We start from the raw sequence: 258,467 nt of genomic DNA on the forward strand, positions 1-258,467 counted from the left end.
AACCCTTTTAAAATAGCAAAACAATATGAATAGCTCTTTGCCACTAAAGTTTAAAGCTCTGTTATTTGCATGTTTGTATGACGAAAAACTTAAACCGGGTGATATTAAATTAATATGAATCAGTAGATTAAGTAATAAAATATTTTTACAAATCGATTGTTTTTTTTTTTTAAAGTATTTAAGACAATATTTTATTTCAACAGGGTCAATGTAGCTTATGAATTATTGGCTGCTACCATCAAGCACCCCCGTAAAGGACAAACTTTACGATGTTATTTGTTTTCCTTATAAAATAATTTCGAGAAACATGAAAGAATCGATTAATGTTGTGGAAACTTAGGAGAAATTAAACAGTGTTTTTTTTTGCTTACAAATATTTAATCAAATAACAAAACGAGGCTAGACAATATAGGCGGGAAAATGGGCTACGAGCAGGCTCTGTAGAGGCGGCCGCGGCCGCTCCGGCTCCGGCGGTCAGGGTAGCATCTCGCCGTGAAGCAGCACGCTCGGTACAGGTGGATAGCTTGCTGGAACATGCAATAGAAGATCGGAGGGCGTAAAACAAACTCGCCGCGACTCGGTGCCTCGGATAAATGCATACACTGATTTTCGAGGAAATACTATATTGTAAAACATGATAAGATAGATGATAAGAGTATAAAACAACCCATTTAATCCAAGGCAAAGGTCTAAGAAAAAAACCGCTACCCTAAAGATTCTAAATTAGAATCACTCGCTAAGTCGCTACGCTCAAGATTCTAAATTAGAATCACTGTTACACTCAAGATTCTATATTAGAATCACTCGCTACGCTCATAATTTTATGTATATTAGAATCATCCGCTACGCTCCTGATTCAATTATACTACAGGGTGTCCACTTTCTGGAAAGTCAGGAACGGAAATGATGGTCATGGAAAGTCAGGGAATTTCAAGAGGTCAGGGAAAAATGAGAAAGTTCAAGGCATAAGTAGGTAAAAAAAACCGGATCGTATTATCTATATGTGAAGATCGCGGCATTCGGTGTCGCTTTTAACCACTTGTTCATGTTCAAGTTTTGCTCAAAATTTGAGTAATTGGTAACGAAAAATTTCGCTTTTGTTATTTGTGTTATCACTCTATACTTATCGTGTTTGCTTGACTGGACAGATGGGTAGTGCTTTTAACACATGCAAAATATTTGCCTTTCGAGCTATCCAACTTCGATGTGGTTCGGCGTTTGGTCTTGCGGTCGGACTATCGCCGGTTAGGCTCGCATACCTAATATTTAATTATTGAGAAGTTCTAATTTGCGGCACTCACGGAGCGTATAGCTTTTAGCCTCACTGTTTTGCTGGGGGTGGGTAGAAAGCAGGCTCTTAGCTTTGACCTTCATTCTTCAACCGGAAATTGACATTAAGCCTAAAAGTCCGATACTATATTAACCACTATTTAAATAATACTCCTTAACCGGAGCGCGAGGTAACAGGCCGAACCAAACCCCCTAGGCTAACTGTCTTCGTAAAACATGTTCATATTGTACGGAAAACGAGTTTTAATGTAAGCATTTTTGGTCCGGGAAATTTCGAACTAAAGAACTGCGGTGCGGTTTATTTGTATAACAATCCAATCAAAGGAATTATTATTCACAACAACGGGACTTAGGGTCGGTTGCACCAAACCGTCTGTCACCGTTTTACCGTTCGCTAAATTGTATTATATGGAAAGTTTCATAGTTCTCTGCTGCTTGCGTTAATCAGTCTGTTAATTATGGTTGGTGCAACTGGCCCTTAATCGCGTAAAATAAGAAACGAAACGTCGGAAGTAAATTTAAAACTTATTTTACGCCGTTAAGTCCCGTCTTTGTAAATAATAATGAGTATAAATCGTGATAGTTTAAATCAGTGTCAATCAATAGTAGATTGTTAACCAAGGGATGAAAGGCACTCATTCCTTCGAGCGCCAATAGTCCGAGGCAGAAATGATGCCTTTCACACAAGTTAAACACTCTACTTTTCATTTCGAATACGAGGAAAGTAAAATGCATGTGTTTTTTTTAAAACATGACTAAGTATACATTTTTATAGTATTTATTGAGGGTATTTTCAATCAACAATTCAGGCAAAATTATCGTTATTCATGGAATAGAGTCAAATATCAGAATGGAAATTGTATAACAAATCCATTTAAACTCAAATTTCAATTGCTTATCGTATAAAAATTAAAAAAATCGTACTTCGAACTTAAAATGCTCTAGTGCAGACACGTATCATTTTCTGCACACATTTTAGAACAACAATGACCCCCTTTCAGAGCATGAGAAATGAAAAGGAATATTAGTCAATTATGGAAGCTTATTATGCCGGGGCCACACGGGAAACGCCGTTGATTATCGCGATGATGGACGTTTTAGGCATTAGAAATAGAAATTAAGCAGTGATTTTTTGCTTACAAACATTTAATCGAAGAAACAAGTCTAGACAGTGTAGGCGGGGAAGTGCGCTACGGGCACGCTCTGCAGGTACCTGGCTAGGTAGAGGCGGCCCACCAGCCCCGCGATCAGCGATGCGGGCCGCTCCGTGCCGCTGCGCTCCAGGCAGCACCACTCCGTGAAATAGTAATTTTTTGCTCACCAACATTTAATTGAAGAAACGACAAGACTAGACAGTGTAGGCGGGGAAGTGCGCTACGGGCAGGCTCTGCAGGTCGCGGGCGAGGTAGAGGCGGCCCACCAGCCCCTCGAACAGCGACGCGGGCCGCTCCGGCGGCTGCAGCTCCGTGCCGCTGCGCTCCAGGCAGCACCACTCCGTGAAGCAGCACGCGCGGTACAAGTGGATACTCTCCTGAAATAATTCAACATACAAATAGTACCAGTACCTAGGTAGAAATGGATGTTATATACGAAAGAAAAAGCGACCAAGGCCTCCAGTGCCCAGGGCTGGGATGCTCGGAACCAACCAGCATCCTGCGAAGGCATCTGCATGGAATGCGAACTTGCATTCGCGCAGATGCCTAAAACCACTCGGCTAAATCAAGGTGGCATGGGAGGAATTTCCTCACGTACATACACGCCCTTTGGCTACTCTAGGGTAGTATAGTACCTTCTTTCCGAAACAACTGAGGTGATACCGGGATAGCGAGAGAGATGGCGATGGCGCTGCCATCAATACTGTTAGGAAACAAATCAAATTATCTTATGAAATATATTTTGATTTGTGTGTTATTTTAGGTATACTCGTAAGAAGAACAAGTAAGTACTACACCAGTTACACTTTATATAAAAAACTATCGATGAAATTTAATTGATAATCATGAATATGAATATGAATAGGAGTTAAAAAATATTAACTACCAACCTAAATATAATTCAATACGCAAAATCTCATGTAATTTACTTCACCGCTTAATAGGGAATATTACGCAAAACTCTGCGTAGGGGGCGCCACTACCACAATCTGAGGGTCTATCGCGAAAATAAAAGAAAATGTGTGTGTGTGTGGGGTAAGAAAATGTCTTTATCTAACATCTCTGTCACTCTTGCATATTCGAGCAATAAAGAGGCAGACAGCGAATTTTCGGATTCGCGTTTCCCGGTAGATCCTCTGTAAGCAAACCGCCTTGATGCATCAATGTCATATTTTATTATCTCTGAAAACTTGTCAAAAACCTGTTAAAGGTACAGTATGTATAAGCTACTCTATGGTTTACTAAAAAGGCTAGTCCTGCAGTCTGGTGGCAGAACATTGCAGTAATATCCCCCACCACCACCACCAACACCAGTGCCACCAGTGCTAGCCCGTTTAGTAAACCATAGAGTAACTTATACATAGTTGTAATTTTACCCCTTTGAACGCCAGTAACCTGTAGCCCCTGTAGGTAACCTTTAATAGATCTCCTATATATAATAGACCCTTAACCACCGGTGGACGGTGGGTTCGAATTGCAAACATAAAACCGGCCAAGAGCATGTCGGGCCATGCTCAATGTAGGCTTTCGTAGTTACCCAACCGTCACAATAGAAAAGCTTGCTTACACTAAATCACATATTTATACAATTTTATTGTGCTTATTACCTTAGTTGCTTGATAAAGTTGAATGAATGTATAAGCATTCCCACTAACTCCATGGCAAATACTGTAGCCTTTCGTGGATAACCCTCGTTCCCAAACGACATTTCCGCACTGTAGTGCCGTTTTCAAATATTTGTCGTCGCCGAAGATCTGAAAAATTCTAACGAGTCAGTGCCACTGTATTTTAGGTCCAATATGTGGTTCATGAGTATGACCATAGAGCTATTTAACGTGAATAAATTACTAAACACAATCTCACTTCGGCTCAGTATAACCATTCGACGCGAGCAACTACTGCAAGTATGATAAAATACTGAGATTATTTTTTCATCGATAATATTTTATCCATGATGGCGGCGATTAAGGGTGAGTCAATTTGTGTTATTGCGGTTTTCTGTGTGCGACTGATATACACCAGCAACGGTTCTTATTGTTAATACATAGGTTTTACCACACCAGATGGCGCTGCCATAGTTTAATCAAGTACCTGATGGGCTAATATAAGCATAGGCACGAAACCCGGAGCTCCATGACACCATTGCACCAGGCGATCTCCAGTAGCACTCTTCAAAGATGACGGGAAATTACCACTTGGAAATTTCTGATTTATCAGCCAATCTAGGGTCGGTTTGATCAAAGTTTTCATGTCATTCGCAGATATGTGTGCTTGGGCCTGTAACAAAATATTTTTAAACATAAAATTAAGTATTATGACTTATTATATATAATTCTTTACATCCAAAGGGTCTGCTAGACCTTTTGAGAGTGTGGCCAAGGCCAAGACCATTGTTTATCGAAAACGCCAATTGATTACAAAAGTAGAAAAAAAAACGCATTAAATTTATTTATACATTTTTTTATTCTGACACTAATAACAGAGTTATTGATAATCGAAAAGATGTGCAGTCTAAGCAAAAATTGTGCCTCTTTGAGTGTAATCTAAATTAGAGGGTAGATTGGTGGTATATTTTATGGTAACCAAGTTGTTTTCCACATGCAGTAATAACATATAGCGCCATCTACGTCAGCTGTCAAATTCGTAGCACTAATTAGCTAAGAAGAATGTTTACTAATAAGAAAGTTACCTGTAATAGAATATAAAGTATGCCAGCCACCCCATGAGCGCCCCCTAAATACACTTTGTCGTGCCACTGCCATAGGAGGGGACTGCTGGACTTCACTTGCTGTGAATACTCCTTTCCAGATTTCAGAATGGCAATAATCACCTAAAGGGATGAAAGTTAATAATATAATGTTAGCCTTTACTTAATTTGACAATGTCCTAAATACTGGACCTTTGAATTTAGGATCATTTCAACTGTTGAGCACCAAGCCAAGGAGGTTTGATTTATGTCACGACCTTCCATGTTTTTTGTATTATTAAGGATTATAAAATATTCAATTGATATAATATAAAATAAAATAATATACCTAATATAAAATATGTTATCCCTTCAGGTTCTGGAATTATAATTTCTGTCAAATAATTAAATTTCAAATAGACATGTCCTGCTGCGGAAATTTCCCATATGAAGGATTATGTTAGCTTTTTAACACAAGTTTTTATCACCGCATGTGTTTTGATTTCATAAGTCATTTACAGAAGATTCTAACAAACTCAAACTCAACAAGGTTACATTGTTTTATAACCTAGTCCTATTGCCACTTTGGCCTCCATCATCAGACCAGCTGATGCTGATATCACTATAATAATGCATTTTCAAGAAGTGGTTCTAATTTAGCATTCAAGATTTAACCCACATATATACTACAATATTTAAATAACTAACACAGAAAGTTAAATAAAAGCATGTAAAAATATGTGCCATTTTCAATTAAAAGGGTACTTATTGTCGCTTGTCAGTAAGGCGCTATTTCCATATAGCTTCAATTAGAAATCAACCTTATCGACAACCGACAATGTGGTACCTTTTGGTTGAAAACGTCACATATTAGGAAGTATTAAAGGTAAAATATACTTTACTAGATATTATTGGGTCAATAATTACCTTTTCAATGTAATGTAGAGGAACTATAGATCTTTCATCTATATACTTATTGACAAACAGCAATGCATATAAGTAGCCACTCTTTCCATAGAGAAGCTCATCGGGAGAATCATTCAGGAGAGACATTAAAGACATAAGTCTGGAAATACAAAAATACTTTACTGTATCAAGATGCACCATTAATAACCATCATCATTTTCAGATGATTATAGTAGAATATAATAGAATACTCTTTACACCTCAGTAAAAACATACAAAAGAGAAAAAAAACAATTGATTAAATGTAGAGGCAGGGCAATCAATATGTTCTGAAAATCTATCACTATCATACCTTTGTACTAAAGTTTTGTAGTCAGGCAAATCAGAAGTGTCTTGAGCTAATTTGTATGATATTACAGTTGCTAAAGCAAGCGGGCCTGCATCACCACACAGAAATGATATTCTGCGACCCTTGAGATTATTAATATTTATATAAAGAAGAGCATTCTGAAAATTGTACATTAAGATAAAATTAGTATAAAATTCATATATTTCTCGCTTATATGCTATATTTTAACACTTACTCATTTAATTCATGGTATTGGAATGCTTCTTACCCTGAGATTTTCAGTGTAAGTCTCCTTATTATTTAGAGCAGACATAAAATAGTAAAGTGCCAATCCTACAGACCCAGTGTACACTGTGTTATCATAAAAGATATCGCTCGCCAGCTCCGTAGTCAAAAAGTGAAGTTTTGCATCAGTATATTTTTGTAGTTTTGTTTGCAACTTTGACGAAATCTGTAAAGATTATTTTTTATACACAATAAATAAACTCATTGTTTCTGAATCTGACAAAATATTTATAAATTTTGTATTTACGTCATCTTGAGTTCCATTTAATACTGTAATTGCAGTTCCCTCAGAGTAATCCTCAAAATTATTTTCAAAAGTTCCTTTAGTAGCCATGTATGGGCAGGCAATAAGGCAGATAAATAAATTAATGAATTAATTAACAGGTTTAGACGATGTTGTAAATACAAACAAACATAGTCAAGACAATACAAGAAGTATAAATATTGGGTTCATGTGTTGTGTTTTTATTTATTTCTGGTAAAGTGTCAAATTTAAAAATGTTTTGTGATGTGAATTTTTTTTTTTGACAGTTTTAATAAGGGCTCCACAGACTACTGCGATTTATCAACACAACAGAGTGAGACAGATATATAGTTAACTGACCTCGGACCAACCTCGGACCCACAAACCTCGGACCCTAAACTTGCCCTAAACAGACTATCGATTCGTACGCCCCTATTACAAATTTCGCTGTTGCATTTGGCAGCAATGTTTTCTTATTGTTTTTAATACAGTTTTAAGTTTTTAATGGTTTTTATCATATTACATCACATCACCATATACGTATCTGTGCTTTATGGTACGAATGAAGTGAAGTTTGATATTTTTGATGACTCCGCTGTCAGTATTTACCGTAGGTGGAAAGCGCGCATGTCCTACAATATTCGGCCATATTGTTATGACGCATACAAGATCATAGGTCTCCGCCAGTGACGAGTCTTCTCGCAGTTGACGTGGCTACTACGTACCATCCCGTTCGCCCACTCCGGACGCAGCATAGACGGTGACGAGGAATACGTAACTGGTGAGTGCTTATAATAAAGACAGAACTTGCTACCTGTCACGGTCTAAAATTTTGGTTAGCAAATATGGATATAATCCACAATAATAGATCACATGCAACCTTCTGTATGAATCCCCGAAACGTTGTTAAATACGTCGCGTTCCTTCATGCTAATAGACGCAATAGGGAAAATTTCGCAACTATGACGCGACGAGTCCGTTTTAGGATATCGCTATAGACAGTCTTAGAAGAACCAGACGGCAACGATTGATTATAAGAATATTGTGTGTACACAAGACCAAGCAAGGGATACACAGAAAGTTGACCTTGAATATTTTAGGTGGCCTTAGTTGGCATGGAGGGAATGGTGGAGGAGAACGGAACTTCTGGCGGCGCTGGTGGAGCAGACCCGCTGGCGAGTGGAGCGGGCGCGGGGCCCGCGCCGCACGTCGTTGCCGTCACCACCATGCAGGCGCCCGCACAGGTTTGTTGATATCACTAGTTCTGTTTATTATAAACATATTAAGTACCCATCCATGTTTGTTTCACGCAATACTTAACTTTGTATTATGGAAAGTCATATTATTACTAAGAATTTGTATTCATTGTGATTGTTAAATTTACAGGTGCAATCGGTGATACAACCAAACCAACAATCCGTGATTCAGACAGCTTCTAATATTCAATCTGTGCAGATACCAAAAGGAAATGTTATTCTTGTCAGCAAACCAAGCTCAGTTATCCACACGACACAGGGAACTCTGCAAACATTGCAGGTAATGTTTTTGTTTATACCCTTTATTTGATTCTAGAATGTTATAATTCTTAAGTGTTTCCAAGTGACCTAATTCTTTTTTATTCTTTGTTTTTACTTCTTTTTTTTCTATTTATTATTTTTATTGTGTTTTGTTTGTATTAGTGTTTTTGTATACATTTGTTTACAGATTAAACCTGAGCCAAATACAATACTGAGCTCCCAGGGACAATCCTGCAGTGATGACAGCTGTAGTGATGATGACAGTCCAAAAAGAAAGTATCGGGAAATGCTGACTCGGCGGCCATCATACCGGAAAATATTGAATGATCTAGGTGGAGCAGAGATAGCTGGTGAGTCACACTAATATGCTGATTCAATTTACTTCTAGATGCTGTGGTATGTTTGCATAATTATATTGAATATTTTCCTTTTTTTATTATGTGTTTTGTAGAACAAATATAAAGATTGTGCTTTTTAAGTCAGTTAAGGTATATTCTTTGTAGCAAATTAATAAAACTGGGTTATGGTGAAATTTTTTTTTCCAAAATTTAGTATCCAGGTGATTGTGAAGAAAAGAAACTTAATTAAAATGTAATACTCCAAGAAATAAAAATCTCTATATTATTGTCCATTGTCCAAGTAAATAATGGATATAAAGAAAATTTAAAACAAAATAGCGTTCTCAAGCATATAAAGCCTGCTAACATTACAGACAATCGCATGGGGTGTAGAGCAGGATGCGAGAATGAAGTGTCGCTGTCATCCCCTTTATCATTTGCCGGGTCAGGTCAGTTAAATGTTCTGCTGCTGACTCAGTTTGTGTGCGACTTGTGTCACTAACCAGGTTCAATCATGAAATCATCTTGTCCCTGTGTGGTTGTCACCACCTGGCGTCATCACTCTGTGTTCCTTCACCACACATTTATTAATTTACAACATTGGTCATATAATTCTAATTGTCCGTTTTTTATTGCATAGTCTAGTAGTTACAAGGGCTTTGGGCTACTCATTTGTGTGCATATTTTTCTAAACATAACTAAGTAAAATACTAAATTGTGCCCCTCTCAACCAAAAGGGTACTTATTGTTGGTTGTCAATAAGGCGCTATTTCCATATAGCTTCAATTTGAAATCAACATTATCAACAACTGACAATGTGCTACCTTTTGGATGAGAACGTCACATTTACAGATATGGTTGTACTAGTCCTTATTTAAGTTTGGATTACTTTTAATTTGAACATAATTTTTGAAATTGAGTCCATTAATGATATTTGAGTTGTATGTTTATAGTTCGTTGATTCATCGATTTTTACAAGGCTTACTTCTGTAAGTACAATACTATGGGTACCTACACTACTACCTTTACAAATATATTTAACCTTCTAAAGGTACCTAACCTTCTCCTAATTGAACTTTCTATCGAACATTAAAAATAAATATATTCAACAAAATAATTAATATATAAAGTAGTCTGTTCTGTAACATATATTTTTACACATTAATCTGCAATAACAACCCAGTATTAGCCATAAAATTATCAAAAAAGAATGTTCCCAATTGTATTCCATAGTTTTGTGGAATAGTCACCACTGCTTACACACTTTAAATAAGGGCAGGAAATTGAAGGGGGTGGCGATGTTATTACAGTTTATTATACTAGCTTTTCTCTCATTTTAAATAAGGTAAAGCCAAGTTTATTTGTTACAATAGTATAAGGAGTACGATGACGTCATCAACCGCAGCCGCTGATTGTTATTCCACGCGGTGACGTAATCCGGCACAAGTTGTGCAGGTGACGTCATACAAAAACCTCCAACTGAAAATAATGCGAGAGTAGGTATTCAATTTATTCAACGATTGTAAAGTAATACAGTAATTAATACAGTTGGCTGCGAAAATATGTGCACCACATATGCTCAAAAATATGTAACGGCTACTTATTTAAAACCAGTCTGGCCTAGTGGGTTAGTGACCCTGCCTATGAAGCCAATGGTCCTGAGAATGTCCTATAATATTTATTTATTTGAATTGCACACAAAGCTAGTGTTAAGACATTTTGAGTATTGTGAGAGATGGAATATAGCAGCTGACAACCATCCATTTTTTACGTATGTAAATAAAAGAATATAGTCATATTGGAGTGTCGTCCGTGTTTTTGGTGTGATGAAATAAATTGTCGAATACCTATCACCAAACTGGATTAGATACTTATATAGAGGCACAAATGTATTCAACCCAATGAAGAGCACAATCTTTATATACCTACCCTCAGACTAATTACCTACCAAACTTTCACTTGCCATAAAAATCGTATGTGTGTAAGTAGAACTAAGTATACATTATGATGAAAAAATACTTATAACTTATGATCCTTACAAACGGAAGTTCCGCTTGTACTTCAGGTTATAGATAGGCCTTTATTAAATGGCCCTTAGTATTTCAGTAAGCTGTTTGTTTAACTTGCTATATATACGATTTCATGATTGGAATTTAACACGCGTGTTTGTACCATTACCATTAAATCGAGATAAAAAACCGGCCAAGTGCGACTCGGACTCGCGCACGAAGGGTTCCGTACCATAACGCAAAAAATGGCAAAAAAAACACGTTGTATGGGAGCCCCACTTAAATTTTTATTTTATTCTGTTTTTAGTATTTGTTGTTATAGCGGCAACAGACATACATCATCTGTGAAAATTTCAACTGTCTAGCTATCACGGTTCATGAGATACAGCCTGGTGACAGACGGACAGACAGACAGACAGACGGACGGACAGCGGAGTCTTAGTAATAGGGTCCCGTTTTTATCCTTTGGGTACGGAACCCTAAGGAAAAGAAGAAAATAACATGATCGTTGTTGTTGTTTATGTCCTATTTGGTTGCAGTTAATCAAGATATTATTATGTAGTTTTGTCGGTTCGTAGGCTTTTTGGTAGTAAAGCTTGTTGTAATGCTGGATGCGGATGTTATACATGCGACGGTTATTAAGCATCGAGCGAATGGCTTCGGGCGAGACATTTCTATGATGTCTGGTAACGCACTGTTGTGACAGATCTCGAGGTCGAGTTTATGGACGAGGTCTAGATGTCTGGCCTTGTAGGCCTGTCGCCCATCGACATTCATCTTCAAACACTTTTGTTGTGTAGGAGCGGCCCTGTCAACACTTTCGGCTGCTGAGGCTGATGATTTGCTATCATACATTATTGGCATTGAACCGTAATATTGGGGCCGGCGGTAGATGCCTGGCGAGCATTATTACTCTAACCTCAACAAATACCTGTAGTCAGAGATGACACTAAGACCTAACTTGCGGAATCAGTGCAGTATGTAATATTTCTTCCTTACATGTAGCAACACTGATATCGCCGCTAAGGAAAGGGCCCTAAACTTGTTCACCTCCGACCAACAAACCTTCCGCGCTATTATCTTGAGGTCGGATACGATGGGAACTAAACGCAGAGATGATATTCCGATGGCTTACCAAGTTCAGTCGATTAGAACGCTCAGGCATACCAATTTAAGTTCAACATCCCGTCCACTGATTACGCGCACTTGTTAGGAATACTGAGATCCCCAGTGAACTAATCAAGCAATGTCATTAAGAAATACTAATACATAATTTAGAATTAAGTTTTACTAACCACATTATGAGTGTAACTTACTTGCAATAAATGAATTATTATTATTATTAATGGCGTTAACCTTTTCGACACCGTGTCAAACACAAAAGCTGTCACTCGGACGCCACGCCAACGAAGTCTCAAAACTGAAATTGAACTTTATGCACATGCTCGTAGGTCTATGTTGCTCTGTGGTCTATGACGGATTAATCAGTCTTTGGCGTTGGACCTGCGGTTCCGATATATCCGTCATTGGCGTCCAAAAGGTTATGACATGGAGTGACTCGAGCCGTGTGTTGTTGCAGTGATCCCGGCGGGCGCGCTGCAGACGGACGGCGGGCTGCACACGCTGGCGGTGTCGGGTGGCGCGGGCGGCGGCGCCATCGTCCAGTACGCCACCACCAACCAGGACGGACAGTTCTACGTGCCGGGTTAGTAGCCACAACCGACACCGCCGTCTCGCCACATTTATCGACGCAAAATCTCTTCGAGACATGTCAATGTTGCAGGCAGGGACCGGCCCATTATATCCCATATAAAAGGTTTTAGATAATGTCTAGCTTACCTTATTTGCCCATCAAAACTGCATTTTAAAAGAGATTGAATGTTTTTTTATGCGGGCTGTACACACTCGTCCGAGACATTAAAGTCCTTAACGAAGCGCCCGTTTGATGAATTGGAATCCCAAACACATCATTCGTTTACCAAAAAAAATCCTAGCCCAGAACTCCACCATTAATCAACTCTTTTTCTTGTTTTAGTTTATAAACTTAATGTAATGTAATTTGCTGTTTGAAACAAATATTTTATAAACAATTCCTTGTATAATGGCTAACGCTTTGATACATTATTATTATTATAGCGGAAGCCGCTCGACCCCAATTACAAAGAAAAACCGCAAATCGATGTACAGGTTAGCCGTTTGGCACACGCATACTAGAGGTCAAAACAAAATTTTTGACCTGCAGTTCCTAAAAAAAAATTCCCGGGGGAGTGTTAAAACATTATTTTTTTGTATAAAAAAAATCCAAAACCTATCGTGTGTGGTATCATACGAAAGGCCTTTTTTGGCGATTCTAAAAATATATCACATCATTACATTTCGGCCATTTTTTTTAAATTAAAACAAAAATAATTTTTTGAAACATGCCAAGCTTGGGCTCCTCCAGATACGATATGGCTGATTTTTTTTTGCTGATAAAACAAACTATACCAACTGATGAAAAGGCGCAGTTAAAGGGTTAAAGAGGTATTTCCCGTTCGATATATGGATATTACGTATCATTTTATGATTAATATGTACCGTGCCTGCAGTACAGTTCCATAAGTCTCGTAAAATAGGCATTGAAGTAGACCTGTGTCACTTTGTAAAATTGATAAATTAAAAAAAAATTGTTAATGATATTATTTTCAAAATTGCTTTCTTGGGGTTGGATATGAGGATATCACGTATCATTTGTGGTATATTGTACAAAAGAAAATCAGCCATATCGTATCTGAAGAATCGATATGGCTGGATCGTTATCTTATCGTAACTTGGTATGTTTCGAAAATTCTTTTTGTTTTAATTTAAAAAAATGGCCGAAATGTAATGATGTGATATATTTTTAGAATCGCCTCAAAAAGCCCTTTCGTATGATACCACACAAGATAGGTTTTGGATTTTTTTTATACAAAAAAATAATGTTTTAACACTCCCCCGGGAATTTTTTTTAGGAACTGCAGGTCAAAAATTTTGTTTTGACCTCTAGTATGCGTGTGCCAAACGGCTAACCTGTACATCGATTTGCGGTTTTTCTTTGTAATTGGGGTCGAGCGGCTTCCGCTATAATAATAATAATGTATCAAAGCGTTAGCCATTATACAAGGAATTGTTTATAAAATAATGTTTCAAACAGCAAATTACATTACATTAAGTTTATAAACTAAAACAAGAAAAAGAGTTGGTTAATGATGGAGTTCTAGGATAGGAATTTTTTTAATTTTTTTAGGAACTGGGGGCAAAAATTTTGTTTTGACCTCTAGTATGCGTGTGCCAAACGGCTAACCTGTACATCGAATTGCGGTTTTTTAATTCGAACGGGTTACACTATTATAACTTTATTTATCCATACACTTAGTTACACTTTTGAAATACTTATATAGTAGTTGATATAAATATTATTTTATGGTCCCTATAGGGTGGAAAGCCTCCTCCATCGGCTCCATCTTATTCTATGTTTGTCTGTCTTGAGCTGTGGTCATCAAGTTTGATACATTACGGCTTTTGATCGATCAATTGAATTCGTTTAACCGACTTAGCCGGCAATGGTGTCTAAAATCACGTGCGAATTAGCGATTTTTACTCATTATTATACACAACGACGGGACTTAATCGCGTAAAATTAAGTTTTAAATTTACCTCCGACGTTTTGACGACGGCGTGGTGTCGTGGTTCTACGCGATTAAGTCCCGTCGTTGTGAATAATAGTGGGCTTTGTAAAGGCCTTTATGAGATTATGAGGGTCCAGTCCCTGATTTACTTTATCATTTCTGCCGTTTGGGTTTCACAGACAAAGTTTCGCCATCGTTTGCGGCTTAGGTAACGATTGCAACTGGAAATTCAGAATGAATTCAATCCATTTCCTGGCCCCGATGTTCAGCCGCGTTGTCCGAGCCGAAACGAAATTAGCGACCATAGTTTTGCTTTTCCTGATTTGTCATTTTCTGATAGGGCTAATGCGATTTTGCGTCGATAAGTGTGGTAACTCCCTTATCCTAAACACGAACAAATCGTACTATCATTATAGGTCCTATTCTAGAAGACCAGACTCGCAAGCGGGAACTCCGGTTACTGAAGAACCGCGAGGCCGCCAGGGAGTGCCGGCGCAAGAAGAAGGAGTACATCAAATGTCTGGAGAACCGAGTCGCTGTACTCGAAAACCAAAACAAGGCTCTAATAGAAGAGTTAAAGTCACTAAAAGAACTGTACTGTCAGCAAAAAACAGAATGAGGCCCAGCTGGCTAACCGGTGTGCCGCTGCCTGCTGTGAGAGCCTCGAGGAGGCACACGAGTCGGTGCTGCGCTGCATTTGGAGAGTTGCTACACTTGTGTCGAGGGCGCCGCGCTCGGCGCGCGCCCGTCCGACTTTTGTCCAGACTTCGTGACGAGGAATAGGATTCATTGTAATATACTTAAATAAAAACATGTCGAACTGTTCATTGTGAATTACGTGTAAGATCTTGGCTTAATTCGAAGTATTGTTAGTGATAAATGTTGGTTTTGTTAGCGTCTGTTTTATAATTTACTGTTGGTTGTTTTTAAAGGAAGTCATATGTTTTAACAGTAAATGTTATTATAATTTTATTAACTATGTCATTATTACTCCTGGATGATGTGGTAATGGTAACTTTTACTTGAAACGATACTTTAAATTTGTATCATTCCAAGAATGATTAAATCTGTTTTAATTTTAAATTATTTGAAGTTTCTTGGTCAAAGTCGACTTGTGTGCCATTTTCTAAGTCGGGTGTTAGTTTAAAGACCATATTATTTTCAAATATTTCCTGACATAATATTCAAATATTGATTGCTGGACAGTATACAAGTTACAAACATAATCTTACTGGAAATGACAGAAGGTGGGAGTTTTTATTAACATCCTCTTGCATGGAACAATGGTGTTATTTTATGTTAGGTCACTAATCTTGTTGGTATTTATCTATTTACTGATTTGAGAAGTATGTTTGTATAAAAAGCATAGCCTTACCATCTAGTTTTTATTGAATATGGTTTTACACACTTGCCTATTGTTGTTATTATTAAATGTTCTTATTTACAAACATTCAATAGATTATAATCAAATAATAGCTTACTAAAAAAGGGTAAGCTTTGAATTAAGTGACATAAAATAGCGAGCTACGTCCATACTCTCATATATATGGGAATAAGTACATAGTAACGGCTATTGCTTTTGTCTCAAGTAAATAACGAATAAAAAAAAAGCGTCGTCGAGTCGAGTTGAATGTTCAGGAGGAAGTATAGTTTGATGTATTTATTAGATTCTATTCTACTGACAAGAGAGGTCCTCTTTTCCGCCAAGCGACGTGTTTGTAATGGTCAAGCCAAAGCTTATGTTTAGTTTTTTGTGCAATAGCCATATTGCAATGTACAGTTACATCTACTGTTTCTACTACTAAACGAATAAAATATAATGAAATGGAAAATAAAAATATGTACATTGTGTATAGATAATGTAAGATTTGTAAAGATTGTATAAAAGTTTAATTCATTTTAATAAGGTTTATGTTATAAGTGGATACGGAGAATCTGTTAACATGGTTCACATTTTTGTTGAAATTAATTTGAATCATTACGAAATACCTATTCATCAGTGAAACTCACTGATGAGTAGTCAGTGAGTTTCACCCTTTCACGTAAATAGCAATTAGATGTAGCTGTATTAGAAGAAATACGGATCTACCTAATCTATTGACTTAATGTTATGGTTTTGTCTCTTAAGCAGATTCTATTTATTTATTAAAGAATAAAACATATTTTAACTGGCACTGCGATGAAATTTTAATAAAGCTATAAGTATGCGGTAATGGAACGAGCCAGTCAGTTGTCCAGCATGCTCTTACGCATGATACTCACATATAAGTATCTGGGCTTGTTAACGTTACCAAATTCACATTTTAAGTAACGTTAGGAAACGGTAATATCATAAAAATACCTAAATACCGGTAGTAAATTGTAACGTTACTTGATAATTGATAACATAACGTTATTATAACTTTACCTATATTCTGTTTTTTAATTCCGTAGACTAAAATGACATTTCATGTGGTACTAAGAAATGTCATCTCATACACATGAAACGTCATTTTAGTCTACGGAATCAAAAAACAGACCTTAGTTAACGTTACTTTCATCCGTAATTTCACTTTTTATTGCAGGGCTTGTTAACGTTACCTAATTCACATTATAATTAACGTTACCAAAACAACACTACAAGTAATTCAAATAAATAAGCTATTAAACTGTAGTCCACTTACCCATTTTTAATAGCTCGGTTTAATTCCTCACTCGGGGAATGAACATTCGCTCAATTACTGATGGCATCTATCAGTTAATCAAACGATAAAATAAGCTGCTATTAACGTTACCTAATAACGTTAAAAATTATTTAACGATACCTTTGACTTAACGTTAGCGCAATGCACAGCTGGTAACATTGCCATTTTTTTACCGGTAAAGAGTAGTTAGTATAAGTAACGGTACGTAGTTTAACGTTAAAACTTAACGTTAAATCTGTCTCCCAGTGGTAACGATACTATCTTGTAACGGTATTTCAAGCCCTGATAAGTACATGCCACAAGTTTTACGATGGTGTTCCACCTATTCAATCTCTGTCCAAGGGGGCGTTCAAATATTACGTAACGCAATTTTGGGGTGGGGTCTTGTAAAACGTTACGATGCGCTCGGGGGGGGGGTGTTAGAACAAGACGTTACGTAACAATGTTTTTTTTATTAAATAAAATACATACATACATATAGTCACGCCTATTTCCCGGAGGGGTAGGCAGAGACCACGCATTTCCACTCGCTACGATCCTGATATAATCGTAACTACCTCTTTCTCTTCCTTCACTTTCATAGCATTCCATTCCTCATACACGCTCACTCTGTTCTTCAATTTTATGATTATACTTTGCTGAACATAATTGTGACTTTTAGGTAAAAATGGTTACTTGGATGTTACGTAACTTTTAGATAGGGTGAGGGGGGGTCAAAAATTTTCGAAAATTGCGTTACGTAATATTTGAAACCCCCCCCCCCCCCCCCCCCCTGAATGTGCATTGTGTCTCACTCTCTTTAAGCAAAACACATTGTAATACAGGTGGAATACCACCCTAACTCGAGAGAAAATGTCAATTACATTTGGTTTCTGGAGCCTAATCATATTCTGATGAGATGTATATTTTACATTTACCTACTAATTACCTTACATGTATCATGTATTTTTATATTTAAAGATTGTTTTAACAAGTAAAATTGAAATAAACCTTTTGTTCCCCGCCATGATTGAGGTAAATACACGATCACGCTTCTTTTGTGAAAAAGGTAAGATATATTATTACGATGTAATCCTATTTTTTTATTTTAAATAGATTCTTATTAAGATTTTAAATCTGTTACTTAAATGTTACATAATCGATCATGGCAAGTGATCATAAGTTTATTAGACATTGTGGAAAGTGCCTTTGAAATTAGAATGAATAAAGTTTATACCAACATAGCTTTTTATGTTAACTTAATGCTATTTATAAATATCAATAATATTAATTGTTTGATGTATTACTATGTTTTTTCTTTATTTTCATTTGAAACCTAGAACTTAACGGATTGGTGCATCTATTACTGTTCAGATATGTTCGATACTAACACAAATCTACTCCACCTTTATTACACAATATTAGGTATACTAGTTTGGTGGAGCAGACATACGTTGTGAGGTTTCGGTGCTTAGCACACTGGATCCGATTCACACGTCGCTCCGATGTTTGAGCGAGACAACGCTAAACGCTATGCGCGTAAGCGTATTATAGCGACATCCCGCTCACACATTAGAGCGACGTGCGAATCGGATCCAGTGTGCTAAGCTTGCCTTCCTTTTGTTCCTCTGTGGTGGGCGCCCGCGTTTTGGTGTGTAGGTACAGGTACGCAATTTTAGGGTTTAGGGGTTTCCTGATAGTGGCTGGAAAAATACTCAAAATAGCCTTGGCAAGAACACATATCATATCACTCATGATTACTTCTACATTAATTATTTGATGATGTGTGTGCTAAAAAGAACTTTTTTTTAACATTGCCCTGACTGGACCGATACATTAAGTCATATTTTGTACTTACCTACTGGTAGAAAACTCCAGTCCTACTACATAGTAACGCTTTCAGCGAGGTAGTTCTGTTTATGGCGCTGTGTAATTGGTCCACCTGACATTCGAGGGCGGGGGGGAGAGAGGTGAATACACCTACAGATGTATCATGTAACACAGGTTTGAAAACTTTATTAATTTGTCTCATTTTCCCATACATTGCTTACATAGAATGACTCAATTATAAGCAGAATCAAGCGTAATGGACTGATATCTATCACAATGAAGGCAAACAATAATAAAAAATGTACCTACAACACAACCCTTATCGTAGGTACTACTTCCATTATAATTATTAATTAAACATGATATCTAATCTGGGATAAAATAATTATGCTGGAGGTCTAAGCCTTTATTGACTAGACTAGGGTACAGTCAAGGTATTAAATATCGACACGGACAAAGTGCCATAAATATGGGTACACGACCTTATTGCCTGTACATTAAGGTGTACATATTTTCGTTTTCCGTCTCTATATTGAATACTTGACTGTACCTATATTATATACTTTGTGGCTTTGTTTTTGCTCAACTTTTCAATATTATAATATAATACATAGACTTATACCAGGCACCCTAACCATGGTTGGCACTTGGAAACTTATTTTAGGGTGGTATTAGTGACTTTACTGACTTTTCGACAAAAATAGATGCGAATGACTGGTCATTCCTGAATATAAATAGTTCTTTCAATTGTCACTGGTATGTTGATAGGATACTAATTTTAAACAAATCTGAGTCATTGACCGTCATCAAACCCAGAACTAGTTTGTGAAAATTTGAATGTATGAAAACTATTGTTTTAGTGTTTTATATACAAGGGAGGGACTAAAAAAGGCTTCTTTTTATGCCATGTGCCATAAAATATCATTTGCCTGTCAAATTGTATTATTTAAAAAAAAGCACTAAATGAGTGAACAATAAGAAATTTATTAGACATAAATGATGACAAATTGTTGTGAAACTCAGTGTAAAAATACACTTGAAATATACAAGCAATGAACTATTAGTTAGGCTATTGACATAGATCGACAACATTTGTAATACACTTTTGTATAATATCATTTGTCAATTATGTTAGTCATCAAAATTCTGGGACAGCAAGAAGTTAGCTGCTAGATTTTCATTCTTTTCACAGGCAAAATATGCTTGAATGACCATATCTTCCGGAAATCCTAGTGCTTTTAGTCTTTCAATTGCCTCTTTGTCTTGCGGTGACACTTGGATGACGTTGGGGGGCTGCGCCTGGGGGGCCTCTGCAGCACTGTCTTCAACAGCAGCAGCTGCACCAGAACTAGCATTACCAGGTTCATTTAACATTCTAACAAAGGCCTGTTGATGCTGACTAATAGCTTGCAGCAGTGCAGGATTTGTCTGACCAATCTGTTGTAACACAGCATTCAATAAGTTAGGATTCTGTTGAATAACAGCTCGCATTTGTTGAAACTGAGGTTGGTCGCGAAGAAACGCTAATGGGTCTTCATCAGACCCCTCATCCACATCTTGCTCCTGAAGTAGTTCTTCAGGGATACCTGTTATTAAGTATTCCACTGCTCGTTCACGATTATTAAAGGAAGCGCGCAGCGCTTGCTCTACTTGTTGTCGGTTATATCCCATGTCCATGATGCTCTGCACGGTGGACTCGAAGTCAGGCTCGTTGGCTGCGACTGCGGCAGGCACTTCGGCTGCATGTTCGGCTTCCGCGGCAGTCGCAGGTTTAGGCGGTTCTTCAGCGGCAGTTTTGTCTTTACTGTCACCACTTTCTGTAGACGCACTTTCACCGGCCTCAGGAGCAGAAGTAGATGACGCTTGAACTTCAGACGCCTTAGGTTTTGTTACCATAATAACAATAAATTTCTTTTCGTCTATGTTATAGCTAACAAGCTTGTTATGGTCCAACAGAATCTTTCCAGCGTAGATAAGTCTTTGATGATCGGCAGCATAGTCTTTACCTTTTTCAACTTCAATTTTTAGTTTCAGTGCTTTGACGCTTTCTTCTGGATCGATCTCTACTTGAAACGTTTGTTGTTGCAAAGTCTTTAGTGTCACCAACATTATGTTATTTTCGCGTTGTGCTTAGTATCTGAATTATTAGTTTTACACTATTAACGATGTACCTGACTCGACAAAATTATCCAGTAAACATAACCTCTACTAAAATTCATTCAGTCAAATAATTGCTAGTCAGATGAAAAAATCAAATTGTCTATGGAGATGTGTATATTACCTATGTTGGTAGCATTGAAACATTTGAAACTGCAAAACGTATAAAGACTCCTGGGCTATAACCGCGAAAATCGAAGTTTGCAAATTGCGGGCATCTTTCTCTGTTAATCTTATTACGCCTTCATTGGAGTAAAAGAGAAAGATCCCCGCAATTTGCGAATTTCGGTTTTCGCGGTAGGCCCCCTGGGCTATAACAGCGAAAATCGAAGTTCGCAAATTGCGGGCATCTTACTCTGTCACTCTTATTACGCCTTCATTGGAGTAAAAGAGAAAGATCCCCGCAATTTGCGAATTTTGGTTTTCGCGGTAGGCCCTCTGTACACCATGGCCCAGCGTAAAGTGCCCTCCACACTCGTGCGCGAAGCTGCGAACGCGAGTGTGGAGTGTCGTTTCGCTTATCAGAGAAACTACTCCACACTAGCGTTCGCGGCTTCGCGTCGCGTAGTCTGGAGCGACTTAACACTACGAGAATATTACAGGATTTGTCTCTGAAAAATATATTAATGAAATCAACATAAATGAGAATGGACGTTTATTGGATATAGCTTTAAGATAACATTTGCATGCTTAACCAGCAAAATATGTCACTGTACGGGAAAACCTTTCCAATATCACCTTGTTGTACCATATTTGATGCAAATAAAAGAATTTTTAGAATTTTAATTTTATGACTAAATATCTGGAAGAGACGCATTTTACTTAAAGTACTACGAAAATGATAAAGGACTACTGAAGACATTGGTATTGAGGGCCCTACACACTCGTGCGCGAATCGCGGCGCGAAGCCTCGAATGCGAGTGTGGAGTGGTGTGGAGTCTAGTTCGCTAATCAGGGAAATCGACTCCACACTCGCGTTCGCAGCTTCGCGCTGCGTAGTCTGGAGCGAATTTGGAATTGGCAGCCAAAAAGGCATGCCCTATAATACGGGTTACCCTTATCATTAAGCGCTTTTTAAAAGCTTTCCCTTTAGTAATGTCGTAGTTCAGCCTTGCGTGAAAGAGACAGGATTAGTATATTACTCAGTATATTATATCTATCAAAGAACGCCGCCGCCGACGATCGCTCGGATTCGAAGTAATTAATGAACGTAATTAATGTGTGTTTTATGAACAAGGTAGACGATTTAAAATTAGCACGCTTATATGCTAAAAGGAAGCCCTTTATAAGGCTAACTAACCCTTATAAGCGATGTGCAAGGTGTCGGTGAGGGGATGATAAGGGTTTTGTAAGGGTATTTGGACTATCAATTATTATCATACATCGTAATGAAACCGGACTAATCCTAACAAGGTCTAGTTCCCCCTCTAGGTTGGAAGGTCAGATGGCAGTCGCTTTCGTAAAAACTAGTGCCTACGTCAATTCTTAGGATTAGTTGTCAAGCGGACCCCAGGCTCCTATGAGCCGTGGCATAACGCGAGGAAGATGATGATATACTGTCAAGCCGATTCCGTCAGTAGAAAAAAGTAGCAAATTTAAAAAATGTTATTGTACCATTTGAATTTCGCGCCTTTTCGTACTGACAAAGTTGTTTGGCAGACTATAATCTTTGATTTTATTAAGCAGTTTTCGCACGATCATACACGACGGTCTTTTAAGATCGTTTATCTTACTATTATATCTCACTCCATCCCAAAGAGAAAAGTAAGTATAATAGGTAAAGAGAGCCCTCTTGAAGCATTTTATTAAAACTCATTTGAAAGCGCTATCTCTAACATCTATCTCTAATCTCAATCTGAAACTAAGTATGTATGTGTGCGTGCACAACTACATATGCATCCATACGTGTACTTTCGTCCCAAATAATATTAGGTCTACTTGGTCAGTTTACAAGTCCATTTTTAGGGTTCCGTAGCCAAATGGCAATAAACGGAACCCTTATAGATTCGTCATGTCTGTCTGTCTGTCCGTCCGTCCGTATGTCACAGCCACTTTTCTCTGAAAATATAAGAACTATACTGTTGAAACTTGGTAAGTAGATGTATTGTGTGAACCGCATTAAGATTTTCACACAAAATTAGAAAAAAAAAAACTGGGAACTGAAACTTAAAAAAAAATTTTTTTTCATTAAACCCATGCGTGTGGGGTATCTATGGATAGGTCTTCAAAAATGATATTGACGTTTTTAATATCATTTCTTTCTAAACTGAATAATTTGCGCGAGAGACACTTTCAAAAAATGGTAAAATGTGTGTAACTCCTAAACTGACTAACCCCCTGTAACTTCTAAAATAAGAAAATGATAAAACTGAAATAAATATATGATGTACATTACCATGCAAACTTCCACCAAAAATTGGTTTGAACGAGATCTAGTAAGTAGTTTTTTTTAATACGTCATAAATCGTAACTTCACTCACGTTTCACATTAAAAAAATAATAATAATACATTGTTAAAATTATGCAATGTACGGAACCCTCGGTGCGCGAGTCCGACTCGCACTTGGCCGGTTTTTTGTTTGGTTTCTTGTATAATTTTTTTTTATTGATTGCAAGATATCAAACAAAAAAAAACTTGTAAACCGCCCAAGTAGACCTAATATTATGTAAAAAAAAGTTTTAAAGAGTGGAATGAATATAACAAAACCATAACAGTAAAGTAAGTATTTTTTCACCTCAGCAGCTCGAACAAGCCTACTTTCGTCACTCCCTGGAGTGAGGAAAGTGCGACTTTCCTCACTCCAGGGAGTGAAACAATGTAGCTTTTTAATTTTGTGAAGGCCATGAACTTCATACTACGGTTCGGTCCGGTCCGGTCCGGTCTCATCTCGTATCGTATCTTATCGTATCGTACATATTATAATACTTTTTTTTTCTGTTTATTCTGTGTAATTCGAAATAAATTTTAACCTTTAATATGTTCTCACTACTGAGGTGAAAAATTATGTGTGCAACACGAGAGCAAAGTTATTTTACATCTCATGTTTTTGAGTCTTTCGCTTTCTCGGGACTCAAAATAAATACTCGCAAGAAAAACCAACTTTCCTCTCTTGTTGCACAAATAACTATTATTGCTTTCAATTTGGTATACAGAGATAGTACCTATTATAAGAGCAGGTATGTTAGTACCAAGTAAGTTGAATCCACCGCTTGCAGCTTTCGACTGATCCATTTTCTTGGAATAATAATTGTCACATCAGGGGAATTTCGGGTAATATCGCCACGCCACGCTCTGTACACAGTTTGCTCCAAATATTATTTAAAATAAACACATGAGTAATGTAATGTTTGATGTCGTGATTTGGGTCCTTCTTGTAGCTGATGAATTTCACGCATAGGTCGTGTCGTATGTTTTGTCTACGCACTCATAGATGCACTCTTATCTTGTCTTACTTAGCGGAATCAAATTGCACAAATATTTGCAGTGTTGATGACACTGCAAAGAGTGTCATCAAGTTTGTCGTAAACAAAATTAAAATAGATAATTTTAAAGGTCTTTATCATAGCCAGCCTTATCATCGCTGATTGCAATGAGCGCCCCGGATGGTATTTTCTTCTTACCTTCGAGGATATCTAGGCCTCCCGGCATTGCCTAGCACCGTTAAAAATGTAAACCTTCAGGTTTTGTAACATTAGAACTATTGGGATTCTGATTACCCTATTTGAATTGTACTCGTGTTTTATGCTGCTTGCTTGCTTGCTCCGATTTTACTCTACTCTGCTATGCACTTTAAAGATATTAGTGAAATAATAAGCAAGTGCGAAAGTGACAGGCGGTAAAAAATTTAACCATGCTGCGCCCGCTGGTCTTGTAGTGGATACATATTTTTAATAAAAAGTAAAAACCGGCAAAGTGCGAGTCGGACTCACGCACGAAGGGTTCCGTACCATTAGTCCATTACGCAAAAACGGCAAAAAATTCGCGTTTGTTGTATGGGAGTCCCACTTAAATATTTATTTTATTCCGGTTTTTTTTTAGTACGGTTCATGAGATACAGCCTGGTGACAGACAGACAGCCTAGCCGCTTTTCTAGACGTGGAGGGGGCATTTGACCGCACCACGTATCAGGCAATCAGCATTGCAGCATCTAAACATGGCATAGAACCGACAATCTGTAGATGGATTGGTACTATGCTAAATAGCCGACTAATAAAGTCCATCCTCATGGGAGTTGAAATATTAGCCACGGCCACGAAGGGTTGCCCACAGGGGGGGGGGTTCTTTCACCGACTCTCTGGAGCCTGGTAGTGAACTCACTGCTGGAAGAACTAAACAAAGGCCCAATATACACGGTAGGGTATGCAGATGATTTAGTGATTCTTGTAAACGGGAAATTCCCGGGCACGGTATCGGAAATCATGAATACAGCACTGAAGCAAGTGGAGAGGTGGTGCAACCATCATCAACTCTCCATCAATCCTGGCAAAACAGTAGTAGTACCGTTTACCAGGAAAAAGACCCTTAACGGCATGAAGCAGCTGAAGCTGTATGGAAGGGTACTGGAAATGTCCGATGAAGTGAAATATCTAGGTTTAACACTAGATAAAGAACTGAACTGGAAAAAGCATGTCGAAACTACCATAACCAAGGCACTGAGGGTGTTTGGAATGTGTAGAACGGCATATGGCAAAACGTGGGGTTAAAATGACTTTAGTAGTAGCATAAGGATGGTCAATTACGCCACTGTCTTCCAAGCCGAGACATACGCTATAATTGCCTGTGTACATGAGAATATACTTAGGCAAACCCAAGGGAAGAATATCTATATACTCAGCGACAGTCAAGCTGCGCTCAAAGCGCTTAAGGCGCCCAGAGTGGACTCTAGACTGGTATACAATGGCATCCAAGCTCTGAACAAACTTGGAAGGCAAAACAAAGTGCAACTGGTATGGATCCCAGGGCACGAGGGATTCATAGGCAATGAAAATGCAGATGAACTTGCCTGAGCCGGATCTGCAAACAACCTTATAGGTCCGGAACCATTCGTGGGGTTCACAGGGAATCATCACAACGGCTATCAAATACCTTACTAAGACCAAACACCAAGAAGAATGGGACAGTCTGATGGGTCTAAAGCACTCAAAGCTCTTTATACAAGGGGTAGACTCTGGTTGGAGCAAAAAGCTTTGGAAACTTAGCAAACGGCAACTCCAAATAATAACGGGGGTGTTTACTGGCCATTACGGGGTCAAAGGAATCCTGGCCAAGCTGGGGCACGCTGACAACACCGATTGTCGTATGTGTGGCGAAGAGGAAGAGCTATAACACCTTATGTGTGAATGTCACGCACTCGCCAGACAAAGAATGAAGGACTTTGGAACAGGCTATCTGGAACCAAAGGAATTCAAAACGCTACCCATAAGGTCCATCATCATCATATGGAGATGGCGGGGAAAGCTCTCGAGTAGCGGACGGATCTTTCCTAGGGGGTAACTGCACAAAAGATCCCAATGGGTCGAAGTGTATCCATAAGGGCCCCCGAAATTATAAGATAAGATAAGATAAGACAGACAGACGGACAGTGGAGTCTTAGTAATAGGGTACGGAACCCTAAAAACAATCCATACCTGATATTATAAATGCGAAAGTCTGTCTATTACCTCTTCACGCTTAAATCCTTTAAGGGGGGGGGGGGGGGGAGTGTCCAAATTTGTACGGGGAATCGATAAAAAGCAGATTGGATCAAATATGTTACCTACCCAAATTACTAACTACGCAGACGATGTCGCGGGCAAAAGGTAGTACAGTAATAAGTTTATTGTATTGTTTTTTACTTCCCGACCGGTACAACAGGATTTAATGATTTGAATTTGAGTTTACAATAAAGAACTTCCCGTACTATTTTTACTACAATTAGGTGAACATTTCCGAGCATATTGGAGTTTTTTTTACAGTGAATTGAACACCAAAATGAGTTGGTAACAACTGAGATATTATAATATCAGTATAGTAAACTGTTTTTAATGTTCAATACCAGAAATAGTTACATAAATAAGGAGTCGGTTGTATTCTTGTTTTAAATCGTGGCACAGTATATATTTATATGTAAGCATTGCATTTTTATAAATTGATTTTGATCCTTTTTTTTTAAATCCTTTGCAGGCTAGCCACATTTTTTTTTTTATTAGCCTCCACCGATGAACAGCTGCCAAGTGTGCTGCTTGGCGGTCAAAGGTAACCCTTTGAGCCAATAAAGATGGAAAATAAAATTAATTCACAGAAAAAATATAATTCTAATAACTCAAATGTGTCGCCACCAACTCATAGTTTTAAGTCAGGTCCCCACTGAAAACCAGCGCCGCGGATTACCGCGGCATTATGCTGAGTGGGGTCCTATTTTAGCGTCCAATGTTTTTTGTCTGTATGTTTCCTTTTTTTTCATATATGTAATCTGTTGTGGCGTTAAATAAATGTATTTTCTTTCTTTCTTTCTTCTTTCAAATATGAAAAAGTGAATGCCACCTGGGTCGCGTTTTATAAAAGGTTTGTAACCTATAATCGCCGTTTGCCTTTTGTAACATCGACATGGTTTACCCACTCCCACTACCCATACAATCTCATACACTTAGCTTTGGTCTAGGCTAGGGTTTTGAGAGAAACATACTTGCCTATCGATAAAAAAACAATATTGAAAAGCATCATCAAGATGTATATTATTAAAAATTTATTACTTACATACAAGGTAGGTTTACTTATCCTAAGTACAACTAGAATAACTAAAATAGCTTTTTCTATTTTTAGCTAACATAAAAGGTATCTGACGAACTGTATACATTGCAATATTTTCTCTGCTATCGTTTATATCTAAAGAGAATCAGCTTCAAAGTATAATGCATGTAATAAATACAATAAATACCTAACATGAAACAATGCTGTACCTACTCGTTAGATACCTGTAAAATTATTTATATAAATTATTCTTTGTAATTTCATCACATACTTTACAATTTACAAGTGTTACAGATCATGTAGAATAATACAAATACACAAATTATCTTCAGTTCTACCACTGCATTATATTAACATCATTAATCCTTATTTTAGTCACTGTACACTGGCACTATTATCATTGCGTTGTTTCAAATAATTTTTCACGAAAGTACTTAATTTTTTGTGCAAAAAATGCTTCTAAACCTTCTGCACAACGATAGAATTCCGAGTCTTTAGGATTAAAGTACCGACAATTGTCAAATATTTTAGTCATGTCACCAATGAATTCACTCAACATACTGTAAGTCTGTTCATTCACTTTTCGTTCCACTGTTTGTAAATCTGAAACAAAGAAAAAAGCTATTAATGGTATTATCATTGTGTCGCGCTAGTCAAGCTTGTCCAGGAAAAAAAAAAAAAAAACTCCAGATATTGTTTTCAATGAGGGCTACCGTTTTTGTGCTCACCAGTTGGCGCCACTGTAGATGTAGGTCCAGAAAAACAAATCTTAAAATTCTTATATGGTTATTTTTATAAAATCAATACGTTCTAATATACACAAAGTCTAAATGTGCAATTTTTTCAACCTGTTTAATTTTGCATATATTTTAGCTGGCACTTGTTTTAAACCACTAACATTTATTGAGCTATATCTATTATTTACGATGATTAATCAAAGATTGACAAATATTTACCACAATTATGAATAAGGAGTGAAAATTCCCGAAAAAAAAACTTGAAACCCCCAAAACTTCTATGCATTTGACATTATGAAAGACCGCCATCTACACTAGCGACCCTAGCGGCGAAATTAAATGCGGTAGCCCTGATTCTCTCAGGACAGGGACACATATTTATGTACAACCAATTTAGCCTTGTTAGCCTTTTCGACGCCGTGTCAAACACAAAAGCTGTCACTCGGACGCCACGTCACCGAAGTGTCATAACTGAAATTGAACTTTATGCACATGCTCGTAGGTCTATGTTACTCTGTGGTCTATGACGGATTAATCAGTCTTTGGCGTTGGACCTGCGGTGCCGATATATCCGTCATTGGCGTCCAAATGGTTAAGCGTTATGTAGAAGTTAATAACTTTAAACATAAAAAAAATAACTTTCAATCGGGAATTACGAGGACAGCGCAAGAACAGCTGGGCTAAACCGTTAGCGCTGCACTACATCAAGAGATAAAGTGTAACCGTTGGCGACAACTGGTTGACAAGTACAAGAGTGAGTGAGTGAGAAAACGATCAAGCAGACATGCAGGATATTTTGACATCCATTTTTATCAATCTATTGTAACTTCAAACTGGGATAAACCCATTCGACCCTCTTAGGAAAATAACTTAATAACAAAATTGGAAAATCGGACAGTTGGATTTACCAGAGTTTGAAGTTAAGCGACTCAATTGAGCTCTATAAAAAGTCATACCTATTTTCTAAGTGTGATAATTACAAAACTAATATTACATACCCATAGGTTCCTTTATAATTTTATAGTAGGTAGGTGCTTCTCTAGGATCCACAGGTTCCATAAACGGCCACGCATTTTTATGTAACTGTATTTGCTTTATAAGCCTCTTTAAGTTTTCAAAGTCTTTCATGGTGAGTTCTTTCATATTAGCGTAATTGACCGAATTATTCTTTTGGCAATTTGGACAAATGTATTCATCAATGTTGTCCGCTTCCGATTGTAAAATTCCCACACAACGTCCATGAAACCAATCTTGACACCGATCGCAGCAAATATAAAACCTGAAAAATAAGAAAATCTTATTGAGCAAAGAATAGATGTTTAACACCATAACAGTATTATAATTATACATTCACCCGCTCGATCAGCGACCCGCTCCGGCTTCGCACGGGTAAACCTTAATAAATTACATACCTACCCCATACCTTCCTCAACAATCGCTATATTGGTAGATGAAAACCGCATGAAAATCCGTTCAGTCGTTTTCGAGTTTATCGCGAACATACAGACAGACGCGGCGGGGGACTTTGTTTTATTATATGTATAGATATACAGTAGGTATTGACAATATTACAATCAACTCTTAAGTTTATCAATGCATATGAAAATTCTAGCGTAACGCGGAATAAATACAAAATTTAAAAGGTTTAAATGTTTTTATTTTTTTGAACCAACAGACTTTTGACGCGGGCACTGTGAGGTGAAAACTTATCAAACTTTCCTCAAATTTAACTGAAACTACAGAGTGATGTTATCGGACGAGAACGCAGGCAAAAGCTAGATCTTTCCAATAAAATAATACTTTAATGTATTTTAGTTACTTCCAAATTATCCTTATTAGGTATCATTTGTATTCGCTTTGTTCACATATGTGGCTGCGATAGTGCGTGACCTTAGTATAGTACCTATTAGTTTAGTATCATGTTTTACCTGTGAGTTCCTATATTTTTATGTTAATGTCACAGCTGTTGGATCTCCAAATTAATACAATAAATCAATAAAATAGTGTGCGACTCACTGCGAGTTGTCGTAGGGCTGCCGACACAGGCAGTAGAGCTCCTGCGTCTCCTCGGCGCGCCGGCAGTCGGGGCACACGTACTCCTCCATGGTCTTGCTCATTTCCTCCGTCACGCCCACGCAGTCGCCGTGGAACCAGTTGCTACAGTGTTCGCAGCCCACGTAAAATCTGCACATTATACAAGATACAGTCGAAGAAGGAACTTGATGATTTTAGAGTTTTTAATGGCAAAACTTCCGTAAATTCCATCAAGCACGAGCTGTAAAGTTAAAAGGGTTATGGCTGCAATTGTAAAACTTTGCCATCAGTGCCGTCATATGCGTTACGACCAACGACTTATGAGGATTAAGGTTATTAGACAAATCTGTCAATTGGGTTGGCAACTGTCAAAGGTTTGCAGAGATGGCGCCATCATAGCTTGCCCCTTTTTCTATGAGATTTGGCTTAAAGGGCTGGCATCCAGGGCATTAAAAAAACAAAAATTTAACACAATTCTAGGGATTGACAGGGCAAGCTATGCTGGCGCCATCTGCTAACTATTTCGACCGGCCAACCCCATTCAGTACAATCATACTTATTGTCTTATATACCTAGTCGGCTCATAAGTTCTGTCACTGGCCTTTAAAATTTAAATTTGGAACTCCTAAAACAAAAACCGTTCTGCATTTGAATTTCGAATCTTTATTAAATATTTGAGTAGTATAATTTTGCAATTTTCTGTTTTCTTCAACATGGAGTGGACGCTTAAAGATAGCCGTACCGCAATAATTGCACTATATCGTTGTGATCACTCGCCGACGAAAATTTTTAAGCTACTTGAAAATTTAAAATTCTCTAAGATTTGTGTATCGTACCATAGAAAGATACAGTGAGGTCTCTAGTTTAAATGACAAGAAAAGAAGCGGTCGTCCGCGTACAGCTAGGACTCCAGCGGTTGTACAAGCAATTAGGGCACGCATTGCCAGAAATCCCGCTAGGAAACAAAAAGTTATGGCCCTCCAGATGGGTTTGAGCAAAAACACGGTGAAAAGAGTGCTTAATCAAGACCTGAGACTTCGTGCTTATAAACGAAAAACTGGCCATCTTCTCAATGGTCGGCTTAAAGCTTTAAGGCTTAAAGGATCTAAAGCTTTATTGAAGAAGTACGCTAAAAATAAGCACCGTTGTATACTGTTTTCGGACGAGAAAATTTTTGACATAGAAGAAAACTGTAATAAACAAAATGATAGAGTGTACGCTCGCAATAGTAAAGAAGCGTCTAATAGCATTCCCCGTATTCAAAGAGGTCATCACCCTTCATCTGTGATGGTTTGGCTGGGAGTTTCTTATGCGGGCGTCACTAGTATGCATTTTTGTGAGAAAGGAGTAAAAACTAGTGCCAAAGTGTACCAAGACACGGTGTTGACTAATATTGTGAAACCACTATCCCATACGATGTTTCTAAACCAGCATTGGGTTTTCCAGCAGGACTCTGCTCCAGCCCATAAGGCAAAGTCTACAAAAGCCTGGCTCGCCTCCAATAAAATCGACTTTATACGGCATGAAGATTGGCCCTCCTCTAGCCCAGATCTTAATCCTTTAGACTATAAAATATGGCAGTATTTAGAGGAAAAGGTGTGCTCAAAACCTCATGCAAATCTAGACTCGCTGAAAAAATCTCTTGCTACGGCAGTGGCCAATATCGACATGAAAGTGGTGCGTGAATCCATTGACGACTGGCCACGAAGACTTCAAGCCTGTGTAGATAATTATGGCGGTCATTTTGAATAAATGTTATACATTTAGATTCTCTAGTTTATAAGCTTTCAAACGCTGTACAAATTATACGGAATAAACTTAAACTTTTGATTTTATTTGATACTATGTATATGACAGAACTTATGAGCCGATTAGGTAGTTACTTTATCATAGTTACTGCTAGTTTTGAATACAAGACCCTTTCGATTGAATGATAAATGAAATAATTCACTGCGTCGAACTAGAATCGCGTGACCTATCGTAACTTGATCATGATGTTTTAGATTTTCGCCCTCTTTTATAAATTTACTGACTTTCCTCTAGTCTATTGTACGCAGTGCTATATTTGTCTACCGTTCTTCATCAATTCTCATCTACTCAAAGGTTAACTGGAAGAAATCCCTTAAAGGGATAAGTTCGCCTTTGTACTGCCTATTTCTGTGCCATATTTGTGTTCTATGTCTTTGTACAATAAAGAGTTTATACATACATACATGTTCTCGGAAAGTTAATCTGAAATGTAGGTAATCTAAATTGGAAAAGCGCGACTCACTTGGTGTTATCATAAGGTGTCCGACAGATGCACAGCAGCTTCTCCTTCTTGACCGGCTTCTTGCCGGCGGCGCGCGGCGTGTTGTCGCGCGCGCCGCCGGAGCGCCGCTTGCCGCCTCCGCCTCCGCCGCCTCCGCCTCCGCCGCCGCCGCCGCCGCCGCCGCCGCCGCCGCCGCCGCCGCGGACCTCCTCTTGTTTGCTCCGCTCGGCGCGCGTCCGCAGCGCCAGCTCGGCCGATAGCTCCTTCTGCAAGAACGATTTTGGCACAACAATAAGATGATAGGTATGCTAAAACAAATCCAGTTAAAATGTACAGTCAGCTGCAGGGAAAAGGGTACCCCCCCCTGCATAGAAATTTGTATGCAAAGGTATTGCTGACTGTACAAAGTTACCACACGATAAGGGCAGGTTTGAAAAATTATGTAATAGTATGAATTATCTCAGATGGTTTTTTCGGGCTCGGGCCTTGATCTGTTAAACAAAAAGTGTTGTCTCCTTTATGCAGTGGTTTACACTGCTTACTGCTAATAGCCCCGACATAAGTAACGGGAACAAGCCCGTTTAAAAAGCAAACTTACCATCCTATTTATATGGTTCAAATTCATAATCCGTAATTCGTAATTTCGTAATTCATTGTTTTTGTTCTTGTTTGCACAAATAGCTCTGTTTTACTCTGTAGAAACTTTATTAAACATGATGTTAAAATATTTTCATTAAGGAAACTGTAAGTCTAGCTTTAAGAAAATTTCCAGTGTTATGTATAACTATAGAAGACTGTTTGTTTCTTAAATAAATAAATAAAATAATACAACCCATTCGGAGATAACGCGTTTTGTTATCTTATCTCCAAAGAATATTACCACCCTGATTGTTCTCTGAATGAACTGTCACATAAATTTGAACCTTAATACGATCACGATAGTTGTTTTTTAAGCGACATGGTTGTTTAGGCACGTGCTGAAAACCGCTCTTAAAAGAAACAAAGACTTTTGTTTAACAGATTAGGGCCTGAGTCCGAAAACATCATCTGAGTTAATTCATACTATATGTATCTGACCATTGTATTGGAATACTAGCATCTTTTTTCACTATCCTTTTCTTATGGCCACAGGAGGAGGCGGCGAGACAATATGGAATGGCGACATATTAGATTAATTCTAGTAAATCAATATTTCGTACCTGTATTTCGATGCCCAACTCCTTTTCCAGGAGCCCACGCTTCTTGATAATATCCTTTTTAAGCATCTCCTTATGTTTGAATAGAAGCATCTGCATCCTCGAGTGGTTCGAGGCGGCGCGCCGGCGCTCGTCGGCGGCGGAGGCGGGCGGGTGCGGCGGTGTGGGTGGCGGTGGGGGCGCGCGGGGCGGAGCGGCACGGGGCGGGACGGTGCGCGGCGCAAGCGGCGCGGGCGGCGGCGGCGCGGGCGGCGGGGAGGCGGCGCGGCCGCCGCGCATGCGCTTGCGCGGGCTGCTGTCCACCCACTCGTCGTCGTCGTCGCCGGCGCGCGGCGGGCGACGGCGCGGCGGCGGCGGCGGCGGCGAGGGCGTGCGCGCGCGCGCCGCGACGGCCACGACGCGCGGCTCGCGCACGGGCTGGTGGTGCGCGATCGCGTTCGGCTCCGGCTTCATCTGTTTCTCCTGGTAGCGCTGCAGCTGAAGGAGCTTCTCCTCGATCTCGGGGTTGAGATTCTCCTGCTTTAACGCGCTTTTGATAGCTGTAAAGCGACAGTATTGTTTAGGAACTTTTAACCCCCTTATTCATAAAACTTTATGGGCCTGATTTAGTTAAATTATGTTTTATTCCTTTCTTACAGATACATAAGACAAAATGACAGATAAAGACAAACGATTCATATCTAATTCAGGCCAGTAACGCGTTTATGAATAACGCCATAAGTCTATTATAACAAAATAACATTTAGGTAACTTGAATTTCAATGTTTTTTTATGCTCTTTTTCGAATATCAGGCTGGAGCGCCTTTTCAGTGTTTTAAAGTGCTTAAATTTAATCGGGCAAGAAAATAAATAACAATACTTAAAATTAAAAATCAACAATATCTTATAAATTTGTACACGTAGGTACTGGGGGTCACGTACGTCACGTGATACGAACTTATACGGAAGAGTGATAAAGAGACAATAGCGTTTCGTTGTCTGCAAACGATTGTCATTTTGGCTAGGCTCCCTGATCTCCGGCAATCGTGATCGACTTAGGTTCACACAGCGTAATTTTTTCCGTTATACAGGATTTTTATCGAATACCGTAGTGTTAGCAAAATTTGTATGGCAACTTCCAAAGTCGTTCACACGGCGTGTATGCGGGATAGCCGTCTAGCCGATAAAATCCCGTATACGGTATACGGGAAAAATTAACGCCGTGTGAACCTAGCCTTACGCACACGCCGGTCGCGACAGTGGGGCACCCCTTGCTGAGCTGGTATATCGTCAAATGACGACCAAAACTCACTAGTTACTATCACAAGTTAAGAGCCATAGTCAAAGACATCCATGAGCCATGGTTAACTCCGTAATAGATGGATACAGTCTAAGGGAAAAACGTGCCTCGAAAATCACGAAAATTAGATTCTCTATCATCTGATGAACTTTCACCGATATGTGTTAAAATTGTTAAACAACAAGCGAAACCGTCAACGCCATCTAGCCGAGAATAGGCTAAAGGCGTAGGCGCCATCTAAGCGAGAATCAATTTTTTTTCTTGATTTCCGAGGCACGTTTTTTTCCTTAGACTGTATTCATCTTTACGGAGTTACATAGGTATTTGCTTAAAAGTGACGTTCGAATGGCAAGGTTGTATTGTACCAGGATCACCCTAAAAGAGCCCGGCGGGCCGCAGGTTGAGATATTGCTAGTTTAGTAGGTGTAGATACTTACTCTGCTGAATGTAGTCCGGAGTTAGCACGAACTTGTTGCTTTGCACAATAACGTCCTGATTAGAATTAACGATATCCGTCTTAGTATTATTTTGCGTTATATCCTCGGGTTTGGCAGGAGTGGCTTCTTTGTGGCTGGTAGCTTCGGCCACGCTATCCTCGCCGTTTACCAGTGGTTCACGCTTTATTTCTTCGTTAGCATCCTATAAGTAAAAAGGGAACAGGAGTTGTTAGTTTACTTCTTCTTATTGAAACATTTTAACATTGAAAAAAAAAAAAAAAAAAACCAGCAGGTCAACATGATGAGTAGGGCCCGGAATTTTGCGTGCACCGCACTGCTTTTATTGATATACTTAGCGACCCGCCCCGGCTTCGCACGGGTAAACCTTAACAAATTATACACCTAAACCTTCCTTAAGGATTACTCTATTGATAGGTGAAAGCCGCACGAAAATCCGTTCAGTAATTTTTGAGTTTATCGCGAACATACAAACAGACAGACGCAGTGGGGGACTTTGTTTTATAAGATGAGGTGATATCGATATTATCAATCAATGCGGTTAATTTATGTAAATAAAATAATTTAACACTTGAGAAAGTTGCGAGCAAATACCTACTTAGCTTATCAACTCGTTATAAAATATAAACTATAAAGGTTTTTGATGATTCATCAGAAAGTTTGAGGTATTATTTACTAAAGACACAAAATAACAAAAAGTGTTGATTTATCGACGGTATCGATAAACAGTGGTGCTGGGCCCTAATGATGAGTAAACTAATACAGTGGTGTGAACATAAAACTGGGCCCCTAGGGTGACCTGCGAGAAGTGTTAGAAATTACTATTAGAAAGAGATTATCCACTGTCATGATAAACAGTGGTGCCGGGCCCTAATGATGAGTAAAGCAATACAGTAATGTGAAAACAAAACTAGGCCCCTAGGGTGACCTGCGAGAGATGTTAGAAATTACTATATTAGACACATTTCCCTTGTTAGGGTTAACAATTGACACAAACGTTAATTGGAAAGACCACATACAGAAAGTAAGCAATAAACTATCCAGATTTTCATACTACTACTACTTCCGCCTACGCACATTCCATACTCCGCTATGGCATACTCCTTTGAGGTAATAGTACGAATGCTAATACCTTATTCATTTTACAAAAAAAAGGGCATCCGAATTTTAGCTAATATAAAACAAAGGGAAAGCTGTCGGCCACATTTTAAAAGCCTGAGAATACTAACACTAACCTGCTTTTATATTTTTGAAGTTTGCACTTTCGTCAAATTACATAGCTCTTTTTTTCTGCAAGCTAAAGACCGCCATGTAAAACAGTTAAATCTCCGCCAACATAACTACCTTTCCTTACCTACTCTAGCTTAAAAATATTTCACTCCGGACCACACATGATGGTATTAAAATCTTCAATAAACTACCGCAACCAATAAAAGAAATAGAAAACCTATTTTTTTTTTTTAAAAGCGCTTAGTGTATTTCTAATAGACAAGTCTTTTTACACGCTACAGGAGTTGTTTGAAGTCAGAATGTTTAATTAATATATATGACTAGCTGTTGCCCGCGACTTCGTACGCGTGGATTTGTAACATTATGCAGCAAAAGATATCAGTAGGGACGGTTAATCATTTGTTAATAATTATACAACGCATGAAATTTGTCTTTCACAAAGTACTAAGTTTCAGGTCCCTAACCCTAACTGAAAAAAATTGTTCTCGATATAATCCTTCTCAACACTTAGGTCCACTATTAAAATAAAATGTTCGCTCCCGATGCAAACTTTACAAACATGGTGCAATCAGTTTTCGTCTATTATAATATAATGCCCTTTTACAAAGTTTCATGTTCCTAGCTTAAACGAAAACTTGTACTACATATAAACTACATCCTCTTTTTAAGCCCCTTAGGGGTTGAATTATTAAGAACGTTGAAATAACTTTTTTTTGTATTACAATGCCTTTCTAAGAAGTTTCAAAACATTTGTAATGGATTCAAACTTTCAACCCCTTTTTAACCCTTTTAGGTGATGAATATTTAAAAACGCTTAAATTACTTTTCTTGTATTCTAAAAATATGCCTTTATACAAAGACTGAAGTCCTGTACGCAAAAGAAGGTTTGAGCTCCATACAAACTTTCAACCTCGTTTTTACCACCTTCGGGGATGAATTTCCAAAAATGCTGAAATAAGTTTTCTTCCCTTTTAATTAGATATCTTTCCACATAGTTTCAAGTACCTAGCTTAAAATAAAATTAGGACCCCTACAAATTTTCAGCCCCCTTTTAACCACTTTACGGGATGAATTTATAAAAACGCTGAAATTACTTTTATTGTATTCTAATAATATGCCTTAAACAAAGATTCAAGTCCCGCACTCAAATAAATGTTTAATCTCCATACAAACTTTCAACCGCCTTTTCACCACCTTGGAGTATGAATTTTCAAAAACGCTAAAATTACTTTTCTACTCTTTTAATGATTTACCTTTTTACGTAGTTTCTAATTTCTAGCTTAAAATAAAATTTGAACCCTATACAAACTTTCAACCCCTTTAAGGGGTGAATTTTTAAATTGGCTAAAATTACTTTTCTTCTATGCTAATAATATACCTTTATACAAATATTCAAGTCCTGTACTCAATAGAATGTTTGATCTCCATACAAACTTTCAACCCTCTTTTCACCACTTTGGGGATGATTTTTTAATAACGCTGAAATTAGTTTTCTTGTTTTTTTTTTTTATATAACCCTATACCCTTATATACCTTTGTGAAATAACCCTATATACCTTTGTGAAAAGTTTCAAGTTCCTAGCTTATAATAAAATTTGAATCCCAAGACAAACTTTCAACCCCTGTTTAACCGTAGGGGTTAAATTTCCAAAAATGTCGAAATATTTTTTTTGTAAGCGGCTGAATTTTTAAAAACGCTGAAATTTATTTTCCTGTGTTCTAATAATATGCCTATATACAAAGTTTTAAGTCCAGCATTTGATAAAATTTTTGATCTCCATACAAACTTTCAACCCCTTTTTCACCACCTTAGGGGATGAATTTTCAAAAACGCTGAAAGTAGTTTTCTTGTTTTTTAATAATATATCTTTTACCTAAGGTTCGAATTAATAGCTTGAAATAAAACTTGAACCCCATTAAAACTTTGGACCCCATTTTACCCCCTTGGGGGATGAATTTTGAAATACCCCTTCTTAGTGGATACTAACGTTATAAAATCTACCCACTGTGAAAAATTCAGCTCTAGATCCAACGGTTTGGGCTGGGCGTTGATTTAAGTGAGTCAGTCAGTCAGTCAGGACTTTTACGTTTATATATATAGTAGATAAGAAATAATTTAATGTAAACTATAGTAGTATACCTAGTTTTATTATGTCATTTAATTGTAAGATTGCTGCGCCCTTGCAGGGTCCATATTATGTTATTATGTACTTAATATGTCCGCAATAAATGTTTTATCTTTGTCTTAGAAAGAAAGAGATCCACTGTCATGATAAATCTCATTGGCTGGGTTGTTGAAGTTCACTTGCAAAAAAAAAAAACAGGCGTATTCGAATTTTAGTTATTCGATCTGTTTCCGATACGATACTGATCTATCAGTGTCAAAAGTGACGTTATTGGTTGAAGAAATGTCACCTTTGACACTGATCAGTATCATATCGGAAACAGATCGAATACGCCTGTTAACCTTTTCGACGCCGTGTAAAACACAAAAGCTGTCACTCGGACGCCACGTCACCGAAGTGTCAAAACTGAACTTGAACTTTATGTGAATGCACGTAGGTCTATGTTGCTCTGTGGTCTGTGACGGATTAATCCGTATTTGGCGTTGGACCTACGGTGCGAATATATCCGTCATTGGCGTCCAAAAGGAACTAGAATAAAAAGAGTACATATTTTCTATACTAACGATGCAATAATGTTCTTCTTGTAAAAAATTGCGATTTCAGTAACTATGAATATGAATAATATTAACTTACAATATTTTTTTATATTTTCACTTGATAATGCAATAATGTAAATTACTTCACAAAATTAGGGAAATTGAGTCTTCTTTAAATTCAAAATATTTAGATCAGTACGGTCTAACTCACTATTGTTTTTTTTATGGCGACATGTTTCGGAAATATGTGGTTTTAAATTATAAAAACCGGCCAAGTGCGAGACGGACTCGCGCACGAAGGGCTCCGTACCATTACGCAAAATACGGCAAAAAATCACGTTTGTTGTATAGGAGCCCCACTTAAATATTTATTTTATTCTGTTTTTAGTATTTGTTGTTATAGCGGCAACAGAAATACATACATCATCTGTGAACATTTTAACTGTCTACCACTGTCTAGCCTGGTGACAGACGGACAGACAGACGGCGGTCTTAGTTATAGGGTTCCGTTTTTACCCTTTGGGTACGGAACTCTAAAAACTGAACTTTATTCAAATGAAAACCTAACTATTACAACCACTTGATTTGATAATCTGGGAATATTACATTAGTAAAGCCTTATTTAAAAATGTATTTAAAATATGTACATAACGAGTAATAAAAAATGCTGGATTTAAAATAGATTTAACTCTAGACTTATGCAACACTTAATATCGCCAGACTGTCAAGTGGATATGTATTATACAAAACATGTTAGTATGTGAAGATTTACACGAATTTATATGACGTAAGTAAAAACTAAATGGGGTGAAAACTAAAATGTTATAATTCAAATTGTTTGTGGGAATATATCAGTTCAAGTTTTAATATGAACAGTAGCTCTATTGCTTTTTTACTTTACGTGAGGTTTCAGTACATGCCGTTTTACAATTAATATATTTACATTCAAGTTTATACAAAATAGATAATTGCCCATACACCCCCACAAACTCTTTAGAAACAAACGACAAAACAAATTTACACAAATAAACAGGACTGTAAATAAAACTCGATCATTACTTTAATAATTTATTCAAAGTTCATTAATGCACGAGCCGTTTTATAAAGGTTTTACTTGAAATTTCTAATAAATATACATATAAACAGGTGGTGTATGAGCAATTCCTGTTACCGTTCGTTAATATAATGTAAGTATGAAAAATTATAGTAGATATACATTGAAATTAGCGTTTAACAGTAAGACGTACGATTAAATACTTGAACAAGTCACGAGTTGGACTCCTGCAATCGTCGATAAATAAAATGCCAGCTGCCTTATGATGGCAAAAATATTAAGTTTTTAAGTAACATATAAGAAATAAAGAAACGTACCATTTTATGTATCGACTTCCGACACGACACTGGCGTTAGGCCATATACAACTTTTTACTGATACAATATAACAGCCCGTGGGGTTCTAGAATGTCAAGTATCTGGAAACCAGTATTAATCGTATACCTACCTTAATAAGTATACGATTAATACTGATATGAATAACTAAATTAAACTAGAGCAGCCTAGTAAATATGTAATTATAAAACGTCACACAAATTACAGAATGTACAGTCACACCCTCTAATGAAACCCATCAAAGATCAAAACTACTATAAATCCTGACAGATTTACGCGAGTTCTAAAAAATATTTTATATTATTATTTTGTAACCACCTTTATAATTTGTTATACAAACTACCTATAGCCTAAAATGTCACCTGACAGACAGGTATGATGCGTATGCGCGGTATCTCGCCCGCGACGTAAACTGCCCGTCTTTTTCTAACTGTACTAATTAGAGAGGGATGACTATCCCGCGGGCGAGATACTCGTACTGTCGCGCCGCTCCTGTGCTAGCCCTACAGAGGCTAAGGCTAGTAAATAGCACGACATTACAACGCTCTGGTCTCGGGTTTTAGTAGGTTTACGTACTGTATTTAGGATTTGTAAGAGACGATGACGTTATGTTTCAATAATTAAGTATCTAAATTCGATTGGCCAATTTCCTATTAATTTATCCTGTTTCTACACCTATTATACTAAAATAACAGAGCGGTTGGACAACTTGGGACAATCCTTGCCATTTACTCTTTTGGATATAAAAACAAAAGGTAGGAACGTTTTCCATTAAAATAATCGTAACATATGTACCTAAGTTATTTGTTAAAAAGTTATAATACGCAGAACATTAATAGCCAGACCAGCTTAAAACTTTACAGTAGGTACTCTAACATTCCCACGGACTAAACGATTATTTTACCAAACGAAAATATTGTTCAATTATTGTGTAATCATTGTACACATGAGTTCTAACACGAAAAATCTCAATATGACTACTTTCAATGTTCTTTTTAGTTTTTTTTCCTAATCGATATTAATATTAGCCATGGCCCAAATAACATGTCATATAATTCAAACTAGAAAACAAAAATAGAATTCAACAGTTGTAAAAATATGAACCAATAATCTACATGCTTTTTTAACTTATGAAAATGGTGCAAATCTTACAATAATAAATAGAAATCAATTCATGGCAATGTTGAAATATAAATGCTCTAATACTGTTTTCGCGTTGATTACCTACTGTAGTGTTACGTAAAAAAATGTTGTTTGATCGATATATATTTATTATTAAGATTATACATTGCACATAATTATAATAAGTGTTCTTTGGTGTTGTTATAATGTATAAAACATTTTTTTCTACTACAAAATAATACTATATACTACATCCAGTCTTAACCATGTATCATTATTAAATTAAATGGCCAATGTGCGCCAAGACCGAGTCATTGGTATATATAATTATAGAAAATGAATAGCTTACTATACTAGACCGCGGGCCAAGAACAGATTTCCATGACCAATCGCCTCCCGGGCGAAAACTCGTATAGTGGTTAGGGGCTATGTATGATGAACCCTCGTGAACGTCAGCTGCCGCTCCGTTGGTGGGTTAAGGAATGGCAGCAAATAAAGTCTATAATAAAAATTTAGTCATCGCCTCCCGCTTGATACTTTGTCAGATGATAGTTTAGATGCTATTGTGAATAAACAAAATCGTCAGCCGATTGTATCGCTGTGGAAAGACTGTCAGCTGGTCACATGAACATGTAAAAAAGAAATTTTTTTTCAGTCATCGGCGTCATCGCCCGCCGTTTGATACTTTGTCAGATGATAGTTTAGATGCTATTGTTAATAAAACAAATAGTCAGCTGGTTGTATCGCGGTGGAAAGACCGTGTTACGCGTTTCGGTCGCTGCCATTCCTCAACCCACCAACGGAGCGGCAGCTGACGTTCATCATACATAGTCGTTAACCGCTACAAGAGTTTTCGCCCGGGAGGCGATGACTGACGAAATTTGCGCCTGGCTCGCGGTCCATACCTACTCGAAACTGGAATTCAAGACCAAGAAAACTACGACAATGTTGCCACTATAATATATTTTTTTGTATAGTATTAGTGTATATTCCTCTTTTACAAAAAAAAACACGCTCAAGATAAATTATTTATTGGTAATTTTAATTCTATGATTTAAAGACGTAATTTAATTTACTTATTTTCACATAAATACAATACGTCCTAATAAAAACTTATACATCCGTAATTTTTGGTTGAAAAGCTGGAATTGTATGTTCTTGTAACACTTCGGGTATTCATAACATTTGCAAATAAGAACGAACTCGAATTTATTATATTACATACATACATACTAATTGACAAAATCGCAGAATAATTGTGTCTAGCTCGCTTTATGATATGATTGTTATCGCCGCCATTATTATCGGCTACCGGCCGTGACCGTGACTCCATGATTTCTCAATCTTACTCGACATCAGACGTGTGTTCAGTGTTAGAATGTTCTTTTTGCTCCGTAGTGATTCCTGCCTTGTTGACTTTTTGTTTTTTGTTGTTTTGTTTGAGTGAGACTTAACCTTTTGGACGCCAATGACCGATATATCGGCACCGCAGGTCCAACGCCAAAGACCGACTAATCGGTCACAGACCACAGAGCAACATAGACCTACGTGCATTCGCATAAAGTTCAATTTCAGTTTTGACACTTCGGTGACGTGGCGTCTGGATTACAGCTTTTGTGATTGACACGGCGTCGAAAAGGTTAAAGGACTAGTCTAGGAATACTCTGTGGTAGAACAATGCAACCTTAGCCGTGTTGCATAATAAAATACAACTAATATTAAAGGGGAACTCCTTTTCTAATAAGTGGAATTAGAAAAGGAGTTCTGCTTGTAATATTAGTTGTAGTTTATTATGTAACACGGCCCTTATTGCAACCAATATAAAGAAGCATATTAGAAAAAGGTTGGCGAAACCTGAAATGTTATAAGTGACATTGACGATTTTGACAGTGACGTATCTGTCGTAGTTTTTTTTGAGTTGAATTCCAGTTTCGAGTATAATATTAAAGGGTTTGACCATCACGAGTACGCCGAGACGTTGTTTGTATTACCCAGGTCTCAATTTTACGATTTTATTTAACAAATAGTTCCTAACCGAGTTTTATATTGCGGTATTAGTAAACTATGTAAATACAAAATTTGTGCGACGCTCGGTTTGATCCCACCCTAAACTTATACACTATTATAACTTAAAATATTGCCACAAGTAAAAGAACTTTGGCCTAAACTGGTCGCAGAACTCGTGTTCTAAATAAGGATTTTTTACAAACAATTGTACCAATCAGCTATGTCAGTATTTAAACATTGGAAAATAACTTGATTTTTTTTAACCCTTTGAACGCCAAGAACCCCTAACGGTGTCCTTACTAGTCGTGCCCACAGCGCCAGGGACTACTATAGGTGTCGTTACTAGTCGTGCCCACAGCGTCAGGGACCACTATAGGTGTCGTTACTAGTCGTGCCCACAGCGCCAGGGACCACTATAGGTGTCGTTACTAGTCGTGCCCTCAGCGCCAGGGACCACTATAGGTGTCGTTACTAGTCGTGCCCACAGCGTCAGGGACCACTATAGGTGTCGTTACTAGTCGTGCCCACAGCGCCAATTAAGGACCACTATAGGTGTTATGGCGGACGCTGTCAAAGTAACCTTGACACTTTCAAGTAAAGTTTACATTCGCTCGCTTGCGCCCGTTACCTTGGTGTGTCTGACGTTTTGGTTTATGATGTAAACTTGTAAAACGTTCAAAAGGTTAAAGGTTCGTTTTAAAAATGTGTAGAAATTAGTTCTACATACATACCGTTGTTTTTATTTAATTTAGGTTTCACACCACCACTGGATGGAATGATCCAATTTAACAAGTTCCGCGACCACGACGTGTTACCAACTGATGTATTCCCTCTATACAATTACAGCTACTATACATTCGTTAGTCCGTATAAGCCTTATAATATCACTAAGTTTGGTAGAAGATACGTCTTTAAAGTAGTTAAAGACGTGTACCTATCGGGGAAAGACTTGATACCTTTATCATCGATATGAATAATCTAAACCCTATACTGCAAGTCATATAAAAGTACTTGTTTAAATTTGAACTTTAATAGCTGTCAATAGAGTTGAATATTATAACTGCCATATACGGCTTCGTATGCAAAAAAGAGTTCACTAAAATGAAGATCCCTAGTATCACCACATTCGTAAACGTGGTCAAGTTAAGAGATGCGTCATTTCAATTGTATTTGTTTATTTATCATTTATTTTACCTAACCTCTAATAGTAGGCGTAAGCCGCAATGATCAGTTATTACGTCACCTACTGTGATCCCCTTTAATAAAAGCGACCTAGAGTAGAGTACCTAGTACCTGATGGCTAGTAATAATAGATTACCTGGTGCGTGGGGAGGGGGATGGGGTGCAAGGCTTGCGGCGCCACGGGCGCTAGAGGCGGCGGCGCGCTCGGCGGCGGCTGCACCGCCAGGTACATCTTCATAGGGCCCAGCATGCCTTGCTTCCCCGTCGATTCTTGCGCTGTGGCACGTAAACAATAAATATGAAACAGATGCCCGATGCCCGTTGGATGTTTCACTCTTTTCGATTACATTTTATTCGGTAAGATATAGATTGGAGCAATGATCATTTTGATAATAATTCAAAGTATTACTAAAGGTTAAATGGTGTTTAAATTACCTTTCAGCAACTGCTGCTTGACTTGGTGTTGGACTAAAGCTAGCTGCTGAGGCGTAAGGGAATAACCGTGCAGACCTTGGAGAACTATTCTAGGTCCACTACTGGTCTGCATCACCTGTAACGAACAAAGCGAGAGTTTGATGTTTAGTGTCTCGAACGAGTTACCCAAAAATGATTATAGATATTTTTGTATATTTAAATATTGACCTGAGCAGTAACGGTCTTTATAACGGTGCCGGGCGGTTGGCCGGCCAGCAGACGGTTTTCGGTGATCTGATCCTCCGTGAGCTGCGGCGGCGGCGGCGGGGGAGGCGGCGGCGCGGGCCGCTGCACGGGCGCCGGCGCGGCCACGGGCGAGGGCGCCGCCGCCGGCATCGGACTTTGCCCTATATGCGCCACGATCTGCGCCTGGTTGTTGCCGGTAGGCCGTATCAGCACTTGCTGCCCGTTAACCGTCGCGAGCTGGATCTTGCCGGCCGCGATCTGCTGGACGAGCACGGGGTTGTTGACGACGATCTGCTGGGTGGAGGGCGCCCGCGGCCGCGGCGGCGGCAGCGGCGCGGGCCGGGGCGCCGGCGCCGGGGCCACCTGCCGCTGCATTATCTGTCCTTGCACCAAAACCGTCTGTAGGCGAGGTTGCATGTTAGGCCTCGGAGTAGACTGGACGACTACTTGTTGTGTGGGCTGGACGACTATTTGCCGATTGCCTTGTAAGACTATCTGTTGCGCGGCTACCCGTGTTTGCGGCTTGGGCTCCTCGACCGCAGGTTTCGGCTGGGTCACCACCCTATCATTTTCGACAGGAGGGGTATCGGCTTTCGGCGCGGGCGAGGAGGCCGCCACCAAGTGGCCGGCTATACCTTGCTGTCCCGCCATGACTACGTGGAGTTTTCCGTCCGGCATCTGTATCAGCTGCTGGCCGGCGAGTAGGCCTCGAACCGTCAGTTTTCCGTCGGGGGCTCTTATAATTTGAACCTTCTGCGGACCTTCTTTTTGAACTGGAGTATTGGCTTTAGCGGCTTCAATCGGTTGCGTCTTTGCCGTCGATATGGGTTGACTGACCACTCTTGTAGTACCATCGGCTCCTTTGGTCATGATAATTCGTCTAGTTCCTATGACTGTTTTTTGACCAGTGGGTGTGCTCACGTTGCTAGTTAATAACGACGTCAATGTACTTTTTCCTGCATTAGAAGTAGCCGGGGTTTTTGATTTGTCTGTAAAATAAAAGTTATCCGTAAAAATAGGGATTAATGAGGAGTAATCATTTAAACATGTAAATAATAAATTTCAAATAATAATTGTACCTACCTGACATAATTATCTTATACCTAATATCATATTCATACTGATGTGTTTTGCTATGTAATTTAGATGTAAATAGTTGTAAATATGAAATACTGTATTTGACATGTAAAACTATGTTTTATAAAGGAATAAATGAATGAATGAATACGAAAAATCTTTTCGATTTTGCTTTAGCAGATTGAAATGTTTTGTAGGATGAATAGTTATTGGGGCCTGAGTGTACTAGCGGTTAACTGAGTAGTTTGCCGCGGTCAAAAAAGGCACTACGTTATTTGGTGGATATCGTTGACATGTCGCGCCACATCGTAAAGTTGATACACTAAAAGCGTATCCCTAAGCGAGCGAAGCGAGTGGAATAAATGGCGGAGAATGTTTCATATACACAACGCTATTTTTTTCTTTGATTCGTGACAATAAATGAAAACAATTTACATCCTGCGAGGCAATAATTTATAAAGTGACCCTGCTCTAAGGTAAAAATACCTTGCGACATCTCGAGCGCCCTCTTCTGCTGGTGCGCGGCGCGTTGCTCGCGCAGCTGCTGCTCCATCTTGTCCTTGAGGTCGGCGGCGGCGGCGGCTGCGGCGGCGGCGGCGGCGGGCGGCGCGCGCGTCGGCAGCTTGCCCGTGGACGTGCGCGTCACCGGCGTCACCCGCTCCGCGCGCTCGCCGTACTGCCGCACCTCCCACAGCTCCAGCTTGTCCTCGTCCACCCATTCCTCTGATACCTGCGGATTTTAGGGGATTATACAACAAAACTGAAAAAAAATAAAAATCTGAAGCAATTTATCAAGTAAAAAAACCGCCCAGGTGCGAGTCGGTCTCGCCCACCGAGGGTTCCGTACAAATTTAACTAATTTCTCGTTTTTACAAATTTATCGTTTTCAGATCTTTCCCTGTATTTTTTTTTTATTTTTTTTATTATTTATTAAGAAACAAACAGTCTTATAAAACAGATGAGTTTATAAAGTAACATTTTTCTAGTAATAGACCTATAGTTTCCTATATGTAAACGAATATTAATAAAAACTTATTACTAAGTACAAAAGACATGCATATTGTAGATATAGTCCGACAAGAAATTGTAGAAAATTATTAAGAAGAAGAAGATGGCAACAATTTAGTACGATTTTTTATTTATTTATTATTATTTTTTATTTATTTTTTAGTTCAATTTTATTTAATTTCTACTATTTCGTGTATTTGTAGTGATGACGATATTACTTGCCAAATTTCATAGTTCTAGGTTAACGGGAAGTACCCTATCAATTTTTTTTCCCTTGAGAGTGTCGAAATATAGGTTTTTTGTGGCATACGCGGCCGTATCTTTTTTTTACGTTAACTCGGAAGTTTGATTTTTTTCACGTTTTCAAGTGACCGTAAACCTGAGTATATGGTTTAAATTTCAACTCGATACCTCTACGCGATCCAGAGATAAAGGGTCTTGACAGACAGACGGACGGACGGACAACAAAGTGATTCTATAAGGGCTCCGTTTTTTCCTTTTCAGGTATGAAACCCTAAAAACCGGCCAAGTGCGAGTCGGACTCGCCCACCGAGGGTTCCGTACTTTTTAGTATTTGTTATTATAGCGGCAACAGAAATACATCTGCGAAAATTTCAACTGTCTAGCTATCACGGTTTATGAGATACAGCCCAGTGACAGACAGACGGACAGAGTAGTCTTAGTAATAGGGTCCCGTTTTTACTCTTTGGGTACGGAACCCTAAAAAAGTATCTTTTGAGTTAAACATAGTTTTTATATTACGACCGGCTGCTCCAAATGTGGCCCCAGATATTTACCTGCGGTTCGGTGTTTTGCGGGGATTCGGCTCGCTTTCGTTTCCTTAATCCGCTGCGAATAGACGTCACTTCTCGTACGGTTTTCGGCAGTTCCAGTGGAATAACGACTCTCCGCCTGAGATATTGAGTCCGCTCCGAAAACTGTCCAATGTGTCTATGTTTTAACAACTCTAGAGACACTATTTCAGTGTCGGTGGTTAATTGGTGCTTGCCGTCCGCTGTAGCCGGTTTAGCCGCCATATCGTCCCATCGTAAGCAGGCCCACATAACTCGGAGTTGTAACGCCGCGCTGGCGAGCCATTGCAGATTGACTGTGCGATACAGCCAACAAGTTTTAAATAAAGGTCTAGCGCACGGGTAGGGCCAGAGGGCTTGATTAGGCTTCGCGCTATGACTGAAACCTGACACAGTGTTAAGCCCGGCTTGTCTACACAGCTTCCTTAGCTCATGATGTGGTAAGACCATAATAGTCTTGGCTTTACTTCTGGTATGAAATGTGGAACACAATGGATATTTCACAGGTGTTCGTTTCTTTTTCTTTTCCACGGCAGACGTTTGAACTCTTTTTAAATACACTTTACTGCAAGGATTTTCGGTAGAGTACACTCTAACGAAACCGCCTTCCGTTTTTTCTTCCTTTATCTGTCTATCTTCTCTTTTTACAGGCCTAGTTGGACCGAAGCGTCTATTGACCGTCGCCCGGTATTTCGGCGTGCTATCCTTCGCCGGAGTTACAGAGCACTTGTAATCACTTCCGTTGTTGTTATTACTTACTTTAGTAGGGGTGGGCTTTGCCGACCTTCCTCTAGTGATACGTAGTTTTGGTATTGGAGGACGAGATTGATCGGAATCCCCATCACGGGCGTCATCCTGTTCAGGATCACAGTCGGTCAACTCTTTTAAAGGTCCTATTTCAACGTCGTTTTCATCATTGTTATTGCACGTAATATCAATGTCCATTTCATTACCTACCGCGGGCACAGCAGACTCCTCAAGAGTGCTCTCAGTCTTAAGGAGACAAGAACTCCCGTCGTCCTGTTTTTCAGTCTTAACGCTTACGTCACAATCTTCACTAAATTTTCTTTTTACAAAGCCATCTGTGCTTTTGTTGTCACATTCTTGAGCGCAAGCCACTGCTGATAGTAGATCAGAAAGAATGTTTTCATTCGAGCTCACAGCATTAATTGAACTTTTTCCCAGTAAATATTGTTCAAGAATAGACATCTTGTTATTATCGTTTGAATTGATAAGATTGCTAGTAGAATTGACTATTTTGCTACCCTTAATAAGTGTCAGTAATTCATTTAGTATTCTCTCCTTTTTGATGCACAAGGGGGAGTAGCAATTTAATTTCACTCCTGAACCTTGAAGCAAATTAGCAGCCTCTATTTTATTGCATCCAAATGAGTAACATTTAAAATGTTTAGTAATTTGAGTCAATTTCACATATTGATCTCTCAAACTGTCGATATTTTTCGCAACTGCAAGATTAACAGTGTTGTTCTTTATTTCATTAGATGGTGCAATGAGAGGTGGCTCATCCTGTTCGGGTTCGTCATTTTCCACATCAATGTTTCTGTCTTCTTCACTCCTTACATCTGTTTCTTCTTTCTTTACATTAGCTAATAAGTTAGTGAGCTTCTTTTCTTCCATGAACTTCAAATACGTGCGTCTCGCCAGAAAGTCGTCTAGTTTCGATTTCCTGGCTATCTTGGGGTAATATCTTCTTGTTGATGAACTTAAAGCTTTTTCTACATCAATTTCTTCAAAATCTTCATCTTCTTTTCTCTCTACCTTCAAGTTTCTCATAGAGGGAGGCACTAAAACAACAAATGAATAATGAGTTTAGTCACAAAATAAAATACTACATGAAATTCTTAATTCATCTATACTTACGTTTTTCCAGTACTTCATTATCAGCAGTCTCATTAGACATGAGGTATTCGTATGTTTTTGGTTCAACTGCCAACACTTTGATAATGCTTCCTTCTCTGACTCTAACAGCGATTTTAGCTGGACCTTGGCATTGACTTGGTTTTAAATTAGTACTTTGCTTTTTGAATTTCCTTGTGGTAGAGTTCCACAACCAACCCCACTGCCCATGAATTCTATATTCTTCACCTTTTTGTTTCCATACCTGGAAAAAACCGAAAAAGGTAAAAATGTTTGTTGACACTATACTTTCCGGATTGCTTCCTAAAGGAGCCCGAAATCCACTCAGCAATCAATGAAAGCAGAGAAAAAACTAGACATACTTAGTATTGTTTACCCATAATGATATTTTTGAGTGCTACAGTTAAATATCAAAATCATATTTTGTTTTGTACATAACTTCACAAAAAATCATTAGCGTGCACCTGCTCTTAAAACCACCATCTCGTATATGAAAGCTGCACGCATAATCACTCGCCTGCCTGCCGGTGCTTTAATAAATATATTATCAAATAAAATCAATTAAAATTATATACCTGGTGCCGAAGACCTAAGGAGTATTTAACGAAATTAAATGCAGTTCTGTTCCTCTCCTCTTCTTCATCTCTCTCCTTTTTTTCTCTTTTGTCAAGTTTCTTTCGTTCCTCACGTTCAATGGCAGTCGTCCGAATAAGTCTGACATGACCTAGTTGTTCATGCCATGCTGGAGCCCATACAACACTTTTGATACATGCCTGTAAATATAATAAAAATGTGGCATGTTGATCGAATTCTACAATGATAAAGTAATTAAACATTTTTAGGGTTCCGCAGCCAAATGGCAAAAAACGGAACCCTTATGGATTCGTCATGTCTGCCTGTCCGTCCGTATGTCACAGCCACTTTTTTCCGAAACTATAAGGACTATAGTGTTGAAACTTGGTAAGTGGATGTATTCTGTGAACCACATCAAGATTTTCACACAAAAATAGAAAAAAAAACAATAAATTTTGGGGGCTTCCAAAGTGGTTAAATGTGTCCCCCCCAGGGGGGGGCCTGGAACTTCTAAAATAAGAGAATGATAAAACTAAAAAAAAATATATGATGTACCACGCAAACTTCCACCGAAAATTGGTTTGAACGAGATCTAGTAAGTAGTTTTTTTTTAATACGTCGTAAATCGTAAACCGAAATTTACCTTTCACTCACGTTTCACATGAAAAATACATTGTTTAAATTGTGTTATGTACGGAACCCTCGGTTCGCGAGTCCGACTCGCACTTGGCCGGTTTTTTATATATATAACTTGTTTACCTGCAATACACATAAAGCTCTAGCAAAGTCCCTAGGTGCTTGACATAGTTGAACGGCCTGCACCCATGGCTTCCTCAATAGAGTCCAATTAGGATGCATAAATTGCACCACAATATTAGATTCTAATTGTAACAATGTTTGTCTCAGTGTTGCCACTAGTAAAGGTTTAGTAGCTGAAAAAAAGAAAATTGCATAAGAAATATGAGAATGAGTATGATTGTGCATAGTGTTATTAAACTAATATATTAATGAAATGTGACATACCATTCAACAGTCCAATCCATTTAAAATCTTGTCCACACGAAAGGGAAAACTTGTGGGACATGTAACGTTTTTTGTCTCTTTCTTCATTTCTTTGAGGCTTATTCAATGCCAATGGATTTGTAGTATACTGGTTGACATAATTTTTGAAATTATTTTCATTTCCTAATTTAAACAAGTAAGTCCCATTTGATATTTGATTTGATTTTAACCTTGTAAGCCGCTCTGTAACTAAGAGAAATAAATAATTAGTGAAACTATGTAAACATAATGAAAGACGAAAAAAAAATTACAATATTTATTATTTAGAATTTACAATATTTATTATTTAAAAAGAACATACTTTCTTCAGTTTTCTTCTGGCTTGGAGTTTTTAGTTTATTAGCTGCATTCATTTTATTTTTCTTACATTCATCATCATCTTTCATATCACTGTCATCATAATCTAATGGAGGATCTTCAGTGGTGACCGTAACTTCATTTTCAACATCACCATCGGATACAAGTGATGGTTCAGGTACTTCTTTGTCGTCTTCTATTCTGAGCCCCACATTTTGTTCTTGTTCTCTCTGTTCTTGCCTCTTTTGTTTTTGTTTCAGGAGGTTTGCGTTTTCAACTTCCAAATAAGACTTGCGATTGCCTTTTGCTTGATTTGTTAATTTTTCAGTAATAGTCATTTGTCTGACGATTTCTTGTTCCATTTCCAGCAGTTCACGCACCAAAGGAGTTTCCATCTCATCAGCATCTAGTATATCCATTAATTCTCGCAGTTGTTGTGGAGAAGAATAGTACCAGACCTCACCATTTTCAGCCTCACTAAAATTTTAATTGGATCATGTATTGCAACTGTTTTAAATATGTTATAGCATATCAATTAATTTGAACGTTACTTACACAAATACGCGACGCGCAATAAACCAATACTTCCGACCATGTCTATCAAAGCCTAAGTGTTCATGACGACATAGTAAGCCTTGTTTTTCAGCATCTGGTAAGCAGTCTGTGACTCCTAACGTCTTGTGTTGTCTACAGAGAGCACATTGCCAGTCTTCGGACGGTACATCAACTAAAGGAGGGTCGACACATTCTAAGTGATAAACAGCTGGGCAAGTTTCACAGCACAGCAGGTCGCCTAATCGATGGCAAACCCTGCAGTGGTCGTCATAATGAATAGGCACTGCAATCAAACAATAAACACAGTAAGAGGGGCATGAATGGAAAGATCAGATTATAAAGAAGGGTTTCAATCAGATTGGTACAATTATTTTATTATGCCAGGAGCCGGCAAACGCGCCGTATCTCTTGAAGGTACAATTGCAGCTTTTCAAGCCACACAATTAACATTTGAGAGCTCTTTGACCACTAAAAACTACATTTGCAGCTCTTTAAGATTAAGTGTTGGGAACCCAGTGCACAAACCACGGGTCAAGCCCGATGACGTCACCTAATCTCAAGTGCTGTGTCAGCGCCGGCTCGCCAATTCCTATCGACCCTTGACACGTGTAGACGCATTGATTTCCGAATATTAATTTTGATTACCTAATTAGTGATTTTTATTAGAAATTTGGCAATACAAGGACGTTGTATATTGTTTATTGACTTTAGTGCAATTATATTGTGTCTCAGTTGAATCTAGACTGTTTTATTATATCGAGGAACCCTAGGACTAATTAGCTATTACGATGCCCACAAATAGACAATAATCTGATGATCAGGGCCATTCTGCATCACTGATTATTTCTGTTTGTCAATCTATATACTATATCTATGTATATTCATAATTTTCATAAAAGTAAAAAAAAACGTAGGTTGATTTAGAAAAAGTAGTACAAAATATATTTACATTTAGCTGTACTATATGTATGGTTTTTTGAGGTGTGCAATAAAGAGTATTTGTATTGTATTGTACTATGTAAAATTTGAGCTGCAATTACTGCAACCCTTTCCCTAAATGGAGTTAAAATAAGAGTTTTCTTTTCTTACTTATAACATTTTTTTGCAACCAAGGAAAGTTGCTGTTGACACAGCAAAAATAAAAATAACATTAGGTAGACTAAGTTTGAATTGGTGGAATGGAAACTTATTGTAAATTTAATGAATTTCAAATCTGATTGACTTAATCAACCATGTCCAGGCAGTCTGCCAAGGGTACCAATAAACTTTGGTATTAAAATAAATGCACCCCTTGCATTCATGCATGAATTATTACCATGACAACAACAGGTATCTCAATGTGTAAACAAAGTTATTGTATTAACACAGAATAACTAATAGTACTGCCATGGTATTAATTGAAAACCCATGTAACATAATTTTTAGCTATTCAAATTGCATAATTAACCCTTATATGGTCCAGATAAAAAAATACATGATTTAAGCCTAATATTATCAATTTATTTCATTCCTTCACAAGTTCACATTCACAACGGTTGGACTTAAGCAAAGGGGGTGCCAACACTTAGAAAAAATTTCATCGGAGTGATGTTATTATGACACCTGTTTTTTATTGTGTTATCGTAGAGAATACGCTAAAATAAGCATGTTTTGGAGGAAAAACTTTTCTCTAAAATAAAAAATGGCCGAGATATTTGACCCGCAAGTTGAAACCACTACTTGACAAATTAAAAGCAATCATTTGGAACAGTAAATTTAAGTAACAGAGACAAATTAAATCTATGGACAATTCAAGTCTTGGAGACCCTTTACACCTCTAAGGATAATTTGATGATCGTTTTTTATTATTATATATAATTTATCTCTGACACCTAGAGACTTATACATCTCTAAACAATTTTAGTACTTGTCTGTTGTTTGTATATTTTTTTATTCGTTTTTTTTGTGTAATTTGACATTTAGACTGGATACATCTCTGACAAAGTATCTAATATTTTATTGATTCTATATGTGTAATTGTCTTTTGTAATTTTTGGTTATCTTTATTGCTTGTAAAAATTGATATGTAAAAGTGCCCCTGTGGCCTATTTGCTGAATAAATGTTTGATGTCTGATATGTTTCTCCTGATTTCTTAGACAGCTGGATCAGTTTGTAATGTTTTTATTTGTTTTTAAGTTGGTCTCATGTGATCGAGGGAGCTCATCAAATGCACACCACACCTATATAATATGATATTCGTGCACTTCCTATTGGAAAGACACATTAGATGAAGTAGAAAGTAGAACTGCTGATGTGCCAAGGAAAAGTTGATGACCATAAAATAATTGTATGAGTTTTGGATGATTCACGGTTAGTTTCACTAGACTTATATTGACCGGGATATAGACCGTGATTACCGTGATTAGAATGAGGGTAGACCGAGTGAGTTCTACAGAACTTTGACACCCACTACATAATGACAGCTATCTTCAGTCACCCGTGAACAAGATGCATGTAACTGCGTCGAAATATCGGGAGCTCATAAACAATACAAAAAATAATCACGGTCTATATCCCGGCAAAGATAGATATAACTCCGTAATAGATGGATACAGTCTAATGAGAAAATGTGCGTGAAAATCACGAAAATTTGATTCTCGATCAGATGGCGCTACTAGTTTTGGCCTACTCTCGTATAGAGGGCGTTGACGGTTTCGTTTGTTATTTATAATTTTAATGCATATCAGTGAAAGAACATGGGTCAAAATCATATGAAAATAATTAATGCAAATAAAAAAATAATTTATCCATATTTAAATACATTCTAACGTATTTTTATAAATCTTCATTTTTAGTTTTAAAGTATGTCGATAGATGGCAGTGAATTTACAGTGGTTACAAAATTTACTATGACAGTACCGCTCTATCTTATTATATCCTCTTTGATCCCGGTCAATATAAGTCTCATAAAATAATTGTGTTAAAGTTTAAATACCACAATAGTTACAAATATTGCATAATTTACTGGCCTCTATTTCAATTAGATAATTTGGCTGAGGTTTAATTATTCTGACGGAACATACTACACAACTTATTATGTAATAAAACTATTTTGTTATTTTAAATGAAGCCTAACATTATAAAACCTGTGTTAATGTTGTGTTAACTTACCTTCACTGAGTAAATCATCTCGCACTGGGTTTGTTATTAAGAATTGATTACACAGGAACTGTAGCACTGCTAGGCGATCTTCTGCATTAGTAAATGGATATTCACAGGAATTGACAATTTTGACCACATTCTTATCAAAAGTTTTATCACTTTCAATATATACCCTGAGCACTTCTGGCCAGGTCATGACATCTAGAAGAAACAGTGTGATGTTTACACTGTCTTTGTGGTCTAGAGGTCCAAAATGTGTCTGTTGAGCATCTTCTTCTCGGAGTAGGGCCTTTAATAACATTATATGAATTTCTATGAGAAGATTGCTTTGATCTTCACAGTTCACAGCTGCACATAGATCTTCCACACGAAATGGAGACAACCTAACCAGGTGTCTAAAGTGACGCAAAACTTCATATATACCAACAACTTGTAAAACAAGGTTTTGAGGGATGATTAAATCATCAGAGGATTGAGGCAATTCAAGTGGAGGAATCTGCCTTTCTTGCTGCAGCCACAGTGGGTCGGGACTCGGCGGCCTCAGAACGTTGGCGGCGGCCTTCCGAGGAGTACCTCCCGTCGTGCTGTAGCTGCTCACCGAGAAATCACTGTCACTGGCGTTGCCATCGGCTGACCCTTCAGAACTCTCGCTACCGCGGTCTTCCTCGGGCTCAGACCTGTCACTACTATCGCCGAAATCGGAACCATAATGATACTCCGATTCATGGTAGTCTGCTGCATGAGGATTGTACCCTCTGCGAGAATATGCACTGGACAGACCGCCTCGTTTCGATTTGTGAGTTTTTCCACCTCTTTGTTTTCGTGTACTGCGTCTGCTTATATCACTGCCTTGAGGTGATGATGCTCGCGATGCAGTTGGCGTGCTAGCCAAAGATCCAGAACCCACATTTTGGGCTTGTAAATATTTAGGTTTTTTTAATAAATGATACTGAAACTTTCTGTTTTTCTCAAAATTTCCGGATTTCGGGGGTCTCCCGCGTTTTTTAGCACCTCTCCCCGACATCATTAACACTAACTGTCAATTATGTTGTTTTGCACGTGTATAGCAAAAACATAGTGATGTTTACAAAAACAAGATGATAAAATATTTCAGTTCATCCTAAATCCATCGCACTCATGATTCCAGCCGTTTGTAAAGCTTCACGCAAATTAAAAGTCACAACGCTTTCAAGTCACCACTTTTAAGAGTATCTTCACAAGAAGGTAAAAACTAAATGAATCCACTGATACAAGTAGAGATTTCGATTTTCTATACGGAAAGAATGCACCAAAAACTAATGACGCGAAATGCGAGTACATGCAATTCTGAAACGCTTAATGCTGGCTCCTCATTGGTCGATTATAAGTCCGCCATGTCGTTTTCATAATTTGTGAATTATTGAATTTACAATACGTGGTATCCTCAAAGATAATAAGAATTCAATAATAAAACACGAACTAGATCGTAAATGATCAAAAATAAAACCAAGATTGGCTATTTTACGGGATAAGTCACTTAATTATATCTCAAGCTATCACCGAAGTGAGGACAACCGCAGCCATTTTCTTTCGACAGAATGTTAAGTCAATAGCGGTACTTCTAAGTTACTTTATAGGAACTGATAATAAAAATATTTCAAATGAGCAATAAAAATATTCCAAAGAAACGAAGTTATTTCTTTTTTGACTTAATCTTTATATTAGTACCAGTTTAAAATAAATGAAATATGCACCAACAGGAAGCAATGCTATGCTTTTTAAAAAACTGTTTAAGCTACTAACGAAACCATTGAAGACTTTTATCCAAGCAGTTTATAGGTAATATTTGGTTATAGTTTACAAATATATTATACTACTCTTTGGTTTAGGGTTTACAATAGGGAATATTACTGCAATGCCACCTGAGAACCACCAGAGTGCAGCACTAGTCTTTTTATTAACCATAGAGTAACATATGCATACTGTACCTTTTTTTTACTGTATTGTACTGTACTGTACCAGGTTTTTAAGTGTGCTCCACACTCGTGCGCGAAACCGCAAACGCGAGTGTGGAGCGAGCGTCGCAGATGTGCGAAATCGACTACACACTCGCATTCGCGCACGAGTGTGGAGGGAGCTTTAGAGATATAGTTGGTCAAATCAAATTGGCAGTAAATAAGAACAAAAAATTCGCGTAATATTCCCTAGCCCCATTGGTCAAGACCAAAGAGTAGAACATATTATAAATGTCAGGACTCAACGGAAGCTTGGTGGTGGACCGCGAGCCAGGCGCAAATTTCGTCAGTCATCGCCTGCCAGGCAAAAACTCGTATAGCGGTTAACGGCTATGTATGATGGACCCTCGTGAACGTCAGCTGCCGCTCCGTTGGTAGGTTGAGGAATGGCAGCCACCGAAACGCGTAACACGGTCTTTCCACCGCGATACAACCAGCTGACGATTTGTACCTATATTATTAACAATAGCATCTAAACTATCATCTGACAAAGTATCAAGCGGGAGGCGATGACAAAATTTTTTTTATAGACTGTTGTCACTCCACAACCCACCAACGGAGCGGCAGCTGACGTTCACGAGGGTTCATTATACATAGCTGTTAACCACTATACGAGTTTTCGCCCGGGAGGCGATTGGTCAAGGAAATCTGTTCCTGGTCCGCTGTCTATAACTAAACTATTTTTATAATAGATATATAATACGTATTGTATTGTAAGGCCAGGATTACACTTAATAATAATAATAATAATAAAAGACGTTTATTCAAGAAGTTGTAACATAGGTACATAATAAAAGTACACGATAATGCTTGCAAACTAATTGAATGGGAAGGTGGCTCAGCAGATGTCTGTGCCAAAAAGGCTTCGGGGCACAGCAGCCCCCAAGGTTTTCAGCAACGGACGCTGTTATTCTGCCACCGCCGTAATTGTATCTAGCTAAGGACAGTATAAACATTTACACTATTACATATAGGACATGATAGCAAAACCGAACAATGCGCAGTGGATAAAAAAATTGCTTACTAAAGTGCTAAATTTAAATATCTATTGAGCAGGTCACTCAACCAAAAGTGTACGTTACTTCCTTTTGGAGGTCCAGTAAATAAGCCTTACAACGTAGTTTGAAAACCGCCAGGGACTTACAGTTAACTACTGGTGGCGGCAAATTGTTCCAGCATTTAGACGCAGCATAACGAAAACTGCCTCCAAATGACTGAAGCCGGAGTAGTGGAAGAGAGATACGCTCTTGTTGCTCACGCAAACCTTTCAACTTTCGGTTAGGCTTCCATTCAAGTTTACGCGCGAGATAGGGTGGAATACCAGATTGTTAATCTTCTTCTTCCCAAGCTTTAATATTCTTCTGTGTGACATATTCAGTTTACCCGCTTTATTAAGGTAAGGGCTAATATGTGAGCGGCGAGGGATATTTTGACAGAAACGCATGCATGAGTTTTGCACACGTTGAATAGCTCGTACTGTTCTTTTTCTTATGCAAGGCCCATATACAACGTCTCCATAATCCAGTTGGGATAAAACTAGCGCATCTGACTTGCTAGAATGAGATAACGATATTCATATCTCATTCTGTAGTATACCTGTGTCCCTACTTACGTAAGTAAAACTTACAAGTGTAATCCTGGCCGTGTTCTGGCCTAAGGTATACAATAAGGACCTATATCTGACAGTAAAGTGACAGATAGTGGCATAGTGCAGTGCGCCTAGCCCCGTTGATTATTTTTGAGGCTGAGAGGTTAGATAAAATCTGTTTTATCTATCGTGTGCAGTTAGTAAATATATTATATATATATCATAATTAGGTACCTAATTTTGTTATATCAATGAGCACAATGTATTCCATGAAAAACATCATTACTCATGACGGCGATATACTTTTACCAAAGTGCATGTATCACATGAAAAATCTATACAATTTCGACACGAAGGCGGAATCGACCGAAGAAGAGATCGATATCAATGTTAGAACCCAGGTTATGAAGTTACTAAAGGTTTATTTCATCAGTACTTTCTTTTAACCGCTACCAATTTGGCCTTTATTATTGTGAAAGTGAAAATAATTGTATTTGTTTTCAAATTTTATTGATGGTATTATAATAATAAATAAATAATTTCTTTATTCAGATACGGTGTTCCAAATTTATTAGTTTGTTACTTAAAAGCTAGATTATTTATACTAAAACTATTTTTATTACACACTACCTTAATTTAAAAATATATATCCCCTGATCCCCTGAATGGGGGTTTATAAGTGAGGACATCCAATGTCTTTGTAAAAGACTGTCTGGCTTGTCCGCTAACATATTTAGTATGCTGTTGGCACCCCTGTATTCTGCTTCTGATGGACATGATCTTTTTACGCATAATGGCGTGGAAGTCCTCTACTGTGCATCGGCGAACATGCCAGATGCACTGCAGAATCTAGGGAGCCCCATCAGCACCCTAAACATGTTATTATTGAGGACTCGTAAGGTGTTGAGGGCTCTCTGAGTATAACTAACCCACAGGCCGCTGGTGTAGAACGATTGACAGAAGGACTCGAACAAGGTTCTCTTTACTTGCCCGTACAATGCGCGAACCTGCAAGCCAGCATATTCCCTCGAACCGCCAGCGCCCTACGTTCCCTCTCAGTATCACTGTCGTCCTTTAGGTCACTCGTGATAATGTGACCTAAATATTTGAACCGGTCAACCTACTCCAGCTCCTTTTCATACAGCTTGATGGGCGGCACGTACACCGACGACATGCCCCGCACCGCGAAAACCATAACTTGCGTTTTGAGACAATTGTACTTCAGTCCATGTGAATCAGCATAGGTTTTGCACATGCGCAGCAGGTCACTAAGTGCACTGACTGACGGACTCAGCAACACCATATCATCCGCGTAACTAATGTTATTGACAATTTGGCCATCTATAGAACATCCCGCATATGTGTTGCTGAGTCTGGCAATCAGCTCGTCGACATACAGACAGAAAAGCTTAGGCGAGGTTAGCCCCCCCTGCCTCACTCCGCATTCCAGTCTGTGCAGTCTCCGCATTATGAAGTAGACAGAGATCTTTCATGATTAGATTTGTTTGAAAACCAGTATTAGGATTTGCAGTTGATTACACTAAATCAGTTTTCAAAAAATAGTATCTGGATGACCTTACCTGCTAAATGAGTTTCATCATCTAAGTTATTGTAAAGTATATTTTCATTGTAAAATCTGGATCTAATTGATTTCGTCTTGTATCTTTATTACAATTTTATCAGCCTGCATATATAAATAATAAACTTATTTTACAGATGCCGAGCAAAGAAATGGCTGACCTGGAAGTAAGACAGGATCAACTCTTAAAGAAGCTTGACATCCTTTATGATAGGATTAAAACAATAAGTTCATTCTGCAATGTAGATCCTACAAAAGTGAGCAGAAACAACAAAAAGCCTGCTCTTGTAAGTATAGTCAAAATCTTTAATTTCTTGTTTTCACTGCAGGCCTAGCTGGTTTTTTTTAAAAGCGTTTATTTAACTTGCCCTGTTAGTATTTTAAGTGTGTGGGTCAAATCTTGGAAGCTAAATTTGACCTACTTCCCGATGTCCAATTCAACAATCAGACAACAATGCAATATTATGATCTGTAATGGAGACAGGTGGCCATGGGAACTCTGTGATAAAACAACACAAACTAATTGTGTTTGGGGTTGTTAGAATTGTCTTGATGAGTATGTTGCCTTTGGAAAGAAAAGTAGTCAGTGATAAAAGCTTGTGCCGAAGATGAAATTTCTCGCCAAAAACTTATTCTGATAAGTTTGCTGCACCTCTGCTTGGCATATTTGTTGTATAATGTATAATTTCAATAACATGTGCTTATAATTAGTAAGATAATGTTAATTTACCAAATTACTTTTTGACAGATTAAAATACTAGAGGAAATAGTTTTGGTATACAGCCCTGATTGTTTACCCTGGTTTTTGAAAAAGATAGTGAAGGAATCCTCTCATCCAGTTAATGTATCATGGCATATTCATTCTTCTGTCCCAATTGAAAAGGTGCCAAAAATACAGGCTTTTGTGAAAAGCTTTCCAAAACAAGGACATGCATCTAAAGTTACTATCAGGCTGATATTCAAAAATGGTGAGTTGACTAATTATTAGGATAATGCAATATATATCTAATATTACGTGACGTAATATATATTATGAAAATTGCTCAGAACTATGTAGACTGTCCTGGTCTACTAGCCAACTTGAATTTCACAGTCCCCCCACGCATATCCTCTCGCACCAAAAAAACCTTCCATATTCCCTCCGTTCATACTAATTACAGGAAAAACTCCTTCCTTCTAAGAGCTGGTAAGTCTTTCAATCAGCTTTGAAAACATCATGATCTCATCGATCTGTTCTGCGATAGCTTTAGTTTGATATGTAAGCTAATGACTCGGGACTTTTCCCACTGTTAAGTGTTAACAGTGGAAAAAGTGTTAACTCAACATTGTATCTCTATCCTGTTCTTTTTTCTCTCTTTTGTTCTTCTTGTTAACTGTTTAAACCAATTTTCCCTCTCTAGTAAGATAAGTAAAGTATATTTATAAGTTAGTAAGTATTATTAGTTGTAATTTCGCACACCATGCACTTTACGCAGTTTCTATCTGTGGAAACTTGTAATTGGCTCACTGCTTCTATGTTATTACCTAACATGTTACTTCAGCTGTAAGGTTTCCTAATAAATAAAATAAAATAAATAAATTACAGAGAGAGTTGAGTAAACTTTCTATAAAGTGCACTAGTGTAAAACCACCTTTATTAAGGGGCTACCCAAGGTTTTCATCGTTTTTTTACAAATTTTGAATCATATCTCCTACTTTTGTACTACAGATAGAATTATAACACAAACGACTATCGGTTCTTCAATCTTTTATCACTATTTTTGTCTACCGGAATTTGAAAGAAATGAATACTTATATTTTATGATTTTTTTAAATGTCTATAAAAAAAAACACTTTTTCCGTATTTTGATTGCTGTGAAACATCTTACATATATGAAATCTAATTTCGGTTCGTCTTTGAAGTCTCTTTAGGTCTAGGGTTTTAATTTTAAACTAATTAACACAAAAGTTATGGCCAGAGAACCAGTTTTTGGCCTAAAATTGTTCCTCTGATTCTAAATATCTCGAAGTCAATGAACTTTGAAGTAATATGATACATGCATCATGTAACTGCGTCGAAATATCGGGAGCTCACAAATAACACAAAAGGTAATCACGGTCTATATCCCGGTCAATATAAGTCTAGTGAAACTAACCGTGAATCATTCAAAACTCTAATATGATAAGCTACAAAAAGCATTAGAAAACTAAGGGATTCAGATTGAAGGTCATTGGACTAACATTCTTTTTTATTTAGTTGCAGCTGATCCTGAATTGAAGTGGTCATCTTTGGACCTGCCCATGATTGGAAATGTAAACATTTTAAGATATGTTTCATTGGCATATCCATCTGTTATACCATATGACTCTGATGACTACAATGTGGACAATTTCCTAGATATATGTCACTTGTTGGAGAAAACACCAGAAAAGAGCAAGGAAACATTGACAAAGAAACTATTCTCTCAATCCAAGAATTGGATATATAACAATGAATTCTCAATTGTTGACATTGCTGCATATCATGTTCTTAAGCAATGGCAAAATTATACTAAATATGCTCCTAAAGATTGGTTGGCAAAATGTGACAAACTATTTTAATTTTTTATATTAATACACAACACTTGTCGTCGACATTGTTGTCATTTTCAACCAATATCCTATCTACTATATGAATTATCAAATAAGCCTAACCCAATACAATAATTACATTTTTCCCATTAGGACAATTCAGTACAGAGTGAAAAATGGGTTGAAATCTGAAGTAATGCTGACATTAGGGTATGGCTCATTGTGGAAAAGGCACCGCTTAAGCGGTTTGGGTATTAGAAGTACTGATCATGACTGTTGTATTAATTAGCACATTTTTTTCCAAAATGTCAATAGAATATATAAATGTGCCTAAGTAGCTATTGCACACACAGGTTCAAATAGGACATCAGATTTAAATGAAATGACGAAAACAAAAATGTTTTATGCTACAATTCTGTATTGTTACAAAGTAAACATCCAAATATTGAAAGTCACAAATAAGGGAATTTTCGCCCAAATAATGGCACCTGATATATTTTGTATGGCAATTACTTAAAAGAATAATACAGTTCTCTCTACCTTTTAGTGCCATTACTATCCACAAGTATAGGTGTCCGCAGGAGAGTTGAGGTGAATGAGTACCAACCAGTACCAATAGCAACAACACACAAACAGATGAACCGATTTTGGTTAAACATGTCTAAGAACCACCACTATAAAACCTGCTTTTAAACAAATAAAACCGCATTAAAATCGGTTCACCCGTTTAAGAGCTACAGTGCCACAGAAAGATACACACACAGACGCACACACACACACACTCACATAGCGGTCAAACTTATGACACGCCTCTTTTTGCGTCGGAATGAACTGGTGGCAGAACATTGCAGTAATTCTCCCTATTGAAGGAACTTTTGAACTTGAAAGCATAGGTACGAAAAAAGAACACTCATTTCAAAAATCTCGTAATTACATGACAATCATGTTGTTGTGTGCGTGACCTCAACTCTGATGCCAATACGTATAGCAGCGTTTGCATTGCATACGTAGTTTATCAATCAACATTTCATAATCATAAAAACTTTACAATCTAATAAAGCTGTAAAAAACCTAAAACTGGTCCATTGATCAATTAAATTATGTTACCAAAATGTAATCATTAAAAAGTGGAAAAACCATAATATAAAAGTGCATCTTACTCCAGTATATGTATATCACTAACAATGCTGTATTATTTGTATAAGTGAATTTTACACTAGGTAATTAACTTTAATTTAAATGCCTACAATGTAATAGTCAAAAAGTATATTGAAAATTATATTACAATAGATCACAGTTATTTTAACAAAATTGTGCCTAGTCTTCAAGCTTGTTCTTAAATTAAATGCATGCCGCCTTATTTATATGGATAATACTAATTTTATTTACATAAATCGGAGTTACACTTCTAAAATTATCAGTCGATTTTATTACAATTTCTTTGCTCCATATAAAAACGTTAAGAAATTAACCTAAATTATGTCTCAATACCTACCTTATAACATAAATTACTATTTCAACTTTTCGATCAATACTGTTCATTATATTAAAGAGGATATAATAGGATAGAGCGGTACTGTCATAGTAAATTTTGTAACCACAGTAAATTCACTGCCATCTATCAACACACTTTAAAACTAAAAATGAAGATTTATAAAAATACGATAAAATGTATTTAAATAGGGATAAATGATTTTTTTTTATTTGCATTAATCATTTTTATGATGTTGACCCATGTTTATTCACTGATATGCGTTAAAATTGACAAATAACAAACGAAACCGTCAACGCCCTCTAAACGAGAGTAGGCCAAAGGTAGTGGCGCAATCTGATCGAGAATCAAATTTTCGTGATTTTCGAGGCACGTTTTTTCCTTAGACTGTATCCATCTATTACGGAGTTATATCTATCTTTGATTATATTCAAGGCATAAGCAAGGATGTAAATAGGTAGAATGAAATGAACTATTAAATGAATGAATACACAAATATTGATTTGTCACTCGTTAGATTCAGTTACGCCAGCTTTTAAAGCATCAACTTATACATATATCAATGGGGTTTACAAATCATTTTATTAACTGGCTAAAATAATATAGGTACATAGAGCAAAGGTCGCAGCTCTTGTGTTATAGTATAGCCGTTCGTTTTGTAGCTGGCCCCGAACGGCTAATCCTTTGTCCAATTCTTAAGTAAAACTGCACGTGCTACCTGCTAAGAAAAACAGCGTAAGTGCGCTCTCCGATAACGCGCCTTTGTTACGCATCTCGATGACACATTTTAGACTGGTTCTATAGCGTTCGACTCGCCGGCACTCAGTAACCGTAGAGGGACCACACAAGAAATCGCAAATTATTTTTCCATTTGTTCATTTGGAATCTAATTCAATAACCGATTAAAGTGACCGAGCCATTTTTAGGGTTCCGTACCCAAAGGGTAAAAACGGGACCCTATTACTAAGACTTTGCTGTCCGTCTGTCTGTCACTAGGCTTGTATCTCATGAACCGTGATAGACAGTTGAAATTTTCACAGATGATTTATTTCTGTTGCCGCTATAACAACTAATACTAAAAAGTACGGAACCCTCGGTGGGCGAGTCCGACTCGCACTTGGCCGGTTGTTTATGCAGGTAAGTAGCACGTGCGGTTTCACTTACAATAAACAAAAAGTTATCCCTTAGGGGCCAGCTTGAAAGCTAACTACTATACCCACCTAAGACTCCTGAGCTACAAGTAGTTGGACTAAGCTGAAGCGAGGCTAACACTGTTGCTGCATATCCTCATAAGTGTCCGTGTACTTGTACAAGTACAAATTAAATTCGAGTTTTGAACTCATATAGAAATAAAAGAAAGTTCCAAATTCAAAAGCGCCAAAATTGCCCTGGGTCTTACGAGGAGGAATTCGTGGTGCGAGCTTATGAACCAGCAACCGCCATAACCGTAAGTAAATACTTAAAATGATTACGTAACCTTACGTATAATATCGATTATTGATTTATTATTGAAACAAATATGCCCATCCAAGGGTAGGTATTGGTTTTGTGGGATTATGTGACTTAATTTAATAATATATTTTTTTATTATTACATGTATAACTATGAATTAAAGTAACTTTTGTTTGAATGTAAGTACATACGATTTTTGGAGTGAATTCAGCTGTCATTAAAGTCGTGTCATATTGTGGTTTTATAAATATTTTGTATGTGCAATAGGAATAAATTGAGAAAATTTTAATATTCTACTTTTTTATGGCTATGAGTCTGTCCACGCAGATAACCGACACCGTAGGTAATGTACTAATGATTGGTACAGTCAGTAAAATATATTTTTAGTAAGAAATCCACAATAGGAATATTATAAAGGACAGTCATAAACGTTTACTAAATAGTCCTTCGATTACTGAACTAAATTAAAGCTAATAGTTTAAATGTGCTGCGTCGGTTGTGTGGGTTGACTTGACAGACTCTTACTTTTAAGGTGGTTCGATTTCCATACAAAAAACAGTTCCATTTTATTAAGTCATTTTACACTATTACTACATAAATATGTGCGCATCTATCTACTTTCGAATATTCGTTTGCGCTAAATTGATCGCAAAAAAAACGTTATATTTTTTAACAATGTAACACCAAAATAACGTTTTTTTTTTTGTGATTTTTGTATAAAACAAAGTTTTACTATCAATTCAGAGCAAATGAATAATCGAAACTAGATAGATGCGCATATATTTATGTAGTAATAGTATAATAGTGTGTAATGACTTAATACAACGCCGCAATTGTTTTTTGCATGGAAAGCGAACCACCTTAAGCTGTATGTTGCGACGTTAACTCCACTCACGACTACATAATTATATTTGTGTATTCGTGTCTAGATTTATAAAATCACACAACAATTAGGTCTTTATTATTAACATCGTAATTAATCAAATTATTTTGATATAACGAGATCTCTAAAATTTTGCTATTAATATAACATATTGGTCGTTCTAATATTAGTAATATTTCAAGTAATCTATCATATATATTTAAAAGTAAGAACACATACGTTCATTTTTAGGGTTCCGTACGCAAAGGGTAAAACGGGACTAAGACTCCGCTGTCCGTCTGTCTGTATGTCACCAGGCTGTATCTCATCAACCGTGATAGCTAGACTGTTGAAATTTTCACAGATGATGTATTTCTGTTGCCGCTATAACAAAAGTACGGAACCCTCGGTGGGCGAGTCCGACTCGCACTTGTCCGGTTTTTCTAGTATAGTCAGCTGCAATATAGCTAGGCAGATAACGTGGTAAAAACAATCTAGACAAATCTACTATCTACTTTGTTTATATAATTTTTAGCAGGTTATTCTGCGTAACTACTTTTCCTGCTGTGCATGCAGATCTAGTGAGAAAACACCTATTCAATACCAACATTATCAACGAAAGACGTTATTTATAATCAAAGAACACTCGCATATTATCATTCGCACTCACGCGTCTAGTACATCTAAAAGTAAGAAGGCGCTCGAGTTAGGTCACTAGATCTGTCGATAACAAATTTATTTAACAGCTAACATTTCTAAAGCTTACTTTATAACTGATATGTACATTGGGAATTAATTACATAAGTAAATATATACATAATTGGGAATGGGCAGTGACCGTTACATTATATGTGTAGAGTGGGCGCAGAGTCGAGCTGGTCGCACGACCGCCGTCATACGAAGGAGGAGAAGCCGGGCAGCGGCGCCCTGGAGCGCGCCATGTTGTTCATGACGATCTGGCCGCCGTTGAGGCTCACCACGGCGCTGCCCTCGGGCTCCGAGTCCGTGTAGCTGGAGTAGTTGCGCACGGGCCGCTGCCGCTTCCACGACTGCCGGAGCGTGTCGTTCACGTTCGCGTAGTGGTTCACGAACGAGTGCGGCTCCGATCTAACGCTTTCGTTATCGCTCTCGGAATTCTGCATGGAGAAATAAGGACGATGTATTAATGCTGGGCTGGGTGTTTAGGGCAGGTTCACATTGGGCTCAGTTTGCGGCTATTTTTAACGTACGTCAGTGGCGTATAATTTGCCGTAGTGTCAAGGGTCTCTTCTATTCTTTATAGTTTTAGATGCCAAATGCTTTGATTTAAGCGGAAAACTATACCTAAACCTAATGTGAACGTGCGCAGTTGAAATACGTCAACGTCGAGTTCCGAAAGTCTAATTCAGTTTGTAATTTATTTAAAGCCAATCTAGTTATCGTTTTAGAAAATGAAGTGTGAGCTATTTAATTAAAAATAATTTTTAATAAAATATATGTAACATTCATCAAAATATTCTTCACAAATACGTCAAATTAAACAATTAAACATACCACATACCAAGATCTAAATAGCGGAAACGAAGGGGACTCGGCTTCGAAATATACAAAGTGGAATAAAAAACTGGTGAATCTAACACAACGATGTACTCGTTGCACAGTACACTGCGATTGCGACCAACTATTAACAGTGCTCAATAAAAGCGTGACGAAAAAAGCTAGAGATTCATATTTACCATCACGATTCCCGACGCGGGTATGCAAAAATAAAGCGTTTAGTCACACGTGTGGGTATTCAAACGACGCTTATTTTAATGGTGATCACCTGTGAGTCGGAGGAGCTCATCTCGGAGGGCTTCTCGGTGAGCGAGGAGTCGTCGGGGTTCTCGTCGTACGCGCGCAGGCTCTCCTCGTCGCTGTGGTAGGCCACGGAGGCGGGCGAGGGCCGCGGCGGCGACTTGCCCAGCTGCGGCGCCTGCTTGCGGCGCAGCGTGCCCGCGCCTGCGCCCAGCGCCGTCGACGTGGCCGAGTTGGCGCGCGAGCGGTACAGGTCCAGCGCCAGCGACCCGCGCTCCTCCGTCGACCCCGCCAGCGACTCCTCCAGAGTCTTCTGCGCTTCTTCTGCGAGGACATAAACAAAACCAGCTTTACCAAGAGGCTTTACCGATACCGATTGACCGTTTTGATTGAGACGTTTTCGACCCACATGGACATAATGTGTACATAGATCGACGCGAGTACGAGTAGATAAAAGTTGTAAGTACACAAATGATTCGGTCAAGTTATGTTAACGTACTATGATACCTTTGGGTATGGTGCATTACGCATACTAGCGTACGTATTTCAGCGTAGCCGGACATATTTAATGCTAAAAGGGGGGGGGGGGTCAGGAGTAGGGGTGCTTAAAGCACCATACCCAAAGGTATCACACTACATTCATTTCAAGCTGACTATAATTTGTTTTTCAAAAAACACATTAGACCGAATCAAAACAGCTAAAGTATAGTGTGAACTAAGGCTAGGTTCACACGGCAACTTCCTGCACGTTTTTCCACGTATTCGATTTTAAACGTACAACCAGTCGGGTGTTCACACGGTAGATTTTCATGCGTTTAATAACCGTTTTCACGCCGAATAGCGACAGTTTTCACGCAGTAGTCGCAGTGGGCGTCGTCTGAGATGGCGCTTCATCGTACTTTTATATTGGTATCGATGGCGACAAAGATTTTGCCGCCGACAAAACAGAAGATGTACATCCCATAAATAAAGAATCAGTGCGTAATAAAACGTTTGAAAATGTATACGCACAACTTACTCTAGTACTATAGACGCATTCGGTTGCTATTCGATAAAAAACGTATAACATCGTGCCGTGTGAATGAAACAGAACTATACTACACGCCACTGCAAACCGAATACGTTAAAGTTTATTCGATTTGCTTGACAAGTCCGTTGAGTATCCGTTTAAACGTATAAAGAATGTACGTTTTTCTGCAGTACAAACGCCGTGTGAATGGTTCTATGAACAAAGTATGCGCCACTATTTATCCGTTAAGACGTATACTGCAAAAAAACGTGGAGGACAATGCCGTGTGAACGAAGTCTGAGGGTCCACTCACTTTTGTATTTGTAGCTCTTGCTCTTCACGCAGAGTATGGCTATCACCATAATAATGATGACCACAGAGGCGGCCGCCAACGCCACCACGAACCACGTGCGGCGATAGACCGGCGGGTACTGCAGATACCCGTACTCCAAGTATAGCTTCGACGGTGTCACTATGACTTTCTCGTTGTACGCCGGGTTGCTGATTCCGTACATGTTGTAGGCTATCACTCGGAAATTGTAGGCAGTGGAGGGTAGCAGACTTTGATATGATATCGTGAATTCTTCTAACATTCCGTTGCTGGTTCTTGTGATCGTTTCCCATCTCGTATCATCTGAAATTTAGTCAGATTTATATCACCTTAATTTGGGTTGATAAAGCACTGAAAGGCTATGTACATTTTATAGGCTGTGTGCAAAGTTATACAGTCTAATGTGTGAAGAGGTAGGTACACTAGAAACTTACAGGCCTGCCATGTTTCCTTGGCTGCAGCAAAAAATAAAATCGTAAATGAAAATAAATAATTTTTCTACGACTTTAATGGTTAAATTAAGACTTTATATACCAAACTGTAATCGCATACTTTTTACTAAGCGCTCCCGATTCACCTATAATAACTTCTCAATAAACGCTTTAGTCAACTGTAATGAATTCAACCAATCAAGTGTCGCCAAATGATAGAACACAATATATCAACGCGCTACTATTTAATGAATACATAGTACGTTGATGTCTTCTTATCTACTGTAAAATACTTACTTAATTTTGTTTAATTATTTAGGTTTTATAGTAGAAAAAGTATTACTTTAGTTGGCTCGTAGAAAAATTATTGTATACAAGTGATATAATCAAGCTTTTTAATCTCGTACCTTACTTAGGCCACTCAGCAATAAACACTGTACTCAACTGAAAAACTATTATATCACGGATTGTATAAAATATTTTATTTTATTTTATTTTATTCAGAAACCAAACAGTCATATAAACATATCAAAAATGTGATACAAAAGATGTACCGCAACAAAAGAAAAGTACAACAAAAAAAGACCTGGAGGTTCATAAATTATACATTATGTTAACTGAAATAAATACAATTTTAAGTAATGAATATCTATATCAGATAAAATATAGGAATATTCTTGTAAATGTGTCACAAAAGGAACTAAATTTAAGTACGCGCTTATAATAAAAGGTAAATGTATAAGCAGCACGAAATCGCTCGCATCAGTGTGTGTGTGTGTGTGTGTGTGGACGTACCTTTCTTCCTCGCCTCAATGTAATATCCCAGCAGCGGTCCGCGGCCCGAGACGGCGTTGGTCCAGGCGAGGTGCAGCGCGGCGGGCAGCGGCGCCAGCTGCAGCGCGCGCGGCGTGGCGGGCGAGCCGGGCTGCGGGCCCGTGCGCGCGCGAGCCTCGCCCGCCGGGCCCGCGCCCAGCGTCACCGCGCGCACCGAGAACCGGTACTCCACCTCCTCCTCCAGCCCGCCCACGGCGAGGCGACGCTCGCTAACCTTCTGCTTCACTTGCTTGCTCAATTCTTCAAAGATTAACAAAAAGTTTGGCTTTTCTAAGGGTCTCGCTTCGCAACTTAATGTTTTATTTGCAAATATAGGTAGTACATACAGTGATGCATGCGTGATGCTTTAGGCATTAAGTCCGCCATTTGTACTTTATTTGTTATGTTGTGCAATAAAGTTCGAAATAAATAAACATAAATATTACAAATATATAATTGAGCTCAGCATTTTAGGTGTGAAGAGGACCGATCGTATCCGGAACACCACGCTGCGCGCAAAAACCCGCATTGCTGAAGTCGGTGAGAAGACTGCTAGGCTCAAATGGGACTGGGCCGGTCACGTCTGCCGCATGCATCCAGACAGATGGCCTAGCATAGCTACCAAATGGATGCCAGAAGAGGGGCGCGGACCCGGCAGGCCCAGACGGAGATGGCGGGACGACCTAGACACCTTTCTTAACAACTGGCCGGAGGAGGTACTATATCGGGAGTCGTGGAAGACAAGGGGAGAGGCCTTTGCCCAGCAGTGGGACACCATAATAGGCTAGTAAAAAAATAATAATTACAAATACGCGAACGTCTTGACAGATTCCATTTAAAATCGATTTAGAAACATTAACATCGTTACATTTATTTCCTAACCCTTTACCAGGCTGAGGGATAATATGTTTCCAACATAGTATTTCGTTTACCATAGTCAGGTTTTGAGGTTTTAACTCCGAATCTGCTACAAAACATTATATTGGTCCCTGAAATAGTTATTTGTGCAACAAGAGAGGAAAGTTGGTTTTTCTTGCGAGTGTTTATTTTGAGTCCCGAGAAAGCGAAAGATTCTAAGGTAGAATCTTGAGCGTAGCGAGGGACTCAAAAACACGAGATGTAAAATAACTTTGCTCTCGTGTTGCACACATAATTTTTCACCTCAGTAGTGAGAACATATTAAAGGTAAAAATGTATTTCGAATTACACAGAATAAACAGAAAAAAAAAAGTATTATAATATGTACGATACGATAAGATACGATACGAGACAAGACCGGACCGGACCGGACCGGACCGGACCGGACGGTACCGTACCGTACCGTACCGTACCGTACCGTACCGTACCATAAAAAAAATGTAATAAAAGTATGAAGTTCATGGCCTTCACTAAATTAAAAAGCTACATTGTTTCACTCCCTGGAGTGAGGAAAGTCGCACTTTCCTCACTCCAGGGAGTGACAAAAGTAGGCTTGTTCGAGCTGCTGAGGTGAAAATATGATTTACAACACGTTTCTAAATCAAATAACGGATGACTTACGTTAAACCGGCCCGGGGCGTCCGACACTTCGTTTTCTATGACGGGTGATCGGTGAACGCGTGATGCTTTTTATAGAAGACGAAGTGTCGGACGCTCCGGCCCGGCCCCGGGCCGGACTAAGGTAACGTGACTCATCCTTAATGTATCTTTGGCAGCCATTTGAATTTCCGAACACTACTTAATTTCCGCGAATTAAAAGCAGATGTCAGAGTAATTTTTGATATTTTCTAGATTTTGTGTGTTGTAAGTTTATGCAATCTTATACTTTACTAAATATCACGTTTTGTAATATGACCAGAATTAGGATGTGGGATGACACTATCCCATTGCCTTGTTAGAGTTTCATTTCATTTCATTTTCATTTATTTATTCACAAACAATATTTACATCGCATTGGAAATTATACATTAAAATAGACTAACACAAAAAAAATACACAATAACATACAAGGAATAAACAAAGGAGTTCGACTATGTGGGTGCTATTCCGCCCATAGCCCGGTCAATTCACTTATCGTATCATACTATGTAGGAGACATATATCTCTTAGCCTGGTAAAGAATATAATTACACTTAAGTGAATATGTTCATTACTCAGACAGGCAATGGGATTACCGTATCCCACATTTTATTTCTGGTTACAGGAACATGTTATTATCCGACTATTGTCAATACCAGTCCGTACAAGACGTTCCATACGGTTGCAAATCTATATAATACGCTTCTTAACCCCTCGTATGCTTATTAGACACAGATCCGTGCGTTGGAATTTGAAATCTATTGTTTTAATGTCAAGGTCACTTTCAATTATCAAATTTGACAGGCAGTATACGAGGGGTTAAGACGCGCGTGTTCTTCGCGGCCTGGTAAAGGGTTAAACAGTTTAAACTAGCTTAATTGTCACAAGTTATTATGTACTACAGCTGCAGAGAAATGGTACCCCTGCAAACCCTGCATAGAAGTTTGTATGCAGGTGTTTTGTATTACGTTTTTGAAGTATATAATAAAAAAATACCAAATCCACTTACGTTCGTCCTGCTCGATGGTTTCATAAGTGACTAGATACGACTGTATAAGACCGTTCCGACGATACGGTGCTTCCCAGGAAACGACCAGACTGTTCATCGTGATGTCAGTGAAGGAGATGTTACGCGGCGCCGTCGGCAAGCCTTGGTGCGTTCGTACGAGGATAGAGCTGGAACGCGGCCCGTCGCCGGCAGGGTTGAATGCAAGCACCTGTTAGAAATTACGTCATGATAACCCTCTGGAAAAGGCCCCTACAAACAACAACATAAATAAATTGATTTTTATCTGCAACAATTTATTGAATGAAAAAAGGGTTGGTATGATATGATAACACTAAATCGCAAGGTAGCAGAAAGGGTTGGGCCGTTATGTCTGTTATTTTTCGGCAATGACAGCTAAGTGACACTGACAGTTGACATCGTTTTTTTCTATCTCATCAATTAAATCACGTGCACAGGCATTAGTGCCTGATCTGCTATTAAATTTCACAAACGTCATCTCGGTCACTTAAAAAAATATATTTAATAAATAATACGAAATAAAAATAAAAGAGCTGCATTTCCGTGATCGTTATGACGAATACTATCGGATAAAAATATAATTTGCCTATCTTCAAAAAACTTTACCTACCCAATTTAATACGTTCACAAATGCAGATACTGGTAGATTTGTTCAGCTCGGCACATATGGCGCGCGTGATCTAAAGTATTGAGGAAATTACCTGAATACGATACTGCGTGAACTTATCGAGGAAGACTAGAGAATGAGATGTGGCGGTTGCAGCTACGACCTCTATCTCTTCCTCGGCTTTGCGGCCCGGCTCAGCCTCTTCGGGAGACTCGGTCATTAAGTAGAAGATCTGGTAAAGAAAAACGTAAATAAACAAATGCTATTAAGAAAAACCGGCCAAGTGCGAGTCGGACTCGCGTTCCAAGGGTTCCGTACATTACACAATTTTTAACAATGCATTTTTTTATGTGAAACGTGAGTGAATTGTCTTTAAAAAACCCGTAGGGGTCGGATCAAAAACCAAGTAATTAAGTCCGACTCACGCTTGACTGCACATTTCTAATAGGTTTTCCTGTCATTTATAGGTAAAGAACTATTTTTTGTATTTTTTTTCAAAATTTTAGACTCAGTAGTTTATGAGATAAAGGGGGGAATGGTCATTTTTTGCCTATTTTCTTGAATAACTTCTAAACTGTTTATCTTAAAATTATAAAAATATATATATTTGGGATACTCACAATAAGCTATTTCATTTGATATGTAACACGATATAGTTTGAAAAACTTTATTTTTTAATTTTCTCATTTACCCAACAAAAGTGGCTCCCATTTTAAAAATTAATTTGTTTACGACACATGTCCATTTTTGGGTCACAAACTTACATACGTGTACCAAATTTCAACTTAATTGGTCCAGTAGTTTCGGAGAAAATAGGCTGTGACAGACAGACAGACAGACGCAAGAGTGATCCTATAAGGGTTCCGTTTTTTCCTATTGTGGTACGGAACCCTAAAAAAGTAAATAAACAAGCGACTTGTCAATATTACATCCTTATTGGATTTCATGTGATCTACGGTTGTCTTCATTAGAATTAGGTAAATGTATTGACAGGCTAGCCCAGTAATAAAGTAGCAATGATCTTTGTGCATACAAGCATAGAGTAACTTATACTAGAGCGTTACTATCATAGTAAATTTTGTAACCCCAGTAAATTAACTGCCATCTGTCGACACACTTTAAAACTAAAAATAAATATTTATAAAAATACGATAAAATATATTTAAATATGGATAAATGATTTTTTTATTTGCATTAATTATTTTTATATGATTTTGACCCATGTTCTTTCACTGGTATGCGTTAAAATTATAAATAACAAACGAAACAGTCAACGCCCTCTATACGAGTGTAGGCCAAAACTAGTGGCGCCATCTGATCGAGAATCAAATTTTCGTGATTTTCGAGGCACGTTTTTTCCTTAGACTGTATCCATCTATTACGGAGTTATATCTATCTTTGATACAAGTGTGTATGCAGGGGTGACCAGCTAATAGCTTTGCTGACCGTACGCAAACCAGACTGTGCGGGAACTGGGCGGTATATGCACTAACAATCCGTTTCCTGGAAGTCCCAATTATTATTTTATCGATGTGTTGTGTGTAAGTATGTATTACCTTGTACCCTAGCAGGTCGCCGTTCTGCTGGGCGAGCAGCGGCGGCTGCCAGGCGAGCGCCACCTCGGTGGGCGACAGCGGCTCGGCGCTCACGTCCCGCGGCGGCGCGGTGGGCACGGCCTCGCCCACCCACACCACCGCCGGCGTGCCGCTAGGGCCCAAGCCCTGCGAGTTCACCGCGCACACGCTGATCTCGTAGTTCCGGTCCACTGCCAGATCCGTTAGAACTACTTCTTCGCTCTGGAAGTCATCAATAAACATTTGGTCACCATAATTAACAAGCCACAAAGCGACTGGACGAGGCCAAAGCATTACTAACTGACTCCGCGAGAGGTAAGGATATAAAGAATGACATGCAACTGGGTATTATAGGTCCCACTTCTCTCTTTTACCTTAAAACTTTGTTTGACAAACGCCAAAGTTACCTTAATGCCGGGTACTTCTTGTTTCATAGTGTGATGTAGAGGCGTGGGGAAGTCCGTAAGGGGCTGATAGTAGACCCGGTAGCCGCCGGTCTGCGTGTCGCCGCTCCAGTATTGGTCGGTGAGCGGAGTCCATTGCACTCGAACGCTACTAGGCGTTATCGGGACCACGTGGAGTTTTTCTATGGCTTTGCTTGGGGCTGTAAATAACGCAAACGAGCGAGTCAGTGCACTGGGTTTTAGACCAGCACGATATCGAAAACATCCTGAAAAGTGAGAAATCGATTTTCTTGCATGTATGTATTTCAACGCAAGAGGCTCATAAAAGTGTACATCTGGAGTATAGCACTATACGGAAGCGAAACGTGGACAATGAGGCAACGTGATAGGGAAAGGCTGGAGGCTTTTGAGATGTGGTGCTGGCGTCGAATGGCAAAGGTCAGTTGGACGGAGAAGAAAACAAATGAAGAGGTTTTACGCATGGTAGGAGAGAAGAGGAGTTTGTTGAGAACCATAGAAAATAGAAGAGGAAAGATGCTTGGACACCTGCTACGACACGACGAATTTATCAAGAACATAATTGAAGGGAGAGTTGAGGCAAGGAGGCGGAGGGGCAGACCAAGGAGAACATACATAGATCAAGTAAAGGAAAAACTCAACGTCGTGTCGTATCAGGCTGTCAAGGAGAAGGCAGAGGACCGACACTTATGGAAATCGCTCCACCGACAAGAGTATAACTCTTAAATATATGATGATGTATTTCAATAATCTTAACGCGAAAATAACATCTGTAAAATGATGTAGTTTGTTAAATATACAATTGATATTTATTTTGATTATCTTTTCTGACCCGATATCAAGTCGATGAGAAACGAGGGGATAATACACAAAATCCGCATATTCTCGTGAACGGTTCCAGTAGCGTTGCTATAGCGACTGGGCCCGATGTCATTGGTGGCGCGAATGTGTAACAGCCCTTCCACGGTGTGGTACATCGCGAACAGGTCAATTTAGTTCGAACGAAGACATTCCCATATTATACAGACCTGCAGGCAAAGTGCGAACGGTTTCAGTAGCGTTACTGTAGCGACTGGGCCCGATGTCGTTGGTGGCCCGTATACGGAACTGATAAGCCGTGTAAGGCTTCAGCCCTTCAACGGTGTAGGACGTCGCAAACGGGTCCACGCGCTCGGGGATCGTCTGCCATGTGGCGCCTTCTTCTTTTTGTTGTACTGTGTAATAGCTGTAACAAACAATGTTATTGTCACCCTCGTAATATCAGTCGAAAGATGCCCACTGCTGCACAAAGAATCAAATATCTACAATGACCGGTCCTGCGCTGCTCACATCTAAATTAACCGATCGAAACAGCGATCATGATACATTTTTGAGACACGACGGACGCGGATAGGACGTCGGTGTAATGCAGACCCCAGACAGTAAGTTTTAAGGTGTGATTAGAAATTAAATCGATTCTCATGACAGCTTAACCTCTTCGAGTCCGCGAATGCAATATGTCGTTGGCGGAAGTCCATACAGAATGTATGAAAAGTAAAAATCCCGTGGGACACAGGTTTTTGACATAGTTTACGAGTATGGTTAGGAGTGTAGGGGTTGAGACACAGCTGGGATAGTAACCGTAGCGGCGCATAGCCGTCGCTGCCGGGCGTCCACGAGAAGGTGATGTGGTGCGGTTGCAGCAGCGAGCGCGCCACGTTGGGCCGGGCGGGCGGCGCGGGCGCGGCGCGGTTCACTGTGGTCAGCACCAGGGCGCGCGCAGTGCCGCCCCAGCCGAGACGCGTTTGTGCTGTCACTGAGAACTGGTAGTACTTCTCTGACTGAAGCTCTGTAGCCCTACAAACAAACGTATTGCAATAAGTCGGGTCATACATAGATTTAAGAAACTCTCTCTCAAAAAAAGGCATCAAAAGCTTGTTCATAATTACCGAAACGTTCTGTCTGACGGTAGGAATTCCCTTGAAAACTGTTGTTGCGTCGAGCCGTTGAGGTGGTACGAAACTCTGTACGCCAATATTTCTCCGTTGGGATCTTCCGGAACGTCCCAAATGATACGAGCGGTCGTGAATGTCACGTCAGGGAAAGACACGTTGGATGGTGGGCCGGGAGCTGTAAATAATAAAGCAGGTAAATAAATATTTCAAATTCACTTCAATAAAAAAAAAATAATTCGGTTAAATTATTTGTAATACCCTCTATTACAAATAATTTAACCGAACAAAAACCGATTGAAAACTATGCCGAATACCGATTCGGCATAATTTTCAATGTTCGTATTCGGCCGAATAGCTCGGTTCGAACTGCGGTATATTTACCGAATAAACAAATTCTTTTTTCTCAAAAATGGACGGCAAAGTCGAAGTTGCCGGTTAAAAAATAAGTCGCGAAGTGCGTAGTTTATGGTCAGTCAAAAAAATAAAAAGTTAAAAACATTGCAGTCTCGATTTCAGGACTGCAATGTTGCATACAAATTCCATTATTTGTCGAGTTCCAAACTTTTTAAAAGTTGAAGTGGCCATATCAAATGAAGGCATGGATCCATTAAACAGCCAAACAGATGATCAGTACTTATTATTATAATGTTGGTACCGCGACTATTTAGGTGTCTCAAATAGGTTGGCGTATTTTCAGCAGAAAAATACACTTCTATTTTTAATTAAAAAAATAAAAAGGCGGCAAAGCAAATCTTTTTACTTTTTTCTGTGAAAATATATACATAAGAACGTTGCTTCTGTAAAATATTTCTATTATATTTGTATTTATTGCGCCATTTTTGAGAAAAGCACTATATATGACTCGGCTGGAAGGCTACTTGCTGGCTTCGGATTCCATTAAACGGACTCCCAAGGTCGTCCGTTTAAAACGAATCCTCAGCCAGCAAGTAGCTACTTCCGAGCCTCGACAATAATGTACTATTTAAGGGCGTCCGCTAGCTGGCGCGGGTGCACTTCGCGGTCAGACATAAGACGGTTCCGTTTCTTTTCATAAACATTCCCGGCCGGTCCAGAGGGGAAGGGTCAAAAACACGCGCGGGGTGCGGTCCGCGGACCTGTATGAACTTGTTTTCAGCGTTTCAGGCAGTTTTAGCCTAACCGAATATTCGGATCGCTATGATCTGAACCGAATATTCGTATTCGGCAAAGTTCATATTCGGCCCACCTCTAATAGGGGGTATTACTGCAATGTTCTGTCACCAGAGTGCAGCACTAGCCCGTTTAGTAAACCATAGAGTAACTTATACATACTGTGCCTTTAACAGATTTTTGACAAGTTTTCAGAGATAATAAAATATGACATTGATGCACCAAGGCGGTTTGTTTACAAAGAACCTACCGGGAAACGCGAATCTGAAATTTCGCTATCTGCCTCAGACAGTGACAGAGATGTTAGATAACGAAATATAGATTTTCTTGTTTTGCGGTAGACTCTCATATTGTGGTAGAGGCGCCCCCTGCGCAGAGGGTCTCGCGCGAGGCCACTTCGGGCACAGTGAAAGAAAAGGGCCTCGCAGATGCGATTTCGCCCACGACTTAGTTCACGCTACGCCACTGATTTAAATAAAATGCAAAGTATACTCACTGTCATCGAACGTCCGCACCGTAACAGGAGGATCGCTAAGCGCTCCGTCTCCCAATCTAGTGTATCCCAGGACTTGTATCTGATACACAACATATTTACGCAGTTCCGTTAGTGTGATAGTGTGCGTTTGGTTGGAGGGTATGGATTGGCATTCCACTTTTTGGTGGTCGGGCCTAGGAGGTGGCACTATGGCCGCGTAGCAAACTTTATATCCTTCAATCAGACCGTTTTGATCTTTAGCTGGCATGTCACCCCATAGGACAACTACTGTTGTAGATGAAGTCGCGTTCGCTGATACATTATCAGGTCCGGAAGAAGGTACTAAAAATATACACAGGTGTTAGAACTTAGAATCTTCAATAAAAGGAACATCACAATGTTTTGAATGTAAATAAATGAGTTACAAAAAATGCACAAGCAGACGAGATTGGGAAGTCACTTTTGGAACCACACTAACTTTTTTCTGACGCAGTACTGAATAGAAAGAGGTCAATTTTGCGTGGTCACTTGTGTAAGACCTGCAATTCGGTTCCTTGTCTTGTTTATTTGCGCGCTTTGCTTTTATATCAACGGCTTGATAAAAACGAAAGTATTTATTGTAATTAATGGAGTTATTATATATTGACATAAAAAAATATAACAAGATATACCGGCTTCCCTAGTCCTTTCGGTGGCCATCGGGCTCTCCGTAGAAATGCCGACCTCGTTGATGGCAGTCATCTGTATCTCGTACAGGGACCACTCCTCGAGGTTGGACAGTATGTGGGAGTTCGCCGTGTGGTCCTCTATGATGTTGAACAATGTCTCGTTAGTGCCGCTTTGCTTGTAAGTTATGTTGTAGCCTTTTGGATTGCCGTACCATTCGCTTTGCTGTAGCGGCTGAAAATGTTGTTCAAGTTTATACGAGTAGTACGCTATAAAATAAACGATGTAACGTAAAAACTTTCTAAAAACGGTGTCTCAATTAAAACCATGGGGACGCAGCCCTAGGCAGAAGTGTGATAGTCAAAAACTTACGATCCATCTGACGCGGAGATTATTAGCGCTCACTGCCCGTACAGTAACATTTCTCGGCGGGTGCTGCGGAGGTGCTTGGATGGTTTGAAACTCTTTGCAGGGTTCAGAAGGCGGTGAAGTCCCGACGACGTTGGTCGCTATTACGCGTAGCCGGTACGTGGTGAACGGCACTAGTCCGGTCACGAGTATGGACTGGGCGTCTGGCGCGTTTGCTTCGAATACTGTTATCCAGGATGAGTTGCGAGCCGTCTGTGCCTGTAAAATTTATGTAAATTAATTACACTTAATATTGGATCAAACACCGATACGTATTTTTTTATATAACCTCCGCGTCCTTGTAGCCTTGTATCTATCTGAAATACTATGCATTGAAGGTCTTAATATCTTAAACAGATCAAGGCAAGCGCTGTGTTGATGAAATGAAATGAAATGTATTTATTTGTCAGAATATGGTACATTGATGTGATCTTAAGTTAATGCAAGTTCCATCATATTCTACCGTGAAGTCGGTATACAAATATTTTTACTTATATCTATTTCTTACATCTATATCTTTGGTTTACACAATATATTAAAACATATACAATCAAACAGCTAAACTAATCAGTGTGATCCAGAAACTCTTTTACACTATAAAAACAATGCTTAAGTAGGATGTTGAGTTATGAGCAAGATAAGTTACCTGCACGGTCCAGAGCGAGATGGAAGAGTTGCCGTCGAAGCCGGGCGTGAACTGCAGCAGCACGGAGAAGGCGGCGATGTTGGACAGCGCCAGGTTGCGCGGTGCGTCCGGTAGCACGGGCTCGACCCCAGACTGAATGACCGCGGAGCGCGCCGGTCCTTCGCCGACGCCCGTCAGCGCGCACAGCCAGAACTTGTAGTGCGTGCTTGCCTACAAAACACGTAGAGTTTTTTTACTATACCATTTCTAAATAGTTGAGGATTTAAAAAAAATCTTCTAATATCGCCAAAAATTCAAACACAGCATTGGGCTCTAGAACATTCATTTAAAAATATTAGCTTAGGCCAGCAAAAGACAAAACTTTCTATACTCGTGTGTCGTTTTAAGTTAGAAAGAAAACATTTTTTTTAATTCTTTGTAACGCTGTAGCTGGCGATACTACAGGTGCAAACAAAATAGCCGTAGGCGTAGTACGACAAAAAACTGGATAGATTTTCTGCTAAACTTTCTGTCTCAATATGCGTATAGTTTTCATAAAGTTCTGACCAAAACCAAGAGGCCAAAGTTAGGAGAACTTTTCGGAAATAGGCACCCGAGATTATTCCAGTTTTCGAGAAAGTTCAGTCACTTGCACATTGTTAATAGTATTTGATATTATAATACGTTTAAAGCCATAGGCACAGTATGTCCGTGGTAAATTCTAAACGCAACCTTATAACAGGTAAATTCATAACAGCTGGCGCGCGATTTGTACGGAACTGTGAATAATTTCCTAGAATATCCGCGACAGCTTTCGTGTTAGTTATACCAACCTAGTGAAGATTTGCCGATGATGTCCATCGATCGAAATTTGAAATTTCATCATCTGCCCATTCGAGCAACAGAGAGGCAGATACCGAAATTTTGATATTCGATTTGCGGCATACCATCAGGATCGGGATTCGAAATTTTAGAATCAATATGATTTGATATTACACATATTGATATTATAAGTACGAGGGAGATGTACTCATTGGTTTGCAAGTCATTTCAAATTGAGATAACAATTTTAAAGGTCGAATGCAGCTCCTGTATGTATAATAACAACTTTGAGTTTGCTGGGGTCGTCTTGTTTGTGTTTTTTAATAGACATACCTAACCTATAAAGAGTTAAACCACACATTTCTTACCCATAATACCAGGCATAGGCATCCAGTTTCTAAAATAAGGTTGAACGTGCCAATCATTGTAACAGGGGCGCCGAAAATAGATAGGTTTGGTTGCTTGTTAAAAACCCTGAGCAAGATGTTATTTATTACGTTCTTTTTTGTGCTAATAAATGTTTCTTATTCTTCTTACTCACGGGTATATAGATCCCGTTCATTTGATAGGCGTGCGTGGGGATACAGATCCAACACGTAGAGGCCCTTTGGAGAAGTTTGCTGTTATGTAATACACCTGCCAGAACCCATTCACGGGTACAAATAGATACCCGTAAATCGGTCCCAACAGGCTATTGCTGAGAGGTCCGGGCCCCTGAAACTGTCGTCGTAAAGACGATCAGCAGCAACACCGGTGTGAGCAGCTCAGGGGTGTCGAGAGGTGTGCGCCGCTTTCTACACAGTGACTGATAACAGCCACTGTGCCAACTCGCGTCTTATGCATCTTTCACTTCCACCCCTGGAGCATATATCCCTAACGACTCCTCTCTGGACGGCCAATGAAGGCAAGCCAGAGCTGAGAGTCCTGCGGGTCCCCTCCGACCGACGAAGACACGTCGGAGACCCCTGACCGACTCTCGGGAGCACTCGCGTCCGTGGGGTCGTTACTCCCCAACAGCTCGCCACAAGCTGCCCGCTTATTATAAATAAGCTGCTGCTTCTTATTCTTATTAATAAAGTTAATTAAATTTTAATTGCATTTGAGGATATAGTCGATTTCAGTTCTTAATTTCAACTGCCTGCAATGTTTAATTTGGCTGGTCAAAATCCAGATACCACTATAACTTTATCGTCTTTATATTTTTGGAAAACAAACATCAGTCGTTGGTTTTATCAAATTTGCTACAACTACGTACATACATGTACGAGTAGCGAATGTAGTGTTTGCTCTAGGGTTTAGTGAGTTAGCGGTCTTCATTAGCTGACGACAAATGTGTGCGTCAAAGCCGGCGCGCCACGAAAACGCGACTGCCATCTGCGGCGGTCAAAGGGTTCACGAGTCACGGCTCGGTACACTCCGCCTACGGTTTTAAAATGTTATTGTTTTCACTAACTAACCTTGTCATTTTACGATTGTGATGTGAATCTCTGGTGACTTTAATTATTGCTACAAATCTGTATGAGTTTCTTAAATACCGAAGCGGCCGAGTAGATTCAATAATTTTCATATAACAAATACTGCTCATTTTAATAGTCTACTTTGTTTAAATTTGTAAAACCATTTTTTATATAAAATCTATTTATAAGATTCATTCAGCTGAGCCGTCCTTCTTTAATTACCAGACCTACTCGTATTCTTGAGAGCGCTGTTACAAATCGTAATACGTTTTCGTTTGTTAGTATAGGATTAATTATTGTAGAGGAATTATTTACTATGCATGCAATGAGCAAGATAAGAAAATAAAGAATAGTAAACATTTCAAGTCCTTATTTGTAATAGAAAATAAACCGTGTCACTTCGCTACGAGTGGTTTGATAAATAATTGATTAGATAATTTTCAGAAAATTGTTGGATGTAGGTTGATTTATTTGATAAAGAGATATCAAAAAGTTAAACAGCTTTACCTGTAAATGTTCGACCCTTATGCTGGTAACGTTGGCCGGTAGTGTTTCGTTAATACATGTTGATTTGTCATCTTTCACTTGGTAAGAGAGCCTGTATCCTGTTAGAATTCCGTTGGATTTCTTCGGCGGCGACCACGATACGCGCACGGCGCGATCAGATATATCGTCAAATTGTAGGTTCGCTACTTCATCGGGAACTAAAAAATGCATACACATTATTAGAGAAGTGTCACTTACTGGCAGTTAACAGCAAATAATTCGTTTTTGATCAATCATAAAATCAAAGTTACAAATGGGCTAGGTACCTACATAAGAGACCGAGTCCGAGCAATATAAAGTTGTGTATAAACGCTAAAAATCATACCCAATAGACGAAACCTTGATATAAAATAAGAGCATTGAGGTGAAGGTGAGGTCATTGTCGGTTAAAAAGAAAAGCGTCCCACGTCAATTAATATCTACATTTGCCAAATAAATAAATTACAATAGTACTTACTGTCTTCATTGGTTCTGATCAGAACAAACTCGCTGCGGGGTCCGTCCCCTGGTTCAGTGAAACATAATACTGATATGTTGTAGTCCGTGAATTTTTCAAGTCCGCTAATTATGGCTGTCTGTTCGGTCAGCGGATCCAAAAGATTTGGTGGAACACTGACGAGCTTCTGTTCCGTGTTATCTGCTTCAAGTTCGTCCCATCGCCACGCTTGGATTTTGTAGCCCTATTTATATATACACATTACATTATTAACTTTGTTAAAAACATCATCAATTAAAATAACAATTAAATGTACATTAACTGAACATATATTAAATTTGATGAGAAACGATTTTGTCCATTGATATGGCGCTTAAAAACATCATATCAGTTTCTCGTAACATTTTTAAGCGCCACTTGCACCATCCCACTAACCCAGGGTTAAGCGGTTATACCGGGGCAAGAATAAATGTCTTGTGCGTGCATTAATACTGACAGCATATTTAATGAGTATAATTGATGAACTCCGAATGTACCTGGTTGATTCCATTTATCTTTTGAGGATTTGGCGGAGTCCACCAAACACCGATGGAGGTAGAGTTGGAAGCTTCACACCGAACACTGTCAGGAGCGGCTTCTGGCACACCTTCCTTTGTTTTGATAGTGTAACTATCAGTGAACACACCTACACCTTTATCATTGTAAGCCGCTATTTGAACGTTGTAATCTTTCCAGGTGATCAAGTCTTGGATCAGATAGTTCCTTTGGGCTTCGTTGGTGATATTTTGGTTAGTCCAGGGGCTGTTGTCGTAGCCGCGCAGTCTGTAGCGGATGACGTAACCAAGGATGTGGCCATTGCGATGTTCTTCTACAGGCGGCTGCCATTGGGTGATGATTTCCGAAGATGATCGAGCCGAGCCCATAAAACCAATAGGTGGGCCGGAGGGAGCTGTAATGCATACACTTGCTTTGCTTAATCTGCGTTCAACGAAATTTCAAAGTTGCATGCTTAGAATTGGGTTAACTATAATTAAGAAAGATGGACGTTTGAAACTTTGAAGCCAGTTTTTATCAGAACCACAATGCACAATTCATGGGAAAAAGTTCATTCAAAACAATGTAATGCATATCAGATAAACATGCAAATTAGTGTTAGTGTAAATGTTAGACCGGAGAGACATGATTATTTAAACGTGCTTGCAAAAGGTAAACTATAAGTAATGCAATGACAATGCGAAATTTAATTCATCATGCTAATGCTAGATCCTAAATGTATACTTAATTAACTGAAAACGTAGCTTATAAAATGAACGCATTCACGAAAATAACTGTGTTTCTTTTAAATCCAACTGAATAATACATAGATCACATACACAATATTAAACCTATAAACATATCTTTTTCAAGTCTTTCTGCATACCTTGGCAGCATATAAGGTCGCTGGCAGCTTGATCAGAAAGAGAACAGTTTATTGTAGGGTGGTAAACATAAACCTCGTCAAATTAGCTTTAGTAGTAATTTGAGGAAATTTTTGTTCTATATGTAGGACATGAAGTGCCATTTTAATGCCAATGAACAAATAAAAAGTGCGCCTGTATTCATAAAAGAACTGATTTGAAAATGTTGTTAGTTAGCTTATTAGTATTTGACTAAAGCGGATTTCATAAATAGAGAGAACACGTATTCGAAAATTTTGTCAACATCAAATCTTTCATGATTTTCAATTAGTTTTGAAATAAAAATGTTACCTTCTTGTGGTAAAGTTAAAACGTCCGTGGGGTCGGAGGCGGGGCCTTCGCCCACAGTATTGACGGCTGAAACTCTGAATTGGTAAGAAGTCGCCGCTTTCAAGCTGGTCAGGAGAACCCATCGTTGATTCGCCGAGACATTTGTCGGTTCAGTTACCCAGTTTAACAGAGGATCTGGAGTAGGACCTGTAAATTAATGTGATACTTAAGGCGTTTTGAAATAACCGACCGTTACTTTTCTTTCGTCGGGGCGAAAGGCAAGTCGATACCTAACGGACAAGAAAGCGGTTTTTATTTTGCGTTTCGTTCCTGACTGATAACGTTACGATGCACTTACCAAATTCCGGCACAACACGCCTCTGCACAATGAACTTCTGTATCGGCGAGTTCCCATCAAAGCCCGGCGTCCACGAAACGTTAATAGCTCTTTGAGCCGTTGCATCTAATCTGACGGCCCTGACATTAGTCGGGGCGAAGGGTAGTTCAATAACGGACAGCACAGCTTTCCGCGTGTGGTTCCCGCCGGGTGACGTCACGACGCACGAGTACTCGCCCGCGTCACTGGCGCGCACGGCTTGCACTTGCAGCGAGCCATCTGTCGCGACCCACACCCGGGAACCGGCTGTCATAGGCCTGAACACAAAAAATCTCTGTCGGTAAATAGATAACGGGAACGATAAAGTCAAATATGAATATTTATAATCGTTAATGGCTAACAACACGCATAGAGTCAGGGGTAAATAATTTAAGGCGCATAAACAGATCTGAGATTATAATTTTATTAACATTTAGATTAGATCATTCGCCCTTACAGTCTACTGATTATGATTACACTTACTGATTGTTATGGAACCAGTCGATATTGTATTTCACGTTGGGGTCATTTGAAACCTTGCACTGTAAAGTAGCCGTGTGGCCGAGCAAAACGCGCGTGTCCACGGGGGGTGCAATAATTTGCGTTCTCACTGAAACAAAACGTACACTTCGTATAAAATAAACCGTCAATTCATATAATCCTTCAGTGAATCTTGTTTAAGTGAAACCAAGATTAAGAGGTCTAGAGTTCCAATGATCTCTTTATTAGAACTCATTCTTTAAGTGGATTTAAATTTTTACACTTTTTCGAAGTAAATATAATAGGGCGTACGTATTTGTAGCCCCTATTGCTTTCACATATTTAAAAATATGAACCTTCAAAATTTAAACAATCAGGGTAATCGGAAAGCCGGAATATATTTTGGACCCCGATTTTATCTCTAGAGATTCCATTTATCCAAGATTCACTGCAATCAATATGAAATATTACCTAGTACAGTTAAGTAGGCTTCCCCGGAAACGCTGCCCGCGTCGTTGGCGCGCACGCAGGTGTATTTGCCGGTGTCGGCCGTAGTTGTGCTGGTAATGAGCAGGTCTCCGTGCTCTAACGCTTGCAATCTCGCCGACAGATTTATAATCAGGGAGTCTGGAATTACAAATTCGTGTCAATGTGAGCTACGACGGCGTAGACTGTATTCTGTGGTGTCTAAAGGTCTCATTATATATTTAGTGTATGTGTCGTTTACAACGAGTTTTATGAAATGACTAATGAACGCAGTTACACGATATTCCGCCGAATGACATAAATTGAGTAGCTCCAAAACTTTAACATTGATTTGATACATATTTTGTTTTGCTTAATCATTAATAATTACGTTTAGTTACCTTTATGCTACGGTTTTACAGTTAAACTGCTAAAATATTTGCGATTTTTTATGCAAACAATACTTCGAACAATACTTCGATTTAACGTTGTCATTACGAACGACGTGAAAAGTGACGATTTGAAATGACATTTACGTAGGCCTAGGCTACGTAAGAATTTTATTTTAATTAAGTGTTAAGTTGAAGCAATCAACAACATCTCAAACATTTCACAGAGTTGACATAAACATGCCATAATATAATACTCATAAGCTCCAAGCTCGCGGCAATAACAATAGTTTGCGGTAGTAACAACATAAGTAACAGTTGATGAACAAAACAAGGTATAACGTTTGATATATCTTATCTGCCTTATTAAGGTTAACATCTAACATCCAATACTCGTACAGGTACCTATATTGTACAAAAATACATGTAGGAAATGACGTTTTAAGGTATTTATCCTTAGCTTCTATCAAATAAGGATTAAACGTTAACGCACCCACCACTGAACGAACTTGATTTTACAACATTGACATAAATACGCCAGTGTACCTACATCATAAGCTCCGCTCTAGCGGTAATAACAGTTTGATAAAGAATACTTACCGTTGAAGTACCAAGTAACGTTGGGAGTGGGCGCGCCTATAGCCCGGCACGCGATGGTGGCGTCTTTGCCGTCCAGCACGGTAAGGTTGGCTGGCGGGCTCTGCATTACAGGCGGGGACGCTACAAGCCACACGCACTAGGGTTAAACACACGACACGCTGGCCATATACGTTTACAATACAACTAGAAGAGCGGGTTGGTTTATTCTATACTTAATGATTTGGTTAAAATAATTATGATAAGTAGCTAGTTATCAAGTTTTTTCAAATATGCTCGGAAATATTGACCTATGTTCCTTTTTACTACATTGGTTCTAAAATCGTATTATTAATACAAAAATAAAGTTTAATAATTTATCCCCCGATTATTCTATAAATTTAGTTTCATTCCAGGACAACCGATATTACAACACGTTAATTGTTTAAAACAACCCGCTCACAAAATACTTCACGCTCGTTAAAGTTAGTAGGTATCACAAGAAAACCTTATGATTTAACATGCACATTGTAATATTGAATAAAAAGTTCTAAAAAAACTGATGAAACTGAGAAATGTAGTAGTATGTACGTAAAATAACTTCAAGTATAATTGTGGAGTAACGTACAATATGTCCAAGACTTAAAATAAGGAGAACAGTATGAATTATTACTTATTGTTTCGTGTGCGACTACTATTATTTAATATTGTATTGAATTACATGAAATAATAAAGGAGTAAGTATGGATAATGGATATAAAGGAAAAATAGGTATTACATTTCTGTTTAATGTTATAAACATTTATTAAAAATCAACACAATATATATTGTTCTGAATAAAAAAGGGTTAGTGTTATCATGCAAAAAAAAAAAACAGATAAACTGACTACCTACATACAGAAGCTGAAAAGTAGTTTTTTAAACGTAAAATGAAACAAGTGTAAAATAACTAACACTTGCACCGTAACCGAGGATAAAATTGTAAAAAATAGCGTTCACACGTGCTGTAAAAAAAATCATTGCTGCATTGAAGAATGTGCGGTATGACTACAATCAATATCTTACTGCCAGTATCGAATTTGAACGTTTTTGCCTTTTTATCCGCAGTCCTCACTCTTATTAACTTCATCTGACTGCGCGGTACGCGAATATGTTGTTTAGCTGTACGACAGTCAATGGTTAGTGTTGTTTAGTCTACATATGAGACACTGTAAATAATCGTAGGTAAAGTAACTTACTTTTTATTTTTAACCATGTATAAATGGATGATTCACCAGCTTCATTGCTGGCGATACACTGGAAGATACCCATATCGTCCATTTTTAGATCGCTGATGACGAGGGATCGGTCTACCTCGACACGGTAGCGTCGCCCCCCATCGTCAACATCAGAGTTGTCCGTTTCTTCGGTTTCTGCGCCCACGCTCCAAATTTTTCTTGAATCTTTGTACCAGGTAATACCTGGCAACGGAATTCCTTGCACATTGCATTCTAATACTATGGTAGTACCAAATTCACCAAACGTTTCGGATTTTAAAGTGGTCGTAAACACAGGCTTCTCAATTACAGTGACGGCGGCTGAAGCCGTGACGGTTGCGAATCCTCCCGTTTTTAATCTCGCCTGGCATGTGTAATGACCTGTATGACTTAAATTAGCTGAAATTAAGCTCAAGGTTCTGTTCCATTGGTCTTGTAAATCGTAAGTGACGCCGGCCAGATCTATTAAAATGCCATCTTTAAACCAAAGTGTTTCTAATTCGTGCAGAGGCCTGGCATTAGCTATGCAATATAAGTTTACAATTTCTTGGCCTTTTGTGATTTTGGTGTCTTGTGGTTTTATTATAATTTCTGGTGGTATTTCTTTATCGTCGTCACCATATACAGTTAATTTGATATAAGGGCTGTTCTCTACTTTTCCTAGTTGCGTGTTTATCGCTCGAACTCTGAAATATTACGTATAGTTTGTTACTGGGTTGACAATAGATGGGTACCTACTTTGTATTACCTAGCGAGTCTAGCGACTGCTGTTGCGTGTGAAGGAAAAGATTTTGTAGCATAATAACTAGTAACTTCCAAGTGATTTAAAAGTAGTAGTTAAACCAACCTGTATGGCCTTTCGTCTTCATTAGAAGCTGATAGAATGACGAGTTGATGTTGTGGCGTAAGAGCATATTTTTGATCGTAACGAAGAGCTCCATTTTGATCTTGCCATACCACTGAAGGAGGCGGCTCAGATTCAATATAAGGAAAATCAAGAATCGCAGCTCTGCCGGATTCGACAACTACTACATCTTGTTCTATGTTCCCGAATACGCCCATATCTGCAAGTTTAAGATAATTAAATTCATAAGTGCGATTAGCACAAGGAGCACCTAAAATAATTTAATTTTACTACATTCCGTAAGAAGTGGAGCATTATTTTAAGAGCGTGGTACTTTAACTTAAAGCTACGCGGAAAGTTTCCTCATTACTTTAGCACAAGTCAACTACTTTGTATAATGGAGTACTTATATTACTCTTTAATAAATTATTTTATTATTCCTCAAACTCACGAAGAGTCCTCAAGTAAATGGGTAGGCACTTATAAGAATTATTTAAGCTTACACGCAACGATAATATTGTTTTTTTCGCTGAATATGGCGCCGACGTCGTTTTTGGCGATGCACTGATATGCTCCCGCATCATCTCGTTGGGTATTAAGGATCTTGTAAAAGAGCTCTGATGAATATTCTCCTAATGGTATACCGTTCTTCAGCCATCTATATACTGGTTGAGGAATCCCTGTAACACGCAATCGTAATAAAGGTCGAGTTATAGACGTTGTAGCTAAGACGTAATCAAATCCAGACCTACGCACAAGATTACGGATTATATAGTAGGTAGCACAACTGGAATTTTGGAAGAATTAACAAATGACTTTAACAGTGTGGCTACCACCAGTTTGTCACTGACATAAAGGCTAGCGTAAACGTAACTTACTTTCTATGCATCTCGCTCGTACTGAAATATTAGTGCGAGCGAGATTACGTAAACGTTGGCGTATATGTCAGTGTTGACACTGTCAGTAACTCATGGTACGGGTACCTACAGAAAATCACAGTTTCTCTTACCGTGTGCTGAACACTGCAAAATTTTGGTGGTGCCTTCTCTAACTATGCTATTTGAGGATGATGGCTGCATGCTGAATCGTGGTGGCTGCATTTGTACTGGAACAATAAAAAAATACATTATGATTTTTTTTTTATCCTTTGATCGACAAAGACGCCAAAATACGTCTACGGGTACGGACAATTGCGCAAACAACCGCCGAAAGGTTGTGTGTGCTGTACACCCATGTCGCAAAAGTGCATAGCCATTTTATGAATGAATTCCATTCATAAGGTGCCCATGCAATTTTGAAGCTCGCTGTTAAATATTTTAGGATTTGTTTAAAGAACATTCATATTATTTCAAATAGAAATTTTAGCAATGTCTGTTGGGGATGCAATTTTGCACATGGATAGTTTAGAACCTGAATTGCCATTTAGGATTCGGAAATCATCTCCTTCGCAAGCAAATGCAAGTCTATTAATAAAAAAAGTTTAATGTGAATGTAATTAAAATGAATAAAGTGGAGGAAGCGCTGTAGGAATTATCGATTTAATAGGATAGGTGTAAAACCGATTAGATAGCGAGTTGAATAATAAATGAAAGGGCTCTCTAAGGTAAGCGAACCGTAAACGTAAGATGTAATGTAATGACTGTCGATAGATACCTACTTGTTAATGCTGGTTTGACCTTGGTAAAGTCAAATACTCCTAACTAGTAGATATGAACCTAATTGACTTAAATAATTGTATTGTATGCCATGTTTTCATTACACGCCCCGATTAACTGCCATACATCTACATTAAAATATACCGAAGAGCAATAAAAACGGTTACATTCTGTATACATATTCATTACAGAGTTAAGTAACTGTTTTCAAGTAAGTATGTGTATTCGATTCCGAGAATAAAATTATTATATGTCCTTAAAATATCTCCATACCAAATTTCATCTAAATCGGTATAGCGGTTTAAGCGTGAAGGAAGAGGTAACAGACAGCCAGACACATTTACTTTCGCATTTTTAATATTGGTAGGGATTAGTAAAGATGAGCGCAGCGTAGGACTTCATGATAATTGCGTTAGAAAATAAGATAGATATATAGATAAAAACTTTATTCATTTCCACAACATACATGGTACATAGAAAACATGCAGCTTAGAATTACACTTAAAAACTAGTTTACAATTCTTGAAGTAAGTAAAAGAAAACAATACAAAATACAATAAAATACAAAACCATGTGTCGTGGCAGAGAATAGGCGCTGGCTCAGCATGATGATGCGGCAAGCCACATCGCTGATATTCTGCCAGGACCTTACAAAAATGAAGAGACTGTACAACGCTCAATTCTTATAAATCTTAACTAATCTTAACTTAGGTATAATGATGCTCATGTTGTGTGTGTAGTTGTGTACTTGCATGTGCTTTTGTGGATGAGATGTAGCAGTGTATCTTTTCCCGTACTTGTTTTATTTGAATGATTTCTTTGGGATTTAGCTTAGTAATAAAGCTTTGAGTTCATTCAAACTTGGCCGGACACTGCCGTGTGACTAGATTCTTAAATGTCCCTCAATGAAAACGAGTCACGTCACGCACCAAAACTCAGAAGTAGGTACTTACAAAATAATTCCATGCCATTGTTCTTAAATTGCGATATAAGTATACGCCTATTTGTATTCTTCTGTCTCAAATATGCAGAAAACTGAACTTTTGTCCCGTTGCAGTTGCGTTGGACTGTTTTTTTTGTCTTAATTTAATTTTTTTTGTAAACTATCGAATGTTTTAAATTTCACGAGTTATTGATAAAAATGTATTTAAATTATTATCAAAGTATAAAGACAATTTCCGTCTTCACAAATAAATTACAAATAAAATCATTGCCAGGGGACTGTGTGTCTTAGCAGCCCGAACACATGTTTCTGCCTCAAAAGATGATCTGACACTAAAAAAATTACGGAAAAGTGCTAAATGAAATCGCGACACAATTTTAGACTAATTGAAGGGTACACGGAAAGAACATGTCGTCACTTTTTTTGGAAAATGAGATTTTAATCTCAAAATGTAGAGCCCTTAATGATCTATTAGTTACAACTTCTGTTACCGCTGCAATTATAAATATAACTCCTTTTTGTCTCACTTTAAAAACACCTATACACGAAAATAATATGGTTAATTACCTACATCGTTCCTTTCAAACCGCGATAACTCAAAATGTTGTCAAAGTGACTAGATGCTCTTTCCGTGTACCCTTCAATTACTCCCCTGTACATACATACATGCAAGATAATATAAATAACTGCATCGGATCTTTTTTTTGTTTTGAACTTTTGGCAGGGGACTGTTTTTTAAAAGCCAGGACAAACCTTGATGAAACGAATTAAATAAATCTTAGGTATTATTTATTTTGGAAGACTATAAGTTAACTAACTAATTTTGTTTAAAAACATTATGCACAAATAGAGTTTTGAATGATTCACGGTTAGTTTCACTAGACTTATATTGACCGGGATATCGGGAGCTCACAAATAATACAAAAGGTAATCACGGTCTATATCCCGGTCAATATAAGTCTATTATGCACAAAATTATATTTTATACGTGAATATCTTGAAATTAATTCTGTCTCAATTCTGGAAAAGGGACAGCCCAGGGAACTGTGCTTTAGCTACCAGTTCAAGAATTTTTATAAAAAAAAACTAAAAAAAAATTCGTTTTAATTACAAGCGCTCCAAATATGAATATTGTTATGCTTTTATCTGTAATTTTTTTATTTCGATAAATATTATTGTGTTTGCGCGTTTATAATATATAATACAGAGAATCGCCCCTAGTCAAATATGCAAGTATCCAATATCAGAATAAGTATGTATGTGATCTCAACAAGAGTAAACGCATACTTCTTAATTAACGTTAATAACCAATGAAACGGGATGTTGTTGCAAACGTCCTAAATACATTTGAGATGACTCAGTAACGACGGAAAGTGAAAAAGACGATCACTTAGGACACGTCATGCTATTCGGACCCGCAGTCGAATATCAAGGAGGCGTGTTTAATGCGCTGACCGATTATATCTTTCAATCGGAGCACGGGCCGTCGGTCCCACCGAACTCGTTAAGACACAAAACCATTTATCGTGGCCGGCCGGAGTCATTTTGGGAACAACGGTTTTCTATTTTCAAATAGGCTGCTAATAGCAGTAGCTATTTCTGATTTGTAGCCTTGTTGGAAGTTTTGTTAACTTAGTGTTTACATGTTGAGATACGTATTTTAGATAATTTAATAGAAAAACAAAGACAAAATCAAACCTAACGACACTTACGTTCACATCGATCGAGAAACGATGAACGAAACAATGTAAAAACAAAATACTGAACATGAGAATTTCCTCAACAATAGACATTCAACAGTTAGGTATGGTTACGAGAATGTTGTGATTAAGGTTGAACAATGATTCGATTTCTATCTCTCATCCTAGTATCAATGTGAAAACTAACAAGGTTAACAAAACGAGCCAACCAGGAAACAATCGAAGACAAACTGAGAAATGCGATGAGGGAAGTCACAAGTTCTTATCGTAGTGTATTTTTCTTTCAATGAACTGTGACACCGGCCTATTCATTGCATCGCCTCGCCTCTATCAGACGCTGTTGATTGTAATGTATAGATAGCTTGAACGACTTAAAAGATTGACCCTTGTCTATTGAAAAAGGTCGACTCCATAGGGACTGCTAAGATTTTGGCACGTTGTAAATCTAGCTAATCCTTTTGTTTGTAACCGAAAAACCGTACAGTGTTAGCTAAGTCATTAGTAGCGTTAACCCTTGCGCATTGAGACTTTGCCCAAAAACCTTTGGACTGTTTTTTTCGAAACAGCAAATATGAATTTTCTCACTGTTCTACATAAGAATGGTTGTATTGCAGAATTTTGCCCTCCTTTGTCCATTATTTGTATGCAATGAAGCGGTTAATGAAATACAATAATGTGGTTGAAAAAAGAGAGACTACAAGCCTTTATTGCGTTTACGTCCGAAATACTTGAGATAAAAGATTATCCTATCCAAAAGGTGAGTGTATGGCGAAGCTTACATTACCTTTATAATAGTTTATAATGAGCATGCACGTTTAACCCGCGTGCAAATGAATGCGAGAATTGCGAGACTCGATGAGCTTTTAAAACATGATTTTAAAATTTGTGTTACCACGTGGACGATGAACCAATTCAACCAATTTATTATAAATATCAATATATTTTAATGGATGAAATGCATCTGTATTGTAGATGCCCTTCCCTTTACAGTAATTTTTCATCGTGTGTTTTGTTTAACAGTAAATGTGCCTTCAGTGGACGTTGTCGTATTATAATGTCCTCGCTTGTGGCATTTTCTAACGCAAGCTCATCAACATTAACTTGACACCACGTTGTAGGTAATTATCGTTGGACAAACGCTGGTCGAGTCAAATTGGGCGAGACCTGAATCCGAAACTGTTTCTTAAATTCGTTTTGGAATTGAAAACATCAAATTTCCAATAAAATCTTGCAAACTTCATTGGAGTTTCCAAGTAAATCATCTACTTAATTTATAAAAAAAAATCGTACAGGGTCTTTCGGGTATGTCGTAATGTAGTTAGGAGCGTATTTAAAGTATTTAGAAGCATTATTTCATCCTTTTGAGGCTACGAGTGTTCCGATACGATACATCTGGGAAATATAACGTGTGATTAACATACCTTTTATACGATTCGACGTTATTGTTGAAACCTCAGAAGTAGGTACATACCCTGCTCTTATTTCCTATAGTTACATACTTCGTTTTAATATTAATGTCTTGGTTCCAACATAGCTGTTATTTTAGGCCATATTACAACGAAGTGCTGAGAAAGCCATCCACTTACACCACCTAAGTGCATTTGGGTTAATATAGTTTCGAGTTTATTATGAACTCCCAGCTTAAAATGCAAGATGTTTTTTATAAAGTTCGAGAAAGGAGGAAGTGATGTTATTAACACGTAGGAAGCAAGAATTTGTTTATTTTTTACGTGCTCTTGATTGATTGCAGCAAAGCTGCCCCAGTTAGCCACAGTCAACGCTCAACACATGTAAGTACAGTATCGAATGATTACAATAACATAAAGTTACATCTAATATCAATAATTCAACCATTCTATGTATTTTACGTTTAACCTGATTTTTCGCACCTATTTTTATTATAACTAAAATGTATGGCTTATTGTACGAACTGCCATGGTGCCATGTCAACCTATTTACTATTGTAAAGCCGAGAATTCCACGCCTTTATTAAGTAGCTCAACGATGAATTTAAATTCACAATTAATTCATGCCGTTGTACTTAGATCCCTTGAAATTCACTGATATATCAAATACATAATACAGCAGGACGTATTAGGTATTAAGTAATCACTTTATCTAAAATAATTTATTTACATAATGAAATATACAGAGGTACTACAATACAATTAAATAATTATATTGTGGGACTTGTGGGATAACTTTATCTCACATATATAGTTAATGTTATATATACATAATAACAATATTGTTTGTTATTGTAGGTAGTATGTAATTTTTTCAGAATTCTGATACGAAAGGGGTTGAAATTGTAACGGCATTACCTTGCACGGTGTTACCTTTTTATAATTAGTAATTTATGTAAAATGCTGCCAAGACGAAACCATAAGGCTTGCACTGTCAAAAAGTTATCAGATCTCTTGTAGAGCCAAGCTTCTAACTCTACAAGCCCTAACTTCACAACCTTAGTCAAATTATGTCAAGTTATGACGGTTCAAAAAAACGACGAAGCGCTTCGAGAAAAGGTAGGTAGTGCCCTTGCTCGCTTTGCTCGACTTGGCGGGGGCACTGCCGTGTCCCCAGATTGCGCTTCGCTTTGCTCGACTTGGCGGGGGCACTACCGTGCCCACAGATTACGTAACTTTTGAAAGTGTTCAAAATGAAACTACCTACAAAGCGTTTTGAAAATTAAGTAAGCAGTTATACCTAATTTGTATTACGAGCAAAATTGGTTTTAATATCCAACCGACGGAACACGAAATCTATTTAATGAGCTGCAGCTCGGGTGTTTCAACAGGGAATCAAAACCGGAGAATATTGCAATTTTGAACGTAGCAAGCTAGAAATTATGAACTATTTAACTCCCGGATCGCATATTACTCTTGGATTATTTCTTAATTCTATATACTTACATGGCATGATGGCACTGATAAGATGCGATGATAAACTTTATCTTCTTAGTTTTTCCAACCATCATCAATCATCATGCAGTTATCAATTATTTAGGTCACCAACGGTATTTTGGTTTTAATGCCAATGTAGAAATCATAGAAATATTATTTAAAATGCATGTGCTCGAATTGTGCGTTTCCTACGGAGCCATATCATGCGGAACGTACTACTTTTCCGCACTAGTGTTTTTTGTTTTCATTTTTTTTACAGTACATATGGTGCTACTTTCTCGCACTAGTGCGGAAAAGAGCACTTTTCGTGCATATGTCGAAAGTTTAAAGGGCCATATGTACTGTAAAACGTTGTACGATACACGTGCGTATAGGTAATTCGCAACTCGTGTCGATTTAAAACACTCCTTTTAATAATTAAATTTATTTGCCATGATATGTTTTTTATTTACTCGCACAATGTATAGTAAAACATTGTATGATACACGTGCGTAAAGATGATTTCCGACTAGTATTCCTTTATACACTCGCTCGCTTTGCTCGCTCGTGAATAAAATTCCACTCGTCGGAAATCATACACTTTCCGCACTTGTTGCATAAATAACTATTGTATTGTATGTAACCTTCTTGAAAGTCTCATTTTAGTCTCCAAATCAGAAACATTAATCTCGTACTCATCCTTCCTAACAATAACTAAATACATCCAAATAATCGAGCTCAAGTAAAGATCGGATAGCGATCTAAAAATAGATATCGCATCGTTTTCAGGTTGGAGCAGCGCTTTTAAACTTGAATAAACATTGGTATCGCCAGCTCTTTTGTGGTTCAGTTTCATCGCCAAAATACACATTGATTTTTTACGCTGCACTATGGATGTTAGCTTATGAATCCTTGAAACAACTACTTTGTCGTCGGAACATTCCAAATCAGAACACGTCAAAGACCCTATATGATTTAATAAATTTGATGCTATGTATTAGGAGGATCACAATAAAGAGTGTTAATTGCAGACAAAATAAAATCAAAACATTAGGTAAAATAATTTTGCAAGAACACCAATGCTTTACTGTACCGTTTTAGTATTCAATTACATACAGTAGCATTTATATTAATACAGTTAAATTCAAATCTAAGTTAAACAATTAAGTATATCGCTTCCATTCTTTGATGGCAGTTTCGTTTGAGTTTTTGTACAGCGAAACAGTTGTTTACAAAGTTTAATTTATACAACAAGCGGGTACGCAGATGTTTGTTCATTAAATAAACGTTGATAGATGAAATTTAAAATGCAATTTTACTTCACCTAATTTGATATTAAAATGAGTAATTTATCGACAAAGGTAGAGTTAGAATAGAAAATGCAGCTGGTATAGCTGAATTTGTTAAGTTTTAAGACAGTAAGTTTCAAAGTTAGTCATAAAGATAGCGATTAGTGTCCATGTTTCTCTGAGACAACTCCCCAGGGGATTAAACTAGGTCCTTGGCAGCGAGTAATATTTATCGCAGACGTCTTAAGTTTATGTACTGTCAGAATGTTTCTTAAACTAAAAGCTACTCGTACAGATTAGCCTCATATTAAAGCAACGTTGAGATAATAACATCATAAGTAGATAGATGAGATTACGCCGTGCGTGTACTGTACGTATAAAAACCTTTTTACCTATAACCCTATATAGCAATACGGCAGTAATTATTTTAGTCTGTGGCATCCGAGGGCTGGGGAGCCGTTCATTATTTCAAAGCTTTTCGCATTATTTAATCCTTTGCAGCCTTACCGTGTTTGCAGATAGAGTAGACAGTAACAAACAGTTTTTTTTTAATACCACGTCGGTGGCAATCAAGCATACGGCCCGCCTGATGGTAAGCAGTTACCGTAGCCTATGGACGCCTGCAACACCGGAGATATTACACGCGCGTTGCCGACCCTAACACTCCTCTCCCTCGTTGAGCTCTGGCAACCTTACTTACCGGCAGGAACACAACACTATGAGTAGGGTCTAGTGTTATTTGGCTGCGATTTTCTGTAAGGTGGAGGTACTTCCCCAGTTGGGCTCTGCTCTAGATCTGGAATGACATACGCTGTCCTGTGCCCTACCACACAAAGCGAGATGTCATTCACAGTGCCCATACCTCTCTTTTGGACGTAGTTTAAGGACATACCCGGGTCCGGGTCTTATTGTATTTTAACACAAGAATGAAGACCGCCAGGTTTTGACACTTCTGACAAATAGAAAATTGTTAGTGACAGCGTGAGTGTACCTACACATTTAATAGTTATTTGTGCAACAAGAGAGGAAAGTTGGTTTTTCTTGCGAGTGTTTTCTACCTTAAGATTCTACCTTAGAATCACTCGCTTCGCTCGTGATTCAATTATAGAATCTTTCGCTTTCTCGGGACTCAAAAACACGAGATGTAAAATAACTTTGCTCTCGTGTTGCACACATAATTTTTTACCTCAGTAGTGAGAACATATTAAAGGTTAAAATGTATTTCGAATTACACAGAATAAACAGAAAAAAAAGTATTATAATATGTACGATACGATAAGATACGATACGAGACCGGACCGGACCGGACCGGACCGTACCGTACCGTACCATACCATAAAAAATTTTTTAATAAAAGTATGAAGTACATGGCCTTCACTAAATTAAAAACCTACATTGTTTCACTCCCTGGAGTGAGGAAAGTCGCACTTTCCTCACTCCAGGGAGTGACGAAAGTAGGCTTGTTCGAGCTGCTGAGGTGAAAATTTAATATCAAATTAACAAATCTTAATCTAAAATAAATAAAAATACATATAACGCCTCGGCCACCGGTGGACTTGGTCACTTTTTCTTTAGTGTATGGTATCTATTTCAGTTTATAATAAAAAATTATTTTATAAAAATCAGACGCTTGAAAACCCTACGTATATTAAATACGACCGTAGTGGGTAGTGACCCTGCCTGTGAAGCCGATGGTCCTGGGTTCGAATCCCGGTAAGGGCATTTATTTGTGTGGTTAACTCAAATATGGGTATCTTCTATGTATATAAATATGTATTTATCTATACATATAAGTATGTATTAAGGGGCTACCTAAGGTTTTCATAGATTTTTGACAAGTTTTGAATCGTATCTCCTACTTTTGCACTACATAAGACAAGCGGCTATCGGTTCTTCAATCTTTTATCTCCATTTTTGTCTACCGGATTGTGAAATAAAAACTTTTATAAAAAAAAAGATAAACCGACTTCAAAAAGGATGAAATAAAATATTATCCTTTTTAGGGTTCCGTGTTTAAGTATATGCGTTACCAACTGATATTTTTGAAGTCGGTGCCAAGCCAAATTTTAAACCATATATTCATAATGATTTTGGTGCAATTCGATAAAGATACATAGATATAGAAGTGTCCTACGAGGGCGATCTCGTTGCGAACGCGAACGCCTTGGGCCGGCCGCGCCGTGCCGCGTCGCTTCGCTTCGCGTTCGCGAGTGTTCGCAGCGTACACGACGACAATAAACGAACTTTCTGTACACCTCAGAACAGAACACACGGTTGAACCTTCTTGGCGCAGTTCGTACCATGCTTGTCGGCACGTTAGTGTAAATCTAATACGTTTTGTCGTCGTATTTTTTTAAAGAGCATTTCTTACTAATTCTTGAACAGTCATAGCACGCAAGTGTGGGATTGGGACTGTCGCTTATCCAGAGGACTACATTTCAAAATATAAAACAATTCAAGGAACCTTCATGCAAAATTTCAGCTAAAGCGGTTCAGTTGTTTAGCCATGAAAAGGTAACAAAGAGGCAGACATAATTGCTTTCACGTTTATAATATTTGTACAGTTGTAATGGGATTTATAGACATAAAGCTGATTATTTTTGACTGGTATTGTTACTACTTGGAGTACTTGGCTTGGCACCGACTTCAAAAATATCAGTTGGTAACGCATATACTTAAACACGGAACCCTAAAAAGGATAATATTTTATTTCATCCTTTTTGAAGTCGGTTTATCTTTTTTTTTATAAAAGTTTTTATTTTTCAATTTTTAGTTTTAAAACATTGTTAAGAGCGTGACGCATGAATGAAAAACATAATGATGTTTAACTGTAAATTCGTAAACTTTATTAAATAATCAGAATTTTCCTCGAGTCCGTCTGGGAAATCATTCCTGTCACTAAATCCATTCTCCGCCCCGCCACTGACCCAATCCCTCAAACCCGGTAATCACTCAACCTCACAGCACATCAACCCCTGATCACTGAACCCCTCGACCCTAAACCACCAACCCTTCAACCGCCATTCCCCGACCCCTAACCCCAGACCCCTTAACTTCTAACCCTAACCCCCGATCCCTTAACTCCCAACCCCACAGTCCCCGACCCATCAACTCACCTCCCCTCAACCCCCAACCTCAAACCCCCCAAACACTAATACCCTCTACCTTCACCTCTCAGTCTCTTTGGTTGTTTCCAACACTACCTACATCAAAAATCATAATACACATACGAGGGAAGTTATCAGTAGCCTTACCACGAGTTTGACATTGATATATTCGCTATCGTGTGCGTAACTTACTGTTTATGCATCTCGCTCGTACTAGCATATTAGTGTACAAAGTAAGTTACGAAGAATATTTAGTGTCAAACTCGTGGTTAGGCTACAGTTGCACTACATCAAATTGGTGGTTTTGGGGAGGAAATGCTTGAGTTACTTTAGAAAACACCGAAATTACCACACACGTCCCTTTAAAAATTGAGGAGTTCCCTCAATTCCTCACGGATTCCATCATCAGATCAAAACCAAAAATATTACGAAAACACCTTGGAGAGGTAACTTCTTTCAAACAGAAAAAGAATAACTCAAATCGGATCATGGGTGCCGGAGTAATCGCTGAAATCATTATCATCAAAACAATCATCATCATCAGCTCCACTTCATCAAATTGGTGGTTTTCGAGAAAAAATGCTCAATTTGCTTAAGAAAACGACCAAATCACCATACATGTGCCTTTAAAAATTGAGGAGTTCCCTCAATTCCTCATGGATCCCATCATCAGAACAGCACCAGATTAATGTGGGACCACCTTGGAGGTAGTTCCTTTCAAACAAAAAAAAATTGTTCAAGTCGGACCACGGGTCTCGGAGTGTTGGCTGAACATCCTACAATAAAAAAATCATCATCACTATCTTCAAAACAATCATCATCATCAGGTGCAATTCATCAAATTGGTCGTTTTCGAGAGAAAATGCTAGTTGCTTATGAAAACACCCAAATCACCATACATGTGCCTTTAAAAATTGAGGAGTTCCCTCAATTTCTCAGGGATCCCATCATCAGATCAGAACCAGATTAATATGGGACCAACTTGGAAGTAGCTCCTTTCGAACAAAAAAATAATTACTCAAATCGGACCACGGGTCTCGGAATAATCGGTGAACATACATAAAAAAAAAAAAAAAAAAAACATAGCCACAACCGAATACAGAACCTCCTCCTTCTATGAAATTGAAGTCGGTTAAAAAATGAATACTTATTTATTTATGATTGTTTTAAACATTGTCTAAAAAAACACTTTTTTCGTATCTCGATTGCTGTGAAAGATCTTACTTATACGAAATCTACATATTTGGGTTCGTCTTAGACGTCTCTAAAAATTTGTCTAAGGTTTTAATTTTAAACTAATTAACAAAAAAGTTATGGCCAGAAAACCAGTTTTTTGGCCTAAATTTATTCAACTTTGATGCCAAATATTTCGAAAACAATGAACTTTGAAGTAAATATGGGATACTATATTGCTAAAATCCGTTGCTGTTAATATGATAAGCTACAAAAAACATTAGAAAACTAAGGGATTCAAATCGAAGGTCATTGGTGCATGGGATCCCCTTAACGTAGCCTAGCACCCATAGTAAAAGTTTTGCTTAGTTTGGGGTTAGGTTGATCTGTGTAAGATGTCCCCTAATATTTGTTTTTATTTTTATTTTATTTATTTATTATAAAAGGAAATTGCAACCTATGAATAAAATTATCTATTGATCCCAATTTATGCCTGAGCGTAGCTCATCACTTTTTCGACGTTTATGCAAGGCCGGTTTTATATTTATATTGTTGCCGTGGCTGGATTGTTGGTGCTGGGGCAAAATGCTAATGGCTGATGTGTCATTGTAGGCAAACAAAGGAGTGGATTTAAAAACTGTATGCAAATAGTACATATAGGTAGGTATACGAATATACTCGCACATATTCATTTCCTAATTTCCTAAAACTAATTATTAGGTAGCAGCGTTGGGCAAAAAGTAATTGAATTACAAATAAACAATTGGAATTACAAATTGTTATTGCAACAAATAATTTCCATTACATGTAGAAAGTAATTGCGCATTCAATTAACAATTGCAAAATGTAATTGTTAATTTAATTTTTAATATATTCGTTTGTTAGTAAGTACCTACAGATCTACCTTCAAGATTATATAGTGTATGGGGCTTTTTTTAGTAAGTATGGGAAACACGTACGTAGTATGATACCTTTTGGTATAGTGCTTTACGTCCCCTCCCCTACCCTGACGCAACCACCTCTTTTAGCATGACATATGTCCCGGTTGACGGTTTTTTTTATTTTTCAAAAAAGTATTAGAGTTAGGAAAAAAGTGTCAAGGTAAGAAATAATCCTTAATATATTTTAAACAAAAAAGGTTATATGCACTATGCACCTTTTTGGTAAGACTTACCATATTCATGTGCTAACTTGTTGAAGTTCAATATAACATAGTACGTGATAGTACTGACATAAATCGTATGGGGAAAACCAGCTTGTTGAACGGTTTCATTTTTTCTTAGCGCCTATGCTGTTCAACTTGTATATTTCAGATCTTCCGCATACAGACGCTACCAAGTTTATATATGCCGACGACATCGCACTTGTCTCACAGAGCAAAGATTTTGAATCTGGAGCCCAAACACTATCATCGGACTTAAAAGCTCTGACAGCATACTTTAGCGCGTGGCGACTTATACCCAGCCAAAGTAAAACTGAAGTTTCCTGTTTTCACCTATACAACCAGATCGCCAGCTATCGCCCAGCTGTATACCTGAATAATGAAGCACTCAAGTACAATCCTTGCCCGAAATATCTCGGTGTTACGCTAGATAGGTCCCTGACCTACAAGGAACATCTGTCCAAGCTCTCGCAAAAGGTAGCAACGAGAAATAATCTTCTCCATAAACTCTGTGGCACCAGCTGGGGAGCTTCGGCGGATTGCTTACGCACATCAGGTATCGCGCTTGTGTACTCTGCCGCGGAGTACTGCGCACCGGTATGGCTAGGTAGTGCACACACCAACAAAGTGGATGTCAAGCTGAACGAGACCATGCGCTGCATCTCTGGCACTATTAAATCTACTCCGGTCCACTGGCTGCCAGTACTGAGCCATGTAGCCCCGCCTCATCTCCGAGGCGCTCAGGCTTTGAAGAGAGAGGCGGAGAAGTTTTTGAAAAACCCAACGCTACCAGCCCATAAAGAATTCTGCCACCCTCCTCCACAACGTTTGGTTTCTCGAAACCCACCCTGTGCTATAGCGCCAAGCCTAAACAACTAACATCTCGAACAGGTGGAAAGATGAATGGTCTACTGCCACAGCTGAAAAAGACGCTCCCTATCTCCCAGACCCAACGAGAAAACCAAAGGGATTCCATCTACCTCGTAAGATCTGGTGTCGTCTGAATAGGTTGAGAACAGGTCATGGCCGCTGTAATTATTCTCAACATAAGTGGGGTTGGAAGGAGTCTCCCCTCTGCGAGTGCGGCGAAGAAGACCAAACCACTGAGCACATATTTCGGCGCTGCCCGCTTCACTCCTATCGTGGCCCAGCTGAGGACCTGGATGCCCTGACTCCCGACGTGGTTACCTGGCTTAACAACCTCAAAGCTGTACTCTGATTGCCTAAATATGCATGCCATACGATTAAATAAATAAATTTTTTCGAAGATCATCTAGCTATTCAACTAAATCGGTTCAGCGGTTTAAGTGTGAACCGGACTTAAAAAGTTTATTAGGCCTGAAATAAATGACAATTTAATTTAATTTAATTTTAATTTATATGTTTTTAAATGAAATGAAATGCGTTTATTTGCTTAACATTATGTACATATGATCCGCCGTCGCACAAATATAATAGATGCAGCGGAAATGACTTGCAAATTAAAATGGCGATGGGCTGGACACACGGCTCGCACTAATGATGGACGATGCAGCGAGAAAATCCTGCACTGGTACCCGCGCGGCTCTACGCGGCATGCGTACCGCCCGCGGCGACGCTGGCGAGATGACATCGTTGCCGAGGCGGACATCACCTAGTTCCGAGTAGCTACCGACAGAAACGAGTGGAACAGGAGGGAGGAGGCCTATGACCGAAAATGGACAGCCCAATATATAGTTGTAGAATTAAGAAACTTATTATGATAAAACAAATACTAGAATTAAAAATTATTACCATATAAAAATTAATTTCTAATGCTATAAATACAAATGGTAAAATTTATGCTAACTTGTTAACTAAATATAAATAATCATTTATGTTATGTTTTTAGTGTAGTAAATATATCGATGCATGGCATGTTAATAATTATAATTATTATTACAGATATATTATTACAAAAGTATTATGTCCAGATAATGTCAATACCTCATGCAAAATAATTTAAAACCTATTAACATTATATTACATATTTACATAATAAATTACAATAATTTATTGCAAGAACATAGTTGTATTACATAAGGTGATAAACATTTAAAAGAAGCGTGTCTTATGTTCTACCAGAGAAGAGAAGGCATGCAATATTTATTTACAAGTACAACAAGAGACATAAAACACAACACACAACAAACATTAAACATTACAACAACAATTAAACATTTACAATGAGAATAGAGCCAAGAATAGACGAATTAATAAATGATAAAATGTCACAATATTAATAAAAATCTACATTTAAATATTCCTTAACGCTATAAAAATTGTGTTCGCTTAAAAATATTATAACTTCACGTCTAAATTTAATAAGTGGCATGTCTCTTAACGATTGTGGCAGTTTATTATATGTATATTGTGTATGTCATCCCAATTTGATCCCATCTACATTATTTCGATAAAGAGCCAAATTGTTTTTTGTACCAAGAAGTTTGTTCAACCGATAAGCTCTAGCTAGCATTTGGATTTACTTGAGCTATAAACCAAACATGGCCTAGTAGATAGAGAATATCTCAAAAACTATTTAAGATATCGATAAATTTGACTAAATTAAACTTGTAGCTAATTTAATCAGCTTTCGTTTTGTTTAAGTAGTTATGTCGCTTAGACGCAAAGTTTCCAAGATATAAGTGAAAAACCTAAAAATGGGACCTTCAACCCCCCCCCCCCCCCCCCCCCGCGCACAAGGGTTACAGCCGGGGACTTTTGATATGATCACCTCCTAACTAGTCCAAACAAAGTTATTACGGAGTCAAAAATTGTTTCTAGCATTTCCCTCTATACCTTCTTATTGCTTGGCCTATATGACTTTGACCCATGTTCTTTCACTGATGTGTTAAAACGACGCCAACGCCATCTACACGAGTATAGGCCAAAGTTGTGTGTGGCGCCATCTATTCGAGCATAACTTTTTCTTCATTTCCGAGGCACTTTTTTCCTTAGACTACTTATCTTATATGAAGTTACATATATCTTTGGTAATAGTAACTATACATACAGATAAGTGGACACTCCCCCCTGTTGGGAATAAAGACAATCATCAAAATTACTGAAACCATTCATAAATTTAACTTTTAGGTTACGAAGGATTTCTAACGTAACAATATGAATATTAATGAAAATGTTTTTGGAAATTATCTTTTTAAAATTAATTTAATAAATTTTAAAATTATCTTAACGTTTTTATTCCGTTAAAAAGGCACACGATAGCTGAAAAGGCTTCGAACATAAATAGAGAATAAACTCGTTGTAGGCAACTATCTGTTTAGTATGTTAGTGGTCGGCGATTCAACGTGCCACAGGTGTGAGTCACGTAACGGAAACGCTTCTTTACTGCGAGATTGATGTTAGAGAACTTGAAGCGTTCCCATCGTTTATTAAATATTTTATAAGAAACGTAAGAGGTAATCAATTGCCAGAATTGCCTTGCTTGTTGGACACTGAATATTGTCTAGGTAATAGGATTGCAATCTGTTGTAATATTCTATCTATCACCTGATATGAACCCAACCATACTCATTACTGAGGATCATGATCATGACCACTTTTGTTTTGTTTTTGTTGTTCCTGTGATTTGTCTCCATCGGTCTCGATCTCCCGTAGCCCTCACGGCTTGATGGAGTTTATTTATGATATACGGAGTTATTAAACTTATAGCAGTTTAAATAGTTTTAAGGATTTGGGCATATTTATTTAAAAATATAAATAATAATAATAATAAAATAATAAAAATCATTTATTTCAGACTAAAAGGTCCATACATAGTTAATAGCAAACATTACAATCTTATTAAAGCATGACCAGGAATATATGATCACGCACCATGTTGCGGAATTTCACTGGAACTAATTTTGACAATGATCATATATTACTGGTCAGGCTTTACTAGTGTTAGTACGGCATAAAAACAAACTAAAAACTACAAAAAAACTAAAACTAAAAACTAGACGGCGAGTGCATGCAGCCTCGGCCAACGGTTGAGCATGGGGCCATTTTTAAAGATCACAAAAATGCGCAAGTTCAGATTATACTTTTTAATTAATAATCGCAAATAGGTCATTCAAACATGTCTGCGAGCTGCAGCAAACTGAGCCATCTCATTTCATTAGTGTAGCATGTCATATTAAAGCTCTTCAATATACGGCCGGTATACTATAAGTACTATGACCCTTTGTATTTAATAATAGGCTTCTAAAAAGCCCAAACTACGAAAGAAAGCTTACAACCGCTTACAGGGGGGCGCAGGCAAATTAAACGTTCAAGCAAACCAGCATAATACGCTCCCGAGGCCTAAAGGATAAAATGTTATGCGACAGCAATACTTGTGAAGTTATTTTTGATAGAATATTTTTTGTCAAGGAACTTTGTTGCTTTGAAATTGATATTCATATTCATATTTATTTATTGCATCCATGGTACACAGGTGTTACATATATAATAGTTTCACATGGGCCCTGGTAGGGCAAGGCAATTATCTTAAATCTAAAGATTAATTTATATATGTACAATATATTTGACAGTGTCTTATTTAACTTTTAATAATTTCATAGTTGTATTATATAATATATAGTTATTTCTAAAGTCAATAACTGATTTTATTTTACCAAAATTTATAAAATTAAATATACAATAATAATATACATGCTTGATGCCAACGTCACAAGTTTTTTTATTTTAAAATAAATCGCATTGTCTGTGAAACTAAGCGGAATGCAGTGAATTTTATAAGGTATTTTATTCTCGAAATAAAAATCCTTCGGGAATCGGGATTCTCTCGAGCACTCTGTATGTAGGTAAAGCCTGACCAGGAATATATGATCATTGTCAAGAGGGCGCTATTATTCTCATTTATATGGCAACAGTTCAGTATAGTCTGAACAATGTGGATTGGCAACTCGTTTGACTTACATCTACTTTTATTCACCGTAATCAAAATCAGAACCCATTTATTTGGTGTCTACACTTTGCCGTATATAATTCATGTATTTTCTTACGTATCACACATAGGTCAAAATCGTCTAATTGCATCTTCTTTTTTATTTTTGGTTTGCATAAAACCTCAGGAGGTACAACCTTCCGTAATCCGCGTAATCGATGCCTCCGATTTACCTAGAAATTTATATAAATTTACATATATATTATTTAATTTAGTCGTAACATACCAGATGGTGTGACTACTATTAGCCACACGCCACACCATCAGCTCAGCTGCTCAGCTCTATAGCTGAAAAAATATTTCGTCTATCATGTTACTCCATTCATGGGAAGAGGCCTGCATCCAAGATTGGATCACCAAAAGGCCACATGATGATGGTGGTCATGTTACTAGGTGTATATTCCGTAACCTTACATAGATTCTGCTACATTGTCAATTAACAAGATTGATCGTCTCCATCTCCAAAGCCCATAGTAAATATTTTTCAAACTGAAATTCATTTTTGTTACTGTGTTTCCTCGCTTCTATAACATAACACTACAATAACTAAGTCGTAATAACCAGACTATAATGACATTTTGATTTGTTTACCTGTCAGCTCTGATGTTAATTTAGAAATGTTTCAAAGTGAAATAGTTTAATTTTCCGAACTGTTCTTTTCCAGCAGTTTATTATTTACATTATAAACAATGTTCCGCTCCGGACTATGTATAGTTTTGGGCATTTTTGTAATTTATTATTTAATATTCAACACGCATTATTCAAGTAAACCGCCACAATGACACTGACAACAGTGACAACCTATGAATAAAATTATTGCCAGTGTAAGAAATTAGTTCCAATAAAATTCCGCAACATGGCGCATGATCATATATTTCTGGTCAGGCTTTAACCTACAGTTCGAACACGCACGAAATCACAGAATAAGTAATAGTATAATCATACAGAACGGCCACGCACCGCCCCGCCCCGACTCGAACTACCTCGCCCCGCGACAGAAATCTTGCGGACTTCTGGCGTGCTCTCAGTACAATTTTTAAGCAACTTACTTACACTATGACGTGCCGTTCACGCATAGAAACGCGAGTGATTTTTGATGTACAGCGTGTCCGCACTGTGACGAAATTCAGCAACACACTCCAAATACACATAGTAGGTGCACTAGAACTCGAGATCACAGTCAGACTGGTTCGATTAGATATCAGTCCGGCGCTGAAAATACACGGCCAGGTTGTAAGTGGTTGCTTGTTTATAGTGTCGCACCCGAGCACCCGACGCGACGTTAGCTTCCGTTTAGTGTTGCGCGGTTTCGGTCCGCCAGCTGGCCAAATGAGACAGGATTATTGAAGGCCTGAAGGGGGGATACCGCCGTTTAGCCAAAATATTTTTCGCCACATTTCACTTCCTAACAAACTTATGGCATCAGTTTCATTTCCCAAATTAAATTTTAGCAAGTTTTTTTACTTCGCAACTACTAGGTTGGGTTAGGTTAGGTTGGATTATGAAAATTTGCGAAATGAAAATGCCAAATGATAATTTGCGTAAAATAGTTTGGGAAGTAATACTTTGGGAAACGATTTTTGGCAATACATTAGTAAACCCCTGAAGGGTGATACTATATTGTGTTCGCCGGTTCTGTACGGGTATATTGATTGCACTTGTTGACGTAACAACGTGATGATAAGTCTTGTCTGCTTCAATCGCGCCGTGTTAAAAAGCGATGTTCGCTAGGTATATCACGTGGATGACCCCGTCCGTCCATCAAACGCTCGCTGACATCGTAAATCTTGTCATAGAATTGTCATGTTCGACTTTCTATGTAATCCTATGTATTCCGCAAAACAAAGCTTGGCAGTTTACTGAGTGATATAGGTAACAACTTTTTATTGACCATACGCCATTTCACACGAGCTCTTATTAGAACAAGTATTACTTAATAAACTACCCCTCAAGTAAAGAGCGTACTCCCATCTAAAATACCGGCAATGCACTTACAACCCCTCTGGTGTGGGGGACGGTAATCGCTTACCATCAGGCGATTCGGCTGCTCATTTGCCTCCTATATCATTAAAAAAATTGTACTCAATAAATAAAGTTATTGTAGGTAAACTTATTATGAATAGAAAGATATAACTAAAGCATGGTTCACTTAGAACTGGCACGCGATTATCATAAAATAAAAAATATATCGTTCGAAAAACAAAAAAAATGACAATCACAATTCGCTGTCAATATATTAAAGAGAGAATGCTAGAAATTTGGTTGGTCTGACTTTTTGCGTTTGTAAATTATCGAGGATGGAAGTTGAACGGCGAAAATCTATTGTGAACAAATACCTGGAAAATCCCTCTTGGTCTGGGTCGATGATCGCTAAATCGTTAAAATTTCCCAAAAGAACTGTTTGTAGAGTCATAAAAACATACAAGGATTCTCTGTCCTTCGATAGGAAGCCTCAAATCAACCGACGATCTGGGACTACAGATAAAATTTTGGAGAAGAATGTTTTAAGGTCAGTGGCACAGAATCCAGGGCTCTCAGATTATGATTTATCTCGAAAATTTAAAAAAAACCGGAGTACAGTAAGACGGATTCGCCTTCGAGCAGGCTATAAGAGCTATAGAGCCGTCAAGCAGCCAAATAGAACCATAAAACAGAATGAAGTAGCTAAAAATCGAGCTCGTCGGCTGTACGACCAAATTCTCACCAAATACAACGGCTGCCTCTTGATGGATGATGAGACATACGTAAAGCTCGACTTTAACCAACTCCCAGGTTCAAAATTTTACAAGGCCGATGCTAGAGGGAATGTTGATGAAAAATACAAATTTCACAAACTCGAGAAATTTGCAAAAAAACACATGATTTGGCAGGGTATATGTAGTTGCGGTCTTAAGACCAAAGTTTTCGTCACTAAGGCAACAATGACATCAGATGTTTATGTGAAAGAGTGTCTGAAAAAACGAATTTTGCCTTTCATTCAAAACCACAAGGGTCCTGTAAAATTCTGGCCTGATTTGGCTAGCTGCCATTACTCCAAAAAGGTTTTGGAGTGGTATGCAGCAAATCACATTGATTTCATACCACGTGAGCTGAACCCACCCAACTGTCCCCAGTTTCGGCCCATAGAGAACTACTGGGCGATTATGAAAGGAAAATTAAATAAAACTGGCAGAATAGTCCAAGACATCAACTCTTTGCGGTCCACATGGAATCTACAGGCAAAAAAGGTGGACAGTGGCCTTGTTCAGAGGATGATGAAGACTATTTCGAAAAGAGTCCGTAATTTTATACATAACAAAAGTAAATGATTAAAATTTATGTAACATGCTTAAATGAATAAATGATCTTTCATATTAATGAATTAAAAATATTGTTATCTATTTTATTTAAAAATTATATGCATTTGATCGCGTGCCATTTCTACATGAACTATGCTTTAGTACCATCTAGTACTTATAACACTTTTAACTCTCGCGTTTTGTACACATAATTAATGTCACTACCGGGTATAACGCGATAAATTTTTAATATTTTACCTTTTTTCCGGTGGTCACGGAAGACCACAGCTAGTGCAACCTAGTTGAAACGTCGGAAAAAAGGTAAAATATTGAAATTTAATCGCGTTAGACCCGGTAATGACATTAATTAACTAGTACTTAATCGATAAAACTGAGATAAAATAAAACTACTAACTATATAACTATACTAATGACGTATCTAGATTGCGTTACTAATGATCTTATATTTTTTGTCTTGCTTAATGGAGTATCATTTATCTATAGATTTTGTCTCTGGCAAAAGTGTGATTGTGATCAGTTCGCTCAAGAGAGCTAATAAGAATTAGCGACGAAATTAATGATTTCAATAAGTACTGTAGTTAAAGTACCCATCACAATTTCTAAAACTCAAATCACATCCACAGATAAACGAACGTAATTTAAATATCCATAATAAAATGCAAAAAGGTATTGTTGTGACCAGCTTGCTTATAACGAATGCATATGGAAGCCTTTTACCCTTACCTCACTGGTTTCATGTTCGTTTTATAAAGAAGCCATGCAAGAGACCCGGCTGTTCAAAGCAATGTGATAAAGTAGTGTTACTTATTTTTATAGGGAGTATCGAGGGCGGGAAGAGAGAGATACTAAGTTTTATGTTGACATACATTCTATTTTATCCGCAGCTGATAAAAATCTTTAAAAACTGCTATTTATCATGATCGGGATCTAATAAACAAATTAATATGCGATTAAAAAAAAATGTACATGTTACGATTTCAATCAATTACATACATTCACAATAAAGGCATCGCTTTGCAACTTCGAACTGGTCACTCCTACTATTCGTGAACTTGATCGGACGTCGGACTGAGAGTTCAGTCAGTCCAACATAATTAATTTTATTTCTCAAATAGGTACTCGTAAGTGTACCTATACACGCAATAACCCAAAAATATTCAGGCATCAGAACTAATTAAAGGTGAATTTGCTAACAGAAATGAGTGCCATACAACGTATCTATAGCTAAAGCGTATTGTACTTTTGCCGCCGACCGACAGCGTATGGTATGACCGCTCACTGCAACCGGTCGACACGAACACTTACACGTCGATTAAATGCCTTGCGTACCCCTACCACTAAGTGCACTAATACACTGAAAGCCGCTTACGGAGCTAACTGACATTCTAGGCACGGCTCCTCGTGCACGCTGAACCGCAGTCACCTAAAGAACAAACTTGCAAATGAATTGGTCCATTGAAGGTAAAGCTACGTAACAGTCTATCTTTGTTATTTCACACATAAATAACATATGACCTTTCGCTGCTTTTCTGGCCTACATACGAACGACTTTCTTGTGGCCGTAAACTGCACCTATAGTATGGACGATCGCATAAAATGTAAAGAAGTTCGTATGTACTGCCCCGAATTTTTGAGTAATATATTATGTAAAACTCTCCTTTACCTATGTACAACCTACCTAGCATATAATATACAATTATACACATGTACGGTACATATCATAAGTACATATTTTAGACCGTTAATACAAGGGGGCAAAGTTGCTATTTAACCCCTGGCCTCGTGCTATTGTTTCAAGGCACAACTGTTAATCTAAATTTGCTACCGAGTGATAGGTATGTACACAAAAGTTTTAATAATGGTAGGAGGAGAGAATCCCCAGGAGGGGATTTTTGGAGTAACTCGAGCGCGTCAGAGTAAGATAGGGGGGATACCTTGCATCCTGTCGAGTACCTCCACCAAGTATGCGTCCTTGAGGCCGAGCCGGGAGTCCAGTACAGCCCGTCAGAATAGTTAAAAAAAAAAAACGCCACCTTGAAATACTCGAGCGCGTCAGATTAAGATATGGTGGATTAAATACTTGTTAAATAGTCCCCATTTTAATTATCTGACGATTTAAGCGATCCGTAAGCGAGTGGCAGGGTCCAAGTTGAAAAAAAAATACGCGACCTTGACTTACTCGAGCGCGTTCGATTTTTATTTTATTTTGAAGTGTATAATACAACAATAACGAAATATAAAAAAATCTGTCGATTTGCGCAAGCCGGAGAGTCAAAAATCGTTTATGAAGTTTAAAGCGCCCAGCTCTTTTCACTTTCACTTTCTCTGACTACTATTTTTAAATTAATCTCACTTGTAGGTAGATATTATCTAAGTTAAGTAAAATTAGGGGTGTAAAAATTTATTATTTAAATTTTTAGTTGTTATTGCAATATTTTTTTTCTTTCTTTCTCTCTCTTACACCGTCCTCATATAGGCCTCCGTTGTCATTATTTTAATAATACGCTTTTTAATAACGAAATAATTAAAGTATTGTTAATAATAAGGGAGCCCAAGATGCTAAATTTGAAGTTACTCGAGCTTAAAGAAATTCAATGTTAAACAACATTTATTCAAAAATCTTCAAACTGTGATCTCTTGAACATGTTGGTCGATTTTGGTCTACTTGGCGGCATTCTACGCAGTCTTTTAGACACAAAAAAGTTTATAAATAAAGTATATACGACAGGATTTTTCTTTTAAAAAAAATTTTTTTTTTCAAATCGTCAGAATAAGGATATTGCTTCACATTATCGTCAGATTAAGGTTTTACATAACTGGAACATCAATCTGAACCTGTCTGTATAATAATCTGACACGCTCGATTATTTCAAGATGGCGGTTTTTTTGCAACTTTGTGACTGCCTCTTGCTTATGGATCGTTGAAATCGTCAGATTATTTAAATATACACTTTTGTTGGGTCCATTTAACAACCCCTTTGAATATCTGACGCGCTCGAGTAATTTTTTTTTCCAAATTTAGGTCTACGACGCTCGAGTAACTACACATTTAGCATCGTCGCCTCCCCAGCTATAACACCAACACGAGGAAAATACTAACTGTTAAACATTACAAATCTAATCCAAATAAACGCTATTAAATATTTATCATCTAAAAGTTAATTCCACTAGCCAACATGAGAAAAATATCAAAATTTTCCATTCTTGTGTATAAAATGCAACTTTCTCATCAGTTTTTAAAGAGTAAAAGCCTTTACGACCTGGTGTGGTGAAAAAACTATTATTTCACTGAGCCTTTGTCGTAGTCGAATAGAATGGAACGATTTCAAAACAAAGGGTTTTTTTTTATAGGTATGCATAAAAACTGCAACGACTCATAAAATAAATATTATAAAATTGTGATAGTTATTTTAAAAAGTTAAAATAATTTATATATTTAAAATAACTATCACAGATTAAACTCATTAAAACTTTAACATACGTAACACAATATATGCAGAACATACACGGTTATCAATTTCTGAACATTCTGCTTCCAAGTATTCTTTTAAACAATCCGTGTTATTTTCGAATTTTTCTAGGTTTCTCGAGCCTACGTACCCGCACCTATTTTAAAACTTTTCTGAACCATGACGAAGGCTCGCTTCACCTCGATAGGCACTTAAATGCCGTACGCGGGTTGGGTAGACAGTGACGATATTTATGAACCTTAGGGTCTTTTATTTAATCGTTATATTTCTCATAATATTATTGCGGATTTACATTTAATATATCTCTTTTTTAGGGTTCCGTACCCAAAGGGTAAAAACAGGCTGTATCCATGAACCGTGATAGCTAGACAGTTGAAATTTTCACAAATGATGTATTTCTGTTGCCGCTATAACAACAAATCTTAAAAAGTGCGGAACCCTCGGTGGGCGAGTCCGACTCGCACTTGTCCGAATTTTTATCCCATAGCTCAGTAATTAGTTCATCGCTTTCACCCAATAACCTAGTTCATTTTAGATTCCATCAACTCTCAAGTCCTTAGACCCTGACGGGTGCTGCCTCTGCGTACGTCTTATGACACATGACATGGGCAAGGGCAGCATCCGCTCGGTGTACCTGTACCTCTTACATTTCATTAAAGTGTCAAAAGGGATTCTACATGTTGGCTTCGGCTATGCGCACGCCTCCCAAAAGAACACCATTGTTTCGTGATGGGAAAGACTTTCAAATACATAATTATGTGTATAAAAGAAACGCATTACTTTTAATCAGGGTTTTACCGATTTAGATTTAACTTATTCCGAGAAGAAATAAGTAAAATGGGACTAATGAATTAGGTCAAATGTTTCACGGAAGCATTGTAGACTTTTATCCTGATCGCATCAGATGGAAAGTAGGTAAGAATTTTGTGTGAAGTTTAAGAATGTTTGCCGTCACTGCGTTGTTTATATAAAATGTATGCTACTTTGAGCTCTAAACAAGCCTGCACCTAAAAAGCAACGATGCGAGAAGTTCCGCTGTGAAAGAACTCTGAAACTGAAAAACAAAGTAGAAACAGGACACTGCCTTCGAGGCTCATCGATATACTCCAATATGTACATGTATTTTACTGGCCAAAGAGAACGTTAATAAAGCTAGTGGAGGAAAAGTGAATAGCTATTATAAAGTGTTTATTGTTAATTTACTCCGAGCTCCGATACTCGTGATAAAATAACAGTTTGCCCGCGGACGACGGGATTTCAATCTAGTTTTCGCAACGTTAATCAAGATTATCGGTCACAACATCAATTTGGAGACAAGGGAGGCATACCTACTTGTATTTCTCATCGTCTTGTTGTGATAAGCCACGTCTATTATTGAAAAGAGGATTCTGTTTTTCAATTCAATGCGCGAGAATTTTGTACACATTTAAGTTTCACGGAAAACCCATGAAAAGAAGAGGCCAACTTTTATAATATTACCTCGGCTTGAATTATAACATTTTTAAACGCGGTTTTCTGTATTTCTCAACTAGAGCGGTTTAATTTGTTATTATCATAAGAACTATCAAAATTCTTGGTTTTAAAGTTAGTCTTCAAATTGTACCTATCGTAATGCATTATGTTCCTATTCAACTGTTCTAAAGCTCTGTGTAAAAATATCAGCTTTAATTTTTATTAGATTTATTAGGTACATAGGAAGATACCCAAACAGTTAACAATTATGACAAAACATTATGAATTACTAATATGACTATTTTGGTCAACTACTATTCCGAGCTTGATGTATTCGTAGTCACACGAAAATGTTTCTTTTACAGGAAAGTCTAAATTACACACATATGTTTAAAAAAAATGTTTATTTAATTTATTAGTTTGATCATGACATGGTTTCCATAATCTTGTTACCTGACCTAAAATAATTACCTATACAGGATGTTTTTCATTAACCGGCAATATTTTGCGAGATGAAGACAAAGTCCTACAGAGCAACTTCTACTTAACATTTTGGCTGGTCAGATGTTGATGTTTTCTATGGTAAGCCAATATTTTTTTCGCGATTTCGGGGTTGGTCCCATAGTAAAATTATGACCTACATATTGACATCGCATAATATTGCTGGTAATTAAAAAAACAGCCTGTATAAGTACATAATTATATACTACGCCAGTATTCCTTACTTATTTATTACACTAGAACTCGGTCACGTTCCCGTCACGGTTTTCCTGATTTATAATTTACGATGTCGGGAGCAGTTGTCAGATTAGTAAATGATATGTAAGTTACACGTTGTAGTATGTAGTGAGTGTAGGAATCGATCGTGTACAAACCACAATGTAATCTGACGCCAGGTGGATGTCGATTTTACAACCGACCCGTTTTATATGCGTGCATATTTAATATATTTCACACGTAAGTTTAAAATACCTTTATTATGATTTGCATAGGTGCCTTCGACTGATTTACCTACTACATATTACGTATTTCAGGAAATTTAAAATTTCAGAAATTGAATGAGGCATTTGCAGCCGTACTACATACATGGATATCCATGTATGTAGTACGGGCGAGGCAATCTACTCGTATAAAGAACCTGTAGCATGAGCGATTGATTAAAGGCAAGGTGCTTTGTATACAAATTGAGAATTACTTCATTCAGAAGAAATCTTAAACAATTAACACGGAATCTTAAAAAACTGCAATTGTATAATAACACATGTCTATAATAATGTTGCCAGATTCCCTAAACATAATCACGACCCTGTGTCACGGCCCTTGCTATTAACAAAAAAACCTACTTACAAGTACTACATATTCAGAATTTATCGTCAATCCGAAATGCCTAGAGGTACCTTTTGTTAAGAAATCACCTTGCGGCAGCCGGAACTGTTAGTAAAAAGTTTTACGAGGTTTGGGCTGAGCATAGGCCTGTAAATATTTATGGGTCCAAGCTAATATGTCCTTTTTATATTTAATTATACAAATATTTAAGGTAGAAAAGAACAATGATTTTATTTGATGTAACGAGCCGAGCCGTTTCATATGAAGCCGAGGTGTGGAATCGTTTGAAGGCGGGTTCACTGTATTAGTTATGTAGTAGGTAGTAACTTAACTTGGTAACTTCATAATATTATTTAGTTCGTACCAGTACCAGCTTCTTTCCGCGATTTCATCTGCGTGGAATGATGACGATAAAATCTACCACCCATAAGTTTTTAAGGGGAACACTCCATATTTATGTAACTAAAAGTAAAACAAAACAGTAACAATACAACGCGTGGCACATTCATTCGATAGGTCTAAGGTTTTAAAGGAGATACCTTTGAAAATAATCGCTTCGAAAGTCCAAAAAAATGTGTAGTAGCCTAACTTTAGAAGGTTTTTATTTATCTAAATAAAACATTCATCAGAAAATGACAAAAAATGCTGTACCTGCATAAAAAGTACGTCTATTGAATAAAAAAGTCGTGAATAATTTAATGAGTGTCCCTTCCTACGTAAAATGCTCGCAGTTTCGAATACAATTAGGCATTAAAATTACAGTCAGTCCGGATGTTCTCTGACAACTTTTTTACTCAACCAAATGTTTTAATTATGAATTGTAGCCCAAATTAATAAACGAAAAAAGTTGGTAGAGTGCGAACGGACGTGACCTGAACCGTAATGTTTTACGGAAAAGGCATGTGAAAACCAAAAGTGATCATATGCTTGTCCTTAGGGACGTAGGTGGCTCAGCTTTACTAGCAACCGCCCTAGTCGCAAGCAAGCGTTACTAACTTATTAATCAACTTAAAGCAAGTCGCTCTAGGATTTATTGCATACTTGACAACAGAGCTCTACATACATCGACAACGGCAGTGTCCTAGGTATCGTGGCGCGTGGGTTGCTGGTGAGATTTGGGCCTTTTAGGGTTTCTTAATAAGGACCAAGGTTAGCGGAACAGTTGTGCGGCTACAAATTCAACTAACAAAGGTCAACCCTTTGTCACTCGAGACAAATCCGAGATTTTTGGTGCTTTACGTTTTAAGAGCCCTTTAGATTTTTATGTTATTAAAAATGCAGAGTAACAGCGTTAATTTGTTTTTTACTCGAAAAACATTCGTTGCGTGGGATTTTATTTAATGTTTTTATTTACAGTTACTCATAAAATATTTTAGTTAATATTTTTAAAGTCGTATATTTTAATATTGTCTTCGGTTACCGCGATAGTTACTCATGAAATAAAACTATGAAAACGGATTATATCGCGTATATTGAATTTATAATACATCCCGACGTTTCGAACTCTTTACAGCGTTCGTGGTCAACGGGTGACTGAGGAAAAATTACAAAATGCAAAAATACCCACATACTAAAATAATGAACAATCATAGACTACAAACTTTAAGGCTGGTTGTACATGCAAAATCGGTTCATTATGCTAGTTATACACTATAATTATTTTTCAAGTAAAGATATATATATATACGCGATAAAAAACTATGCCGGCTCCAACCCTACACCACGGACCCGAGAAGATTTAATTCCCTCCTAAATTGTAGGAGGGTATCCCAATATGGGACCGGCAACAAACTCGGCGGGACACATCTTTTCAAAACATCAGAATGTCCAGCATCATCCAACACTACGGTCTCACAGTCTATGTCTCGCTTGCTCCTTTATCAGGTGGACTACAGGATCCCAAGCTGGTGGTAGAGAAAAGCCATCTTCCCTATTAAAGTTTGGATATTTCTTAATCTCAATGGCCTCGCGCAGCATTCTGGGTATGTAACGCTTCTCCTTGGCAAGAAACCGAGGCTTATCAAACTTGATTGAGTGATCGGCTTTATCCGTGACATGCTCACAGACAGCAGACCTAGGTCGACGGTGCTTGACATCAGCTATGTGTTCCTTCACCCGAGTGGAAATGCTCCGTTTCGTCTGCCCGACATATGATAGGCCACACTCACAGTCCAGCCTGTACACTCCTGCAGTCTGTAGAGGGGTATTGCATTTTACAGGCCTCAGGAATTGTGACATCTTCTTCATTGGCTTGAAATATGTTTTTATAGAAGCACGCTTCAAGATGTGGCTGATCCTGTCCGTGACCCCCCTGACAAAAGCAAAACCCACATATAAATTGGCTCAGTACCTCGCGGGAGCCCTCTCAGCATTACGTGGTAACACTAGCACGCATACAAAGGATTCTTACCATTTCATCGGTGAGATTAAAGACCTAACATTGACTGATGATGAGATCATGGTCAGTTTTGACGTCCAGTCGCTATTTACAAGCCTACCGGTACAAGACTGCATTGAAATTGTCAAGAAGAGGTTATGTGAGCAGAACATGTCAGAGGAATATGCTAAGCTGTTGGAACATTGCCTTACATCTGGCTACTTGCTATGGAATGGTGAATTCTACCTTCAAGTCGACGGCGTGGCCATGGGGTCTCCGGTGTCTCCAGTAGTCGCTGACATCTTTATGGAGGACTTCGAGGAGAGGGCACTCTCATTGGCTCCTGTGCGACCGAAGATATTTAAAAGATACGTAGATGACACTTTTACTATACTTCCAAAAAGTAGTGTTTCAACTTTCTTGGATCACCTAAATTCCATCCATAGCAAAATAAAATTTACTATGGAGTTGGAAAAAGACTGTTCTCTCCCCTTCTTAGATGTATTGGTAAAAAGAAATCCTGATAACACCCTAGGTCGCACTGTGTATAGAAAACCTACTCATACTGATAGGTACTTAAATGGCAAATCGCATCACCATCCCAGTCAACTTGTTACAGTAGGCAAATCTTTGTTTCAGAGAGCCCAGAGGATATGTGATGACCAGCATCTGGCCGCGGAGCTCCAGCATGCCAGGCGCGCGCTCCAGGCAAACGAGCTCAGGATACCGCGGGTCAACCAGAGGTCCCACATTAAGATCCCCACAGTTGAGCGCAGGCCTGCCATTCTGCCTTTTGTCAGGGGGGTCACGGACAGGATCAGCCACATCTTGAAGCGTGCTTCTATAAAAACATATTTCAAGCCAATGAAGAAGATGTCACAATTCCTGAGGCCTGTAAAATGCAATACCCCTCTACAGACTGCAGGAGTGTACAGGCTGGACTGTGAGTGTGGCCAATCATATGTCGGGCAGACGAAACGGAGCATTTCCACTCGGGTGAAGGAACACATAGCTGATGTCAAGCACCGTCGACCTAGGTCTGCTGTCTGTGAGCATGTCACGGATAAAGCCGATCACTCAATCAAGTTTGATAAGCCTCGGGTTCTTGCCAAGGAGAAGCGTTACATACCCAGAATGCTGCGCGAGGCCATTGAGATTAAGAAATATCCAAACTTTAATAGGGAAGATGGCTTTTCTCTACCACCAGCTTGGGATCCTGTAGTCCACCTGATAAAGGAGCAAGCGAGACATAGACTGTGAGACCGTAGTGTTGGATGATGCTGGACATTCTGATGTTTTGAAAAGATGTGTCCCGCCGAGTTTGTTGCCGGTCCCATATTGGGATACCCTCCTACAATTTAGGAGGGAATTAAATCTTCTCGGGTCCGTGGTGTAGGGTTGGAGCCGGCATAGTTTTTTATCGCGTATATATATATATCTTTACTTGAAAAATAATTATAGTGTATAACTAGCCTTATGAACCGATTTTGCATGTACAACCAGCCTTAAAGTTTGTAGTCTATGATTGTTCATTATTTTAGTATGTGGGTATTTTTGCATTTTGTAATTTTTCCTCAGTCACCCGTTGACCACGAACGCTGTAAAGAGTTCGAAACGTCGGGATGTATTATAAATTCAATATACGCGATATAATCCGTTTTCGTATATTTTACTCATCTTTTAGAACTAAAAGATAGAGATATTGAAATTACAATATACAAATGTACAAAACAAATATTTCTTGCACAAAAGATCAGAACGCATTTAAAAAATATTAAGGTTTTTTGCAACACTGTTATAATGATGAGGTTCGAATATTGATGAAGAGGTCTTAACCAACAATAGAAAATGATTGTACAGATTGTGTTACATTTAAAAAAAATCGCCAGTGCGTTGCACAAAACATAAAAATCCTTTCAGGGCTCAATGATGAGTTGGTGACCGTCGGGCGTCCTTTGTTAGTTAAACGAAGACTCATTCCGTTCGGGCTACTGCAGAGGTGCACGGCACGAATGAGTAAAAATAGAAAATAATCGATCTTGTGTTATCCGTGTCAGTTGCCCGGCCCAGGACTCTGGCAGAAGGACAACACATCACATGCCATGAATATTGTCATTCTTAATGGGGTAGTCAGTGTTAGTTGGAAGAGTCATTTGTAACAAAATCACGCAGACCGGTGGGTAAAAAAAACCCATTAAAACCACAAAATATTATGCAAAGCATTTCATAGATTTTACACTTTAAGTTAAAAATAAAATTATTACTCGTTTTTTTATCACACTCGTTCAGTAAATGTGGTATTGCACGCAGGCTTAGCGGGAACTATAGAAAAAGGGAGTGGAGGGAGTTATGAAGTTTCTAGTATTATAATTCACAATTTTTTGTCTTTATACTTCATTTTTGTATCGCAAGTGTGATGAAAAACATTGTGTGTAACTCGGGGCGTAATAATATTGCAAACTCGAGTCTATAAAGCGCTCCGGCAAGCCATCGCGATTTAACTATACTCTCGTTTGCAATATTTAACTTACGCCCCATGTTGCACAATGTACTATTGTAACACAGGAAATCCTAGCTCAGGATCCATAGGCGTGTATGTATCATGTACGTGTATTTTGCGAATAAATATTTCTAAATATATTTTTTAATACAGTTGCTCAAAAAGTGCTACTTTTCGTGGCTGTTTAGCGTGCGGAAAGTTGGTTTTCGCGAACTAGTGCTTTTTACTTTTCCAATGTTTTTTAATTTGTACTTGTTCCAATTCATGACTACTTATTGATGAGTGTTAATATTAGTTTCCTTTAAACGTCGTAATCAACATAAAAACCTACTGTTAATGTAAGAATACGAACAATATGCATATTTCATATTTTATTACTTATACGTTTATTTTTTAATGTTGAAAACCGTTCTTAATAAGTTGTCTGAATGGAACGGAACGCCTGTCAAAGAAGAGGCGTTTTTAATTACTGCAAGAATATTTTAAGTTTCCAAAGGCAACATTCGATATTGTTTTTATAAATATACGATACACAAATAATCGTAAATAACGATATTTAGGTAATAATAGTACAATGTTTTATATTTAAAATTGTTTCTGTCTTATAGAACATGCATTTGAAAAAAAAAACTTTCATTGAAGTGGGTTCAATAATAATAACAAAATCCATTCTAGTCGAATAAAAGCTAAAAAAAAAACACCTCTTCATAATGTCAATGTCAATGATGTCGCAGAATGAATAATATAAAAGTTTCGAATTTCTTACTTGTTGTTTTTCTAATTTTTTCGCAACTGTATTAAAAAACGTCGTTCGATACACGTGAGGAAATGTCATTCTTCACTCGTCCCGAGTCTCCGATACTCGTACCGATATCTCGGTACAAAAGTCAAAAGCATTTATTTGTTCAACATAGGTAAGGTACATAAGTACAGGTCTCACATAATCATTGTATCACTATGTTGTGCCGTAAGGCGTACAATTTTCCATTTATGGAAAATGACCCAACGCAACGCAACGCGTGTTTGGGTTATTTGCATTGGTACCCGTGAGGTAATGACATACTTTCCGCACTAGCATCGAAATGTACTATTTCTTTACCATACTTTCGTGTTGTTGTTAGGGGTTATGGATTATCCTATAACAACAACGCTGCACAATATTATGTTGGAGTTATTAACTAACTGAAGCTAATTAATTACAGTTGTTTTTGAACGGTATAAACTGCGAACGCGCAGGAAATTCGAAACACAGGGCGAAGTTGAGTGTTCAAAAGGGGTGTATAATTTATAGTCGATAACGTACTTACGCGCTCTTGGTATTCGCTTCGCGCTAAGCTGTCGTAAAATTTTGGAAACACCCCGAGTGAGCGGTTTCCGACGGATTTCATTACTACTTTACCAGGAACTTTAAAGATAAGGAAATGTTACATTTTAATGATTTGGTTCAAGATATACTTAAAGATGTAGGGTATTACGGGTTAATTTAACATTACCCTTAGGGCTATTCGCACCAATCACTAACCCGGGGTTAACCGGTTAAACCTGGAGTATTAATGTCACAAAGTGGTAAGTCAAATATGTAACCAATGAAATACTTTTCAAGTTTTCACCTTAGTAGATATACTAGTTACCATCTTGCGGGTTAACATCGAATGCTCGGTAGGTAAAAATTATCTACTTGAAATATAAATCGTAAAGCTCGTAACTATCTCAGGTAGGTATACCTATACTAAAACATTTCGGGATCGATTTAGTGAGAAAGGAGATCAAGACTAAGACCTGGTGCATGGAGGCCATACACAGATGTAGTTTCAAATTTGACTTTTTGTTTCCAATGTTAAGAACTTAAATGTATGACCTAAACTTTGGGACAGGTCTAAATTCTGTAGAGAATGTTTTGTGTTTTGGGCTATAACACAACCAGGAATTAGGCTCCAGTTACCTTCGGAAATAAATGGATTTTTGTTTTTTCTACGTGTATATAAGACCCATTTGCGAGTACGTATTGAATGTCAATTCACAAACTGATAGTTGACTGTTGGGAATGAGATTCCATGCTCATAATCTCATGTGCAGGTAAAGCGTTACCTCTCTTAATAACATCGTGGTCGCAACTACTAAAAATAAACCAGGCTATTTTAATAATTTGTGAAGGTCCTAGCTAATTTTGTTACGCCGTATTGATTTATTTGTAAATCCAGGCACGTGTCGGCAGGGATCTACACAATCACGATCTGGTTGGGCCGGATGAATAATTAAAATGGGTCGCGAGGGTTGCAGGCGCCCACGACATCACATAGCCTTTGGGGACCTGTCACCGGCATATCTTACGATTTCAGAGGCGCATAACGGCTCCTAGTTATTAGGCATTGTATACCCAGAAAATCACATTATTTAGTAATGCACGATTTCTCCATCAGATTTCAGGAATGGGGTATTCAAAACTCTTCTTGATTCACGTGTCCTTTTTTATGTGGGACTATAATATGCAAGTAGTATACTTACGAGCATGACCTTCTTTGGCGTTATACAACTTAGTTGGGAAATATTTAGGTAGACCGGGTGGGGATCGCATATTTTCCAGGATGTTTTATCGCCTACTTTTACAACTGAGTCGCAAGAAAATAAATAACCAAATTAAGATAGGTACAAATACATTACAAAAGAATGTTGCGCTAAATCTACGATACGAATGTTTTAATGTATTTTTTCGCCCTTATAAATAATATATTTCATGACAGAAGTGTTAAGGAACTTATCGTCGTTATCGTGAAAGTGGTAAAAGGTCAAATGCACTATAATCTTACGCAATCGTCATCACAATACATTGACTTTACACGAGTGGACCGACATAGTAAACATATTATCTCTATCAGGGACCCAGAGCAGTAGTAAACTAGGAGCAAAAGCCATTGAACTGCGTTGCGTTGTTCATTGCCGGTATTGACTCGGCCCGCAACATGTTTTAATATTAATAACCCTTTACAGGAGAGCTCCTGCAGCCTTCTTCCGAGGCTTCTTTATGATGATGTTTACCGCCGCTCGTCGCCTACTTACTACGCGACTGGAGAAGGTAAAATTTCTCACAGCTTACGGCGAAACCACAATGTAGGGATATGTAACTGTGAAACTTTTAGGAACAACTCTCTATGTTTACGCGCATTTAAATGTATGGCAGTTTTTTTTAAACATTTCATCATTATTTTTTTAACTAACTTAATTAAGTAGGTTCTCGTTACGATTCTATTGGTTTAATGTAATTATTTTTAGATTTAAAAGTTAATCAGTTAACCGATAGAACATTTTCTTTTGAATCACCGGAACATGTCAAATAAGAACCAACACAGACTTATGTACGAACAGTTTGCTTCCCTCTAAAATTTTTGAGTGTGTCGTTTGCTCTCGTAAAGGATAGGATTTGAATGTTACTAATAGTGGTTACAGGGAAACTCTTAGTACGTTTAGTCTAGTATACGTTTTTTTAGGACCCAACGTACCGTTATGTATCTATAGATGTAGTTACGTTTTAGGTACCAGGGTACTTATGCACTTTCCGGTGCGTGCTCCTGAATGCATTTCTGTAAAAACCCTCCTACTCGGAGCAGACTCGCGTCCTCGAAGATTCAAGTGTTGAACATAACATGGTGTTGTTTAAATCAAACAAACATGTTCAGATACACTCTTACACAGGTTTTTTTATTTACTTATCTGCAAGATGCTATTTATATGCTACTCTATAAGACTAATCGGCAATTATTATTTTCAATGATGTAAGTACATATTAAAAAAAAAAACTAAAAATGGATTAAAAAACTTAGAAAAGCGAAAGGTTTGAATAGTTTATTAAAAATGTCACTGTGATTTACCAATAACATAACAAATAAGAGGGCCTCCATTAATTGCGTGAGGTGTTTTTGCGTCTTGTTTGCCCCCCACTCCCCCTTTGGTGGGATGTGAGATTTGCCTCCACCCCCTCTTGTTCGTACGTAGAACTTTCAACATTTGTATTTTGAGTTATGCGTTGGATTTATTTTTAAAAAACGCAATTCACATCGTTACTTAGGCAAAAGTATTTGGAGTGTTGTGTCAGATTTCGCCATATTTTAGTGTCGAAACATATTTGAACATACACAAAAAATAATAATACATAATACATATTTGCTGAGACTCGCCTCTTCCCCACGTGATATTTTGTGATATTGGCCTCCCCACCTGAACACCTCACGTAATTAATGGATGCACCCTAACAAAATTTAAAAAAGTGTTTGATTAATACCATAAAGTGATATAACATTATTATTAAATAAACGCTCGCACAGAGAGCAACTTGCTGTCATGGTTACGAATGATTCTGCAATCTCTTTTCTTTTATTAAATATTTATTTTTGCAAATACGACCAAGTGAGTTCCGGCTTTTCTAGGCCGCACCACTGTACAAGGTATCCAAAAAAATCTAAATGTATTCCATTCCAATTAATGTAGCTTTGATGATTCATTTGAAGACAAGACACATTTCCCGAATGTTCAATATAATTTGAACCTTAAATCGGAATGCTAAAGTTGAAATTGGCGCGTATGTGGTCGAAAAATCGCACTGTCTGGAAAGGGTTAACTATCATATTCAAACAGTGTTGTAAAACGGTAAATATAAATAAATGTAATGTGACATAGCGCGCGCTGACACCGTTGGTCGACCAAGATGTCCGAGATGAACTGAAATAGAAAATAATTTAATTTGTTCTTAGAGTATGTCCGAGATGTTTAATAATTAAAGAGCAACGAGATGAACGATATCGTGCTCTCCATTGCGATATCCATTGCTTAAGGATCGTAAACTTAAAGTGGCAATTTCAAAAATTTAAAATACTGGGATCGTTACGGGGTTACTGCAGGTATATTTATTATCTTTTTAGATATTCCCTTCTAAACTAGTAAAGTGCACACTATGATATGTATTAAATTAACGTTAGGACTAAGTCAACCATGCTTAATTAATAAATTAACGGGGCGGTGCACTCTTGTAGACAGTGTAGTTTGAGCATAAATACATACTGTAGTGTCTAGCTTCGGGCACTCACTGAACTTATGGTTGCATTTTTAGTCGTCTACTGAATGAATTAAGAAACATTTCGCAGTCCTAATATTAGATTACTCTAGCAGTAGCTGGACAGAGGCATTGATAACAAGAACTGAACACTTGGGTCCTTTTGGTTTCCTTGAACTTCGACATATTACCGCTGAGTGGACCTACATAAAATTAAATCTTGTCTGTCTAAAATATGTATAAATAACAAATATATATTACATCAGGTGATAGTGTAAAAAGATCTTTTATAGTTATAAGTTTAGTTGAACCAACAACTAAACCACGAACCCACGAACACAGTGAAAAGGGGGGTAGAAGTTTGTATGGGGAATCGCTAAAATGCAGATTGGATAAAAAATTACTAACTCCACGCAGACGAAGTCGATACGCAGAAACGATTTCAATGGTTATAATGGGTTCGATCGGTCTAAATCTTATCTGAGAAAACGCGCATTTTTGAGTTTCTATGTATGTTTGTTTAGGTAGGTAGGTTAGTGTAGGCATGTTTTCCGAGCTAAGCTCGGTCTCCCAGATATTCAGTATTATCAATAAATTACTTTACTGAACGTGTTCTAAAAAAATATTGAAAATCTGATTTTCACAGATTAGGATCATTTCGGGTTCTTTCAACTCTGCAAGCATATTCTATTTAAATCCTAATGATAACATAAAAAAAAACCGGTCAAGTGCGAGTCGGAATCACCCACCGAGGGTTCCGTACCTTTTAGTATTTGTTGTTATAGCGGCTACAGAAATACATCATCTGTGAAAATTTCAACTGTCTATGTGTGTGTGTGTGTGTCACGACATTGTGACACACACATACGTAAAATTTTATGCATGATTTTTGTATGAAACAAAGTTTTTCTATTAATTTAGCGCAAACAAATATTCGAAAGTAGATAAATGCGGAAATATTTATGTTATCAATATCAAATTGGGACCTACGTATTAGTAGGTATAGTAAGTTATGGTACGAATTAGAATACGAGTTTTAAAGATATATTTACTTTAATAAGACTGTATAACTGCATATCTCTCGTCTACTCTACTCGTCTTAGCCTAGCTTCGTACCGTTTGAATGGGTCCTTGAGTTGGACAATATCATGCTCATTTCTATCTGTGAAGGTCTGTGGCTTAGAACAAAGCTCGAACAAACCAGTGCGAGTTTGCGCCATAACTTTAACAGTGGTAAATTAAAGTGGTGAGCGTAACGAGTTTAGCATTCCTTATTAGGTGTTATCATAGCACATATTGTAAACAATAGGACAACTTCTTAGCTTAGGATTTTATTAAGGCGCGTCGCCTACCTACATAGTCTTTGGTGTAATAACTAATTGACGCCACCTCCGCATACTGGCAAATTATGCTGCTCTGACGTTAATTCGTCATTAAATATTTTAGCACCACTCTAACTTAGTGAAGTTCATTAAGTTCTTGATTGAGTTGTTTTTGGGTGAAGGCATAGGTACCTTCGCTACCGCACCGTTGTTTTGTAATAACTGAACTACGAATACGTCACGTCACGTGTGAGCAATGGGTACAGAAATAACGTTACTTGAAGTACCAAACGCCTTCTGAACCTATAAGAGGGTGTAAATAATGAGGGACGGAAAACATGTATCAAGGACCATCCAATAATAGTCAGATGGCTAGAGCTAATTTATACGGGTATGTCACTTTGGCCGTTTTTGTCTTTGCTTCAACTCAGGACTGGCTGGACCGGATTGAACGGTGCATTTTTTTCAATTCAATTAATTTCATACCAATTTAAATTGAAAAAGTTCTGGTAAGTATGTACCTATGCTTACACGTTCTTGAGATGAGATTAATTTTCATTTGGCGCTTCAGATATTTGATATGTATGTCGTTGGGATAAAAAAAAAATTCAAAGATTTTCATTTTGCGTAGGTACTGACCGATTTGGAAAATTCTTTCTTTATTTGAAAGGGTATTCACATTTGATCTCATTGTCATCAGGTCAGGATCTAATGATAGGATATAGTAGAAATCGAGGGAACTCTTCAAATATTATAAACGAGCAGACAAATCCCCTGATGGAAAGCAATGGACACCTACAATACCAGTGAGGTTGCAAGTGTGTTGCCGGAAATGAATTTAAGATGGCATTACGCTCTTTTCTTGAAAGTTTGTTCAGGTCGTATCAGGAATACCTCGGGCGACAGTTCCTGGAGAAACGCACAGTTGAGTAAACGCAGAGTCCATCCAAGGCCTGTCCCGTAAAGTTCTTTTACAAGGACTGATGCTGACTTTGGTAGGTACTTCTGGTTTATTTACTTTAATATTTTAATATATCATATCGTATACTCTTAAGACTATGTATTTACAACATTTATCAATTATTTTATTTTGTAATGTGACCGGAGCGATATTTTTCCTTCAAGACACATATACAATTATGCGAGCACTATATGTCCGGATATATTTACACCTGTCGCCAATATTTTTATTTGACTAGTTAATTGTTCTGTAAATTCAAAAATGTCACTTCCATGCTTTTTAGGGTTCCGTACCCAAAGGGTAAAAACGAGACCCTATTACTAAGACTCGGCTGTCCGTCTGTCACCAGGCTGTATCTCATGAACCGTGATAGCTAGACAGTTGAAATTTTCACAGATGATGTATTTCTGTTGCCGCTATAACAACAAATACTAAAAAGTATGGAACCCTCGAAGAATATATGAACGACGTATCGGAAAATATGTATTAGTTTTAAGTGTAAATAGTATAAACCGTAAATTATAATTTATTCTCTAGGTTAAGTTATATTTTAAGATTTGTCCCGCCCTAGCAGGGTCCATGCTGTACTCCATAATGTAAACACCTTGTAATACCATGGTTGACATTCAATAAATGATATATGATATGACCCTCAGTGCGCGAGTCCGACTCGCACTTGGCCGGTTTTTATGTATATATTTCGACTATATTCTGTCGACAATTTCAGGTCTTAGCAATGATTTGACCTTCTTTTTTCGAACCTTGGAGCTAATTATGACTTTGTGATATGTTTATTCTAATTGCGAATGCAAAATATTAGTGGTAAATCGATTCAGTTTCGCAAAAAACATTCTCTTCATTTTTGCATTAGGGTGCGTATGTGTAATATGTATGCATTAGTGGCTTATTTTGATATGAATAACTAGTCGAGGGCTATATAATAAATATAGTTAGGTACAGATAAAATAAGCTCATCTGAAAGTTTTGTATCTTAATATTCTTAATGTGTTCATGTAAAAAAACTTTATGGGACAGGCCTTAAGTGGTGGAGATGGATATGTTGGAGCGTAGAGCGTTGGCGGAAAGAAGCGGCACGGATTAATCTGAACAATTCCTAGGAGCACTCCCGGTTATAATGCAATAGAAAATGCAGAGCAAGGCTACATCCAGGCAGGGCCAAGGAGTCAAGCCGAATTGTAATATGCAGGAAGCTCACATTCTGAGTAGTTCTCTGTTGGATGCTGGTCCAGACTACAGAGAGAGAAGCTGGTACTGGAGTGCCCAAGCCCACAGATGAGAAGAGTATTCCATATGTGGACTTGTATGTTATAATAATCATTGTAGTTGGTAATGAAAATGAAAAATTATTTATTAAGGTAAATATTTCATTTTGTCAATAAAGTTAATGGAGTCTCCTAGTAAGTATAATATACCTGTGACAGGAGACCCCACTCTTCACAGACAACATTTTAAATTTTTCGGTTCATACAAATTGCATTTTAAATTACATTTAACTGCTGCTGATGATGATGAAGTCCATCAATGAATGCAATCAACAACTGAGAATAACAATCGCTCAAATTCTACAAAAGCTATCTAGATATGTCCTCACAAAAGACAGATGTGACCAAATCTTCAATTTTTTCAACAAGTAACTACTACCAACTGATCTTAAAATACCTGGAAGTTTTAAATTTAACATGCATTACTTTTATTAAGTATTAAGCTACCTGTACTGTCAGCTGTAGACGCCAATTGAATGCAGATGAAGCATAACACGAAAGCGCCCCAAAGTTTCGTCCAATACATTTTGAATAACCGTTCTAATTCTTCCATCACATGTAGAATGTCCAGTTACTTTTTCTTCAGTGAAGACCACTTACGTTATTCTACAAGTTTTTAAGTTATACTACATGTAGTCACTTTTACATGTTTTCTGGTTACACTTCTTCCGACAACACCGATAATTCCACTTGACACAACATAACTTCATCATAGACTGGTTGCTAGGATTTGAATACCACAACAATGCGTACAGCAGAACACCTGTAGGATTTAACTTAGCCCAGCTCTAAACATAATGGACACTGTATTACTCACAAGTTCACTCAACTTTGTACACTAGTCATAATTGCATAGAACTTGCTTCCAAGAGCCACTTAAACAATAAATCCGAAATGCAGTTTGTATTAGTCCCATTGTAAGGCATAAAGTATCTGATTAATAAGTATTTATAAACTTTGAAACTAACAAAACTTATTTTCGCAAGAGTTTGAAAGAAGTCAAGTCAATGAAAGAAGGACGCGCACGATCGAGACAAACGAAACGCGTCAGTCGAATATGGTGGTTGGTTACTTTGGCTCTAAACAATTTCAGGTGAATGGTAGATTGATGAATGAATGAGTGAAATTATTTTTCATAATGTTGCCATAAAGAAATAATGAGCTTCAAATGCAATAGAAGCATAGACCTAGCATTACATAGACCAGCTATACGCGTGCGCCCGTAAGGGATAGACATAGATGACGTCATAAACGTGGGGATACCATATTGGTAAAAATTACCCCAATATTTGATATCACGTTGGGGCGATTACCCTGGAGGCAAAGTTAGCTTGTTTCACGGTATTAAAAAATTGTTAAATAAAATGTCAATGGGCCGTTCTTTTTAGGCGTATAAACAATGAAATACCTCCTATAATTCGCGCAGGTGGTACAAAACTAAACATGTTTAGTAAATAAAACGTAAAATAAAATGTATTATGGGTTTTAATTTAAAGAAATCACAAATGGCAATCACACCAATTAATGTACACCACATTTAATCTTCACAACATTTGTTTATTTATTTTTTGGAATTAGAAGTACGAAAAAACTTCGAGGTCAAAATTACCCATAAAATTATGATATTTTCATCTGGTATCCCTAACATGATTGTTATGCAGCTAAATTAAGAAGAAGTTTAAAAATGGCTGACCTCAGACTCTTACCTACCCACGTAATTTGGGCGGATCATTTTACAAATAATGTATTGTTAATTTGCGTAAATAATTGCGATATTTTTATTGAAATCGTTTGATTCTACATTGCTTTGAGTGTAACGTAATTTTACGATGTTATTCTCACATATTGCGTTAAGAGAAAGGTGTAAAATACCGTACTTACGTGTGAAAGGTTATGATCTCATATTTTTGCTCAGAGCGGCTATTACAGCCGATTACAGAACAATTCACCAGTATTTTATCAAAGTTCAAGCATTCAAAACGCTAACCATCACTATATTTCATAAGAGAAAGCACAATTTCATACAAAACAACGATAATTAAACAAGCAACGAACAAACATGACATGTCACGTACTTATTTGTTTGCCACAACCTCGGTTGTGGCAGCGGTGGAAAAGTGAAACTATGACAAGGACAAAGAATAACAGCGCTTTCTCTGCTACTCCTACTGAAAGATACATAAGACTATCCCGTTCGGTCATTTTCCCCCACTCCTCATGACCGATCCAGTTATACTAGATTCATGAATAGAAGGTAGGATCCTATAGAAGAGGCCAGCCGCGCGAGAAGGGACAGAACATACGCAATGCGACAATATGATTGTTTTTTTTTTCTCTTTATTTAAGTGCTTGTCACCGAGGTGAATGATTGGTCTTGTAAGACGAGAATGTTCGGTTAAATTTTGATTTTGTGGAAGGATAGGCTGGGAACCAAGCAACATAGCGGATGAAATGGAGGAAATAACGTATAAATTAAATGTAAAAATAGCTAGAAAAATAGTTATAGTAAGACAAGCAGTAAGATTTAAAGTATTATATTGTGTTCCTGTACATACTTAATAATAATAAAAGTTAGGGGCTGGTCCATTAGAGTGAGAAGTGAATAGTACAGAGTAATTGAATCTCGGACAGGAGAAGAAAATGTGATCTACGGTACCTTCGTCTAACTCACATTCTACACCTCGACATTGGCAAAATTAGCCAGTTGCACCTTACTAAACTTAGCGAGGAGTAAAAGCCATGAATGGGAAAAATATATAAATTATGATTAGTCGAGTAGATTTGTAGCCCACCATAAACCATACAAATTTACGGTGGAGATTTAAAAAAAATGTGAGATTGTAACAAGGACAAACAATAATAACGCTTTCCCTGCTACTCCTAGTGAAAGATACAGAAGTCTGGCAAAAAAGAGTAGAAATTAAAAAACCGGCCAAGTGCAAGTCGGACTCGCGCACCGAGGGTTCTGAACTTTTTAGTATTTGTTGTTATAGCGGCAACAGAAATAGATCATCTGTGAAAATTTCAACTGTCTATCACGGTTCATGAGATACAGCCTGGTGACAGACAGACAGACGGACAGACAGACAGTCAGACAGGCGGACAGCGGAGTCTTAGTAATAGGGTCCCGTTTTTAACCTTTGGGTACGGAACCCTAAAAAGTGGCAACACTGTAGTCTCTTTCAAATCAATCTAAGAAAAACGGGACGACACTACAGTGTTGCCACTTTTAAATTTTACTCTTTTTTGCCAGACTGTACTATTGTTTCGTTGAAAAACTTTAACAAAAAAAAAACGCCTCTCAAAAAATACTGGCAATGGCTTAAAGGACTCGCATCCAGGCCATAAATGTTAAAAAAAAAAAAAAAAAAATACTGGCAACTTTAGAAAAAAAAAACTTACCAAGTCAAGTTCTTTTGCACTATCCTGTCATTTCGAGTAGTCGAGGCGGGTTTTAATCCTAGGTAATCAGAAAATGTATCGGCATTTTGATTCAAAATTATGAATATTTCGTGAAAGTAATCTATCGGCTCCGTCTGTGATTAATTATTTCAGTCATGGAACCTTAATTTTATATATGTTCAGCAGATAACCTCTAATCGTGTTTTGACGTTTGCGTCTGTGAAGTGATTTCTATAAGTTTCATGTAACTTACGGTTGATTCTTATTATTTACAGCCATGGTGCGTATGAACGTATTGAGTGATGCGCTGAAGTCCATTCACAATGCCGAAAAACGCGGCAAAAGGCAAGTGCTTATCCGGCCTTGCTCCAAAGTTATCGTCAAGTTCTTGACTGTGATGATGAAGCACGGTTACATCGGAGAGTTCGAAATCGTTGATGATCACAGAGCCGGCAAGATTGTCGTAAACCTAACTGGAAGATTGAACAAGTGTGGAGTCATTTCACCCCGCTTCGATGTACCGATCAATGACATAGAGAGATGGACTAACCTCCTGCCATCCCGGCAGTTCGGGTAAGTTACATTTTTATATAATGCTTATACGACCTTAATAATATCATGTACGCCCCAAATTCCCTGTGCATTGTAATTGCATTCCATCTCTATTGTTTGATAACTTAATTGCCATCATATATAGGTTATGTATGTTATAGCCTTGTGGCCTAGTGTTACAAATACATAATGTTATTACAAAAATGATTATTAATGAATTGTTTGGTAGTGATTCTGAATACAATAAAATATCATCATCTGTTTAAGTGCTAGGTTCGTTTTGGTGCTTTGTGGAACAGTTTCTATATATATTTATTTCTTGATCTTTGCTTTGATTTATACATACTTTTATTAACTTGTATGTTTACCAAGTTATGTTAAGGTTGTAGGTTAATTTACATGGTACATATATTACAAATAAATCTTAATTGGAACTCGGACTAGTACTTTCATAACTTTAAGTATGTCAGGGTACAAGCAAATATATTTTTAATAAAACCCTGTTATTATTTATCTTGGAGTAACAAGTTGTGTAAAATACAACCAGAATGAGATCAATAAATTGGATTGACTTCATTTCATATTACTAACTCTTTGTTCTGTAAGTTGCCAATGCTAACTTTGTCTACATTTTAAGTTATGTATCAATTGTATCATTTGTATCAAATCTAATTAATATACATACACATGATTCTACAAACATGTTGAGTATATTAATTTTATAAACATTTTGAATATATTAAATTTTTGTTGCATTTACTAAAACCAAATATGTTTATATCTATGTTAACGAGTCCCCGGCAACATCAGCCAAATTTCACCTTCCCATACAAATGGAGTTTCATTCTCATTTTAAAACTACGGGTTGGATTGTAATGAAACTGCACATACAATGACAGGTATATAGAGGTCTGTAATTAGTTTATATAGCTCCAGTTTATAAAACAAAAGAAATAGAGCAAAAACAAGTTTTGTATGAAAAACTTAAATTCGCTGTATTTTGTTAACTATGGTATCTGAAGCTACATAAACTAATTACAGACATAGATATATACCGTATCCTATTGTAAATACAAAGTTTCAGAGCAAACAAGCTACTCGTTTTAAAATGAGAGTGTAACTGTCTGTATGGAGAACCAAGCTTGCCGGGGACTCTTATGTGGGGGGGGGCGTATATATTTTCTTTCACTATGTTCAGTACCGGCCAATAATATATCACCTCCATGTTTTTACGGTATAACTTTTTTTATATATTTGTGAGTGACTTCCACCTCACTGCTTTATTTAGTCTAGTAGTATTCCTTTGTACGGGCGATGAGAAAAATTGATCTCACATAATGGTTTTCTCATAGTTTTTTTTTAAATGTATTGTAAACTTCATTTTTTTACTAGAGGTTTTTTAGTAATATGCTGAGTATCCTATTGTAATTCACAGTATTTCATTGCAATATTTATCATATTTGTATAAAATGACTAGTAAAATATGCAATCTACAAACTAATCTATATTGTTTACTCTATACAAGCTCATACAAAAACACTCAAAGGTGATATATTATTGGCTGGTACTGTATTTATGAGGTGGGCTCTTGTCAGTGAAGCAATTTCCATGTATATCCATTGTGTGCCTTCTCTTTGACATGTATGCTTGTGTCTAAATTTTATGTTCAACTACAGCACCATAAATACTGCATCAATTTTAATATATATATCAATTTTAATTTTTAATACATCATTTGATATTTACCAGTCGCTTTTCGGTGAAGGAAAACATCGTGAGGAAACCGGACTTATCCTAACAAGGCCTAGTTCCCCCTCTGGGTTGGAAGGTCAGATGGCAGTCACTTTCGTAAAAACTAGTGCCTACGTCAATTCATAGGATTAGTTGTCAAGCGGACCCCAGGCTCCCATGAGCCATGGCAAAATGCCGGGATAACGCGAGGAGGAAGAGAGAACTTTAATACATAAGGCAGGGGTCATCACATCAATGGCGGACCACGGTCCAGATCCGAACCTCAGACCTGTTTTGTGCTACTGTATTAGCTTATTTTATAAACTCAAGTATATAAGGACCGCGATGGTCATTTTATTTTTAAAACCCTTGAGGAAACTAATTGGTTACCCCAGGTATAAGGTGTCAATTATATTGAATCTATTGCCTGGGTGACACAGGCTTCATCATTATAATTTGGTTTCATCGTTATTTTTGTGTAATTAACACTAAATTGACGTAATCTTAGTTTGTAGTATGTACCTACTACCTACCTAATAAATAGTAGTTTATTTAATTTATTACTTCTCAAAATAAGGGCGAAAAATTTAATGAATAATACAAAATTTTAATAATATCACAGCATTAAAATTTTTGCAATACAGTTGCATCCGCACAACTACCGCGAATCACCAATAGTTCTTGTTGGTTGTCATTTGATAGTTTGTGCTATATGAAAAAATAAATGGTACAAGTTGATGTCACTTTATAGTGAACATTGTGAGTGCTGTTTCAAACATTTACTTATAAAACAAAATAGTTACAGTCTGTAACTACTACAAGTGCTGGTTTTGTATGAAAATGTTGAGATGTGAGTATAAGTCTCATGCTGACTCTTATGAATCGACCATTATTTATTAATTATTAATATAATTTTTCCTTACTTACAGATACCTTGTTCTCACAACGAGCGGTGGCATCATGGATCACGAGGAGGCCAGAAGGAAACATCTTGGAGGGAAGATCCTTGGCTTCTTTTTCTAAGTTATCATTATAGAGAAGAAAATGTATTCCATTGTTTTATTTACATTTATCCAACCCACATGCTAATCTACAAGAAAGCAGAAGGGCTTGTCAACCAGACCCAGCCCAAATCCAGTGAAATATGTTCTAAGGTAACAACTTAATAAGAATACATTCGATGTTTTTAGCATTAGAAAAAAGGTAAAAATCTTGACGCGTCTTTTTATTGAAAAATATTGATAAACGCTTTTAAAAAAATAGTTTATATTACCAATGAAAGCAAAAGAATGTAAAAGATCGTATATAATATGATTTATAATTGTAACGTATTTGCTGTGAGTTATTTTTCAAGATCGCTTACCTTCTTTCAAATGCTAAATAAAAAAACGAACTATAGGTATTTATTTATTACAGACTACAGTTGCAGAGCAGATTTATACTGATCCTTAAGCGAGGTTTAGACTAGCAAGAACTTGCATGCAATTTTCATTACATATCTGATCAAACTTTTGAATGCAGTTTACCTAAGTAGTCGGCAATGTAACGTAAATTGCATGCAAGTTCTTGCTAGTCTAAACCTCGCTTTAGATACTCCCCACCCATATGTTTTGAGTTAATTGCCTGATAAAAAATAAAAATAGAAGTTTTTAACTTTAATTCTGTTTCGTTTACTGACAAACTAGTATGTACATAGTTCAATTAGGTATTTTGGTGCAATTACACTGAGAAACTTGTCACATGAAAAAAATGTCAGTTGCTTGGCATCCTAAAAACTATAAATACTTTGTTTAGGCAACTGCAGTAGGTGTATGACCCACACTATAGTGTAATTGAATCCTTATACAATAACTTTCAATTCTCCGAGACTAAATCCGGCTACTAGATGGGAGCAGGATGCGAGTTTGTATTGTAAAGCCTTAGAGGATATACTCGTAACCAAACGGAAGCACAGAATAACTAATACGGAAGTAGCCATTAACAGGCGTTCCCCTCTGTCGAAAATAGTCTGCCAATGGTCATACACAATGTTTATCTGACATGGTTATTTTTATGTTACGTACACATTTGACGTTCCCCTCCCCGCAAAAATCGGCAGTACTTGTTTAGGTGACTGCTATTCCTCAACCCACCAACGGAACGGCAGCTGACGTCCACAAGGGTTCATCATACATAGTTAACCGCTACACAAGTTTTCGCCCGGGAGGCGATGACTGACTAAATTTAAGCCTGGCCCGCGGTCTATTAGATTTGTCTCAGTTTTGAGAGTGAGTAGTGGTAAGTTTAGGATATTTTTATTATATAATATTACCTAATATCTGTATTAGTTATTATAATCACAGTTTTATTAGGGTTCCGTACCCAAAGGGTAAAAACGGGACCCTATTACTAAGACTCCGCTGTCCGTCTGTCACCAGGCTGTATCCTATGAACCGTGGTAGCTAGACAGTTGAAATTTTCACAAATGATGTATTCCTGTTGCCGCTATAACAACAAATACTAAAAACATAATAAAATAAATATTTCAGTGGGGCTCTCATACAACAAACGTGATTTTTTTGCCATTTTTTGTTTTCGTCTGTACGGAACCCTTCGTGCACGAGTCAGTTGCACTTGGCCGGTTTTTGTTTTTATAATAACTATGTAGGCTGATTTTCAAGTTGGTTGATTTTGGAGAGTTGAGGTTAGTGGTAGACGGGAGGTAAATGGTAAGATTAAAATTAAAATTTATCCATGATGAGAATTGTACAAAATCCACTGCAATGATTCAGTGTTCTTAACGCCATCTGTTGGTAGATTGTAACGTTACAAGTTTTTATGAACTTTCAAGTCGAAAACTATAGAGGGCGACAGTATGTACTGCGGGCAAAGATAGATATAACTCCGTAATAGACGGATACAGTAAGGAAAAAATCAAGAAAATTTGATTCTCGATCAGATGGCGCCACTTTTGGCCTACACTCGGATGGATGGCGTTGACGGATTCGTTTGTTATTTAACAATTTTAACGCATATCAGTAAAAGAACATGGGTCAATATAAAAATAATTAATGCAAATAAAAAAAAATATGTCCATATATGTATAAATACATTTTATCGTATTTGTATACATCTTAATTTTTAGTTTTAGAATTTACTGTGGCTACAAAATTTAGTATGACAGTACCGCTCTATCCTATTATATCCTCTTTGACTGCGGAAAATCACTAAATTCTTCTCATCAAGAAGATTATACCGAGCTCAATGAGATTGCCTTGTTTAATTAAAATATCTTGTAGGTATTTTGGGTTATAACATGCACCACATCCGTCTTACCGCTTTACATATTAGTTTCTCGTAGTTTGTTTGTACTTTGTAGTCATAATTTCTAACTAATTAGTTCATAGAGATATTAACATACCAAATTACAACTAAATCGGTTCAGCGGTTATTAATTCCCCATACAGAATTCCACCCCCTTAGGGGAAACACTTTCAAATTTTTGAATTTTTCTGTTGTTTGTGTACTAACACTATCTTTCATACCAAATTTCAGCTTCCTAGGATTTCAGGAAGTACCCTAAAGGTTTTTATGATCATCAGTGGTGACTGGTGACTGTGGTGAGCGAGTGAGTGACGAAATCGAGGTTTTTTACAAGCTTTTATTTAACTTGCAATGTACCTATGTATTTAACATGTTTGTAAGGGTCAAATCTTGCAAGTTAAATTTGACCCACTTCCCGGTTTCCGATCAAGCTGAAAATTTGTATACAAATGTAAGTCGGGTGACAATGCAATATTATGGTAACATCGAGCTGACCTGATGATGGGGACAGGAGGTGGCCATAGGAACTCTGTGATAAAACAACTCAACCTAATTGTGTTTGAGGTTTTTAGAATTGTCTCGTTGAGTATTAGTTGCCTGTGGAAAGAAAAGTACAGTCCGCGATAAAAGCTTGTACCAAAAATGAATTTTTTGCCAAAAACTTATTTAGATATGAATAAAATCTAAAGTATAAGAGCTATGTAATTGAAATTTTTTAAGCTTAATAAGTCCACTAGTGACATCATATCTCGAGAATTTTGGTTATCTGGTATAATGCAAACCCAAGTCATGAGGGTTCAAAAAAAAAGACGAAACGCTTCGAGAAAAGGTAGGTAGTGCCCTTGCGCTTGACTTTGCTCGTCTTGGCGTCAACTTTCTACCAACAGCCTCAGTTAAACTGCCTATAGTAGCGGCTGGTGATAGAACTTATTGAACGAAATTAATTATATGTTTATTTACCTGGATGTTAAAAAATCTACTCGTTAATGTTAGGAAGTGTGGGCCTAAAATTGGCAATGCGATGACGAGTGAACCTTTTATTTACAGTGCAGGCCCGAGTCAGCATAAAAAATGTTACCTCGACAAGTTTCTTACCTACGTCAGGGACGTGGTTTTATTTATATTGTTACGAATCATTGTTTTATTTAAAGTAAAGAACTTTGACTTTTAACATTTAAAATTAGGTACATAATAAGAACATGAGGAGAGGACTATTTCAGAATTCATATAATATGATAAATCTAGATTATTCTAGATGATCTGATCTCTGTAGGCGAAATGTGCTGCAGGCAAGGGCTACCATAAATTATTATTTGTAAGTACATATTTGTGTGTTTATTGAAACATTCATATGTCATCGAGTCGACTGAAGAAAACACGAGAAATTCAGATTAGCCGAATATAATTTTGAAATTTATACATTTTAATAAAGTTTCGAGACCGCGTGCTCGTGAAATTAAAAGGGTTCTAATCTGCAGAGGTTTCCTTTGTAAGTAGGTATTTTATTCTGGGTACATACATACGTGTAACGCACAACCGCCACAACGCGCTCAAGTAAGATGTAGTAGGTATGTTTACAAGGGCCAAAGTTATTGTTTATCCGCTCGTACATACGTATCTCGCTTGCTCGTATAATATCTATCACACTGCGACAGTAGTGACAGTTGCGCACAGAACTATATCAAGATAGAAGAAAAGAGTGTATGTACCTCGCGTGGCAAAACTACGACCCGGTGGCTCAATTGCTCGCCGCGAACTTCAGTCTGCTCCCGATCGATGTCTGCTTGCGACGTCAGGTTTTAAGAACAAAATGGTTTCTTGCGCAATAATTAACTGTTCAAACACTACCAATAAAGTTGGAGCTGTTAATGGAGGTATTTCCTTTCATTGGTAAGTACAATTTGTCCTTAAATATCTGTTATTGATTAAAAAACTATTTATTTATTATTTTCATCAAAACAGTAGCAGGCGATTGTGTGCCAACGCTAGCTTTCCATTGCGGCTTAAATTTGACGAGCCAGACTTGGCGTGCGTTCAAAACCAGTGATTTAAAAATAAGCTATTCAAACTGTCGAGTCACGTTCAAGGTCGATTTCTCATTTTTTCTGTCAAAAGTAAGAATAGTGCTGTACACTGCGATTTTATTACTAGATAATTAAAATCGATTTTGAAAACAGACGAAATTACGTTCTTATATTATCATGCAGCTATATAATGTACGTAGTGCAAAACAAATATTATTAACAAACAGGTTATGGTTACTTCTATATTGCAATTTTGTTTTAGTTTTCCGAATGAACCTAATATTAAAAATAAATGGATTGAAGCAACTGGTCGTAAAAAATGGTTTCCTACGCAAAATGTTACACGCTCGGTCTCTCTACAAATTGCTGAACTCTTTCCTTCTATCTTGATATAGTTCTGTAATTTTTATTTTAAAATTTAATTCAGGCAACAAGGCCTATATTACATATACCATATATACTAACATACATATAAATTTCATAAACATAAAAACTAAACACTATTTTGGCAATAGAACGTCGTGGCTCCGTTGAATCGTCAGTGAATTATCATTTCCTCTGTCGAAAATAATTATCATTTCTTCTGTCGGTTCTTATCGATATTTTAGAATCGATGCCGTGTTCTAACCGATATGTGAATCGATGCTTTTGAATCGTTTCGCGCGGCTTGTTTCTCATCACTAAATTACGCTCGTGTCGTCAAAGTACCTACGCAAAATGTTACACGCTCGGTTTCCCTACAATTTGCCGAGCTCTTTACTTCTATCTTGATATAGTTCTGTGCAGTTGCGTTTCAATCGCTACGGAGCGTAAGTAGGGTTTGCAATATCCGTCAATTTTTCAGATCCGTATATTTCGGATATTAAAATTTGACGGATCCGGATAATATGGATATGTATAAAAAAGTTACGTTCTACAAGGATTCGGTATAAAAAGGCTATTTTCATGGATAGTAAGATTTATTTGAAATTAACGTACTGAAATCGGTGTAGAAAAGTATGACAAAAATTAAACATTTATTCGCAAATTAACAATTAAATAATAACAATCACTTTATAGAATTTTTTTTACAATGCTATTATATAGCACATCAAGCACGTGTTATTTATTTTAACAGAAGATGGGGAACCGACACGATAACACAAAAAAGTCAATGATAATAACACGACACGCACAAGCACTAATGACGTTCCAGGTAGACGACCCACAGGCGACTGGGCGAAAGCCTGATAACAATAGAGTATTCTACTACCTAGTCAAATCAGTTTCTTTTTTAGAACTGTCAAAACGATTTGCTAATATGGAATTTATATGAAAAATTACATCGTGACGTCACGGTCAACTAACCTACTTTTTATACTTCAATCCAATTGATCAAGCTGAGGGGAGACCTTTTCAGTGACGTTTATGTTTTATATTAATAAAAGTGTATTACATTTAAGCAATACTGTAAGCGTCCTGAATAAATTTATTTTCTTCTTCTTCTTCTGATTAAATAGAAATTGTGTTTACAAAATAATTGCTATCTGTTTTTCTAATAATTATCTGGTGCTTTATTTCATGCATGGTGTGAAATAATTTATTTTAAATACAGTGTAATACCCTAATACTTTAAAATATACTAATACTTACCCTTATTCCAGTCAGATGGTATCCAGATAGCTAGTTTTAAGTGTTACTAGTACTACTGTTTCGTTAAAGCAATATTTGTATTTATTTTATGACGTTATCGCGTGATGTACCTAGCTTGAGGTATTTGAATTTAAATAAAATAAATGTACAATAATTTGTTTTAAGACAAAATGTACGAAATCATTCATTAATTTTATTCGAAAATTGTTTGTGCTATAGGACCATGAGTTCCATGACCAATATTTAACGGATCCGTGAGATCCGAATTATCCGGATCCTATGAGACGTTGGATCCGGATTCTAAATTCGACGGATATCCGGATTGCAAACCCTAAGCGTAAGCGATTGGTAGGTATGTTGGCTACACGGCCACAATAGAAGTCACAAACGGGAGAAAATGTTTTTCCATACAAGTCCTGCCTGGCCTTAGTAATTTCCCTACAAACCTCCAATCACGCCGCGTGTCACCATTTCCGTGGTAGCCCTTGTCTTCAAAGACCAATATAGGTTTGGATATAAGGTACATATATGTTCTTAAAGTAGCCTTCGATTCTACTTATAACGGTACGTACGGTACCTACCTACTTAACTAACGCAATATAATTTTCTATTTCAGAGTGCGTAATGGTGTTAAGCGCCAGTCAAAACTCCATAATAAACCTGCTATTTCGATCTACGACTGACACGTACGTATTTATTATTTATACTACATCGGTGGCAAATATAAGCAAGCATACGGCCCGCCTGATGGCAAGCAGTCTCTGTAACCTATGGACGCCTCCAACTCCAGAGCTGCCTGTTACATGCGCGTTACCGACCCTGACACTCCGCACCCTCGTTGAGCTCTGGCAACCTTACTTACCGGCAGAAACACAACACTATGAGCAGGGTCTAGTGTTATTGGGCTGCTGTTTTCTGTAAGGGTACTTCCCCAGTTGGACTCTGCTCTAGATCTGGAATGGAATCCGCTGTGCTGTGCTGTGCCCTACCAGTCCTACCACACAAAGCGAGATGACCATTCACAGTGCCCATACCTCTCTTTTAGTCGTATTTCTATTATCTCTGGTTGGAACCATGGTTAATCTGGCTAAAGCAGACTGATAAAGCTACGTATTGACTAATTTAATTATCCTATTAGGTACGTGTAGGGTAGTAGGATAGCGGCTAGTACTTTTAGGAATTAAACGAACGTATCTGGGAAACACGGTAAGCGTTTCAATTAATATTATTCTCGTTTCCCACCCTTACTTGGGGACTTACAAATTGAATGGAACTTGAATCTGTGTAAAGCTGTGTTGTGAAATGTCGAAATTAGGAGCAGGCTAGGATTTTGTGTATGTATTAGTTGGGTCGAGTTGGTCGCGCCGTGTTCGTCATCGCAGCGCAGCGGACCGTGGCGTCACAGTGTATAGTAGCTAGCCTGGCCCAGCCCGCGCCGCCGCCGCGCGACCATTCTCATTCCCCGCCAGTCGCACGACGCACGAACTGTGTACCGCGCTCCACTCTAAAATGTGTCCCGCGCCCACAGTGTGCTAATCTCCAAGTGTCAGTGTTTGTGATAAATAAGTATACCTACACATTAAAAAACTTCGTTTACCCCGACCCGTTGAAGATCCCAGAGGATGATGGCTCCCGAGACAGTAGTTACCGTAGACCACAACAAACCCACGCCGCAGCAAGCCCCGCCGCAGCAACAGGGCAAACCGCTGGACTGGATCAAAATTAACACAGAATATTTCAAAACGCCACCTGGCCTGCTGAAAATCATCGAATTGGTGAGTTTTAGAAATAGGTATTAGAAAACGTAAAACTTGGTGAACTGTCTAGCTACTATTTAATTAGTAAACCGGTCTGTTCGGTTCGGTTTGACATTCCATAGAAACTTTATAGGGACCACTAGCGGTTAGTGACGATTTATGATTCGTAGGTTATTTCTTACCTGTCTAAAATGATCCTTGATGACTATAGGAGTGAATTGTCTCAGGCACTGGGTATGTACAGTTAGATACAATGTGAGCGTTATCGAGGTCGAGCTACGTTGCAAACCGACGCTGAGTAGGTTGGATTCGAAGTTGTGGAGGTCAGTACTGTCAGTAGACAGCAGACTGGCGCACCCCAGGGTACAGAGACTGTAATATAATGTAATAATACTTTTCATTTATTTTAAACTGTACTATATTTTCTTTCAGTAGGTATACTATAGGTATTATTTTATATGTAATTTTGCAAAATACTATATTTCACCCAAAAAAAGTTACAAACCCTATCTGTAAACTACCTTATTTATGTAAGTTTTGTTGTGTCTCTTTTTACTTCTATAGTTAAATATCTTCATGGTACAATATTAAAAACAATAACATTATATCTATTCGGTCTCTCGAGCAGGGAGAAAAGAAAAATTGCCATTACTATTTACAATGACCAGAGGGCCTACCGCGAATCACGTTCGACGTGTTGCCTCCCTGTCAAACTTACGTACGAATTTACAAGTTCGTCAAAAAGGCAAAACGTCGAACGTGGTTCGCGGTAGGCCCTCGGGCATGATCAATTAAATGATACCTACATAGTTAATTAGAATTTTGCGACTCTAGACATTTTAATGGTTATTTTAGCTGTTAGAATTACTTAGTTGAAATTAGGTAGTAGTTCACCGCTAATGATTTGAAACCATTAATTTGAAAGACAAAAGGCCAAAATATTAGAAAATTTGCTTAAGTCTTTAAACAAAAACGTCACTTTTGACACTGACATATCCCGCATATCCGATCCATATAACATTATAACTTTAGAATTTTTTGACGTATCTTAAAGTTCGAATCAGGCTTTAAATTATATGTAGAAAGAGTTAAAGACAACTTCAATTATTATGCCGTGATGTCACTATGACCAAGACAGATCAATGTCACGCGGTTAACTTTATTGCATATAACTTTATTGTTTATAACTAATTTTAATTGATTTCTTCATGAAACAAAACACCTTCAAGACGCAGCAAAGTAACATGGTCGTCCTTGGCGTACTTTCTGGTTTATTGCAGAAAATGAAAATACTAAAAGAAAATTAGTCACAAGTTTAAAGGTATCTACGTATACGGACGTAATTACCTATACATGTAGCGATACCATGATATAGGTACCCATACTAAGGATGGTCATTGCTGCTCTGCATTAAATTTAGTACCTATATCTTGATTTAAATCGTGCCGGGTATTAAAGTTATTTAATTTCTGGTGCAAAACGGTAACGTCAGCTAAGGATATCAAGATGACATCACTACAACGCCCGCACTGTCGCCCCATACCTTATAAAACGACGACTACGTACTAATTTAATTACCTATACCCATTTTGTAGTGGGCTTGTTTTATCCGGTCTTTAATGAGTTTTCAACAAGGCCCAATTATGAATTAACCTAATTATACAATGTATGCAGAGGCATTTATGTTGTTCTGGTCTGAACCTTATCTTACCTTCTAGTCTAACGATTCACCATATGAAGATAGATAGGTATTTTAAGTGTTCTGTACCCAAAGTGTAAAAACGGGACGCTATTACTAAGACTCCGCTGTCCGTCTGTCCCTCCGTCTGTCTGTCTGTCACCAGGCTGTATCTCATGAACCGTGATAGCTAGACAGTTGAAATTTTCACAGATGATGTATTTCTGTTGCCGCTATAACAACAAATACTAAAAAGTAAGGAACCCTCGATGCGCGAGTCCGACTCGCACTTGGCCGGTTTTTTGTTATCTTTATTACTTCATCTTCCTCGCGTTATCCTGGGAGCCTGGGGTCCGCTTGACAACTAATCCCAAGAATTGGCGTAGGCACTAGTTTTTACGAAAGCAACTGCCAACCCAGAGGGCAAACTAGGCCTTATCGGGATTAGTCCGGTTTCCTCACGATGTTTTCTTTTACCGTAAAGCGAATGGTAAATATTAAATGATATTTCGTACATAAGTTCCGAAAAACTCATTGGTGGGTGGATTTCAAAATCCGGCGAAAAGTTATGGTTCGGTCTTTATAAAAAAAACCAGTAGGTTCTGCGATTTGCAACCTTTTTTATATGTTTTTAAGAACTATTAGGTATCTTAATGTTCCTTCAATTACCATCTCCAATAACTTAAGTTTTTTTTATATAAAATGTTTCATGTGTCTAAAATCATCACCGTCTACCGGAAAAACCTTTTTGTTTGCAGTGAAAATTATCGCATTACCTATCGTACGATTGCGATTTTTCTTTTAGTTATATCTTGTCCATGTTGTTGCTTAATACATGAAAAAATATGCAATAATTCCTTCACCGATAATGTACATTTGAAATATTTAAAACTTTGTCACAAATATTCGTCATCACCGTCATGGTAGTGTTAATGTGAGCTTATCTCCGTGTATGAACAACAAAATACCGCTAAAGGTCATTGCCCTATTTTTCACTATAGTATAAAATGCAAAAATGCTTTCACTATAAATTCACACGATTGAATCGTGAGAGATATTACGAACAAATTTGTAAAACCAAAGATAGATATAACTCCGTGCCTCGAAAATCAAGAAAATTTGATTCTCGTTCAGAGGGCGCTACTAGTTTTGGCCTACAGTCGTATAGATGGCGTTGACGGTTTCGTTTGTTATTTAACAATTTTAACGCATATCAGTGAAAGAACATTTAAATACATTCTATCGTATTTTTATAAATCTTCATTTTTAGTTTTAAAGTGTGTCTGACAGATGACAGAGAATTTACTGGGGTTACAAAATTTACTATGACAGTACCGCTCTAGTATAAGTTACTCTATGGTAAAACGTAGTTTGTCACAACAGACCATCATCATCGTAACGTTATGCTTTGGTTAAAAGAAGTTACGAATGATATATCATTCGTAACTTAACGCGGTACAGGTATTAGAAATAATTACTGTAATGTATGGAAAACTACATGAAGTTTATTGTGTGGCATAGACATTAACTACTATTATTCGTATTCTAGAAATAAAAACATGAAACTCTCAAATCGTCAACATCATACCCATCATCACCGGGAAAAATTGATGACCGGTGAATCACCGGCGGTGATGATTTCATGTGTATGGTGATGATGGTTCTCAGAAGCTTATCTAGTTATTTTGTGATAATTCATTATAAAACTAAGCTGTAGGTATTCTTGAAAAACGTTCTCTATGTCTTCTAACACTATACATATAATGTCTACCTTATAAATGTAGAAAAAGATATAACTATTTCTTTCACACTAGGTTTTAATAACATTTTGACTAAGTAGGCAAAATTTAGGCCACTTAGAACAAATTTTTTTTATAATTTAATACATGTAAATCGTGAAACTTAGTCTACAATTGCATGTTTACATTATTTAAGTTAAAAGTAGCTTTATATTCTTAGTAATCCTAAGTTCCAAAAATCCTTATCAATTGCATCAGTTTTTTTCATTTGAAGTTTACAGTGTTTTTTTCGGTACACCCCTTATGTGCCTATTGTAGAGTATGTCTTAAATTAGTTTCCGTCAAGCACCTCGCCTGACGTTGTAGATTGAACTACTCTGATCATTAACCTCTGAGCTTGGTGTTAATTGCCTCCTTAAGGTCCATTGACTCATGTCATGTCACCGACCGATTAGGTTAAATGTCAAATGGATAAATACCGAACAACTAACATAGGTAGACTACTCGAACTAAGGCGATAATGAATTTTTCCCCTCACTAGCTCAGAAAGTTGTCTTTTATCCTTCAATACAAGCGGGGAAAAACGCGTTTTATCCACTAGTGGGGAAAGTAATTTGACCTTGGATGGAGCGTGTTTAAGTAGCTTGACAGATAACAAAACGTAAATCGTTTATGATAATGATTCGTTCGATATTAATTATCATTAAATAAATGGTTTGAGAATCTAATGAAAAATACCAAATTTAGCTTTATTTAATGATTTTAAGTCATAATCCTTAAAATTCCATAAAAAACGTTTGTTTTTTTATAATGACGTTAAATATAATTCTGAACGCACTAGTTGAGTCGATGCAATTTCAAAACGCATCGTTGACATTTCATACGTCAGAAATGTCAACATTGTCAACAATTTTTTTACTAAAAAACTTTTCTCACCGACTCGCGTAAAAATACACAACTTCCAGAGTTTTCTGTTATAATATCGTAAAGAAATGAGTGATTCCAGTGATGAAGATGATCTAACGCCTGTGGATGTTGCATTTTCCTCGCTATAGTGAGGTGAAAAGTTTTGTGTTATACACGGGCGCAAATGTATTTTACTTCTCGTGTGTTGAAACACTCGCTACGCTCAGGATTCTATTTTAGAACCACTCGCTTCGCTCGTGGTTCACCTATAGAATCCTTTCGCTTGCTCGTGTTTCAATTCTACACTCGCCGGTAAAATACAACTTTGCACCCTTGTATAACAAATAACTATTATAAGATCCTTTAGACCCCTGATAGAAAACTTTTTCTAACAGTCACCTTTTGAAAATTGGTTTCACGTTTTCCAATGTGAAACAAAGGTCCGTGATGTTTAGCGTTCAATTAAAATTGTGCATACGTTTTTTTATTTGAATACGACCTGTTAGGTGAAAGCTGGTTCAGCACCGAAATGAAAGTAGTTCTGTCGTCGACATGTGACGTCGCGCAGCCGGCCTGGCAGCCTCGAGTGCGGCCCCACCGCCCCGACAACCTGTCATTTTCTCATCATTCATAGCCCGCTCGATATCCTTCACTAATGTAAACACTAGTTACTCTCGATAGAGTAGTGAACGACATATCAATAAGATATTTGCTGCGTTTCCTCCAAGTATGACACATGACACTAGGCTTTATTTTCAAACATAGAGATTTTTTTGGCAAAAATTTAATTTTTGGTACAAGCTTTTATCGCTGACTGTACTTTACTTTCCACACGCAACTATTTAATACTCATCGAGACAATTCTAAAAACCCCAAATACAATTAGATTGCGTTGTTTTATCACAGAGTTCCTATGGCCACCTCCTGTCTCTATCATCAGATCAGATTGATGGTACCATAATATTGCATTGTCACCAGACTTACATATGTTTGCAAATTTTCAGCTTCATTGGAAGTCGAGAAGTGGGTTAAATTTAATAGCTTGCAAGATTTGACCCGTAATGCCGTAATACAATAGGTTAGGTACATTGCAAGTTAAATAAAAGCTTGTAAAATGTAAGCATGTCTGTGGTAAAATAGAATGCGTCTAACTTTAGAGGGAGTCATTAGAAACGTCATATTTTCATAGAAATTCGTCATTAATAATGGCATTGCCAATTTGCCACACTTTGTCATTGATGGTCTGACTCTACGTATGGACTTTATAAAGGGTCGGTTTTTTGTCTAGAAGTCTTCTAGGCACGCCCTACAGCCCAGACGACTGGACGGTTTTTGACATATATGTATTATGAGGTGTGGTTAAATTCGTCAGAAGGGATTTTTTTTTCTTACTATAGCAATATGGGTACCGAATAAAAGCTAGTGAAAAGACCATTTCAACAATATATATGTAAACAGTCAGGTTATTTGTTTGTTTTAATAATACCCGCAGTTTAAGGTAACGGAAAATTATACTTTTTTTCAACTGGATGTACTTTCCTTATGTTTTGATATATCTGGTTAATTACTTTTTACTTTTATATAGAAAATATTTACAGTCACTTGGTATATATTTTGAAGTAATCCATTCAGTCATTTTTAATTTAGAGCAGTTCAAAGTTAACTGGATTGTGAAATTTTTGAACTTTTGCTTATAATTTATTAGACCAAGTACCTAGTGAAAATGTTACAGTATGTTATACATATATTTGTGATCTACTCACAAAGCCCTTTCATTTGTTACCCCATATGGTATGTTTAAAAAAAAGTAAAAACTTTGTACTGCTGACTTTATAACGTCACAGCAGCTACCCCCACCACTTTCGCGCTTGTCATCTTATATATTTGTATTCAGGACATCATACTGAATGTACCAAATATATCCATGTTCGAGACATGAGCGAAAAGTAACCTAAGGCCTGTTCGGCCACCCTACTATTAGAACATTTGTCGTTTGTAGATTAGTATCTAGTCTACAAATGACAAATGTCACTCGTAGCTACGCAACGCAAAGTCAGTTTGTACGCACATTGACGCGACAATAGGTACGAGTTGAACTGATGAAATTCTTCTAGTAAGCACATCTTTGTTCGGTAGTCGCCACGGTTTGCGACACAGCTACGTAGGTATGCATACATATGATATTAGCGTCGGGTTGTATGATGTATGGTATGACTGATGTTAGTGATGTTAAGTAGGTAAACTCGCATGCGGGTTGTAAACACGAACAGCGTGAGCCCAAGGACCGTCTTATTAGCGCATACGATATAAATAGGAAGGATGGTTTAAGTTAAGAGGCGACTTATACTTACTTAAAGACTTTAACCATCAATTTATTTTACTCAGCATTGAAGAATTCTTGTAATATCTGACTGTAACGAACGGATTGTCGAATCTTCAGATGAAAATTTTATCTCCATTTATCTGAATTGCTCGATTTAATCAAAGGCCGAAACTCAGCAAGCGAAGCGCACCGAGTAGGTATTATCTCAGATTATGTCACGCGACGCGTACCCACCGTTATATTTATCTCCGTAACACGGCTACTATAACACAGTTATTTTGGGGAGAGTCTCCTCTTGTTCTTTCAGTTTTGTTAAAAGTCGCATTAGCCGTTAGCGCCGCGATCGAGTATACGGGTCATGAAATCCATTCGCTCGAAATAGAATGATAAACATTAGCTAGAATCCTTTGTTATGATCTCATACATTTTACATTTCTTTGAACATTATTTAACGTTTTATTGATATCTTAGATTAATGTTAGCTCTATAGCTATACCTATACAACGATTCGTAAAATAGGGTGCGGGTACGAACGACGTAGGTTACTGAAGCTCAGTCTTAGGAACGTATCGCACTATGTTAAATAATTATCTAAATAAGTTTTTAAATCTATGGAAACTAGTTCGTTCACGGCAATTGTTCTGCTGGAAGAGATGGCCCGTTATGCATGCGCGCATCCGACCGCAACTTCAGTTCACTGTGCCGCTGCCGGTGCAGCTCAAACCTATTCACCAAACAATAAGTATATGCACGTGTTTAAACTTTTTCTATTGTAACTAGACCTCTGAATCAATGACTACTCTAGGTTTAACCGGATTCCAGACAACGGTTCCTATTCGACGATGCGTAACAAAATGTTGTGAAAAAGAGCCCAACCCAACATAGTTCTCCCGATATTGCGACACTAAGACTCTTTTGTTCATGTATGTTAACATTTCAATAAAATAAGTAGGTACCTACTAACACGTTTATTAAGAACAAATTGCTGTCTTCATAAATCAAGAGAAAGAAGCAATTACGTAACTATTACTTAAAAGAGGTTTGCGGAGTTTGCGTGTCCTCAATCGCATACAAATGTATTATTTCTCACTACCTAGAAATTCAAAGTTAGATTTAATAATAAGTACCAACACCTAAGTTAGCTTCAGTGAAGTTCAGTTTATTATCGGATCCCTAGTTATTATATCCAAATCGGATCTTAAGAGGCCGTAGTCGATTTTGGAGCAAAAATGTAAAATTGATAGATTTAGTCGTTGAAAATATACACGTTTTGTTACGTAATAACTAAATAACAAGTATTGATTTCTATTAGCACGTCTTCTCATCTTGCCTTTTAATAATGAGGTCGCGAGCGTGCGTCACCGGTAATGCATGAAGAGAAGGGGCAGTTTTAAAAAAATTATCAAAAAATCATGGTGGTAAATTATACAAATTGATGTATAAGTATAGTTTCAGCAAATGTTGTAGATTGTTTAAGTATCAAAATTACGTTGAAATTAAGTCGATTTTCAGAGAAATTGTCACTTGTTTTGAAGTAATTTCTGGAGAAAATTGATATCGTCTAACTTTCATTTACACTACTTCAAAGTCATAATAATAAAAATGTAGTCTGATAAACGTCTAGTACCGGATATGTGTAATACAAAATTACCATGTTTAGCAGTCCAAACTACAAAATTTACAAATAAGAGCGACATAATCAGTGCTTTACGCGCGTTTACCTAAACGTCCATCAGAAAAGCAAACATTACTAATTTAGTGAGTCAGTTTCCAAAAAACTGATCTGATAAAAGGTAAGATAAGAAGACGTGCTAATAGAAACCAGTACTTGTTATTTCAATTAGGTAACAAATGGTATAAAATTTCACGGACTAAATCTATCAATTTTACATTTTTGCGACTAAAATCGACACCGGCCTCTTAACTTTCTTAGATAGTAAGGTACTTAAATAGATGAACCCCAAATTAAACACGTGATTTCAATACAATTTACTATGGAATAAAATGAATACGATGCTCTTTTTTTAAACTAATATTTTCATAAAGTTCACAATTAAAGCTTTAGAATATAGATATTCCGAATAACGGGGCTGGTATACGCCAGAGAGGGTAACGCTAACGGTAATGTGCTCTACAGACGTCACCAATGGTTACATTTCAAATTACGATACATTGGATACTGAGGTGTAATGAATTTAATCGATCGATCATATCATATGTCGCAGCCGCAATGTATCAAAAATCGCATGCTTCGATATCGGTGAGGTCTGTAACTCTGTAGAGCCCATAACAAATGAGGGTAGAAATTCTTGTTTATAAGACAAGTGATCGGTAACGACGTTTTAATTGCATGGCAGCGTGGTCGAGTTAAAGTAAAGGAAAGTAACAATTTTAAAGGAGACGGTCAATTAAGGTTCATATGAAGGTTATTAACACTTCTATAATAATTTCAGTTTACAGATTCCTTTAACTCAACAATGCTGCCATGAAATTAAACCGTTGTTACCGATCTCTAAATAACCATCACAGCGGAGTTATTTTGAACTGACTCGAGATAAATAACAAATTATCATTTGATGTTTGGACTTTCGACAGCTATTCAAAATCGGAAGTAAAAAAGTGGACTTGTTTCTTGAAATGAAAAACGACGATGTGAGCTTGAGGTCATAAATCCAACAAATAAGTTTTACATCGCTCAGATAATTATAATAATTGCAATCGTATCAATGACTAAATATTTTCAGCAGCGGCTTTATTTTTAACAATCGACCCGCCCCGGCTTCGCACGGGTTACACAAAATCTTGACAAATTATAGACCTCTCAAGAATCACTCTATCGAAAGGATGCCGCATGAAAATCCGTAGTTTTTGAGTTCATCGCAAACATACTTACATAGACGCGTGTTTTATATGGTGTACTTAGTGTCTAATTTAAGTAATGAATAATGATACAGGTTGACTTTAAAGTTTCCAACGCCGACTGTTCTGTTATAATGGTAGGTAGCTACTTATACATATAATATTTATACGTGGATAAATTCCGCTACCTACTTTGTTCACTGCAAACGCAGTTTATATAAAAATTAAAAATAACGCCACTTTATTAATCCACGAAGGACATTAGGATGACACGTTTATTGATTTATATATAGGTGCATAGTATATTTCCCCAATGGTTGTTCAGCTGACAATCGATCATGACATACGAGCAGACCAGGTATGAAGTAGACGATTACTCCTTTTTGTTTTCGCTGTTTTACGGTTATCTGCACCTTATTTGTAAACAGCTCAGTAGTATCCGTTGCTACTTATTCAATGTCGTGTCACGATCGCAAAATCGGGGCCAACGAAATTGATAACTTTCGCTGTCTGCAAACCGTGTTTTCTTCGGCATTTTTTGCATCGTTTATCTTGTTTGTAGCTACGTCTCTCCAAGTGGATATCATTATCATGGTCAATAGAGCGTTGTATAATACCCGTAGTTTAGAATCCGAGCGAGACGATTTTTGATAGCGTTATCGCAGCAGCAAAAAAGCATTGCTGTGTAGTAATTGTTTGCGTCCGCGCTCCGACGAATGGCTGCCTACATTGAATATTGTTTAGTGTAAATTATGCAAGTCGACAGTTGGACGATCGTATCTGGTGATTGCGTCACCCTCGCAAGCACAAGGTCTTTCTGATTTGCTTATATTGGCAATCTTAGAATTTAGTCTTCACACATAAATATTAAACAAGGTAGCTGAATAGTCAAATTTGAAAATGAATGTAATATTCTCCATAAATAGTAGGTAATAGGTACCTACTTACCTACCTAATAGCAAACTAGTCAGTCACGTTTATCTGCGCTTTGTACGAATTTTTTTTTATACTGTCTGTTGTGTACAAAGAGGATATAATAGGATAGAGCGGTACTGTCATATAGTAAGTTTTGTAGCCACAGTAAATTCACTGCCATCCATCGACACACGATTAAGACTAAAAATAAAAATAACAAAAAATGTTTTTATATATGGATAAATGATTTTTTTATTTCCATTGATTATTTTTATCTTATTTTGACCCATGTTCTTTCACTGATATGCGTTAAAATTGTTAAAAAACAAACGAAACCGTCAACGCCATCTATACGAGAGTAGGCCAAAGGTAGTGGCGCCACTATCTGATCGAGAGTCAAATTTTCTTGATTTTCGAGGCACGTTTTTTCAGTCTCAGATCACATCACTTAACCTGATCCTCCCTCAACTGGTCTTTTCTAAGCGTAGGGTAAGTTGTGGAACATTGAAACACCAAAAGTTCAAACCTTCCTATCTCTGGTGTTTTTAAAGTTATGGTTATGATATTTCGTATGAAGATAAACAATTTAGTTGGCTATCGTATGGCATTCTTGGTTTCTACCTATCTTTAACAGTTTCTGTATTATAATACTTTTCCTAAAAAATGAGTTTTGTTTCATTGTGTATTTATGCTCTCATATATTCAATGAAACACTATAATTTTTACAGTGAAACAAATGTAATAATTATAGTCTACCATGAAACGTGGTCAATAAACATTGAAACGGTGTATAAATAAGTGACATTAATACATATATGCTTTCAATCAATTAATGAGAAAGGAACTGAGAAATTAGTGGTAGGTTGAAATTGATTATTTAAAAGGTTTCCGACTTGTGGAATGATTATAATATTGCTGAAACATATAAAAGCGAAAGAGTTGTTTCATTGTACACACACCAGAGTTTCATTGTGAATCGAAAATTTGGTCGGCACGTACGACATGCTGCGAGAAAGGTACGCCTTCTATGTCCACGGAGCATGATTGCCAACTAGGTGGGCGCCGGAGGGTTTTGAGCATCTCCATGCTTGATATCATACACTTTCTAGCAACATAGTGTTTTATAAATATTGTGATGTTTCATTGTGTACGACTGTTTCAATGTTAGACATGTGACCAATACCTTGCCATCAATGAAACATTCAACATATAAATATCTCAGTCGTTTCTAAAGTTAAGTATCTTATGTTTTGCCATATGACAGACTAATTATTATCAAAGATAGATATAACTCCGTAATAGATGGATACAGTCTAAGGAAAAAACGTGCCTCGAAAATCAAGAAAATTTGATTCTCGTTCAGAGGGCGCTACTAGCTTTGGCCTACTGTCGTATAGATGGCGTTGACGGTTTCGTTTGTTATTTAACAATTTTAACGCATATCAGTGAAAGAACATGGGTCAAAATCATAAAAATAATTAATGCAAATAAAAAAAAACATTTATCCATATTTAAATACATTTTATCGTATTTTTATAAATCTTCATTTTTAGTTTTAAAGCGTGTCGACAGATGGCAGTGAATTTACTGAGGTTACAAAATTTACTATGACAGTACCGCTCTAGTATAAGTTACTCTATGTTATTATTAATTTTAATGGTATTTTACTTTCACAAATTTCTCACATATGCTTTAAATATTTAAAAAAATAATGAGTTTGTTTCATTGTTGTACTGGTAAATGGTGTTCAGTGAACATCATGTTTCATTAAACATGAGACCTGTTTCATTGTATAATAAATAAAATGAAAATAAAAAAGCCTTACAGAATTAATTAATTGTACAGTTTCCTAAAGTAGTCTTGTAGTAATATCATGAAAAAAAGAGTGTAGCTATTTTAGTGTTAGTAAACTATAAGATAACAAAAAATATTATTAGAATATTATTATTTGATTCTTTTTCCCGTGAGTTATTCTGCAAGAACCCCTCTGCAGGTAAATGCCTCCTCCAAGGTGAATCAATCGTCTCTGGATTTTGCAGTTTGCGTCCAGCTTGGACCCGCTGTATGTTTGATTTCATCCTCCCACCGATTTCGGGGTCTCTCCCTTGCTTTCGTTTGCCTGGTGGTCCCCTCCATGCGGTCACACTTTTCGTCCATCTCTGGTCTTCAAGGCGCGCGACGTGTCCAGCCCACTTCCATTTAAGTGCTAGAGCATATGCCAAGCCATCTGTTGCTTTGGTGATGTTTCTTATTTTTGTGCGGCGTATTCTATCTATTCGTTTTATATTTAACATACTGCGCTCCATTCCGCGCTGGCACGTAGTAATTTTATTTCGCAAATTCTTATTAAACTTCCATGTCTGACAAGCATAGGATTAGGTCAGGCATGGTATGAGGCAAGTATTCATTACCTTAGTCTTCAGATTGATTGGCAAGTTGCTCTTAAATATTTCTTTTAAGCTCTAGTATTTATTCCATGTTAGCTGTGCTCTGCGTTCCACCTCTTGGTAATTGCTTTAAATGTCGAAGCTAATTTGTTTACCGAGATAAATATATTCGGCATATATTGGTAACTTAGTGCTGTTAGACATTAACATAGTTTTGGAGAGGTTCATTTCCAGGCCAGCGAGTTTACTAGCGCAATTTAAAGACTCTACCATATTTAGTACAGTTGCTTTTTCTGATATCAGCACCAGATCGTCGGCGAAGCGTAGGTGGTTAAGGTATCTGTTTTCGACTTATACCGTATTTTTTCCAGTCAAGTTTGTTTATTATTGACTCTAGTACAGCTATAAAAAGTATAGGAGATAGAGGGTCCCCCTGTCTTACACCTCTTTTGATAGGGAGCCAGGTACCGGCTGTTTCTAGTTTAATTCTACTTTTGCTATTTTTGTATATGCTCTTGATAACTCGTATATAGTCATTTTTCCCGTTCTGCGTTGTTAGAGTTTCCCAAATATAATTATGTGACACTGAATCGAAAGCTTTTTTAAAATCGATATATGCCAAGTAGAGCGGTCTTTTTTTCTCCTGGTATTTCTCTATAAGAAGCTCGAGTGTGTGGATGTGATCGATTGGAGAGAAGCCCCTTCTAAATCCTGCATGTTCTATGGGTTGCTTTTCTTCTAATATAGAGCTAATTTTTTTGGTAAGGATTGTGGAAAATAGCTTGTACATACTTGGGAGTAGACTTATGGGTCTATAGTTGCCGATATCGTTTGGATCGCCTTTTTTGTATAACAAAATGATATATGATTCAGACCATTGAGCTGGTGTCTCTCCAGTTTCGAGGATGTAGTTGAAAAAATTTGTAAAGGGTGCGGCTAGTATCGGGGCGGCTATTTTCAAAGCTTCGTTTGCTATGTTGTCCGCGCCCGGGCTTTTGTCTGATTTGAGTTTTTTCAATGCCTCTATGACTTCGCTTTCTTTTATTTCTGGTCTATTTAATTCGCTGGTTTTGCTGGTAGTACATTGGATTTTGTTACTGTTGTCTGTCGGTCCTTTAGCACTGTATAATTCTTCATAAAATTGGGTAGCTATCTATGGAGATGATTTCGCTACGGTTGTTTTTGGTTATTTGGCCTTGATTTAGCCCGTCGATCCAATTATCATTAAACATGAGACCTATTTCATTGTATACTACATATAAATGTTTCATTGTGAGACTAGGGGGTGTTTTTTTAAACAATTAAAAAAAACTGCACCAAAGAGTGAACGAAATTTAAAAATCTTTAGCTCCAAATAAACTTTAATACACATAGAACACATCAAAAAATTAAATAAGGCCAAACTCGATTCTATATCTTCGTTAAAAATTGCGAAACATACATGAAAAAATTACTTTTGCCGCACGAATTCACAATAATGCTCGTAGCAACGTGCTCCTTCTCCGAGGCGCGCTCGCGTATTGGGGAGGTGCTGGGGGTCCCTGAGCCTGCCCTTGCTTGACAGACGGCACTAGCTAACAACAGCTAGTTTCCGAGAAATCGAAGTTTCATTGTGTACGATTGTTTCAACGTTGGACAACTAACCCTACTAATACGCCGTAATAAAAAGTTAAATGACCCACATTGTTCTCATTCTCATTCCGGATGTCCCTATACGGCATCACTAAGGAAGGGTAGAGAAACGGACGTTCGTTGACCCCGCACGTGCGCACGGGCACGTTCGGGTGTTCTCGACAGAAATAAGCCAGCGTTTGTGATCCGGAAGTGGATAGGAGGACCCGCGCGAAATCGCCTTTTCATACAAACGTAGTCCTCATTTTGGATATTAACATTATTGAAAATATTTTGACACAATTGGTTGTACATATAATGTATATCAGCTATTCAATTAAATGTATTTATTTCGCTTGAACAGTTGTTATACAATGTCATTGGGATGTATGCCACTAGCCACTACGTTTGATTTTTTATGAATTTTTAATTATCATAAGAGTCAGGAGCATTTAAAATTTTGTTTGAAATCTGTTTTTAGCTCCTATTTTTTACAATAATCAAAAAATCGAAAACGCTTAAACGTAGGAGCATAGCTATGGTTAATAATACATCAAATTATGTAAAAATATTTTTCATAATATCAATATTCAGAGAGGAAAATAGGGACTACGTTTATATGGAAAAGCGAACGTTCGCTATCCTCGCGCGCTCCAGGTGGACATTACAAACAAATTGTTGCGCGGTTTATTTAGGTAGGTAGTGGGGCCAGTGAAACACTTAGGTAGATCATCATGAGAATATTACAGACATCTTCACTTCAGTCCCAGGGTGGGGGCGCTTCACCAGGTCAAGTAACGAGATAAAAAATATGGCGTATAAACCGTCACTGATAAAGAAAAGGGAGGGCCGGAATTTAGCACCAAACGGGGTATGGCGCAAAAAGGTTAAGTAGAAACCCTAGCCATTCCGTACTAGCTGACCGGACTAGGTCGCCGGTCGCTCTAAGTATATGCCTTGCGATTTATCAAATTATCACTCGTATCACGGCTTTTAATAGCCTTAGGAAAACTTGAGATTTTGACTTATGAGTTAAAAATTTAGAAATACTTAACGAATCGGTCACGAAGAGCCTACTGCCTAGTGACCCGAATGCTGCTCAATTTCACTTTGCACTTCGCAGTGTTTGCGTTGCATTATGAATTTGTGTTGGCCGAGTGGGCAGCCACTTCCGTTATCGGCTGTCATTAAGGTGACTGTGGAATACACAAGGAATATAGTATGTATGTACCAATGCAAAACAGTATGACTGTGACGTGACGTTGCAGGTGCCATTCATTTATTACGTAACGATTTTTGCTAGTTTTTGACCCCCTCCCGCCCCTATGTAAGAAAAAATAAGAATAGGCTGACCCCATCCCCCCCTATAGGGTAACATACCCTATTTTAAGCCACCCTAGCGTTTTTTTGACTAACCTCTAATAATGTCGTTATCTGTCGTACCAAGTACTTAAATTTGTGCACCGATCATGGTAATTTTTGCACAGCGTATGCGTTATGAAATAAGGTTTATTTTAGTGTCAAAAATTCCGTCTATTTTTGGACATATTAAAAGTTATTTAACGATTAATGCAGGCGGCTGGTATTAGGGGGGTGGCTGGAATTAGGGCACTTTACCCTATTTCTGTTGCCGCTGTATCAAAAAATACTAAAAACAGAATAAAATCAATATTTAAGTGGGGCTCCCATGCAACAAACGTGATTTTTTTGCCGCTTTTTGCGTAATGGTACGGAACCCTTCGTGCGCGAGTCCGACTCGCACTTGGCCGGTTATTAATCTACATTTAGCTTACCTATGTTTGTTCGTACATTAGGAACACCAAATGCATTGTTTAACGGGTTGTGGATACAGGTGAAATGCAAACACCACTTAACGAATCGATTAAACTCGACTCACTCGAGTTACATTCAAAACGTTAGAAAATTAACTATTCGCATTATAAGTGGTACGAAGATCAATTGTTTAATTAAAATACATAGTACCTATCCTCCACAAAGCTTTCAGTTGGTTCTGTACACTACTCTTGACTATACAACGGACAACAACAATAGATAAATATAGTCGCCAATCGCCATCAGACATATCGAAGCGGCCGAGGTGCTCAAAAACATCTGAACACGCACTCTATCGCCTTGACAATAGAGGCGTGTTCAGAATTTGTGAGCACCTTGGCCGCTCCGATATGTCTGATGGTGACTGTACAATAGAATCACATGAGACTCGTGTGATTCTCATGATGAGAGCCATTGTTAAGAAGAACTTCTGCACGCAATATTTATCACACTAATGAGAAATCATTTAGGTAACTGCTAACTTGTGTCTACCTATTAGAGTTTTCTTTAATATTTATTTTATTTTACGAGTTTATGTTATCTGTGTAGGTATGTAACAACCAGCTGCTACTTGTAACAAAGTAGCACAGAGTACCTACTACCTACATATATTTATGAAAAGTTTCATGGATGGAGCTGTAGGACGTAGGACTAACAAAAAAGTAAAGGTAGGAAGTTCTTTGGTTCTTCCATCGTAAAATGTATGAGGGAGTCATAGATGAGATACGTCTTTAAAGAAAATTATCGGAAAGGACTGGCACGAGAAAAGGTGTTGCTTGGACAGCAACGGGCATCATTATTAGAGTCCACAAGCAAGCAAAAATGAAGATGATTAAATAAAATGCTAAATCTCGAATAAGAATGCGACTGACGAACCCATGTCTAGCGATTTAGGTACATACCTGCAGTTTTAATGAATGCGAGTATTGCGACATAATAAGTCAGGTCACGTCCAACACTCCATGAGATCTTGTCTGAACGCATATTGTTGTATTAGCGGGGCGCGGGCGTGCCATGCGAACCGAGTGGCATACGAACACCCATGCAAGCGGAGAAAGTGCGTGCTGTGACCTACATTTACCGTCAATGCCATCTTCTTTGCACTTTTATATGTCAACTATATGATTTCTTGATTTCTATATGGATAGTATCGCAACATAATTCAACTAAGAAGTACATAACTGTTGAAAGATGCTCGTAAATCATTGCAATAGCTTAAAAGAGCCGAAACAGATGGATCGCACTACAATGCAACTAAGCTGCAAATCGCCTACAAAGAGTTACAATAGTACAAAATTACAAATAGTTCAAAATTACAAGTAGTTTCCGTTGGGACCCGTTCTGTCAATCCTGAGAATAATTTACCATATCAAAATAATTGACTGCAGTGAGTCTCGTCCTAATGGGTATAGGTACTAAGGACCTCCCCATAAAAATTGTCTCCATACAAATTGTGGCTCCTGTCTGGGGTTTGAATTCGCTGTATTATCAATTGGAATTGGAGCAATACCACCTGTTGGCAGAGTTGCGACAGTCGCAGTTCCGGACTAAGGCTAATAGCCTAATAGAAAATACATACCTACCGCGATATGAAACCGGTCGTGCCGCCCGCGCCGCGCCGACAAACTTCCAGCGCGCAGCGTTAATACCTTCACATTTACTCAACAGTCACCGTTGCCCTAGTGGTACCTGGACTCTGTACCGTATTGTTGACCATGTAAGGGGAAGTAGTTTGCAAGTACTAGGTATTACTGTTTTTCTTGCATTTATTGGCAACCTATGCTTGCATTTGTTTTTCTCGAATGGAATGGAATAGTTTAACATATTCATGTTAATTTTATGACTTGCGCCTTTCGATATCAAGTCATAATTCACAACATTCTTTATTTAAGTAGATATCTAGTTTAGCACCAATCACTTTCGAATAGTCAGTTACAAACATCATCGTCTTAAGCTTATCAGAGAAAATGAATGGAATTATTATTCTTGAAAAGTATTGTACTGTTGCATGTGGAGATCTAGCTAGGTATTCAAGTAACTCGTAAGGTAACTAGTAATCGCTAATTAATAATGTTTTTTCTATATCACCAAATAATTTACTTATCGTTTATGCAATATTTACCTAAAAAATACGAGTACATCCGAAAGCTTAACGCAAGAGTTAAATTTTATGAGTTATTTTATCATCATGTTTATGATGTTGTTAATGTTGTTATGTACCTACTTCTAAATTAACTCGCGTATTTACATTCTGCCATTTGCCATGTGTACCTACCGCATTAATTCAATGACTTTATTTAATTAGTAAAATCTACCACCATGTAGAATTACGTAAGTGTTACCTAATGATGAGTAATTAGTACAAATGTAATATACTACTTATTTGTAGATAAAACTATTTATTGTATGCTTATATAAGTGGTCTAAAAACGCCAAAAACGATTTTGATAACAACAATTAGCCTAAAAAAACGATTTGTTAGGTTTCGGTTTATTAACAAATTTCGTATTTCCTGTCTTTCCACTCAGAAGGCAACAAATATCTACTTTATACAATTTATACAAATATCTACTATTAATGTAATACCGTAATTTTTTTGTCAGTAATAGGTAATAGATAAGCGCTGCAACACTGCATCGAGCAAGTCTTGGTGCCCTGATAATAAACATTAATAATAAGTTCTGTATATATACCTATAGACTACAAAAACCATTACCTTAATAATATCAGGTATTGTTATTGCTTGATTGCAGTACCTGTAGGTAGGTATACGAGTACATGCTCGAACACTCAAAAGTGTTGCATCACGTGTAGTGGTATTGCTATGACCCGTTCATTTTATATCAACGACGTAATTTCTTAAACGGACCGGTGTTCTCATCCATCGTATTGGTGACGTGATATTTCTCAGCCATCTTCGCTGCTTTTGTATCTTTATCTAGATATTATTGCCAAAACACGAACAAATCTTGTCATTAAGACGAAAGTTGAGGACCCGCGCGAAATCGCCTTTTCATACAAACGTAGTCCTCATTTTCCTCTCAGGATACCTATTAACATTATTGAAAATAATCTGACACAATTTGATTTAAATTTCCGACTGTCTATTTCAGATCCTCGGTATCCTTTGCATGTCGCTGGCGTCCGCGTGGCTGTCAGCTTGGTTCGTGTTCGTGGCGGTGACCAGCTTCATCACCACTGTCATGTGGAGCATCGTTTTCCTCCTCAGCGTTAGGGAAGCGCTCAGGATCCCTATTAACTGGGTGCTGTCGGTAAGTTCATTTTCAATACATTTCCTTTTTAGGGTTCCGTACCCAAAGGGTAAAAACGGGACCCATTACCAAGACTCCGCTGTCTGTCTGTCCGTCCGTCTGTCACCAGGCTGTATCTCATGAACCGTGATAGACAGACAGTTGAAATTTTCACAGATGATGTATTTCTGTTGCCGCTATAACAACAAATACTAAAAAGTACGGAACCCGCGGTGCGCGAGTCCGACTCGCACTTGGCCGGTTTTTTATTGTGACCTTATCTTCTTTCATTATCAAAATCGGTATTTAAAGACATATTATAATATTCACTTGAAGTGATAAAAAACTAAAAAAATAATTATAAATGAATATTCAGTTGTATTTAGTTTGAGGTCTTAAGGTAACAAATTGTTATAGTTTTGGACTTGGACAGCTTACATGGCAAAATCTTTAAACCTAATATTTTTATTGACTAACGTTCGATACCTATAGTTAAGTTAGTTCGTAGGAAAATATTGACAAATAAAAATATAATGTTTTTCAATAACTACCTATATGTACTTACTTAGTACTAAAATTATATTTTTATAAAAATTTAGTCTACATAGAACAGGATTTATCATTAATGAAATTCGTGATATATTTCTAAATGTTACGAGAATTAGATAATTACCGAGAAAAAAATAAAATGCTACCAATCGTACAAAGTGGAAGTCTTTGGGCAAGGCTGCCGCTCTGACTTTGCTGGTCGGATTGCAATTGTTGTTACAGATCGTTGTTTGATTCCAGGAACTCATTAGCACGTCCATTGAGACGGTGTTCTACTTCATCGCGTTCATCGTGCTGTTCGCGGCCACGGCGGCGTACAATACGAGTTTGTATAGCTACGGAGCCAACGTAGCGGCTGCTGTAAGTTTATATATATTCACAATATTGATACGAGTCGCAAAGACATGACTTCACTTTTTCTAAGACAAGTAATAGTGTAAGTATTGTTCGTTTGTGTATTAATAGTTGCGATCATTATCTATACCTACCTTCCCAGTACGTAGCGAAATTTTGTTCAACCTTCTAGCATTCCTTTGGGTGTTGGGGCGTGGGTTAACTGGTTAAATAATCTACCAAGTAGCACCCACACGCAATACAAAATGTTACATCACAATTGTACATATAAGTACATTTGGCACATTTATTAATATCGATTTAACGCATAGGTGTAATAAATTCACGAAAGGCTTGTTTCCGAATTTTTGTTTTCTGATTTGGCCATTGTGGTTAAAGTACCTATAGGTAACGTTGATTCACTAAAACTAACGTTCATGAAATTAATTTAACGAATTCATCTATCGACGTGCGAGTGACGTATTGTAGGGACCCTGCGCGTTGGAGGGTCTGACACTTTGTTGCCTTAATCTTGACATACAGTTCACGCAAGCTCCTCGGCTCGTTGGTGGTTCAGCTCCGTGGGGCCTAAATTACAAACTTAAACTACATTTGCGCTTCGCGTCCCTAATAATGGGGTTTTTGTGCTGCCCCTTAGGTACATTTCACGCACGCTCCCCCTTTACATCTACAAAAAGCTTTTAAACTGATTTAGATGTACAGTTGTACACACACACAGTTAACTTTTGTACGATAGTCGAGTGTAAGACCTAATATGGGGCATTTTCTATGAAAAGGGATCTTATTGTCGATGGCGCTTACGCTGCACAGCGTCGCGCGGCATTGTAGTTATATCGAAGCATCGTTTATAATGGCGTAAGCGCCATCGACAATAAGGTCCATAGAAAATACACACACACCACATATTTCTTGGATAAATTTTAACATTAACATGAACTGTATCGACTATGTTTTAAGACACTTTCCCTCCAGGGCCCATTCATTTTTTCCACACTGAAGTATATATAGTCATTAGTAGATCAATTTTTATCACCTGTCACTATGCTTGTCACGTTCTAACAAGTATGTATGTGCGAAAGTGACAGGCACAGTGACATGCGATAAAAATGAAACCATGCTGCCACCGCTATGTAGAGGTTATACATACCTAGGTGTTATAGTGCTTTTGTTTTATTTCTTATCTATTTGTTTTAAGGTATTCGGTCTGTTCAACACGGTGGCGTACGCCGGCAGCGCGTACCTGCTGTTCCAGGAGCACCGGAGCTCCGCCAGCGCGGGTGCCGCGTGAGCCTCGCTCCCTGCCTCTAACTACTAGCCGGCAACCACAAAGTGTTTTAGCGGAAGCCGCTCGACCCCAATTTCAAAGGAATACCGCAAATCGATGTACAGGTTAGCCGTTTGGCACACGCATACTAGAAGTCGAAACAAAATTTTTGATCCGCAGTTCCTAAAAAAATTACGCTGGGGGATATAAGTTTTATTTTTTTAATATTTTTCTTGTGTATAATTTTTCAATATTACAATATTGAGAAATTAAAAAAAATCTAAATGAAATTATTTTCAAAATTGCTTTCTTGGGGTTAGATAATAAGATATTACGTATCATTTGTGGTATATTGTACAAAGAATAATCGATAGGGTATATCGTACATGAGGATATCACGTACAATTTGTGGTATATTGTACAAAAAAAAAGTCAGCCATATCGTGTCTGGAGGAGCCCAAACTTGGTATGTTTCGAAAATTCTTTTTGTTTTAATTTAAAAAAAATGCCCGAAATGTAATGATGTGATATATTTTTAGAATCGCCTCAAAAAGCCCTTTCGTATGATACCACATACGATAGGTTTTGGAAAAAAAAATTTTTTTTCCATACGTTTTGGCCTCTAGTATGTGTGCCAAACGGCTAATCTGTATATCGATTTGCGGTATTTTTATACGAATGGGTTAGACTATTTCTCTTCGCAGTTACTTTCAACTGCGAGCTCATCTCTATTTATAAATCTCAAAGTCGTAATATTAAGTGGTTTATGATTCAAATAACCTTCTGGATTAGGGTTGCCAGTTTTATTTGGCGGTTTAAAGGATAAAAAAATTAAGTACACACAGAAAAAAAAAGTATTTCTTTATTTCTTACATAGTTTTTGCTTGTTCTAGTTTCAGTTTAAAATATTTATTTTAGCATACTTTATGTGTTTCGTATTTTATAAAGTATACGGAGGCCAAATATAGTAAAATACTATATTTATAGTTAGTAGGTATGTCGGGCAACCCTATTCTAGATATTAATAATATTATTTAATATCATCGGCACACTGATAATACACTCGGCTAAAATTAATACGAACAAAGAATAGAAAGTAGTTGAAGCTTGTTAAAATTGCTGGCTGGCGTGGATTTGAGACTGCATTGGTAAAGTTAAGTTTAGACTGTTTTGATTGCCACCGAGTAGTAAGTAATCGATTATAAATGTCCAGTTTTTGTGAAACACTAGCAACATTACATATAATTTCCTATTGTACTTATTTCAAGCCAGTTGTTGTTAGTTTTTTTGTTGTTTGACTAATGTGCTGTTAACTTTAGCCCAAAATATCGTATTTGATGGAACTGCATTTTCAGTAACACTTTCTATAAGTATAATAAAATGGCCATATGTTTGTATAGTAAGGGTATACTGGTTTTGAATATTGTGTTCAAAGGTACACACAGTTGCAACTTCTGCAGCTTATAGTACGTTGTAAGTAGGGTAGGACGGGGACAATTGAAACACGTTATGATTGAAATAAGTCAAATTTCTTGAAAATTACAATACGCAATTATGTGACGCAATACTCAGGCTATGCGGTCAGTCATTCTTAAATCCTGGACCAGAGAAGCCGTTCAAAAATTTCGCGGTATAAAGTGAAGGACCTGTGCTCGCGTTTAATTTTTTTACTTATGTATTTTGTCTACTTGAATTCGTTTGGTTTTGGATGGGAATTATGGAATATTTTAACTGCCCTTAAACAGCGATGGAGTGTTGTTTGTAAATAATATTGGTCCTTGGTCCTTGGAATAAAACATGTGACGTGGGGACGGTTGAAACAACGTACTTCGGAACGATTGAAACATTTCAAACGTCCCCGCGTTTTTCGCAAGTCTTCAAGTTCAAGTTGATTTTAGACTTCTTGTTTTTTTTTTAAATAATACATGCTTTGTGAAAAAGGGATGACAGTGATTTAATTATTGGCATGATTGAAACATTGTTATAATTGAAACTTTGGTATGAAACACAATTATGTATTTCTACTAAAGTTCCTTATCGTCATATCTTGTTGTCGCATTAAAACACGTTTAATGTTATGTATAAGGTAATCACAACAAAGATGGCTAGATGTCTTACAATTTTTTTTGTTTCCCTTTCTTTGATCAAGATCTTCAGACGCAGATAAATTGTGAAATGTTTGTAATTTCTTAGGTAACTTTAGTTGGTTTCATTGAATACCGTGATAGTTATTTAAAAAAAGATTAGAAATAACAAATTATCTTTCGTTTTGCACGACTATATTAACGTGTTTCAAACGTCACCACATAGTGTTTCAATTAACACACCTATCATGGGGTCAATTGAGCCACTTCCACATTTTCTTTAATTCCCCATCATTACGTAACCACCCATTGGTTATAGGCTTTTCAAACACATTTTGTTTAAACACTAAATAAATAACCTTTAATATACTGGCACATACCCTTCTAACTGTAAAAATAAAATAGTTACAGGCGGTTAATCATAGTGTTTCAAACGTCCACGTCATACCCTATCAATTTTTTTAAATAAAAGGATGTGTATAACGCAAATGTTTTACTTGTTTGAAATATAGTAGATTGTGTTACAAGTGAGCAAAATTACATATTTACGGCGAGGGCGTACATTGAATCCTAAACGAAGCGAAGGATTCTATAATAAAGTAGAATACTGAGCGTAGTGAGGGATTCAAGTGTGTTACGCCCAAGATGGAAATAGTTTTGCTACCATGTGACACATACTGCTTTCACATCACCTATGAGGTAATTATGATGTTTAAAAATATTATATAAACTAAAAAAATAATGTGCAAAAAATGCAAAAATAGTGTCCTAGAACAGAAAAGTGTTACTTTGATCCCTCCTAGCAGGTAAGAAAAGTGCCACTTTGATCCCTCCTACAAGAAAAACCCCTTTTTCGAATTGGTGATGTGAAAATACCTTATTTAGTACTAATCGTTGGACATTATCTATGGATAGAAATCATTTTGTACTCGAAAAACAGTGAAAACACCTGTAAATATAGCAAGCAGCAGCGTCAAAGAGCTGCTAGGAAACTTGAGAGAAATCGGCTCTCCATTTAGTTCACATTTGAAAATAGTCTCGGAAACGGCTCTATTTCGATGAATTTTGCTATATGGGGGTTTTCGGGGGCGAAAAATCGATCTAGCTACATATGTAGGTCTTATCTCTGGGAAATCGCGCAGTTTTGAGTTTTTATATGTTTTCCGAGCAAAGCTCGGTCTCCCAGATATTATTCAGTAAATTAAAGAGATTTTAAAGTATAATTTAAAGTAACTCCTGTCCTGTAAATACCAGACTTAGTAAGTACACAGTTTTTTGTAGGTAGGAACAAAATGTTAAAATTAGGTTTGCTGACATTTTCAAATGAGAACGTATCTACATGAATATGGAGAGTTTTTTTTGGGTTTTAAGATCTTTTCATGCGAATTTTGTATTACCTATATAGTTACTATTTTGTTAATCACAATTGAAAACTGAATGGTTTTTATACTTTTTAACTTAATTCTCTGTACCTATGTTAAAATTTATTATTTTATGGGGTTGTTATTGATATTGTTAGTCCTAGTCTTTATTTAAAAAAAAAATACTTATTTCAGTAAATCTTTTAACAAATAGCTCTACTATTGTAGTTTACCTATTATAATCACACTTACAATCAGTGGTAAATACCTACTAGCTTGGTATAGTATAGTGTACCAACGACAATGCAACATTGACGACATCTAGATTAATCTTCATACGTTACCTGGCTCAAAATTATTTTCGTTGTCTTGTTTTTTGTGCCCAAAAAAAGTAAAGGTAACTAAAGGAGCTTATTGTATGGGGTGAAATTTAGTTTTTAAATTTTTTCAAGAATACACAGCTATCTACAGCTAGAAACACATGCAATAGAACTTAATTTTTTATATTTATTTGATAAAAGACAAGAATAGACGCGTGACAGTGGCCAGAAAAAAGACAACGAAAAGAATTTTGGCGCACCTAAGCCATGGCAGATATTTTCCGTACGGTAATGCTTAGGAGCTGAAATGTCTGAAGTTGGAACATGCAAACGCCGATATGTTCAAGTTTACATTCTGGTTGCGACTGCAGCGTTGCAGCTGCGGAGAATGGCCGATGTCACTGGTAATTTCCTTTATAAATTAAGTCGCGATTAGAATGTACAATCTGTTGTCAGTCATTTTATAAGGCAGTCGCAATAAGAATTTAACTTTTACTGTTTTAAATTAATACAGCACACGGTTACCTAAGCATTATATTTTTACTGTTTGTTGTGAGTGTATGCTTATAAATATATACCTACATCACATGTTTAAACTCATGCGTAGGTAAGTTAGATTTGTATCTTACTAAGTACTTGCGAATACATAATAATACGGTCGATTTTTTGTGACTTAACATTGTTTCTTAAATGTACCAAACTAACTTATCTTGTGAAATATATTTGTGACAATGGTACTTTGCAAGTATTAAGAGAACTGTTTTCCATTATAGAAGATAGCGACTGGTGTAAAACGGTGGTTGAAATAAGGTTAAGTGACTAGAATCTAAATCTGTAGTTTTATTATTTGTACAAGTAATTTTCTTATCACAGATGTTAATTTTCAATTGATTTTTTCTATATTAAGACAAACAGCAAGCAGAAAGTGTTGTAAACGAGTTTACCTCTAACATGTACCTACCCAAGTCCCAATTTACCATATCTTACATTGTCCAATGCGGTTATTAAAATAAGCTAATAGTATTGCTTTAATGATGGAATGAACGTTGAAACATTATTAATTTAAGACAGAAATTTTATACAAACGGTTATTAATTTAATTAATGTCAATAAAATATAATAAATATTTATCGTTTATAGAAACATCTTTCATTACGCCTTTTTTATTGACTCGTGTCTTCGAGCCCTCGCAACGCTCAAGATTACGCTTATGATTCAATTTTGGGATCTTTCGCTTGGTCGGGTATCAATGTTAGCACGAGGCTTAAATAACAACTCCCCCCCCCCCCCCCCCGCCCTTCCAAAAAGGTAACTATACTATTTTACACGCGAGTACCAAAGGCAAGCGGGTGAGGTATTTGACGGAACCATTTTGTAATTAAGACGCAACTTCTACCTAAGTCATTAACATGTTAGCGTGGTGGCTAATTATGATCTCTTTGCATTATTCATTAGTTCATTGTGAAGCAAGTGTGTAATAACCTCAGTGATATAACATGCTACTTGATGCAACTTGATACAACTTAGTATGCCATAGGTGAGTGTTTCAAAAAGAAATTGAAAAACCTATGAAAAACCTGTTTCCCAAAGTTCTTGACTTCTTTAGGTTCCTGTCACTCACCATTAACAACATTTTAGATAATGAATCCTCACGTAAATTATGTACCACGTTATGTTTCCACTACGTTCATACTGAAACGTCACGTTTCAAACGTGACGTATTGGAAAAAGTCTAAAAAGGGAATAGTTCTTAAAGTTGGTTTTAAACAGGTTAGTTACCTAAATCCACACTAATGTGTGTCTGTCTGTCTGTTACCTCTTGACGCGCAAACCGCTGAACGGATTTAGTTGAAATTTGGTATAAAGAGTTTAAGCCCCGGGGAAGGACATAGGGTAATTTTTATCCCAGAAGTCATCCTTTAAGGGGGTGAAAGTTTGTATGGGGAATCGATAAAAATCACAGATTGGATAAAAATTAAGCTACCCAAATTACTAACTCCACGCAGACGAAGTCGCGGGCAAAAGCTAGTAATAGTAATAGTATATAAAGCGCAAGCTATCATGATGAGCAAGGGTAACGTATAGGGATTGATATAAAGAAATAAATTTATAAACAAAATATCGTTTATTTCAGGCTTTCAGCCCATAATACATGACGACACAATGGCATAATGAAATAATAATAAAAAATAAATAGATAATATATTGATATAAAATTGTATCAACAACTTATAACAAGTACTTTCCGAGTCTAGTGGTCTAATATAAGGTTTCTAAGAAACATTGTGACCAATTTATGAAATATTGTTTGTCATTCGGAATACGTTTCGCCGGTGACATCAGAGGATTGACCTCAGTTCGTATTTACGCAACGAGTGATATCATAAGAGCTGAAGCTGACTAACATATACCATTCGCTTGACGGGGAGTGATAGCTAATAAAAATAGCCCTACAGTGAAAACCATGAAGAATGGAGGAATCCGTTACATCCTTTGGGTCAGGATCTGTAAAAAACGAAAATTAATAACGGTAAGGATTTAAAAATAACATTTTCTTAAAAAATCAACTAAGTAACTACTTTAAAATACAAGAATAAAAAAATGGTTATAGTTCACCCGCCGGATGGCAAGCAGACTATGTGAAGATGTTAAACCCTGCGTCTACACACGCGCGTGTCCTGTCCCTGAGCTGCATTGCGTTTCCCGTAGGCCTTGACTCATATTTTCCTATATACAACAGACACCAGAGATCAACTAGCACGTTTAAACCGAATGTCGGCAGGTTTTTCACCACAAACTATCCTAAAGGTAAATCAGTAAGTAATAAATTCCATGTTATTGTAAGGTTGGGTTGGGCATGAGTATTGGTCCGCGAAGACGCACGCGCGTCGCAAACAGTGAGTCAGTGCCGCCAGTCGGTCGCAGAACTCGCTCGGGAAAACGTTCCTCGGCATTTCGCTTGCTTTGTTTTAATAATTGTGTCATACGACGAGAAAAAGGTAGGTACCTATCTATTGGTTTATTCTTATTCTCCGTGTTTTTTGAAAATCTTTATTATGTGTTTTTCACAGTAATTTTTTTTACAAATAGTAAAAGTCATAAAACTTATATGTATATTCAGGGACCTCTAATGTATTAGGACCTCGGGCTCGGGTCTAGCGGCTGAGGGTTCTCTTATTGATTATATCGTGGATGTCTCGATGAGGTCTCCTCTCGCTTTCGGCTTGAAGTGTGGGCAGCTTCAGTATCTTTAGCCTAAATATGTAATCATTTTCGCTAATAACATAAACTATATTATTTTTTTATCATAGAAAGTATACATAATATAGTATCTTTAATACCTACTTCATAATTAATAATGAAACATATAACATATGCAAATCTTTTGAAGTTTTTCGACAAAAGGCATAAACCTGGGATGTTTGTTTATAGGTTTAGTTGACTTACTTATATTATAAGGGTGGGTTATATAGGTAATTATAAGGGTGTATTCGCCGCGTTTAAATACAACTAAGTGTATATATATATCTGCATCAACAATGTAATACCTACCTACGTAGGTATATGTATACTTGTATGTATAGGTCACAGCAAGACAGTTTTTTTTTGTGTGTGAGCACACGATAGGGTACTATCTCAAAACAACCCTTTTATATGAAAACAGTATATTTGAGTACGTATTGAAGGTTTTCGCTATTCAAATTAGCCACCGTGTATTTATCATGCTATTCATGCTTCACTAGAATCGCGAGATTGTTTTGGCAGGTAGGAGTTCCTTAAATATATGTGTACTACCTACACCATGCAGTTTATATAGATACCAGGTGAAGCTGAAGCGTGTATAAACTTATAAACTGTCTATATGTTCGTGTAAAGGTACCTATATATATCGCGAATCCGTGCCGTGAATGCTAACCGATATGAAAAGCCTATGCATTTAGCTGCCGTATATTTAGTTCTCACATCTAGTTGTTTCATTCAAGGTCAATTGACCACTGAAAGCTTCAATTTTACTAGGATTCTAAAATAAGCTCTCCGGTCACTGTTTATAGTGCATACCTATAAGTATACTTATTTATTCGCAAGAGCAAGCGGCCTCGGCACACAAACAGAGGACACATTAAGAAAGCTTACTGAGCGTATCGCCACTAGGCAACCAGTGTTAATATGACTTGAAATTGCTTATACTTGTTACGGTTTCCTGGATCAAGGTATACAAGTTAAGCTGAACTGTATATACCTATATATATATATATATATATATATATATATATATATATATATATATATATATATATAGATATAGGTCGGTGTGGTCTCATGGCCTGCCAACACGTTGACCTAAACGCCCATATTGGGAGAGGATGAGAGACGTATGTGCGTATGCGTATCTACATCGACTTTAATTACTCCGCTTACCATTTTGTGAGGGCGTGGGTGGATTTTGTGTACAGTATATGGGAGTGATTACAAACGCTCCTTCCTGTCGAATTACGTAAGCTGTAGGTATAAAAATGCAACGCGAAAATATTCTGCTCATTTGTATTCACGTCGTATTTAAGCATATTTTTTATGTAGTAACCATACACATATATATTACTTCGTAAAGACTGGCCTTACGAGCACTATAAATGGGGCCGATACATTGGAGTCAAAATCGAATTTAGTTACACCAGCGCGCTCAGTCGTGTCATGTGGCGAATCGCGCAGTGGAAAGGCGTCACCATTGTTTTTTTTTATGATTACTAAAAAGAGAAGTATATTAATTATTGCTACTTATCTGCCAAACTGCATAGCAGTTTGTTGGCAGAAAACTTATGCAACAAAGTATAAGAGTATGCATACAATTCCGAACGAACACCGACGCCTTTCCACTGCGAAATCCGCCACACGACTGAGCGCGCTGGTGTAACTAAATGCGATTTTGACTCCAATGTATCGGCCCCATTCGTAGTGCTCGTAAGGCCAGTCTTTACAAAGTAATATATATGTCTATGGTAGTAACTCAATTGATAATAGGGATATACAATACTTTTGATAGATATAAAATAAAATTGTGTAATAACTTTACTTTCACATATTTTATAAACTGTCATCTCATATGATCAATTTAGGTACCTAGTTCTTTATATATGTTATGGAACTTATGACCAAGTGATAAATGGGGCATTTTTCATTAAAAAAAAATATTATTACTTATTTAAATATATTTACACGGCATCACAGCATAGGCCAATACACCGAATAATTAAACTAGTTACAGGTATACAAATACAAAATATATATAAAGTAAAATACAGATAGTCATATTAAGTCAAATGCAAGTGCTGGAAAGCCTCTATCATCCTTCATCTCACAAAACCTCAGACACTCATAATGCCGGGCATTATGAAAAATGACCAATATGAGATCGCAATTTGATAATGACTCTTCAAATAATTAAATTGCCCAGGCATTATACATAATGTCTATCACTTATTGGACAGAGTAATAATAGTTATTTGTTATACAAGGGTGCAAAGTTGTATTTTACCCGCGAGTGTTTCAACACACGAGAAGTAAAATACATTTGCGCCCGTGTATAACACAAAACTTTTCACCTCACTATAGCGAGGAAAATGCAACATCCACAGGCGTTAGATCATCTTCATCACTGGAATCACTCATTTCTTTACTATATTATAACAGAAAACTCTGGAAGTTGTGTATTTTTACGCGAGTCGGTGAGAAAAGTTTTTAAGTAAAAAATTTGTTGACAATGTTGACATTTCTGACGTATGAAATGTCAACGATGCGTTTTGAAATTGCATCGACTCAACGCATGCGTTCAGAAGTATATTTAACATCATTATAAAAAAACAAACGTTTCTTATGGAATTTTAAGGTTTATGACTTAAAATCATTAAATAAAGCTAAATTTGGTATTTTTCATTAGATTCTCAAACCATTTATTTAATGATAATTAATATCGAACGAATCATTATCATAAACGATTTACGTTTTGGTATTTGTCAAGCTACTTAAACACGCTCTATCCAAGGTCAAATTACTTTCCCTACTAGTGGATAAAACGCGTTTTTCCCCGCTTGTATTGAAGGATAAAAGACAACTTTCCGAGCTAGTGAGGGGAAAAAACATGTATTATTGTCATTATTTTCATTTATGACATTAAACCTAAATTGAAATCGCAAATAATATACAATTCCTTCGTTTCCTGAGACATGGACCTATATTTGGACTTGGAGCGAGAAGTTCTACATTTGGAGCTCTTAGCAGTTAGAAGTTAGAACTAAGTAAAAGTCAAATTAAAAATATGTAACACAAAAAATATAAAATGTTAAACATCTGAGGGGGTCATCCGAGAAGAAGTCCCAGTCCGGTTCTAAGAGTAACACTAGTCGGCTCTAAGGACCAATGGCTTGTGATCATCAATTCCTGTCTAACTACAAAAGATAAAAAGTTTTAAACTTTATTTAACTTTTGATGATATCGATTAAGTTACAAAATGATGGTTTCTTTATCAATGGTGATAAAAGAACATGCTTTTATATTTTTACATTCTTTACTGATCAATTAGTTTTTCGGTACTATAAACATTTATTAAAAAAAGACTAGATATACAAATTCACTGTGCGTAAGACCCTACTTTTATATTCGCAACATTAATCCCGATCGCATCCACATGTGTAAGACAAAGTGTCTACGACACGACTTTATCTCCTCCTACATATTTGGCCATCCATCTTCTTTCGTGAGAGTTGACGTTGGTAATGTTTCCATTGAAGTAATTTTAGTAATTAGTGTAACTGCTATTCCAGGTGCCGACATGTCGCACTCGGTTACCATCACACGAACCACCACCACCACGAGCGGCGGCTCCGCGCTCTTCGTCAACACCGGCTACCTGCGGACGCTGCCCGGCCTGCTCAAGCTTGCTGAACTGGTAATGAGATCCACCTATCAATTTTTGTCAGCGACGTGACGCGTATTGCTACTCAGCTACTCAAAAAAACTGCAAAAAATGTAGGATATAAAACTCAGTTATCATGGAAAGTATCGGCGTATGAGCTTAGGTAGTAAAAATATGGTTCGATACCCAACACTTTTCTGAATTTGCACTAGAGTGCTAGAGGTGACGAGAGATGAACGAAATCCACATTTGGGAAAATCATGTGCCTACCGAAATTGCTTCGTCATTTACAATGTTCGTTATTTAGTCACAAATGTTAATTGCTATTTAATTTTCACAATAATTAAAGCTGCGTAAAGTAGAAAGAAGGACGTAAAATGAAATACCTTTATTATTTAAATAGGTGATTTGCTTGGAATTATTATACATCATAAACAAACCTAGTTTGGAGACTTTATAGGTAGAGCTGTTCAAGTAAAAAGGCAAAATCATATATGGAGGTATATTAACCGTATATTACTAGCTCAAATTTGATACCTAAATAAATATACAACTTTTTTTACATTGACGTGACTTTTTACATGACTAACACGATTCATTGTCAATATTGGCCTACTCAAGTTTTACGAGTTTTATCATCTCTCAGATATTCTGGTCCAAACTGACCTAATTTCAGTTACGTAAATACCAGCGTTGTGCAAGCAGGAACGCATCGTTAATAATAAGGGCATCTTAACACATTCCGATCTGTGTAAAAATATGAAAAAAGTTGTCATGATATGGTATAGCTTGTACTTACAGTAGGTATTTTCTATACGCTTATTTGTAATAGTTTGTATGAAATGGTTAGCTTAGATTTTATTACTTTAGGGAGATTCGTTTCCAGAACTAGTAGTACCTACTGTTTTTTTACAAGTATGCTATGTATTACATTCCAATTTCGCAATAAACGGTATTATATTATTTGTACCTACTTACATATTAATATCGTGAATTTTATGCCTCCTGTCATTCAAGAGATATCATGTCAGAAAACTGGCTGTAAAATAACTATAGAACTCCTCATTCTGTTTCTCCTTGAAACTGCGGTATGATGTCAACTACATACTCGTATAGTATGAGTCATCGTAAACGATTATTACCTTTATTCGACCGGTGATTATACGTCAGCACGGGTACCAATACCAATCAGACCTTTAAGGGGCCCACTGATTATCAGTCCACCGGACGATATCAGCCTGTCAGAATAAAAATCTGATAGTTCCGTACAACTGACGGGCCGATATCGTCTGGCGGACTGGTAATCAGTGGGCCCCTTTAAATTTTAGTTTCAGCGAAAACTAGCTTCTTTAGAGCTCAAAATTGAGAGTAGGTACTAGGAAATTGGCATGTCTTTTACTGCTTAGCAAGAAAACTTGCTAGCGAGTAAATATTAAGGGCTTAATATAAATTATTTAAAAAAACTAAAATTATTCAAGAGCAATTTGTTCTGTAGATGTGACATCATGGAACGTAATCTTATATTTTTTCCCAATCGGCTCATATAACATTTAAGAATTACTTATTATTTAGATATGTATGTATGTACTATAAATGGTGGCGCCATAGAGCTAAATATGTATACGGCATATGGTCAATAACTGTGGGCAGATGATTGGTCAATAAATGTCTTAAATCATCATAAGGTATATAAATAGGAAAACATTCCTTATAGATTAGTCATACTCATGTTGTTAATTATTGTTAAAACGTTTGGATTTCGTCATCCAAGATATTCATATTTTTCCTATTGTGATATCTACACAAAAAAAATCATGGTTAATAAATTAAAAGTTATTTTTATTTAGTGTCGATAAAAAAACGATAGGTAGCTGAAATAAAGGGATGAACTAGGTAATATATTATTGTCTGCCACTGATTTAGGTTTTTGGGACGTCGTTTCAGTAAGAAACATTTTTAACACAAAATGTATTGAAATATCAGGTCTTAATATTGACTTTTAAGTGATGGACAACAATATAGGTTGAGTAGGTATATCCTTTTTAGTAAGTAAGTATGTACTCTATACAAAGATTTTTATTTGTTTTTCAGTTACTTGGAGCGGCATGCGTTGGCGTTATTGGATACTACCATGACACCAAGGGTTACGTTCTGCAGGCTCCTGAGCTTTTCTTCTTTCTGATGGCTGTGACGTTCATGATCGGCACGTTTTGTCTTCTCACGGCATGCCTAGTCTCCCTGTCCACGGCTTCTCTCATATCAAAGACAATCTATGTAAGTTATTCCCTGTTAGGGTTCCGTACTTCAAAACGAAAAACGGAACCCTTATAGGATCACAGGATCACTTTGTTGTCCGTCCGTCTGTCTGTCAAGACACTTTATCTCGGGAACGCGTGGAGTTGAAATTAAAACTATATACTCAGTCTACAGTCAATCAAACAAGCTTCTAAGTTAACGTAAAAAAAGATACGGCCGTTTATGCCGCAAAAAACGTATACCTATTTCGGCTATTTCGACACTTTCAAAGGGAATCAAAATTGATAGGGTACTCTACTTTCCGTTGACCTAGAACGGCTAGAACTATTGATGGCAAGTAATATCGTCTTATAGTTATTACAAGTACAGGGAAAATTCTAAAAACTTAACATTTGTAAAAAAAATAAAAGTAAGTTCAATTTAAAAGTGGAAAAATTACTGCCTTGGGTGAGACTTGAACTCACGGCCTCTGGGTTTCTGGATTTTTTCACTTTTAAATTTATTATAAGCTTAATAGCATCGTTTGCAGACGTTTCTGCTTGTAAAAAAATAATTTAAGTTCAATTTGTACGGAACCCTCGGTGGGCGAGTCCGACTCGCAATTTGCCGGTTTTTAAAACTGATTTTCTTATAATGCGACATGTGACTTAGTAGATCCTTACTAGTTTGTGTCATTAGTTAATTTAATAGATCCAAAAGAAGTTTAATAAAAGTTAGGTACTTATGTAGTTTTCGGTTATTATGAATTTACCTAATTATTACAGCCGTAAAAAGCTACCTAAATTAGTAATTTAATCTTTACATACTTATAGTGTTTTTTCAGAAGATGCATAGGTACCTTTTATTAGAATAAGTAACATAAATTTGTATTTTTTAGGACTCCGTACCTCAAAAGGAAAAAACTGAACCCTTATAGGATCACTCGTGTCTGTCTGTCTGTCCATCTGTCACAGACTAATTTTTTCCGAAACCACTGGACCAATAAGTTGAAATTTGGTACACATATGTAAGTTTGTGACCCAAAGACGGACATGTAACGTAAACAAATGAATTTTAAACATGGGGGCATTTTGGGGGGTAAATGAGACAACTAAAAAGTAAAGTTTTTCAAACTATATTACGTTACAATATCAAATGAAAGAACTCATTGTGAGAATATCAAATATATTTTTTGTATAATTTTAGGATAAGCAGTGTAGCGGTTATTCAAGAAAATAGGCAAAAAATAACCATACCCCCCTTTATCTCCGAAACTACTGTATCGTAAACAAATGAATTTTAAGGGTTCCCTTTGTTTGACATAATTATTGAAAGTCATAATGTAATGATTGTCATATTATCATTAGTCATAATTCTGTAACCGTTAACTTTTCAGGATTTTCCTCAGGTTATCCTATAGATAGGTTAGGTTAGGTTTGTTTTATGGCAATCCTGAAAAGTTACTCGTTTCTGAGAAAAACCAAATTATGACTAACGAAAATGTGGACAAACAATACATTATGACTATGACAACTATATGGGAAACAATATAGACCCGAATTTTAAACATGGGGCCACTTTTGTGGTAAATGAGAAAATTAAAAAATAAAGTTTTTAGTATTTACTATATCGTGTTACATATCAAATGAAAGAGCGTTCATAAGTTATTTTTTTAAGAATGTAGCCAAAAAATTACTATTCGCCACCCCCCCCCCTTTATCTCCAAAACTACTAGGCCTAAAATTTAAAAACAAAATACAAAAAAATGTTCTTTACCTACTTATAGATGACAGGAAAACCTATTAGAAATGTGCAGTCAAGCGTGAGTCGGACTTAATTACTTAGTTTTGATCCGACCCCTATGGGTTTTTTAATAACACGACACTCACGTTTCACATATAAAAATACATTGTTAAAAATTGTGTAATGTACCCTTGAAACGCGAGCCGGACACGCACTTGCTCGGTTTTTTTTCTTTCGGAGCGATTATTTCCGAAATTATTCACTTTATCAATTAATGGTTGTTGAAGACCCGTATTCGTTTTGAAAGACCTATCCAACCATAACCCACATCATTGGATTAAAGCGAAAAAAAAACCATTTTGTATGGGAGGTTGGGAGGTACCCTAAAACAGTTTTTTTGTAGTTTTTATTTTAACGTTCTATCGCCAATCGCCATGCATGATTTATGTATTATGTCAAATTGCAGCTTTCTAGCTGAGCAAAGCAGTACTAGTTGACTACGGAACCAAAAAAAATGGCAGACATTTAAATCAGTGGCATTAGAAAATATAATTGAAAATTTGTTTTGTTTTAGAATCGAACGAAATAAAACAAAAGCAACTCTGTTCCATTTAATTATGATTTGAATTTCATTGTACGTAATTACTGATTAGTACTAGGTAGTATTAGGACGGCGGGACGCTAAAAGTTAAGCATGGGGTCTTTCTACCCTATACCGTAGTGAACGAGTTAAACATTAAAAATCCTGATCGTTTTCTCTAAACCTTTCCTTTTCTATTTCGTATCTTGAAAAATTTGGTTTAATTTTCAGGAGGTGATATACCACGGGTTGGCCTGTATCCTGTACTTAGCAGCAAGCCTCACGTTATTGATAGAAGTCAATAGGCACAAAAATGCTTACGGTTATAGAAGCTATTACGAGCCGTATTTAGCCGCTTCGGTAAGTTGACACGTTACCTATTTCATCGATATATCTCAAACTAGTTGACTGTTAGTGCGGCCTGGTTGACGCCGTATGCTGCGTCACTTTTCAGTTTGTCTGTGCCATGCCATGTCTCAGACATGCTATTAAGAAATATGTGAGCCATGAGCGGCGTCACAATGCTTATTATGGAAAGTCGGAATGGTTTCCGATTTATCTAACGTTATCTAGTATCAGCATCAGCGTCTGTAGGTTCAATACACTGCCTACGGATGCTGTTTGGGGCATTTACTTATTGTACCAAGTAATAATAGGTATATTTCATCAATAAAGCGTAATTTGGTGGAAAACGGGTGCTTTATACATATATCTACGTTATGTCAAATTCCATTTGTAAAATCAAATTTTTCATAGAATTGTATGATGTATTTATAAATAACATGTTTTTTTTAATAAAAGTAGATTTATATACCTTCATATACAGGATGGCTAAATTGAATTGAATTGAATTATCATTTATTCACAGAACATATGGTAAAAAATAAGTGCTTTCCCGTTGCCAGGGAGGTTTTGGGATTATACTGAGCAACTTTTACTATGGGACCAACCCCGAAAAAAATGAATAGAAAATGGACCAACCAAATTTTTTTTCCCCTCACTAGCTCGGAAAGCCGTCTTTTATCCTTTAAAACAAGCGGGGAAAAACGCATTATCCACTAGTGGGGAAAGTAATTTGACCTTGGATGGAGCGTGTTTAAGTAGCTTTTGACAGATAACAAAACGTAAAACGCTCATAATAATGGTTCGTTCGATATTTATTATCATTAAATAAATGGTTTGAGAATTTAATAAAAAATACCAAATTTGGCTTTATTTAATGATTTTAAGTCATAAACCATAAGAAACATCTGTTTTTTTAAATTATGTTGAATGTAATTCTGAACGCACAAGTTGAGTCGATGCAATTTCAAAACGCATCGTCAGAAATGTCAACATTGTCAACAAAAATTTTCTTACCGGCTCCGACACGTAAAAATGCACAACTTCCAGAGTTTTCTGTTATAATATCGTATTATCGTAAAAAAACTAGTGATTCCAGTGATGAAGATGATCTAACGCCTGTGGATGTTGCACTTTCCTCGCTATAGTGAGAGGAAAAGTTTTGTGTTACACACGGGTGCAAATGTATTTTACTTCTCGTGTGTTGAAACACTCGCTAAGCTCAGGATTCTATTTTAGAACCACTCGCTACGCTCGTGGTTCAACTATAGAATCCTTTCGCTTGCTCGTGTATCAATTCCACACTCGCGGGCAAAATACAACTTTGCACCCTTGTATAACAAATAACTATTTCGCGATTTCGGGGTTGGTCCCATAGTAAAAGTTGCTCAGTAATATAATCCCAAAATCTCCCTGGCAACGGGAATGCACTTATTTTTTAACCAGCCTGTATATACTGTGTCTAATTCCTTTATTTTTCTGATGTCACCGGTTTTTATTTTCAGATAATGGGACTGGTTTTGGCTGCACTGTATTTGATCAGCACGTTTTTGGCGAATCGTTCGTACCGTGGAATTTAAATTTTAAGTCACAATAAAGATATTATTCAGGATGTCTGTACAATACAAACACAATAGTGCGTTCCATAACAATCTTAATTTCTAAGATACCCACTATGCCTTGCTATGAATGTTAAAGTTATAAAGTTAATAGGTAGGTTAACAAGTACGATATGATATGCAAATTCAAGGATACAAATATTTCTTTATTATATTTGGACATTAAAAAATGTTGAATATTGGCGATATAATAGTACATTTCGATGCTAGTGCGGAAAGTATGTCATTATTTTATGAGTACCGAGATATCTTGCCACGAGCCGCAGGTGAGTGGCAAGACTCGGGACGAGTGAAGAATGACATTTCCGCACGTGTATCGAACGACGTTTTTTTAATACAGTTGCGAAAAAATAAGAAAAACAACAAGTAAGGAATTCGAAACTTTCTTATTATTAATTCTGTGACATCATTGACATTGACATTACGATGAGGTGTTTTTTTAGCTGGATGTTATTATTATTGAACCCACTTCAATGAAAGATTTTTTTTTAAATGCATGTTCTATAAGACAGAAACAATTGTTAATATAAAACATTGTACTATTATTACCTAAATATCGTTAATTACGATTATTTGTGTATCGTACATTTATAAAAACAATATCGAATGTTGCCTTTGGAAACTTAAAGCAGAAAGAAAAAACGCCTCTTCTTTGACATGCGTTCCGTTCTATTCAGACAACTTATTAAGAACGGTTTTTCAATATTCAATAAAAAAAATTGACGTGTTATAATGATGAAGAGGTAATTAATAAAATATGAAATATGTATATTTTTCGTATTCTTACATTAACAGTAAGTTTTTATGTTGATTACGACTTTTAAAGGAAACTAATATTAATCAGTAGTCAAGAATTGGAACAAGCATAAATTTAAAAAAATTTAAAAAGTAAAAAGCACTAGTTCGCGAAAACCAACTTTCCGCACGCTAAACAGCTACGTAAAGTAGCACTTTTTGAGCAACTGTATTAAAAATTATACTTAGGGTCTAATTTCGCATAACATATTTATTTAATAAGTTAAGGTATACATGCACTTACTAGTCAGTTAAGGGGTGTTCACTATTCTAAGGGGTGATAAAATGACAGGAGTGTTGAGTCGATGATCGATGATATCCTAATCCGGAAGTCGGACAGCTTCAGTTGGTTTTTCAAAGTCGTCGCAAATAGATAAAATAAATTGTCTAGACGGACTTGTATACAGAATTAGTAGGTAATATTCTATACGGTGCCTTACAATCTACAACGCAAGTTTCATTAGATCAGCCATATTTGTAGTGATATGTGTGATTTATAGGGTAGAAATTAAATGTTATCAGGTTATCCTGTCCAGAAAACGTTTCCCTGAACCATAAAAAAACACGCGGGACTATTTTTTGATAACTGTTTTCATTCTTGTTTATAGTTTTTTTTATTTAAAAAAACGGCCAAGAGCATGTTGGGCCCTTGGGCCATGTTCAGTACCTACAGGGTTCCGTATATAGTTACCAGTTTGACGTTTTGACCCAAAACTGTTTCAAATAATCTCAGGTCACCGTACAAGTAAGTAGTATGTCAATAACCTTAAACAATGTAAGTAGGTTAAATTATACGTCTAATAAGTAATAACCATACCCTGAATTTTGGGTGCGGGAATGCTTTATACTAGCCAAAAAATAGGTAAAAACTTTCGATCTTTTACTATACACATATTTATAAATACCTACACCAAATCATTCTTGCACCCAAAACCAAAACCCCAGGGTACGCTAATAACAATTTAATTTTTAAGAACTTATTTTAAGAAAACGGATTAAGTTTACTAATTGCGTACTCAGTGGTGTAGCGTAAACTAATCTAGCCTTGGGCGAAATCGCATCTGCGAGGCCCTTCTCTTTGACTGTGCCCGAAGGGGCCTCGCGCGAGGCCCCCACTGGGGCGCGAGACCGTGGGCGACGGCCCACTTCGCCCACGCCTAGCTACGCCACTGGCGTACATACAAATATCTACACACAAAAATATTGTTGTAACACTTGTAAGTAAATACTAAAGAAGTGATCTAGACACGCGGCAGCGCGCCAAGCCAAGTTCAAAAGAAGAGAACTTAGCACTCATATAGAAATATAGATATCAATTCTTTTGCCGGCGAAGTCAACAACGACGCATAATCTTAATGTTGAACTTGGCTCTCATTTCACATTTATGTTTTTGATGGGTTATAATTTATACAATAAATGCATACAGTTATAATTTACACAATAAATGCACAAATGAGATTGTCATATTGGCAAACAATAGGTTTAAGTAAGTATCTAAATAGAGTTTTGTATATTTAATGTACCATAATTAATTTCGACAAAAAATAATACGAGTTTATCGAAATATAGGTACAGTACAGCATTTTTATATAAATCAAAACTGGTGATATTTTACTGTTTATTATAATTAATATACACTTGTGAGTGTTAAATCAGAAAATAAGTTAAAAAATATTTTAGGTAGTTAAAAACAGAATTTTATTTAACTGATTTACCTACTGCCATCGTTTAATTAGTAATACGCTGCTGAATGCCGGTAAATTAAACTTTTACCACATAATTATGATATAAGTAGGTGTGTATCTATGTATTTATGAAGATATGCAACTAGGATAATATTATGTTAAGAAATAAATAGTAGTAAGTAAATTATTCTGCCATCTGTTTACCGGATAACACTTCGTTGCTTCCAGAATAGTAGTATACCTAGTAGGTACTACACACCTAGTAGGTATTACCTACTAGGTGTGTAGTGTACCTATAAAGTTATTTATTGAAACTTTAAGATTTGATTCTAATTTTTACCACAAGCAACTAATTAAAAAATATGTTTACTACAGATTTTGCTATCGATATTGTTTAATACATGTATACTTTAATTTTAATATATTTGTACTTTCTAGTAAAATGTGATGTTTTATTATATAGATAGAGCACAACCTGCTCCTGCATTTGTCCTCAAATAAAAAAAAAATCATATTGGTGATGATCATTCGACTGCAATAAGTAACTATTACGGGGTCCGTTTAGTAGGTATACATTTAACAAGCACGTAAATTTTGCCCCACGATTGATTGTTGCCATCGTCTTTTTTCCTAAATCCTTTCATCAAGGTATTGGGGCTACCCTAATCCATAAATAGAAGTCTCCACAGCTGTAAATTCGAAGTCGCGGGTGTTCGTCCAGTTATTTTTACACTCCCGGCACGCTCCTTGCTTAGCACGAGACATATTTAAATAAGTCCCGACATTTGTTAGAGAAGGTTCACAACATCCGAAGGAGATAATAGGAAATATTTTAGTGCTTCCAATTCGAAATTAGGCCAATAGGGCGAAAGTTCGCTGAACTTGCGCGTGCGCAAAACATCTAAAAATACGTGTTGTTAATGACCGTTTGCGAAGTATTTGAACTCTCCCTTGTTTCCTGTCGGATGAGCCATAGATCGTGTCTGGACATTGTAGAGGGCAGTGTGGTGTGAAACTGGGATATTTTTCGTAATATTGTGAAATGACACGAGGCCCAACCATAGTTCGTGTTGCGCCGGGAGTCGGCGGCGGCGGCGGCGAGCGTGGCATCAAATGTTGTTGCTGCCGCTGCTGTGAGTGCCTCAACTTGGGCTACCTCACTTCGCAACATGGATTGATAAAACTTGCTGAAGCGGTAAGTACATATTTCTTAAAAAAGAATAAGCAGCACATTTCGGTGAGCGGTGCAATGTTTAAAATTCAACCCGCATTATAAATAAGTGACAACAACCACACTTATTGATATGTCGGTATAAACATACCATATTTTCCTGATTTTAAGCGACACTTTCGAAATGGAAATCCTATACATATTTACTAGCACGACGAAGTCGCGTTTAGCTAAAATATCTATGAAGCAACAGGCGGGTCAATCTATCTGGAAAGCGTAGGTACTCTTCATTAGTAAGGTACAACCTCCTGTACCGCTCGCCTGTGCAGTTTGTCACTGTACCTACACAGTACTGTAGTGTAGTGTCTTCAACTTATAAATCTTATAATATATATATATACAGAATGATTCAGGAGACTTGAGCAGGATCGCATTCAGTACCTAAGTTATAAGCAACTGTTTGGTACCAGTATTTATGTGATTAACGTTAATTTATTTTTTACTGTTAAAAAAAGTTTTAATTTACTTACGACATTTATGGGCACCCTCTTTGTTTTATCCGTAACAGGTAACGAATTGAATGTCATCCGAGTCTGGGTACTTTTGAAAAATCGTATCTCACTCAGAAAGTGTGACATTTTATTTTCTTCATAATCAGTGCTGTCATAACGCTTAAAGAGATCTGAAAAATTGTCCCAATGGACAGATGCCATAAGAACCAAGAATCTTTGTTAATTCAGTGTTTTAGGGTGGCCATGATTGTAGATAATCAAATTTGTCTAGTGAAACCAAAGAGGATATAATAAGATAGAGCGGTACTGTCATAGTAAATTTTGTAACCGCTGTAAATTCACTGCCATCTATCGACATACTTTAAAACTAAAAATGAAGATTTATAAAAAAACGTTAAAATGTATTTAAATATGGATAAATGATTTTTTTATTTGCATTAATTATTTTTATGTGATTTTGACCCATGTTCTTTCACTGATATGCGTTAAAATTATAAATAACAAACGAAACCGTCAACGCCCTCTATACGAGAGTAGGCCAAAACTAGTGGCGCCCTCTGATCGAGAATCAAATTTTCGTGATTTTCGAGGCACGTTTTTTCCTTAGACTGTATCCATCTATTACGGAGTTATATCTATCTTTGGTGAAACTAACCGTGAATCATTCAAAACTCTTAAATTTGTCCTTACCAAAAAGTAACTAACAGGAAAAAAGCGTGATTGTTTTACTTAAATAGGATGGTGACATATAGACATATTGTATTTTATTTCGTAAAGACCGGCCTGCACTGCGCAATTCGCCACACGACTGAGCGCGCTGGTGTAACTAAATGCGATTTTGACTCCAATGTATCGGCCCCATTCGTAGTGCTCGTAAGGCCGGTCTTTACGAAATAAAATACAATATGTCTATGTCACCATCCTATTTAAGTAAAACAATCACGCTTTTTTCCTGTTAGTTACTTTTTGGTAAGTTGGTCTATGGATGGTGAACGATTCCTTAACATTTACTGGTTGTGTAGGCTTAGTCCTGCCATAGAGTAACTTATACTAGAGCGGTACTGTCATAGTAAATTTTGTAACCCCAGTAAATTCACTGCCATCTAACGACACACTTTAAAACTAAAATTGAAGATTTGTAAAAATACGATAAAATGTATTTAAATATAGATAAATGATTTTTTTATTTGCATTAATTATTTTGATGATTTTGACCCATGTTCTTTCACTGATATGCGTAAAAATTGTTAAATAACAAACGAAACCGTCAACGCCATCTATACGACTGTAGGCTAAAACTAGTAGCGCCCTCTGAACGAGAATCAAATTTTCTTGATTTTCGAGGCACGTTTTTTCCTTAGACTGTATCCATCTATTACGGAGTTATATCTATCTTTGGTCCTGCTCATGAATCATATAAGTACCTAGATATCCACAGAATTTATGTTTGTACAGACTCAGTTAAGCTGGCTTTGAACAAATGTCTAAAGCCAACTGCCAACAACATTGCTCGTATACAGATGCTAGGCGGACTGTGCCAGAGTTTGCTGGTGAAGTACGGCATGTCGGCAGCCGGCACGCTCGGCTCGGCCTTCCACGGGTTCCTCACCACCGCCTCGGCCTGCCTGCTTACCACTGCACTCCTCATCGCCTGCTACGTGCTGTCGTCTAACTCGCAGCACCTCATCAAGCAGTCCGTGTTTGTAAGTCCATATCGGCCTTACGCCCAGCTCGACCTTCTACGGGTTCCTTACCACCGCCTCGGCCTGCCTGCTTACCACCGCGCTCCTCATCGCCTGCTACGTGTTGTCGTCTAACTCGCAGCATCTCATTAAAGAGTTCGTGTTTGTAAGTACGCGATATGTGTCTAAATTGTTTAAAAATATATTTAGAATTAAAAAGAAGCATAATATATAATACTTCATTGTTAATTAAATAGGTAGGTACCTACTACTTGCATTAGGATTTTAGGATTATCCCAAAATAAATGCTCCTTTCACCAACAATTGATTGTTATGCGTGATGTCCACAGGAATGCTTGTTCAACGCGACGGCCTGCTTTCTGTACCTGTCTGCTTCATCGTACATGGGCGTGGCGGTGAACCTCTACCTCTACCCGCAGTACGCTATCATAAGCATGTACTCTGCCTACCCAGCCATGACTGCAGTCTATGTAAGCATATTCTGCATCAGCACTTACCAGTTCTCGTCCTTCTTGTCTTGTCTTTTCTGTTTACTAAATGAGTACTGGGCGCGTAGCCAACGTGCCAATCGTTAACGCTCCGTAGCGTATCGTTAGACAGCGTAGTCATCTCTCTACCACTCTTCCACACTAGTGCGAAATTGACAGTTGCGTTTCGTTCGCTACGGAGCGTTAACGATTGCACGTTGGCTACGCACCCTGGAGCTTTTGCCTATCCTAAAAGTGGGCGTAGATAATCGTAGTTTATTTTACGAAGGTGAGCGTAATGCGTAGTTGATATTTGATGCTTACCTCGTGATGTTCTCCTATAGCACAGCTTGTTGTAGTGGTAATTTTTTAGGGTTCTGTAGTCAATTAGGAACCCTTATATGTAGTTTCCCCATGTCCGTCTGTCTGTCCGTCCGCGGCCTTGCTCCGTGATCGTGTGCTAGAAAGCTGAAATTTGGCATGGATATAAATCAGTTACACCGACAAAGTCGTAAAATAAAAACTATTGTTTTTTTTTAGGGTAGCTTCCCTACACGAAAAGTGGTGTTGAATTCCTTTTTCATTTGACATGCTCTGAAAGAAGGTCGTTGTTTTAAAAGGTGTGCAGAAAATGATACGTCTCTGCACTAGAGCATTTTACGTTCTAAGTACGTTTTTTTTATTTTATTGCGACAAGCAATTGAAATTTGGGTTTAAATGAATTTGTTATAAAATTTCCATTCTGATATTTAGCTCCCCATTCCATAAATAACGATATTTTTGCCTAAATTGTCAATTGAAAGTACCCTCAAGAAATACTATGAAAATTTATACTTACTAATGTTTAAAAAAAAAACACATGCATTTTACTTTCGTATTCGAAATGAAATTCCTTTTTTTCATTTCTCATGCTCTGAAAGAGGGTCATTGTTGTTCTAAAAAGTGTGCAGAAAGTGATACGTGTCTGCACTAGAGCATTTGACTTTCCAAGTACGGTTTATTTTTTATTTTTATGATAAGCAATTGAATTTTGGTTTTAAATAGATATGTTATACAATTTTTATTTTGATATTTAACTCCCCATTCCATAAATAATGATACTTTTACCTAAATCGTTAATTGAAAGTACTCACAAGAAATGCTATAAAAATTATACTTAGTCATGTTTAAAAAAGAAACACGTCTTTTACTTTCCTCGTATTCGAAATGAGTGTTTAACTCGGGTGAAAGGCATCATTTCAGCCTCGGAATATTACTAACTAACTACCTCTGCCTTTCATCTCTTGGTTAACAATCTACTATTTCGCTTGTGGGGTGTCCACACTAAGTATAGGGTTGTTGGATAGGTCTTTCAAAACGAATGTATGGGTCTTTATAGTTTGTCAAAGGACTGTCTCATTTCAAATATAGACAGAGAGAATCATACTATCTTTGCCTTACACTAGTACTAGCACCCAAAAGAAAAGGATGAGTAAAGTTTTTTTGTTCTTATTTAATTGACCATTTTATTGATAAACATAATATTTTCGGGTATAATTGCTCTGAAAGAAAAAAATATTGTGCTCCATGGGTCCAAAAATTTGAAAAAAAAAAACGTAAATTAAGCTTACTAAAGACATTCAAGGAAAGCTTTGTACATACTAACCATAAATATGAGTCTGTTAGTTACCTACTTGAAATAATAGTTATTTACGATACAAGTGCGGAAAAGAGGAAATTCGAAACGAGTGGCGATAAATTAAAACACGACCGCAGGGAGTGTTTTAAATCGACACGAGTTGCGAATTACCTATTCGCACGTGTATCGTACAATGTTTTACAGTACATATGGCTATTTAAACTTTGGACATATGCACGAAAAGTGCTCTTTTACGCACTAGTGCGAGAAATTAGCACCATATGTACTGTAAATGATATTTATTTATTAAAACTGTAGCAAAGCAAACATGATCGGTTGAGCCGTTTTTGAGTTTTTGCATAAAGTATTTTGATGGACGGGTAGAATTACGGAACCCTACACTGAGCATGGCCCGCCATGCTCTTGATGGTCGGTTTTCTTCATAAAGGATGACTCACGTTAGACGAGGCCGGAGCTTCCGGTGCTTCGTCTTCTATGGAAAGCATCACGTGATGCACCGGTCATCTGTCATAGAAAATTAAGCGCCGGAAGCTCCGTCCCGGACCCGGCCCGGTCTAACGTGAGTAATCCTTAAGTTAATTGACTTTAATAACCAAGTTTGAACGTTTAAAATTAACACTTGCACAGTCTGCCAGCCTAGCCAAGGTGACAATCGCTATCGCTACGACAACGAAACTCTTTGTGTCTCTCTATCACTTTTCCATATTAGTGCGACAGTGACAGTTGAGTTGCGTTTCGATCGCTACGGAACGTCCCAGGTAGCAAAATGACGTCAGCGACGTCATAATGACGTAATAATGCCGTCATTATGACGTCGCTGACGTCATTTTACGTCATTTTGCTACCTGGGGTGAGCGATTGGCATGTTGGCTACGCATCCAGGGCTATCTAGCTTGGTCTAACTATGAATTTTATGGTCCTATAAATTGCACCTGCTAAAATATGTACCTATTTTCTTCGTTTCAGTACATTGGAGTAGTTCTAGGAATTCTTCACGGCGTCGACGCGTACATCTCATACAAATACCTCAAAGGATATCGATGAAAATGTCACATGAATCATCGAAAAATATTTACTATATAATCGAAACTAACAACTCATTCCATATTTTATGGTTTAGCTTATAATAGTTAATAATATATGTATAATTATAAACTGAAATTGATATATGTTATGTATTAAAGAAAAAGTGACGAAGCCCTCCAGTGGTGAAGAACGGTTGTTCCCAGAGTTTTGTAATAATGTATAAGTTAAATATTATTTTCTTACTAAAACAATGAGTCTTTGCCTTCAACTTATTAATTATATTTTATTCTTTTTCGGTCCGTTAAGCTATAAGTCCTACTTCGAATTTTAATAACAAAGTACGTTTCGAATGACCATAAAGCTAAAGACACATCAACACAATTCATAACAGTAAGTATTGCACAGCAAACTTCAAATATACCCATACTTCCTTTGATCGAATATGTACAACGGAGTTAATTAATTAGGTAATTACGTAGAGAATTAAGTACCCGTATTTCCTATACGACGGTGACACTGTCAATCTGCTTTTTTCGTAATGATTAATTACCATCGGCGCAGGAGTCAAAAGGCAGAGTTTTTGCTTGTTTGATTTTGTTATTGCGCCAGCGTCGGCCGTGCCTGGCACGGTCACTACGAGGCCGCAACGTCATCTTCATTGTGTTTGTGTATCACACTTTATTCACACTAACCTACCTACAGATAACGCTTATGGTGCTAGGTGCTACGTGCTACAAACTTAAGCTAATGCATGTTATTCGTGATACTATGCGTGTTCGCGTATCTAGTTGAGTATGAACACAAAGCAATATTGGTTATTGTGTATTATGATAAGTACTTAAACATAATAATGAAATTATCGAACACCTGAATAGACTATGGGGAATAGGTACTAAGTATAAATAATTCCCATGTAGTTATATATCTTCATATACGCATGTATATATTATCCACTCATTTGAGACGAAATTAGAATTAAGTAGGTAAGAGTAGAATTTAGTATTAGTGGTTATGAGAATGGGTAATCTTGTAGTCAAACAAAAGTCGTCTGATCAAGATCACACACACAGCGACGACGCGTCTAAATATAATAGAGTTGACTTGCAAGTTTTACAACTGGACCGGCATCCAGATTCGAACAATCTGTTATTGATTTGAAATTGTTATGGAACCATAAAACTCTGTGGATCTCGCTCGTGTGAGCGCAATGTAAATCGTATCAATATTCAATATCAAATCAATGATAGATTTTTATTACCTGAGTGCCGCTACTTGTCTTAAATGTAGTTTACGCAGTTGATAAAATGGGTAAAATTTGTAGTTGTTGATACATATTTGCATACAATATGTGGTGCAACTGGCAGGTTACGTTTGTTTAGGTTAGTTCAAGCTCATGTTCTTCCTATTTTAGGCGGTAGGTGCTGATACAAATACTCTTCTATTCCTGTCAATATCAGTTTTAACGGTAAAAACTGCTGTCGTCAGTTGTATTTACTGCTAAGGTCTTCTTAGCTAAAGGCGTGACAGTCTCGAGTTAGGTAGCTTTCCCCATCGCCGGAGGAGGGAAAGTGGGGCATAGGCGGCGCGGGCGCAGCCTAGGCATCCGGCGGCGACATACTTGCCATGACTATTAAGTCTTAACTAATTTAAAGAAGTATGTAGTTATCTACTGTAGTTTAAAATTAAGTCAGTTACCTTATTTTGCTATAAACACCCCGGGCGTTTAATTATTAATGAACGTTTCCACAACACGTTGTTCGTGCATAAGTCTTAATTACTCTCCCTATACGACCAATGCCCACCAATTTTCGACTTTACATACGAACGTTGCGGACTGTACCCATACTGTACGATAACTATTATCTATTTATTCACATCTGGGTTTGCTTGGTTTACGTCACAGGGGGCGGAACACGTGCATAAAAGCTGCGTAATAACGGGAGGGCCGGATTGGCCGGCTGTGATGTGTGATTCATCATTTTTAGGGTTCCGTACCCAAAGGGTAAAAACGGGACCCTATTACTTTTTTGCCGTTTTTTGCGTAATGGTACCCTTAGTGCGCGAGTCCGACTCACACTTGGCCGGTTTGTAACATCACCAAATGCGACGTTGAATTCCCATCACGTCACCACTTCCTCCTTTTCGGTTTTTTTGATGGTAAGTAAGTAAGTACAGTCACCTGCAATAATATGTTACACAACGAAGGCCGCAAAATATCTGACACGATCTTATTTGTAGAGCCATAAGAGCGTGTCACATATTTTTGCGGCATTCGAAGAGTAACATAATTATTGCCGGTGACTGTACTTACATTGAAGAGCAATAAATAACAATGAAAACGTGTCACTGTGTACAGAATTTCATAGGTACTTTTCTATAAGTAACGATAAACTGATGCCGACGTCCTTATTGCAAAAACTAGTGTGAAATTAGTACTAGCTATATTTTAGCTAGTATTCTTTGAAGTTGTACTTCTATAACGAAATTACGATTACGGGACAATTTATATGGTACTTACCTAATAATTCAAATGTCAGTTTCTTTTAATTTTCTATACAAAAGTAGGTGTTTTATTCTATTTCGCCAATTCGTTAATGTTGGCTAATGCATGTTTGGTAATGTGGTGGCCGTAATAACTTTATCGAATCTGTTTGGTACCTAATAATTATAACAATTGGTGCCATAGCAGATTTAGGTAAGTAGGTACCTATCTATACTTAACGTTTTCACAGGCACCTAAATGTAGGTCCAATACCTAACTTTTATATGAAACCCCAGACTTGAAGTTTAACAGCGTTACGCGGCATCTCGGTAACTGCGGGCGCCGGCACCGGCACCAGTGAGAGACGCGCCGCGGAGCGCTGCGCATGGCTGCCACCACCAGCCACACTATGTTCCTCAATCCACACCACACAGAACATAACAAACTGTGCCAAACTTTGTGTTAACCTAATCTTATAACAGTAGTTTGAAAGTGAAAGTGCCGCCTGATCTCCGTAAGTTTATGTAAGTACGAGAATGAACCACCGTGATTTAATTGATTAGGCACAGGAATCACAGGATAAATAAAAAATGTGATATAATTTGAAGTAGTAATGATTATTGATACAATCATTTATGTCAATGATACAATGATAAGAAATTCGCGGTAGGCTAGGCATACGATACCTTTGAATAAAACAAAATATTGTTATCAGTGATTAATTTCGTTTTTTTTAAATTGCTCGGTACATGCAATGTTAATTAAATGTTAAGCACTTAATTACTAGAAATCTAGACTTATACCAGGTAGGTACCTGTATAAAGATAAGCAAACAATACCGTCAGTCACTGGGGAGTGGGGATGTACCTTTATAATAATTGTTTCGCTATCTTCTACTTCTTCGTTGCCTTTCTAGGCTAATCTCTGCAATAAAAAGGTACACTTGCAGGTACTTTGCATGAAGTGTGTTATTTAGATAAAAATAATAAAGTGATAATAAAAATAATTGTATTAATTATAAATCTTACATATTGCCAGGCAAATGGAATTCTTATAATAAATTGCGATTGTTTATGATACCTTCTTAATGTTAAGTATCTGTCGGACGTCTAATGGGGTTATTCATCCATTATCGCAAGCAAATTCCTATATACATATTGTCTACCGACTGAAATTGGATTCTTCTACCGTAAACATAATAAATACACACCTTAGTGTTACACGTTACTTATAACGTCATCAATAATTTCATTTATAAGTACCTACATAATAATATATATAAGTAAACGATATTTAGGACAGTAGATTAGGCAAACGGGTACGTAGATACGGGAAGCTGACTAAATTTAAGATCCATATCATTCCCACGTCCCTAATTATACACCCAAAAACGATAAACCAGGTAGGTACCGTATTGCATGGATTCATTAACATAGAGACTGGCGTAAAAATTGTACCTGGCGTCACAACATGCACAATAGAGTTGTCAGTAACAGTAGAATTGAATACGTAGAATCATGTTATTGGTATGCGAACTGCTTAGTACGGTCGTCGTTTTGACGTCGCGTCGTCAGTATCAAAGGTTCCTCGCGCGATAGAGTCGAAAATGGCTCATTCGCTACCTTTGATCGTGCCTCGTGATCACGTTCACCTTTAAGTCTCAACAATAAATAAAACCGGCCAAGTGCGAGTCGGACTCGCGTTCCAAGGGTTCCGTACATTACACAATTTTAAACAATGTATTTTTTATGTGAAACGTGAGTTTTTAAAAACCCGTAGGGTCGGATCAAAAACTAAGTAATTAAGTCCGACTCACGCTTGACTGCACATTTCTAATAGGTTTTCCTGTCATCTATAGGTAAATAACTATTTTGTGTACTTTTTTCTAAAATGTTGATCCAGTAGTTTCAGATATAAAGGGTGGGGGGGGTCATTTTTTAGATATTTTCTTAAATAACTTCTAAACTATTTATTTTAAAATTACAATAAAAATATATTTGGGATTATCAAAATGAGCTCTTTTATTTGATATGGAATACGATATAGTTTAAAAAACTTTATTTTTTAATTTTCGCATTTACCCCCCAAAACTGGCCCCCATGTTGAAAATTCATTTGTTTACGTTACATGTCCGTCTTTGGGTTACAAACTTACATAAGTGTACTTAATTTTGGTTTTGGAGAAAATGGGCTGATCCTATAAGGGTTCCGTTTTTTTCTTTTGGGTACGGAACCCTAAAAACTATTTCTCATCTGATTCTTGCAGGTTTGTTAATGTTTCATTGAATTTTATTGCGAAAGCAAACCACGGTTTGTATCAATTTCTTACGCCGTTAGTCACACTATTTAGGTGCTGACTACGAGTAATATCAGCATTTTAATAAAACGTTTAGAAATTGTATAGATGTGTTTTTATCATATTGCATATTATACATGGCTCACATAGCTAACATAATATCTATTGCCTCTTCGGGCAGTTGCACTAAGACCAAGATGACTCTGCAGCGATTTTTATAGCACAGATGTGCAAGTGTTATTTTAAATGTCAAACTTCTTTAAATGACGTTTTAAAAAAAGTTATCTTGGTCTTACTCTATTACTACACCGTAATTATCTATCCCGATTCCCGAGTAGGCCTGACATTTCTACTCGTTTACACCACATATATTAGTTAATAAGTGTATGCAAGCAACGATTAAAATATTTTTGAGGCGGAAGATAAGAGGGGGCATATTTCGATATAACAAATATGATTCCAACATGTTACAAATCTCAGGGCGCCCTTTTCGCACCAACATATATATTTTATTCACTTAGCACACAGCAGAACAAATGTGAACGTCGTAGTTCATTGCCGTTTTCCGGATACGCATGAAACTTGACCCACATAGGTAGTTGCTAATATGTATTTATTTAACGCATCTTCACTTTAAAACTCAAGGTTAATTGTAAGCATGAAGAAACTGCTTATCGAGCTGCAGGTTTCAACACAATACCTATTCGATAATATTCAGAACGAACCGAACTTCATTAATAAGATATCTGGGAGACAGAGCTCTGCTCGGGTTATTATATGTAATAACTCAAAAATTCTCGTTTTCCCAGAGATTAGACCTAGCTAGATCGATTTTTCGCCCCCGAAAACCCCCATATAGCAAATTTCATCGAAATCGTTAGAGACGTTTCCGAGATCCTCGAAATGTAGATAGATAGATATATACAAGAATTGCTCGTAAAGGTATAAGATAAAAAACCCGGCCAAGTGCGACTCGGACTCGCGCACGAAGGGTTCCGTACCATTACGCAAAAAAACGGCAAAAACTCACGTTTCTTGCATGGCTCCCATGCAAGATCCATCCCACTTAAATATTTATTTTATTCTGTTCTTAGTATTTGTTGTTATAGCGGCAACAGAAATACATCATCTGTGAAAATTTAAACTGTCTAGCTATCACGGTTCATGAGGTATAGCCTGGTGACAGACGGACAGACAGACAGACAGACCGTTTTACCCTTTGGGTACGGAACCTTAAAAACGCCCTCCCCTCTTTTGTTTAGTGTAGAACTGAAATGTGAAAATCGGAATGCAAAATCGAGTAAGTAATATTCAATCTAGGTTTGTAGGTAAATTAGTTTTCGTGACAAATACTCACTAAATAATCATCTTAATTTTGTATTTATAAGTATTATTGCTAAAATATAAGTTACAACCTAATTTATACAGTATAATTAAAATTGTTAAATGAAATGACATGCATAAATTTTTTAAATACTTATAAATGCATACAGGGTGTTTTACGTGGAGTAATGTAGTTAGGCATGCGCCCAGCCGGTCATGACCCCAGTAAAAGTTGCATGGTTTTCGAGTTATCGATGCTGGTAGGTACTAAAAATGTTAAAACAAAGAGGAAAATTCTCAATTTTTTTATTTATTTCGGTAAAAACTCGACTGGGACTGCAACTTTTACTGGGGTCATGTTAGGCTGGTTAGGTTTCTCTTGAGTTGACCTACCTCCGGTGTCACTGTGACGTGGTACTTCTGGGACACCCTGATGTATGTCTACGACGTGATTCATACGTCAAGCAAAGACGTTGTACGTAGGGTTGCCAGATTTTTTTTGAGTAATATGTTATTTAGCGGTTTTAAGTATAGATGTTGACGGGAACCTACTTCCTTCTTCTATTGTCTCTTAGATAACAGTTCTGTCCTTTCGTTTGTCGCTTGTCCTTCCATTCCAACTATGAATTAAATAGAATAGAAACAAACTCAAATCATTATTGTACATCGCAACGTAAGACATATTACAGAGAACAAACATTGTTTATATTTATAACACCTGTATTCATTACCTACCTGTAATGCACAATATTGGTGAATAAATGAAATGAAATGAAACTACAATCAATATACATAATATATATACGTCTTTGCTGATTTTAAGAGGCCGTAGTCGATTTTGGAGCAAAAATTTTAAATTGATAGATTTAGTCGTTGTAATAATACACGTTTTGTTACGTAATATCTAAACAACAAGTATTGGTTTCTATTAGCACGTTTTCTCATCTTGCCTTTTAATAATGAGGTCGCGAGCGTGCGTCACCGGTAATATATCTTCTCTTCAGAAGGGGCAGTTTTTAAAAATTCATCAAAAAATTATGGTGGTAAATTATACAAATTGATGTATAAGAATAGTTTCAGCAAATGTTGTAGATTGTTCAAGTATCCAAATTACGTTGAAATTAAGTCGATTTTCAGAGAAATTGTAACTTGTTTTGAAGTAATTTCTGGAGAAAATTGAATTCGTTTAACTTTCATTTCCTCGAACTCTAAGTCATATAACAAAAATGTAATCTGATAAAGGTCAAGTACAGAATATGATATGTGTAATACAAATTTACCATTTTTAGCAGTCCAAACTTTACGAAATTTACAAATTAGAGCGACAAAATCAGTGCTTTACGCGCGTTTACCTAAACGTCCTTCAGAAAAAAAATTATTACTAATTTAGTGAGTCTGTTTTCAAAAAATTGATCTGATAAAAGGCAAGATAAGAAGGCGTGCTAATAGGAACCAGTACTTGTTATTTCAATTTAGTAACAAAAGGTGTACAATTTCATCGACGAAATGTATCAATTTTACATTTTTGCGACTAAAATCGACACCGGCCTTTAAGTGCACGTGCACTCACCAATTTATTATTCTTCTGCAAAACCTCACCGTTAATCTGAATATTCTAGAAAAAAATGATCATCTTTTTTTTTTTTTTGTTCTTCAATGTAATTGGCTGCAATTACCGAGTTAATAGATACTACCTAACTACAATACTTCTAGTTGTTATTATGTTTTAAAGTACATACATGATTAGGTTAGGCATCTAAGTATAACTAGTGGCACTGTGAGCTGCAGGCCTCGCGAACACCGTGGCTCCGCCATTTTAAAGAATTACCAAAAACTAAATCAATTAAAAAAGTAGAAGAGAAAAGCCGAATATACGAAAGCATTTTTGCCCTAGCTGAAACGGAGACTTCGTTCGCGCGCTCGCTCATTAAGACAAAGAAATCTAAAAAGAACTTGATAATGCTGCCGGCTACTGTTTATATGTACTAGTATATCTGAATTTAATCTCTTGTTCGATCAGTGATAAAGTTGGGTACTGCAGTCTGGTAAAAAAATAATCTAAAGATAATATTCATTATTTTGACGTCAACTGTAATTGAACAGTTTCCTGGAAATGTTTTTTTATGTAACGAATAAGGTAAGTACCCCTATTAACGACCCCCTCGTTAAGAGTTTTTAAAAAAGAGCCTAAAATTAAGCATGACCCAGCGCTGTATAAAACTAGAAATTTTATTACAGTTTGTAAAAACAAACTGTAATAAAAAAATATTTCTAGTTTATATTGCTTGAATAATCAAGTTTACATTTTATTAGTTTCTGGCCTTGTTTTGGACAATTATAAAGTAAAAAATAATTATTAAAACCAAAATGTCGAAATCGCCTATTACCGTGGTAATTGAGCACTGTTACCCAAATACCGTGGATGAGGGTTCCTATTTACGGGGGTGGATAACTCGTCGCATATTTAGTTCCATAGTTATTTTATTTGACGCAGGTGTACTGAAGGACAAAGACATATATATATATATATTGTTCCCTCGGGAGTTATGGATTGTGAAAAAAAGCTATAGATCACGAGTGAGTTATAGCTTTTTTGTTAATTATGTCACTAGTTCATACGAACCTAGTAGGTATTAAATGAGTTTTACTTTGAAAATACTTACGATTTTTTTTGTGAATGTTTAAAAATATTTAATTTCATTAATTTAATAGCCATTTAAAATATTTTTACTCCATTTTCTATCGTGTCTAACCTGCCAAAAATGACAATATGGCGGACAAATGTTTGAAATGTCTTTTCGCTTAAAATTTAGTTTTTTTTTCTTCGCAAATGTGTGAAAAACAAATCATCTGTAATTCGGGGCTTGCGGCTGTCGTGCTCTAAAGATCTCGTTTGCAAAATTAAACTTACACTTATAGTATACTAGCTTTTGCCCGCGATTTCGTCTGCGTGGAATTAGTCATTTAGGTACCTTAATTTTTAAACAAATCTGCTTCTATTACACAATCCAATCCAATTGTAGCAAGGATGGATACAAAATTCATCCTTTTTTTCACCCCCAAATTGGTCCACTATAAATTTCCATCCCATTTTTTACACCCTTTAGGGATGATTTCGGGGATAAAAATTATTCTATATTCTTCCCCACAGCTCAAACTATCCCCATACCAAGTTTCATCTAAATCAGTTCAGCGGTTATTGATTCTTCATATAAATTTCCACCCAGCTTTTCACCCCCTTGAGGGGTAATTCTGGGATAAAAAGTATCCTATGTCCTTCCCCGGGACTCAAACTATCTGTATACCAAATTTCAACTAAATCGGTTCAGCGGTTTAAGCGTGAAGAGGTAACAGACAGACAAACACAATAAAAACAATCGTGATATAATAGAGCTTTTCAGTCGAGTACCGTGTTTGGGCCACGAAGCTTGCTGAGTGGCCTAATGAAGGTACAGAATTGAAAAGCTTGATTATATCACTATTGTATACAATATTTTTTCTACGAGTCATCTGTCAACTTTACTACTATAAAATCTAAATAATTAAAGAAAATTAGGTAAGTATCTCAGTAGTACAAAAGTCATTAACGAGTGCATAATATATAAATAGGTACCACTCATGAAATAGTCGTGGGTTGGTGTCTTTTCCACTGTACCGCGGTGCCACGTGATTGGCCAAATTCATTATAATAGGTGACGTAGTTTTATTTTATTTTATTTTATTATGTTTGCCAACAGGTGTAATACATATATAAACTTCAATATACGCGATATAATCCGTTTTCATAGTTTTATTTCATGAGTAACTATCGCGGTAACCGAAGACAATATCATATATAAACTTATTGAAAACGTGACAATAAAAACAAATTGCTCGAGTATTCACCCACTAACAGGCAAACACAACATGCATATGAAAGTAATTGCTTACATAAATCTTAAACTAAGTAGTTTACAAACCAATTCTTGCTTCCATTATAAGCAGTAAATTTAATCACTAAAATTACATTACATTACATATATTAAGTAGCTAGAAAATCGCAAATCTAAGTTATTTAACAAAGTGCATAGAAATTTTTAAAATAAATGTTTAACGAATTTAAAATTATGAAAATGTTGATACATTATTTCAAAACTAATAATTGGCCTTGAGTTTGTGCAAACAAGTTTTAAATTGGTTATGTGACATTTTTAATAAGTCCACCCTGTTGAGTTTATATAATAAATTGTGCTCTTTACATATTCTTGGTATAATGCTATGAGATCCAACATTGGTTCTATATGTTTTATACGAGAATGGCCCAAAGTTTGCTATCCGAGAGTGCGGGTGAGGAACTATCCAATTGATTGCCTGCAGAAGTTGTAGGCTGTCTAGCGTGCCAGAGACAATTTTATGTAGCAACACCTGGTCAGCGATCCAACGACGGTCCTCGAGGGTTATCATATTAAAATGTTTTAAACACGCATTGTACGAATTTAACATTCGAAGCTTGCCCTGATGTACTGAGAGGAAAAACAGGAAACGTTTTTGTATTTTTTCGATTCTCTCAATGTGACATTTATAGAATGGATTCCAGATCTGTGAACAGTACTCGAGTAAACTACGAACCAAAGCAAAAAAGGCAGTTTTCAGCGCAGAGATACCCTTGAATTGCTTACAATTTTGCCAAATAAAACCGAGGAGTTTATTAGACTGCTTTATAATGTTGTCAAGATGTGTGTTAAAGGACAATTCTTTGTCCAGGGTTACCCCGAGATCTCTTATTTGTGAAACTTCCTGCAAAAAAACATCGTCCACAAAATATACTGTGTTTAAAGGTAATCGTTTTTTCGTGAATTTGATGTGTTTGCACTTCTCTTTGTTTAAAGGTAGTTTATTATCTTTAGACCAATTTGTAATACGTGTCAAGTCGTCTTGGAGCTGCCGAGAGTCTGTTGAATTTTCTATGACTTTGGTTATTTTTAAGTCGTCTGCAAAAAAGGAAAAATTTGAATGATTAATTTCTTTTGCCAGATCGTTTACAAATATCAAAAATAATGTAGGTCCTAAGTGAGATCCCTGAGGCACTCCGGAAGTTGCCTCAAAACTACTGGATTCGTGCCCACAAATTACAACTTTTTGTGATCTAGAATTAAGATAAGAGGAAAACCAATCCAAAAGTTTTCCGTGCACTCCTGTGTTGAAAATTTTACTGATTAGTATGCCATGATTTACTCGATCGAACGCTTTACTTATATCAGTATAAACAGCATCAATTTGAGAACCCTTGTCCAAGGCTTCTGCTAGAGAGGAAACGTGTACTGCTAGATTAGATACGGTGGACATATTTCTACGGAAACCGTGTTGTTCAGGAACAATGAGAGATTTTACGTGGTTGGTCAATACAGAATTTACTAATGACTCAAAAACTTTACCGAGGATAGACAGCAAGGAAATCGGTCGATAATTTTGGACGTCAGTTTTATCACCACCTTTAGAGATAGGAATGACATTCGCTTGCTTCCAAATTAGGGGGAAAACCCCGGTCAAAATAGAAGTATTATAAATAATGTAGAGGGGATATGATAGACTTTTGGCACAGTTTCCGATAAAGACCGCCGATATTTTGTCTGGCCCCGGCCCCTTCTTTTTATCGAGCTTCATGAGTGACGATTCAATTGAGCAAAGGGTAAGAGACAGAAAACTCAAAGTATTAATGTATGGATAACCCTCCGTTGGGGTTTCATCAGAAGTTGGAACGTCATTGTAAACAGTATCGTATACAGAAGAAAAGCTTTCGGCGAATGCTTCGCAAATTAATGCTGGTGACGACAATTTTGATCCTTGAAACACCATTTCGCTTGGCATTGTTCCTTCTGTTTTTTGCTTCGCTCTAATGAAAGACCAAAATGCTTTGATGTTGTTTGTGGATATAGATGACTCAATAGATTTCATATAATTCGAGTAGCAAATCTCTATTTGTTTGTGACAACGTACTCTAGCATCTTTGAAATCTAACTCATCAAGGGGATTTTTAAATCGTTTCCATTTTATTCGCAATTTGTCTTTTTCTTTTATAAGCTTAATTAATTTGTTTGTGTACCACACTGGATAGCGCGTGCTACTTGCTGATTTCATAATAGGTACATGGTTGTTAATGAATTCTTGCAATATCCTATAAAATATAGAAGTCATTTCGTTTACATCGATCGAAGAACCCAAGGTAGAATCCCAATTTATTTGGTTTATTTCAGCATTTATTGACGTATAGTCCGCTTTAAAGAAATTTAATTTATTTGATATTATTTTTCTTAAGCATTTTTTATTATTTTTATTACAGAAAAGTCTATGCTAACATTCAGCGGGGGATGGTACGGGTCTATTTTCGAAAGTGGAGGGGCAATTTGTACTTTTGTGTGTTCATTGGAACTTAATATCAAGTCTAGGTATTTTTCGTCCGCATTTTTGATTACGTTGTATTGGCTCAAGTTATTTAGGGACATGAAATCTGTGAGAAGACTACTCAACCGCTTGAACATGCTTGCAACTGTGCTTTAGTTGACTCTCCTTGGTTCACGATGGGATCCCACGAGATACTGCCCAAATTAAAATCCCCGAGAACCATCGTCGTACCATTTTCGATTAATGCAATTGCATCACTAATTGAATTAAGTTGAGCATTTAGTTTTTCACACGAAACTGGAGGTGGGAAATACAGTGCGCAGATATTTAAATAATGTGCCATGGTGTCCCGATATGAAATTTGAACCCAAATATCCTCGTTACTACTTTCAAGCTCTGACTTTCTTGTCGAATTTAGTCTATTTGAAACCGCTATTAATACGCCACCGCCGTCTCGCTTCGAGCTGCCACTACTACTTCGGTCCCTACGATAAATAATATAATTATTGTTAAGAATTTCCGCGTCAAAAACACTCGTTCAGCCAAGTTTCAGTCAGTACTACAACATCATAATTATAATTCAAGGACGATAAATGCAATTCGCTAAGTTTACCACGAATACTTCTAGTGTTTTGATAATAAACAGTTAATTTAGACATTATTTTATGTAGTGTTGGAAAAAGTATAGACGAGAAAAAAAAATTGGTTTAAGTAGGTATATAAATTTAGATAAGTAGGTTCTTAAAATAAAACTAAACTTTCGTTCAAGCTGACGAACTACTCGCGAAGAGATGACAAAATTTCTGTGTTTTTAATCCAAATAATAGTTGATGAATCATCCTTTCTCAATAATACACGCCCAACTCGCGTCCAAAGGTACTTGTACCCCTTTTCCCGCTTAACTGCACGGGCCTGCGCCTGCAGGGTCCGGTTGTACGCAGAGAGGTGCTCAACGACGTAGACCTGCTGACAATTGCCGGCCACACCAAGATGGGACGAATTAAGTCGTTCAGTTGGATTACCTTTATTAAACTTCATGCAGGCCGCCAGAAGCTTATCGCGCATGAGACGAGATGCCAACTTAACGATAACTGACCTCGGCCTCTGTGACTCTCGATTTACTTTGCCTACTCGTGTACAAGATTGAATATCATTTTCCTGAATTGGACACGAAACAGTGCGTCCTAGCTGCATGACCGTAGTATAGAGGTTTTCACCACTGTGTTCAGGAAGGCATTGTATTTCAATGTTGCTCTCTTTGGCCCGTTGTTCCGACTGAGATATTCTATAGTGACACGTCTACACTTTTGCGCAGTTGCAAGGTTTCTGAACGCAACTCCGCTGTTTCTGAGCGCAATACGACGGTCTCTGAGCGCAGATCCGAAAGCTTGTCCCGCGTGTCGTCGGTTTTGGTAGATATAGCGATAATGTCGGCCTTCATGCTTCCAATTGTGTCCTCAATCTGGGAAAATTTGGTAGACCAACTTTCTATTTGGCTGACTAGCACGTCAAGTCTGGAGTTGAAACTATTCCTTAGGTCACCCATGTCGCGAGTCAGCTGATCAAACTTGGAGTTCGTGTTCTTCATTAGCGCCTCACTGTCAATGCTCACGATCGATGGCAAGTGATCGACGTTGCTGTCTATAGCCCTAGGACTATTAGAGGACGACGACGAACCTTTTTTGGCGTTCTTACAATAGTTGACTAAACCGTTCCGAAAAGCCGTGGCCGTCGTTGGCATCCTTGGCATTGGCAAGACTTTCCGGCCGTCTGTGGCGGTCGTAATAACCCGTCATTGTTGGTCACTGTCAAAATTCACTGTCATGGCAGTAAATTTTTCCACTTTTAATTTGTTTCTTAGCATAATGTATTATACGAGTACATATGTATATAGGAGTACGGAGATATACCTATGATCATAGAAATATAAATATTGATTCTTAGGTCGAGTTGCACCAAACCGTCAGTCACCGTTTTAGTGTTCGCTAAATTTTATTGTATGGGAAGTTTCATATTTCTCTGCTGCTTGACGTTGATCAGTCTGTTAATTGATGTTGGTGCAACTGGCCCTTAATCTTGTAGTAAGATTTTTATTATTTGTTAATTAATGATATAAAAGCTCAACGATAATTATTGTATTTCAGTATCATCATTTCATCATCTTCAATTTCTTCACGGAATCTCTACTTAAAAGAAAATGGATTACGATAACTACGATGGAAGTAAGTAACAAAGTAACTTTAAGTCGATTTTTTAATAGTTCATGATATTATTTTGTGCAACATAACAAAAACATTTAAAAAGGTACCAACCGAATTATAGTTGGTCAAACCACATTGTCAGTAAATAAGAACAAAAAAACTATACGCATCGTTTTCTTTTGGGTGCTAGTACTAGTGTAAGACAAATATAGTATGATTCTCTCTGTCAATGTTTGAAATGAGACAGTCCTTTGACAAACTATATTAAACGGAGGTTACAATGTAGATTTTTGTGTTGGGGATCGCAGAAACTAGATTTTGATTGCATCGTTTGCGTTTAAGCGCATATTTACTGAAGTAAGTACTTACTATGCAGGTGTAAATCGGTACCCAAACAGTTACACACTTTTATTACATATTTGTTATTTATTAGTTGGTATGTTTTAAATCATTAATTTCCACGTCACAATAAATAAAACAGTAAATAACATCCATGCATAGATCGTGATCGGCAACGCAGGCTTCGTCAAGTGGACACAAAAGCAAATCAGCAACAGGCTTCGTCATCGACTTACAAATGATGTAATCCGCAACAGGCTTTGTCTAGCTTAACCACTAAATTAAACTATTTAGGCTATGGTGCCACCCCGGACCGTAGCCGGCCCAAACGTCCCCATGACACTGGCAGCGTTGCCCCGTTGAATTGCCAAGGAGATCTGTTGGACCAGGTACGATCCGGAGCGAGGATCGCAACCCCTATCTCTCAGTCGCCGACCCAATTCCCACACAAACTCCTTAGCCTCCGCACCCCAAGGTCCTGCAGTCTCCACCGCAACTGGTATAAAATCATACATTGGTTCCAAGGCAGAGTACTTCGTATGCTTCTGTTTAGCCGCATACTCCGCAGCTGAACCAGCAGCACCGATGGTGTGACTCAGATGGGACGGGGCAAAGGTGCTAACACACGTTGCGTCCCATAAGAGGCACCGACCCTTCTGCCAAGGAACCAATGTAAGACCATCTGGCCTTTTGCCATCAGCCCGGCTCAAATGGCCCGGTTGTTTTAAATTATATTTGTTAGTAGTAAGTAGTTTAAGATATTTTGCCTGCACTCTAACAGGGTCCATACCTGTTTCAGTACTCTACCTGTTTGTTGTATGTTATTGTTTGTGTTGTTATTCTTTGACTCAAAAACAGCCAATTATCTCTATTTTTTTTACATACGTAAGCTTAAGTGAAAACGTCCACATAGTTTCGTATCTCAGAAATACTAACCGCTACCATTTTTATTTTCAGAGCTGACAACGGCGGAGCCAGGCGTGTCGATGACAGCGCTGGAGGAGGAGATCCCCTCGCTGACGGTGGCGTCCATCATCGGCGTGGCGCTCGTGGTGCTCGTCGCCATCGCCATCGTCTTCGTGCTCGGAGTCCTCATTGACTGCCGACAACAGTGAGTTCTAACATCTTGACCAAATTGACCAGTAATAATATGAAACAATTCCCAAAATAGTCCAAAAAGCTGTAAAAATATAATTCAGTAGTAGGTGTGATACTAAATTAAACAAGTATTATTACTACTTGTTTAATTTAACGTCAATTAGATGCACATACGAGTAGTAATTGGGGTTCGAACTTAGAACTCAAATTAAGAAGCCGCAAGCATTTTTGACATACAATTCTTTTTTCTATAAAATGTAAGGAATCTTAATGGTACCATTATTTCTTTCCTATTTGAAGTTTAATTTTTTTTAACTGATGTTTTGTATTTATTTATTAAACCCATATATTTTTTAAGTTTCCAATTTATTGTGATAAATTGCTCATTTTCTATCTATTTAACTAGATTTAGTCATAAACTTCAACATGTGGAAAATACCCTATTCAGATCGCGCACGCTGGATTTGTTTCATTTTTCAATCTTTCGCTTCGCCCTATATTTTAATTCCTTGATCTTCAAAATCGACAGCCAGTCTTAGAGTAGATACAGATCTCTCATATTAGGTATGGTTTATACTCACAACAGTCACAACCCCATTTGGATATTTTGGGCCGTGTATATTGGGACAATAGCACAGTAATTAAAAAAAAATCATTTCAGACGACTACTAGATGAAAAAATGGGCAAGATGAAACGTGCCAGGAGCTTGCGGGGCAGGCGTGCGCCTGAGCAAGACGCCGACGACGCCAGCATCGTCAACAACGAGGAGACCCCGCCCACCAGCCTGCCGCCCGCTGCCGTGCTTAGAGATGTGCCATGATTACACTGACTTTACGTATTGGATTTTACCGTGACTTTAATGTCCAAACTATATTCTCAGAATAAATAGTCTACAAAATGAATGATCGAGGAAAACTTTTTACAAAAAAAAATCATCGAGTAAATACGTGCCTGCGTAAAGAAAGACAATATTCCAAATAGTATAATTATTTATTTTAGTGAATTTCTTATATGATTGATGAACTAGGTGTTGTCATAAGATGCTGGTAGAAATACACACTAAATGAATAAAGTGACTGCTATATTTTGTATAAATAATTATATAATGCTACCTGTAAATCAGTTTTTATCAGGGATCGGATATCCGGCTGCATACCTATTTATCGAGAATTGTCTAGACAGTAAAGACTAATGGTAATATTTATGAACATCTGTTGACTGACAAGCTGTTGATAATCGTTTGTCCTTATTCCTTGTCCATCATTTTGACAGAAAATTTAGCAGTAGTGGCGTTGGCGAACCAAAATTCAATTAATTAGGGAGTAGAGTCAGACCAAGATAACTCTGCAGCGATTTTTATAGCACAGTCATGCACGTGTTGTTTAAACGTCATAATTTCATAGAAGTTTGACTTTTAAAATAACACTTGCACGAATGCACTTCTGTGCTATAAAAATCGCTGTAGAGTTATCTTGGTCTGACTGTAGTTAATATTGGAGGCGGCTTTTTAACTTAAGTACCTATACAAATTATGTTTGCCCCGATATTCCAGGCTCGCTAAAATGGTATGAGAATGTGATACTTGGCAGATATACTTAGTTTATACTTATAGTTTTAAATATGCATTGCGTATCATAGTTGTAGTAGATAAGGATAGTTTTCCGTCTGTCCAATATCTTGGCCGAATGTGTATTTGAGTCTCACATTTTGCTTAATGAGAAAGTGAGACGCAATGCACATTGGACAAACAAAGTAAAGACAGGTGGAATACCATCCTAATACAAATATGGTAATCCGCAAATTTTTATGAATGGTATCCACAGATTTACTTAATATATACGTTAGATGACGCAAATACCGCGATTTGTATTGAAACCAAGCGTGCCGACTTTTTCATACAAAATTAACGCATAATATAATTTTAGAATTACTTATCTGTGATAGGAAATATGTTCTTGCCTTTGGGGCTCGCAATTTTTGGGCTGTTGCAGTTAATTATCACGCAACGAAGCATTTTTTAAGTATTTACGGACGTCCGGCTGCAACAACCGGCGGCGTGGACTGTAAAGAGCGACGGCCAACCTCGACGATTAGTCGGGGTTCGGACACGCGAAGTAGATGCATTTGCGTCTTCTATGGTATATTTATTATTTCCGTGATGGTATCAGTCGATCAGGTTTGTTTTGAGGATTAAATGTCTGTATGGGACCCATTGTCTTAAAGCAATACATAAGTCACAAATGATGGTCAAAGTGACGAAACGATTCTAACAAATTGGCATTACATCGTGACGTCAGCATGTAACGTCGCTGTTGCTTAGACGCCGTGGAAAACAAGAAAATTACGATTTTATCGGTGAAATTATGTGTTTATATATATTGTTGCTTTACAAAATATTTTTAATAAAATGTAAGGAATCGAATGGTACCATTATTTTTTTCTATTTGGAAGTTAATTTTTTTTAAACTGAAGTCTTGTATTTATTAATTATTCCCATATATTTTTTAAGTTTCCAATTTATTGTGATAAATTGCTCATTTTCTATCTACATATTTAACTAGATTTAGTTATAAAATTCAACATGTATACCTAAATAACCCTATTGTCCTGGGTTCAACTTACTCAACTATAACGTCGTCAGGTCGTCACTAAAGTGAAGGTGTGTATCCCAATATCCAATTCCTGGGTATCAAATTAGTCATATTTGAATTTAAATTTGGATGCTAAAGAAAATGTGATAAATATTTACGTGTAGGTATTTGTAAATTACATTATGTAAGATTTGATGTAGTGTTTGTTATATGAGAAATAAAGAGTGTATACGAATATGTACAAAATAAATATATGTTACACAGTACATCAAAACAAGTTATTTAAGTAAAAAATATCAAACTTGGTAAGCTTGGTCCAGATAATTATTATGATAGCTTGGTACTTGGCAAATATAATTTGTTTCCAAATACAATTGAAATTAACAATAAAAAAACAAGTCCATTATTATTATTCATAGTTCGTGATCAGCAACGCAAGCTTCGTCAAGTCCTTTACAAAAAACAGCTATATATAGGCTTCGTCACGTACTAACAAATGATATAATCCGCAACAGGCTTTGGCCAAGTCCCCACCCCGGACCGTAGCCGAAAAATTTTTGACAAATTAGTCGTAGTTGACAAATTAGTCATTCAGGTAGTATCATTTAAGAAAAAGGACAAATCAGTCCGTGTAAATGAGTTTGAAACACGAGATAAGTAGGTGCCATCTACTCGTGGGTAGGTAGGGCAAACCTTGGCTTATCGGTGATACTTGGTAATTCGGTGATACTGCGTTATTATCTTACGCTAAGCTCACAATGGTGAAATTTAAGCAATTAAATTACTGCCCACCCGATTGCAAGCATCAAAACTGATACCTGCCATCGATTTTATAGCTTGCTCATCATGGTGAGAGCTGTGTAAGATAATAAATGCAGTATCACCGAATTACCAAGTATCACCGATAAGCCAAGAAACAACACAATATAATTAGCTATGTTTTCAAATGCAGACGTGAAACAATAGATAATAATTTACTGTATCTATGACTAGTGTATTGATAATTCGTGTTTTAAGGTGTATTCGGGTAATTTCGGAAATTGACTAATCCGAAAATCATTTAAAAATCACTCTTATTCCGTTGTAAACTGAGTCCCTTTTCGGAAGTATCCGTCACTTTTTAGAGTGTTTTCCTTTAAGTAGATAATAATGTATGATAATGAGAATAGGGTTAAAGAGGGACGCGGATCGATTTTAACTTCCATATCCATACATAATAAGCAAGATTGCCAATCAAGCTAGTCTTTAACCGACTTCATAAAAAGGAGGTTATCCATACTAGACTAGACTTTTCTGTTTTCTACCGAATCTGATTGAATAAGAAATCCAGACCAAGATAAGTCTGCCACGATTATGATAGCACACGCAGTGCAAGTGTTATTTACACGTCATAATTTCATAGAAGTTTGACGTTTAAAATAACACTTGCACTGCGTGTGCTATCAGAATCGTTGCAGATTTATCTAACTTATCTTGGTCTAACTCTAAGTACACATGGAAAGTGAATGGCATAGTTAATTCTTTTTCGTAGATTGTTGTAACATTGACATTATATTTAAATCCACCAAACAATTGAAAATAATAAACTCATACTAAACACAAATCAATATGCAAACAGGGCCTAAGGCAAGTGTACACGCTCGTGGGGGCCTTAGATAAAAATAAATCATTGATTATCTCCAAAATGGAGTTAATTAGAATAATAAAAGAAACCGGGCCTTGAGAAAGTTACTTAATTTAAGTTCAGGAATGCACTCTTGAAATTAACGGATAAACGCATTTCCGATCATGTAGGACATTCTGCATGATGGACAGGTGACTGACCAATATGCATTTGAAGTCGTTACAGTATAAGATCCGACTAACGTAAAAAAATCTACCCTCATATCATGTCATTTATTTCATTTAGTTTAAGGTAAGGTGTCGCGACGTTCTCATAATGAACACCATAGACAAGTAAATATACTAGACTACGACGACAATAGTCTAGAACGCTGCGACAATAGGAATAATGGTAGTGTATGTGGGAGTCGATAGGAGTGCTTGGTCCTACCAAAGATATATATAACTCCGTAATAGATGGATACAGTCTAAGGAAAAAACGTGCCTCGAAAATCACGAAAATTTGATTCTCGATCAGATGGCGCCACTAGTTTTGGCCTACTCTCGTATAGAGGGCGTTGACGGTTTCGTTTGTTATTTATAATTTTAACGCATATCAGTGTAAGAACATGGGTCAAAATCATATAAAAATAATTAATACAAATAAAAAAATCATTTATCCATATTTAATACATTTTAACGTATTTTTATAAATCTTCATTTTTAGTTTTAAAGTATGTCGATAGATGGCAGTGAATTTACAGTGGTTACAAAATTTACTATGACCATAGAGTAACTTGTACTAGAGCGGTACTGTCATAGTAAATTTTGTAACCCCAGTAAATTCACTGCCATCTATCGACATACTTTAAAACTAAAAATGAAGATTTATATAAAAACGATGTAATGTATTTAAATATGGATAAATGATTTTTTTATTTGCATTAATTATTTTTATATGATTTTGACCCATGTTCTTTCACTGGTATGCGTTAAAATTATAAATAACAAACGAAACAGTCAACGCCCTCTATACGAGTGTAGGCCAAAACTAGTGGCGCCATCTGATCGAGAATCAAATTTTCGTGATTTTCGAGGCTCGTTTTTTCCTTAGACTGTATCCATCTATTACGGAGTTATATCTATCTTTGCTATGACAGTACCGCTCTATCTTATTATATCCTCTTTGGTCCTACCTTACAGTCCAGTCGTAGTCTTCTTAATCTGCTTCGTTCATCTGCCTTATGCACCATCTGTGGTTAAAAGGGGTTATATGAAATGACGCATCACTAAGTATTTACCGCTAAGTATGGGATTTCTAATCTCCTTCTATGTCTGTCTCCTTCTATGTATGTTATATGGCATTACAAACTGTTTTTAGACGCCTCGCCGCGAGTCAGGCCCATTGCCTTACTAGCTTACTACCTGCGTGTGGCTACGCGACACTATGATAACTTGAGATAATAGATATAATGGGTCAAGCAAATCTTGTCAGTAGGAAAAGGCGGCAAATTTGAAAAATCGCGGGTTAGCAACACTGTGTTCGAATAATTCCAAAATCGCGTGTCATCTGTGTCTTATCTGTGGAATATGGATCGCCATCTTGTTTGTTTACATTCTGATTCGTTTCTATTTTAAGAGAATTTCTGTTGTTACCATTAAATACCAATATATTAAATAAGATTGTGCAAATGTGCATGAACTTAAGGTGCCTAAAACTTAAGGTGCCTGAGAATGTACATTACACAGTTATGTGACATTCTTTAAGTACAATAGTTTACATGAACAAGTAGCATATTTATTATCTTCAAGCTCCTTCAGTTTCTGAATTGGCGTCAATTATGTTTGCTCTCTGTCTATGTCTTCTAAGTTTATTCAAACAAAATCATATCAAAATGTAAATAGCCCACATATTTGATGTTTAATAAGTCCTGTAATCGTGAGAGGAATAGTTACAGTGATACGCTACCAGTGACTGCTCGGCGGTTGCAGGTACCTGAAATGTAACACCTTTTTAGGGTTCCGTATCTCAAAAGGAAAAAAACGGAACCCTTATAGGATCACTCGTGCATCTGTCTGTCTGTCCGTCTGTCACAGCCTATTTTCTCCGAAACTACTGGACCAATTAAGTTGAAATTTGGTGTACATATGTAAGTTTGTGACCCAAAGACGAACATGTAACGTAAACAAATGAATTTTAAACATAGGGGCGACTCTTGGGGGGTAAATGAGAAAATTAAAAAATAAAGTTTTTCAAACTATATCGTGTTACATATCAAATGAAAGAGCTCATTGTAAGAAACTCAAATATATTTTTTTTATAATTTTAGAATAAACAGTTTAGAAGTTATTCAAGAAAAAAGACAAATAATGGACATTCCCCCCCTTTATCTCCGAAACTACTGGGTCTAAAATTTTGAAAAAAATACACAAAATAGGTCTTTACCTATGGATCACGTCATTTTAGTCTACGGAATAAACTTAGTTGAAAGTATTATTTTTTCACCTCAGCAGCTCGAACAAGCCTACTTTCGTCACTCCCTGGAGTGAAGTGAAACAAAGTAGCTTTTTAATTTGGTGAAGGCCATGAACTGCCACTTCATACTTCGGGGTCTATTACAAATTCGAAATACAGTTTAACCTTTACTATGTTCTCACTACTGAGGTGAAAAATTATATGTGTCACACGAGAGCAAAGTTATTTTACATCTCGTGTTTTTGAGTCCCTCGCTACGCTCGAGATTCTAACTTAGAATCACTCGCTTCGCTCGTGATTCAATTATAGACTCTTTCGCTTTCTCGGGACTCAAAATCAACACTCGCAAGATAAACCAACTTTTCTCTCTTGTTGCACAAATACCTAACTATTTTGTCTCGTAGAAAAAGTATTGTATACAATAGTGATATAATCAAGCTTTTCAATCTCGTACCTTACTTAAGCAACTCAGCAAGCTTTGTTGCTTAAACACGGTACTCTATTATATCACGATTGTATAAAATACTATTTCACCTCAGCAGCTCGAACAAGCCTACTTTCGTCACTCCAGGGAGTGACGAAAGTGCGACTTTCCCCACTCCAGGGAGTGAAACAAAGTAGCTTTTTAATTTAGTGAATGCCATGAACTGCAACTTCATACTTCTATTACAGTTTTTTTTCTGTATTGTCTGTGTAATTCGAAATATATTTTAACCTGTAATATGTTCTCACTACTGAGGTGAAAAATTATATGTGTCACACGAGAGCAAAGTTATTTTACATCTCGTGTTTTTGAGTCCCTCGCTACGCTCAAGATTCTAACAATGTTTCGCTTTCTCGGGACTCAAAATCAACACACAAGAAAAACCAACTTTCCGCTCTTGTTGCACAAATAACTATTGCACTGGTCAGGCGTATCTTTGTTATCTCAAGGTAACAGATATAAGTACGTCTGACACGGCAGTACTATAAACCGTCAATATACCGTTGAATGTCGTTTGAACTATTTTGTCTCTTCCTTTTTGCTAACAACGTGAAAGGGATAGAGGGAACAGAATCCAAGTATTTCGAACTGGTATTAGGCCGCGCACGTTGAAGTGACATTCGAATGTATAATATTTAGGTCACTTGAATGTCATTTTGTCTCGCTCACTGCACCTTGCACCTTCCACCTTGTTGGTGCTGCTGAGGTGAAAATCATATAAGCTCATTTTATAATAAAACTCTTTTGTCATTTAATTATTTTTTCTTCATATTAAATTAATCTTTTGTCCGTGATAATGATAAATTTGAAAAGGTATGATAAAAACAAATTTTTGAGCATCCGCAAGCCTCAGAGGTTTGTGAATTTATAAAAGATGGAAAGCAAAAAGTGCCAGGTATGAAAAACGAACTTAGGTCGCGCTAGGGAGACGAACCTATTTTGTACTGTACTAAAAAGTTTATTATTAATATTGTCTTCGGTTACCGCGATAGTTACTCATGAAATAAAATTATGAAAACGGATTATATCGCGTATATTGAATTTATAATACATCCCGACGTTTCGAACCCTTTACAGCGTTCGTGGTCAACGCGTGACTCACGGGTGGGCTTACGGGTGTCTCGATATAATCCGTTTTCAGTTTTATTTCACAAGTTTATTATTGTTATTGACATTGAAACATTTTTTCATTGCTAAAGCAGCCGAATTTCTCATCTAGGACAGGAATATGCGCCAAGTGGAATAAGTCCTTAATAATGAAACTCGATGACTTTCTTTTTATACCTGGGTATAATATAATCCACCGTAACCACTGGTGCATTTACGGTTATGTTCATGTTTACATAACAATGTTGAACAAGAAATGCCGCTAGCCTACTTCATAAGTCAGTTTTTTGACTAATAATTTCACGGTTTATAACCCAATGGTTATGTATTAAATCAGGTTAATGGTGTTTATTCGGGAGGATAGTAGTGTCGAAGAGTCCATGACGCAGACACGACGCTACCACTGCTTTCCCAGCGTGGCACAACATACGTTTGCATTAAATCAGTGCACAGTGCATATATTGGATTCTACCCATGATAGCTATCACGATCGATGAAGCTGTTTATCGCTTAGATAACAACAATTAGTATTATAAATGCATGAATAATCCTTTTCAAGTACGTAGTTACATTCTAAAAGGATCAGACGTTGCCAGATTTTTTCGCTGCTCTTAAATCAATAAACTACAAGTCAAACAAAGAAAAGGAGAAGGACTTTTTTATTATTTACAGGGCAGTTGCAATGTGTTTACAAAACAGTGTTAATAACCTCATAAATTGAAATAAATTTAGGTACTTCTAGTGTTTTAGAATGGGAAATTCTAAGTCTAAGAAATCTCAGAAGGAACCGGATAAGTTTTTCGAAAGGGAAAAATGGAGGGAGCAGAAACGAGAGGAGAGAAGGCAGAAAAATGCCAACCCTGCGAATAGAAGATTGGGAAGGACGGAGAGGCCAGTGCCGACGACGATGCAGTTGGCGAGCGCGCCGCGGGCGTCGGCGGCGCACGCGCCCGTCCCGCCGCCCGCGCACGTCCGCTCCTACGACGACGAGGCGCTGGACCACATGCGCTACCAGCTACTAAACGACTCTGAAGCCTTTTTGCTCAACAACATCCTGTTATCGGTGCAATTTTTCGAAAATTTTGAAAGGTGAGCAACATAGATATCTTTATAGGGTTCCGTACCTCAAAAGGAAAAACGGAACCGTCACTTCACTTTCCGTCCGTCCGTCTGTCTGTCTGTCAAGACCCTTTATCTCGGGAACGCATGGAGGTATCCAGTTGAAATTAAAACCTTCTCCTTGTCGCTGTGAAGTTAACGTAAAAAAAAGATACGATCTTTTATGTCGCAAAAAACGTATATTTCGACACTCTCAAGGGAATCAAAATTTATAGAGTACTTCCCGTTGACCTAGAAATATGAAATGTAGCAAGCAGTATCGTCTTATACAACGGAACAGGGTACAGCAGTCAAGTACAGGGAAAAATCTGAAAACTATAAATTTGTTAAAAAAATGTTAATTTTGTAAGGAACCCGCGGTGGGGAGCCCGACTTGCACTTGTCCGGTTTTTTCGCATGCTTAATCGATTCTACGACTACGAGGGTTTCAATGTTATGTATGACCTACTTTTACATGAATAACAAAATTATATAACTATTCAAAGGTTCCGCGAAGCTTACCAACCTCCTTATTCATAAAACTTAGCAAATCTCTGTTAAATTTTGTTTCATTTTAACAAAAGTAAATGTTAAAATGACAGACTATAGGGAGAAACAATTTGCAAGGGCTAGCTAGTCTTTATAGATAACGCCATAAATGTCTGAATAATTAATTAATTATTAATATTATAAATTCATGGTAGGTTATATGATTTTACAAATAATGACTGGAAAAAAAACACATTTTACATTAATGCGCATGAAATCAATGTAAATACCTAGTCTTATATCATTGTCAATACAAGATTACTTATACCTGAATGCCACTTTGCAATTGGGTGTATTTTTAAAATGAAATGTATGCGTCATTTTCCTGGTCGAATTTATAAAATAGGCAAAAATTTTATTCCAATGTAATATTTGTAAATAAATGCATCAAGGATGCGCTTAAATCCCCAGTTTATAGTTGTTATATTAGCTATATTCGTAATTTTCCTGGATAATAAAACCAGAACGCCACGAAGGTGACAACAATTAAATGGTATATATATATATATTGTACGTGTTATCTATACACGAAAATAAGGATGATAAGAGTTATTAACTAGTAAACAATAATCTGAAATAAACTCGTTCTAGGTGCTTAAAAATCAATCCAGGAAATGACGTTTTACGAGGACGAAAATTTATCTCGTGTATGGCACACCTCATAAGCAGTTTAAAATTTAAATGATCTACTTGCACTTATTTTTATGACTAAACAGATTAGATTAGATTAATTTATTTCTTATTGGAAATTACATGATATTTAACAATGTCACAATGTTTCTAAATAACATGAAGACATGAACTCACAAAAAGATAGTCAAATTGTAAATAATTCAATAAAATAATTAAGTAATAAATAAAAACAATTAAACAAATCACAACAAATAAAAAAAATCAGTCGAATACACCCTAACCTATTTTCGGTCGCCGTTACGACACGGTGTAGACACATCTTGCGTCGACACCGCCTTTTCCGGTCACAAAACGGTCGCAGTGTGGTCGCCGTTACGTCGTCGTTACCAAAATGTGGAAGGCTCGACACAGACACATTTCAGTCACAAAGTGTCGTCGCCGTGTGCACACATTGTTACCAGTTTGCGACTAGTTATCCCAAAATCATTCGTTCATTCGTTCATTTTGTTCGTTTCAAATGGGAACTGTCAGATGGAAATTTACTTAAATAAAAATAAACAAGTGACAAACGCCATCGCTAAGAAGGATTTACAAGACGTAAGTATTTATTGTTTGCATTTATATTACATTATGGCTTTAAATACTATGGGAAATTAAACTGCTCGAGTGATTTGATTAACTAGGTGTAATTTTATCAACGCGCCACCTCATTATTTTAGTTTAGCCAGAAATGAAATTATTTGCTTCTCAGTGCATGTGTTCATAACTACATTATTTGATGCAATTTTAGTGCTCCGATGCATATACTATACCTAAATAATAAAAATAACGCTTTACATACTACTAAACTTGGTAATTATGATGTAAAAATATGGTTTAAGGCTGAGAAAAATTCCAGTCACAAAGTAGTCGCAATGTTACGACTCTGTGTACACACTGTGTAGACATATGTCAAAAGTAGTAACAAAGTTACTGGATTTGCAAAATGGCTCCTTGTACTCATTTGTTTTCAGATCAGTGTTGCCAGATCGTACCTTTTATTTACGTACTTTTTGAATAGCATACGTACTTAAAACGTACTCCGCCCAAAACCGTACTAAAATCGTACTTTTTGGCTAAACCGCACATTTTAGTACGATTTTACGTACTTTTCGTATGAGCGGTTCAAAAATATGCTATAATGGCGTAGAAATAATAGTGACAGACCAAAAAAGTACGATTTATTTGCGTAAAAATTTGTGACTTTTTGTTTTGGTATTTCTGTGCCTTACTATTTTGCATATTAATACTGTTCCTTTTGCCCTGCGAAAAACAAACTAAACATAGTTTTTTGCCCAACGTGACCGCAAGTTATCTTTATTTTCAGATCTAACCAATTGCTACAGAATACAAATGACAAAGAAAAGAAGCAAGAAGGAAATAAAACAAACAAAAATACAAATGATTCCTCGACGCAATCGGGTGATTCTTAAATTGTGTCCAGATTTTTTGTTTTTGTCATAAAAGTTTTTATAAGAGTTTTGAATGATTCACGGCTAGTTTCACTACCTATATAGACCGTGATTACCTTTTGTATTGTTTTTGAGCTCCCGATATTTCGACGCAGTTACATGCATCTTATTCACGGGTGACTGAAGATAGCGGGTGGGTGTCAAAGTTGTGTAGACTGCGCTCTGTCTACCCTCATTATATCATATCGGGGATATCGGGAGCTCAAAAACAATACAAAAGGTAATTACGGTCTTTTTTTTTCATACAAAACATGGTACTATATTGGTGATTCTTGAATTGTGTCCAGAAGTTTTTTTGGCATAAAAGTTTATTTTTCACATATTGTTACATATAAAGTACATACAAAAAGTGAGCGTTCCGTGACATTTCTTGCATTTTCTAAATATGTATTCTTTATCTATGAGGATCTCACTAGAATACCTAATATAATTAAGTCGTTAATTTTTAATTATCCTGTATAATGATCTCAGCAATTCGTTTTAGTAGTTTAAGTTTTAAATAAGTATTAAATAAGTACAAACGTATGGTTGTGATATAATATATAGACTGCGAGCCACGAACCGATTTTAATGACCAATAGCCTCCCGGGCGAAAACTCGTAAAGTGGAAAACCCTGGTTTTTTTTTGTTATTTTATAATAGTTTAGTATGGTCAACCACTGATCAAATATTAAACTTTAAAATATTTTGAGCCTTGCCAAGATAAGGGTTAAAAAAAGTATGCTTAGAGAATGTTAATAATTAATGTTTATTTATCGAAGCGTTGATAATATTGGAAAGAATACCATTTCGGTATTGCAATCCATAGCAAAAACTTTGCATTTAATGTCGTCTAAATTATATTCTCTCAATTCTTCATTTTCATAAATGAGCGCTGTGGCATTTATGTTTATGTTTGATGATTTAAATGGCAACTCAAAAAAAATATATTTGTTTTTTATATTCCCGCCGAAGACTTTTATTTTTCCTTCTACACAAGTAGCGTACTGCATTTCTGTTCAATTTTTGTCAGTAGTTAGAAACCACTTGTCCTTATTGTTTTTAAGCTTAGAATAAATTTAAGTGGAAAAATTACTGCCTTGGGTGAGATTTGAACTCACGGCCTCTGGATGCCTCGGCAGAGCGCTGGAGTATTTATCCAGAGGCCGTGAGTTCAAGTCTCACCCAAGGCAGTAATTTTTCCATTTTTAAATTTATTCTAAGCTTAATAGCATCGATCGCAGACGTTTCTGCTTGTTAAAAATTAACATTGTTTTTAGATATCGAGTATTTTTTACTAATTCTGACTGTCTTAAAAACTTTTTCACCAGTTTCCAGTAAAATTTCGTTTTTGAGGGCGGGATTTGATTTGTTGCAAGTAGTCTCTATATTCAATTTCGACAGTTCTTGTATGCGATTCGCTACTTGCGCCAATGGTTGGTCCCCTTTTCGTAACAGGTTTTTAATACTGTAAAGCATACCTTCAAAAGGATAGGCGCTAAGAGAAGGTAGAGACCGGAACTTCATAACGTCAATCATTGACAACATGGCATTAAATCTTTTATACTGGACGCTCGATGCCCAAAAGGGACGGTAGTTCGGAAGGGACGACAAAGGGACGGTGTGGCATTAAAAAGGACGGAAAATCGTCCTATTTGGGATGATCTGGCAACACTGCTATTAATGGACAGTTTGACAAACCTTCGTTTTCAAGAGGTATTTTATATTGTCATTTGCGGTCACAATGTTTCGAAACATTTCAGTAACCGTTACGACACATTGTGTAGAGATTTGGTCACAAACTGAACGCAAAGTGTACACAATGTGTCGACACCTTGTTACCGAAAAGTGTACACACGGCGACGACACTTAGTTACTGAAACAATTCTGGTCACATTGTGTGTACACGGCGACCACACTAAGTTACCAAAACTTAGTAACGGTTACGACACCGTTTCGACACATCTGACATTTAGTTACTACTTTGATGATTCTGCGACCGGAATGGGCAGTGAGATAAAATGTCAGAGAATAATGATAATAATACTAAATACAATGTCACAACTAATACACTAATTAATAATGTCTGAAAAGTGGCGTGTATCTTTGGCTAATTAAACATCCATGGGTATTTGAGAGAAGGCGTATTCAGAATATTATTTATTTATTTATTTATTTAAGCCATTTAATTCCTTAATAATTATACACGTATTTATATTCCATTATTAAATTCAAAATATAATAATTGTAATACATTAATAAATTAAATTAAATATTATCAAATTATTTAACATGCATGTTTAAGTCGGAAGCGATTTTATACAATATTTTTAATTATTTTTCTTTATTAATCTTTTTTCTTAAGTTAGGATTTTTATAATATGTATATAAAAGTAAAATATAAAACACTAACAAAACAATACAAAATACATATAAACACATTATAAAAAACCTAACCTAGGGTACCGCCAGCAGCGAGGCAGGGCCCAAGCTGCCGGTGGTCAGGGCCGCAGAGAGAGGAACCGGCGGACTATCCGCGCCGTGTCCAAGATCACCGCCTTCTGCATCTGACCCTTGATCCAACCACCCAGCGAGAGTCTCTCTAGGTGTTGGTCGAGACTCTTCGCAATGAGACCGTTCGCTGACACGACTATAGGAACAATGATCGTCGAGTCAACATTCCACATGGCGGTTATCTCGTGAGCCAAGTCTAGGTACTTGCTGGACTTGTCCTTCTCGGCCTTCACGAGATTCTCATCATGGGGGATGGTGACGTCGACGAGCACTGCCCGGCGCTGCGTTCGATCTATCAGCACGATGTCAGGCTTATTGGCTACAATAGTCCTGTCAGTGATGATAGACCGATCCCAATAGAGCGTGGCACGACCATTCTCGAGAACTGGCACAGGCAAATACTTGTAGTACGGTACTTCGCGGTCCACAAGGCCATATAGAAGAGCAAGCTGCTGGTGAATAATCCTGGCTACGAGATTATGTCTGTGCAAGTACTCGCCGTTAGCAAGATGAGAACAACCGGAAATGATATGCCTGAGTGACTCTCCGGGACGGCGGCATGCCCGACAAAAATCGACCGTACCGTCCTTCAGGATATATTTCCGATAGTTGTTCGTCATCATAACTTCGTCCGCAATTGCACAGGCAAAACCCTCGGTTTCTCCGAAGAGGTCCCCGAATCGTAACCAGTTCACCGACGCGAGCAGGTCTACATCGGGTCCCGTGAGGGCCTTGTAGAACCGCCCGTGTAGCTGCTTATCCTTCCATACCGCCTTGCGGTCCGCAGTACTTTGTACCACAGGTTTGTGCCAGTTCTCGTTTGCCAAGGAGAGCGGCGTGAGTTTCCTGTCTACTGCCACCACGTCACAATGTATCCCACACTCGTTGTTAAGGAAATAATTCCTGAGATTGCACACCTCGCGGTTGTGGAGATCTTTGGCGTTTAGGAAGCCTCGGCCTCCACACTTCCGTGGGATGTACAATCTCATAACTGACGAGCGTGGGTGTAACATACGGTGTGTGGTGAGCAGTAGCCGGACCCTCCGATCCAGGGCATCCAGCTCGGTCTGAGTCCACCTTAGTATGCCAAAGGAGTATATGAGTAGGGGCATTACCCAGGCGTTGAAGGCGCGCACTTTGTTGCCTCCTGACAAAAGACTGTTAAGGACTTTTGTGAGCCGACTGAAAAAGCGCTCCTTCACCGTCCGTCTAATACCCTCATCCTCAATACCTAACGACTGTGACATACCAAGGTATTTATAGGTTTCTGATTCAGAGATAGATCTGAAAGACATAGTCTCAGAAAGTTGTAAATTTATTGAACTTACAACCTTCCCCCGCTGTACATGCATAACCGCACACTTATCGACACCAAACTCCATTCTGATGGCGGTACTGAAAACTTCTGTGGTTTTCAGTAGCACCATCAAGTCTTGGTTATTTGGCGCAAATAGTTTGAGGTCATCCATGTACAGAAGGTGAGAAATGACTTCACCCTCTCTCCGAAGCCGGCAACCTAACCCTGAATCCTTCAGCAGGGTGCTGAGGGGATTCAGAGCTAGGCAGAACCACAGGGGACTCAGACTGTCACCCTGAAATATTCCTCGCTCGATCCTTATAAAGTCCTGCGGGCCAGGGCGGTCATCTCCACCTCCTGGTTGACGAAGGACTGTGATCCACTGCCTCATACATGCACTTAGGAAGGATATTAAAGCTGCATCAAGTTTATACAGCTCCAATACCCTTCTCAGCCATGAGTGAGGCACCGAATCATAGGCCTTCTTATAGTCAATCCAGGCGGCCGAGAGGGCCCCCCCGTTCCGACGAACTTGTTGGCATATGGTCATGTCTATGAGGAGGAGCTCTTTAGTACCACGGGACCCAACCCTACATCCATTTTGAGCGGAGGCCAAAATATTGTTTGCGACAATATGCGCGTTGATTTTTGCTCTCAAAATGGATGTAAGGAGCTTGTAGAGTGTAGGCAAGCATGTGATGGGTCTGTAGTTCTTCGCTTCCGTGGTACTACCGGACTTGTAGAGCAGGAAGGTGACACCAGTTGTTAAGGAAGGTGGGAGAGAACCAAGCTCGAGGGCTTGTTGAAATTGTGCTGCCAAGCAGGAGTGCGAGCATCGGAACCATTTTAGCCAGAAGTTGTGCAATCCATCCGGCCCAGGACTTTTCCAGTTCTGGGCCGTGCGGATGGCACAACTTATGTCATCGGGGCTGATGGTGACTGCCCCCATAGGTTCGATGGACTCGCACTCATGCTCAACAACACTCATCCAACTCCCCTCTGTGTGTCCGACAGGCACCGACCAGATGCTACGCCAGAAGTCAGTCATGACAGTAGCATCCGGCGTCTGCGTGTCGGACGCGCGAAGGTTGGTTTCCTCCCACCTTCGGTACACCTTCCTTTGGTCACCCTGGAAAAGACGATTCTGTTGGAATCGATCCACACGCTCTCTGTAGCGGCGAATACGGTTTGCCCATGCATAGACTTTCTGCTTTAGAAAGTCGACGCGCTCTGTAACATTGGCCATGTAGTCGCGGGGCCTGATATCCGTCCCCGCGAACGCCTGGTTCACAAAGCGCATTACTCGGGGGCGATTATTGCCCCCCCTAAAGCAGATCAGCTTTGCAATGAGAGTCCTAAACGAGCTGATACGTCGCTCGATCCGCGCTTGCCATGCAGGGACACCTCCGGCGGTCCTAGGTGCACGTTCAGCGTCCGGAAACTTGACTCGAGCAACACGGCACGCCGCGATGGCACCGCAGTACATGATCGAGTGCGATCTTCTAAATCTTTACTAGTCCGCAAATATGGCTCTAGCAAAGCGTTTAGGGCTCCCATTATCGCTAGATTGCGTCTATTCATAGGCAAACGTGGTAATCGTGGCCTAGTGTCGGGTGCGGAGCGATACTGTGTAATTGCCTCTTCCAGAGTCCTCCTCAGTTGCTCATTGGCTGTGCTACTCACACTCTGCGCGAACTCCTCCTCGTCGGCACTGAGATCCACCCGCGGCGCCCCCGGTGCCTGGTCGGGTGCCGGCACCGGATCCGGCAACGTGGCGGGCGGGTCCCGCGCGCGTATTTACAAAAGCTAAACTATTTCAGTCACGCCTCAGATTATAATCGGGGAGCTTTTGTTTATGCATATTAGTTAACAATATCTATACCATTTCGGTAAAAAGTAGTCACTCAAATGGATTAGCTTTTTGCTTACAAATTTTCAAATATTATTCACGACAAAACCTAGTCGAGTTTAGTAACGTCAGTATCGTTTGAATATGATATCTAAATTTTAATAATACTTATTTACTCAAATGGATTATTCCTAGCCACAGTTGGCAAATGTTTTGGAATCCAAAATTACACTAAATCAGTAGGTAGGTTAGGTTCGTTAGGTCGCTTTAAATGCCCGAAGGGCAAACCGCCCAGAAATAGGAGCCCCGCGAAGCGGGGCGCGTATTTACAAAGGCTATACTGATATGGTTCAGATGCGAACTGAACTAGATTAGCTTTTTCTTGGACAAAACTTAACAAAACCCTAATCTATTATAGTATAGAAATTTACTGAAATCGTATAGACTTTATTAACTAAATTCATACGGATATTGTTACTACAAATGCTAGTCTGTTGCGATCTAAAATTTGAATCATATTTTAGTAACGACTCCGATTGTATTAAATAAATTACCGTTCATGCAAATTACTTAACAATGCCTAAGATTTTTTTTTTACTTTTAGAATTATTTCAGTTGATAGGTACGAGTACTCCTTTTAGTACCGTTTGGTAACCAAAATTTCGTAATCAGCTACAGAATGGGAATCAAGATTCCCAGTTAATTTGAAGCCGGTTACGTATTGGGCCAGCGTGTTACCGCTTGGTAACTAAATTTGGTAACTAGCTACAAAACAGGAATTTAAAATTCCTTGTATGTAGCCAGTTACGAATTGGGCCGGAGTGAAATTGTTTGGTAAATAAGTTTTGTAACTGGCTACAAAATGGGAATCCAAAATTACATTAAATCAATAGGTAGGTTAGGTTCGTTAGGTAGCTTCAAATGCCCGAAGGGCAAACCGCCCAGAAACAGGAGCCCCGCGAAGCGGGGCTCCGTCTAGTTACGTTGTGAAGTAAATTTTTTTTAAAGAAACAGTCCGACGAACTTCAGCTAACTAGACGGAGCCCCGCTTCGCGGGGCTCCTATTTCTGGGCGGTTTGCCCTTCGGGCATTTAAAGCTACCTAACGAACCTAACCTACCTACTGATTTAGTGTAATTTTGGATTCCAAAACATTTGCCAACTGTGGCTAGGAATAATCCATTTGAGTAAATAAGTATTATTAAAATTTAGATATCATATTCAAACGATACTGACGTTACTAAACTCGACTAGGTTTTGTCGTGAATAATATTTGAAAATTTGTAAGCAAAAAGCTAATCCATTTGAGTGACTACTTTTTACCGAAATGGTATAGATATTGTTAACTAATATGCATAAACAAAAGCTCCCCGATTATAATCTGAGGCGTGACTGAAATAGTTTAGCTTTTGTAAATACGCGTCCCGGGCTGTCCCCGACGCAAAGGTGCCCATTACGCCAGCTGCGTTGCCCCGTTGGATTGCGATGGACAGCCATTGCATCAGGAAAAACCCGGAGCGGGGGTCAAGACCTCTTTCAAACAGGCGACGACCCAGCTCCCGGAGGAAGGACTTACCCTCGGCGCGCCAGCATCCCGAAGTCTCGACAGCGAGGGGGACAAATGTGACGTTTTCAACCAAAAGGTACCACATTGTCGCTTGTCGATAAGGGTGATTTCAAATTAAAGCTATATGGAAATAGCGCCTTATTGGCGACCGACAATAAGTACCCTTTTGATTGAGAATGGCACATATAAATAGCCGCTCAACGCCGAGTATTTATCCATATTACGCAACCCACTCATCAAACTCAAAATACATGTAAGTATTGATATAATATCGTGAGCAATATTGACAAGGTTATAGGGAAAACACATAGTTTAGGTTTTTCTGACCACGATACTGCACAAACTACGAGTATTGAATTTGCTATAAAGTCATGTAAAGAAAACCAATTCGAATTTATATATAAACATGATTTCAATGACCATAACATGCAAACATTTCAACAATGTATAGTAGCACAATCGGATTAAGTCTCACCTCGAAATCCTTCCAAAGACATGAAATTTGGTATGTATGTTAATTAAAGGTCTCTTTTTCATGTCCACACTATTTGACATTTGGAGACCTCGAGGAATCGCAGCCATCCTGGAGAAATTTGCGTTTTACTCTAAATATACGTTCTCTATGAAAATATGGTGTAAGGCAACATTAAAGCTTATTAAATTCTACACAAAAAAGTCCTAGATATCTTTGCGGAAAAAATACATCTTGTTATAGAAAATAATAGCTGAATCCAGATTTAGCGCTTATACCCTTTCAGGGGATATTCTCTTAATATGAAGCTTGGAGGAATATGAATTCCACTTTTGTATATACATTTGTACACGTTCTACTCCAATATCAACATTTTACTCGACTGCGACTTAAACAGAAAGTAGGGTTATGGGTTTAAATACTGAAAATCAGTGCATTCTGTAGCTCAGGATACTGGACGGATTTTTTAAAATGACATATCGGTAGATTCGTATTGACCTTCACAACCTGTTTACACCTGTTTTATTAAAGAAAAATTAATACAGCCGCCTTGAGATTACGCCGAATAATAAATCATATTTTTACTTCTAGCGCCTAAACTATTGAGTGGATTTCAATAAAATAGACATCAGTAGATCCATAATTGGTACAAGAGTGCTATGCAATACAAATTTACTAAAATAAATGGAGGAAATATGTGTAAAACTTAAAAATGTGACTACAAAAACAGATTTTAGGTCTTAAATGGGGTTTAAACAATAGTGACAGTAATGAAATTTGACACCTACAATTTCAGGGATCCCTGTTTGCGTGTCATAAAATTGGAGTTTCGGGGACCACGGGGATCAAACGCCATCTTGAAAAGTATGTCTTTTTTTGTTTTTCTGTTTTTCTCGGAATATCTGGGTTATCTGGGTCTGGGGGTTGGGAATGTGAATACTGTGTATGGCGAAACGAAAGCTTATTAAGTTCCACACTAAAAAGTTATACAACAACATGTCCCAAAAACGAACCCTACTTTCTGTTTAAGTCGCAGTCGAGTAATATGTTGATATTGGGGTAGAACGTGTACAAATGTATAGACAAAAGTAAAATTCATATTCCTCCAAGTTTCATATTAAGAGAATATCCCCTGAAAGGGTATTAGCGGTAAATCTGGATTTATCTATTATTTTCTATAACAAGATGTATTTTTTCCGCAAAGTTATCTAGGACTTTTTTGTGTAGAATTTATTAAGCTTTAATGTTGCCTTACACCATATTTTCATAGAGAACGTATATTTAGAGTAAAACGCAAATTTCTCCAGGATGGTACACATTTTCCAAGATAGCTGCGATTCCTCAAGGTCCCCAAATGTCAAATAGTGTGGACATGAAAAAGAGACCTTTAATTAACATACATACCAAATTTCATATCTTTGGAAGGATTTCGAGGTGAGACTTAATCCGATTGTGCTATAGGTTGCTTAACTTTTAACGACGTATTGACGTCCGAAAATGTGGAAGAATCATTTGTTTCCCGGTCACAAAAATACGGATAGTAAAGAATAAACAGCTGCAATGGATTACTAAATGGTTGCGGAAAAGCTGCAAAACTAACAGTAAATTGAGATTCCTCTTTTACAAGAATAAAAATAAATGTGTATCCGACAAATACACGTTATTATTTAGAAAATACTCTAAACACCTGAAAAATTGTTTTGATACCGCGAGAAGGAATCATTTTATTTAATAACATAATGAATAATGCGGTGAATAAAGGTAAAGCTACATGGGATATAATTAATACTTACACAGGCCGCTCTACAAATTCAACAGAGATTAAGGCGATAGAACATAACAATAACTTATAGGGAATATCAAGCGAACAAGTTTGAGAACAAATCAAATTATTATAAATAATTTTTTAAAGTAGTCACACTACTATATATAAATTAAAAACTGTAATAGATGTCATATATTAAAGAAAAAGTGACGAAGCCGGATCCGGCCTTCACCACTGGAGGGCTTCGTCACTTTTTCTTTAATAGTTTTTAGTATTAAGCGAAATTCTGCGTAGGGGGCGGGGCGCTATTACCACAATCTGAGGGTCTATAGCGAAACAAGAAAATCGAAATTTTGTTATCTAACATCTCTGTTTGCATATTCCAGCGATAAAGAGGCAGATAGCGAAATTTCGGATTCGCGTTTTCCGGTAGGTCCTCTGTAAACAAACCGCCTTGATGCATCAATGTCATGTTTTATTATCTCTGAAAACTGGTCAAATGTATTAACACAATCGGATTAGGACTAACCTCGAAATCTCTTCCAAAGTAATGAAATTTGGTATGTATGTTAATTATATGTTAAATATATGTATATTTATGTCCACACTATTTCACATTTAGGAACCTCGAGGAATCGCAGCCATCTTGGAACATGTGTACCATCCTGGAGAAATTTACTCTAAATCTACGTTATCTGTGAAAATATGGTGTAAGGCAACATTAAAGCTTATTAAATTCTACACAAAAAAGTCCTAGATATCTTTGCGGAAAAAATACATCTTGTTAACTATATACCGGGTGTTTCTTGTAACAGGAGCAATAAATTAAACTGGAGGCTGTACGCCTCAAACTGACCAACATTTGTTTAGCAACTTTTTAAAATTATGAAATTTTTAGATTATATCTTTTTCATATAAATTAAATATTATTTTCAATGTACGCTGCCATCTATGTGTTTGACGTTCCTTGTCACCCTTTAAACATAACAAATTTTGCAATACATTGCGTCTTAGAATAAACTTTAGTGTAATAAAAATCAAAACACAAGTTATTTTTAAAAGTTGCTGAACAAATGTTGGTCAGTTTGAGGAGTACAGCCTACAGTTTAATTTAATGCTCCTGTTACAGAAAACACCCGGTATATAAAACCGTGCAGGGGACGGTAGACCCGAATGAAATTATGCTCAAACGAAAGAGCGTAAAAAAATAACCATTTTTGATTTAACAACATATATCCGCATAATTCGTATTGTCGCGTAATTTGCATTTGGTAGTGAACAAAATTCCACAAACAAATGCCATTTGATTTGTTGGTTGACAGCGATAAAGTGCGTTCCGAAATAAAATCGTAAATTATTTTTGCGTCCGGCATGTTAGTCAGCTGGGTATAACCGCGAACACCGAAGTTCACAAATTATCTCTTTCATTCTAATTACGCCTTATGGCCAGTCCAGACGAAATTATCAAATCGACCTAATAGAAATTGGCGTCAATATCATCTAGCATCCATTTATGATGACATTAAATCGCTGAAGGGAAATTTCCAAACGGTCGTCAAGCTGTCAGTCAGTATCAACATTCAGCATCGTGTTTGATTATGATTTCAGCAGAACGGTTATGCCTAAAGTCGAGTTTTATTTGAAATACATTTAAATGTAAAAATTGTATTAATAACAACATATCAATAAACAGTGATTTGATAGAGTGATGAATTGTGAGTGAGGCCTTTGTTGAAGCCGAAGTGACAAGTAAAGGACCTTAAAATTCTAAAATCTATTTTGTTAGTCATTGTATTGAGACGTATTACACATTACATATTACAAACCTCATAGCTGATGGCGCCGTGAGCAACATCCCATCACATCACAATACGTGCAATTTTTCTTTGTTTAATTAATGGAAACAAAGTTTGAGATATAAACATTTGTCACATACATTACTAAGGTACCTTTAAAAATTGACTAAATTGGTTCAGCTGTTTAAGTGTTTTTTCATACATATTTTATATGTTTCTACTTCATAATGGTGTCAATAACATGCCATAAAATCAGGGGTCGGCAAACTTTTGAGGAGAGCTAACCGCAGTAGAAATTACTTATTTTAGGAACCTCAAAGAGCCTTAATATTTTGAGTAATTTGGAGAGCCGCTTTGTTTAATTAATGGAAACAAAGTTTGAGATATAAACATTTGTCACATACATTACTATGGTACCTTTAAAAATTGACTAAATTGGTTCAGCTGTTTAAGCGTTTTTTCATACATATTTTATATGTTTCTACTTCAGAATGGTGTCAATAACATACCATAAAATCAGGGGTCGGCAAACTTTTGAGGAGAGCTAACCGCAGTAGAAATTACTTATTTTAGGAACCTCAAAGAGCCTTAATATTTTGAGTAATTTGGAGAGCCGCAATTGCAGCTCCATAGGGCCGCGGTTTGCCGACCCCTTTTTATTATTATTATTATTATTTTGTCGGAGTGGGAATGCACTTACGCACGGTGTATGGGACTCGCCGCTCCTTTTCCTTCTCTTGGCAAGAGGGGGGGGGGGGGGGGGAGAATTGGCCCTACCCACTAAACCCACTCCGGGGGTTTCACCTCTTTGCCGTTCGTGAGGGCGCACTGGGATCGATAACATTCCACCACGGCACCCTCCGGTTTGCCGACCCCTGCCATAAATAAATTTGGCATCTTCGATTTATACGAAAACGATACGTCTGAACGACCTAGAATATCCTCTGAAAGGGTAAAGCGCTAAATCTGGATTCAGCTATTATTTTCTATAACAAGATGTATTTTTTTTCGCAAAGATATCTAGGACTTTTTTTGTGTAGAATTTAATAAGCTTTAATGTTGCCTTACACCATATTTTCACAGAGAACGTAGATTTAGAGTAAAACGCAAATTTCTTCAGGATGGTACACATTTTCCAAGATAGATGCGATTCCTCGAAGTCCCCAAATGTCAAATAGTGTGGACATGAAAAATAGACCTTGAATTAACATACATACCAAATTTCATAACTTTGGAAGAAATTTCGAGGTTAGTCCTAATCCAATTGTGCTATATGTATAAGTTACTCTATGGTTTACTAAAAAGGTTATTGCTGCACTTTGGTGGCAGAACATTGCGGTAATATCCCCTATTGACCGATCCTCAAAAAAATGCTGATGTTTTAAATATTTTTAGGGTTCCGTACCCAAAGGGTAAAAACGGGACCCTATTACTATGACTCCGCTGTCCGTCTGTCCGTCCGTCTGTCCGTCTGTCCGTCTGTCTGTCTGTCACCAGGCTGTATCTCATGAACCGTGATAGCTAGACAGTTGAAACTTTCACAGATGATGTATTTCTCTTGCCACTATAACAACAAATACTAAAAAATGAATGCCTAATATAAATATTTAAATGGGGCTCCCATACAACAAACGTGATTTTTTTGCTGTTTTTTCCGTAATGCTACAAAACCCTTCGTGCGCGAGTCCGACTCGCACTTGGCCGGTTTTTTTTCATAGATACTCTAAGAACAACTTAAATTATTTTCTATGAAAATATTTTAATTTGTGTATTTTCAAGTAGACACACTACTATCAAAGATAGATATAACTCCGTAATAGATGGATACAGTCTAAGGAAAAAACGTGCCTCGAAAATCAAGAGAATTTGATTCTCGTTCAGAGGGCGCTACTAGCTTTGGCCTACTGTCGTATAGATGGCGTTGACGGTTTCGTTTGTTATTTAACAATTTTAACGCATATCAGTGAAAGAACATGAGTCAAAATCATAAAAATAATTAATGCAAATAAAAAAAATCATTTATCCATATTTAAATACATTTTATCGTATTTTTATAAATCTTCATTTTTAGTTTTAAAGTGTGTCGACAGATGGCAGTGAATTTACTGGGGTTTCAAAATTTACTATGACAGTAGCTCACAGTACCGCTCTAGTATAAGTTACTCTATGCTACTATTTAAACTATACACTGAAATAAATGTCATATACGAAGGAAAAAATGACCAAAGCCTCCAGTGTCCAGAGTTGGAATCAGAGAGCTGGATTAGAGATGACCAGGGGGCGCCACAAGCCTTCGGGAGATTGTCCTATACTTGGAAATTTCGACCCATGCCACCGTGACCGGATAGCCGAGCGGTTCAGGCACCTGTCCGGTAAACGGGGGACGCTGGGTTCGATTCCAGCTCTGGAAACTGGAGGCTTTGGTAATTTTTTCCTTCGTATATGACATTTATTTCAGTGTATAGTTTGAATAGTACTGTGTCTTCTTGAAAAAACACAAATTAGAATATTTTCATAGAAAATAATTTAATTTGTTCTAATGGCAGGGTCCTCTATCTTTGCTAGCCCGTAATCACCCGAGTTGGTTTAGTTAGAAGGTCGAAACATCCTGTTCTACCTTAGAGATGGCCAGGGGGCGCCACAAGCCTTCGGGAGTTTGTTGTCATATACTTGGATATTTCGACCCATGGCACCGTGACCGGATAGCTGAGCGGTTCAGGCACCTGTCCGGTAATCGGGGGACGCTCGTTCGATTCCAGCTCTGGACACTGGAGGCTTTGGTCATTTTTTTCCTTCGTATATGACATTCACTTCATAGATATAACCCAAAATAGTATTCAATTTTGATTGAGCCTAACAGACCCTCATGATAGTCAAATTAATAAAGGCCCTGAAGAATACGAGATCCGTCGGAATCGACAACATTAATGTTAAAGCGCTTAATAGTAGTTTATGCAACTGATACATAATGAGAGGCCATAAAACACAAGTGTGGTTTTATGAAACGCGCGTTAGCCTATTTATGTACAGTTGCATACACTACTTTATCTACACACATATCATAAGTACTCTAAGATGGGTTCAGTAACCGTAGGGAAATGACCTGCATTGCTACTAGTGCTACCTGTAAAATATTAACTATAGACTATAGATACTAAAATAATGCAACAAAAATAAATTTGAACAAATACAAAAACAACCTACTCATATTTTCAATTAAAATGTAAATTACAAACAACTTTTCACAATTCTACTTTTGTAAAGGGGCCCACTGACTATCAGTCCGCCGGACGATATCGGCCTGTCAGTTAGAACAAAAATTTGACAGTTCCGAACAACTGACAGGCCGATATCGTCCGGCGGACTGATAGTCAGTGGGCCCCTTAACAGCAAAATACCAACAAACAAATGACAACAGTAATGGCGGCAATTCGATCCTCCGTCAAGACAAGTTTTTTTTAATTATAGACAAACGAATGAAGTCCCTATTCTCATGTCACTCGAGATCAGATGTCGCGCGGTTTATATTAAAAAAAAACATACTGAATTGACGTTTCGTATCGATAACTGTTTTAATATCTATGGATACTAGAATAGAGACCCACTTGAGTTTCGAATTTTGTTGCTGTTCCAAATTTAAACTCATAACCTTACAACCAACTTACAACATCCTTACAAAAATTAATGTAATAACATTAAAGTACAGATTTTACTTACTACCACAGATAAGAAAGTTCTCATAGTAAAATTGGTTGTAATAATGCTGGTCATCTGGTTTCTGAACGCATTTTAGAGCACTAACGAGATCAGGCGCGGATCCAGCCCCCAAAAAAGGTTGTGGTCACAGCCACACGAAAATCGGCAAGTACGAGTCAGAGTACGAACTCGCTCATGAACAATCATGACTCTTGAACGATCATCCCGATCTTAATAGACCGTATAATATAAGTGTGACGTCACGTGTGTTGTCTATTAGGGGTACCCCCCTAATGATTCCCCGAACAATTTTTCGCAGATTATCGATTCACAGACAACATTTCGCCAAACATCTAACTTTTAGACGACATTTGCTAGTTTTACCGTTCAATTCGCTTCTGTGTTAATTAGGAGAACAATTATTGTAAGATTTTATGCATTTTTTATTAAAGATTTCGTTAAGTAGTCTAGTCGACAAGTTCAAATCCAATGGTGAAAAATAAATATACTGCTCCTTAAAATACTGTCTAGATATGTAGGCCTATTCGCGAAGCACATAAAAAATTGGAAGAGTTATATAAGATACTAGCTTTTGCCCGCGACTTCGTCTGCGTGGAGTTAGTATTTTTTTTATCAAATCTGCATTTTATCGATTCCCATAAAAACTACCCTATGTCCTTCCCCGGGACTCAAACTATCTCTATACCAAATTTCAACTAAATCAGTTCAGCGGTTTAAGCGTGAAGAGTAACACACAGACAGACTTTCGCATTTATAATATTACTAGTTATTGCCCGCGACTTCGTCTGCGTGGAATCAGTAACAGCAGCTAGAGTAAGTTTAGTGCCTGGAGAAAATCATCATCATTCAATTTGAGCATAATATGCACACAAATTATCAGACAACTAATTATTTATCTCAATTCCACCATGATTCCACCCCGCTTTTCACCCTTTTAAGGGATAATTTTCGGGTTAAAAACTATCCTATGTCCTTCCCCGGAACTCAAACTATCTCTATGCTAAATTTCAACTATTAGGGATATCGGTTCAGCGGTTTAAGTGTGAAGAGGTAATACACAGACAGACAGACAGACTTTCGCATTTATCATATTAAGTATGGATGGTAAGTATTTTGTTTTTTCCAATATATCATAAACTATTAATATTTATGAAATAAAATAAACTAAAATATGAAAAACATTCCTAAAGGTAAAATAAAACTATGAAAACGGATTATATCGCGTATATTGAATTTATAATACATCCCGACGTTTCGAACTCTTTACAGCGTCCGTGGTCAACGGGTGTCGCGGTAACCGAAGACAATATTATTCCTAAAGGTACTTATTAAATTCGTATAGATTAGCTTAAAATAATTTATAATGTAATTTAATATTATGAAATAAATAAATCTGAATCTAAATCTATTCACTTAAAAATTTGGAAAAACTATGGTGTACTTTAAACATGTTAAAGAATGTACTGTTGTTGGGCAATTATTAATTAACACATTTTCTCGAAATTTCGGCTTTGTTGTAAATTAATAAAATGTTAAAATAATTGTCGTAAAAATATTTTTTATACATAGTTTTAGTTTACAAAAAAGACGTAAGTTCAAGATTTTTTTTACAGTTAATAATTGCCTAACTTATAAAAAAATATCTTTAAAATAAATTTCTAACAGTAGTACATGCTTTGACATGTTTAAAATACACCATATTTTTTCAGTTTTAAATAAATTTTGAATACCTTATAATTAATAGAGTTAGAGTAGCGAAAAATAGAATCTTGAGCGTTGCGAGGGTTACAAAAAATTTCACCACACCAGCCCAAAGAAAATATTTACTGTAAGATATCAAACAAAATCAAACCAAATGAAATCCAAAATCCAAATGAACGTAATTAAATTTTTATCATTCGAAATCATCATTTAAAAGTCAATTCTACCAGCTAACATAAATAAACAACTCAAAATTTGCATCTTATTAATTAATTTAATATAACTTTCTGATCAGTTTTTGAACAATCAGCCTTACTGGTGTGGTGAAAAGTGATTTTCGAATAAAATGACAGTTTTAAATATTGAATTTTTTACAATTTAACAGTTAAATTAGTAATTTAGCAATCGCGTTACTTACAACATTGACTCATTGAATCATAGATAACACTTTTTATACATAGATATATATAAAACTAAACGCTACGCTAACTACGCTAAAAAAACCCCTACAGCTGTAAATTAAAAGCTGGCATAATTTTAGGAAATTGTACTATTTAATATTTGTGAATGTTTAAGATTTCTAAGACCCATAACTCCCATAAGCTAAAAATAATTGCCCCTGTTAGTAAATAATCCTTATTCTTGCAAATAGTTAGGACTCTGTGGCCAGCTGATATTAACATGAATAATTAATACCAAATGATTATTCTACCTACTGGTGTTTCGACCAATGGTTATCTACTCGGGTAATCGTGACGGCAAACGATCATTCTATGAAAAAGTAAATCCGCGTATCAATATTATGCCAACTTCTCTGCGTACTGAAATTTCTGCGAAAGCGTGTACGAAAAATCGGCGTAATTTTACTCGGAGACACAGTTAGGGTTGTGGGCATGCCCATCGTGCCCATAACGGTGGAACCGTGCCTGAACGACATGTGCGTAGATAAAGCTTATAAACCAATGAAAAAGCGGTGCCTTTAGGCCAGGATTACACTTGTAAGTTTTACTTACGTAAGTAGCGACAAAGCTATTTACTAGAATGAGATAACGATATTCATATATCATTCTGTAGTATAGCTGTGTCCCTACTTACGTAAGTAAAACTTACAAGTGTAATCCTAGCCTTAGCTCATGTTGTAAATCTGTCATTGGAATAAGGGCATTTTCCCAACAAGCTCAAGTTCGCAATTATAAAGCCTTTATTCAAGAAAGAGATCATGACAGATAACAGCAAGTTAAACAACTATAGACCTGTGGGGCTTTTGCCAGTTATATAAAATGCGTTTCTGACTTCTCCCTACTGACCTATTTGGATTGATCACCCTGTGTAAAATATACAAATACTTAAATACATAGAAAACATCCATTACTCAGGAACAAATATCTGAACTCATCACACCCAGGACCATCCGCTTCATAGGCAGGGTCACTATAACCCACTAGGTCAGACCGGTCGTCTTCGAAGTTTCTATAATTTCCTTGTGAATAAACATATCGCAAGGAAATCACAACACTAATCATCATGTTATGTTTATCCGTACGAGTAGGTATAATGTATTTTTATTATCTTATAATTGGGTGTGTTTTCAGTGTCATTTTTAGGTGTTACACGTGTGTTATTGTTATTACTAAACCGGTTACATAAAATAAAGCATTATGTGCTGAACATAAGATTATACATAAATAAATATTATAGGGACATTCTTACAAATTGGCTAAGTCCCACGGTAAGCTCAAGAAGGCTTGTATTGTGTTGTGGGTACTCTGACAACGATATATATAATACTTATACAAATACTTAAATACATAGAAAACATCCATGACTTAGGAACAAATATCTGTGTTCATCACTCAAATAAATGCCCTTACCGGGATTCGAACCCAGCTAGGACCATCGGCTTCACAGGCAGGGTCACGTCACTACCCACTAGGCCAGACCGGTCGTCCATTATGACCCCACTATTCGCAATCGCAGTTCATCTTTGAGGTAATTATGTTCACGCGTATACTCCTGTCTCAATTTAAGCGAGTGGAAGTTGTGGGCAAATGCCTCCGTAGTACGGGAAAACTTCGGACAGTTCCGCGTTGCACAGCATTGCATGCAAGCAACCCACGTGTTATTAGGTCCGACTGCTCGGAGCAATGCTGAGCCGAAGTTTGCCCGAAGCGAGGACTTTCGCACCCCTGCCTATACTCAGTAAACTCAGTAAAGGAATATCTCTCAAATTGAACTGACATTGACAAATTACACGTAAGTACCAAATGTAAATTGTTATATTGTTTTTTTGTTTTTTTATTTTTAAGTTGTTTACCTCAATTTATATTTTTATTTTATTTTTCATTTAACATTAAAGAATCTATACATATAATAAAGCGGAAGAGGGTCGAAAGTCTGTACATGGAAGATATTCGAAAAAAAATTGGCTGGAGATACTTAGAATCGATAACAGAACACGTTCCAACAGTTTTTAGAATTTTTGTCTGTTTGTCTGTTTATCTGTTTGTCTGTTTATTTGACCGCGCATCAAATGAAAACGGCTGAAGCTTTCGATGCAAACTTTACTAATCTGTCAAAAAAATCCACGGCCAGGTTATAGGCTATAAAAATTTGAGAAATTTCACCCTTAAGGGGGTTAAAAAGGGGATGAAAGTTTGTTAGGAATCGAACTTTATTAAAAACGTAAAAATGGCAATACGTCCGCGCATGAAAGAAAACTTTTATTTTTGTATTTGAAATGAAGCTTTCTCAAACATAAGTGGAAATATTGTCAATATTTTCGTAATAATAGACTGCGAAGCACCGTGGCAAGCGCGCTAAACCGCGCCAGAACCAAATTAACTTTCTGCAGTTATTTAGTCTTTGGCCACAATAACTCCAATTTTATTGCACTTGGGCTCAGCACAAGCATACAGATTACAAGGAAGGAACGGAGCGACGAGCGACACAGCCTCCTCGTCCCAAAGCTAGCACACGACTGCCGGCCACGCCGTTTTCGTGCTACATACGCACGAAATGTTGAATAATATTCGATTTCTTAAAAAACATATTACTTTTTAACATTATGAAACGTTGCATTTGTAGTGCCTGTTAAAACATTTATTTTAGTTTAAAAATAACTTTAATCGAATAAACCGTTTAGGAGATATAATCAAAGTTAGTCGCAAAACGGCCTGTCGTAATGTTCCTTTTATGGAGAAACTATAAGTCACAGGGAAAAAGTCAAACGTTAGGAATGTTGTACATAAAATGTAGATCAATATATATTTTTTCATAATTTTTTGTAAAACCGTTAAGAAGATATATACTCTAGAAAGTAAGAGTTTATGGCCAACAATAGCGACTAGCGCCTTAAATCATTTAAAAACAACCCAAAAAAGCCCCCAACAGCCCACAGCGTCAGTTATCCTCAAACAAGGCGACTTATTTTAAGATCCAACCCGTTTGTTTTTACAAGTAATGCAAGGTTGACATATCCAGTTCTGTTTTTGTCCTTTATCCACGCGCAATCAAGATCAAAGTTATTTGCGCATACTGAACATTTCAAGTACAGCCTAGTAATAATCTTTTCCCCTCACTAGCTCGGAAAGTTGTCTTTTATCCTTCAAAACAAGCGGGGAAAAACGCGTTTTATCCACTAGTGGGGAAAGTAATTTGACCTTGGAAGGAGCGTGTTTAAGTAGCTTGACAGATAACAAAACGTAAAACGCTCATGATAATGGTTCGTTCGATATTAATTATCATTAAATAAATGGTTTGAGAATCTAATAAAAAATACCAAATTTCTCGCTATAGTGAGTGAGTGTAAGTTAACTTAACTGACTTAACTGTTGTTGTTGTTAATTTGTTAATTTATTATAGTTATGTATTCTATTCGTATATTCCTAAGTGTCATGTTTGGTGTATACTAGCTGTAAGTGACATTATAATAATAAAATAAAATAAAACGTTTTGTGTTACACACGGGTGCAAATGTATTTTACTTCTCGTGTGTTGAAACACTCGCGGGTAAAATACAACTTTGCACCTTGTATAACAAATTACTATATTCCCGCATTTAATTGTGATTTTTCAAACTTACAGATACTAATTATAATTAGTTTTGTAATGGTTAAGTTGATGTTTACGGTGAAATGTAGGCCTTTTTTTACGGCATATGTTATCGCTAAGCAGGAGGAGCTAAGTAAGCGTTGCCTGATAGAACTATAGCCGACTCGCTCTCTCTCATGGTTAATTGTGGTTAATTGGGCTTTGACTTGAAAGTTCTTCAGTAAGCCGTAAGATGGCAGAGTTTTAGATAAAATTTTATATTCGTAAATTATAAGATTAAAACATTTAATAAGTGTTTTCAACATATCATAGTGTGTGGAACAAGTCAAATACGCGTGGTTCGATCCTTTTGCATCTTAGGTTTTAATGAAAGTTTTATCCCAATGGTATTTGAAATATTCGTTAGCGGACGGTAGTGTTATCGAAAAGTATATAGTATTTACACATTAATTAGTCTGGTATTTCACTCTTTAAAAGCAAAGATAGATATAACTCCGTAATAGATGGATACAGTCTAAGGAAAAAACGTGCCTCGGAAATCACGAAAATTTGATTCTCGATCAGATGGCGCCAGCGCCACACAGCTCAAGCTCATACAGCTCAAGACCTGGAACCCCTGGAGTGCTGCTGGGTGCAACTGGTCAGGTGTAACACTCGCTCAACGTGCCGCTGATAGTGTATGATGGGAAAAGCCAAAGACCTGGAATACCTGGAGTGCTGCTGGGTGCAACGGTTCAGGGGTAACAATCGGTCAACGTGCCGCTGGTAGTGTATGATGGGGAAAGCCAAAGACCTGAAACACCTGGAGTGCTGCCGGGTGCATCGGTTCAGGGGTAACAATCGCTCAACGTGCTGCTGGTAGTGTATGATGGGGAAAGCCAAAGACCTGGAATACCTGGAGTGCTGCTGGGTGCAAAGGGTCAGGGGTAACCCTCGCTCAACGTGCCGCTGGTAGTGTACGATGGATACAGCTCAAGACCTGGAACACCTGGAGTGCTGCTGAGTGCAAGGGTCAGGGGTAACACTCACTCACCGTGTCGTGGGTAGTGTAAGATGGAGACAGCTCAAAACCTGGAACACCTGGAGTGCTGCTGGGTGCATCGGATGAGGGGTAAAACTCCTTTAATATGAAGTTGGTAGAGTATGCTGTAGGCAGGTTAAATTCTCCAAGACCTGAAACACCTGGAGGTGCTGAAACGGTTTTACTTTATTTTACTCTAATTTAACCCATTATAGACAGAGTTTTTTTAAGGGGTCCAATTTTTGTAATTTTTTAATATGTTCTTTATTAGAGCTTACGTAACGAAGTTTTAGTAATAAAAATTTTGTGAGATCTTTGGTTTTCAAAAAAAAAGCTGGTACCATATGGGACCGCTAGGCACGTACTGAGGTAAAAATTTGGAAATACTATGAAATTAATAAGAGTACGAATATGTTTATATTATTTATTTAATAAATCAGCCTCTTCGGTTGCATACAGTTAATAACATACAGTACATATGTTTTACTATATTTATTTAATAAATGAGCTTCTGAGACGTTACAAAAAAATAGTTCAGGTACTTTACATGAAATTGGTAGTTGCATGCAGCACATATTCCTACATAACATTTCGAGCATTCCAATCTTGACCGAGCCTGACAGTTCTCGTACGCACATCTTCGTCGCTTCTGAGAAGGAATGCGAAGGTGGTTTCGACCATCGTATCTTATGGCGTCACTGAACGGCTGTCAGTTCGGGAATATTTCGAAGTTGGCGGACGTCCACCAGTAAGAGGTAGGTTTGATATCTGGTTAGATACGTTTGTGGTTTGTGTTATTTGCCGACAAAAGTCCAATTGACCAGCTGCACTTGCAGCTTGCTGCGGCCTCTTAGTCCCTTGTCTTCTCCATCTTCTTGGCTAGATACGGTATTCTTTTTGCGGCATGACCGACGCGGTCGTGAGGACTGACGGAATACAACTTCGCATATGGCGTTGAGTTGTCTGCTGCTCAAATTATTTATTAAAGCACCAGCATCTTCTTCGTCTGAATCTTCATCGGAAGCGATGGCGGGATCTGGAGGTTCAATATAAAAATTTTCCTTATCCTCAATGTCCTCATTATCCTCTAAAATTGCCAATGCCTCGTGTACGCAGTGTACAAAATATGACAAAACTTTATAAAAAACGATAAAATATGATTACTAAATAATACCGTTTTGATCTTTCGATAAAATGTAAAATCACTATCGTGTATTACTAAAAACAATAAAACTACTTAACAGATAGAAAACGAAAGGTTGTTGAAAAAATCGCACGGGAATCGCCTAGTGATCCCGTACGGTACCAGTAACTTTAACACGCGGTAGTTATAATATTTATACCTACCGGCACTAGTTAAATAAATTAAACTAAAGCAATGTTACTAAATTAAACGATTTTGCAATAACATTCGTTATTTATCTGTTAGTAAACTAAATATTGTAACTTACTTGAACGGCGTAAACATTTTTCCGCGAAATTTGCGATGCACCTTCTTTGACATTCGATCACACGCAACTGATGAAAATAAGTACTGTTTTAGGTTAACAATCGGCAGCGTTATGTCTCCTAGATCAACTTTCGCCAATAAGAGCCCGTCTTACGCGTCGCAATTTGGCCAATCACGCAAAAATAAAAGTAAATTAATGGTACCATATGGTACCGCTAGTCTATAATGGGTTAATACAATAATTATGATTTGAAGTAGTGTGAAACGGAACGTATTTTGTTTGAAACACCGATCAGTGTCTAGTGACGTCACTCCTGTAAGTCAACATTGTCAACTAATTATAGGTTATAACTTGTAAAGGCAAACTGTATCATTTTAAATGAATAGTAGCAATTTTCGAATGAAAATGAAAGTAGGCTTTACTCAGACTCCAGAAACTTTCCAAAAGTTAGCGTCGACATGGTTTTTGTTGAAAGTGCGGAGTATTCAAGCGTAGAAATAAAAGGAACTAAACTTGGAATATTAGTGGCATTGTTGTGACTACCTGATGTTGATGGATAGTCAATTTTTCATAGTTTACAGTGCTTTTATTTTTATTTATAAAAAAAAATCAAGTCTAAATTGGGCAACTGACATCAAGAGAGGAACCACATGGGAACCACGGACGAACAAAAATATGGCTTGTGACAAGTGACAAGCATGAGTGACGTCAACAAGAACTGTAGATCCGTTTTGGCGCGAAAGTTTAAATTGTCAGTTTGTAACAGCAATTTTTGACTATAAATTACAGTTTTTAATTTTTTATACACATGGTCTATTCTACATTCAATTCTTTGAAATGAAACCAAAAATGAAAATATTGCATCTTGTCTTTACATTTCCGGGGAGTGCGCACAGGAACTGCATGACCTGATCCCAGCTTCCCCTTTCCATCATCGGACATCCAGGCGCGGGGAGCGAATGCACCCGTTCGTGGTCCACGTTCCATTTGTTGGCACGAAACGTTTTGCCTCCTCCTTTTTGGTACGGACGGCTAAGGAATGTAATGCGCTCCCGCCATCTGTATTCCCTGATCAATATCACCTCGGTCTCTTTAAATCAAGTTAATAGGCTGTTACTGATACGGTGAGCTCCATCTTAGGCCCTGTCTTCACTTTCCATCAGGTGTGAATCGCCGATCAGTTTATAATATTAATAATAAAAATTTTGGGGAATAAAAATATACTTAATGTTTAAATTCGAATATCTTTTGACAAAAACGAGAAAAGTAATAAATGAATATAATAATATAAAAGTATAAAGTTATAATAAAAAAGTAAACACATGTTTGCGTTGTTTAATGTTATTGAATTTGTTTTATAAACAAATATAATATTAATACATTACGATACAAGTGCGAAAAGTAGGAAATTCACAACGAGTGGCGATGGCGATAAATTAAAACATGACCTTCACTAGTGCGGTAATTATCACTTTACGTGCCTATGTTGAAACTGTGCTACTGTAAAACGTTGTACGATACACGTGCAAATTGGTAATTCGTAACTTGTATCAATTAAAAACACTCCATTCGGTCGTATTTTAATTTATTAAATTGCTACTCGTTGCAAATTTCCTACGTTTCGCACTTGTATTATCGTAATATACTATTTCATGTATGTTCCTATTTGTTTACCGTATTCTCCGTTAATAAAGTACAGGTTTATACCTACTTGTTTTCCAATGTCACATACGTTTGTTGGCAAGTAGTTGTTACTCAGTTTGGCTTAGTTTTATGCAGACTGAATTATGTCTCAGAAAAACAAAGTCGTAAAGTACCTATGTGACACACTGCCTGGTATATTATACAGGCCGAGCAAGAAGTAGTCAAGTCAAAAAAGTATTAGGTACCTATATAGATAGTCTCAACCATCGATAATTCGGTCAATACGTACCTATTGCCATTTATAAAAAATAAATTAAGCTTCGTGTGTCACAAATAGGTATATAGCAGAGTTAAATTGCATGACTAACATGATAAGATAATGTATTAAATTGTGCAATTAAAATTTGCAATAGAGCTAAGTAATGGCTATAATGTCCAAGCTAGATAATTGTGCTGCTTTTATAATGGACATCTTTTGCTCTGAAGATTTAAAAGATCATACCGACATTACCGACTGATACTGTCAATGGACGGAAGTGATAAAAGAAGTAAAGTTACAAATCACATTGATAACGACCGAGAACTTGTTTATTAGCTTATCGCCGATGTCATTAGCTGTGATTTCATTAGATAGGAATTCATCGTTAACGTTACGCTATCACTGACTTCCATATCCTTTTATTGTAGAATTTTTTTAAATTATCATGTTGGGAATGTTTGTGATGTCATTGGTTTCAGAGAGATGTATCAAATCAAGAACAATCCAATGAGCGAACGCGAGCACGGCATCGACGAGGCGATGGTGCGGCATCACAAGCACGTATTTTTTGCGGACAGGCTGCAGGAGTGCGTTCAAGAACATGTATATTACCGCAAGCAACGCGGACACCGCGAGCCGCTGCTGGCTCCCAGACTATACATCATATACGACAATATCGAGGCTAGGGAGCCTGGTGACACGTCAGACTACAGCGCGGTTCTTGATGCACCTTTCTATAAACTACGCGTAGAGGATTGTAGAGAACCAGGTAGGTCAGCTAAATATATGTTCTGAAATATAACCTGGACACGCATCCAAATCTAATACTAAAGCTATTATTTTTCCACAGGATATGTTAAGTTAAAGAAGCTTGAAGTACTAGAAAGCTCTCTATCAAAAGAAGCACAAGAAGAAGAACACAGAGACTCGTTTATGAATTCAGATGATAGTCTATACACTGATTCAGAAAAAGAGTCAAATGGATCAGATGATGCTCCGTCAGAAGGAAAAGGAGAAGAGTTACTCCAAAAGCTTAAAAACAAGATCGAGTCCAACAATGCAAGTACTTTTATCAAACCCAACGCTAAAATAAATCAACATATAGTAAATGATACAGGAAGGAGACGCAGTGGACCGATAAAACCGATAACTTCACCTGGAAATATTTCAAATATGAAAGCTATAAAACTAACAACTCCGTCACTGCTTGAAGAGGTTGTAACTGAAAATACTTTTAAGGTAGAGAATAAAGATAAGGAGACAAACGAAATTAAAGGTAGGAAATCAATTTTAAAGACGTCTCGAAGGCTGAGCGGACCTGTCAAGGATGTTAAAGTCATGGGCAATCAGATACGTCTTGACAATACAATTGCTGAAGACACAGAGACGTCGGGTTACCGATCCACATCTAGCAGTAGACAAGAATATGAAAATGATTCTGACTATGGATATGCCACGATCAAAGAATCTACAACACCGAAAAAAGTAGAGATAACCAGTCAATCTAACTACGCACTTAGCTCGGGAGTAGTACCAGATGAATGCTGGACATCCGTTCAAATCCGCTCCTTTGAAAACTGGAGTGAAGACGAGGATGAAGAAATAGATGATGCAGATTCAAAATTGTCGCCATGTAGAAATCTATTCGAAACCCATCATTACTTAACATCTACAAGCTTTATGGCGAACTTTGTTGACAATTTTATGATAAAATTGGGATCAAGCCTAGGACTCACTCCCGACTCTGTGAACAATGCTATGACGCAAGGAGCTAGTATATACTGTGACATGATAAAAAATGGCGATAAAATGAGTTATGAAGTATTTCCCGCTCTTTTTACTTCGTGGCCAAATGCAGCTAATAGATGGATTATACGTGAAAGGAGAAGAATCACTAATCCTCGAACCAATTTTGCATATCAATGGCCGTCCAAAAATATTGTCAATAAAGCTATAAATTTTGGGTGTTTACTTGTACCTATTGGATTCAGGCCCAAACGAGGATTGAACCCTGATCAGAAGTTGCAGTGGCGAGTTACATTTCCTGCTGCCGAACGTTATCTAGAGAGTTGTTTAGCGCATGCTCACCTAAGATGTTATTTATTTGCACTGGTATTGCATAAGACTTTTATGGAAAATCAAACCTCAAAAATTGGCATAGACGCAAATCATTTGAAAAATCACTTATTCTGGCAGTGCGAAGACAATTATGCAAGGTGGCCAGAAGACCGCCTAGGCGAAACTTTTAAATTGTTCATAGACACTTTTTACAGTAATTTCACGCAAGGAAGATTCCCAAATTACTTTATTGATCATTGCAACGACTTTAAAACTATACCCAATCCTCTATTACGTGAAGTACAACGACAATTATTTGATATTAAAGAGTCTCCTGTTATGCACATGCTTTACGCTCTAGAAAAAGTCAAATACACTAAAAAAGAGTTTTACCCAAAGTTCAACTGCCTCAAACTCTATGAAATCCTGACATGCCGGAATCCTTTGCGAATACTGAATCCAAACATCAATATGCCTGTTTCAAATCGTAAAACCAGTACGGATACTGAAGACGAATGGGACAATAGGGGCATGGGGAAAATGAACGACAAAAATTATCTGTGGAATAAAGAACGGCATCGACAAATACAAGATACAAAACGTAAGGGCCAACTGTATAGCAAGAAACACAAGACGGACGGAAAAAGTGAAAAGCACGAAATTAAAATTGATAAAAATGTAAGTGTCTACATCTATAGGTACCATGCACTGTTGATTGACGCCAAAGCGCCAGAGCGCATCGGTTGAATGTGTATAGTAAAAGATCCGTAAATTACAACGCACACGTGCACATACCCACACTAATCCGGTGTGCACAGGCCTTAATTATGGTCCAACACTCGTGATTTATGTTTATAGCGCTTACTGTAAATGATAAAAATTTAAAATCGAAGAATTTCTTTCCTAAAGTACCTAATATCTCATGAACTTTACTCTCTGCTAAGTTGGTAACTTGTAATCTCATATTTTTACGTACATAATTTTTGTGTTTTTACTTTGCAGAGAATATTGCCGAGGAAAATGGAGTCAGAGCGAAGACGTCTGGTGTTCGAGTTTTTTATTCCTCACTTCATTGCAATGGCTCGCTCCAGCGAAACATTCGGCGATATTCGTCAAGCATTAATCTATTTGGAGCAAGCACAAAGGCTTTGCATGCTTTTGATGGAAGAACCCGCTGGTGAGATTACCGCGAATGGTTACCTAGATGTTATTCGCGACAAACTGACGGATTGCCAGAGAAAGTTGGTCAATCAAGTCGGTTACAGATTGACACCGAGAAGTGAAAAGCATGTGAACCGCATAGCTAACTCTCATGTCCATCTTATTCGCAAACCACGCCATCGGTTCGAGCACATTATCAATCAGGATTCACCGACTGACAGTGCTGGCATCCCCGCCTTCACTTTCGGGGACATTGAGTACACTGGGAAGTCTAGTGCTTTAAATTTAACAGATACTTATGATGATGAAGAATCAAAATTGTAATTTAATATTTTAACCGTCGCGGGTAGAAATACCTACCTGGATAACAAATATACCGTAACTAAAAAATATTCTTCCTAATGCATGAAGGTACATTTTATTCTATCCATTTTATTTGGCTTATTGGGTACCTATTATTTGACTCGTCAAAGGTATGACTGGCGATTGTGATGCGGCGTTCCGTGGCCGTATCATATACCTACATATACCTATATTAACTATTTATAAATACCTATGTATAAATCATCTTACAATTCAATTTGAATGTGGATGCCACATTACAATTGTCTCTTTGAGAAATTGAATAAGTAACATATTCTAAGATTTCTAAGACTTTCACTTCAACTTTGTTTGTAGTGTAGGTTTGTAAATTTATAAATAAGAATCTCTAAATATTTTAAAAGGTTGTATATGCTCATCATTAAATAGCCTTGCACTGATATTTTTTTTTTTTTTAGGTAAACTATAAATAATATACTAAATGTGAACTAAGATTATTTTTTCTTTTTACCTAATCAATTTATTCTGATTATCTAAAGTGGTAATAAGAATTGGATAGTGTAAATGTTTGGAGGAGTGCTTACGTTATGTTGTGGAACAAATCACATACTTATTATGAAATAAAGTAAACTTTATTTTTAGGGTATCATAGTTATATTTTGACAAAAAAAAAAGGCTTACATATGTAAATCGATACAGTACAATACAAATCCTCTTTATTGCACAACCTTAAAATACATGTACAAGGAAACACACATAATACATAAAGACAGAGGTCAACAACAGGCGGCCTTATCGCTAAAGAGCGATCTTTTCCAGACAACCTTTAGGTAGTGGAGAAATGAAACTTATAATTTAACTAAATAGGATCGATATTCTATTGTCTAAACTAGGGGCAAGTGCTGTACCTACCTGTGGACGTGTGATACGCGTTTACTTAGACGACGAATTCTAGCTCTAGCGGTACGATAGCTCATTAAAAGCCTGTGATAATGTAAGACTACTTAATAGGTTCCTTATTATAATTAAAAGTTGGATGATATATCGACAGTTTTTGTTAAATAATAAATGGAGAATCTGGAACGTGTCGACGGACAGAAAGAAAAAAACCGGCCAAGTGCGAGTCGGACTCACACACGAAGGGTTCCGTACCATTAACTATAAAAACGGTCACCCATCCAAGTACTGACCCCGCCCGACGTTGCTTAACTTCGGTCAAAAATCACGTTTGTTGTATGGGAGCCCCACTTAAATCTCTATTTTATTCTGTTTTTAACCGACTTCAAGATTTCAAAAGGAGGTTATCAATTCGGTTGTATGTTTTTTTTTTAATGTTTGTTACTCCATAACTCCGTCATTTCTGGACCGATTTTGAGAATTCTTTTTTTGATTGTAAGTATATACATACAGATTGGTCCCGTTTTTGTCAAAACGCAGTTCTGATGATGGGATCCAGGAGGAATCGAGGGAACTCCTCAAATTTTAAAGGCTTACATATAGTGATTTTAGTATTTTCATCAACAAATCAAGCACTTACATTTAAAAAAGTGACATTTGATGAAGTGGAACTGCTGATGATGATCAGAACGGAACTCTTCAATGACGCATAGTTCACGTTTGGCGATTTGTCCTTTTCGTTATGTTTGTTAAGCAAGTTAGGTTTTCAAGAAACATTTTTGTCAAGCTCGAGTTCTGATGATGGGATCCATGAGGAATCGAGGGAACTCCTCAAATGTGAAAGGCATACATATAGTGATTTTTGTATTTTCATCAGCAAATCCAGCATTTACATTTAAAAAAGTGACATTTGATTAAGTGGAACTGCTGATGATGATCAGAATGGTACTCTTCAATGACACATAGTTCACGTTTGGCGATTTGTTCTCTTCCTTATGGACCCAATCCCAAACTTGGACCCGGACTCGGACCCGGACCCAGGTCTGGACATGGACCCCAACTCGGATCCGGACCCGGACCGAACTCTGACCCAAACTTGGACCCGGACCCGGAAATGCTACTAGAAAAGTGGGTTAGGTTAGGTTAGAACTGTGACCCTTACAGAAACGAAATGCTATCAGAAAAGTAGGTTAGGTTAGGTTAGAACTGCGACCCTTACAAAAACGAAATGCTACTAGAAAAGTGGGTGGTTTTACCTCCTTTTCTACATTATTAGGCAATATTATAATAATTAGGAAATTAGGCAAAATTAGTCAAAAGATGGATTAGGATAATTACGCTAAATATGCTGTCTATTTATACATCGTATCTGAAGGATACAATCTTGATATTTTATGTCAAAAACAAAACAAACTATACCAACCGATGAAAAGGCGCAGTTAAAGAGGTATTTCCCGTTCGATATATGGATATTACGTATCATTTTATGATTAATATGTACCGTATCTGCAGTATAGTTCCATAAGTCTCGTGAAATAGGTATTGAAGTAGAACTGTGTCACTTTGTAAAATTGAAAAATTAAAAAAAAATTGCTAATGATATTATTTTCAAAATTGCTTTCTTGGGGTTAGACATGAGGATATCACGTATCATTTGTGGTATATTGTACAAAAAAAAATCAGCCATATCGTGTTTGGAGGAGCCCAAACTTGGTATGTTTGGAAAATACTTTTTGTTTTAATTTAAAAAAAATGCCTGAAATATAATGATGTGATATATTTTTAGAATCGCCTTAAAAGCCCTTTCGTATGATACCACACTCGATAGGTTTTGCACATACGATACAAAAAAAATAATGTTTTACCCCGCAGCGAAATTTTTTTAGGAATTGCGGGTCAAAATTTTTGTTTTGGCCTCTAGTATGTGTGTGCCAAACGGCTAACCTGTACATCGATTTGCGGTATTTTTATACGAACGGGTTAGACTAAAGATTTTTACGCATTTTATATTGAAATATATTTTTAAGTAGTACTTATGTTTCTTCTTTGTGTTGATTTAAAATGTTATTGTCAAAATTTTAATTTTATAATATACGAGTAGGTACATCTACATATATATGTATAAAATAACGGTATAGCATGGTTTTTAACAGTTGTTAATTGTTAAACTTAAAGTTATTATTATAAAAAAATGCATTTTATAGTTTATGAATTTAGTTACTGTTTAAGTAGGTTAGTACCTATGGTCAGATCTTTTATAAATATGGCGCATCGGTGGCGGTGCATGCTTAATCTCCTAAGGCCCAAGGTCCTACCTATAGTACCTCTTCTGTTTGATGAAATCCTATTCAATTGGAACAAGGTCGATTTTGGTTTGCTTCGTTAAATTTTCCAACAACGCAATGTCAACTTTTTCCTACACTATAGGTTCAACTTTCAGTGGCAAATTTTGGATTTTTCATTTGTATGGGTGGGCCTTAGGAGGATATAGATTGGACGTCTGTAATGACATTCATATCAAATTTCATAGTCTCTGTGCACTGTTTTAGATCACATAAATTATGTTGCAATGAAATCAAATATTCTATAGTACATTGCGCAACGAGGGGGGTAAGTGAAATATTGCGAAGAAAAAACTATATTTTATGCGAAATAACTCTTAAATATTCGTCGGTCATATTGTCATATTTTGACAGGTATCGAAGGCACAGAACTTAAAGGCTTGAAAATTGTGTAAAAATATTTTAAACGGCTATTAAATTAATCAAGTTATACATTTTTAAACAAAAAAAATGCTAATTATAAACCTTAACCTTAGTATTTTAAAAGTAAAACTCATTTATACCTAGTTGATACGTATGAATGAGTAACATAATATAAAAAAGCTATAACTCCCTAGCGAGTTATAGCTTTTTTTTCTCAATCCATAACTCCTGCGGTTACAATAAGTATAGGCCTTTATGTCCTGCAGTACACCTGCATGAAATAAGGTCTTATTCGAGCAAGTGTGATGAAAAATAAATGAATAAATGGATAAATGAATCAATGTTAAAGTTAACAATGCATTTTACAGTTTTGGGTAGTTCTATGCGATTATTCAGTCGCACCAATCGCTTCATTATCATTCCCACATTACTGACGAACTGCGTATAAATAGTGAAGTCATTTTCGGATATCTTTAAGCACTCCCGTGCTTCTGCTATTCTTGTCACAATGATCCTGTTTGCTTTTATAAAACGGCCAATAATGTGATGATGGTAATGAAGAATCAAAACGCAGTACAAAATCGCATAAAAGCACCCTTTCTAGGATTCTGTACAGCTCAAACGGACAAAACGGAACCCTTATAGGATCACTCAGGCGTCTGTCTGTCTGTCCGTCTGTTACAACTTATTAGCTCAGAAACTACTGGATTTCAACTTGTAGTTGAAATTTGGTACACATAATGTCCATCAACAGTCCCATTATTAAAACTAAACAACAACCCGCTTAAGTTGGTAAACAGTTTTAAACACCTGGGACATATATGATTGCCTCTGACCTCAAGGACGGTGCTGCTGCTGACGTCGAAAGGGAGCGCAGCGCAGGGCACTGGCTGTTAGAGCGAACATGATTGCCCGCAGGTTCGCTTGTAGCTCTTTTTATTTGTGTTTCCTTCGTTAAAAGGTTTTTTCCTTCGAATATAACATTTATTTCAGTTTATAGTTTAAATAGTAGTGTTACTATTTGAAAATAATTTAATTTGTTCTTAGAGTATTAAAGGCAGCGCCATCTCTCTTCGCTAGCCCGTAATCACCCGAGTTTATTCAGTTAGAAGGTCGAACCATACTGTTCTACCTTAGAGATGGCCAGGGGGCGCCACAAGCCTTCGGGAAATTGTCATATACTTGGAAATTTCGACCCATGCCTACGTGACCGGATAGCCGAGCGGTTCAGGCACCTCTCCGGTAAACGGGGGACGCTGGTTCGATTCCAGCTCTGGACACTGGAGGCTTTGGTCATTTTTTCCTTCGTATATGACATTTATTTCAGTTTATAGTTTAAATAGTAGTGTGTCTACTTGAAAAACCCTAACTAAATTTTTTCATAGAAAATAATTTAATTTGTTCTTAGAGTACTTTAACCTTTTGAACGCCAAGCATTGACGTAACTCGACGTGACACCGCAATGAAGCAAAATAAAACCTTAGAGAACAATAGTGATTACAAAACAGGATATCGATATTTTCACTGATTTCGTTTTTGACATACTTAGATTAGAAGAACCACTACACAGGTGTTTTACAATATAATATTAGATAATTCTGGCTTTTAGCTCTACTAAAAACCTTTAAATAACGTATTTAAATATCAAAATGTACTTGTAACTTCCACTCAAATCTCTCAATAATGTCACATCACTACTTGGTGGTGACGTCAGGCATCGGACGTGAAGTGCCGTCATGGGCGCACGTAACACTGATAAGCGCGCGTTACTCAGAGATGTGCAAACCCG

At 37.2% G+C, this 258,467-nt stretch overlaps 12 protein-coding genes across 28 annotated transcripts; 8 read left to right on the top strand and 4 right to left on the bottom strand.

The window, feature by feature from the left end:
- Positions 1 to 394: 394 nt before the first annotated feature.
- LOC134742096 (lanC-like protein 2) lies at positions 395 to 7,162 on the bottom strand. Of its 3 annotated transcripts, XM_063675029.1 has the most exons (9): positions 6,918 to 7,156; positions 6,654 to 6,836; positions 6,389 to 6,543; positions 6,058 to 6,196; positions 5,134 to 5,274; positions 4,536 to 4,721; positions 4,052 to 4,198; positions 2,612 to 2,821; positions 395 to 527 (listed from the first exon to the last, which is right to left on the bottom strand). In XM_063675029.1, the coding sequence occupies exons 1-8, from the start codon at positions 7,002 to 7,004 to the stop codon at positions 2,639 to 2,641; spliced, it is 1,221 nt and encodes a 406-aa protein (XP_063531099.1). In that variant the 5' UTR covers positions 7,005 to 7,156; the 3' UTR covers positions 395 to 527; positions 2,612 to 2,638. The 3 variants fall into 3 exon arrangements, with proteins under 3 accessions (XP_063531099.1, XP_063531100.1, XP_063531101.1); XM_063675030.1 differs by lacking the exon at positions 2,612 to 2,821 and having other exon boundaries at positions 411 to 527; positions 6,918 to 7,158; XM_063675031.1 differs by lacking the exons at positions 395 to 527; positions 5,134 to 5,274 and having other exon boundaries at positions 2,448 to 2,821; positions 6,918 to 7,162.
- A 329-nt stretch (positions 7,163 to 7,491) lies between these two features.
- LOC134742098 (cyclic AMP response element-binding protein B) lies at positions 7,492 to 18,391 on the top strand. Of its 6 annotated transcripts, none has more exons than XM_063675032.1 (7): positions 7,492 to 7,695; positions 8,015 to 8,158; positions 8,301 to 8,450; positions 8,619 to 8,781; positions 9,144 to 9,218; positions 12,358 to 12,483; positions 14,842 to 18,391. In XM_063675032.1, the coding sequence occupies exons 2-7, from the start codon at positions 8,030 to 8,032 to the stop codon at positions 15,042 to 15,044; spliced, it is 846 nt and encodes a 281-aa protein (XP_063531102.1). In that variant the 5' UTR covers positions 7,492 to 7,695; positions 8,015 to 8,029; the 3' UTR covers positions 15,045 to 18,391. The 6 variants fall into 6 exon arrangements, with proteins under 6 accessions (XP_063531102.1, XP_063531104.1, XP_063531103.1 ...); XM_063675034.1 differs by having other exon boundaries at positions 14,857 to 18,391; XM_063675033.1 differs by having other exon boundaries at positions 7,493 to 7,695; positions 14,854 to 18,391.
- Positions 18,392 to 19,882: 1,491 nt separating this feature from the next.
- On the bottom strand, positions 19,883 to 21,153 carry LOC134742099 (UV excision repair protein RAD23 homolog A). The gene has a single exon (XM_063675039.1). It carries the CDS (start codon positions 21,025 to 21,027, stop codon positions 20,050 to 20,052), a length of 978 nt encoding a protein of 325 aa, XP_063531109.1. The 5' UTR covers positions 21,028 to 21,153; the 3' UTR covers positions 19,883 to 20,049.
- Positions 21,154 to 27,764: 6,611 nt separating this feature from the next.
- Positions 27,765 to 57,975, bottom strand: LOC134742126 (nucleosome-remodeling factor subunit NURF301). Its single transcript, XM_063675088.1, has 18 exons — positions 56,423 to 57,975; positions 53,272 to 53,554; positions 52,721 to 53,193; positions 52,381 to 52,608; positions 52,117 to 52,289; positions 51,360 to 51,557; positions 50,788 to 51,028; positions 48,892 to 50,711; positions 47,573 to 47,816; positions 45,992 to 46,998; positions 45,785 to 45,899; positions 45,486 to 45,625; positions 35,740 to 35,941; positions 34,027 to 34,562; positions 32,849 to 33,093; positions 30,559 to 30,726; positions 29,541 to 29,821; positions 27,765 to 28,408 (listed from the first exon to the last, which is right to left on the bottom strand). The coding sequence occupies exons 1-18, from the start codon at positions 57,438 to 57,440 to the stop codon at positions 28,203 to 28,205; spliced, it is 7,578 nt and encodes a 2,525-aa protein (XP_063531158.1). The 5' UTR covers positions 57,441 to 57,975; the 3' UTR covers positions 27,765 to 28,202.
- Positions 57,976 to 60,085: 2,110 nt separating this feature from the next.
- LOC134742115 (uncharacterized) lies at positions 60,086 to 64,187 on the top strand. Of its 4 annotated transcripts, none has more exons than XM_063675073.1 (4): positions 60,086 to 60,158; positions 61,712 to 61,861; positions 62,323 to 62,542; positions 63,811 to 64,187. In XM_063675073.1, the coding sequence occupies exons 2-4, from the start codon at positions 61,712 to 61,714 to the stop codon at positions 64,152 to 64,154; spliced, it is 714 nt and encodes a 237-aa protein (XP_063531143.1). In that variant the 5' UTR covers positions 60,086 to 60,158; the 3' UTR covers positions 64,155 to 64,187. The 4 variants fall into 4 exon arrangements, with proteins under 4 accessions (XP_063531143.1, XP_063531139.1, XP_063531141.1 ...); XM_063675069.1 differs by lacking the exon at positions 60,086 to 60,158 and adding an exon at positions 60,198 to 60,414; XM_063675071.1 differs by lacking the exon at positions 60,086 to 60,158 and adding an exon at positions 60,198 to 60,396.
- A 337-nt stretch (positions 64,188 to 64,524) lies between these two features.
- On the bottom strand, positions 64,525 to 135,099 carry LOC134742104 (protein sidekick). Of its 5 annotated transcripts, none has more exons than XM_063675049.1 (30): positions 134,470 to 135,099; positions 93,118 to 93,213; positions 92,612 to 92,788; positions 92,112 to 92,328; positions 91,247 to 91,950; positions 91,074 to 91,169; positions 90,033 to 90,152; positions 89,050 to 89,205; positions 88,582 to 88,708; positions 88,081 to 88,376; positions 87,744 to 87,929; positions 87,416 to 87,442; positions 86,532 to 86,944; positions 86,017 to 86,239; positions 85,521 to 85,717; positions 82,756 to 82,965; positions 82,074 to 82,328; positions 81,707 to 81,935; positions 81,057 to 81,377; positions 79,406 to 79,586; positions 79,098 to 79,313; positions 78,506 to 78,702; positions 77,463 to 77,659; positions 77,038 to 77,277; positions 75,576 to 75,713; positions 74,857 to 75,064; positions 72,273 to 72,551; positions 71,029 to 71,349; positions 69,735 to 70,030; positions 64,525 to 69,066 (listed from the first exon to the last, which is right to left on the bottom strand). In XM_063675049.1, the coding sequence occupies exons 1-30, from the start codon at positions 134,573 to 134,575 to the stop codon at positions 68,824 to 68,826; spliced, it is 6,672 nt and encodes a 2,223-aa protein (XP_063531119.1). In that variant the 5' UTR covers positions 134,576 to 135,099; the 3' UTR covers positions 64,525 to 68,823. The 5 variants fall into 5 exon arrangements, 4 of the variants coding, with proteins under 4 accessions (XP_063531119.1, XP_063531121.1, XP_063531120.1 ...); XR_010127921.1 differs by having other exon boundaries at positions 68,908 to 69,066; positions 69,646 to 70,030; XM_063675051.1 differs by lacking the exon at positions 91,074 to 91,169 and having other exon boundaries at positions 67,587 to 69,066; positions 134,470 to 135,098.
- A 2,292-nt stretch (positions 135,100 to 137,391) lies between these two features.
- Positions 137,392 to 140,756, top strand: LOC134742100 (small ribosomal subunit protein uS8A). The gene is made up of 3 exons (XM_063675040.1): positions 137,392 to 137,486; positions 137,700 to 137,997; positions 140,637 to 140,756. Exons 2-3 carry the CDS (start codon positions 137,702 to 137,704, stop codon positions 140,728 to 140,730), a joined length of 390 nt encoding a protein of 129 aa, XP_063531110.1. The 5' UTR covers positions 137,392 to 137,486; positions 137,700 to 137,701; the 3' UTR covers positions 140,731 to 140,756.
- A 7,245-nt stretch (positions 140,757 to 148,001) lies between these two features.
- On the top strand, positions 148,002 to 170,707 carry LOC134742121 (CKLF-like MARVEL transmembrane domain-containing protein 4). The gene is made up of 4 exons (XM_063675081.1): positions 148,002 to 148,441; positions 167,788 to 167,946; positions 168,715 to 168,834; positions 170,024 to 170,707. Exons 1-4 carry the CDS (start codon positions 148,289 to 148,291, stop codon positions 170,114 to 170,116), a joined length of 525 nt encoding a protein of 174 aa, XP_063531151.1. The 5' UTR covers positions 148,002 to 148,288; the 3' UTR covers positions 170,117 to 170,707.
- A 5,994-nt stretch (positions 170,708 to 176,701) lies between these two features.
- Positions 176,702 to 187,301, top strand: LOC134742118 (uncharacterized). Its single transcript, XM_063675079.1, has 5 exons — positions 176,702 to 176,856; positions 180,676 to 180,800; positions 182,859 to 183,041; positions 185,557 to 185,685; positions 187,173 to 187,301. The coding sequence occupies exons 1-5, from the start codon at positions 176,715 to 176,717 to the stop codon at positions 187,245 to 187,247; spliced, it is 654 nt and encodes a 217-aa protein (XP_063531149.1). The 5' UTR covers positions 176,702 to 176,714; the 3' UTR covers positions 187,248 to 187,301.
- Positions 187,302 to 190,541: 3,240 nt separating this feature from the next.
- LOC134742120 (protein singles bar) lies at positions 190,542 to 196,396 on the top strand. Its single transcript, XM_063675080.1, has 4 exons — positions 190,542 to 190,961; positions 192,970 to 193,152; positions 193,482 to 193,622; positions 196,225 to 196,396. Exons 1-4 carry the CDS (start codon positions 190,809 to 190,811, stop codon positions 196,300 to 196,302), a joined length of 555 nt encoding a protein of 184 aa, XP_063531150.1. The 5' UTR covers positions 190,542 to 190,808; the 3' UTR covers positions 196,303 to 196,396.
- Positions 196,397 to 198,636: 2,240 nt separating this feature from the next.
- Positions 198,637 to 214,992, top strand: LOC134742124 (uncharacterized). Of its 2 annotated transcripts, none has more exons than XM_063675085.1 (4): positions 198,637 to 199,290; positions 210,910 to 210,987; positions 212,263 to 212,416; positions 213,065 to 214,992. In XM_063675085.1, the coding sequence occupies exons 2-4, from the start codon at positions 210,963 to 210,965 to the stop codon at positions 213,222 to 213,224; spliced, it is 339 nt and encodes a 112-aa protein (XP_063531155.1). In that variant the 5' UTR covers positions 198,637 to 199,290; positions 210,910 to 210,962; the 3' UTR covers positions 213,225 to 214,992. The 2 variants fall into 2 exon arrangements, with proteins under 2 accessions (XP_063531155.1, XP_063531156.1); XM_063675086.1 differs by lacking the exon at positions 198,637 to 199,290 and adding an exon at positions 207,183 to 207,201.
- A 6,134-nt stretch (positions 214,993 to 221,126) lies between these two features.
- Positions 221,127 to 253,455, top strand: LOC134742105 (uncharacterized). 2 transcript variants are annotated; one of them, XM_063675053.1, is made up of 4 exons: positions 221,127 to 221,753; positions 250,016 to 250,305; positions 250,387 to 252,272; positions 252,597 to 253,455. In XM_063675053.1, the coding sequence occupies exons 1-4, from the start codon at positions 221,416 to 221,418 to the stop codon at positions 253,077 to 253,079; spliced, it is 2,997 nt and encodes a 998-aa protein (XP_063531123.1). In that variant the 5' UTR covers positions 221,127 to 221,415; the 3' UTR covers positions 253,080 to 253,455. The 2 variants fall into 2 exon arrangements, with proteins under 2 accessions (XP_063531123.1, XP_063531125.1); XM_063675055.1 differs by lacking the exon at positions 221,127 to 221,753 and adding an exon at positions 248,007 to 248,384.
- The last annotated feature ends 5,012 nt before the right edge of the window (positions 253,456 to 258,467 follow it).

Source organism: Cydia strobilella, chromosome 6 (genome assembly GCF_947568885.1).
Source record: "Cydia strobilella chromosome 6, ilCydStro3.1, whole genome shotgun sequence".
Taxonomy (NCBI): domain Eukaryota; kingdom Metazoa; phylum Arthropoda; class Insecta; order Lepidoptera; family Tortricidae; genus Cydia; species Cydia strobilella.

What these genes read in the sequence shown, in the direction of transcription:
- LOC134742096 (XM_063675029.1), bottom strand. Translation starts at nt 7,004, where the DNA reads ATGGCTACTAAAGGAACTTTTGAAAATAATTTTGAGGATTACTCTGAG. An exon ending in CTCTACATTACATTGAAAAG is followed by an intron (nt 5,275 to 6,057) that starts GTAATTATTGAC and finishes TCATCCCTTTAG; the next exon opens with GTGATTATTGCCATTCTGAA. An exon ending in TACTTTATATTCTATTACAG is followed by an intron (nt 4,722 to 5,133) that starts GTAACTTTCTTA and finishes ATTTTGTTACAG; the next exon opens with GCCCAAGCACACATATCTGC.
- LOC134742118 (XM_063675079.1), top strand. Translation starts at nt 176,715, where the DNA reads ATGAGTATTGGTCCGCGAAGACGCACGCGCGTCGCAAACAGTGAGTCA. An exon ending in TGTCATACGACGAGAAAAAG is followed by an intron (nt 176,857 to 180,675) that starts GTAGGTACCTAT and finishes CTGCTATTCCAG; the next exon opens with GTGCCGACATGTCGCACTCG. An exon ending in TCATATCAAAGACAATCTAT is followed by an intron (nt 183,042 to 185,556) that starts GTAAGTTATTCC and finishes TTTAATTTTCAG; the next exon opens with GAGGTGATATACCACGGGTT.
- LOC134742115 (XM_063675069.1), top strand. Translation starts at nt 60,247, where the DNA reads ATGAGCACAATGTATTCCATGAAAAACATCATTACTCATGACGGCGAT. An exon ending in AGGTTATGAAGTTACTAAAG is followed by an intron (nt 60,415 to 61,711) that starts GTTTATTTCATC and finishes CTTATTTTACAG; the next exon opens with ATGCCGAGCAAAGAAATGGC. An exon ending in ACAACAAAAAGCCTGCTCTT is followed by an intron (nt 61,862 to 62,322) that starts GTAAGTATAGTC and finishes ACTTTTTGACAG; the next exon opens with ATTAAAATACTAGAGGAAAT.
- LOC134742124 (XM_063675085.1), top strand. Translation starts at nt 210,963, where the DNA reads ATGGATTACGATAACTACGATGGAA. An exon ending in TTACGATAACTACGATGGAA is followed by an intron (nt 210,988 to 212,262) that starts GTAAGTAACAAA and finishes TTTTATTTTCAG; the next exon opens with AGCTGACAACGGCGGAGCCA. An exon ending in CTCATTGACTGCCGACAACA is followed by an intron (nt 212,417 to 213,064) that starts GTGAGTTCTAAC and finishes AAATCATTTCAG; the next exon opens with ACGACTACTAGATGAAAAAA.
- LOC134742121 (XM_063675081.1), top strand. Translation starts at nt 148,289, where the DNA reads ATGATGGCTCCCGAGACAGTAGTTACCGTAGACCACAACAAACCCACG. An exon ending in CTATTAACTGGGTGCTGTCG is followed by an intron (nt 167,947 to 168,714) that starts GTAAGTTCATTT and finishes GTTTGATTCCAG; the next exon opens with GAACTCATTAGCACGTCCAT. An exon ending in GAGCCAACGTAGCGGCTGCT is followed by an intron (nt 168,835 to 170,023) that starts GTAAGTTTATAT and finishes ATTTGTTTTAAG; the next exon opens with GTATTCGGTCTGTTCAACAC.
- LOC134742100 (XM_063675040.1), top strand. Translation starts at nt 137,702, where the DNA reads ATGGTGCGTATGAACGTATTGAGTGATGCGCTGAAGTCCATTCACAAT. An exon ending in CTGCCATCCCGGCAGTTCGG is followed by an intron (nt 137,998 to 140,636) that starts GTAAGTTACATT and finishes CCTTACTTACAG; the next exon opens with ATACCTTGTTCTCACAACGA.
- LOC134742105 (XM_063675053.1), top strand. Translation starts at nt 221,416, where the DNA reads ATGGGAAATTCTAAGTCTAAGAAATCTCAGAAGGAACCGGATAAGTTT. An exon ending in TTTTTCGAAAATTTTGAAAG is followed by an intron (nt 221,754 to 250,015) that starts GTGAGCAACATA and finishes CATTGGTTTCAG; the next exon opens with AGAGATGTATCAAATCAAGA. An exon ending in AAATTAAAATTGATAAAAAT is followed by an intron (nt 252,273 to 252,596) that starts GTAAGTGTCTAC and finishes TTTACTTTGCAG; the next exon opens with AGAATATTGCCGAGGAAAAT.
- LOC134742098 (XM_063675032.1), top strand. Translation starts at nt 8,030, where the DNA reads ATGGAGGGAATGGTGGAGGAGAACGGAACTTCTGGCGGCGCTGGTGGA. An exon ending in GAACTCTGCAAACATTGCAG is followed by an intron (nt 8,451 to 8,618) that starts GTAATGTTTTTG and finishes ATTTGTTTACAG; the next exon opens with ATTAAACCTGAGCCAAATAC. An exon ending in AGGTGGAGCAGAGATAGCTG is followed by an intron (nt 8,782 to 9,143) that starts GTGAGTCACACT and finishes CTAACATTACAG; the next exon opens with ACAATCGCATGGGGTGTAGA.
- LOC134742099 (XM_063675039.1), bottom strand. Translation starts at nt 21,027, where the DNA reads ATGTTGGTGACACTAAAGACTTTGCAACAACAAACGTTTCAAGTAGAG.
- LOC134742120 (XM_063675080.1), top strand. Translation starts at nt 190,809, where the DNA reads ATGACACGAGGCCCAACCATAGTTCGTGTTGCGCCGGGAGTCGGCGGC. An exon ending in TGATAAAACTTGCTGAAGCG is followed by an intron (nt 190,962 to 192,969) that starts GTAAGTACATAT and finishes GCTCGTATACAG; the next exon opens with ATGCTAGGCGGACTGTGCCA. An exon ending in TCATCAAGCAGTCCGTGTTT is followed by an intron (nt 193,153 to 193,481) that starts GTAAGTCCATAT and finishes TGATGTCCACAG; the next exon opens with GAATGCTTGTTCAACGCGAC.
- LOC134742104 (XM_063675049.1), bottom strand. Translation starts at nt 134,575, where the DNA reads ATGGAAGAATTAGAACGGTTATTCAAAATGTATTGGACGAAACTTTGG. An exon ending in GATCAGAACCAATGAAGACA is followed by an intron (nt 85,718 to 86,016) that starts GTAAGTACTATT and finishes TGCATTTTTTAG; the next exon opens with TTCCCGATGAAGTAGCGAAC. An exon ending in AAGAAGTACCCGGCATTAAG is followed by an intron (nt 77,278 to 77,462) that starts GTAACTTTGGCG and finishes GATGACTTCCAG; the next exon opens with AGCGAAGAAGTAGTTCTAAC.
- LOC134742126 (XM_063675088.1), bottom strand. Translation starts at nt 57,440, where the DNA reads ATGATGTCGGGGAGAGGTGCTAAAAAACGCGGGAGACCCCCGAAATCC. An exon ending in ATGGATTGGACTGTTGAATG is followed by an intron (nt 52,290 to 52,380) that starts GTATGTCACATT and finishes TCTTTTTTTCAG; the next exon opens with CTACTAAACCTTTACTAGTG. An exon ending in GGCGCTCGAGATGTCGCAAG is followed by an intron (nt 46,999 to 47,572) that starts GTATTTTTACCT and finishes TTTATTTTACAG; the next exon opens with ACAAATCAAAAACCCCGGCT.